The 261,756-nt window shown below is 42.8% G+C and overlaps 5 protein-coding genes and 3 long non-coding RNA genes across 13 annotated transcripts; 3 read left to right on the top strand and 5 right to left on the bottom strand.

The window, feature by feature from the left end:
• Positions 1-55,855: 55,855 nt before the first annotated feature.
• On the top strand, positions 55,856-87,291 carry si:dkey-72l14.3 (Glyco_hydro_56 domain-containing protein). The gene is made up of 4 exons (XM_056422608.1): positions 55,856-56,206; positions 84,954-85,202; positions 85,674-85,730; positions 86,356-87,291. Exons 2-4 carry the CDS (start codon positions 84,984-84,986, stop codon positions 86,605-86,607), a joined length of 528 nt encoding a protein of 175 aa, XP_056278583.1. The 5' UTR covers positions 55,856-56,206; positions 84,954-84,983; the 3' UTR covers positions 86,608-87,291.
• Positions 72,102-76,666, bottom strand: LOC130199272 (uncharacterized). The gene is made up of 2 exons (XR_008832793.1): positions 75,005-76,666; positions 72,102-74,511 (listed from the first exon to the last, which is right to left on the bottom strand). It is a non-coding gene; the product is annotated as an uncharacterized LOC130199272 (long non-coding RNA).
• A 6,449-nt stretch (positions 87,292-93,740) lies between the features above and the next one.
• On the bottom strand, positions 93,741-102,315 carry borcs6 (BLOC-1 related complex subunit 6). 4 transcript variants are annotated; one of them, XM_056422603.1, is made up of 7 exons: positions 102,185-102,314; positions 100,408-101,012; positions 99,812-99,995; positions 99,397-99,579; positions 96,571-96,734; positions 96,330-96,413; positions 93,741-96,145 (listed from the first exon to the last, which is right to left on the bottom strand). In XM_056422603.1, the coding sequence occupies exons 2-7, from the start codon at positions 100,999-101,001 to the stop codon at positions 96,020-96,022; spliced, it is 1,335 nt and encodes a 444-aa protein (XP_056278578.1). In that variant the 5' UTR covers positions 101,002-101,012; positions 102,185-102,314; the 3' UTR covers positions 93,741-96,019. The 4 variants fall into 4 exon arrangements, with proteins under 4 accessions (XP_056278578.1, XP_056278579.1, XP_056278577.1 ...); XM_056422604.1 differs by having other exon boundaries at positions 102,207-102,314; XM_056422602.1 differs by having other exon boundaries at positions 100,414-102,315.
• A 10,639-nt stretch (positions 102,316-112,954) lies between these two features.
• sema3h (sema domain, immunoglobulin domain (Ig), short basic domain, secreted, (semaphorin) 3H) lies at positions 112,955-195,010 on the bottom strand. Of its 2 annotated transcripts, XM_056422598.1 has the most exons (19): positions 194,933-195,010; positions 194,536-194,641; positions 147,108-147,262; positions 137,427-137,489; positions 136,593-136,712; positions 135,521-135,614; positions 133,443-133,562; positions 132,096-132,241; positions 131,205-131,319; positions 121,454-121,523; positions 119,365-119,509; positions 119,175-119,264; positions 118,814-118,943; positions 118,644-118,732; positions 117,298-117,339; positions 116,482-116,639; positions 115,878-115,939; positions 115,273-115,415; positions 112,955-115,006 (listed from the first exon to the last, which is right to left on the bottom strand). In XM_056422598.1, the coding sequence occupies exons 1-19, from the start codon at positions 194,933-194,935 to the stop codon at positions 114,548-114,550; spliced, it is 2,310 nt and encodes a 769-aa protein (XP_056278573.1). In that variant the 5' UTR covers positions 194,936-195,010; the 3' UTR covers positions 112,955-114,547. The 2 variants fall into 2 exon arrangements, with proteins under 2 accessions (XP_056278573.1, XP_056278574.1); XM_056422599.1 differs by having other exon boundaries at positions 194,536-195,006.
• On the top strand, positions 133,504-136,645 carry LOC130199273 (uncharacterized). The gene is made up of 3 exons (XR_008832794.1): positions 133,504-133,583; positions 133,679-133,804; positions 136,573-136,645. It is a non-coding gene; the product is annotated as an uncharacterized LOC130199273 (long non-coding RNA).
• Positions 195,011-210,459: 15,449 nt separating the features above from the next.
• On the bottom strand, positions 210,460-233,846 carry rhoab (ras homolog gene family, member Ab). Of its 2 annotated transcripts, none has more exons than XM_056422606.1 (5): positions 233,699-233,846; positions 216,981-217,138; positions 215,268-215,388; positions 214,349-214,479; positions 210,460-213,156 (listed from the first exon to the last, which is right to left on the bottom strand). In XM_056422606.1, the coding sequence occupies exons 2-5, from the start codon at positions 217,134-217,136 to the stop codon at positions 212,983-212,985; spliced, it is 582 nt and encodes a 193-aa protein (XP_056278581.1). In that variant the 5' UTR covers positions 217,137-217,138; positions 233,699-233,846; the 3' UTR covers positions 210,460-212,982. The 2 variants fall into 2 exon arrangements, with proteins under 2 accessions (XP_056278581.1, XP_056278582.1); XM_056422607.1 differs by lacking the exon at positions 233,699-233,846 and adding an exon at positions 233,313-233,391.
• Positions 233,847-237,780: 3,934 nt separating this feature from the next.
• tmem115 (transmembrane protein 115) lies at positions 237,781-243,647 on the bottom strand. The gene is made up of 3 exons (XM_056422605.1): positions 242,353-243,647; positions 240,578-240,942; positions 237,781-238,472 (listed from the first exon to the last, which is right to left on the bottom strand). Exons 1-3 carry the CDS (start codon positions 242,842-242,844, stop codon positions 238,166-238,168), a joined length of 1,164 nt encoding a protein of 387 aa, XP_056278580.1. The 5' UTR covers positions 242,845-243,647; the 3' UTR covers positions 237,781-238,165.
• On the top strand, positions 243,648-252,211 carry LOC130199271 (uncharacterized). The gene is made up of 2 exons (XR_008832792.1): positions 243,648-243,716; positions 244,600-252,211. It is a non-coding gene; the product is annotated as an uncharacterized LOC130199271 (long non-coding RNA).
• The last annotated feature ends 9,545 nt before the right edge of the window (positions 252,212-261,756 follow it).

The raw sequence follows: 261,756 nt of genomic DNA, 5'->3' as shown, positions 1-261,756 counted from the left end.
TCCTGGCGTACGTGCTCCTGAGCGGATCGGGCCCGTCTACATCCGGGATATGGTCACACCCCGGCCCCGCACACCTCGCTCGCTCGGCAGCAGCCAATCGACTTGCCCCTGCTGCCTCGAGCTAATCACTGAAATCCAGACTGTTTGCTGTCCTGGCTCCTCAGTGGTGGAGCAGGCTCCCCACTGACATCAGGACAGCAGAAAGTCTCTACAGCTTCACCGGAGACTGAAAACACACCTTTTCCGACTATATCTGGATTAAAACACAGATTAGCACTTCAGTGGCACTTAGATAGCACTTACTTATGGTACTTTTGTAGTTCGACTATGTTGAGGAAATGTTACTTCCTGTATTCTTGTTGTTCTTAGTTTGTACTCTAGGTTGAAATGCACTTATTGTAAGTCGCTTTGGATAAAAGCGTCTGCTAAATGACATGTAATGTAATGTAATGATCAGACTGAACCACCGTGTGGTGTATCAGATTTTCTTTTTTTTCTTGAGAATTGGAAGGCTCTTTACTTGTTAACAAACTTGGTGTGGTCACAGAAAGTACATTTTTAGATATTGGGATACAGGTTACTATCCTTTTTGATCCCTACATATTCTAACCACATATTATACTCTATGTTCATCTCCTCAACCACAGGTACATCTCTGTAGGCCTACGCCTCTCAGCTTTTGCAGGAGCACAAATAACATTGTTCATGCAGTTGTCATAATCTATTATCCAGGTGGTTATGCTTACAGAAAATTTTCAAATGTTCAAAGCATTCATATATTTGTTTGAAAGAGTTTTGAGTATTTCTTGTTTTCCACTTGGCAACATGTGTGTACAGGTATTGGAAATACAGTATATATTATATATATATTTTAATTATTAAATTGTGTTAATTTTAAAACTCTCCACATGAACTCCATGTTATAATTGTTCTGTGGTTGTGTATGTTTTAATAAATTTAATTTAAATACAATGTTTTTCTTGTGTCTTTTTGAATGAAAAAGTTTGCATGTCTGAACACAGCCGTAACTTTTATTTACCAGCCAATAGGCCACAACTGTGCAACAATGATTTAAAAATTAAATCAAGCATTTTGTATTTGTGTAAATCCAACTGTTTCTTTTTTTAAGGAACCTCCCTTCAAATAATGTTCTCTTTAAGAGGGGTCAACTCTTCCACCAATAAGCTCTGGCACCTGTTGACCTCTTGGATAGGAACCACATGCTGCAAAGAGCACTAACATTTACACATTTCTATCAATCCCATTTTTAAAAACCTGTGAGAGGGGGCGATGATTTCCTGCTTCACAGAACAAACAACTTGTTTTCCTTTAATCAAGGCAAATCTTTTCAGTAAACAACCCCCTCATTCTGCCACACATGGACACTTATGTCGAGAATATTCCTAAATCATGGAACTAAAATATTTGATAAGATACTCAATAAGAAACAATATATTTGTGAAATATAAAATAATCCCTCGCTTCTGCCTAACATGTGTATCCTGCCCTGCATTCTCGGGCATCATAAGCTCCAAGAATAACTTGCAGGGTTGAGTTTTTGGAAAGTGACTGCATTAAAGCTATAATAAACCTCAACAAAATACCCTACAAGTCTAGATGAGGAATGTTATTATTATTTTCTTCAGAAACCAATCCTGTCATGCCTTAAGAGGCTTCACAACTTCAAGGAGCGGATATTAAATAAATCCAATCACCGAACTGTCAATCAAGACGGTAATGAGTAGGCCTACGACTCTGGCAGACAAAGTGGCATCAAAGCTGGACACTCAAAATAGAGGCGATGAGAGAGACATACAAAAATACACAAAACGGGAAAATTCGTTCTAAAAACATAACTACCGCAAATAAACCTCTTCAGACGCCCTCACACAACCTCTAGACCGGCTGCTGCTATTTCTGGATCGCCACAGACGAGCAACTGCAGCTCCTGAAAAAGAAAAAGAAAAAAGAAGAAGAGGAAGAAGAAGACATATAAGAAGACATAGAAGAAGAAGAAGAAGAAGAAGAAGTAGAAAAAGAAGAAAAAGAAGAAAAAGAAGAAGAAAAAGAAGAAAAAGAAGAAGGAAGAAGCGAGCGTCCTTGCATCCGAGCCGGGACAACGCGCGAGTCCTCGTGCGCTTCTATGCCCCTCTGCTACCTGCATCCTCAGACCGGGCTGCTTGGAGCTCATGAGCTCCGCCGGGTGATCCAAGCAAACAGGGACCGGCTTCAATCAGGTGGGCTCCAGGCTTGAGCTTGGGCTTCTGGTCGCTTCTGCACGAGGCGTGCACATTTGTCCAGGATAGTAGTGTTTCCCCCTGCGCGGCCCTCCTGTCTAAAGAGAAGGGGGTCCGGAATGCTTCCGCTGCCACCGGTGGATGCGAGGAGTTTGATCGCCCCTTTACTCATCTGTGCGTATTTCAATTCAGCGGCAGAGGCAAACAGACAGAGCGAGAGAAAGGGAGAGAGAGGGAGGGGAGGTGGAAAAGAAGAGTAAGAGGAGGAGGTGGGGGGAGAGGGGGTAACAAAAGCCCCTGACTGAGGAGGAGCCAACGAAAAAGGGATAAGAAAAAAGGGAGAGGGGGAAAAAGCAAGGAAGGGGCATCATCATACCTGAACAGGAGACCTCCCTCTGCTTATGAGTGTGTGTGTGTGTGTGGGGGGGGGGGGGGGGGGGTGCGTGTGTGTTTGTGTGAGGAGACAGACAGAGGATGGGAGGAAGGGGAGGCTTATGTCGCCTCAGTGATGCGCATTGTTTAATAAAAGCCGGGCAGAGGGGCTGAATAAGGCTCTTTTCTGTCTCATTCAAATACCGCCAGAAAGCACTTTCATTCTACTGATAAAGTAGAGAGTGTGTGTACGATGGCATAGTGGAGCGAGATCATGTGTGTGACTGTGTGTGTGTGTGTGTGTTTCTCCATGTGTTTGCCCTCTCTCTCCCTCTGTCTCTTTCTGGCATTTACACTGCGAGGCAGACAAACAGACAGCTGGCTGTGCGGCGATACACAGATGCCCCCAAAACAGACAAGGGAGTAGAGCTAGTAAAGGAAAAAAGAAAAGAAAGGAAAAGCCAAAACAAGTTGTCAGCATAATATCAGATAAAATATGAGGAGCGAGATTGGGCAGGAGAAAAGGAGAGAGAGCAGCAAGAAGATGGAGAATAACTCCCTTTTTTTTTTTACAGAAGAGGGCAAAGGAAAGAGATATACAGCTACAATGTGTCTACAAATGAGAAAGAGACACACAGAAACACAAGAGATAAAGAGGAAAACAAAGGGGTGAATAGGACAAGAAAAAGAAAGAATTTGGGAGAAACACTTCAGACGAATAAAGTGGAAATACTTGCTATCGCTCTCCCCTTCCTCCACCTCCTCCTACTGTTCTCAGGGGCTCGGCTGGAGTTGCATTCCAACGCGTCGCTCTCAATCCCTGTTACTCCCGGCAACACAGTTCCTTGATCTGGTCCAACATCATGCCGGACAAAGGAGGAGGAGGAGGAGGAGCAGGGAGGCACGAAGATGAGGTGAAGGTGGGAGCCTCAGGGGGGAGAAGTGGCAGACAGGATTGATGTTCAAATGGTTAAGAAAAGGAAGCAGGGAGATTAGAGGAAGGTAAGAGGGGATACCGTGATGGAGAAGATTAGGATAAAGAAAAGGGTAGAGTTGAAGATGAGAGAGGAAAAGCAAGGGGAGAGGTAAGGGGAGGTGAAGGAGGTGACGTCAAAAGAGAAGAGAGAATGGTGGACATATAGCAAAGGAGAGAAAGTGAAAGGAAAGACCAAGATATGAAAGAAGACTGGTGAGAGGAAGGATGGAGGGGTGAGAAAAAGAAGGAGCGAACATGTGTGGAAGAAAGGAATAGAAGGTGGAGATGCAAAAGAAAAATAGAAAAGGAAGTAATACCTCCAACCCTTCTCCTGGTCCTCATTCATTATTGTAATAAAATAACAAGTGAAATTACTGTTAAGGATAATTTGCTTCGCTCAAGCAATTAAATTTAGGTGGGTTTGTTCTGAGCCGCATGGTTGAATAAAGTTCAATAAACTAAGTTAATTAGAGTAAAAGCGAAATGTGGATATGGTAATAAAGGCTGAGAGGTGACACAACATGCATGGCTGAAGTCTCATTTGAAGAGGTGTGGGGTATTTTCTTTTTCAAATCTCTGATAGGTTGTCTTACAAAAAACGCCAGAAAGTTTCTATAATTAGAATAGCTCTTCTTAAAAACAGAATTATGGACATTATCATCTAAATGTTCGTGACAATTTTATTGAATGAGAGAGTTGAAAACTAAACTGTTTAAGGAAATGAGCAGTCTGCTATGAGATATATCACACAATGAACAGTTTAGATGAGAACCAGCTAGATGTTACATACAAAGACTTGATCAAGTCATTGAGCTGAATTCACAAGCAGCAGCCCTTTCCTCAAACATGAACAATCAGAAGAAAGTTGTTTTCACTAAGTAAACATGAGGTTGTGTCAAAATCAGATTATCCATCCCTGACGAGATACTGTATACAAAAATACAGATATGGAAGTAATAACCAATTAAGGATGGACTAGATTCAGCATTAATGGACGTTGTGTGCTTCTGTTAATGTGATAAAATCTCTATCTACTCCAAGCACACTGGGTTATTGAAAATGGTATTTATTGATCCATGGATTATATGAGAGGAGGTTAAAGGTCAACTCTTCTTGGTTTTAAAGGCCACTACCAATACCTATATTTTTCACTGACCATAACTTGAGACTTGAACTCCCTTGAAAGCCAGACTAATAAAATAACAATGGTGATACCTTCTCCTTAAAAGAGCAGCGTGTAGGATTGAGTGGTATCTCGTGGTGAGGTTTCACATTGCATCCAACTGAACATCCTTCTGCTCACCCCTCCCTTTCCAAGCATGGCGGAGAGCTATGAAGGCCTTAAGGGTTAAAGGTGAAAATGTGAAAGAGTCCCTCAAGAAACAGTGTTGTTTGTCAGCTCTGGGCTACCGTACCAACATGGCGGAATCCGTAGAGAACCCAGACCATATGTAGATACAGTAACAATCCAGTATAAATGGCTCATTCCAAGCCAAAGAAAATATAAGTATTCTTAGTTGCAGGTGATAATAAACTCATGAAAATGTATTATGTTGTATTATATTCCATTTCTTCAAATTAACTTAATTACTTTGTTCAAGGTAAAGTGACATTTAACCACAATGTCCTATGATTGACATTTAATGATAAAAAAGAAGAAAGAAGATGTGCGGAGGAAGGAAAAAAGGATAGAGGACGAGAAAGAGTTTTAGAGCGAGTTTAAAAAAAGGGGGAAGCAGGTGTTTGAAGACAGGATCAGATGAAAGTTTCCTCATGTTGACGACAGCCACTCAGATCCAAATGTCAAATAATGTTACTAACCAGATCATATTTCATACCTCAAACATCACTTAGTAACTGTAACCTCACCCTCACAACTACAGTCCCAATGTTGTGGTAAACCAAAATTAAAGAGGCTATTCACAAATCAAATATACATTGTTATTTTACATTCTCAGCACTGAATTGGTGAATAAACTGTAACATATTTGATTGAAATTTCTCAGTTGCTGTTACAAGCAGAAATGAGTATGCATGCACCAATTCACACGACTGAGAGGCGCCGCAGACATATTCTATTTCTTTCTCATCTTAAACATCACTTCAGAGCAGTAATGGAGTGCCCTTTGCCTCCGCTCATCACAACAAATAGCTACATTGCCCTTCACACATCAAGTGCAAATAGGAGGAAGATGGCATAGATAAGATATCAGTCCCTTTAACAGTCCATCCTGATTATTTGTGATATCAAACACGTGTTTGTGATGACACCGGCGGCTGTTTTGCTCCTCTTATCAGCAGCTGATTACAGAAATCCAATCTTTTACATTTGACGGCCTGGGATCATGCTTCTGGATTATGTTTTGTTGTGTTCATTAAGAACTGTATAATGCAATAGCAGCTCTTTTTTCGAATAAGAAGAAGGAGTTAACATGTGCAGTGATAGCAAACGCTGATGAAAAGAGAAAGAAATGATAGTAGAAACAAAAGAAAACAGAGGACGACCATCACCAGCTGATCAGTGGAGAGTGCAGAACATAACAATGTGAGCTTAAAACCACGCAATGAAACCACGAGTTTGCAGCCACATTAGCAGTTGCGCAAGGCTGAGCTGTGGCACAGCAACGCTTTGAGCTAGATGCTATCGTCTGCATTGTCGATTCAGGCAGCACTGAATTGAATTGAGCCTGCTAACATGCTCACAGCGACAATGCTAACAGGTTGATGACTGCTTATGTATATTATTTCTTAATTTCAACATCTTAGTTCCGCTTGTTGGCATAAACACAAAGTATAGCTGAGGCTGATGGAAATGTTTAGTTTAGTTTTGCCTTAAACTAACCAAACCAAATCATAACCATTGAGTTGTCACACCAAAAACTATTTATTCGTCAACAGTGATTTGTAACCGTTAAGCACCGCACAGACATATCTTGACTCATTTAAGTCCTAACATGAGTTGTCAGTTGGTACTTTGCACTGGCAATAGTTGTAAAAAGGTAACAATTTGCAAGAGGCTGCTCTGTATGTGATGCATGAGGCAGCGGTGAAGCATGAAAGAGATTTCACAGCTGTAATCAAACATGTTGTAGTCAGTCTGGGAATGATGGGAATTTTAATTTCTCAGCATCTGCAAAGAAAAATGTTCTCTTATCTGAGCAGGATTAGATACAACACAATGCACTATCAGGTATATAGATTATTCACCTCATTAAAGATATATTTTGATAAAGGCTTGTGTTATCATACACGCACGAAGGCTGAAACACACAGAACAGAAACAAAGAAAGGAAGTGTCTTTTGATCATTGCTTTAGCTGTTTCATCCTTTATTTCCTGCAAACTCTGACTGTGGCACGCTTTGTGATTACACACAAAACATAAGCGGTCTAAAGAGAGAAGGTGAGCGAGAGGATGTGAGAAAGGATTTAAATAGGCGAGAGACAAAAAAATACAGGCAGAAAATAAAAAGTACAAGACAGAATTGAACATAACAGAAGAGGCTGCAATAGAAAAATACCAAATATATGAATAGGCCCTTGATGATATTCCCACTCTATCTGCCTGTCAGTGGGACTTCATTGATATTCAAGGAGAGTTCCCCTTCTAGCAGCGCATATCAAAAGGCAGCGTTATGATCAATATACATGCCATGGGAATCAAAGCTTTTTTCTTTGATAGCATTGGTCATTTGCCCAGAAACTGTTTGGAAGTGGGAGCCAGCTTTGAAAGCAGTCTGGTATGAGTCACTGGTTACATTTACAAGAGAGCAGAAAATCCAATTTTTTAACCTTTTGTGGGTCAGCTGAGCGGCTGGTCCTCTTGACGCAGTCTCAACGGTGGAGAATAAGAGGCCGGATGTCTCGCCTCCACTTAAGGCAGCCTTGAGAAGAACGGTTGTAAAAAAAAGATTTACAAAATGTGAACCATTCGAGTCATTACAGTTAATCTCTGGGTTTAGGACTGATTGCATGTCTGGAGCTGCATTAAACTGGTGTATACACCAAAAAAACATGCATCAGCAAAAATAACCCACTACGTATCTTTAAAATCCGGTTCTTCGTGACAATGCAGGTGTGCACACCGACTGCTTTAAACATTCTTCTTTGGTCGAACCTTTAACAAAATAGCTGACATCACTACTTGAAAGTTGACAGCCATACATAGCATTGGTCAACAGTTGCATTCAAGTCTGCAGTCAAAAGTTCAAATCCGGAAGCTACAAATGGAAAGCTCAATATGCAGATCATCAATGTGGGATATGATTAAAATCTCTCACAAACCCAATTGAGAATGTATACAATTAGAGTGTTCTGATATCCATTGAAATAGCGAAAGTTATAAGGCAGCTCAACACCTGTGCATTTGGCTTCTTTCTTTACTAATATGGAGTTTATACATGATTCAGAGTTAATGGCTAAAATATACAAAACCACATGAATCGTCCCCCATTCCATTCTTTTTCCATTTCCATCACTTATCCTGGTCTGGCTCACTGTGGCAGCAAGCTAAGCCAAGCAGCCCAGATGTCCATCTGCCCAGCAATGTCATGCAGCTCCTCCAGGAGCATCATGAAAGGATACTCTGGGTCGAGCCCAAAATGTCTCTCTAGATAGAAAAAGAGCCATCCTGATAAGATGCCCAATCTAAAGTATATACACTGGATTTCAGTTGTTCTGAGTGCATGATCCTGTCTCTGAGGTTGGCCTACGGGGAAACTCATTGAGGCAGTATGGAAACCACAAATAAAGCAAAGTGTTGTTTGCAACTACATGGGTGACTTAACCTCCACCATTGAGGTTATGCTTTTGGTTCAGTTTGTTTGTATATCTGTTTGCCAACAGGATATCAGGCAAAACTCCTGGCCTGCTATTCATGAAACTGTTACGTTTTTGGAGCCGATCTGAACCACAGGGCAGATACACACATGGCGGAGCTCTCCAAGTGCTCTTTTAGTTTTGAGATGATATACTTCCAAACTCTTGGAGATTCTATCTTCAGTAAATGCTTTTCTGCATTAGACATAGACCCTCGCCTTTTATATATCCAATATTTGGTCTTCTTGGAAACCCTTTGCCCAACTCAATCTTCTGCCTGCATCACACACACAAAAACACATACAAACTGCATTTGTAATTTTTCTAAACACACTGCTGAGTCGTACTGAACGCATGCTGATGTCCATTCCTGAAGAGGCGATCAGTCCCAACGGACGCCTGGCCGCTCATCACACTTCTATTACTGGAGCTAAATGCTGCTACAATTACAATCACTGTCATGGCAAACAGAAGTGGCACACTCCTGGTGATTAAAGTCAGGCTTTGGCAAACTATCGTGGAAATACAGACACACAAACACACACACACACACACACACAAACACACACACACAATTGGTAGTTGTAAGTTGGCTAAGTGGATGCTCTGTGGCTGTGCTACACGAAGCCACCTGCTGCCGTCTTCCTACCTTCGCTTCAGGCAGGAACATAAGAATGCCTGAGACATTAGACATTAGTCATTAATTGAGCTAAATCGTCTCATTGTTTAACTGTCTGAGACCAACCTAATGATTATACCAACCTCAAGTGCACTAAACACCTGGCTGCTGTAAACTTCAAGCCATGAATTTCTTAAGTTAAGGGGAGGGACTGGAAATGGATCAAGGGCTCTCCTCCTGGGTCCATGTGTGACGAGAGCAAGTAACTTTTAATGAGCCTGCGCTTAAACTTTATGAACACATATTCAGAGCTAATGAAAGGCTCACTTTTTATACAGTTGCTATTTCTGCAAAATGAATTAATTTAAAGTATTTTTGAAAGTGAGTTCATGATTAAAATAGAAATAGGATTGGCATTTAGGAATAATGACGGGCTCTGTTATTGTCCTCACACTCATAGTAACACAAACATGTGTGTTTGTGTTATGGTCCTCACACTCGTAGAAGCAAAACTCCAATTACCACAATGATGACATTATTGTTTGGCACGAAAGTAACAGTTGACTAAATCTGCAGGATTTATTGGGTAAGTGTGCGCACACACACAAACACACACACACACACACATACACATGCATTCACTATGTATTCTATCATTTCAGCTGGCTGGTTACTGCAGCAGCCAATGACAGTCATATCGAATGGAAGGCCATGTGGATGGAGGGATGGGGAGTATGGGGCGATAAGAGAGAGGAGGGATGTATGTGGCAGGGGTGGTGGGGGTTTTGAGGGTTATTGGGTGGACGACTGCCCACCCTTTGTGCTTCAAATCCGGGGAATCTGCTGGCCATTGTGGCTCCCTGCTTGTTCACCAGCCAGAGAGCTGAGAGAGGGGATTTCAGCACCACAGAGCCAAGAATTTCTTTTTTCAAAACTGTCCTCTCCGGGCTTCTCTCTTGCTCTTTTATCCTCTCTGTCTTTTCTCGCTACATCTGCTTTGTTCTGGTTGCAGTGCATAGTCAGCCTCGGTCAGCTATAGTACAGTAATCTGTGTGTGGCCGAGGTTTGTGAACCAGTTCTGGGGTCTGATTTAGGATCCAGGGGTAGCACCTCGATCTACTGAGAAATGTGCTGCAGCGTATGACGAGTTATGCAACCAGTTCAGTGGTACATTATGCTGCGATCTACACACAAGGCAGAAAGAGCCCGGATTTGTTTGGACTGGGATATTTTTGTCAAGTTGTTATTTGCATTTGAGAAGCCTCTAAAACCGTTACTAACGAGATTCTTCCAGGTGGGTTGGCAGTGTCTCAGTGGTGGAGAAAACTGTTATATTGGGGGGGGGGGGGGGTGCTAGTGAAAGTGTGCTCACCTGTGTGCGCGCATCACGGCTGAGCGATGCGCGCGCCACTCGCTGTGAGCGCTGCGCGTGCAGACAGCATTTAACGGAGCGGAGCAGTGCGTGCGCTCTGATCGCTCTTTTAATGAAGTATCGATACTAAAAATATGCTAAATCACATCGTTTTTAACGTACGGGTACTTTGTTAGTATCGCTACACCGTGCAGCGTGACAGCAGCAGGTGTAGCGGACTAACATTCAAGCTAACCTAACTTCCCAAAAGCTGTCGACATCTGAACGCTGATTGGCCGGGACGCGACACGTCCCATCAAAGATGTTTTATTGCGAAGAGCACCACTTCACATTTTCTCCGCGTCTCACTGCAATCTCAACGGCAGCGGGCCAGGTGAAAAAAATTATAAATCGGAACGTGTCTCTGGTATTGTTCAGGGGCCGGTCCAAATGTGGAGGTGGGCCGGATCCGGCCCGCGGGCCGTAGTTTGGGGACCACTGCTCAATGTGAATGGAATGAGAGATTCTGCAGCTTACGATGATATTCATTTCATGAGCGAAAATAATGCTTCACTGTTTTGAGAGAGTTGCTATGAAAGGACTTTTCTTTGCTTCTGCTGTAGCTACAAATGTGGGCCTTATATGAATATATAATATATATATTACTAATGCAAGGTGAAACAGACATTGTGACACAGTTGGGAGCAAATGCTGAACTAAAAAAAAGGAGATTTATAAACTGCAAAGCCATTGTAGTTAATAGGCATCCAGAGGTCAACATATTTATGACATGGGATCCACATTTTTGTTAAAGCTTATCTAAAACTATATCCCCAAAAACTATAGCAAAGCAGCTCTGGGGATAGCACGTTAGAAAACAAATGGGGCTTCCATGGTGGTTTCGGTGTATCAGTGCAGATGTGTGAGTGTGCGGTGGGTTTGGTGCTGGGCTGTCACGTCTCTCTGCTCCATTTCCAGTCCAACAGTCCTACAGTCTCACCGTTCCACAGTCTAACAGTCCAACAGTCCAACACTCCAACAGTCCTTAAAGTCCCACAGTCACACCGTTACAACAGTCCTATAGTCCAACAGTCAATGAGTTCTACAGTCCAACACTCAAACAGTCCTACAGTCCAACAGTCCAACTGTCCAACTGTGCAACACTCCTACAGTCCTACAGTACCAAAGTCTGACAGTCCTACAGTACTACTGTCCCACATTTTGACAGTCCTACAGTCTGACAGTCCTACAGTGCTACAGTCCCACAGCATGACAGTCCAATAGTCCATCAGTCCAACAGTCCAACAGTCCTACATTCCCACAGTCCCACCGTTCCAACAGTCCTACAGTCCAACAGTCCTACAGTCCAACAGTCCAACACTACTACAGTCCTACAGTACCAAAGTCTGACGGTCCTACAGTACTACTGTCCCACATTTTGACAGTCCTACAATGCTACAGTCCCACAACCTGACCAGTCCAATATTCCATCAGTCCTGCAGTCCAACAGTCCATCAGTCCTACAGTCCAACAGTCAAAGAGTTCTACAGTCCGACAATCCTACGGTCCAACAGTTCTACAGTCCAGCCATCCAACAGTCTAACAGCCAATCAGCCAACAGTCCTACAGTCCTACAATCTGACAGTCCCATAGTCCCACAGTCCTACAGTCCGACAATCCAACAGTCCTAGAGTGCAACAGTCCGACAGTCCTACAATGCAACAGTCCTACGGTCCCACAGTCCCCGAGTCCGACAGTCCGACAGTCCCACAGTCTGACAGTCTGACATTACTACAGTACCACATTCCCACAGTCTGACAGTCATACAGTCCCACAGACTGACAATCCTACAGTCTGAAAGTCCAACAGTCCTACGGTCCCACAGTCCCACAGTCCAACAGTTTTTCTATTGGATGACAAAATGAGAGAAGGGGAAAAAGGAAAGTGGTATAGCAGAAATGCAACCCATTGATGGCTATACATTCAAGGACATATGACACAATCTAGCCAAGGAAAGGATGCACCAGAAATGATGGGAAAAGAGTGAAAATTGTATTCAAAAATAGTGTCATTAAGAAATGAAAGGCTGGAAGTGTCACACAAAGGCATTTAATCTCATAAAGCAGGAAAGACTGAAATAATGACATTCTACGAACACAAGAGGAAAGCAAACGTGAAGTGGGAGTTTCAAACATCCATCCATCCATTTTCAATACCGCTTCATCCTCATCAGGGTCGCGGGGGCGCTAGAGCCGATCCCAGCTGACATAGGGCAAAGGCAGGGGACACCCTGGACAGGCCGCCAGTCCATCTCAGGGCACACATAGAGGCATACAACCATTCACTCTCACATTCAAACCTATGGGCAATTTAGAGATCAATTAACCTGACTGCATGTCTTTGGACTGTGGGAGGAAGCCGGAGAACCCGGAGGAAACCCACGCTGCCACGGGGAGAACATACAAACTCCACACAGAAGGACCGCCCCGACCGGGAATTGAACCCACTGCCCTCTTGCTGTGAGGCGACAGTGCTAGCCACTACACCACCGTGAAGCCTAACATAGAATATGATAACAAAGTGAGCAGAGTAACAATGACTAAAGAAAGAGACTGTGAACCAGCACAAGAAGCAGAACGAAAAAACGCAAGACAACAGCGAGATGAAACTGCAGTAAAGACACGGCGACAGCAAGCGGTGATACATGAAACAGAGATCTTGTAACTGTAAACTGAGGAGCTGAAGGTGCACTGGAAAAAGAAAAGGGAACGAATAAAAGAAATCGGAGGGAAGAAAGACATGAAACAGGAGAGCAGTAACGTGCACATATGTGTGTCTGTAAAAGTGTGTGCGTGCGTGAGATATCCTGTGTGGAGCGCGGGCTGCATGGCTGAGCAATTCCTGTCCAGTTGGCTGGTTGGCTGAGTGTGTATGGTAGGGGGTCCCAGGGAGAGCTTTGATCATTACCAAGTGTGACAGAAGAGTTCTGACAGAGAAGAAACCCCCCTACCCAACACACACACACTAGTAAAAACATCACCATGCCCACTAATCTTACTCCGATACAGCAGAGATGTAAAGTCACTTTGCTTGTTTTATAAAGGTTGATTTGCAATTTTTTGCCTCATCTGACTTTCTTTCCAAAAGTAAATTGTTGTTGCAAATAACAAAAGTCGCCACTGTCATTTAAACAAAATCCCGATTCGCTTAAATTATCTTAATTTTCAAAAAATGTAGGGAAAAGGGAAACAAATTGCATGGCTGGACCATTTCTCTGATGTTACACGTTAACAAGTACTGTCTAAATATTACTGGATGAGTAACAGCCACTACACATTAACTGCGGTAAAACTCAGTCAAAAGGGTAAAACAATTAATTAATCCTGTAAACTGTCTGCAGCATTGTGCTTGAACAATAATATAGGCCTACACATCATTCATAACTTAGGTAAGTCAACTCATGACAGAGCTACAACAGTACAACCATAAATCAAGCAAGTCAGACTGATATGTATGCTGCTAAAATATTACAGAGCCGGTTTTCCACCATTCCTTCCTCTCCCTTCATTTAAGTAAGAGCTCTGCTGGAAAGTGAAAGTGAAACTGAATAATGATGCAGGTGGGTTTACATTGAAGTTAGTTGAAAGCCTGGTGCGTCTCATTCAGACACTAACGAGTGCCTTGTACGGGGGTATTACCGAGGGTTACTGCCCAAGCATTGCCCTGGGAGTGAGAATATTCAAATGAAAAGAGCTTGTCAAAGTTTAGGTAAGGACTGCATCCCTTCTTGTGTGGAAATCCAAGGCCTTCAGCCTGTCAGTGGCTGGTAGAGCTAGAAGGCTTAGTGGTAATTAAATCCCCTCCACATAACAATAGATAATTTGATCAGTATTACCTGTGCTGTGACATTGTTGAAGAGCTCGTTCAAAATCCGTGGGCATTTATATGTCGCTATCACAGCTCCTCTGGGAGGCTTTTCAGAAGATTTGGTAACCTGGCTGCAGGGATTTGTTCCCATTCAGCCACAAGAGCATTAGGAGTCAGCCACTAAAGTCGGCGATAAGGCCTGGCTGCAGCCGCCAGTCTGAAAATGGCTTTGATTCTTAGGGATATTTCATCTTATAGTGAACACTGACTTTACTTTATTGACCGTGCCCACACCACTGTTATCGCCTGCGTGCAACAAGAGAAAAGCACCATTTTAGAATGTAAGTCCAAACGGACACGCACATCTACGTGGAAAACCCCATTCAAGAACTCAGTGAACTGAGGCTGTAAAAAAGGCACAATGCTCTTTCACATAAATACAATCCTGGATAATTTGAGAACATGGGGGTAAAAATGAACTTGCACAGCTTGAAGCAGCAAAAAAATCCTTTGCCTGTGCGGTTTACAATTTGGTGCATGCTAATTTCAAATGAAAAAAATCGTAGCCTCTCAAAACTCAGCATTCATTTGCCAATATGCAGTGCAACTGTATTATTTTTCATAGTTTAATAAAACTGCCCCTGTAAAGAACTAAAAGTCATCCTGAAAGCGATCAAATCATCATACCTTTTGAAATAACAGCCCGCACACACTCTCAGTCCAATAATAGAACATTAATTTCCCAATTTATTTTGTCTCTCGTTGCCAGTCTGCCAGTCCTTCAGGCGTTTTCCTCGAGGTTCAGGTTTCTCAGACACTCCGTAAACTGGTAATTAGTTTCCCCTGGCTTTCGGTCTCATTGCCTTTGTGTGTGTGCGTGTGTTTGTGTGTGTGTGTGTGTGTGAACATGTGAGTCACATCCAGACAGAAATCAATTTCAGGCGGAGATCTATCAGCTTTTGTAGCCAGCGATCCAATCATCAAATAATGCATCTGATATCACGCTGTCGGGGTGGTCTGTTCAGGGAATGATTCACTCTCTCTCTCTTTCTCTTTATCTCTCTCTTGTTCACTTTCTCATTCTCCCTCTCTCTCTTGTTCACTTTCTCATTCTCCCTCCAATACTTGTCTCCAACACCCACACACCTGCAATATCTCACACATTCTGTCACACATGCACACAGCAAGGTGATGGATAGTATTTGGAAACACGTCTTTGCCTCAATATCATCAGAAAAAAACCTCCTTCAGATCCTTTTACATTGTTAGATGTCATCAGTCTGAGATGTTCACAGCCCGCCAGGAGATATGTTTTAGATAAAGAGTTGTGATGTATTTATTAAAAATACAGAAAGACATTTCTGTACCTCTAATTTAGTTCTTCCATTTCCTGAGATGCAATTGAAATTGCAGTAAGAGCAGCAATACCATAGTCAGAGGTTAAAAGGGGATTTGTTCTAAAAGTGATAGATGTGCCTCCTCTCACCAACTATTTGGCACATTCACTTTTGGGCATAACTTCAAATAATGCGTCTTAGATCTGCATATAAATGTATGGCTTCTTTTCAACCTTACTTAATGCCCGACTGCTCCTTTCCGCCACGTTTGGCTATTTTTGTTGCGATGTCTCAGCAATTACTGCGATGACTACAATGCTATCATAACTGATAGAATTGATGGCCAAATCTATTAGAGCAAGACCAGAGATGCAATAAACCAGGGGTCCCCAAACTTTTTCCTGTGAGGGCCACATAACGTTTGCCTTGTCTACTGGAGGGCCGGGGGGTGCTAGTAAGAAGTGAGAGTGCGCTCACCTGTGCGCGCGCATCACGGCAGACAGCATTTAACGGAGCAGCGCGTGCGCTCTGATCGCTCTTTTAATGTAGTATCGATACTAAAAATATGGGGGTGGAGATTTCACCCTGTTATAATAGTAGGGATAACACTGGAGTAGATAAGCGTGTCTTCTTGTCTGATCAATATGCAACTGTGAGGTGCGCGAATGGACCGAGCGGCCAGCTGCTGATCACTCACTCAACACTCAACAGCCCGACTTGCACGAGCAGACGGTGCACCGAAGACTCATTTTGACCCAGGAAAAATCCTGGATGCGCGCCACTCGCTGTGAGTGCATGCACGTGCAGACAGCATTTAACAGAGCGAAGCAGCGCGTGCGCTCTGATCGCTCTTTTAATGAAGTATCGATACTAAAAATATGCTAAATCACATCGTTTTTAACGTACGGGTACTTTGTTAGTATCGCTACACCGTGCAGCGTGACGGCAGCAGATGTAGCGGACTAACATCCAAGCTAACCTAACTTCCCAAACGCTGTGGACATCTGAACGCTGATTGGCCGAGACGCGACACGTCCCATCAAAGATGTTCTATTGCAAAGAGCACCACTCCACATTTTCTCCGCGTCTCACTGCAATCTCAACGGCAGCGGGCCAGGTGAAAAAAATAATAAATCGGAACGCGACTCTGGTATTGTTCAGGGGGCCGGTCCAAATGGGGAGGCGGGCCGGATCCGGCCCGCGGGCCGTAGTTTGGGGACCACTGCAATAAACCGTACTTATTGCAAACAGCTAAACAATGACTTGCCATGAAACGTATCATAGATATTCATAGTACCCAGAGGATTAATTTTTTCCAAACGTAAGTCCATTTAACAAGATCTGTCTGAACTCCAGTCTGACATGAAACATTAATTCAATATTTTTGGTGCAGAAACAATTCAATGTTCCCATGGTTTGCAGAATCGTACAACGCCAACATATGTTCTGCCAACTGGGGTCGGTAGCTCAACATTGCAGGCCAACATTAGATAGATTGGATGTAAATATCTTTTTTATAGAAATGTTATAAACCTAACATCTATTTCTTGCTTGTTTGTCATTATATCAAGATCCATGAGCAGATTAAAAATGCAGATTTCTAGTTCACGAAATATGTTCTGCTAACACATTTCTTTTTAAACAGCCCCCCCCCCCACACACACACACCACACATAGCTTATTACCACTCAACAATGTGTTCTCAAAGTACTTCAGAGACCTGCATGCTTCCCTCTGAGTGTTAACAGGTTTTCTTCTCGCTCCATCTGAGTGAGTATGCATCTGTTTATGTGTTTGTGTGTGTATGTGTGTGTGTGTGTGTGTGTGTGTGTGTTTGTGTGTGTGTGTGTCTGTGTAGGTGTGTGTGTGAGGTTTCTTCTGGAGTGCCACACACCTGCAGCTTGGCATCATGAGTGTATTTTTCTGTAAATGCATGGGTTGTGTTTGAGTAGCCAAGCAGCAACTGCGCGTGCGTGTGCGTGTGTATGTGCGTGTGTTTACTCGCTGTATTCACTAACAGTGTGAGTATGTTGGATGGATATAGTGTGTGTGTGTGTGTGGGTTCTTATTTTGGGGGTTAAACATTGATGATTTAATGCATTTAGACAGACAGCCTCAGCCTCTCCCACTGTGACATTGTCATGGTTACCACACGAAGGCTCGATGCTGTAAATATCTCCATTTACTATCAGTTAACCGTTTGGTTAACTGATAGTAAATGGACACAACAGTCATATGATATCCACGAACATGCACAATCACGTGCCACTTTTTGTCTTTCTCACTCACACATTTGACCAAGTGTGACACACAACACACATAAATAAGCATTTATTTCCACACATGTTTAAACACACACACACACACAAACACACACACTCATCATTCACTTCCCCATCGGTCCGAACAGACCATATATTGGATGCACTTAGTCTGACAACAAACACACATCTTATCTTTCTATGCCAATAAATTATCATTCACTCATTTACACACATTTTCTACCTCTCTCGATTCGTTTGCTTCCCCCCCCCCCCTCTCTCTCTCTCTCTTTCTCTGGGAGAAAGGTCAGTTCTCAAAGGAGACCCACTGACCTGTCAGAGAGTGAGAAAGAGCGACAGAAGGGGGAGGAGTGATGCACAGGCCATGCGAGGCTGACGCCATTTCTGTGTTATATATGACACACTGAAATAACTAAAGAATAGGTAATTGGCTTAGTTTCTTATTTTTTTTGTCCTGTTGATTCACAAACAATGCAGCGGTGCATCGCAGCCAATATGTTGTATAGACAGCCGGTCTACTCCACTAAGTCTCAGATTGAAGAAGCTCTGTTCTGTGTCTTTATGCTTTCTGTGCTGCAGAGATGAGTCCTAAAACCTGGAAGTCAGTGAGCATGTTTCGTTCTGGTTCCCTTATCTTGAAGTCAATGTTTTTTTTAATGGATTTTGGTTAGATGCTTGAAATAAGGCCTGTCGTTAACACAAGCTACAGGCAGATATTTTAACATTTGTTCTACAATATAAATAAATAACCCACTTTGAATAGGTGGTCGCAAGCCAATTGCTAAATGAGAGTCCATCTTCACGGCGCCACTGGGTAAACTCATTGCTCATGCAAACTGTATGGTGTAGTTCGTTTATGGCCTAACGTGAGCTTTTTACTTTGCTCATGCAAACTGTATGGTGTAGTTCGTTTATGGCCTAACGTGAGCTTTTTACTTTATTGTACTCAAAAAACAATGGTGTTCATTTGTGAAGGTTATATTGCTGAACAAAAAATTGTTAAGTATCATAAACTTGTGTTTGCCCGAAGCTTATTTTCTGCAAGAATCAAAAATCCAATGCAAAACTCAAATGTGCTTTTTTGTCATCGGAACCAGTGTGATGGTAACTTTATGGGTTGGGTGCCAATGATAAGTCGTCCCTGCCCTTCTCCATAGACCAGGTCCTTGATTGTGATTGACTGAGTCACATTCAACATACAGTTTTGATCGCATGATTTTAATTTTAATTTCATTCAGTTTATTTTGTAGAGCCCATTCTCACAAATTACAAATTTGCCTCAGAGGGCTTTACAATCTGTACATATAGACATCCCTGTCCCAGGACCTCACATCAGATCAGGAAAAACTCCCAAACAACCCTTTCACAGGGAAAAAAGGGAAGAAACCTTCAGGAGAGCAACAGAGGAGGATCCCTCTCCCTGGATGGACAGAAGCAATAGATGTCATGTGTGCAGAAGGAATCATTACAGAGTAACAACACATTCAATGAATATGACAGAGTGTATGAATAGTTGGTAGTAGGCATGGACCACGATCCAGACCTCCATGATCCATCAGGCAGATGGAGACGGAGAGTAGGAGTGGGCAGAGCATCAACAGGGCCATGGAATAGTTGGTAGTAGGCATATTCCACGGTCCAGATCTCCGTGATCCATCAGGCAGATGGAGGTAGAGAGGAAAAGTGGGCGGGGCATCAGCAGCGCCATGGCATCTGACCCACCAAGGTCCAATGGACCCTATGAGACGTGAAGTCACAAGGACTCCGGAGAGAAAGCAGAGTTAATAATGTGCAATGGAGAGATGAAAATTCATCCATAAGTAGAGAGAGAAGAGGAGAGAGGTGCTCAGTGTATCCTAAAACGTCCCCCAGCAGCCTATAAGCCTATACGCAGCATATCTAGGAGCTGGACCAGGGAAAACCTGATTCAGCCCTAAATATAAGTGCTATCGAAGAGGAAAGTCTTAAGTCTACTCTTAAATGAGGTGACTGTGTCTGCCTCCCGGACTGATGGTGGAAGCTGGTTCCATAAAAGAGGAGCTTGATAACTAAAGGCTCTGGCTCCCATTCTACTTTTTAAGACTCTAGGAACCACAAGTAGCCCCACATTTAGTGAGCGCAACTCTCTAGTTGGGCAATATGGTACTACAAACTCCTTAAGATATGATGGAGCATCACTTATCAAGGCTTTGTAGGTGAGCAGAAGAATTTTAAATGTGATTCTTGATTTTACGGGGAGCCAGTGCAGAGCAGCTAATACAGGAGTGATGTGATCTCTTTTCTTAGTTTTAGTGAGAATACGAGCTGCAGCATTCTGGATCAACTGGAGGGACCTACGGGTCTTCTTAGAGCAGCCTGATAATATGGAGTTGCAGTAATCTAGTAACGAACGCGTGAACCAGTTTTTCTGCATCTTTTTGAGACAAGATGTTGTTGTTTTTTGTGTCTGATGACATCAGTATTACGTATTTTTTGACAGTTTTAAATACGGCAACAGAAGTGCCTCAGTACTTCCTCATTTAAAAAACTACTTTTTAAAGCAGCAAGCATCCTTGCCTGTCCTCCACGGACACTAGACACAGACACACACTCTTTTCATCTGGTCTTTTGTTGCATTTCACCATGTCCTTGTCTATTGTATCTTCAACTTTGAGGAAAATGTATGCAGGATCAATTCAGACAATTCCATTTGATGTCAATGTGTAGACACTGAACAGTATTTGTTCATCAGTGGGAACAACAAAATCAACACCCACCATTATACCAACTCACTCACAACACACACTACAGAGACACACACACTACAGAGAGGAGAAAAATAGAAAAAAATACTAAGACCGTAAATAAGAAGAATAAAAAGATGAATTTGAAGGTTGATTTGATTCCCTCAGACAACTCCAAGGAGACTGACACAGGTGGAATATGAATGAGGAAAGTGTGTGTGTGTGTGTGTGTTTGTGTCAGGGGGGTGGGGGGGAAGGAGAGCAAATGGTGGTGGAGAGACTTGTGGAGTGTAAAAAAGACCCAGAGAGAGAGAAATGCTAATGAGGTGGGGGAGCGAGGAGAAAAGGAACAGAGTAGAAATAGAAAAAGTGGAGACAGAGACAGTGGTAAGCTAATGGCAGAAGACAATGCAAGAGAGACAAAAAGAAATGATAGATAAGAGGTAGAGAAATAGGGCTTGCATTAATGAGAAGGGAGAAGGCGTGGGAGAGAATGTCAAGTTATGAGACAAAAATGGTTTGAAGGTTTCAGAAGAAAAGTCAGACGATGGGAATTTGAAGACGTTCACCACAACGTGACAACTGGCGATAATGTTCCGAAGCAGTTTAATTGGAAAATGTTGGGGATTTTTCGCAGGAAAAACGGAGCATTTGGAAAATTCAGACATTCGATTGTCGTGTGTTAAACCCTTCATGGCTTTTGTGTTTCTTGGGCCAGCAATGTTCGGAAGACAAATGTCTTAGTCACCTCTGCTAAAAGACCGAAAGTTCAACATTGCATATTATAGAAAGTCAGACGGAAATATGGAAGATGGAGAAAAGTGGAAGGTCAACAAAGGGAAAATAAGAGAAACTTAATGTCAAAGAAAAGCAATGGGAACGAATAGGAGGATGGAAAGGACAAAAAAGAAGGAATAGAGGGGTTAGAAGGGGATAAAAAAAGACATGCAAGGTGACAACAGAACTGTAACTAAACAAAAAGACAGTGAGAAAAAAGACAGATGTACATATGAATGAGCGGGAAAAAACACGGCAGACAATCAGGAATAGAGCGAGACTGACAGATTGACGGGAAGGGGGAGTTGGTCTGGGGATCAAACCGGTCTCAAAGATCATTTGACAGGAGATGAAAAAGGGAGGTGATGAGGAGCGAAAAGGTTCTGATGAATAGACAGGGGAGATGAATGCAGGGGAGGAGTGGAGGTGATGAGATAAAAGATAGACAGGAGGAAGAAAAGAAAAAAATAGCGATAGCAGACTTAGCTTCCTGGTGTTCCTTTGTTGGTGCATGACGCCACCGCTCTGCAATAATATGGTTATTGGTGACAGCGCGGGGCTATCGTTAGATATGTGGGCTTTTGTTTCTCATGACGTGTCTGCTAAATTGAACGCTCAGTTTTAGGTCCGAGCAGGAGACAGGAAAAGGATGAAAGCGAACACTGATCTGAAAAGACCTAAAAATGAGCAACACAACTGGTGTAACAAGACTCTGATTACAGGGTCTAGTTGATATCACCTTCAACTTTGATATACCGTGGTGCAATGTGGTGCATTTTATCATCAATAAGGCATATTCATATTTATCCTCCCAATCTGACCCAGTGGGTGATTTTTATAACATGAAAGTCACAGATTGTTCAGACGGGCAAAGCTTTTCGTTTCCCGCAACGGCAGAAGGTGGAGCTTGTTATGTGTAAAGAGAAAAATCCCTTAGTAGCAGAGAGAAAAAAACAAAAGCACGAATCTCTTACAAAGCAATGACGTTGAGAGTCTCAAGGAGTATACCACAGAGTTTAAGACAGCGCGGCGTTGGTAAATTCACCCATTTGTTTCGGATGGGACACTTTCTTCTTTTCCACCTGGAGTTTGGCTTTACCATATTCAATGCCAGGGGACAGGAAATCTATCACTTGGGCAATGGAGCAGAGCCTGAGCAGAAGTGAGGTGGCACGAGGAAACACCCACTGCCAAGGGTGAGACACATGTCAATAAATATCCCCAAATGTTATGTAAGAGAAGTAGAAGAGTAAGAAAAAGAAATAAAATGCACGGAAAAATGAGATGAGATGAAATAAGTGGGACAACGTGGTACTGGCCTTGAAACACTGACCCGCCCGATACTTCCAACACAATCAAATTGGCAGTGTCAATTTAACACTGAAAGAGTACATTTTTAACACTGAGCCAGTGAACATATTGTCCTTTATCTTTATAGTGTTAAAGTACCACTGAACATAGTGTTAACATTTCAGAATTAACGCAACTCTGTTAAGAGTTATTATGTTACTCTACACTACACTGAGAAGTGTTCATTTTGATTAACACTAGTCCGAGTGTCAAATATAAATAACACATGAAGTGTTAAATGAACACTTTTCAGTGTATATTTAACAACACTTACCAGGATTCCCTTTTTGCCACATTCAGTGTTGTCACAGTGTCATAAAGATGTGAAGGACGCGTCAACGTGAGCAGATATCAACACAGTGAGGGCCAGGAAAAGTCCTCCACTGGCAACACTCCACTGAACTTGTCTTTAATTAGACACAATGAATCCTCCGCGAACTGCTGTTGACGTGCCGGTATATGTTAATAGCTGCAACATTAATTGAAAAGTGACACAACATTAAGGTAAACAACATTTTTATTGAAGAGCTGCTGATTCCGCCTTTAGCGGCTGAACAAAGGTTGCTGTTCACGTCTCACATTTTCCGTTTCTTCTTTAATCTGGAGTTTATTTTGATTTTGTATGTGATATTTTATTGGTAGTGCAAGTTTTCTGACCCTGAGGCCCTGCAAAATCCATTCAGTATCCTTAATAAGATTTCAGAGTTTCATGGTCATCAATCTTAAAATGAGCTTGCCTTTCTAAATTTCGGAAAAATTTACTTTTTGAAAGCACGAACAGCGGGTGAGGAGAGAAGGTGTTCACCTCTGCAGACACACAGAAAGGGGAAGCTCATCACTCTTCCTACCAATTCAATTTAGGGTACAGCTGAAGAAAGACTTCTCTTATGGACCATTTATTTAACATTTGCTCGGGATGAATTCTGCTGATAACTGTATGATTATTAGCCACCCTCGACAGTCCACTCTGTCTGCGCTGCAACACATCTCCAGGACTTCCTGTCTGAAATGTCTCTGCGTGAAGGTCACACTTTCACACACACAAAAATCAGATCAGTCACATTAATTCAATTCAATTCAGTTTATTTGTATAGCCCAATTTCACAAATTACAAATTTGTCTCGGAGTGCTTTACAATCTGTACACATAGACATCCCTGCCCCAAAACCTCGCATTGGATCAGGAAAAACTCCCAAATAACCCTTCAGGGGGAAAAAAAGGGAAGAAACCTTCAGGAGAGCAACAGAGGAGGATCCCTCTCCAGGATGGACAGGTGCAATAGATGTAATGTGTACAGAAGGACAGATTTAGAGTTAAAATACATTCAATGAATAATGTGTGGAGGCCAGGAAGTAATGATTCAAGATGTAGTGACAGCAAAGTGTGGGCGGACCGGTTGTCTACGTGCAAACCGGTGGACCGGTTGTCTACGTGCAAAGGCAAAGAAGTAGCGTAAGAAATCCACACAATGCCCTTTAGCAATGTGCCTGATACTTGCCGCTGTCTCTAAGGCAATGTTTATGATGCTGTTTGTTAGGTATCAGGTTGTCTTCAAATAAAACGTGTTCATAGATTTCTTTTGTTGTAAACATATACGACGTGCCACGGGAAAAAGTAGTTAACTATGGTAAAAAGTAGTTAACTAGCCAGCAGTAACTGACCAGCAGGGAGTCAGAACACCTTCAAACTTTCAGCTGCATCTCCAGTCACGTTGGCTTGCAAACGTCAGTTTGTGGCGTGCCTGCAGCTCAATACGAGGCGAGCAATTTGATTTATCACAACCTATGACATCTCAAAACCAGACACATTTCTAGACCTACTGTAAATCATGAGGCTGCGGCTGTAAAAGAGAACAACGCCTTGATTGAGAAGCTGTAGATTCACCCTCGATGTCATCTATGATCACTGATGGTAAAACCATAGGAAGTGACCAAACAGCCTTCTTCACCAAAGGAAAGCTGGACTCGCCAGTGTCAGATCTTTTTCCTTTGAGCGAGTTCCTTTGGTTTTCTTTGGACTATACAACCATAGACCAGCCAGATTGGTAAGCATGAAAGTTTTGTTTGTTCTTTGCAAATGTCATCTCATATTTGGTTACCTGGTGTTGTTATTTGGGGCCGCCAATGCTCAGAGCTTCCTTTGAATTTGAACGAACTGGCTTGTTTTCATCCTCTCAATAAACCGTTTTGATAAAAGTCGTGTCGACCAACGGAGAAACAACCGTTTTTGGTGAAACGAAAAAGAGAAGAAAAGGTTTGCCTAACCTGAAATCCATGTATCTAAATCCAAGTTATGAAGAAGTTTGGTTCCATGTAAACCATTTAAACATCCAACAGAATAGACTGTGTTCCTCTTATTGTCAGCAAATACGATTAAATTAACAAAAATAACAGTGTGTAAGTTTGTTTTGCATAACTGTACCCTGACCAAAACATAACATTTCAATTCAGTTTATTTGTATAGCCCAATTTCACAAATTACAAATTTGTCTCGGAGTGCTTTACAATCTGTACACATAGACATCCCTGCCCCAAAACCTCACATCGGACCAGGAAAAACTCCCAAATAACCCTTCAGGGGGAAAAAAAGGGAAGAAACCTGGAGGAGAGCAACAGAGGAGGATCCCTCTCCTAGGATGGACAGATGCAATAGATGTAATGTGTACAGAAGGACAGATTTAGAGTTAAAATACATTCAATGAATATGACAGAGTGTATGAATAGTTCATAGTAGGCATATTCCACGATGGAGACCTCCACGATCCATCAGGCAGATGGCGGTGGGGAGGAGGAGGGCGGAGTCTCAACAGGACAGTGGCGTAGTCATGAGCAGGAATTCCACGACCCAGACGATCCATCAGGCAGATAGGGTCTATGCCGTCTCATAGGGTCCGATGTCCCCATGAGACGTAAACTCAAAAGGACTTCGGGAGAAAGCAGAGTTAGTAACGTGTGATTGAGAGATTAAAATACAATCTTAAGGAGAGAAAAAAGAGGAGATAGGTACTCAGTGCATCCTATAACGTCTCCCGGCAGCTATAAGCCTATAGCAGCATATCAAGGGGCTGGACCAGGGCAAACCTGATTCAGCCCTAACTATAAGCTCTGTCAAAGAGGAAGGTCTTAAGTCTACTCTTAAACGAGGTGACTGTGTCTGCCTCCCGGACTGAAATTGGAAGCTGGTTCCATAAAAGAGGAGCTTGATAACTAAAGGCTCTGGCTCCCATTCTACTTTTAAGACTCTAGGAACTACAAGTAGTCCCGCATTTAGTGAGCGTAGCTCTCTAGTGGGGCAATATGGTACGACAAGCTCCTTAAGATATGATGGAGCATCACCAATCAAGGCTTTGTAGGTTAAGAGAAGAATTTTAAAAGTGATTCTTGATTTTACTGGGAGCCAGTGCAGAGCAGCTAGTGCAGGAGTGATGTGATCTCTTTTCTTAGTTTTAGTGAGAACACGAGCTGCAGCATTCTGGATCAACTGGAGGGACCTAAGAGATTTATTAGAGCAGCCTGCTAATAAGGAGTTGCAGTAATCCAGTCTCAAGTAACGAACGCGTGAACCAATTTTTCTGCATCTTTTGAGACAAGATGTGCCTGATTTTTGAAATATTACGTAGATGAAAGAATGCAGTCCTTGAGATTTGCTTTACGTGGGAGTTAAAGGACAAGTCCCGATCAAAGATAACGCCAAGATTCTTTACAGTGGTGTTGGATGCCAGGGCAATGCCGTCTACAGAATCCACATCACCAGATAATTGATCTCTGAGGTGCTCAGGGCCGATTAAAATTACTTCGGTTTTGTCTGAGTTTAACATCAAGAAGTTGCAGGTCATCCATGTTTTATGTCTTTAAGACATGCTTGAATTTTACAGAGTTGGTTGCTCTCCTCTGGTTTTATCGATAAATATAGTTGAGTGTCATCTGCATAACAATGAAAGTTTATGGAGTGTTTCCTGATAATATTGCCCAAAGGAAGCATGTATAAGGTAAATAAAATTGGTCCAAGCACAGAACCTTGTGGAACTCCGTGATTAACGTTGGTGGTTATCGAGGCGTCATCGTTTACAAATACAAACTGAGATCGATCTGATAAATAGGATTTAAACCAAATTAGTGCCGTGCCTGAAATGCCAATCGACTGCTCCAGTCTCTGTAACAGGATGTCATGGTCAATGGTGTCGAATGCAGCACTAAGGTCTAACAAGACCAGGACAGAGAGGTCCTTTATCTGCTGCCATTAAGAGGTCATTTGTAATTTTCACCAGTGCCGTCTCGGTGCTGTGGTGTTTTCTAAATCCTGATTGAAATTTCTCAAATAAACTATTATGATGTAGAAAGTCGCACAACTGATTTGCGACCACTTTCTCAAGGATCTTGGAGAGGAAGGGGAGGTTAGAGATCGGTCTGTAGTTAGCCAATACCTCTGGATCCAGAGTGGGCTTCTTCAGGAGAGGTTTAATAATCAGAATCAGAATCAGAATCAGAAACAAGTTTGAATGTTTAAAGAAAACAGTTAAGGAAATTTTTTTTTTGATTTTTTGAACATTGGACATGACAAACAACAATCAACGCAAGGAGGGAGGAGGGGGGAGGGAGGAGGAGGGAGGAGAGGAGAGGGGAAGAGAAGGGAGAGAGGAAGGAGAGGAGGAGGAGAGAGGAGGGTGTCCTGGGGTGACAGTCAGTCGTCAGTCCGTCATTGATGCCGACGCCCCGCCCGAAAAAAGCTATTGGTGTGGCGGGAGGTCGTGCCACCTTGAAGGAGTGTGGTACGTGGCCTGTTAGCAGAGACACATTGATAATATCTAATAGAGAGCCGCCAATTAAAGGCAAAACGTCTTTAAGCAGCCTCGTCGGGATGGGGTCCAAGAGACAGGTAGACGTGTTCGAAGTAGAAACCGTTGAAAATAATTGGTCACGGTTGATAGGAGATTTGAAAACATTATAGCAACAGACAACTTTAAAAAAAGTGTACTTCCTCAAACAGCTGGCTAATGTAGTTTTTAGCAAACATTACTCAAGCGGGATTAGAAAGTGTGTTTGTCGGGTACTATTCTCAATGGCGGATCAATACACATTTTGGTGCTCTAGTGAGTACTTTTAATTAGTATGATGGTGTATGTGGAGCTCAGAGTCGACTACAGTGTGTGTCATGGTAATAAAAGGCGATGTCACCCAGTGTTTTAAAAATACTTGTACTTTTTAACAATGAAACTCTATAACACAGAGGAATAAGTTAGATCAGGTTTACCACACAGACAATACTTGTTAGAGGGATCAATTCGTTGTTAGTTTTAGGAGGTTTTCACATCAATGCCTGGATTACCTCTCCAAAGTCCAATTTATGTGATGAGTGTAAACACTTTGTTGTGAGCTCTGGCATGGTTTGTTTCACTTATACGGTTCATATCATTCATGTTCTCGTGTACCAAAACATGTAGAGGCTATTTACCACGAGCAGCAGTCGGCGTGTAGTTTGGGGAGGGAGGGGGCGGTTTTCAATGCCGCCGGTGTCCAAAACATAAACAAAGGCACAGGGCGACTTAAAATGGGCTTGGTGTCTCGCGGCTGGGAAGAGCTTTTCGACACTGTAGCGACAACATAAACAAAGACACAAGAGTACTTGGATATTGAACAACATCGCCAATGTGAAAGCTGAGCTACAGGGGACTGGGGTGTGTGTGTGTGTGTGGGGGGGGGGGGGGGGGATCACACTCAGGCACAGTACGAATCCGTCATACCGCATACAAAAGCACCCGTGGTATTTTTTGTTGGCAATTTGTTGACAATAAGAACAATATAGAATATCTTCAGTCGTATCCTCTTATCACAGGGAGAGGAAAGAAAGGAACTTGAGAAAAAACGGAAATGCAGGGGAGACCAGGAGAGATGGTCAGGGAGAGGAAACGAGTGATGGAGAGCACACCTGGCTGGTATTATTATTGGTACACGGAGAGACACACTGAGGGAGGAGAACAGAGAACAGGGAAAAAGGGGGGGGGGGGGGGCAGTAGGGAGCAAGAGAGGAGGAGGAGGAGGAGAAGGCGAGGAGGGCGAGTAAAGGGAATAGCGGTCGTCTCCATGGTGAAGCAGTGGTCGTCATGGTTACCCACAGAGCCCGGGTCAGCGGCTTCAGGAATGTGCATGCTGTTTGCACACACATACACACACACACACAAACACATACACATACACACACACACACACACACACAGGTCATTATTTTCTCCCCCTCTGTTATATGTGTGTGTGAGTGTGTGTGTGATGACAGATGAGCCCTGTTGTCAGAGTTGCTAGGGGTGTGAATGTCTACACTTCAGGAGGTAAGAAAGAGGTGTGTGCTCTTATTGTGTGTGTCAAAATGAAAAAGAGGCATCAAGTGTGTGATATTTTGGGGATCCAAATACATGTGGTGTATTTGTTGGTGTCTGTGTGTGTGTGTGTGTGTGTGTTCAACACAGAAAAGAGCGTGAGTTAACCAACAAGCACTGCTGTTGCTTGTTGGTTAACTTTGTGCGGGAGTTTAGCACGCAAACACACACACACGCAAACGCACACGCACACAACAAACAACACGAAGACACCAAAACACTCTAAAAAACACACATCTCCGCCTCCAGACATGCTCACCTGAGCAACAATCAGAAGTTGGAGCAAGAAATTCAGTCACTCTTTTCCCAGCGTCTTTCCACTACATTTAGGTTTCACATGGTTACCTTGATATGCAGGCACGCCACAAACACGCCACACCCCACTGCTCTAACATACTCTAATGTTTTTGGACGCATGTGTTTCTTTCTGATGTGCCACCGGCTCTCCTAATTCTAACCTCACCTGCTCTGTGGAGCCAATCTTAAAACACACACAGAGATGAAATAGTGGAAGAAACATTTGAGTCTATTAATATAATAACAAATCTCACACTGGAGTAACTTTAAAGATAAGTGTATGATACATTTGCTGATGCCTAATTAGTCTTTTTTATAGCAATTTCAGTGGCACCATGCTAACAGAAAACATCTCACAGGTTGATAATTATAAACTTGTTAACTTGATAATATTATCATGTTACCATGGTACCATTAGCACCAACACATGTAGGCTACAGCAATATGCTCATTTTATAACAGCCCACGCATTTTTGGGATTTATAAAATCTGAGCCAAGTTCAACAATGTAGAAATAAGACAAGCCAAAGACTGAGGTGTCCTAAAATGACCCAAGTGCATTGGGAGAACTGTTTTAACCTGAATTGAATTTAGTCACATCATGCCCATTCCTCTGGCACTCCGGACACAAGGTCATCTCTCCATTTCCTGTCCATCCCGCTAGTTTGTTTTGTGGTGTGTAATGGTCACAAAAGCTGAATGGGACTGCTCTTGTCGACATGTATACTACACATTCTGTTTCTATAGAGCCATCATAGTGACTACAGCAGCAGAATGTCACCTTTCTCCCCAATACTGCAGCAATTACATCGACTATATGAATCGCGGGCAAACTACATCAAAAGTATTCTTGTGAGAAGTCACACATTCACAGACATCAACAAGGGGCGTGGAGTATGTTCCCTAGTGCCTGGATAGTATTGTGTAAGAACAAGGTGCTTTGAAGGTCACTGACAACACCCATCATGCCTGGTTGAGCCGGCCAGAGCGCTGCGAGTATTCAACCTGCTGTCCTCTACAGCGCTGACTGAACATTCAGGAGAGATTTCTCCTCCAGCAAGTATTGCATTGTTCACTCACTTCCACCTCATTTTCACACATCAGACTCTCAGAGTTATTTGAGCATTTGAATAGTTTCAAAAGAGTCAAAGGACGTGAAGGAATTGTGTTAACAAGTGAACAATTGAAACTGTTGTTGCTATAGTGAAGAGATATGAGGTTTGTTTTTCCCAATTGTGCAGAAATCATCATTGCTTCAAATGGCCATTTGTCTTGTAAATCTATTAAAAGAAAAACAATTTACTGAAATGAGAACGATAGTTTTTTCTTTCAATTTCCATCCTTTTTTCTGGTCTGTGCCTTGGCTAGATTTCAATATTAGTATGAAAATGTTGGAAGGCAGTGAAAATGAAAATAAGAAAACTGTGAAGAGCAACACATTAACTCGTAATTTATCTTCATATTAAAGAAACATTCACCGACAAAAAAGTTACACATAGACGTTAACACTCTTGACCTTGAACCTGCTCTGACATGCAACTATGTGACCCCATGAACAACCTATGACCCTTGTGACCTCATTAATCGTAAAACTCACCCTTGTATGTGTGAGTGTGTGTGTTGTGAAAGTGCTTTGATTGAGCCTGAATGGACCTCCCACTTCACCTTTATTGTTCCTCCATTCAGTCTTGATCTGTAGTCTCAATGGTGTGTCGGGCCCCATCTGTGAATACCTCGGGCCACACTGCATGATAGACACTGAAAGGCATTAATATATCAACATAAACATCAACAGTCTTTCTACATGACTAAATGTCCCAGTTGATGTAAAATGCCACTCCCTCAATAAAATTTTCGACAAGGAATTCAAATCTAATGTCCCGTGTGGTGCCAATATACAGTAGGCCCCTCTCCAAGCTTTCTAGTGTTTGTAGGGTCACACCGCCTGTCTTCAGTGACAGATATTGTAAAGCCTTAAACACCTAAAGATAGATTTTTTTTGTCAAATGATATTTGTGGCGCCAAGAAGACTCCACCAGGATCCTCGCCTGTCCTCAAAGAATCCCAGAAAAACAAGAACATATTTTTTGACAATTCAACAACTAACTGAGGATATTTTTTATTCAATAAATATGCTCAGTGAAGTATATGTTAATGATCCCATTCAAATTCTGCAATGCCAAAACCACTCCACTGTTCTCAGTGTTCATTTAATGGGATTGATTGTTCATTCTCACACTGTTTGGCTCAGTTGGTGAAGACAACATCAACACTCAGTGCGTTTACATGATGGTATTATTCGAATCTTGCTTTAGTCGGACTATGCTATATTTTGGGGGATCTGCTATTATCCCAATATACATGGCAGTGAGTAATTCGAATCATTGGCCGAAAGCATGTCATATCCGATACGATAGGTGGCGCTGTTTTCATTACAACTCGTGGTGATACAGCCATTTCCGCTTGACCTCTTCACCACTACCAACAACAACCAACAACAACAACATCAACATTTCGAGAAAGATGGCGAACAGAGAGCAAGGCGAAGCTACATCCCTCTACTATCTTAAGGAAGTAATGACTTATACGTTATGCATTTGAGCTCCACAAATCACTCAACGATGTAAAGCTCATGAGTCTGAAAGCTGTGCTATACTATAAATATTGCAATATTATTTTGTAACACTTCAGAGAAACAAAAAATTGCATTATATTGCAAGGACATTCTGTTTGATTCATAGTTGTCACACACAACTTGCTCTTGGCTGCATTATAAGAGCCTTACAATTTGGATTTTTTTAACCAACTGGTGAAAGAAGTGTAATATTTCAAGGTAATGTGCTCAAGAAGCATATTTGAGCGGGATTAAAACAAGCAAATAGTCTGTAGATGTGAACATGTCATTGTTGTGTGATGATGAAAAAGTAATGCAAATTCGTAATGTTGGGCATCAGTGCAATGGTATTGGATGTGTGTGTTACTGACTGAGAGGCTGCGTGCTGCTCCGATACCTGTGTTCTCTCGAATGCATAAGAAAACTAGAATGGGCACTCGGTAGAGCGCATACTTTCGCATATCACAAGATTGGGCATTGAATTATGAACATTTTGGCATTAGTTGCATGCCAATTGGACAAAAATGTATCGTGCTATGGTAAAAAAAGAGTTTGACCTTTCCATGACCTTGACCTTGACCTTTGACACGATTGATCCCAAAATCTAATCAAATGGTCCCCGGATAATAACCAATCATCCCACCAAATGTCATGCGATTCAAGAACATTTTGACCTGTTCATGACCTTTGACCTTGACCTTTGACCCGATCGATCCCAAAATCTAATCAACTGGTCCCCGGATAATAAACAATCATCCCACCAAATTTCATGCGATTCGGTTCAATACTTTTTGAGTTCTGCGAAGATTTTGACGTGTTCATGACCTTTGACCTTTGACCCGATCGATCCCAAAATCTAATCAACTGGTCCCCGGATGATAAACAATCATCCCACCAAATTTCATGCGATTCGGTTCAATATTTTTTGAGTTCTGCGAAAGATTTTGACCTGTTCATGACCTTTGACCTTTGACCCGATCGATCCCAAAATCTAATCAACTGGTCCCCGGATAATAAACAATCATCCCACCAAATTTCATGCGATTCGGTTCAATACTTCTTGAGTTCTGCGAAAGATTTTGACCTGTTCATGACCTTTGACCTTTGACCCGATCGATCCCAAAATCTCATCAACTGGTCCCCGGATAATAAACAATCATCGCACGAAATTTCATGCGATTCGGTTCAATACTTTTTGAGTTTTGCGAATAGCACGCATACAAATAAATAAATAAATAAATAAATAAATACACGGCGATCAAAACATAACCTTCCGGTATTTTCAATGCGAAGGTAACAATTCTCCTTTTAAATAGAAATTAAAGACTAATCTATTATAATCGCACTGTGGATTGATTGATGGTGAGCAAGAAAGAAGAAAAAAAATGACTGCCTTCGTAATCCTTTCGTTTTAATGCACAGGGAGAAATCCATTTTAGAGGAAGCCCACAGCTCCTTTCTACCTCTACTACACACTGCTGGGTTCACCTGGTGCAGCCGTCTTTCTGGACACAACAAGTTTTGGGCTGCAGACACACAGCGGTTTCCTCCGTAACATCTCCATGGCTAGATGTGTGGTGTTCGAGCCAGCGAGCCAGCTGGCACAGAGACACGAGTTACTGATCAACATCCAGAGAGTGTGACATTGGAGCTAAGATGGCTGCCACATAATACTACAAAGGCCAAAGTGTGGGCGCTCACGCTGACTGGCATGCTGAGTGCCAATCTGCATTCTGGCACCGAGCAGGACTGTTTGTAATTACAGAATTGTGGCTCAGAGTGGACACCAGAAGTGCAGGGCCAAACAGAAAAGACCAACAAAGTATTTTGCCAAAGTCCCTTTTGCGGCTTCTACACCACGATAAAAACGACTTGTCTTCATATGTGCAGCTTTTCTGTTAACTCGCCAACAAGTGGCTTCAAGCAATTTGACACATTTCATCTTCACCTCTTCATATCTGTCCAAACTGTTCATAAAGGGCCCCATTAGTCCTGCACTCACTTTTCCGTGAGTCCACTTTTCTCTTTTTAATCGAGGCAGAACAGGTTGGCTGTAGCTCGTAATTACTCACTAACACACACAGCAGGGAACAGAGCAGTAATCATCACCAATTATTTGATGTTGAACGAGTATATTTGATGTATTGGGAGGGTTTTATAGCTCTGCTTTCAAAGCATTGCAGCCTGAAGGCCGTCATTAATCGTCTATTAGTGCAGTATTGTGACACCTGTTCATTGCATGTAACAAACTATGTATATTTTGAGGAAATGTCTATCTACCGTCAAATCTAGAACAGGTAATGCTGAAAGATGCTATAAAGCTGTGTAATCTCTGTAGGTTCATCAGTACTAACGATCTTAGTCCATACAAGTACTTATGTGATCTATTGGTGATACAAAAATATGATTATTGCCTGCCAATATACTGCCAACAATTTCTCACTTTGAGTGCTGAGAAAGGAAGACATCGCAAAACTGCAGTTCCTCAATTGGCCACTTGAGATCCACAGAGTCAATGCATGTTGAAATGCCCGACAGCGTTCCCTGTTCATGACAATTGTACGGGTCAGGGACGAGCATGTAAAGAGTTTCCAGTACAGCGAGCGAACAAATCTCAAGACTCGGCTAATGACGTAATTTAAGCCGCAACTTGTTTTTACAGCTTACTGGGTAGCCTAAGTCGAATTGTCTCGCAAACTTGAGAATGTTACGTGTATTACAAACACATTGGCACCAGACAAAAACAACTCCTCCCCTGCCATGTTCCTGAAAACAATTCCAGGCTTCTTCCGCCGCGTACACGTACACACGATCTTCATCTGCCTCCTGCACCGACTGTAACGGCATTGCCATTCTTACATGAAAACATGCAAGATAGAAATGTTGCTGAATGTAGTGCATGTGTTATTGGGGTAACATGACTAGCTGTACATAAAAGGTTATCTCAGTTATTTACCGGGAACTATGTGTGAACTAAGCTTTTAATAATTCTGTGTGAGTACAGGAGGGAGAAAAATAACATATGACGGTTGAGATTGTACCCAGTATGTGCGGGAAAGTAGTCGGCTGGCAGCATAACAGATGCAGAACTGACCCGCGGAACCTCAACCGAGGTACCCCTGTGTGACCTTTTGGGTACTTCATAAAAGACTTTTGTATTTTTCACAGATAAGTGGTTTCTGTCTGACAACAGAGATGAGCACTGTGGCCAAAACTGCAAATAGCACCAGAGGAAGGGAGGTGCGCCAGACAGGCACTTTGGAGCACAGCGCTGTCCAGGTCTCATGGCTCTCACTGTGAGTGGAGCTTCAAATTGTTTATTTCACAGTGGAGGGAACCACTTTGTGCTAAATATTGCTACCAGATAAAAAATAACACAAGTGTGGTTACCTTTAGTGAAAAATCTTAGAAAACGTATCTCTGTTACCTTCCCTGTAAATTAGTTAGAGAGATGCTCCCCTGGTGTCCTTCTTACATTTGTCATCCACTCAGCACACATCAATATAAGAACACTTCATCAAATTACATTAAAGCGCTGGGAGCGAGAAATATCTGTCAGAAAGTTGTGTCGTGTCTGGTTTCTGTCCGTAGCTGCTCAGCCTCTGCAGGAAACACACAGGTGGGGCAACGCTCGCCTCCGTCTTTAAGTGCTTGTTTCTTAAAAAGCTTAATCGCTTCTCGAAAATCTCACGGATTGGCTGCTGTCGAAACTAGTGTTTCTCTCGTCATCCCATCACTCTGTCTCTCTGCGGAACAGCTTTTTCTGTGTGAATTAATTTGAAGGATACATTGCACCCTATCTCATTGCAAAGGGTCTGAGATATGTGGCAGGAACTTATGAGTGGTTTCTTCTTTTCATGTGAAGGCTCATTGGTCTCGTCTTGGTGCAATCTCACCCACAAACAATGTGTCTTCTGAGGTCACAATCACTGTGGATCAGCGCATGTTATTGTGATTGTGTGCTTAGTTTATTTTTCGGCCCAGTTTCACAAATACAAGTTATAGAGTGTATTGTGGTGACACGTAATGTTAACATAATTCACCTTTAGGAATGGTGTTGCCACACGGACAGTTAAGTTGTGACACAGGGGTTGATGCATGTCTTTCCTGCAAACTCGCTATGCTAAGCAGTTGTGTGGATAAGGTTCTCTTCCTTGATGGATATTAAAGCTTGGAATTCGATCCTGAATACTCCGCCTCCGACTCCGTATCTCCGGCACTACAGTGGTGACCCTGACATTTCTAGGAAAGTTTCCAGAAACTTAGTGAACATGGCAGAGCGTGATGTTTATGTAAAGTTGCCGGAGTTTTGGGAGCATGCTGCGGAGGCATGGTTTGCTGCGTGGAGGCACACTTCGCCTGCCGTCAGGTCCGTGACGGGGACGCAAAATACTACCTGGTGGTAACGGCGCTGGGAAGTTCCACATCGTCCAAGTTGGTGGGATTCATCGCTGCTCCCCCGCTACAGGGCAAATACGAGGCGATTAAAGAGCTCCTCCTTAAGACATTTAGCTTATCTGCTAAGGAGAGAGCCCGCCAGATTCTTGACATTCAGAGCCTGGGGGACAGCAGACCGTCTCATCTCATGGAGAAAATGCTGAATCTGCTAGGGGGGGAAGATCCCCAGATATTGTTCATGGAGGTTTTCCTGCGCCGCTTGCCACCCGGGTCCAGACGGCGCTGGCCAACACGGCCATCACAGACCCCAGCGCCTTGGCTGAGGAGGCGGACCGCTTTCCTGGCGGCACGAGAGCCAGAGGCGGGCGTTAGCTGTGACGCCGGCGCCCGTTTACAGGCAGGACGGCGTGGTGGAGGCCTGAGGCGCCTATGTCTAATCAGCGTCGAGACACCGGACAGTGCTTCTACCACGCACAGTTCGGGACAAAGGCAAAAGTGCATCGCTCCATGCAGCTACAAACCTCCGGAAAGCGGAGGGGCCCGCGCTCAGTAGTGGCCGTGAGCGTGGGCGGCACGGGCAGGCTCCTTTTCATCAGCGACAGCATTTCGGGGACCCTTTTTCTGTGTGACACGGGTGCCCAGCGGAGTGTAGTTCCTGCGTCGAGGGAAGACGTCGCTCGTGGAGGGAATGGTCCGCGGTTGACGACGGCTAATGGCGGCCCCATTCGCACATACGGCGTGCGGCCTATGTGTTTGTGCATCGGGGGTCAGCGTTTCAGCTGGGAGTTTGTGACAGCGGACATTTCTTTTCCCCTGCTTGGGGCAGACTTTTTTTGTGCCCATGGACTGTTGGTGGACGTTAAAAATAAACGCTTGGTTGACGCCTTGACGTTTTCCTCCCTGGTGTGCACACTCGGCAGCGCAGCGTACGACGGACTGTCGAGCTCGCTGTCAGGGTCAGACATTTTTCTTAAACTTTTGGCTGAGTTTCCAGACCTGTCGTTACCCACCTTTTCTGCACTCACTACCAAGCATGGCGTGGAGCACCACGTCACGACGGAGGGTCCTCCTGTCTACGCCAGGGCCCGGCGGTTGAACCCTTCTAAGCTGGCTGTGGCGAGGGCGGAGTTTTTGACTATGGAGCGCCTGGGCATCGTCCGCCGCTCCGACAGCCCTTGGGCCTCGCCGCTGCATGTCGTTCCCAAGCCGAACGGCGGATTCCGCCCGGCGGGGACTATCGTCGGCTCAACGACGCCACTACGCCCGACCGCTATCCGGTGCCGCACATACAAGACTTTTCGGCGCATCTGGCCGGCGCAAAGGTGTTTTCCAAAGTGGACCTGGTGCGTGGATACCACCAAGTGCCCATGCACCCTCTAGACATTCCCAAGACGGCGGTGATTACGCCTTTTGGGCTTCCTGAGTTCCTGCGGATGCCTTTTGGGCTCAAAAACGCCGCTCAGACATTCCAGCGCCTGATGGATTCGGTGCTACGGGACCTGCCTTTCGTGTTTGTGTACCTGGACGACATACTCGTCGCCAGCGCTTCGGTGGAAGAGCACCTGTCCCACCTCCGTGCCCTTTTCACGCGGCTCAGCGATCATGGATTAATCATTAATCCTGCAAAGTGCCAGTTCGGGCTGTCTGCCATTGACTTCCTCGGGCACCGCGTCACAGACGGCGGTGCGACACCCCTGCCGGCGAAGGTGGAGGCTGTCGCGGCTTTTCCTCGCCCGCTCACAGTCCGGTCGCTACGGGAGTTCCTGGGGATGGTGACTTTCTATCACCGTTTTATCGCCCGAGCTGCCCACATCATGCGGCCGCTGTATGAGGCTTTGAAAGGCAAGACCCCCGTCCAGGCGATCGACTGGACGGTGGAAACGGAGGGGGCTTTTACTGAGGTCAAGGCCGCGTTGGCGCAGGCGGCTTTGTTGGCACACCCATCACCCACGGCACCCATCTCTATCACTACAGATGCGTCGGACTACGCGGTCGGCGCGGTGCACGAACAGTGGGTGGAGGGCGCTTGGCAACCGCTCGCCTTTTTCAGCCGCCAACTTACGCCCAGAGAACGCAGGTACAGCGCTTTTGACCGTGAACTCATGGGTCTTTATTTGGCCGTGCGGCACTTCCGTTTCTTGCTGGAGGGCCGTGAGTTCACGGCGTTTGTCGACCACAAGCCGCTCACCTTCGCCATGTCGAAGGTGGCGGAGCCTGTCGGCGCGTCAGCAGCGGCAGCTCTCGTACATTTCAGAGTTTACCACGGACATTAAGCATGTGGCTGGCAAGTCAAACCTGGTGGCGGATTGCCTCTCCAGGGTCGTCATCGGTGCCGTCCAGTTGGGCCTGGATTATACGCGCATGGCGGCGGACCAGGTCGCTGACCCTGGCGTCCAGGCTCTGAAGTTGGAGAGCACTGGATTGCGCTTGGAGGACGTGGTGTTCGGCGACGCGGACATCACTCTGCTTTGTGACGTTTCTACGGGCCTGTCGCGGCCTGTCGTCCCCGCCTGCTGGAGGCGCTCGGTGTTTGAAGCAGTGCACGGCCTATCGCACCCCGGCGTTAAGCCTTCAGTGCGTTTGGTGGCCACAAAGTTCGTCTGGCATGGACTTAAAAAGGCGTGAGGACTTGGGCAGGGAGTGTGTGGCTTGTCAAGCGCTAAGGTGCACCGCCACACGAAGGCCCCTTTGGAGCGTTTCCTGGTGCCGGAGAGGAGGTTTGACCATGTTAACATTGATTTAGTTGGTCCGTTGCCTCCCTCTCAGGGTTTCTCATACCTCCTCACTATGGTGGACAGGACGACTCGTTGGCCGGCGGTTCCGCTCGGGTCGACGTCGGCCGCAGACGTTGCCCGGGCTTTCATTGCAACGTGGGTGTGTCGTTTTGGCACCCCATCAGACATTTCCTCGGACAGGGGCTCGCAGTTCACGTCCGAGCTCTGGAACGCGGTGGCTGGCGGTCTGGGGGTTAAGCTGCACAGGACTACCGCTTACCACCCTCAGGCTAACGGCCTCTGTGAGCGCTTCCATCGCTCCATGAAGGCGGCCCTTAAGGCCAGCCTTACGGACGGCAACTGGGTCGACAAGCTGCCCTGGGTGATGCTGGGGTTGCGTACCGCGCCCAAGGAGGATCTGCAGTGCTCTGGCGGAGATGGTTTACGGTCAGCCGCTGAGGGTTCCAGGGATTTCCTCCCGGCGTCGGCTCCTGGTCGGCGAGGGCCCAGCGGGCTTTCTTGCTGGACGGCGGAGGCTTTCGCCCGGTACCTACTACTCAGCTCGGTACTCCGGGGGTTCAGGTGCCCACGGATCTACGCTCGGCTGGGCACGTTTTTATCCGCCACGACGCACACAGAGGTCCCCTGCAGCCTCCTTATGATGGACCTTTCAGGGTCTTGGAACACGGGGATAAGCACCTGGTGGTCGACCTGGGTGGCAAGGCGGAGCACATCTCGGTCGATCGGGTGAAGGCTGCTCATTTGGACTTGGGCCAACCGGTGGTGCTCGCTAGGCCGCCGAGAAGGGGCCGCCCCCCAGCTTTGACTCCTGTCACGGGTGCTAGACCTGTTGTTCCGGTCCCTCCTCTTACGGGGACCGCACGGGAAGGAGTCGCTACCAACTCCAGTTATTAGGAGCCGTTGTGGTCGTGTTGTTCCTCCCCGCCACGCAGATTTTGTTTATGTGTGAATTCTGGGGGGGCTTGTGTGGTGACACGTAATGTTAACATAATTCACCTTTAGGAATGGTGTTGCCACACGGACAGTTAAGTTGTGACACAGGGGTTGATGCATGTCTTTCCTGCAAACTCGCTATGCTAAGCAGTTGTGTGGATAAGGTTCTCTTCCTTGATGGATATTAAAGCTTGGAATTCGATCCTGAATACTCCGCCTCCGACTCCGTATCTCCGGCACTACAGTATTCACGTGACGTCAGCATCTCAATCGCGCCATCTTGGGGTCCACTTATTAAATGTCAGAAGAAGTTGACCTCTCGTGTCCGCTGTTTGATTATGCGAGAACCCAGCAACCTCATGTCCTTCTGCATTACCAAATAAAGATTTCAGCGGTTGGAATTGAATATTCGCAACGCTTTTTTACCTGATTTTACTCGCTCAACACTTTATGTAGTTAATTCGCTAGTTACCCCTAGTTACCAGCACATAGCCCGGTCACATTCCTGTAAAACAGTTTTCATTTCCGCTATCGACCATGGGACATTAACAATTATTTCTGCGTTATACTTGTTGTGGAAATACCACAAATGTCGGAACATCAAGCGCCCCGTGTCTGGGTTCATACTATGATCCGTAGTCGCACAGCTCTGCCTCCAGCACGAGTGTCTGGATGAAGCCGCTTCCAGCTCCTTCAGGATCAGCAGTGCCTGGCTGGCCGTGCTGATGCTGTTCCCATGGAGCCAGTTTTTTATTTTACCTTGAAATGAATCACAGAGTAAAGGCAGACATCGCCCGACGGAGTTGCCATGTTCATGGCTTCCTCCCAAGTTTCCATCCACAGTTCCTTTGCGCAAGTGAAAGACATTGATTTTCGCTCGGCGAAAAAACAAAAAGAGATTATTGACGAGTGTGTCAATGGAAACGTGCCCACAACCCGAATCACATGAGAACAGTCCTAACGCTCATACGCCGAGTGAAGCCGAAGTAGATGCATGACAAGTTGAAGTAATAGCCTGTCTTGTTGAGCTGATAAACCCATATTCTGAATCATTAGTCCCACATCCAACAATGAGGCACAGTACCATAATCACAAGGCACACCGCTTTTAACTGAAATTGTGTCTCCTTCAGGATATGATCAGAATCAGAATCAGAATTGTATTTATTGCCAAGTAGGTTTACACCTACCTGGAATTTGTTCTGGTGTATAGGTGCATACAGTGAACATAAAATGAACATAAAACATAAAACATACAAACACAATAAGTACTATACAAACACATGATGGTCATTTCTAAAGAAGAGCGGCATAAAAAAAAGCAAAACAATGCCGTGCATGGACCCCAACATGGCCGCCAAAGATTGTTGTGGTCACGTGAGTGAATACGCTCTATAGTCAGGCACGTGCACAGATAGAGCCCTAGTGGTGCTCAAGCACCAGCCCTTTTGCCCTGGATGAGAAAAGTGCCCTTTTTGCTGGAGCCCACTTTTTTCATTCATCAGTATTTAAGAATAAAAGTTACTCTCTCTGTCATCAAGTCCCCCCAAATGTGTTTTAATATCCGACGGGGCATTAATTTGAGTTTGTGTGAGAATTTCGCCCCGACATGCTCCGGGGCGCTCACGAGCCCCCCCCCCGCGCCCCTTCCTCCTCCACTTCCTCCTCCGCGCAGTGCTCTTCGCGCCACCAAACGGGTGCACCTCCTTCTCCTCTGACCCGCAGCATCAGACCAACAGGTCGTGACGGTGTTTGTCCCCTGACGTTGTTTCTGATAAATCAACCACAACATTAGCGCTGCTGAAAACATGACGTCACAACTGGTCCGACGTTTCCTAAACAAATAAACAAACAAAAACTCACGAAATCCGTGATCTCAAAGCCTCGTCCAGCTGTTTACTGAGTGTTAGTTATGTTTAGAGAATAGAGAGAGGGAAAGAGAGGAGAGAGAGAAGAGAGAAAGAGAGGAGAGAGAGAGAGAGGGAGAGAGAGGAGAGAGGAGAGAGAGAGAGGGGAGAGAGAGAGAGAGGAGAGAGAGAGGGGAGAGAGAGCGAGAGGAGAGAGAGAAAAGAGAGGAGAGAGAAAAGAGAGAGAAGAGAGAAAGAGAGAGAGTTCTTATTCCGTTCTATTTAACATGGGCTAGTCTAGGATTTGCGTGGCCAGACTGAAAAAAAAATCATAATGCCTCTCTGGTATTGTTCAGAGGGCCGGGCCAAATGTGGAGGCGGGCCGTATTCGGCCCACGGGCCTTAGTTTGAGGACCACTGCTCTTGGCTGTTGATGTCTATCAATATCGCTCATTTTGAAAATGACGTAAGAGGGCGATACGGATCCGTATCAGACCAGGAGGAGGGCGATACGTGGCCATTAGCCAATCAGAACACTTGTCCTGTTGTTGCTATATAATAATTCCTCTTTATTCATAAAGAAAATGTAAGCTAGCGGTCTGATGCTGCCCAGAGGAAATGCAGGTCGAGGACAGCATCATCAGTGTAATGCTGCTAATGCTTCAACTCTGTCAGAATTTTTTTTTGTGGCATTGGGTGCCCTTTTTTGGGGTTTGAGCACCTGCCCCCAAAAATGTCTGTGCACGTGCCTGTCTATAGTCAAGGTTTTTTTTTACGAGAACAATGGTTTTCCAGTGAAATGTGTGGAGCACAATATTTCGCATCAGCCTGTTTGCTCCTGTTCAGTGGAAGTGAAACACCAACAGAGCAGTGATGTATGGTGCCACGACAGTGTTCGCAGCAGGGACCTGTGTTCCCAGCACCTTTTACACCATCGGAGCAAATGTTTGAAACTATAATAAGGTTCTCTGAGAATTTGAAGATGTTGCGCACACAACTGTTTATCTGCAGATATTAATCAACACTTGACAACCGTACATTTGATCCTCATTTCAAATTGTTATCATCATGACCGTCATCTATCAGACGATGTGTCCTGGTGTTGTTTCTGACAGGTGGTTTGGATCTATTGAATCTGTATACACATTTTAACCAGTTAATCAAACAGAGAAATCTTATATTTTTCAAATTTCAATGCTAAAATTCCAGTCTGAGCGTGATGTCAATAAATGTCATTATTTCTTGTTTTGTTTACAGTCGAAGTGAAACAACCACTGATTTACAGCAGCTCAGGACGCTCGGACGTTGTTTGTGTGATGTTTGTAAATGACTCTGAAAAGGTTTATTTAATATGTTGATTATTTCCCGTCAGCCTTTATTTTTAAGTGACTTTGTTTGTTTTGGGTCCTTTTATTTCGAAGTACTTCCGGCGAGAAACGAAAGTAGCTGTTAATATCGTAACATGACTTATCAAAAGTGCGTTATTAACAGTATAGGCCTACTAAAGGAAAAGGATATTCGTGAGTATTTTTCTGACTCAATGAACTGCTAATCACCTATCTGGAACAGGTACAAGCGACTATGTGTTTTTATTTGGGCTTTGACTAAATGTTTAGTGACTTTATTCGTTAATTACCTGTATTGTGATAAGATGCTAATGTTAGATTTTAGCTAGATTTGAGTATATATTGTGATGTCTTGTGATCGTGAGGTGAGGCGTGGGTACACAAATCAAGATGACAGGCGAGGGTTTCTTTAACTCAAAGTTGTTGTCATTAGATTCTTCTTTCCAAAAAGGTAAACTTAACACCAACAAAAGTCGTTGTACAAAACAAACATAAGTGCATCAGTCTTCTCCTGGTTCATTGTCTTTAACATAATATCAGAACGCTCCTGTGCTCCTCTCCTGTCTTCACCCTCACACCAGCTCCCCGCAGGCTCATCAACCTCATCCCTTTCAGCTGTGCAGCAGCCTTGGCCCGCCTGCACTGCTGAGTGGGAATTGTAGTCTTTTACACTGGATGTCATGCTGGTTGTAGTCCCTGCTGCAACCACCGGGAAGGAATGTACCTCCCATTAATCACCATTCCTCTTATGACATCACAATATGTATATAAGAAAGATAACATGTTGTGATTAATGTTGTGATTAATGTCCACATGTGTATATGACTGTCATCTAATTAATGTTTACACTTGTAAAAGCTTATTTCTGTTTTATTTGTTCCATAGCTCTTACGGTGATTTCTGAAATTAAATGGAAAAATAAATGTATGTTCGTCGACAAGGCTCATGGCTGAACATGAATAAAGGAAATTCTGAAACATCAGTAGGCCTACGCTTCACTGTTGTCCGGCTGGGGTCCGCTACAATGTTTACTGACCAACAGAGGGTTTTTAAACTGTTAGTGATGGTATTTATATAGTCATATCACATTGATGTAATGTTATGGTGTGGGATGACAGAAGCCGCTGCCTTTCCTCAGTCATTTTGCCATGAAAGTTTGTAGAGACATTCATATTCCCCAGACGATGGATCCTGCTGACTTTTCCTCTAGCGCCACCATGAGGTTGACATAATCTAGTCAAAATGTTATTGAGTCCATTGCTTTGGTTTATGGCCAAATATATTCAAATTGAATGAAATGTCTATCAACATGTGATACAAAAGAGTGGAATTATGTCATCAAATTAATGTTTCTAACCTTGACATCAGCCAAAGCGTATTTTGCAACAGTGTCACAAAGAAACTAAATAAAAATTGAATTCCTCAGATCAAAATGTATTCTCCACGCCTGGCTAATAAATTAAAATGCTGATATAAACGGTTTAAATTCGAAATAATCCCCTTCACATTCACCCTTGACATGCTCGGTCTATCCGGCATTAATCCTTCTTCATCATTCCCTCCCTTCTTTCTGTGTCTCTCTCTGTCTGTCAGTTTCTCAATTTAATTTCTCAGCTTGAATTGCTGCACTGGCACAACTGTTAACCAGACGAAACACGGCCAAAGTGGTTTATAAAATGTAGAATTTCTGCCAGCCTTCCTTTCTCTTCTTCTCTCGTCGTTTCTTCTCACCCTCCCTTTGACCCCCTGCCAATTCCCCTCCTCCTCCCCAACACCCCCCACTGTCCTCTCTTGAAGACAGCGTTGCGTTGCGGCTCTGTGCTCCTAAAGAGCTGCAACTGTCGGCCAGGAAAGCGGTGAAATGGGAAAAAAATTAATCACATTAAGAGAAAAATCTTCTCTTTTCATTTGTACATTTCTGGGACACACTTTTTTTTTTACCCTAATTTTTCCCTTTTACACTTACCTCTCTCTCCCTCCCTCTCCTCTTTCCTCATCTCTCTCCTTACCCTTGACACGGCTGCTGAGCTCAGAAAACATCCGCCAAGGCCTCAACATACACACACACACACACACACACACACTTATAGGTTCATACAGAGTACATTAAATAACAAACACATTTAAATACTACACACTTTACTTCAGCTGAGGATTTGATATACCAGGTTGATATACCAGGTTGGAATCACGCAACGCATGCACGCACACACATATATTCACTCACACACACACAAACACATACAGACACACAAGCACACAATCTTCTTGTAATTCATTTCCCCCTGAAATGAGACAGAGATCAAAGACTATTTCTCTGACTCCTCCTCTGTTCCCCCTCCAAATCGGTCACTCAGTGCGTTTACATGCAATCGAATTATTGGCTTAGTCGGACTGAAATCGAATTATCCGTTTCATGTAAACACCTTAGTCGGACTATGTGCGGTCCGACTTCGGTCCGATTAACACCCCTGGATAGCTCGGTCCGATCCAGTTGATAATTCGACTCTCGCGGCATGTAACTCTGAATTCGATTCGGAACTGGACTTTGCGTCTTTGCGCATGCTCGAGATCCCGCCGCCCTCCTCCCTCCCTCCCTCCCTCCCTCCCATGTCGTGACCCGGAAGTCGAAAGAGACGATAAATTAAATTCTCTGTGTACCTTCGGCGACGGCGTCTTCTCTCCGTTATCAACTCAGCCAATAGCGCCATTTGCATTAGCTGTACTCCTATTAACACCATGGAAGAATAGTAGAGGGATGTAGCTTCGCCTCGCTCTCTGTTCGCCATCTTTCTCGAAATGTTGTTGTTGGTGGTGGTGAAGAGGTCAAGCAGAAATGGCTGTATCACCACGAGTTGTAATGAAAACAGCGCCGCCTATCGTATCGGATATGACATGCTTTCGGCCAATGATTCGAATTACTCACTGCCATGTATATTGGGATAACAGCAGATCCCCCAAAAGATAGCATAGTCCGACTAAAGCAAGATTCGAATTATACCATCATGTAAACGCACTGAATGTATACCCCAACGTTCTTCCTTCCTACGCTCTTCCCCCTTCCTTCCTACTTTTTCTTTTTTTCTCTTTTCTCTTGCCTCTCTCTTTCTGATTGTAAAGCACTCCGAGACAAATTTGTAATTTGTGAAATTGGGCTATACAAATAAACTGAATTGAATTGAATTGAATTTCTGTAACTTTCTTCAATTGTAATCTTTCCCTTATTTAATTTGTTTTCCTCTTTCCTTTCTTTTGGTTTCTTTTTTCTTTTTGAAGAGCTGTGTTCCGGTTTCATGTCGTGTCCACATCCGCCTCCATTGTCATTCAGCTCGAGGGACAGACACACACACACGCGCACACACAGACACAAATCCTCCCCTCACACACACACACACACACACATGCACACACACGCGCTTCATTCAAACACTACCAACCATCCCCACCTCTTTGTCATTATTGACCTCTTTCCCCAATACACCAGTGGCGGGCCGTCAGGGCCAGCAAGGCCTTCTCTGCTGGCCTAAACATCATCAGAATATATATTTTTTTCTAAATATATTTCCCCACAAATATGTATTCAATTATTTCCCAGAGTAAGAATTATTCTCTTAATTTCATAGCGTTCCTCTTGGTTGCGCTGCTGCCAGCGCCAGGTTGAGATTTGGAGGGCTGGTCTTTATGTTAGATCTTTTATCCAATCATATTCAGCCATCGTGTGTTGCCAGGGGGCTCAAGTCTGCCCGTAGGCCTTCAGAATCAACATTGCGGGCGCTGGTAGCTTCAAGTGAATGGGAATGACAATGTTGTGTCAACCAATCAGCTTTAGAGTTGGCTCCTCTAGGCCTTCGAGAAGGCCCCGGAACCGGCACAGGGCTGCACGTCTTTTGATTGGATTATCAATATTGAGAGGCGGGTCCTATGGGCAGGTATATGCAGAACCTTAGAACTAGGAAACTGAATTTGATAAAGGAATTAATTCGCGGACTACAAAGCTGTTTTTTCAACCCACAATGGCGGAAGGAGGAGAAGATGTCGATTTGGTCGAGCATATACTTGAAATCTGCTTTGGGTGCGACAATGCCCTGTTTAGTGAACAAACTAGTGCAAGTGACTTTTTTTTCTTCTTTTTCTCCGTCCCGATGCGCGCATTCTGCAGCGCGCGAGACGGAGAGCCGAGAGAAATGACATGCTGTTGTGTAGATACGATCAACATCAGACGGCTGTTTAGTTTAATAAATGAACAAAGACGTGCTATAGAGAAAATGACGGGGGCGGGCCAATTTTTTTAATGTCATGCGATCTACCAATACTACGCCGCGATCGACGTATTGAGCAGCCCTGGTCTAGAGCCATGGCATCATAATGATAGTAATAAGAGGTGGATTAATTCGGGTGGGACTGTGTAGGACCTCACTGAAGGCCCAGGCCCCAGGCCCACGGCCCGCCACTGCAATACACACACACAGGAATACACACACTGCTTCCATGGGGACGAGCCACCTGAAGAGCTGAAGATTAACAGACCAGTTCAAAGAGTGTCAAGAGCTTTTTCTCTCCAAGCCCCCTGTATAAATCCACTACACAGAAAGACAGAGACACACACACAGATTGCATTTTAGGAGTTTGCCTTCAAAATAAGACTTAACAAAGTGAGAGGTTCTGTTGCAAAATTATCTAGAACAGAAAATTAAACTCATCTGGGATTAAGAGTGTAAGGAATTTACCTTCAAACTATTGCCTTGAAGGCTGGAATCAGTAATGATAATCTTCTTTTTGCAATTATGATTTGCAGTTTTTCTTCAAATGAGATAAAAAAGTAAAGCTTCGTTTTCCTCCTTTAAACCAACCAAGATTTTTTTCAACAGAAGCTCCCTTAAAGTATTTAATTTAAAAGTAAAACATGTTGCTACGAAACTGTGTTTTACTCGCTAGTTTGAGGAGACAACCCCCCCCCCCCCCGTTTTTTTCTCTCTTCGCGTTTTTTCCTTCTTTTTCATATGTCAGCTCTAAACTGTGCGGCTGGTGTCCCCGCTGAACTCTGGTATTTATTGTGTGAAAAGGACCATTTAGCTTCACATGGATACTGTCACACTAAAAAGCACAATGGAGGTGCTTTCACACTGCAAATCTGTTAGTTCAGAGCCGCAACGTCAGCCAAACGTTACGAACGCCGGTGTGTGTGTGTGTGTCCCTGCTCTTTCATTTGCTTAATCTGTCCCTGGTTCTCTCTCTGGCCATCAGGAGAGGCTCTCATGCAACCTACGTGTTATTTCTCATTATAAATCGTACGTGCTTTTACTGTCAATGCTGCATAATATATAAATGTACAGTATGTCTCGGCCATAGTGCTCAAGACGGAGACTAATTGAATGAAAAGTACATTTTTGTTGACGGCTGTCTTCTATGATGTTTAATCTTAGTTTTATTTTACATACTGTCGGACGGGAAGAGTTAAACCAACATCAAATAATGGCATAGCCAATAATGAGGTCCGACAACTGGAATCAAACCCTGCAGCCAGCTTCCACAATTCACTGCACTTGAAGTGCTTGAACAACATTGAACACACTCGCCATGAGTCTTGAGCTGTAAGGAATGAGTGAAAATCCCTGTCAAATCCTTCAGTGACGACATATTACACAACGCTTGGTGGGTTGCTTCCGGCCTTCGTCAGGGATTCCGTTTCCAAAGGCTGATGTTACTCCATAACCTGTGCTATTTCTGTAAATGCTGTTTGTACTTTGTGCCGACATCCAGAATAACTTTGAACTTTGATGAGTACCTAGGATATGTTCAACAATCTCGTTGTGTTTTATCCCTTCAATCCCCTCCATCCACAAGCCTGAGTGCTGCTCTCAGGAGTGACCAAATACCACATACAATGTCTTGGCGAGCAGATTACAGCTACACAGCATCTGTGCGGCCTAAATGTTGGTATTAAACAGTGATAATTGGAATCAAAGACCAGTATAGGATCTCAACTGCTGATATGTTATCATCCGGCAATATGTGAATTGATTTACTTTTACAAAATCTGCAGATGAATCTTTGCTCCTCGCTGGTCCAGGCCTCAGCTCCATATCTACCTCCTCTATTTTATCTGCTTCCTGTCTCCTTATCTGTGGGTACTATTTCTATCCGTATGCGCCGGCTTTTGAGATCATCATCTTGATCCCTGTGCTGATCTGCTTCCGGGGAAACATGGCCTCAGAGAAAAGAGGATGACCTCAGGGTATTGAATACATTTAATCTGACTGACGTGCATGCATGTATGTGTGTCTATGATGGCCCATGTGTGTGTGTGTGTGTGTGTGTGTGTGTGTGGCATCGTTGGTCACCTTTATGTAACTCTGTGCTCTGAGTGCTGTTGGCTCCACCATAAAAAGGGCAGAAAACCTGTGCCCGCCAAGATGACACAAGCACAACATGGTAAGTAAAAACACCTCTTGCTCAACACACAACACAACCAAAGTCAGTTGGACCTCAATTTAAAGTCTGGCGCAACATGAAAGGCTCTAAATAACACCCACAGCACACACAGCGACTTACTTATGTCATTCTCACAAATGCAAAGTAATTAAACCAAATGTGAAAACTTGAATTACAGATTACAACTTTTTGGATGTAATGGACTGACGTAATGAATGGCCCTGTTGCATTCATGTTGCCGAGGTGCCCTTGAGCGAGACACATTCCCTCCAACTGCTCCAGTGGAGCTGCTAAGTGACAAAAAAATCAGACTGTGGTTCCAGATGTGTAACTATGCAGCGGGGTGTTTACACTCATTTACATTCATCTCCCTCGTTGTTTTAAATAGAAACCAATAGAACTGCTACCAAACCAGATGCACACACAGCGAAGCACATGTAATACATATGGTGTGCAATGCAACAAATATAAAAGCACTGATGCACAACACAAATTCTGATATTAAAATACGCTGTATCCGTGTATGGCCTGCTGCTCGACATGTGGTGGATGCTTTTATCCGGAATTCCCTTTGCTGCAATGCATATGGATTTAAATGTAAGATCCACGAGCATTAGCTAGATGCAGATACTGTGAGGGATGCAGTGAACTCGACAAACACACGTAAATATGCACAGTTGACACGCACAGGAAATGGGAAGGATGCGAATATACAAAGATTGTAAATAAATCATTGTCACATTTAATTTGATATAAACATATACAAATTAGTTTGGAAAAATTTAGTAGAAATTGAACAAACAATAATACATGAAGCACCAAGAGAATCAGAATTTTTGCCAGTTAACAGGGTAGAAATTCAAAGAAACGGCCGGCAGTGAGACGAGGAAGAAAAAAATTGACATTTATAGAAAAAGCATTAGAGCACAGGTGCGATTCTTTGACCAGGTTATTATCTATTGTGTGCAGTGACAGCTCTAATGGGAAAAATGACAGGTAACTTAGAAGAGAGAGATGGAATGCGAAAGGTATAGGGCCTTAAATAGAGGCGTGGGATGGAAATATAAGAGGCAAAATGAACATCGACAAAAACAATGAAAAAAAAGATGATGTAGTGAGGCATAGAATATAAGCAGAAATGAGGCTAGTAGATGGTGAATATAAATGTGTGATTGGTTGCGCAGAAGCCAGACATGGTGGTGCTGCATTTTTCTATATTTTGTGTCTCCAACCCATACAACATATCTGAGATTAGCCCAGTCCTCCTTTAACACTGCAGTATGCATAACCCTGAAACAATGACATAACAACTCCTAAATCAGCTTAAAATTAACTTTGCAAATGGCAAAACCAAACCAATGTGATACAGCCATCCTGTAAGATAGAATGGGATAAATGACAAAATGATTATAAAATATATGTTCTCCAACATTCTAATCCTGTTTCCCTCTTATACTTGTCTATTAAATGATAATTACAAGTACAAAAGTGATCTTTTTTTAACATTTTAACAATAATATCCTTCTATTGTCTTATACAGTAAAACATTGAATTGTTTTTCATGGCTTATCATGAATGTATTCAGTCAAATGTTGTTGGTGTCACTAGCTAACCATAAAACTGCACATGGCCGTTAGCTTCTGGGTATTAGCATGTCCATGACATGTACTGTCCGCTGACAATCACACAATGCAGTGTGTAGTATTTTAGGAAGGACTTGTTCGGGGGGTTGGGAAAAGACAGATGTGGAGGGAGGTTGTTGTCTATAATACCCGACCCAACTCAGATGTATTTGTGAAACTGTTAGTTACAAATACATCTACATGAATTGGAAAACACTACAGTCAATTCTATTTGTGATTCTGTACCGGCCACCAGGTCCATATTCAGAGTTTACTGTATATCTGAATTTTCAGAATTTATATCAAGTTTGGTTCTTAAAACTGATAAAGTTATTATTGTAGGAGATTTTAATATTCATGTGGATGTTGATAATGATTGCCTAGGTGCTGCATTCATCTCATTGTTGGACTCGATTGGCTTCTGTCAGAGAGTACAGAAACCCACTCACAGCTTTGGCCACACGCTTGATCTTGTTCTTACTTATGGCGTTGACATTGAGCATTTGAAGGTCTTCCCACAGAATCCTCTTCTGTCAGACCACAACCTCATAACTTTTGAATTTATACTTCCGGAGTGTACACCGTGAGTCAAAAGTTTCCACACCAGATGTCTAACTGACAGTGCTGTAGCTAAATTTAAAGAAGCGATTCCTTCTGCATTTGATTCAATACCACGTCTCAATATAACAAAGGACTCCTGGTCTATCTTTAGTCCGTCCCAGATTGATCATCTTGTTGATAGTGCCACAGGCTCACTGAGAATGACACTGGACTCGATAGCCCCTCTGAAGAAGAAGTGAGGCAGAGGAGGTTTGCTCCCTGGTATAACCCTCAGACCCGCAAACTAAAGCAAACGTCACGAAAGCTTGAAAGCATATGGCGTTCAACTAATCTGGAAGAATCCCGCTTAGTTTGGCGAGATAGTCTTAAAACTTATAAGAAGGCCCTCCGTAATGCCAGAGCAGCCTATTACTCATCAGTAATAGAGAAAAATAAGAACCCCAGGTTTCTCTTCAGCACTGTAGCCAGGCTGACAGAGAGTCACAGCTCTGTGGAGCCGAGTATTCCTATAGACCTCAGTAGTAATGACTTTATGAACTTCTTTAATGAAAAGATTTTAACTATTAGGGACAAGATTAATAATCTCTTGCCCTTAACCAGTGCCAATCAGTCCTCAAGTGGAATGGCCTTGGCAACCGCTGTATGCCCTGGTGTATATTTGGATGGCTTTTCTCCCATCAACCGTGACCAATTATCGTCAACGGTTTCTACTTCTAACACGTCTACCTGTCTCTTGGACCCCATCCCGACGAGGCTGCTTAAAGACGTTTTGCCTTTAATTGGCAGCTCTCTATTAGATATTATCAATGTGTCTTTGGTACAGGCCACGTACCACATTCCTTCATAGCTGTAATTAAACCTCTCCTGAAGAAGCCCACTCTGGATCCAGAGGTGTTGGCTAACAGACCGTTCTCTAACTTCCCCTTCCTCTCCAAGATCCTTCAGAAAGTGGTCCCAAATCAGTTGTGTGACTTTCTACATCATAATAGTTTATTTGAGAAGTTTCAGTCAGGATTTAGAAAACACTGCAACACCGAGACAGCACTGGTGAAAATTACAAATGACCTCTTAATGGCAGCAGATAAAGGACTCATCTCTGTACTGGTCTTGTTAGACCTTAGTGCTGCATTCGACACCATTGACCATGACAACCTATTACAGAGACTAGAGCAGTCGATTGGTATTTCAGGCACGGCACTAAGTTGGTTTAAATCCTATTTATCAGATCGATCTCAGTTTGTATTTGTAAACGATGACGCCTCGATAACCACCAACGTTAGTCACGGAGGTCCACAAGGTTCTGTGCTTGGACCAATTTTATTTACCTTATACATGCTTCCTTTGGGCAATATTATCAGGAAACACTCCATAAACTTTCATTGTTATGCAGATGATACTCAACTATATCTATCGATAAAACCAGAGGAGAGCAACCAACTCGGTAAAATTCAAGCATGTCTTAAAGACATAAAAACATGGATGACCTGCAACTTCTTGATGTTAAACTCAGACAAAACCAAAATAATTTTAATCGGCCCTGAGCACCTCAGAGATCAATTATCTGGTGATGTGGTTTCTGTAGACGGCATTGCCCTGGCATCCAACACCAATGTAAAGAATCTTGGCGTTATCTTTGATCGGGACTTGTCCTTTAACTCCCACGTAAAGCAAATCTCAAGGACTGCATTCTTTCATCTACGTAATATTTCAAAAATCAGGCACATCTTGTCTCAAAAAGATGCAGAAAAATTGGTTCACGCGTTCGTTACTTCGAGACTAGATTACTGCAACTCCTTATTAGCAGGCTGCTCTAATAAGTCTCTTAGGTCCCTCCAGTTGATCCAGAATGCTGCAGCTCGTGTTCTCACTAAAACTAAGAAAAGAGATCACATCACTCCTGCACTAGCTGCTCTGCACTGGCTCCCCGTAAAATCAAGAATCACTTTTAAAATTCTTCTCTTAACCTACAAAGCCTTGATTGGTGATGCACCATCATATCTTAAGGAGCTTGTAGTACCATATTGCCCCACTAGAGAGCTGCGCTCACTAGATGCGGGACTACTTGTAGTTCCTAGAGTCTTAAAAAGTAGAATGGGAGCCAGAGCCTTCAGTTATCAAGCTCCTCATTTATGGAACCAGCTTCCAATTTCAGTCCGGGAGGCAGACACAGTCACCTCATTTAAGAGTAGACTTAAGACTTTCCTCTTTGACAGAGCTTATAGTTAGGGCTGAATCAGGTTCACCTGGTCCAGCCCCTTGATATGCTGCTATCGGCATATAGCTGCTGGGGGACGTTTTAGGATGCACTGAGCACCTATCTCCTCTTTTTTCTCTCCTTTGGGATGAATTTTCATCTCTCCATCACACATTACTAACTCTGCTTTCTCCCCGGAGTCCTTTTGACTTCACGTCTCATGGGGTCGTCGGACCCTATGAGACGGCATAGATCCTATCTGCCTGATGGATCATCGAGGTCTGGGTGGAATTCCTGCTACCAACTACGCCACTGCCCTGTTGAGACTCCGCCCACTCCTCCTCTCTACCTCCATCTGCCTGATGGATCGTGGAGGTCTCCATCGTGGAATATGCCTACTATGAACTTTTCATACACTGTCATATTCATTGAATGTGTTGTAACTCTGTAATGATTCCTTCTGTACACATTACATCTATTGCACCTGTCCATCCTGGAGAGGGATCCTCCTCTGTTGCTCTCCTGAAGGTTTCTTCCCTTTTTTCCCCCTGAAGAGTTATTTGGGAGTTTTTCCTGATCCGATGTGAGGTTTTGGGGCAGGGATGTCTATGTGTACAGATTGTAAAGCACTCCGAGTCAAATTTGTAATTTGTGAAATTGGGCTATACAAATAAACTGAAGTGAATTGAATTGAACTCTGATCCAAACTCTCTGTGTCCTGTGGGTCTTTGATTACTGAGGTCTTGTGCGTGAGTATCCTGTGGCGTTTCACCAGCAGTCAAATGGGAGATAGATACAGGTTTATATGCATAAGGTTAAGAGAGTAGTCAGCATCTATCAAAAAGGAAGAAATCCAGCCACCAACAATCTACAATTCAGTCTCACACATTCAAAATAACTTTTCACTTACCTACTTTATGGACAGCCACGAAATGTGATTCAGACATCTATGTTACTCTGAGATTTCCTCAGGACTTTTTTTAATCAAGCACCACCAACAGGTGAAGATTCCAACTCTCGTTTTATTCCTCACTGGTGGACTTGTGTGGCTCTCGTCTTGTGTACGCCAGAGGGCTTTCTGAAGGCCAACACAATGTGAATGCAAATGTGTAAGACAATAATGCAAGATGACAGGCAACTAGGGAGGACAATTATGTTCATGAATCAACAAAGACAGAAGGTAAAAAAAAGAAAAAGAATGATAGATGAGATGAAAAATGGATCAAGAGGAAAGAGTAAGGAGAAAGAGGGAGCTGTGGTTTATTGCTGTGTCACACCAACCCAAAGGTGCTTGTGTTTTTCTTTTTTTTGTAGCTGCTGAATCCTTGAAAGAAAAGTTACATTTAAAACAACAGCGTGTGGAAGAAAAGAGATTAGGAAGAGAGGGATTTATAAGGAGCCGGAGGGGGGAGGAGAACGAAGAAACTAAGGAGGGGAAAAAAATACAGGTAATAGAAAAAGAAGGTGAGAGAGTGGGTGGAGAGCCACTGTGAGGTAGAGGAAGATGAGAAGAGATGCAGGATGAAGAAAAGGTGGTAGAGGGGAGGAGGCGGAGGAAGGATCGGAGGACAGGTGTGATCCTCCATAGCTCAGATGTTTGTTTAGCCAAGAGTGGTAGCGGAGAGCAGAGGATTATGGGATTACGGACAGTGTCATTGGTCATGTGGGGTGCAGTTGTCGACACTGACTCTGCTTACCTTCTCTCACTAAGGAAGCTTAGCCTGGCTGTGAAGGTGAGGTCACACACACACATACACACACATGCTCACCCATTATTTTATCTGCTGCTCGGCACTCAACTCCTTCTCCTCTCTTGTCTTTTTTTGCACCACTTTTTTGCCCAATCCTTCTTCATTATCCTCCCCTTTTCCCCTCCTGACAATTTAATTTCTATTTTAAATTATCTTGTCTATTTCTGTCTCTTTATCTCCCTCCCTCTATTTCTTTATCTCTGTCTTCCAGATGTCAGGCTTCTTTTTGGTGCATGTTATACATGCACAGCTTATCCATGCCCTCGCGAATCCAGGGGGATTGCTTGTTTTTTCTATCTGGAAGGATAAGGAATAAAGTAGAAGAAAGAGGAATAACACATTGCAGTCACTCAGATCATGCCCAGACTGAGGTGTGAATTCTGGAACAATCCTGGCCTTGGTAAGTTTCTCTTGACTTTCTATGGCGGTAAACATGATATCATTTATCTCAGTTAACTTCTCTATGATAATGATAATTTGAGAAAAGTTAATTTTAAAAAGTGTTAAAGAAATGGCATATTCTATATTGAGCAAAGTTTAGATTACAAAAAGTCAACATTTAAATAAATAGATTCACAACTGGATATGTTGGACCACATGACAACACAACAGCACAGATCTACTTAATTACATCGAATGCAGTCAATGTATGTTATTCATGACATCTGGTTCAGAAGCAAGCCTCTCAATTAAAGTGAATTACCATTTAGTTTCAAGCCATTCTACTGTTTGAATCATTGAATAAATCTGAATGTGGGCAGTCATTTAGAGGTCTGGAACCAGGCTTTTGTTTGTTTTTTGTATTTCTTGAGGGGCACACATTTTAATGTGTAGTTGTCAGCGGCCAAAATGACATTATTATGTCTAACAAATGTCAAGTTCAACAATTAACTACATCAATGTTAAACGCAACAGCTAATTTGCGCCCACAGTTCCAACAACCTGGATGGCTATAAATTAAACTAATGTTAGAAAAATAAACATTTATTTGTCAGCATAAAACTATTGCCCTCAAATTTAAAGGCAATACATTTGTTTGTTTGAATGTTCTACACGAAAGTGTTTTCTGTTATTTGGGACATGTCATGTTCACTGATAATGTTGTTCATATTGAACAGAATTAGTTTGAGCGTGTTCAAGTCATGTTTTAAGTATCAGAACTACTGCTGTGCTGGAGCTGATCCCCGCTGATATCGGGCTTGGTTTTATGTCAGCGATGCGATGTGCTGGACAGAAATCTCCTCCCTCAGACTCCTCAGTGTAGAAATGTAGTTTGTAGTGAGCAATAATGCCATCAACCGGTGGCTCCTATCATTTGCAATTCTTTCGGATGTTGTGATATCCAACCATGTATTTTCTGAGCAAACAGAAGTAACTATCACAAATTAATCCAAGCAGTCTACCAATGCAGTTAGCACGGACATACCCTACATATACTCAACTTACAAAGACTGCTGTGTCAAATCAACAAGTTATAATATAAATTATATAAAAGATACAATCTCTTGAGGACTTCTTGTCTACGATCAAATGTAGCATAACCTCTAAACACTGAAACTATATATGGACTTGCTTGTTCTTTCCTGGGCATTAGATCTGAGTGACCCATATATCTTCCTAATCTCGCTCATTTCCCACTTTGATTGGATCCTACCGGCGTTTCCACTCGGTTCATTGAGCAGCAGCACATAGAATACGGGGAAGTAGAATACCGGTAATTTACCCCATATGGCACTTCTCACAGCAGCCATTTTAAAATGTCACTAGAGTAAACAACTGTGATGTTTTACAATAATTATGGCCTGTTCCATTTATGTGGTCCGGGGCCGTGGAATTGTGCATGTTGGCTCACTGGAAAAGCTGTGACACACTGAATAGAATGGCACCATATATTAATTTGATCTTTTTTTTTACTGTAAATGAGAAGGGTAATTACAAGGGCAGAAAGGAGAATCTAGTCATTTCAATAAATAGCAGTGGTTGCCACATTGTTCTCCTGAAAAATGTGGCAGCAGGTTGAAATAACAGATTGCCTTTCCTTCAACATAGCAAAGCAATTTTCCATTGGAGAGAAATTAATTGTGAGAGGAAAAAAGAAAAACATGAGGAAAAAAGAAATGCAAATGCTGGATTCATATACTCATTGATTTATTCTTGGCTGAAGGACCTACCGTAATACTGACAAGAATTATTGATCCATTTTCTTCATTTTAAATGTGTTATTATTAACAATCAATAAAATGTGTTTTCTTTTTGTTTGTTGAAAATGTATAATTCAATGAATCTATTTTTTAAAGTGAACATCTAAACTACTGTGTAATACATAAGCTGACACAATGTATAACCGCTAAGGTTAAAGTTGTTTGCTTTGAGCTGCAGAGGCGGTGGGCTCAGGATCTGCCTCAGCCCAGACAGAGGAGTAAACACAGACCAGAGGCTTTGTCTAAATAGATTAGCCAGCTATCACCTTCAGCACTCAGTGCGTTTACATGATGGTATAATTCGAATCTTGCTTTAGTCGGACTATGCTATCTTTTGGGGGATCTGCTGTTATCCCAATATACATGGTAGTGAGTAATTCGAATCATTGGCCGAAAGCATGTCATATCCGATACGATAGGTGGCGCTGTTTTCATTACAACTCGTGGTGATACAGCCATTTCCGCTTGACCTCTTCACCACCACCAACAACAACATTTCGAGAAAGATGGCGAACAGAGAGCGAGGCGAAGCTACATCCCTCTACTATTCTTCCATGGTGTTAATAGGAGTACAGCGAATGCAAATGGCGCTATTGGCTGAGTTGATAACGGAGAAAAGACGCCGTCGCCGAAGGTACACGGAGAATTTAATTTATCGTCTCTTTCGACTTCCGGGTCACGACATGGGAGGGAGGGAGGGAGGGAGGGAGGAGGGCGGCGGGATCTCGAGCATGCGCAAAGACGCAAAGTCCAGTTCCGAATCGAATTCAGAGTCGAATTATCAACTGGATCGGACCGAGCTATCCAGGGGTGTTAATCGGACCGAAGTCGGACCGCACATAGTCCGACTAAGGTGTTTACATGAAACGGATAATTCGATTTCAGTCCGACTAAGCCAATAATTAGATTGCATGTAAACGCACTGACTACAGTATGACAAGGCTGCAGTTATTGGAATACAAAAGGGAGCAATTTTAGACCAGATAACTGGCAGGTAATGATAATAACTAAAAATGCAGCAGGTTAATTGATCTCTAAATTGCCCAGAGGTGTGAATGTGAGAGTGAATGATTGTGTGTCTCTATATGTGCCCTCGATGGACTGGCGGCCTGTCCAGGGTGTCCCCTGCCTTCGCCCTCTGTCAGCTGGGATCGGCTCCAGCGCCCCCGCGACCCTAATGAGGATAAGCGGTATTGATAATGGATGGATGGATGGAGAATCTTATCAGGCAATAACAGGGAGTCTTAAAATCTCTCCTTAAAGTCAATGAAACTAAGGAGACAATTAGAAAGCATCTTAATTAATATTCCACAGATTTCTAATAAATAATACAATAAAAAAGGAATTTATTCATGTTTTCTATCCACATTTTGTACGTGATCGATGGAGAAACACTGGGATACGAGCAGTATGCGGTGCATTCTTTGAACTTTGACCCGCTTAGTATTAGTGGCTCATAAAGTTGGAGATCTTGGAGCTTATTCAAGTTCTTTGGAGGTTGGTGGATAAGAACTTAAGCAAAATGCTTAAATTGGACTGAGGTGGGGATCTGATGGATTACTTTTACCTTAAACTTTCAGTTCTGAACATGAAAAAAAAATTGAAACGTCAACGTTGATGTAGAAAATTGTATTTTTTTCTTGAATATGTTAAACATTGCCGCTAAAGTCGTTAAGTGCTGAAATTAAATCTCACGCGTTTATGCGTAAAATGTGACAGCCCTGCAAGACAGGTGTTTTCATTTGAGCCTGATTAGACACAGGACTGTGTGGCCGTAAACAGACGTCACAGGCTTGCCAAATCCTTCACTCCTGTGTGGGAAACCTTTCCATTTGTTGTTTGTTCAATGAGAATGAGTTTGGGGCAGTGGCGGCTGGTGGATTTTTTTCCGGTGGGGCCATCCAATCAATTTCAACAAACATTCCACTGATTCAATACAAAAAAGGTATCAAATACGCATTACTACTTTGCAGTTAAATATTTTACATTTATTTCAACATTTTTACATAATAAAGGACATTTTACTGATACAATTCAGAAATATGACTATTATGATAGCAGTGGTCGTAGACATATAATATCTTACGCTGCACTCCGCTGGTGGCACCCCTCCTTACAGCAGCCGCGTCGTAAGCTTCGGCGATAAATTTGTTCTTTTGTTCGTTTGGGACGATGGTGCTCACAGCCTCTCCATAAGCGCCGAGCGATGGTGTCAGCGGTTGTACTCGAAAAACCGCTCTTGTACGTAATTGTTGCCGTCGATGTAGCGCAAGCACCAGCTGGCAGTGAGTGGAAATGTATGTTGTGTCGTCTGCTTGAATGGCAATAAAATCAGCGTTCTTGACTTCCTCCAGAATATAATCCCTTATAACCGACAGCATGCAGTCCAACAGCTTGATTTGTACCGTCGTTGACTTCACACAATCAATTATTTTTGATAAAATGTGCGTGTTTTTATTCACCTCCTCGTTGTTTTCTCACCGCAATCCCGTGTCTGTTGGTAGTGACGTTCACTTTGCCCAATATGGCTGCTGTGTCCTGGTGTTCTCGTGTTTTTCAAAAAGTGTTTAATGTCCCTTACTCCCGTATCTGTCCATGAAGGATCTGTCGCCGTTGATTTAAAAAGCAAGCACGGAAAACAAAATATGCATAAGCACGACAGCATCCAGCTAGCCAGACCTTCCGGGTGTACGGGTCTCTGCAGAAGCTTCGCACGTGCTGCTTCCCCTTCCACCAGTCTGTTGTCTTATTGTGAGGTCCGGTTGGTCTGGGCCGAGCTGTTTTACATGTATTCTCTCGGCCAAAGTTCTTCTCTCAAACGGGTCTTGGAGGAGGGATTTTACCGAGTTAGGGTCGGGTCTTCTTGTGCTCATCATGGTCATGTTGTTAAAATGGCGACGCGCGAAGTTTTGCGAGACATCTCTAACGAGATCTCCGAAATCTTTTGGGCCAGATGGCTTTAAGCCCCAAACTGAACCTATTTTAGCATGCTGATTGGCTAAATTGAATATGACTCATTTCTATCTTTAATCAGTGTGTGGCAGAGGGTAGCCTCACTCTTGGCGTCAGCACACCTAATTCGGGGGAGCCAATCACGGTGCGCGGGGCCCGGTAAAAGGGACGGAAGTGTTTGGTTCCCCCATGACATCAAGCACGGCTTCCGCCACGTTTGCGGACGCGTTGGGCTCCCCTCCTCCTGTACGGAGGTTCATCTCTGGTGCGCGCTGGTGAGTTCAGTTCAACTCCAGCTGTTATGATCTCACTGTGACGTGTCCCTAACTCGTTCCGGTTTTTATATAGCCGGCAGCTTGCCTCCTCCCACCTTCCAAGTGGAATGCTTGGAATGCTTGGAATGCCCGACTGATCGGTAGGTGACTTCCGGGTACTGGATCCCGTAGCTTCGGAGGTATAACTATGTTTTGATGGGCTTTCGTCCTTTTATGATCGGAGACTGTTGGCCGGGTCAGCGGAACGCTGCCACTCCACATGGGCCACTGCTGTTTTGCCTAGGATTGTTTTAACCACTGCCGTGGCACTGTTGAGCGTCCACAAACGCTATTTGCGCCCAAGCCACTGCGTCGGCTGCGGCGCGTTGCGGCCCGACCGGGCACCGGGCCGAGCCAACACTGCCTCTGCGGCGCGTGTGACGCCATTTAGCTCCCTTTGAGTAGGAGCCGTTACTGGGGTTTATTAGGTTGTCTTGTGTTTATCTGTTGTTTTTGGTTTCTCATTTGTCTCCTGCTTATTATTTGTCTTTTGTTTGATTTTGCTACGTGTGGTTTTCCCTTTGTGGGGAAACCCAGTTTTGTTATTAATTGAGTTAGTCTTTTTTTGTGTTTGTAGGTGCTCGCAGACCAAGGTGGCGGGAGTGGCGCTTCCGGGATTTGGGGTCTCCCTTTGTGTGTTGTGTTTTTAAGTTATCTCCAGTGCCGACCCTCACGTGTGTTTGTATGAGTGTGTTGAGGGCGTGCACGAGTGATTGTTGTGCTTACTTTGCTTTTGGGACCCCACCCGCGCTGGTCTACCTCACCCGCCACCGGTCAGTCCCCGCCCTACACCTTTATTTTCAGTAACGGCCCTTTTTATTATTATCTTGCATTTTATACCTTGTGTGATTGAATAAATATTGTATATGGATTGGAACCTCGTCTCTCGCTACTTGTCTGTATCAGGAACCAGCGTGTCCTCCCAGTCTGAGGACTGGGTTCACTACTACAGTCACCACAAGTGATTGGCTAAACTGCTTCTTAGACTCCTGTGGGCCATAACGATTAGGCCCCAGCTCAGCTGCTACAACCAGGCAGGTGAGAGAGACAGAGAGGATGTGCTGGAAGTGCAGGAAAAGCATATATTTTATAAATGGGTACATACCATATCTCCAAAACACAAATATTGACAATTTGTATAATTTGTAAAGAAAAATAAAATAATCCAAATTGTTATTGTTGTTGCTCAAGGTGGGTGGGGCCAGCCACCACTGGTTTGGGGACATCACATTATTTCCAGCATAGAGGTCGGATCGGACAGGCTAATAAAAAACACCTGTAAGGGTAGATATATATTCTGTTATTTTGCCACCTTTAAAGCATGCACATGTATTTAGATGTATAATAATGTGACGAGAGTCCCTTGGCATTTGGAGTTTATCTCCACCAAACATTCGTCACACAGTGTTTATATTATACCTTTTTAATGGAGAGCATATGGGCTGTAGGTAAGGGTTTCCACTGCTAACAAGCAATTATTGCCCTTTTTTACCAAAATGTGACAAGTTACCGGTGAAGAAAAATAAGTTGACAACGTGAAAAGGCTACAGCCCTTTATAAACACTAGAGGAACAGGACACAGTATAACACGGTAGTGTTCATCATTATTGCGCTCAAATGAAAAAGATAAAGACTTCATCCATAATTGGGACAAAATAAAGGGAAAAACTTTATTAAATGAGTGGAGGGCACTAGGAATCACTGAGTAGTTTGATTTATATGAAAAAATGTGAATCAATGTGAAATTACAAATTTGCTTCAGAGGGCTTTACAATCTGTACACATACGACATCCCTGGCCCATGACCTCACATTGTATCAGGAAAAACTCCCAACAATAACAGAGAAAACCTTTCATGGGGAAAAAGGGAAGAAACCTTCAGGAGAGAAACAGAGGATTGACAGAAGCAAGAGCTGTCATGTGTACAGAATGAACAGCGTTACAGAGTTACAACACATTCAATTAATATGACAGAAATGTATGAATAATGAGTAGTAGGCATGGAACACGATCCAGACCTCCACAATCCATGAACTAGAAGGCGAAAGAGAGAAGGGGGGGGGGGGGGCATCAGCAGGGCCATGACAGGAGACAGGGCCATTGGGAAGGAGGCCAGTTCCAGGCCAGGGGCTGGGTGCAGGACCCAGGACCAGCTTCAGACAGAGCCAGGTCCAATGGACCCTATGAGACGTGAAGTCACAAGGACTCCGGGGAGGAAGTAGAGTCAGTAGTGTGCAATGGAAATATGTAAATTCATCCATAAGGAGAGAGAAAAGAGGAGAGAGGAGCTCAGTGCATCCTAAAATGTCCCCCAGCCCATAGCAGCATATCTAGGGCTGGACCAGGACAAACCTGATTCAGCCCTAACTATAAACACTATGAAAGAGGAAAGTCTCTTAAACGTGATGACTGTCTGTCTCCCGGACTGAAAGTGGAAGCTAGTCCCATAAAAGAGGAGCTCGATAACTGAAGGCTCTAGCTCCCATCCTACTTTTTAAGACAATAGGAAACACAAGTAGCCCTGCATTTAGTGAGCGCAGCTCTAGTGGGGCAATAGGGTGCACCAAGCTCCTTATATGATGGTGCATCACCAATCAAGGCTTTGTAGGTGAGGAGAAGAATTCTATGTGATTCTTGATGTTATAGGGTGCCAGTGCAGAGCAGCTAATACAGGAGTAATGTGATCTCTTTTCTTAGTTTTTGTGAGTACATGAGCTGCAGCATTCTGGATTAACTGGAGGGACTTATTAGAGCAGCCTGATAATAAGGAATTGCAGGAATCTAGTCTAGAAGTAACAAACACTTGAACCAGTTTTTCTCCATCTTTTTTAGACAAGATGTGCCTGATTTTTTAAATGTTAAGTAAATGAAAAAATGCAGTCCTTGAGAATTGCTCACTTGGGAGTTAAAGGACAAGTCCTGATCAAAGATAACACTGAGATTCTTTACGGTGATGTTGGATTCCAGGACAATGCTATCTACAGGAACCACATCACCAGATAATAGTGACTAATGTTGGTGGTCATCAAGGCTTCATCGTTTACAAATACAAATACAGATTGTAAAGCCTGAGGCAAATTTGTAATATTGGGCTATCCAAATTAAACTGAATTGAAATTAAGATCGATCTGATAAATAGGATTTAAAACAGCTTAGTACAGTACCTGAAATGCCAATCGACTGATCCAGTCTCTGTAATAGGACGTCATGTTCAATGGTGTCGAATGCAGCACTAATGTCGAACAAAACAGGTACTGAGATGAGTCCCTTATGTGATGCAATCAGAAGGCCATTAGTAATTTTCACCAGGGATGTCTCTGTGTTTTCTAAATCCTGACTGAAAGGATTTCAGCGCAAATAACTATTATGATGGAGAAAGTCACACAACTGATTTGGGACATTTTCAAGGATCTGAGAGTGGAAAGGAAGGTTGGAGATCGGTCTGTAGTTAGCCACCACCTCTGGATCAAGAGTGGGCTTCTTCAGGAGAGGTATAATTACAGCTACTTTTAAGGAATGTGGTAGCCTGTTAGCAAAGACATATTGATAATATCTAATAGAGAGCTGCGAATTAAAGGCAAAATGTCTTTTAGCAGCCTTGTCAGGATGGGGTCTAAGACAGATTGACGGTTTAGAAGTAGAAACCGTTGAAGACAATTGGTCAAGGTTAATGGGAGAAAAGCCATCCAAATATACACCGAGGCATACAGCTGTTTCCAAGGCCACTCCACTTTAAGGATAGATCGGCACTGGTTGAGGGCAAGAGATTATCAATCTTGCCTCTTATTGTAGTATCTTTTCATTGAAGAAATTCATGAAGTACTACTGAAGTCTATAGGAATACGCGGCTCCACAGAGCTGTGACTCTTTCAGCCTGGCTATAGTCATGAAGAGAAAACTGGGGTTGTTCTTATTTTTCTCTATTACTGATGAGTAATAGGCTGCTTTGGCATTATGGAGGGCCTTCTTATATGTTTTAAGACTATCTCGCCAAACTAAGCGTGATTCTTCCTAATTGGTGGAACACCATATGCTTTCAAGCTTCCGCGATGTTTGCTTTAGTTTGCGGGTCTGAGGGTTATACCAGGAAGCAAATCACCTTTGCCTCGCTGTCTTCTTCATTAGGTGGGATGATAAAGCCACCGGCCAGAAGCTGCCTGAAGCTGTTAAAGTCCTTGGTACCAGTACCAAAGGCCCTGCGGGGTATTTTGGACATAGTGGAGAAATGTGCGATAATAACAGATAGACCAAGACAAGCTTGACGTGTCTAGATGCCAGCCATAGTGTACTGCTTAAAGACAATAGGAAAAATAATGTAAAAAAGTTTCACAAATATACAATATTAAAAAAAGCTTAGTGGTGAGCGGGAGCCACTCGTGCGGCGCCAGAAGTTGGAATATCACAAGAGAGAACATCTGAGCACAGGAGTCCTCATATACTATGCAGTGGCGGCTGGTGAATTTTGGGGGGGGGCGCAGTTGGGCGACGCGGTTTAAATAGCACTCAACAATGAGAAGAAAACAGGTTTTGAGAAGAATATAGTAGAACACAAAGCTTTATTTCAAGAACACACCGTGCTCAACACTGTCCAATAACAACTATCAACGCACTGGCTGTGTCTACTACCGCACACTTTACGAAGTACACTGCAATACAGTGCACTACAATTCAGTGCACTGTATTGCAGTGCACTGTATTGCAGTGCACTGCGTCGCTGATAAGTGCTGTCTCAAATGGAACACTTACGTAAACCACTTGGCGGAAGTGACGGACGCAAATCTGTTCACGGCACCCGCGAAATTAAGCCGGGAGTGACGTATGCAAATCTGCTTGCGATACCCTAACACTTAAACTGACAAAATGAATGCACTTCTTGCCCTCTTTTTGTCCCTTGTTTACCCCTTTCTCCACCCCATGTGGAAACTGCGATACCTCCACAATCGCGGCAGGAGCCTCCGCCTTCTGGCTGAAGTCGAGATGGTATATGTAAATTTAATTGTGATTTTGCCTTACCTTCACAGCATAGCTTCATGTAGTAGTTGCAATTAAATTCTCCTCGCTAGGTATGCTAAATTCTCAATTATCTTTGTCAGAAGTAGCCTTCTTCTTTGCAATCCACATACACACCATATGGAAATAAAACATGACAAATCTGTACATGTTTGTCCCTAGATTCCAATTAGTTTTAAGAATTATCCACTGAAATGATAGGCATCATCTGCTTGAATTCACAGTAATAGGCCTACTTTGACTGACTGTACTTTTATACACATCTCTGTTGTAGTTAAGTTTACCCTGATACAGGAATCAATGAGCAATTGAACACACAGGCATATTAATTATTGTTACAAACAAGAATCAATTCTAATATAAATCAGAAAACGCAATAAAAGACAACAAAACCTCAATGACAACATTTTATTGATAAAATGATGCATATTAATATAATCTTCCCTTCCCCTCCCCTCCCCACACACTCTACAGCGGCCACCCAGTCCCAGGCGGCGCTGCCGTATCAATGTTGCAATGCCACTGCTGGCATTGTATTTTGATGGCCACAGTGACATGAGGGTGGACTTCAGGCTCACCCGAGAGTCATTCAACACCCTCATGGCTGTGCTGGGCACTGACTGTGACCACGGTTGGGGCCCCGAGATCTCCTGTCTAGTTTTTATTTTTTGGCTTGCCAGCGCCACCTCCTATCGACAGGGCCCGGGCCACCATTCACCGGCTGGTGCACAGGATGAGAGGGCAGATCGCTGCGCTCCTGTACACCGTTGTCCGCCACCCTACAGGAGAGGAACTCCCACGCCTAGGTGCCCGCTTCGCCCGTCTAGCTGGGTCGGCAGCCTTCAGCAGAGTGGTGGGGGCTATTGATGGCTGCCACGTCAGAGTGAAGCCCCCAGCGGAGGATATTTTAACAGTAAGCTTTTTCATTCCATCCAGCTGCAGGCCATCTGTGATGATAAGTGCAAATTCATAGATGTGTGTGTGGGCTACCCAGACTCAGTGCATGATGCCAGGGTCCTGAATAACAGCCCCATCTTCTATGAGCAGTCATACCCTCCACCAGGATACTGTATCCTTGGGGATGGTGGCTACCCCTGCCTGTCCCAACCCATCTGCCTCATGACCCCGTTCAGGCAGCCTGTCCGCAACCACCTCCAAGCACGCTACAACTGCTGCCTGTCAAAGGCGAGGGGTGTTGTGGAGAGGTCCTTCGGGATACTGAAGACGCGATGGCGGTCCATCTTCTTAAAGGCCCTGGAGGTGGATGTGAGGTTTGTGCCAGAGGTCATTGGAGCCAGATGCAGATGTCGGGAGGGCAGCAGAGGACCAGCCAGCACCAGCACCTCCAGGAAACGTCTCTGGGGCAGAAAACAGAAATAGGATAGCCATTCAGTGCTATGTCCCAGACCACGATTACATTTAAATTAATACATACATAATCGACATTAAAAAAACACACAACGATGATTGAAAGCTACAATTATTTCTAGAAGGACAAGCTTAGATAGCTATCGTAACGGTATTAATTATCGGGCGGCGTGTGGGCAAACGTTCGCGGTGTCATGTTAACCCGTTATTAAACTGAGCATATCCATTGTTAATCCATTATTAAAATTGCTATTTCGATTGTTTAACAGAACAGCCGTTGTTTAACACTGTCCGATGACTGACATAGCTATCTGTCGTCGGACTTGCCGCTGGAGCAAGCGCCTGGAGCCCGCCACCTGCCCCCGCTCGTCAAGCGAAAAGTGTCCGATAAAAGTGCACCTTCGTCGGACTGGCAAGAGGACCGGGTGGTGGATTACCCAGCTAGCTTATCATAACTGCCATGCAGATCCAATGGCATCTAATGCTACCTGGGTATGCTCGCTAATCTGAGAATGGCATGTTAGTAGTACATTGTAATACCAGTATAATGTGTAATTACCGCTGATACTTACATTTACGGTCTGTAGCTTCGTGGTCTACCGCTTGTGCTGTCCGCCATTGTTTTAGAAATAAAATGAAAAGCTGGCGAAAGGGCTCCTCCTCTTCCGCTACGTAGCCAAGATGGCGGCCGTTTAGGGCGAGTAGTGTCCATCGTTTTACACTCCATTTTTTGCCCGTTTGCAGTGCACCATCCGGGTACTTTCAGTGCACTGAATTCTGCTGGTTTTGTCAGTGGCGCACTTCGAGCACTGAAAGTCAGTGCTCGAAGTGCTCAAGTGTGCGGTAGTAGACACAGCCACTGTAACTTTGGGCATGAGAGGTTCAGAGCAGCTTTAAGAAACATTGGATTGGGTTTCAGAGGTTTGCAAAATAAAAGAGTTTCACCCTCACATGAAAGAGGTTCAGAGCAGAATAGAGTCAGAAGGAGATGCAGCACATGTTACATTGGGTGTTTGACAGAGTAGACCCACTACGTGTAAAGAAAAGTAGCCTCCTCTCTTTAAAGTTGGCAAACTTCTCAATAACTCTCTGGTTAAAGTCAATCATGTCTGTAACCAGCCTGTTTCCATTATTCTGGAGGGAATGTGTCTGTTTTTCAGAACTTCTTCGTTGTGTTTGCGATGCCAGTTCGGTCTCCTTCTGCTGCTCTGCTCTGCAAACAGGGTTAGCTTCAAGCTGTTAGCGAGTTAGCTCCATGCTCTTAGCTAGATAACTGCGGCAAGATTCGTGCTTTACACTTGTCTGAAGCTCTTTAGATCCCTCACCCCGTTGTAGTCCAGAGAGTTTCAGTCCCAGGACTTTGGAACGACAGACAGGGGAAACTAAACAGCGCATTACTCACTGAGCTCCAGCTGACCAGCTCCGTTAGCAACCTACTCCCGTAGCTCCGTGGAGCTCTCTGGGCTGAGGGAACGATCCGTCTCTGATCTGCCGAATAGTCCAATCACGTGAAATAATAAAACAATGTCATTGGCCAGAGCGCACATTTTTGCGCCCCAAGATTCACGTTTCATCCGCCAATGAGAAGCCGTCCTTGCCGAAACGACTGTGAAATGTTTGCTCGCTGCCGCACACACAAGTTGGGCCGGTGCCCCGAAAATGGGGAGGGGCTTCTCTCCGTGATAATGAGTGGCGATATATTATATTTTTTCACATTAACTTAAGTGGTTGTTGACAGGCTGACGGTCTCCCACACACATTCAGCGCGTCAACACGGTATATTTACTCTTTAAATGATTTGGCATTTAATGTCTTTTGACAGGATGTATATATATTTTTTTTCTTCTTTTTTTTTTCATCTCAAAATTTTAAGAGAGGCGGCTCCCTAGCGCCTGTTGGTTTTGGAAATCGGCACACCACCTGGACAGGACTCACTGGAAGAAAGAGCGGTAGACTTCTACGTTATATCTTATTAGCGTTTTATTCAGAAATCAGGATACAGGTGGACAATCATTTGTGGACCCTTCTCCAGAGCTCTGACCGATGGCCTCGGCACCGGAGAAAAAGACGCCGTCTCAGTGTGAGCGGCCATTTTAAATAGCCGAAAGGAACAGTTCTGATTCGTCAGGAGATAAGGGGGCGGTGTCTTCTCATTGGTTCTTGTTGCCAGCTCCCGCCTCTGCCGTTCCTTCATTGGTTCTTCTCGTCTGCCAATGAGTTCACATGTATTGAAAAGGTGGGGGAAGAGGAAGGCGCCTTGTTTGAGGGATGGGGGTCTGGATTTACTCAGAAGGCTGTCCAAACATAAGGGGGGGGGGAGAAAGGCCTGTTCCCATGGTGTGTGTGTGTTGGGTCATAGGAAGGACATGTGTGTGTGTGTCAGGTCCGAGGTCAGTGGCTGGCCTCGAGTGTCTAAAAGGAGAATAATGGCCACATCTGGACCCTTCGTTATCTCTGAGAGTATAGAGAGCTCTTTGTATGTGATCCCCTCCGGAATGTGTGGATGCGGAGGAGGGGGTCTCACTGTTATCTTTCTTTAGATCAGCTCAGACGCCAGATTGCCCTGCCGAAGTATTCAACTCTTATTCAGTGTTTTTCCATCTTACACATAATATTTATGCAAACAATACTAGGCTGTGCTAAGCTAGAATATATATTCTTTAACAATCCCTCTTTTCACATCCGCTGGATGTGAACCCTTCCTCTGGGAATATTTATTTCCCTCTTGATGCCAGATCTTCATCTTGGCCTGGCCGCACTGAGCGGCTATGTGTTCTGGCCTCCTCGTCCTGTCTTAGCTCTGTCATTTGACGTGAATGAGTCTCCTGAAATATAATCTTTCGTTGCCTAGATTAAGGTCCCATATGACCTGTAAAATACCTATTTCTCGGGGAGAGAGTCTCTCTCTGTTAGGGATGGGAATAGGGGCGTGGTTTCTGTCATGTGGTACTCCGATCCACCCTCTTAGATCTTCCATCCTAGGGAAGTCAGTAGGTCTGTGTGCGTTAAATCTGTAGTGTGCAGGTGTCGAAGAAAAGAGGTGAAATTGAGAGTGGTCAGGCAAGGGGGGGTCTTGCATCCTAGCGGCTGGTGAGTAGCAGGTTGGCATCCTGATAACCAGTTGACGATCCGGTCCCCGCTGCAACTCATCTGCTTCATCCTGTCTGGGTCCTGGAAGTCCTTCTGGTCCTTCTGGTCCTCTGCTCCTCTGCTCTCCTGCTGTCGATGGGGTCTTTATCCGGTGGTCTTGAACTTGATTTCGTCTGGATCGTCCTGGTCAGGCTTGTTGTTCTTCTTCCGCTGGTGTCGCATGGGCCCTGGATTCGACATGACTCCCATGTGCAGCATCGTGGGTGGTAGAGCGTGCTCTTCATTGGCTCCTCAGTCTCTCAGCCGGGTGATGATGGTGTCCGATGCTCCTGTGGGCAGCTCCTCATGGCAGGTCCTCACAGCAGGCAGTCAGCACACGATGGAGGTCGATGCTGGAGCGTCAGGTGTAGCTGTTGAAGAGAATGAGAAAACACAACACAACAGCCACTAGGCCGGATCTATACAGAATGTGACACTTGACTATGAAAATTGTATTTTAATTTCTATATTTAATAAGTATCTAATACTTTCTAGGCTTGAATTCGCAATCTTTAACTGAGTCGGAGGAACAGCTTCTCACCCGTGGGAGGAATCATCTATTAAATGGCCATCCGTCGTCCAACAGAGTCTTAATTACTTATCCAATCCAATCTAACTTTATTTATCTTTACTGGTTATGATAAATGCAATTGATCCTATCTGTGGCCCTTGACTAGGGCATAGAAATATTCAAATCCTACTAGGATCTGATAGCAGGCAGGTATTCGTCCAGCACCCTCCTCTCGTGCTTGAACCCTAAAACAGATCTGTTAGTCAGAATTACCCTGATGAGGCAACTATTCAGCGGCTGGTTGTGATTCTTCGGCCGGCTGATCTGCAAATGTACAATGTGTTATTCGGTGCTCCTCTTGGTGAAGCCTCTCACCTGGAGGGCGCTGTGAAGTCCTATGACTTCAAAACACCCTGTCCACCTGGGCTCAGTCCACTTCCCATGTGAACCTCGAGTCTTACCCAGTCACCTGGTTCCACTGATGACTCATCAGCTGGCTCCTAGTGGGCTTCAGCAACCTACTTGGAGAAAAACTTAGATCTGGTCAGTTATTATTATTATTATTTTTTCTCAGAATATTCTCTGAAATATGTCAAGTCTAGGACTGTCTCCTAACTCTGTAGACCCCGCATGGGTCTTCATGTCAATAACTCATGGGAGAGAGATGTTCTCCCTCCTTTGAGGATAACTTAGCCATCATTGTCTCAATTGCTTCAATTGTTGATTAGCTCTCGCGACTATCACCTGTGATTGGGCAATAGACTGCTCCGTGAATGTGCTCTCTAGAAATATTTCTCAACTTCTTGTAGGTGTTGGTTTGCAAAAATGTGTGCCATTGTCAGATCTGATTCTCCTTTTATCACCATATCTCAGTATCAGTTTCTTCTTTAGACAATTCACCACTGTCTTTGGATCTTCTGTCTGCATGAGCTTGATGTCCTCCAATGCAAGTTCCGGGAGTCCCGGTATGGCAGCGCTGTCATCTGTTTAACCCAGCTGCTGCTCTCTCCTCTGAGAGGTCAGCTACTTTATTGCCTCTGGCGACTGTGGTCTGTAAGTTATGGTGTCTCTTCATGACTGTTGCTTCTTCATGGTTCCAGGACGACTCTTGGTAGCTGCTTCAATTGGCTGAGTGATTGAGTATAAGTGTGTGTGCGTAGGTGAGTGTGTTTCTTTTGAAATGCCAAGTGTCTTGTTTAAGCCTTTTCAATGTAGTCTAATTTCAGCTGCAGTACATTAGCGATCTCCTTTAACAGCATATCAGCATCTCAGTTCTACTCCCTCCCTCCTTATTTCTGAAGCAAATTCCATTTGATTCATGAACATGAAGGTGGAGAGAACTCAACATAGCCATCACTGGTCATCGTCACGTTTGTTGTCTCAGCATTCAGCACCTGCAAACCTCTGGTGGTGGTTGGGGACATCCTGTTTGAAACCTCTTCTTTCTGTTAGAAGTTTCTCATTCAGGGATGCTTCTTCATTGGCTCCTCTGCTTCCTCAGCCTTCCAGCATCGAGATATCTGTTGATGAGACTGCCATCTCTAATCCCCAGAGTCTTAGACTCAAAATCAGCCAATCCTCACTCAAAGGTGAGTCCAGCCTTTAACACCTAGTGATTAGTTCAAAGTTCCGCTAGAACAATGGAGGGGTCAAATGTCACTAACCCATGGTCAAAACGTCACTTCCGGTCAAGTCGCTTAACCAAGTATTTTCACAATAAGAGTCTTCTTTTCTTGCGATTTCTCTCTCTTTTCTGTCTAATTCTTCTCTCATTTGTCTCTCTCTCTGTCTCCTTTCTTTCCAACCTTTCTTTGCCTGTCTTTGCAACCTTTCATTGCCTGTCTTTCCTACTTTTCTTTTCCTGTCTTTCCTACTTTTCTTTTCCTGTCTTTCCTACTTTTCTTTTCCTTCATGTAATTCAACTGGCTTCAATCTATAATATTAACATACAGTCACTCTCAGGCAACATACATTAATAACAATATTCTCCCTAATCTTTTCTATTATAATGTCTTTTTGGCAGGTTCTTCTCTAACCCTCAAATGAATAATCCTACGATAGTGACAAGTCAGTCCCATGATTATTAGAACAGTTTGTCTGACTTCCAGCTGTTCCTATAGTGGTTTGCGGGGGGACCTTCTAGCTGGGCTATCAGGATCCCCGACACACCTACGGAACGACCTCTGTGGCATCAACATCTTTAGATCTGATTGTGTTTCTGTCAATGTCCCTGTGTCAGGTGGTGTCAGGTGGTGTCAAGGTCCCTGTGTCAGGTGGTGTCAAGGTGCCTCTGCCTTACCCTTGACCTGGACCATGTGTGAAGTAACCTCCTCCACTTCGTACAGACCAGTCCACCTAGGCTCAGTCCACTTCCTCTTGTGAACCCTGACCCTGACCCAGTCACCTACTTTTACTTTGGTTGGCTCTGCTGCCTCCTGCTCGATCGTCTGGGCTCGAACAACCTGGTTTCAGAGAGCTTTTGGTGAGAGAGAAATTAGAGCTTTTATGTATTCTGACATTTCAATTTTTTACAGACATCCAGAGGTGGCATATGACCTCCATCTCTGGGTGGCTCTGGCATACTTCTTCCTGTTAACAACTCACTTGGTGATGTCTTCCCCCCTGGTAATGCTCTCATGGTCATCAGTACCTAGTGGAAGCGCCTTCGCACATTTTCCTTTTAATAATTTGATTGGCTCTCTCAACCAATCCTTGAGACTGAGGGTGATATATAGACCCAAACTTGTAGGTTATGCCCAGTGCATATCAACTTTCCCCAGCAGTTTGTTGTTAAAATGTGTTCCGTTGTCGGACCTGATGCGTCTTGTAACTCTATACCTTGAGTGTGTGCCTGTGTGCACTATATGGGATGTGATCAAACACTCGCAAGTTATGTGTACAGGAGTGGCGGCTCTTCTTCGAATCTGTCGACGTTGAACCCCATCTACTATCACCACAACTATGGAAGGAACACAAATAAGATTACATCTTTTCATTTATCAAGCATATTTATGATTTCAAAAAATTATTTTTATGATTCTCTGGGGTCCCTGATTCTAAACCTGCTGCTATCTGATCTATTAGTCTGTACTTGTCTGGCCCTCCTCTTAATAGTCTGTCCTCAACATAGATTGTTGTGTGCTTCTATCCCTCTTTTGAAATAGGATGGAATTCCTAAATCCGTCCTTTTCAATAATAATAATCTTAATAAACAGTCAACCTCTAGAATTCGTTACTTTAAACCAAACTGCCAATTTAGCACGTCGCATAAGTAGGTGTCAGTTTCTTAACAGCTCATGAGAAATCGATTACTCGTACGTCCAACGGACGACTGTAATAATAACCACTATTTTTCCAAAAAACAGTAAACCCAAAACTATCCTTTGAAACTGACTAAAATAAAAATAAACCTCAGTTTTTGAAATGGTGATGAGAAATCAATTATCAGCGCCTAACGGCATTACTGTAATAATAACCACTGTCTTTTCCCAAGAAAAAACAGTAAACCCAACACTATTCTCTAAAACTGTCAATCAAAAAACAAAAACAAAAAGATAAACAAATAAAAACTCAGTACTGAAATAGTGATGGGAAATCAATTACTCGTAAGCCTAATGGCATTACTGTAATAATAACCACTATTGTTTATCAGAAATCAATAGTAAACCCAACCCTATATTTTCAACACTGACACTACAATCAAAACAGTCAACTTCTAGAAGAAAGGAGAAATAAAATAAAAAATGCTTGCGTTTGTCAAATCAATGCAGGAGAACCATGTCTTGTCTGAACTCACAGCGTCATCATTGTGCTTGGGTAAGGAATGTCATAATAAGTCGGCCTAATTATTAAAGAACGGGTTACACATTTATTTATTGGCCCCAAATCAAGGTCCATTTTCCAAGTTTAGGAGACAACTAATTACTGTATTCCAGGGCGCCCTCGTCCTCTCCAGTACACCTGCCTATAACAACCATTCTATGATTTAAAAATATATCTAGTCTGTTCCATCCTTAAGGGATGCTGGTGATGATTAAATTGGAATCGTACTTAGTTTTAACTCTATCTCTATGGGAGCTATCAGAATCAGTCACACATCAGTTCACCCTTTAGTCCTAAAAGTGTCTGGAAATAAGTTTCGCATGTTGTCAGTGTCCCCATGATCAGTGTTCTCTCTCCTATGTGTGTGTCTAAGCATGTGTCTCTAATATTTGTCTCTTAATAATAACTGGACCTCCGATGTGTGTGCAATTCTGTAATGTTCTCAAATGTGGAGTAATGAAAGTGTTAATTTGTTTTTGTGCACTCAGTCCGTAGCCTCAACCTCTGCTTTCACCATTGTTCTTCTCTGTGCCTCCACTCTGGACAAACACTGTGATGTGGAGCTGCGGTGTCAACGACTGCATTCAATCTGCAACTCTGGTGTTCATTCACCGGCCGCTGCTACTCCTTGTTCAGTGCATAGATCTCCAAGCCTCCACAGTTGGGTCTTCATGAACCTCAATCTCGTGTTGCAGGCAGTCCCTCAGGAATTCAGATCTCATCTTGTATCAAGGAGGAGTTAAGGGCACAATGTCTTTGGTCCCCTGGTGGCGAGTAGGGATGCAGGACTTTGAACCAAAGTCTCCACTGCTGGCTGTTGTCATGCAGAGGTGTGATGTCATCATCATCTACTCTGTCCCACCGGACGCTTTGCTTCCTGTTCAGTGTCTCTTTAGTCTCCAGTTGAATCATTGGGTGACTAGTGGGTGTGGCACATTTCTGTTCAGTGGATACAGTTCGCTGTCAGCTGTTGGATCTGGGCACGCCTAATGTTGTGTCTCTGGTCCGGGCCTGGTGCCATGGATCACTGTTACCTTGTGGCTGTGGCTATGTGTTGGGTGCTTGTTATGGCGGGGTTAGACATTATGAGAGTACTGAAGTGGTTCTGACTGAGACTGCTAACCCTGTGGTGGATAAGGACAAAAATTAGCCCAATGTCCAGCCTGACTATAATTAAAAATTATTAATGCTCGTCTAAAGCCTTCGTTGCCCCAGTTGTTACTCCTCTTACTCCTGAACGGGCTTCTTTTATGCATATTATCTCTCTGTTGTGGGGCCCCATATATGGGCTGCTGACCCACCTGTTGCGGGACATAAGGTTTGAGGGAACTAAGCTTGAAGCGGTGCAAACGTGGCTTGCTGTGGCTGTTGATAGATCAGTGCTTATGGATTTGGAGGAGGGGCTGGATACAGACTATGATGTATTGTGGTTGTGCTGCAGTCTGCTGCAGAGGGGGGGGCTGTTGAGGGGGAGTCTGTTGCTGTTGTTGAACAGGGGTTCCCTGGGGTCCATTGTACCCTCCAGGTCCTCCTCTGTATCTTCCTCTTCCTCCTCTTCCTCTGCCACCTCTTCCATAATAGTTACCTCTACGCCCCCACAGTCTCTGGCAAAGTGCCCTGGCTCATCACATATGTAACAATTGTATGGGCCTGTTGTCCTGCCTCCTCTACCAGGTACATAGTTGGAGTCGTCATGGTGTCGTGTGTCGTCAGTCTGTCCGCACCACCCGTTATTCAACGGCTGGGGATTCATCTTTGGGGATCGTGTGGGTTGGGGAGGGTAGACGGAGGAAGGGGGCTAATTGTTGTTGTTGTGTTCTTTTATATTTATCTGGGTGTCTACAAATGTCCGTTTTCTGTTAATATTATAAAAAATATGTATTTATTAAAAACTATGTTTCAGACAGAAAGATGATGGTCACACACTCTCTCAATTAATAGTTATCTTCAAAAAGAATTCTTCAGTCACTGTTCTGCTCTGTTATTGTCTCGCTCTGAGTGGCTGCCAGGTGAAAAGCGGCACGCGCAGCTATGTGGGGAAGGGGGGGCTACTCTGTTCTGTGAAGGCGCGTGCCCTCCGCGGGGACGCGCAGCAGCTTGTCTCCTCCTCCTGTGTTTACGTTTTCTGCTCTTGTTAAGCGGAGTTTCCTCGTTGTTTCTCAGTATCTCAAACTCGTACCTGCTCTTAAACGTAGTACATAATCGCCATACAATGTGTTCTTTACTCGGCAGCGTGCCTTTCAAAACAATAAATCCTCATTTATCACTCGTGCAATTCAACAGGCTAGAGCTTGCGTTGACACCGTGAGGTTTCGACTCTGCTTTGTTGATTCCACTTTGACAACACTTATTCACCACCGGTATTCAACATTCATTCACAGTTTATGCATACACGTGTTCTGATGCGGGGCCGCCTGCCTTGATGCCGCACCGCCTCTTTAGAGACTTCTACGTGCGAGGCCACCTCGTCGATGCCACCGGCTCTCTGCAGAGTCTTCTACGTGCGAGGCCACCTGCGTCTCGATGCCACACCGGCTCTCTGCAGAGTCTTCACGGCGAGGCCACCTCGCCTTCGATGTCACACCCGGCTCTGCAGAGTCTTCTACGTGCGAGGCCACCTCGTCTTCGATGCCACACCGGCTCTCTGCAGAGTCTTCTACGTGCGAGGCCACCTCGTCTTCGATGCCACACCGGCTCTCTGCAGAGTCTTCTACGTGCGAGGCCACCTCGTCTTCGATGCCACACCGGCTCTCTGCAGAGTCTTCTACGTGCGCGAGGCCACCTCGTCTTTCTGTCAAACTGTGATGATTTCCCTTTTTACGCTTTATTTTAATTTTAAATCAAGTCAAAACATTTTGCAGTTTCAATACTCACTTCCAATACTCCTGATCAAATTTAGAGTATTCAATCTGACTGATTTAAATGAATAGGTTCAGTCCTACCTTATTTTGTACACCGGTGTTTTGATCAGGGTTCTTGGAGTGGGCCTTGAACGCAGTGGTCCGTCCTGGGGTCTCGTGCTCGTCCTCCTCAGGTCTTTGGACCGGATTTCACAACCATCCTCTGCTACCATTTGTTGGTTTTGGAAATCGGCACACCACCTGGACAGGACTCACTGGAAGAAAGAGCGGTAGACTTCTACGTTATATCTATTAGCGTTTTATTCAGAAATCAGGATACAGGTGGACAATCATTTGTGGACCCTTCTCCAGAGCTCTGACCGATGGCCTCGGCACCGGAGAAAAAGACGCCGTCTCAGTGTGAGCGGCCATTTTAAATAGCCGAAAGGCACAGTTCTGATTCGTCAGGAGATAAGGGGGCGGTGTCTTCTCATTGGCTCTTGTTGCCAGCTCCCGCCTCTGCCGCTCCTTCATTGGTTCTTCTCGTCTGCCAATGAGTTCACATGTATTGAAAAGGTGGGGGAAGAGGAAGGCGCCTTGTTTGAGGGATGGGGGTCTGGATTTACCCAGAAGGCTGTCCAAACATAAGGGGGGGAGAAAGGCCTGTTCCCATGGTGTGTGTGTGTTGGGTCATAGGAAGGACATGTGTGTGTGTCAGGTCCGAGGTCAGTGGCTGGCCTCGAGTGTCTAAAAGGAGAATAATGGCCACATCTGGACCCTCAGTTGTCTATGAGAGTATAGAGAGCTCTTTGTATGTGATCCCCTCCGGAATGTGTGGATGCGGAGGAGGGGGGCTCACTGTTATCTTTCTTTAGATCAGCTCAGACGCCAGATTGCCCTGCCGAAGTATTCAACTCTTATTCAGTGTTTTTCCATCTTACACATAATATTTATGCAAACAATACTAGGCTGTGCTAAGCTAGAATATATATTCTTTAACACGCCCTCTATGGACGCACCACCACTGATACTATGGCCTTTGCTGTCTGGTCTCAATGCAATTTAGCAAGTATGGGAGATTATGCAGCTAAGTATTAGACAGCACTCTTCACCATCATCATCAGAATACCAAATGAGGCAGAACAAGTACTTGGTTTGGTTGTACGTAACAAAAGTGACGGAAAAGAAGTCATCGTTGACTCGATTCAACAAGAGACACAAACTCTCCTCGTTAAATGCCCTTTGTTAGAGATATTCGAATGACCATTTTTTATTCCTGATTCCATAACCTGAATCTGGGAATCAGCCAGTTCCGATCTAACAACATGGTGTTTTTTTTAGGGCTGTGAAACGATTAAAAATTTTAATCGGATTAATCACAGGTTTCTGTGGATTAATCATGATTAATCACATATTTCCGATATTCTCGGTATATTTTGTGAGAACATAGAGATTTATGACAAAAGACGGATATATACATTTATACATTCTTCTATACAATGGTAAATTATGTTAGTAAATGTAAAGGTAACAGGAGGGTTAAACAGAACATTTTTCTCTTGTTTGTCAACCATTAACTCCACCATGATACAATCTAAAGGCCTCTAGTCTTCCTCTAGCAGCTGCTGAGGCAAACTGACTGTGTGGGTTTTCTTCATGAACTGGGGTCATGATGAAAGGGACGGCGGGGACACCGCTGCAAAGCTGAAACCTCACCGGCCCGGACAGGTGGACAGATTGACAAGTGACTTTTTTTTTGCTCGGTCCCGATACAAGACGGAGCTCTGTGGCGAGGCGAGACGGAGATCGATAAGTGTTAACGCAACGCGTAATAAAGAACAAGGCGTGCTATAGAGAACATGTCAGGGGCGGGCCAATCTTTTAATGTTATGCGATCTACCAACACTACGCCGCGATCGACTGGCAGGTCGCGATCGACGTGTTGAGACCCTGATCTACAGGAAGTAAAGTCGCAACAAGGTTTCCGGAGGTGAACCTGCGGAAGGATCATTACCGATGAACAGACCGTCTGCATGAGAGGCGGACATAGTTCAGGTTGAAGAGGTGTATTGAAGCTCATTTTGCAAGTGACTTTTTTCGGTCCCGATGGCGCTGCGGCATCCGAGCTCTGGGGTGCGCGAGACGGAGATCGGAGTCATGTTAACGCGACACTAGAGACAGAATGACATGCTGCTGGAGAGACGACCAACAACAGACGGATTGGAAGTTTATTCTCTCATGCTGCGCATGTTTAAATCGTGCTTTAAAATAAATCGAAGTTAAACCTGTAATTGAATTAACTGAGTTAACGCGTTATTTTTCACAGCACTATTTTTTTAATTTTTTAAAAGCTTTATACTAAAAAAACAAAGTATGAATGTGATAATTAATCTTGATTTAACTATGATTATCCCATTGATATCTTTTAACTCTTTTACAGGCTATGATTATACTATGACTCACTCATGGCCACGTCGATTTTATTTTTCTTTCCGTCTACGATGATGGATATAGCTAAGGGTGATGATTTTGTTGATGCTTCAAAGTGTCACTGAAGCACTGAAATAAGTTAAGACCAGCTCAACTTTGATTTGTACAATAACCAACAAGTGTCGGGCATCAGTTTGTAGCTTCATGGCACCAGCTTAAATTGAAAATTACTTTTTGGTGTGAATCCAAAATTAGGAAAACAGAAATTTTAATTTGATATATACTGTCAAGACTACCATTTCATCATTTAAAAGGTTAATTTTTAATAAGCATTATTATTGCCCATTGACAACAGGTTTGGCACAGCAGCCCCTTCTGTTTAAACTGAAAGTCACAAGCTTGAAACATATTTTTCTTAACAAACTAAAATTTATTTCAATGGGGCCAAAAATTAAAAAGGGGGCCCCCCTTTAACGGCACCATTTACAGTTAAGTGACCCCAAAATTTCTTTCACCCCAGCCCCCACAGAAACATTTCCAAAATATTTATGCCTTATTGGGAGATTTTAGAATTTTTTGGAAAAAATTTTTAATAAGGGACAAATTAAAATTTTTTAACCCCCAAATTTCCCCGTTGGGAAACCCCTTTGTTTGGGGTTTTAAATTTTGGGGGTTTTTCCCCCAAATTTTTTTTTTTAACGGTTTTACCAAAGCCCACCCTCTGGCCCCATACATTTAAAAAAGTTTCCTTTAAATTAGTTTTCATTAAAATTTTTCTGGCCCCCTTTTAACAAGAACCCCAAAATGGCTGTTAAAACCCCTGAGAACCCCCCTGGCCGGGTTGCAAAATAAGCAAACCCCCCCCCAAAACCCTTTAGAAATGGCAAATCATTGGGAATTTTTCCCCTTAGTTTTTGGGGGAAATTTAAAATTTAAAAAAACCCCCAAGCCAGAGCAGCCTTAAAATTTCTCCTCTAATGGAGAATAAAGACCCCCGGTTTTTTAGCCTTGTGCCACGACAAGAATACACCTGTTGGGGCCGGGGCATTTTTAAATTTTAGGGGTAATTTTTTTAAACCCTTTTTAATGAAAAGGATTTTAAAAATTAGGGAAAAAAGTTAATAATTCCCTTTTTGCCCATTTAACCATCCAAACTTCCTTTCAATAATGGCCTTAAACCCTTTTTATGCCCCTGTATAATTTATTTTTCCCCCCAAAAACCGGGGAAACCCAATTAAATTCAACGGGTTTTAAAAATTAAAAAAGGTACCTGCCTCTTGGAAACCCAGACCAAAACCGTTTTTAATTGGCCCAGCCCTCAAGATAAATTTTCAAAGTGGTTCTGTAACGGCCCCGGATCCAAAACCCTTAAAGTTTTGGGGTTATTTTTTAAAATTTCCTTTAACCCACTGGAAAACCAAGGTGTTCTTTTTCTACAATATTCAAAATCCCTCCTTTTTCCAAAAAATCCGAAAATTTGGTTACGCTTTAGTTTGGACTTTTACTCAAATTTATTTGAGGTTTCAATAGTTTTAGGCCCCCAGGACCAGAAGCGCACTGGGGTTTACAAAACCCCAAGGAAAAAGATAAAGGACTCTCTCTGCCTGGTCCCGTTAAAAACCTTTTAAAAACTTCTTCCACAAAACCATTGGGATGACCCTCCTTTTAAGGGGCTTTACCCTATTGGCCCCCTTTAAAAGGGACGGCCCCTAAAAGGGTTTTAAATCCTAATTTAAAAAGAAAGGGGGCCAAATTTTATTTTAAGTCCTCATAACCACCAACTTTAATCCGGGGGGCCAAAAAGGGCCCCGGGTTGGGGAAATTTTAAAATTTCCTTTACAGGTTTTTTGGGCAATATTATTCCCGGAACCCCCATAAACTTTCATTTTAAAGCAATGATACCCAACTTTTTATCTCCAAGGAGAAACCCCTCAAAATTCAAGCCTTTGGGCCCTTGACTACCCCTGGGGATGGGCCCTTGGGGAAACCCTTTTGTGTTAAACTCAGCAAACCCAAGTAATTTTAATCGCCCTGAGCACCTCAGGGTCAATTATCTGGGGAAAGTATTTGTAACCATTGCCCTGGCACCCAAAACCACTGTAAAGGAAACCCCCTTCGTTTCTTTGAGGTTTTTCCTTTTCCCCGAAAGGGAAAATTTGGGGGCCCGGCCATTTTTTCAATTTTAGGGAAATTTAAAATCCAGGCAAATTTGTTAATTTTTGGAAAAAATTGGGTTCAAATTCTAATTGAGACTGGATTACTGCTTATAGCAGGCTGTCTAATAAAGTCTCTTAGGTCCCCCAGTGATCAGAATGCCCAGCTCGTTCCACTAAAACTAAGAAAAGAGATCACATCACTCCTGCACGCTGCCTGCATGGCTCCAGAAAATCAAAAGAATCACTTTAAAATTCTTCTTAATAAAGTTGTTGGTGTTTCACCATCCATATCTTAAGGACTTGAGTTTTGCCCACTAGAAGCACGCCATAAATGGGACTATTGTATTCCTAGCTTAAAAGTAGAATGGGAGCCAGAGCCCTTAGTATCAAGCTCCTCTTTTATGGAACCAGCTTCCAATTTTATCCGGAGGCAGACCACCACCTCGTTAAGAGTAGACAAGACCTTCCTTTTTTACAGGTTTATAGTTAGGCTGATCAGGTGCCCCTGGTCCAGCCCTTGATACTGTATAGGCTTAAGCTGCGGGGAAAATTTTAGGATGCACTGAGTCCACTCCTTTTTCCTTCTCCAAGGATGAATTTTCATCTCTCAATTCACACACAACCTGCTTTTTCCCAAGTCCTTTTTACGCTCATGGGGTCATCGGACCCTTTATGACCGCATAGTCCTCATCCCGCCTGATGGATCCTTGAGGTCGGGAATCCTGCTAAAAGCAGATGGCCTGTTGAGAACAACTCCTAGCCATCTGCCTGATGGATCCGTATCTCCCTCTGGAATATCCTACTATGAACATTATACACTCTGTCAATTCAGAAAGATTTTAACTTAAAGTCCCTGACACATTACTCCATTCATCTGTCCATTTGGAGAGGGGCCCTCTGTGCTCTCCTGAAGGGTTTCCCCCCCCCTGAAGGGTTATTTGGGAGTTTCCTGGTCCGATGTGAGGTTTTGGGGAGGGATGTCAGAATGGTACAGATTGTAAGCACCCAGACAAATTTTGTAATTTGGAAATGGGCTATACAAAAAACTGAATTGGCATTAAGGTTTGAAAATAATATAAACTCAACAAAATAAAAATTTTGTACTAGAAAAAAATTAATTGAATGAAAGGTTATGTCATGGATTTGCCAGGATCTCTCAGGCAAAAATCACTCAGTGTGTTTCAATTATCTGGGAAAATTTCAGCGGAGGAACTTGGGTTAAACCCCCCAGTCACCGATTGGAGGGAAAAGCGGAATGTGAAGGACTCACACAGCAAAGTGTCAGCCTGTGGTGGGAAGGTTATTTATTCCCAGGACAAGCAGCACACACCAAATACAAAAAGTTTGGACAACTCTGTAAATCCAGAGACAACAGCCAGAGCCTTGCCTGAACCCTTCTTTAATCGAAATGGTCCTGTTCCGACGTCTCCTTGTAATTGGACCCTGCAAAATTGGACTGCCAGAAAAGGACCACTCCAATATACCCATTGACAGTGCATTCCCCAAAGGGATTCAACAAACAAGCTTCGTACTTATTCAAAATTTGTTTTTGTAACAGATTTTCAAAGGGCAAAAATTCTGAAACATTTTCCCTTTTAAATTTGAGAATAAAAATAATGACAATTGAAATCAGTTGGGAATAAGGACTGAACTAACAAAATGTACACGAAAGGCCTTGATACCATGCACTTAAAGCTCAGCTTGTTCATCCAAAGACTTCCATGAGACATGAGAGTTTGTGATCCACATCAATCGTTAAGAATGAAAAAGGCACTACACCTCAAAATATCACATTGACAGGCTAGGTAAAAAGTGAAATTCAAGGAAAATTCGGGCCCCCCGCAAAGAGGGAAATCTTTTGGAAGGGCAAAAATTGCGAGGCCCATTCCCCATGGCCAAACATCCCCCAAAAGTTGGAAACACCCAACTTGGGGGGGGCCCCCCGACGAGCTTTTTGGGGGAAAGGGCCTTAGTCAGGAAAAGGTCCAGGGGAAACCCGATGGGCACTTTTTTTAAAAAAGACCCAGCGTTTTTTAAAGGGGAAACCCTTCCAAAACAACTTTGGAGGATAAAACAGGCCCCCTTTGGGTGGGGAAAAAAAAAATCCCAGAAAATTCAGCCCTTTGGATTAAAAAACCTGAAAAGGGTCTCCCAGGGCCCAAAAAAAAAAAAAATTTTGGTTAATAAACAAAATTGAAAACCTTTCCTTGGGGAAGGTTTTATGTTGAGGAAAAAAAAGGAAACTGTATCCCTGGAAAAAAAAAAATCCCTCCCTTTTTTTGTGGTTATCGATCTTCACATCTAACTCTTAACAAGAAGGAAACAAGTGTATTTTTTCTAAACTGTCAAAATATTCCTTTTATATAGAAACTGTGTGTTAGGGACTGAGAAAGGATGTGTTGATCTTGTCACAGGTGGACTTCGAAGCAGCAGCCCAGTCAGTAATGACGGAAACTCTTCGAGAGGTCAAAAGGTTAAGGCCCAAAGCATTATGGGGCTTCTCACCTTACCCCAGCTGCTACAATGGCGATCCCGCCCAAACCATGTTGGCCAATTACACCGGCCAATGCCCTGCTGAGGAGATGGCCCTCAACGACGAGCTTCTGTGGCTATGGAAACGATGCTCCGCCCTGTACCCTCTGCTCACCCTGGAGAAGCTGCAGGTGGGCAACAGTACCGTATTGTACTTTTCACATTTTTTATTTTGGGTTAAAACAGATTACAATCACGATTGCAGTACTTTTTAAAGCGTGTTTTAAAGGCTAAGTTCACATAATTACTTGAACTTGGCAGGATACAAACAGGAACAAATCAGTGGGGAAGAAAGAGACATCCAGTCACAAAAAGTTGTCAAAACTACTCAAGCCTGTCGCATGAGCAGTTAACGACATCTATTCACCTGCAGAAAGACAGCTAGCTCCCAGTGTAACACCAAAAAAACTAAATAAATTAAAATGTTTGGTGTATAAGTGAAACAACTTCTTTGTCAAAACCAGTGTATGGCAACACATCTGTGAGCCAAGAGAAGGAACTTCACTGTAAAGCAACCTGACTGGTATAATGCAAATAAGGAATACATGTGATGTCCCTGATTCACAGATACAAATATGTAAAATCTGTCCCCTTTTTTATAGTGTGGGACCTCTGGAGCCAGACTTCACTTGTCCAGTCAAATCAGAGAAGCACTACGAGTATCCTCTCTGACTGGGGCTGCGTCGGATCTTCCTGTATTCCCATTGGTCAAGAGTGTCTATGCTTCAACTAACACTTTCCTGTCACTGGTGATATATCAACATCTTGTACTTGATCCAAGCACAGGCATCTATGAGGAGGCGGAACAGACGGACAGAAGTAGATTCATGTTGAATCACAGTACTAGTTATTGCCTTTCTTTGTTTGAAAAAGAGAATAAAAAAGCTGAAGGTGTATTTGGTGCACACTTGTATCATCAGGTGACAAGTATAACGGTGTTTTTACTGAATCCTACTATGAAGAGTACAAAGACGAAAACAATGCTATGTATAATGTCTTGTTAACAGGCAGACCTGGTTAGCACCATAGGAGAGAGTGCTGCCATGGGAACAGCTGGAGTCGTCATCTGGGGTTAGAGTGAGACTAAGACAGAGGTATACAGCTAAACATTTACATAAAGTGCATACACCCACGAATGTCTGCACATGTATACACTGATATATTTCAAGATTTCAATTTATAAAAACACTATTACCATTTAACTTTTTTTATCTCAACAATTAAAACTTCAAAGATGGCTTTGTGTTGGCAAACCTTTTTTTTCTTAAACATGCCCACTCCCAGAGAGAGTGTCAAGACCTGGCAGAGTTTGTCCACAAAGTCCTGGGACCCTACTCCATCAACGTAACCACGGCAACTCGACGCTGCTCAGCCTCTCTCTGCCAGGGAAAGGGTCGTTGTGTCCGTCAAAATCCAGAGAGCTCCGTCTACCTCCACCTCCCAGCGACATCCAAACTGGTGGAGAAGGTGTCGGAAAAGGTGAGGGAGCGTTGTTGGAGCCATTTTCTCATGTGTTTCGTGACTTTGGACTTCTAGGTGGGGCAAGGATGCTGTAATTTGATGTTTGTCCCTATTTAATGAGGCGAAGTGGGAGGCCAGGTGTTGCAAATTGGCGATAGAAAACAGTTTTTTGACCGTCTACAGTTGAGCCACCACGTCTTGATGTGAGCTACGTCTCAATGTAAATACCATCTGAACGTGATGCAGAGGATCCAAAATAAAACTTGACAAATACACTGGACTCTGAAACTTACTACAAACGCGTCGGAACCTTCGTCAATGCGCAGCCTGTAGTGCCTCTTGTTAAACAGGTAACGGGGGCATTACAAGCGTAATTTTAAGCCAATTTCATGATGTATCTGTGCTGGATTCATAAAGCTCCGTCTATAAATTGTATTCCAGATGTCATTAATTCTGAATCCCAATTCTACAATCAGCCAAAAATAGATGACGACATGAGATCCGTTGTTCAGATCTAAAACACTCTTTCCGTCTCCGGTGACCCAAAGAGTCTTATTCCAGATGAAGCTTTTTCAGTTTCCGCTAATTAGCAACTCAAAGCGAAAACGCCTGCAGTCGAAAGTCAAGTTTACGCGACACAACATTCAAAATTGTCAGATCGCTCAACTGTTCTCATTACACAACCTGTTGACTTGTAATTGTTTTTTACACATTACATGACTGATCCGCCACGGTGGGAAAAAAGCTGCAAGATAAGCCAAGTCATGCATCTTCATGTTGTCGTTGGCCCATGTGTCAACACAAAGCCTGTTTCCTCTCGGTGAAGCAACAACTTGTCTGTGTTGCGTTGATATAAATTGACATAACTAAAGTGTGAGCCACGTGTAGGCAATGACCAAGTGGGCGTATAGTACACCGTGTCTTCAAATTACGGTGTTATGTGAGGAAATCATGCTTGTAGAAAGGTTAACAAACACACATGATGGTGAGCTATAGATAACAATATTTTGAAAAGATGAAGCTCCTTAAAAAAAGCTTGTTGACTTCTGCACTTTTCTGATACTGAAGAGTTGATTCACAAAAGCCTGTGTGAACATGTTGAAAGGCAATTGTTAAAGGAGACACAAGTTCTCAACTTATGTTCTTTCTGTGTGGAGTTTGAAGCCGACCAACTTCTTTTGAGTCACGACTGATAAAGATAACCAAGACAACAGCAAGGAGGCCAGTAGCCTGAGGATCTTCTGTCTTTAGATGGAAAGCAGAGAAGGAAACAGTAGCTGACACACAACAATGGAAGATATGCTGGAACACTTAACACAAGAACATTGTGTTCTCTGGGAACACTCATAACTTTTCAGTTGTCATAAAGTGGAAGACACAAGTCTGAATATTGCTGCAACTGCAGAACATTATGAAAAGTTTGTTATTTCAATCGGAATTTGAGCCTTACTATTTAATCTAGAGTTTTCAGACTGATGTATTAAAATGTTTCACTGCTCCCTGTTAATATCACAGCAGCAATGGTTGCTAATGTTGACATACAGTAATTGTTCTATCCATCAGCAGGAGGCAGCAAAAGCCACAGATCAGCCCGACACAAACACTGTTCGCAGGAGTAGTAAGTCTACACAGAAGCCCGCTGTGCACCAACCACTTCACGTTTCGAACCAGTTTTCCCTGCTCAGCGACACACCCGCTGAGGAACACACCCTGGTTATCGGGAGCTCTATAGTCAGGAACGTGAAAATAGCGAAGCCACGGACCAGAGTCGTGTGCCTCCCGGGGGCCAGAGCGGGCGACGTGGAGTCTTGTTTGAAGCTGCTGGCTAAGGACAAGCGGAGATACAGTCAGATTGTAATACACGCCGGTGGTAATGACGCCCGAGCCCGTCGGTCGGAAGTCACTAAAATTAATGTGGAATCGGTGTGCTTATGCCAAGACGTTGTCGGACACCGTAATTTTCTGGCCCTCTCCAAAATTTGCAGACAGACGAATTGTATAGCCGAATGTCGTCTTTCAACCGCTGGGTGTCGAGGTGGTGCCCAGCGAATAATGTGGGCTCGTAGACAACTGGAAGACTTTCTGGGAAAACCTGATCTGATGAGGAGGCGGCATTCATCCCACGTTGGACGGAGCGCGTCTCATTTCTGCGAATATGACCAAGTTGATCACCGGACTTAATCTATGACAACCCAGGGTTCAGATCAGGAACCGGGAGCAGAGTTGTAGTTTAACACCCTTCTCTGCTCTTCCATTCGAGCAGTTACCCACCCTTGACTTTAGAGTAGAGACTGTGTCTGTCCCACGGCCACTTCAATTAAATAAATCAAAAGTAAGCAGAAGAGGAGTCGTACACAATAACCTTATACAAGTTAACACCATTATTTCAGCAGTGCAACAAAATAGGTCTATTAAATGTGGTCTCCTAAATATTAGATCTCTGTCATCTAAAGCTGTGTTACTGAATGATTTAATATCAGATAATCACATTGATTTATGTTGCCTAACTGAAACCTGGCTGAGCCATGAAGAATATGTCTGCCTGAATGAATCGACTCCTCCAAGTCATATTAATACTCACATTCCTCGAGGCACCGGTCGAGGAGGTGGAGTAGCAACCATCTTTGAATCGAGCCTATTAATTAATCCTCAACCAAAATTACACTACACCTCATTTGAAAGCCTTGTTCTTAGTCTTTCACATCCAACCTGGAAAACACTACAGCCAATTCTATTTGTGATTCTGTACCGGCCACCAGGTCCATATTCAGAGTTTATATCTGAATTTTCAGAATTTATATCAAGTTTGGTTCTTAAAACTGATAAAGTTATTATTGTAGGAGATTTTAATATTCATGTGGATGTTGATAATGATTGCCTTAGTGCTGCATTCATCTCATTGTTGGACTCGATTGGCTTCTGTCAGAGTACAGAAACCCACTCACAGCTTTGGCCACACGCTTGATCTTGTTCTTACTTATGGCGTTGACATTGAGCATTTGAAGGTCTTCCCACAGAATCCTCTTCTGTCAGACCACAACCTCATAACTTTTGAATTTATACTACCGGAGTGTACTCCGTTAGTCAAAAGTTTCTACACTAGATGTCTAACTGATAGTGCTGTAGCTAAATTTAAAGAAGCGATTCCTTCTGTATTTGATTCGATACCACGTCTCAATATAACAGAGGACTCCTGGTCTAACTTTAGTCCGTCCCAGATTGATCATCTTGTTGACAGTGCCATAGGCTCTCTGAGAATGACACTGGACTCGATAGCCCTCTGAAGAAGAAGACAGTGAGGAAGAGGAGGTTTGCTCCTGGTATAACCCTCAGACCCGCAAACTGAAGCAAGCGTCACAAAGCTTGAACGCATATGGCGTTCAACTAATCTCGAAGAATCCCGCTTAGTTTGGCGAGATAGTCTTAAAACATATAAGAAGGCCCTCCGTAATGCCAGAGCAGCCTATTACTCATCAATAATAGAAAAATAAACACAACCCCAGGTTTCTCTTCAGCACTGTAGCCAGGCTGACAGAGAGTCACAGCTCTGTGGAGCCGAGCATTCCTATAAACCTTAGTGGTAATGACTTTATGAACTTCTTTAATGAAAAGATTTTAACTATTAGGACAAGATTAATAATCTCTTGCCCATAACCAGTGCCAATCTGTCCTCAAGTGGAATGGCCTTGGAAACCGCTGTATGCCCTGGTGTATATTTGGAGGATTTTCTCCTATCAACCGTGACCAATTATTTTCAACGGTTTCTACTTGAACACGTCTACCTGTCTCTTGGACCCCATCCCGACGAGGCTGCTTAAAGACGTTTTGCCTTTAATTGGCGGCTCTCTATTAGATATTATCAATGTGTCTCTGCTAACAGGCCACGTACCACACTCCTTCAAAGTGGCTGTTATTAAACCTCTCCTGAAGAAGCCCACTCTGGATCCAGAGGTGTTGGCTAACTACAGACCGATCTCTAACCTCCTTCCTCTCCAAGATCCTTGAGAAAGTGGTCGCAAATCAGTTGTGCGACTTTCTACATCATAATAGTTTATTTGAGAAATTTCAATCAGGATTTAGAAAACACCACAGCACCGAGACGGCACTGGTGAAAATTACAAATGACCTCTTAATGGCAGCAGATAAAGGACTCCTCTCTGTCCTGGTCTTATTAGACCTTAGTGCTGCATTCGACACCATTGACCATGACATCCTGTTACAGAGACTGGAGCAGTCGATTGGCATTTCAGGCACGGCACTAATTTGGTTTAAATCCTATTTATCAGATCGATCTCAGTTTGTATTTGTAAACGATGACGCCTCGATAACCACCAACGTTAATCACGGAGTTCCACAAGGTTCTGTGCTTGGACCAATTTTATTTACCTTATACATGCTTCCTTTGGGCAATATTATCAGGAAACACTCCATAAACTTTCATTGTTATGCAGATGACACTCAATTATATTTATCGATAAAACCAGAGGAGAGCAACCAACTCTGTAAAATTCAAGCATGTCTTAAAGACATAAAAACATGGATGACCTGCAACTTCTTGATGTTAAACTCAGACAAAACCGAAGTAATTTTAATCGGCCCTGAGCACCTCAGAGATCAATTATCTGGTGATGTGGATTCTGTGAGCGGCATTGCCCTGGCATCCAACACCACTGTAAAGAATCTTGGCGTTATCTTTGATCGGGACTTGTCCTTTAACTCCCACGTAAAGCAAATCTCAAGGACTGCATTCTTTCATCTACGTAATATTTCAAAAATCAGGCACATCTTGTCTCAAAAGATGCAGAAAAATTGGTTCACGTTCGTTACTTGAGACTGGATTACTGCAACTCCTTATTAGCAGGCTGCTCTAATAAATCTCTTAGGAATTTGGGTTTGATCCAGAATGCTGCAGCTCGTGTTCTCACTAAAACTAAGAAAGAGATCACATCACTCCTGCACTAGCTGCTCTGCACTGGCTCCCAGTAAAATCAAGAATCACTTTTAAAATTCTTCTCTTAACCTACAAAGCCTTGATTGGTGATGCTCCATCATATCTTAAGGAGCTTGTCGTACCATATTGCCCCACTAGAGACTCGCTCACTAAATGCGGGACTACTTGTAGTTCCTAGAGTCTTAAAAAGTAGAATGGGAGCCAGAGCCTTTGGTTATCAAGCTCCTCTTTTATGGAACCAGCTTCCAATTTCAGTCCGGGAGGCAGACACAGTCACCTCGTTTAGAGTAGACTTAAGACCTTCCTCTTTGACAGAGCTTATAGTTAGGGCTGAATCAGGTTTGCCCTGGTCCAGCCCCTTGATATGCTGCTATAGGCTTATAGCTGCCGGGGACGTTTAGGATGCACTGAGTACCTATCTCCTCTTTTTCTCTCCTTAAGGATGAATTTTCATCTCTCAATCACACGTTACTAACTCTGCTTTCTCCCGGAAGTCCTTTTGACTTTCGTCTCATGGGGTCATCGGACCCTATGAGGCAGCATAGATCCTATCTGCCTGATGGATCGTCTGGGTCGTGGAATTCCTGCTCATGACTACGCCACTGCCCTGTTGAGACTCCGCCCACTGTTGAGACTCCGCCCACTCCTCCTCCCCACCGCCATCTGCCTGATAGATCGTGGAGGTCTCCATCGTGGAATATGCCTACTATGAACTATTCATACACTCTGTCATATTCATTGAATGTATTTTAACTCTAAATCTGTCCTTCTGTACACATTACATCTATTGCATCTGTCCATCCTAGGAGAGGGATCCTCCTCTGTTGCTCTCCTGCAGGTTTCTTCCCTTTTTTTCCCCCCTGAAGGGTTATTTGGGAGTTTTTCCTGGTCCGATGTGAGGTTTTGGGGCAGGGATGTCTATGTGTACAGATTGTAAAGCACTCCGAGACAAATTTGTGAAATTGGGCTATACAAATAAACTGAATTGAATTGAATTGAATTAAATCAGCTGAACCCGACCCGGCTGAGGTCTGGAAGAAGGACTTCCAATGCCAGTGGTACGAGACTGCAGATGGGACGTCAGACCAGCAGTCCCCCAAAGATGGGGTATCTACATCAAAAGAAAATGCTGGAGATGTGCTGGGGACGACAACAACTTCTACAACAAAAGTTGCCTCTGTGATTGAGTTAAGAGGAAGCAGTTTACCTGAAAGCGGAAACCCAACGCCTTCACTGGAAGCAACTACAGACAGTGGAACAAATTCGTTGAGTGCCACAAACTTCACTTTTCTGCTGTTGCTGGTGGCCAGAAGTCTTTGCCTGGAACCTTAAATTCTCAACAAACCATCCTTCACCTGAACGGTCTGGGCTATAGATGCAATATGAGCCCTTCTGGAGTGCCCTTGAGTAAGAATATGAATCCTTGCTAGCTGCAGGTATGCTGCTTTGTAATAAAAATTTTTTTTAAAACAATGTTCACAGCTGGAACTTCAAACCTATCACTGAATGTGCCAAGAGACAGTCGTGGTACTAACACTTGTCACTTTCTTTCCCGGTTCTACAGGCTGTATTGAAACATTCAGCAGAAAAGAGACAGGACGTACTAGATAAGACTTATTCTCATATCAAGTCAGCCAGACAGGCGTTACACCAACACCACAGATATATTATAACCTTTTTACCGTTTGTATTTTCTTTGCACAGCTAAGTCCTTTGTGTAATGATGTCATAATTTTAAAGGCCTAATTTGCCCATTAGTTTCACTTTCCATTAAGTATACGTTTTGGGTTAAAAGACTGGTTAAGCCAAAACATTTAATTCTAATTCACTTTCATTGAATTGGTTTGGCAGCAGAAATGTCAGAGACCAATATATTAAATCCTTACAATGAAACCAAAACTATCTGCATTGCTAGATAGTCGAAAGGTCAGGAGACCTTTTGTTTATTTGTAAATTGGCTGAACTGGTCATTTCATCTGCCTTACAGAGCATTTCATTTTTATACATTTTAAAATAGTTAGTTAGGCACTAGAGTATCCCCTGCATAAGTTTTGGCAAAGCCCAGCAAAATTAAATATGGCCCTTTTAAAAAAAAATTATAAATAGCACTTCAGTATACAATAGGAAACCTGGATATGTTTTTTTGTAAGTCAGAGTTGTTTATATATGCTACTTTCAGATCCAGTTTTGGGCACTGAAGGATTTCAGTGCTCGTTGAGGCAGTACACTTAAAGAAAAAGAAAGAAGATGGAAACGGTTGTTTTTGCAGCTCATGTAAATGTATTTATTATTTTTCATTAAAATATACACTCAAGACAAAGGGTATCTAAATTGTTTTTTTAGTTACAGAAAGAGATCATATCTACACAGATGCATCATCTGATTGTACAACAGAAAATTAATTAATTGCACATTTACATTATGAACAAGGAGATTTTCCATATCTCCCATCTCACGGATCCATTCTCACCTTGTAAATCTACTAAGACTACCAAATGTCTCCTCTCTGGACATTTACCTTCATCTGTGAAAGAGCATTAACATCCTTACAACCACAGACATGTTGGAGTATATTTCAGTATCTTCAAGGGAAGCAGACTCTTTCCATTCTTTAATGTTTGCTTTGTAAAAGATGCAGCGCTTTCTCTTTGCCAACAAGTCTGAAGAAGGTGACAGTGAGACAAAGAGCAGATTTGACACAAAATGCAAGAGCGGCTTCTTGTGAAGCCATTAACCGTTTCTAAGGAGGTGAAAACACATTAAAACACTTAACAATGCAGAACCAAGGCTAAAATTTAGACCGACTTTGCTTCCAGTATTGCTTTCTTAAAGTTTGCAGATGAATATCCCAAAATTCACCAAACTACATGTTTGCTGCCATCAGTAATAGGTATATGTAAAAGTAATAGTACAATGATCTACGACAAGGCCACCCACCAGTGCAATGACAGACGTACCAGTGTCTCCATGTATTCAAGTAAAAAGCTCCATGACAGCAAATGGCTTTAAGTCGGTAAAGTAACAGCCAAGCGACACTGCAGTTGCTCAGTGGCTTTTCTCTCAGTAAATTAATACTCACTTTAATTCAATGTGACACAAATCTCAGACTCCAGTGATGACGAAACTATTTTTGCTGAAACAAGTTGCCCAATCCTTTCAATGTTGAAGAAAACAAAAGCGAAGACATGCTGCACACAAATGTAGCTGTTGCTTCTTTGTGATGAGTCAGCACACACGGAAGCAAACCAGAATTGTTTGAATTTCACACAGAAGGAATAACTGAAAGCAGTGTGTTGGCTACTTGCATGCATGGAATTTCAATACGATTTCATGAAGGTCTTCAAGTTGGCTGAATTTATCAAAAGTTTCTACTTTTGATGACATTTATAAGTAAAATAAGGACAAAACCTTTGAAATATTGAGTGGAATTGAAACTGTTCTGATATACAATAAGTTATGTGCACGAAAACATCTTTAATTGCAAAAAAGGTGAGGTTGTAGGACACCTGTCTGCGAGTGGCTTTCAGTTGCAGAAGCAGAACTATGATTTATAAAGTGTGCACATTTTAAATTGATAAACAACATGACAGAATCTGAGTGGAAAAAGTGAAACAGTTTCATGACCTTTGACAACCACCCTCAAGCAGCGTTTGAGCTTAACCTCCAAATGCTCCAGTTAAGTTCAGTGGAAAACATTCTGGCTATATTGGTAAATTCCCAGTGACACAGAGTAGCAGTTGCAGTATCGTTGAAAAAGCAAACGTGCTGAGGAAGCCGAATAAATAAACATTAAAATAAGACCGACGGAGAAAGAAATGATGCTCGTCTCTCCTCATCAAGTCTGCAGTGAAAAGGAATCTGATCTTTGTTGCATAAGATTAAAAAATAGACTTTCCAGTCCTGTGCAAAAGTCACTATTTTCTGAGCAGTTCATACTGGCCTCTTCATAAGCAGGGCGGAGCAAAGTGAGAGAGAGAGCGAGAGCAAAAGCGAGCGAGAGCGAAAGAGAGAGAGTGACATCGCCCCCATGTGTGGCAGAAAGGTTAGTGCAATCTGAACAAAGCGGGCTGGATGGATAATGACACAATATTCCTCAGACTGTAAACACATTTTCAAGGATATGTTTGTATATGTGTGCATGTGTGTGTGTGTTCAGGGCACTTGACCGAGTGTCTCCAAAACAGGTTAATTTGTGGAATTAAGTTTCACTACAACTTCATTAGAGGAAGTCAGGGTGACTTTAAAAATAAATAAATAAGAGAAAGCTCAACCCTGAGAGCTTAATCAATAAAAATTCAGTTGGAATATCACTGAACAAACGGTCATCTTCGAATGATGAACAAGAGGCAGGACTATGAAAGCCAATCATCCAGCATGCCGAGTAGCAATGGTTCCCGGAGAGGTGCACTTAATCTTAGCTGCAGTGTGTGTGCTACCTGCAGAAAGGTGAGTCTACTTGCAGACAGCCTTGTTCAGGATGCGCTTGATGTTGGGTCTTTACAGCTGGGGGCGTGTCTTTAAATCGGACAGGTGGGGCTATTTGCAGATCGCCTCCAGAGCGTCCAGGGTGCGTTTAATGTCACGGATCTGGGCCGCCAGGTTGTGTATGGGCTGCATGGAACGGTCCAACTCCTCACAGCGAGCCATCAGTGTGTACATGCCCTATGGGAGCAAACGTACAATAAAGACAGACAATTAAAAAAATGGATGCATTAATATAAACATGCGAGTAAAATGATGGGAACATTGAAAGAACAACAACATTGTCGTTTTTTTATATTTTTTATAAAAAAACTGATAAGCTCTGGCCACCAAAAAATGCAATAACATTGACACACAGCGTCACCTTTATACTCATGTCCACAGACTCTCCCAAGCTGTCAACAGAGTCTCTGTAGGTCTGGATGTAGCCCACACTCAGAGCTGTCATCTGGATAAATCATGGACGGAGAGATCAATCAATCACAAAAATAGATTTGTGTGAGAAATATACAGTCTGTGAGTGTGAGAGACGATACCAGAGGATAAAACAGAATCATGAAGCTAAAAACACGATGCATCAGAAAAAAACAGACTCTCAGACTCACATTTTGGATAGTTCCATTGAGGCTCCGCATCATCATCTCTACACTGTGGGCTACTTCCTGGGTGTGTCTCTGAAGATCCAATAGGACAGCTGGATCAATGGGCGGGATGTCGGCTGGTCTCCGAGACAAACCTCGGCTGCGGTAGATGGGACCTGAACAGTCGGCTAGGAAGAAATAATTAGAAAATGTAATGGATAATATACCTGACAAGTAAGGCTGCAACTAACGTTTTTTCAACAGATTTTTCGATAAATAATTCCCAGAACACAAAACGGGCTGTTTTGTTCGAACACCAAATCTATAAAGAGTTAGAACAGATTAAAGCGGCAAATCCTCACATTTGAAAAGCTGGAGCCAGCTAATGTTAACTTTTCCGCTTGATAAATGATTCATTGATTGTAAAAAATAATTTGGATTTCTTTTCTTTCAGGGCAAACACACAGAGTCAGAGAAAGGCAGAGGGTGATGCAAACAGGCATAGCCTGTGTGCAAGCACAAGCCAACAGTGACGACCTCAAAGAAATCGCATTTTCAAGTGAAAAATAAACAAAATGCCACACAAATTGCACGCCAGAGCGAATAAAGAATTAATCCCATTTGAAGGAACAGCTGCTCTTACAAAAAGTCAGCACAGATTTAAACAAATTATAGCACTTAATTTAAAAAAAACACACAAGCTCTGAGTAATTAAGTAAAAGAAAAAAGCAGGTTCCGGTCTCTGAAACTGATTCCTGTCAGGCTGCAGCAGGACTTCAGTTATAAGCCCCTCCAGTCTAAACTAAGCCCGAGTCATCTATCCTAATTGAATCAGCAGGTAGAGGAAATGAGCTGCCAGCGAGGGTATATCGACTGCGTTCCCCCGTTTAAATTGAATGGCCAGTTCAGCACACTCGAATACAGATGGGTTTTTCCTCTGGATGAAGGGCAGCGGTTCAGCCTCTTTTCCTCTTAGAATATTTGACAAAATAGATGGCTACTGATGGATAGGCTTGACTTTGTCAACCTGCTGATTTCATACAGATGATTTTATTTCTCAAATAGCTGCGCCTGTGAGTATTTTGATAATCATCCCGTTTCTATTCCTGTGAAGTCGAGTGTATATTATATTACAAAGTTTGGATGATTTATTTTTTTGCTGACGTTATCGTTTGTTCTGGTCCATCCCTCATCTGAAGCAGATGACTGAGCAGATAGCAAAATGGTGAATACAAACAATGTATATCCTATATTGACTATTCAATCGTATTGAACGAATTGGTTATATTAAGTTAGCACTCACCACAAAACCCCATTTTTCAACCGTCATAATTAAAGTTTACAACCAGTCTAACTAATAAGCCGACTTCTCTCTCTGAATAAGACACCTTAGATCTTGCCCGCAACAAAGATGTGAGCATCGCATCTGCGAAGGTTCACTGTTCTTCAAACAAAGCTCACAGTGGAACACTTTATTGAATTGATACCGCAGTCTCATCAGTTTCACAGTCATCGTTCTTGAATCTCATCAGCCAGCACATCAAATGCTGTACAGGTGCTGTACATCTGACACGGTAGGAGTCGTGAGCCACCTTTTATTTTCCCGAGGCCAATTAGAGCTGGTCGCTGTGCAGCACTGGAGAAAGAAAGCGCGTGGAGAAGGCCAGCCGGCCTCCCGTTGAGGAGTGTAAAACATATTCTTGGTTAATTAGGATATTGGTAATAAAATAAATCACGGCTGCCCGCCAGTCTAGGTAATCAATGGGAAACACTGCACTGAATAAATCAAGAACGCAAGTTATTAAATATAAAAAATATATACATATAAATGAATAGAAATAGGATGAATTACTACAAAAGGAGACAGTCTCTATATCAGTCTCAAATCAATATATAAAGTAAAAATTTCACAGAGCAATGTAACATCACAAAGCTGCTGCATTCTGAAAAACTGCAAGCTGGCAGATGATTTGCTGTAGATGATGAGACGTCAGATACAGCAATTGATTTGCTTAAGATAGTGCAACAATTTTCCTTTAGTTATTATGAGTTAGACATGACCAACGTTGTGCAGAAATGATGGGTGGTGGCTGACTGGGCCTATTAGGCTCTGGGGGGTAAAAGCTGGATGTGAATTCAGACTTCAAGTTTGACAACCTGCCCCAGCACTACTGCTCCTAAAAATGCAAATAGCCTGCTGAAACTCCATTTTCTGACACATCCCCGTGCAGAGGAAAAAAAAACAACAGTTTGTCAGTTTGGACCTCCTGGTCCTCAAATTTGTCACAGTTATAAAGTAACACTGTGGTACGCATATCCTCTACCAGCCCAGTTGGCAGGTAAACATGTTGGCATTGGACCAAGAAATGCGCTGAATACGGCCAGAGCGGCGAAGAGAAGAGTGACTACTACGTAAGAAAACGTCAAATGAACACTGGAATTTCGAGAAAGGTCTATCTGATACGGGGCTGATGACAAAAGGTATTTATGAAACATAGTCTTGGGTCACTATTCAATATATCCCCCCATACAATGCAAAGACAACTTTGGGGGTACTGGGTTGCCTCTAAATATACTATACTATACTGTATGCAAGTACTTCTTCTGCAAGTCAAATTCAACACAACATAAAGCACACCAATAAATAAACACATATATACTGGATATGAAATGTAGTCACACTTTTGCAGACGCTTCCAAATCAGCTGTAACCGCAATATGAGAGCAGTGAGCGTATGCATGCATACATGTACACTCAAAGCACGCGCATTATGAATTCCAATAATGGAGAAAACTCCCTTAATCAGCTTAAAAATAACCTTGTGACGGTTCTTTCAGCTCCATACTCACAGTCACTGCAGTCCAGACTGGGCTTGGAGCTCATTTTGATTTTCTGCTCCAGGTTCTTGGTGATGAAGTGAGTCAGGTCACCCTCCTGGCTGACTGTCCCATCTAGCTCCAGAGCTGAGGAGATTGTCGCCCTCCGGCCCTCTGACTGGCCACCTCTGCCCCCTACACGTGCCCCTGAACCACCTGTGGTGAATACACCAAAAGCAGATGAATAAAGTTGTAAAATATTCCCAGTAATTACTGACTTATCAAGAGATGGAAGTCCGACTTAATGTAGTTACAATCTCCACTATATTTATTGCTTTACTAAAACTATTTGGTTTTTCCGTGCTTATAAATAGAATACAAGTAAAGAGATGGGGAACGCGCTTAACTGCAGTAAACACAAAATCAAACCCGTATGATAGATACCTACCTCCACAAGTTTGGCTGATTTCATCCAGACTCTTGCTGTCCTGCATCCCCCTGACGTTGCGCACCCAGACCTGGGCCATGACGTGGGGAGGGCAGGGGATATTGTCTGAAGGAAGAAGAGGTGGAGTAGAGGAAGAGGACGAGGTGCTGGGACCAGGGGCTGAAGAGGAGTAGTGTCGTGCAGACTAAAAGGAAAGGTGAACAGAGAATGGAATAGAAGAGGAAGTGAATAAGAAATCATTATGAAACCAGCCCAAGAGCTACACATTTTTCTTCATGTTCTTAAGCCCTCTCTTCTAACTGATGCATTTCTTATCTCTTCCTCAAATGTAGCCAATTGGAAACAATGATGACCAACTTGGTTGTTAAACGTAGTTGGTAAATGGGTTGTAGTTCATTTGAAGTACACCGAAGTCTCAGCATTGAGTCTATTGAAAAGCAAGCAGTTCAGTCAAGATGGCTCCACAACATTTACTTGCATTGAACTCAGTTCAGACTGTGCAAATTAAATCTGTTATTCACTCTTAATCCTATGATGCCCTTTCTGTAGTACACATAATCTACTAAAAATGACTATAATCCTACAGCGCCACTCACCGCTACCTCTGTTCTCCCTCCTGCACGCTGATTTATCCACTTTTTTTCATTTTTCTCATCGTCCTCCTCATCCTGTTTCTCCTTCGCTCCATCTTCCTCCTCGTCTCGACTGTCATTGTCTCCATCTAAAGTCTCTGTCTGCTGTCTGTCTGCAGTGGCAGGGCCTCCTCGCTGAGATGACTCTTTGGAGTGTGCTTGCTGTGCTGGGTCCCACAACAGAACTGCATCAGGGGGCTCAGCATTGTGAGAGGCCTCGTGAATGTCTGTGGAGCCTGATTCCCAGTCTTCTGAGTCTCTTGTACAGGAGGCAGCAGGGAGCGAGGCGTCCGTCACATGAGAGGTGTGCAGCGATAAACTAGTAGATGTTCTACCATTATTGTACCTCTCTGTGTGCAAGTCTCTGTTTTCCATATGTACATGGTTCTCTGTGTGTCCAAGGCCGCTGTCCTCCGATGCCTGCCCAGGACAGGGCACTCTGCTGCCCCCATATTTTACCGAGACCGGAACGTGAGGGCCATTCTCTGTAGAGACGGGTGTCACAACTCCGTTAGCCGTTTCTGGCACTTCTGTACCAACACCAGGGGAGAGACTCATCCCTCCACCTGCTGATGAAGAAAGAAAGGATGTTAGAGACTCTTTAAAGTCCATATTTAATTTAAGAGTTCAATTAGAGTGTCAAAAGGGTTTTAGCAAGTACCATGGCTGACTGGGGATGGGTATCATTATTACTAACCAATCTGATATTGTAAGGCTGATACAAGGTTATTTTTCATACTTTTGTTTAAGGGAATACAAAACTATGTCAACTCATTTTACTCAATGAATTTATAAGTGCTAAAATATGGACTTTACCTCAATAAAATATAGTCAGATCTGAACAGTTTTCATTACTGGAATGGTCCAGAGAGATTTCTATTGGTACTCATTAGTTAGTAAATAAGTAGTCCTGCTGACTGATTTTCAACATAGCCAACAATGGTCTGACATATAAAAGGGGAGTGCTGCCACGCTAATTTGTATGGCACATATGGGTATTACCTTTCAGTTTGTATCATATCTTTAAAACGTTCCCAGCCCCATACAGACCTTTACTTGTATTCAAAGACTCTCCCGCATGAAGCAAGGGAAGTGTTGTGGAAAGTGGAAACAATATACAGCGGGAAAAAATGTGTGGGACTGGTAGTGAGGACTAGGAGCTAAATAGATTTAACAAGTACATGCTTTAGTGCAATATTTGACATGCCTTTTGTTTATCCCATCTATATCTCAACCCTCGCCTTAGCTGTGTTTAAATGAAGACTGTAACTCAAGCAAACAATGTAACCATCCTACTATTAATGTAATCATGGCCAAGGGTATATATTCGTAACAGCAGCTGTTATTTGGACCCAACATGACGTAGGTTGCTTGGCTTTTGCTTAGCTTGTACAATTAACTAACTTAGAGCTAGCTTACATAGCATTACATTCTCGCGACTTTAAACAAACAACGCCTGTGCAGGTTGATCAGACGTCCATGGACAGTGATTACGTCGCATAATAAAGAAACGAACGGGAAACGAGGAAATTGACGTCCTCTCGTCTTTAGCCTCTTAGCTCGTTGTGAACCGACATGTTGTTAAACGGTGTCAGCGCAGCTAACGTCCAGGCCTTCGAGTCACAACTGGTACACAGCTCGTCTCTAATTGTCTCACACCTTAACACGACACATGGTCATTGTATGTGAAACATGTTACATATCTATTGAAAAAGGCATACAATAGAACCGCGTAGCTTACATGTAACGTAGAAAACACTCACAAGTGTAAGTCCTGTTCAAAAGATTGTAGGTGACAATCGAGTCCGACAAGAAAATCCTTCCCCGCGAATCTCAACAGGAGAGTTCCGCCTTGCAAAAATAAAAGCGTTTCTAGCCAAATAATGATCATTTAATACAATAGTTTTCTTTGAATGTTAATGATGACAGCTTCTGTCTACAGCAGTTTTTCAGATGTATTGAAAAATTAAAATAAATATATTGATGTTAATTCGCAGTGACTGACTGATTCGAAGGGCTTTAAAATCTGTACACATACGACATCCCTGTCCCAGGACCTCACATCGGATCAAGAAAAGCTCCAAAGAAATAGAAAAAACAGTTTCACTGAGAAAAAAAGGAAGACACATTCAGGAGAGCAACAGAGGAGGATCCCTCTCCCCGGATGGACAGAAGCAATAGATGGCATGTGTACAGAAGGAAACATTGAGTTACAACACATTCAATGAGTATGACAGAGTGTATTAATAGTTGGTAGTAGGCAGAGTCCACGATCCAGACCTCCACAATCCATCAGGCAGATGGAGGGAGAGAGGAGTGGGCGGGGCACATCAGCAGGGCCATGGCATCAGACCCAGCCAGGTCCAATGGACCCAATGAGACGTGAAGTCACAATAACTCCAGGGAGGAAGCAGAGTTAGTAATGTTCAATGGAGAGATGAAAATTCATCCGTAAGTAGAGAGAGAAGAGGAGATAGGTGCTCAGTGTATCCTAAAACGTCCCCCAGCAGCCTATAAGCTGGACCAGGGCAAACCTTATTCAGCCCTAACTATATCACTCAATCACTCACTGACTATCAAAGAGAAACGTCTTAAGTATACTCTTAAATGAGGTGACTGTGTCTGCCTCCCGGACTGAAGGTGGAAGCTGGTTGCATAAAAGGGGAGCTTGATAACTGAAGTTTTTATTTTATGTGTAGCCTATAGCCCATTTGCTCACAATAAAAATTTGTCTCAGAGTGCTCTACAATCTGTAGACATAGACATCCCTGTCCCAAAACCTCACACATAACACACATAACTTCTGCAAAACCAATATTTAATTTCAACAAACTAGACAGAACGACAAAACGCAGACCAAACAGTACAAAGCCACCCTGTGGAATGAGACAAACAGGGTTTACATACACAGGCAAGGTGGAGGTGATTGGACAACGGGGAACGAGACACAGGTGGACACAATGAGGGCGGGGCCAGCAATCACACAGAAGGAAACAATCAGGACCAGGGCAGACAATCACAGGGAGACAGATGACACAAGGACTTCAAAATAAGACACAAAACGAGACACAAACTCCAGATCATGACAGGAAGGGGAGGTTAGAGATCGTCTGTAGTTAGCCAACACCTCTGGATACAGAGTGGGCTTCTTCAGGAGAGGTTTAATTACAGCTAATTTGAAGGAATGTGGTCCATGGCCTGTTATCAAAGACAAATTGATAATATCTAATAGAGAGCTGCCAATTAAAGGCAAAACGTCTTTAAGCAGCCTCGTCGGGATGGGGTCCAAGAGACAGGTAGATGTGTTAGAAGTAGAAACCGTTGAAAATAATTGGTCACGGTTGATGGGAGAAAAGCCATCTAAATATACACCAGGGCATACAGCGGTCTCCAAGGCCACTCCACTTGAGGACAGATTGGCACTGGTTAGGGGCAAGAGATTATTAATCTTGCCTCTAATAGTTAAAATCTTTTCATTAAAGAAGTTCATAAAGTCATAACCACTGAGGTCTATAGGAATACTCAGCTCCATAGAGCTGTGACTCTAACCCTAACCCTCAGCCTGGCTACAGTGCTAAAGAGAAACCTGGGGTTGTTCTTGTTTTTCTTTATAACTGATGAGTAATAGGCTGCTCTGACATTACGGAGGGCCTTCTTATATGTTTTAAGACTATCTCGCCAAACTAAGCAGGATTCTTCCAGATTAGTTGAACGCCATATGCTTTCAAGCTTTCGTGATGTTTGCTTTAGTTTGCGGGTCTGAGGGTTATACCAGGAAGCAAACCTCCTCTTCCTCACTGTCTTCTTCTTCAGAGGGGCTATCGAGTCCAGTGTCATTCTCAGTGAGCCTGTGGCACTGTCAACAAGATGATCAATCTGGGACGGACTAAAGTTAGACCAGGAGTCCTCTGTTATATTGAGACGTGGTATTGAATCAAATGCAGAAGGAATCGCTTCTTTAAATTTAGCTACAGCACCGTCAGTTAGACATCTGGTGTAGAAACTTTTGACTAACGGTGTACACTCCGGTAGTGTAAATTTAAAAGTTATAAGGTTGTGGTCTGACAGAAGAGGGTTCTGTGGGAAGACCTTAAAATGCTCAATGTCAATGCCATATGTAAGAACAAGATCAAGCGTGTGGCAAAAGCTGTGAGTGGGTTTCTGTACTCTCTGACAGAAGCCAATCGAGTCCAACAATGAGATGAATGCAGCACTAAAGGCAATCATTATCAACATCCACATGAATGTTAAAATCTCCTACAATAATAACTTTATCAGTTTTAAGAACTAAACTTGATATACATTCTGAAAGTTCAGATATAAACTCTGAATATGGACCTGGTGGCCGGTACAGAATCACAGATAGAATTGGCTGTAGTGTTTTCCAGGTTGGGTGTGAAAGACTAAGAACAAGGCTTTCAAATGAGTTGTTGTTTAATTTAGGTTTAGGATTTATTAATAGGCTTGAGTCAAATATGGCTGCTACTCCACCTCCTCGGCTGGTGCCTCGTGGAATGTGAGTATTAATATGACTTGGAGGAGTCGATAAATTTAGGCTGATGTCCAGGTTTCAGTTAGACAACATAAATCAATGTGATTATCTGATATTAAATCATTTACTAACACAGCTTTAGATGACAGAGATCTAATATTTAGGAGACCACATGTATTAGTCCTGTTTTGTTGCACTGCTGAAATAATGGTGTTAACTTTTATGAGGTTATTCTGTACGACTCCCTTTCTGCTTACTTTTGATTTATTTAATTGAAGTGGCCATGGGACAGACACAGTCTCTACTCTAGAGTTGTAGGTGGGTAACTGCTCGAATGGAAGAGCAGAGAAGGGTGTTAAACTACAACTCTGCTCCCGGTTCCTGATCTGAACCCTGGGTTGTCATGGATTAAGTCCGGTGATCAACTTGGTCATGTTCGCAGAAATGAGACGCGCTCCATCCAAAGTGGGATGAATGCCGTCTCTCCTCATCAGATCAGGCTTTCCCCAGAAAGTCTTCCAGTTATCTACGTAGCCCACATTGTTCGCTGGGCACCACCTCGACAGCCAGCGGTTGAATGATGTCATGCGGCTATACAATTCATCATTAAGCAAATTGGGGAGAGGACCAGAGAAAACTACGGTGTCCGACAATGTCTTGGCATAAGCACACACCGATTCCACATTCATTTTAGTGACCTCCGACCGGCGTAGTCGGGAGTCATTACCACCAGCTTGTATTACAATCTTACTGTATCTCCGCTTATCCTTAGCCAGCAGTTTTAAACAAGACTCAACGTCGCCCGTTCTGGCCCTTAGGAGGCACACGACTGTGGTCCGCGGCTTCGCTATTTTCACATTCCTGAAGGCTCTAGCTCCCATCCTACTTTTTAAGAGTCTAGGAACTACAAGCATTTAGTGAGTTAAATCAAATTAGTCCAAGCACAAAACCTTGTGGAACACCGTGATTAACGTTGGTGGTCATCGAGGCTTCATCATTTACAAATACAAATTGAGATAGATCTGATAAATAGGATTTAAACCAACATAGTGCGGTACCTGAAATGCCAAACAGATTGTGTAAGAGCCAAATGTTTTTCTCGCCCCTTTTTCCCAATTGTTTAAGGTTAAATAAATGATGGCCTAAAAATGTAATGTAAAACCGCCTGGTATGATACAGTAAGTGTTGCATCACTTCTCTTCTCTGTATTGATGATTTACTGTGATAGTCAGGAGATTAAAACAACCTTTTATTTTACGCAAAAGGAGAATCAGAAGAAACCAAATAAGTCAATGTAGTTATCATCCATCTCTTGGCCCTTTTTCTCAGCCTCTACATAACTGTAAAAGATATCAATGCACAGTCTGCTGAAAGAAACATAATGTACAATTGTAGGAATGTGATTGGGTATTTCACAAAATTAAGGTAGATGCCACTTCATTTTAAATCTGTTGCAATAACATATCTACAAATATTTCAACCAAGTTTATTGGTGTATTCAATCTACAGATGGTGATTTGATTATCTTTTGATTAAACTAAATCATTCATTTAATTTAGGTTTTATTTGGCTTGGCTGTATGTCTAATGTTTGGCCGTTGTTAACGGGTTGACACAATAAAACATATTTTCAGACTCGAATTGTTGACATGGATCTGATACATTGCCCCTCCGACCATACAAACACATGGGTATAAAAGGCCTTTCAAGGATGTAAATTAGAATGTAAGTGTTGCATCACTTTCCTTTATTGATGATTTACTGTGATAATCTGGAGATTCAAGCAACCTTTTGTTTTATGCAACAGCCCTGGCCGCTAATTCGGCTGAAGCTAGAAAGCATACATATTGCCTCAGTGAAGTGCATTGTTGCCTTGGTTGAATACCTTCACTTCATCTCAACAGCCGCATCTGTTGCTGTTGTCATACACATACTGGATTCAACATTGTAGTTAAGTAAATACATTGTTGACCAGGCCATCACAACTGACTTGGCAGAACAGTTGTGCAACCTATATACCATTAGTACAGAACTTGGAGCAGGTGGTCCAATTGGTTCGGCTTTTAACACCCGCATATCTTAGCTGTGAATTTATTTGTCTCTATCCATTCCGTCACGGTTCATCCTGCATGTGTTTCTGTTCTCCGACAGATGGAGGCAAACACCACAGTCCCTCAAGAAATAACTACCCCAAGATTAGCAGTTGCTTATTAGTGATTTCGAAATGAAAAATGTAAAGAAGCAATGCATCCTCGTGTCTGACCTATGACCTCCTGATGAGGGCATAAACAGTCAACACATGAACTGTATTAAAAAAAACATGAAATATGATTGCTTGTCAGTATTTCATCTGAACATCAGAAAAACCTAGAGTGCAAAGTGTTGATAGCGTACGAAACAGCAGTCTCTCTTAAAACTAATCGTATCACTAATGATATGGCACATCACATTGCAGTCTTGTGCTAAAATTCAATGCTTGGTGATTAAATATCTCTGTGGCAACATACAATTTCTCAGAATTTAAAATGTTAAGAATCATAACGGTATACTTGTCCCTACATCTTATGACATGACGCTGTATTGTCTTACAAACGTGTGTCTGATCACTGATCACCATTCTTAATTAAAATAAGTTTCCTGTTTGCAAAAGTACAAACAAATGTCACACAGTTGTTTCTGTTCGAGTTAGCTGAAAACTGCTGTTGTTGTTTTGCCCCATAAACCATTGATGCATTTAAGAAATGTGTTTGCAACTATTTAAATTGATAGTGGTCACACTGGAGAGGAGATTTAAATAATGAGTAGACCTGATTTTTCCTGTTTTATTCCACAATGGATGTCAGGCCAACAGCTGTGGCTTTTTAAACCCTTGAATGTGGCCAGCAATGACAAACACTGCTGCACAGGAGGCGAGAGGGTTTGAAAAACCACACTGTCACCACATCTTAAGATCTTGTAAACTATCTAATCAGCCCCATCCATACAGGCCAGCTGCGCCCTCTCTCTTGGTGGTGATTTAGCTGTTTTATTCCAGTTATTCCCTTTGCTTTTGTGCAAAACATCAAAGCTTGAGACATTACTTAAGACCTCTAAAATAAGCCAATGGCTTCTAGAGTTTTCCAATAGAACACCCAATAACCACCATGACCTTCATAATTTTCTTTCATTGCAAGGAGAACCTTTAACTGCCACAAGAAAGTTAACAGTTAGGAAAATGAGGCATACAAAGCTTATTGAGCATGTGTCTTCAAATAGATGTTTTTTTTCCACCATAAAAGCTGTAGAGTAGACGTTCACAACCGAAATGACAGAGAGGGCCCATAAATCATGTTCCAGTGAATTGAAAAATATGAATTGCATCCCAGTTCAGGGGCAGGTCGGACCTGATATTAGCCTGCTCCTTCCCAAATGAGATGTAACCTCAAAGAGACCAGAACTAAAGCTGCCTTCACATGTTACTCATCACCTGGTGACACCAGGAAGTTGCCCTTAAACTGCAGACAAAGGGTTACAGTATATTGCAGAAAGAGACCATGTCTGAACTCTGAAGAAATCTTTTTGTGTGTTAAATGCTATAGTTCAACGTTCAAGTATAACGATATTTATCATTGGTAAAGAAAGTTGTTTTTTCAAAATTAAGAACATCTTTATATTTTATTATTATTGTAATGGAGAACATTGTGGGTTTTAATAGGATACTAGATCGATCCAGCATTTGTTCAGCTGTTTCAGACCAAGGCGGAGTCAAGTAAACATGCAGTAACTCTGAAGATAACCACACTATCACAGGACTGATCATATATGTGTCCAGGGAAGCAGGAGAAAAAACAAAATGACCTCAGTACACACACAACGCGACCCGTAGCTACGTTTCTGTAATAAACCCGTGAAAAGATGAATGTCGACTAATCAGCAATAAGTACAAGTTTTCAGTTAGTGTTTTACAAAATTGGATGTCTGGTAAAGTAATAATTCAGCCAATGACCTTCTCTCGTTCTCTCCTTTCCAACGGGAGGATTTATTCTCTTATCACACGTAAAATACAAGCTCGATGCGATTGCAATTACAGCGGGAGTCCTTTTCGGTCAGCACATGTCAAAACCCAAAACGACTCTGCCTTTCCCAAAACAAGTCCGGCCCTTCAAGCACCCACATTCCATGACGTGGTCCTTACCTCGGATCTGCTCTTCTGCTCCTTTCTCAAAGGGGGGGGGGGGGGTGGGCCTCGTCCCCCTCTCTCATTGTAACAACATGATGTGTGTGTGTTGCTTTGGGTGAGGCGGAGTAGCTAACCTTCGAGAGGCAGACATAGCCTAATACTTATCGGCACATACTTTAGCTGCTAAGTGCTGTTTGCTCTGAGGTTTGAAGGAACCTGGACAGGACAGTCCAATTCAATAATTCAGATTAGTATTAACAGTGCCAAAAAGCAAAATAGCATTTTCGAATAATCCTCTCCTATTCATCAAAGGGTGGATTGACATCAATTAGTTAAAAAGCATATTTATCGAAAAAAATAATCAAGTTTCCTCAGTTCTTTCTAGGTGTTATCCTGTACAGGCTATTAGATAAAAGCCTGTTCAAGATACTGTGAATATTCTATTACATCTTTACTTTTTCAGACAGTAGAGGCTTGTAAGATGCAGTGAGGAAAGAATGTCTCATTTCTCACAAAATACAGCCCCCAATACTCTCATTTCTTTTTAATTCATGGTTTACTGTTTTGCTGTGATATCCTGTTTCTTAAACCGGAGCTCAGTCCAATCTTTTCCTCAAGGAGATCCCTGTCCATGATTTCAAAGTAATTTCAATGTGATGCCGCACATAGTTGACCAGAGCAAGTCAAGTTTATAGACATTATAAACAGCAGAAAACAATAATGCACTGCTGAGCCCCTCGATACCACCACAAGACTTTGGAAAACTAACTGAAGGGGAGGTTTATTATCCAGCTCGATTCGAAGGCATCTTTCATTCAGAAGATTGCTCAGCAGAACATACAAGCTGCTGAACATTAAATGTGAAAGTACTATATGTGGTAACTTTGGCAGGGATGGATGGTGGTTTGCCTGAGAAATAACAGCGGTGGAATGGAATCAAATCACTGTGAAACAACTGTGTGTATGCGGCTTAAAAAATAAATGTTTCACATGTGAGCTGGTATATTTTGCAGAGAGCAATGACTTTAAAAGATGTTGCCTTTTTAAAAACAGAGAGTAGCCGCCTTGAGGCCTGAATACAGGATGAGGGTTTACATTATCTGGGATTAAATTTGTTGAAACTCAACCTTGACAAACTTTACAGTGTTTAAAGCACAAAGACTCATGATACAACAGAATAGAACAGTAAAATGTAAGGAGAAAAAAAGGTAATAGAAATATTTCTTTACACCTTTGTGAATTTGGCTCATTAGCCCAGTATTAATAAGTATTTTGTCTTTTGAAAATCATCACCTGAAAATAGGAACTGTTGTCTTTATGTACTGTATGTATGTGTTTCTGTGTGGTTCAGTATCTATATTTCTGATTTGTATAATAAACTACAAAACACAAACATATTCAATTATAAGCAGACCTTTATACATATCTACAAAAAGAAAAAAACTCCCGGCACATGAATTCAGTTGAAGACCATTTCATTCCGTCTGCAAATAAATCGCTCAGGATAATCACAAGGGATGAATATTGACTCTGAGATGTAATAACAGTAATAAAGAGTAAAACACAAGAGGCAGTTGACATGAACGAGGAGCAGCTCTGCAACAATGTCTTTGAGGGAAGCACAATGGACGCAATGCTTCGCCATTAAAATGTGTTGTAGGAGTCCTGCCTCCTAATCATGTGGAGCTGGACACACATATGTATGTGTCTATGTGTGTCCAGCTCCACACGTGCAATGTGTGTACATTGCACGCTGACACGAGAAGGGCATCAGTCTACTCATAACTATATTTACCAAAATGTTGAACCTTTCCTTGATGCTAGATTTGTATTTACAGCTGAACTGTACTGTACAATAGCTAGTGTATTTTATTATTACTTCACTGCTTCCATGAAGCTTTGTCCATGTGATAATGGCTATAGGACTTGATGGGATATGTTGTTTTGAGCCCGCATCACCCTCACACCCTCTCATTCTGAGGAGAAGCTGGACCTAACACTTGTATACTTTCAACATTCAACACACTCCCATTTAAACTCTCTCTGTCTTTACTCAAAAACACACGTTCAGAAGTAGCTCAGCGCTGGTTAGCTCTTTCATGTGGCTAAAGCCAAGGAGCCAAGCCCAAGTTAATCCTCTGCAGGCTCTCTCTACTCTATCGGTCTGGTTTATTTTTCTTACAGACTCAAAAGTGTCTGCAATCCATTACTGAGTTACCGGTTTGGTAGAATTACTGGCTTGGCATCTGAACCTTAGATTCAGCTTCTCTGTGATCCCACTCATATCTATCTCTCACACACACACACACACACACCCACCCACCCACCCACACACACACACACACACACACACACCTACACACACACACACACACACACACACACACACACACACACACACACACACACACACACACACAAAGATGCATACTTTACAAGGACACACATCCAGAAATGCAGAAATAAATAGAACCAGCAATGCAAAGGGATTGAGATCCTTTGCCCAGCAGGGTATATTTACTCTACTATAGCTCAAATTGCATGCTCAGCAACATCATTGTGGGATGAAATATATGAAAATATGAGAGGCTGTTATTATTGGACTAATCCATGCATGTAAATGCACCATCCAGTAAACCATACAAAACAAACCTAAGTTTTATTTGAGTGAGTCCGTCTGGCTTTCTCCTTTCCCGTCCATTCTCTCTGTTGCTCAATCACATCAGTTCTGTTTCAGCATTTGTTTTGTATCTATTGTTCTGGGAAACAACTGAAACTGTCAGAGAATCAGAAACGCTGCTTTGAGCCAAAGCAAATGTGGCATGTGCCAGATTCTCAAAAGGATGATGTGATAGCTGGCAGGACTGTTTGACTTAATGACAATAGGCTCGTGAAAAGGTGCATCAACAGAAGCAGATTTTAACAATTGTAAATCTTGAAAAAAAAAGGGACTGTAAAGACTTCAATGTATGGGCACACAAACATACAGCACATACATACAAAATAGATCAACAAAAACATTAAATACGTATCCAGTTTGTGAGACATCAAGGTTGAATTGGTAGATTTGGGATCTTGAGGTATTCCCCGAAAAATCCAACCTCCCAACTTCTGAAGCAAGCAGTTTCACTCCTGACAAAACAAATAAATACCACTGAGAAGAACTTTAAATAGAGGTGGAACAAGTTGTGTAGATTTAACATGAAGAACAAATCACAATTTACTGCCTTGCAAAGTCACTGAAGTAAAATCCCACAAGTCAGAGTCCACTCGATGCCAGTCCTTTAGCACTTTCTCAAGTTCCAACCTTGTATAATAAATGCTTCTTACATCGGGTCTGCTGTATAATTTACAGCCAGATTTCATGACTAGTTTGAGCTACGGGACAAGCAATATATTACTCCACCTCTTTAGTGGAGCTGCAACCTATTCAAAGACGCCATTGGCCCATTCAGGGTGGTGAACCATAGGTTGAAAAACATGAATGATCTGTACAGAGTCTCTTGGTTCTGTTCATACTTTGGGCCTCTTGTCCGTGTCTCACCAAACACTACTAAACATATTTAGGATATTCTAGACATGACCAAAGTTACAGTAAAAACTAATATTTTTTCCAATGGATACAGAGCCTCTAAAAGTCTCCACTTGCTAGAAACTTCCAATTAAAATATCTGTGTTTTGCCATATATTTCGTAATGTTGTAATGTTCTTGGTAATGATGTTTAGTCTCCTTAAAACTGATTAAATATTGAATTTCAGGAGGAAGAAGGATTTATTTATTTATTTTGTAGTTACTGGAGAGGCTTGATTCTACCTCATCTAATAGCAGCGAAACATTTATTTTCCCAGAAACTCAGGAAGCAAAAACAACATTTGTTTATTAGAGTTAATGTGCAGATGTTTCTTTTCTCTCCTACATAACAATGAACATTATTTTCTAAACCTATACACTGTAGGACTTCAGGCAAACTAAACCAATAGTCACAATAGGATTATTTTGTATTTTTCTGACCTTATAAAACACTCTAGATCCCTGTGTCTTCATCTCTATTTACTCTACCCCCCATACATATATTAAGCTCTCTGTTTCTTGGCTGTTACAGATTTATGTGTGTACATTACCAGCTAACATTTCTGAACCTTGAGGAGAACATAATGAAAACATCTCCTGCAGTATACAACATCCTGGGAAAGTAGATCCGTAACCTTGTTGTTTGGGAGTTGTTCCTGATTCGATGTGAGGTTCTGGGACAGGGATGTCTGTGTGTACAGATTGTAAAGCACTCTGAGGCAAATTTGTAATTTGTGAGAATGGGCTATACAAATAAACTGAACCTCATCAAAGCTGTCGCTCTGTTTTTATTTGCTTTTTATCTTTGTTATCACGGTCCGTCATTTTGCATTCAGAGCCCACCAATCTGAAGAAAGTGTTGGGGAAAAGGATGTAGAATGCTCATCAGTGCTATTTACTGCTATTCACAACCTACAGTAAACAATTACCTTCTCAAAACAATTAAGCAATCACTGCTGATTATTAAAACACACAGATAATATTCATTTTAAACTCCTTTATGTCTTAGTTTAGCTGTTAAGCTGAAAACACTAAATGTTTTAAGTACAGCCTCAGCGGATGTGTTCTCTGAAAGTGAACTGCCGCCATGTTTGCTTGTTTATCTTCTCCCTTTTGAATTTTCCACTGACATTGCGTGTCAATCAAAATATTTTCAGCAGTTGATTGACAATTTTTTGAAAGCAAAAAATGGGGTGTCCTTGAAATTTTAACTCAACACAGTGAAGTTTGGACATTAATATAGCTAAGTAAGATGATTTCAAAGCGTACTGGATTTGATGGAAACCAGTGTCTGCCTGGAAGGTACGAAATCAATCATAACACATCTGTTCTGCTTTAGAGAATAACTGGCAGTGTGTATGTGTTTTAGAATCAATGGACAAAAACATAAAAAGCCACCAGTATGGTCCTTTAAGGCAGCAATAATTTCAGAGGGGTTGGGTGATTTTTCAAATGCTGACTATCTACTTTTGGACTATTTTTCTCTCTGAAGAAGCTCCAAATCCAAAGCATCCTTTCCCATGTCCTTGTCATGACACAGAGTCAGTTAAACTGAGTGATCTGGACGTGCAATTCTTTATTCAACATACTACTCAGCCTAAGGTGTTCTACTTTTTCTTTTTTTATTCAAAAGTCTTTTGTCTTTTTTCTTCTTTCTTCACATCCTCCTGTACATACTTCAATTTGTTTATGTGTAGCTTAGTTTGAAAGTTGTTCACTATAGTGAAAGGATGCCTTTTTTGTTTGTAGATAAGTGCATGCACATGTCAGTCTTTGTAGTGTATAAGTTAAGTGTGCGTGTGTGTGTTTGTGTGTGTGTGTGTGTGTAGGGGTGTGTGTGGGTTTAAGTCACTTAACATTTGCCCTCCTGTTCCACTACAATTTCAAGCGCTCCTCGGTGCCCTCTGCTGCGGCTTGCTCCTGCTCTTCCTCCCCGCTGCCCTCCCTCCTCCTCCCCCACCGCCTCTTCCTTCCCCGTGCTTATCCCTTTCCCCCCTCTCTTTCTCCTTTTTAGGCTCCTTCATGATATCACCATGACGACGATGGTTGCGTGGGGGGCGGTATCCGAGGGCACGACAGTGTTGACCGAGGTTTCCAGGGTGAATCAGCGCCATCACGTCCTTGTACCAGGGCTTGGATCCTGTGCTCTGATAAGACGAGGCAGACCAGGAAGCAAGCAGACGATTGGCTGAGGGGCTCCCGACAGCGAGGCGGACAGTGACGGCTGTCCAGTGGTAGCCATGCTCCTCCACCTGGCAGTGGTAGACGCCGCCATGAGACAGCTCAGCTTGACGAATCAGAATGCCCCGCTCAATCACCACGAGCTGGTCACCTGTTACCACCTGGAGAGAGAAAGAAAGAGAGGGATCAGATGTAGTGCTCAGTACTTGTTGTATATTTGACAGTCTGGCTAATGTCATGAATCATTGATGAGGGCCTTGTGGATGACATTGATGCACGAAAATAAAAGTATACACTTGCAAGGTTCTCTGCTCTGTCTTTGCAATTATTGTCACTGCATTTAAAGAAAGTGATGCCAGATGCACTTATAATCAAGTAATTAAGTGTATGTGTGCGTGTGTGTGTGTGTGTGTGTGTGTGTGTGTACCTGGTTAAGTTCAGGGCTGTTCTCTCCAGCTTGTTTGTACCAGGTAACAACAGCGTGTCTGGATCGGGGCAGACACTCCAGGTAGGTGCTGTTGCCCTCGGCAACCATCATCATTCTCTGTTCCGCCTCCACCTGCAGCCCGGCTGAATGACATCGAAAGAAAAATATGACAGGTTAGAGATTTGTTTTTGTTCCATCTTAGTTCTTCGTTTTGTTAAGCAGAGAACACCTTTTTTTTCACCAATTCGTCACAGATTTTATATTTCTGCCTATTTTACAAAATAATTTTATATCGTCAGTGCGTCTTACTCATTTGTTGAGTTTATCTGGAGTTTCTAAAGATGGAGGGGAGTGGCATGATGTGCATACTGTAAAGCTCCCTCATCGCATATGCAATAATATATTTGTTATGTTGGGCCATATAAATATATCTGACTAGAATGCTGTTACTAGTTTCACCTAAATGTATCTTACTGCAGCTGAATCATTATTACTGTAAATCTCAAATATTACAATAGATTCCTGCCAACGGTTTCACCACTGTGACTGTATCTGTAAGTTTTGCTGAATAATCCAATACTAAAACATAAATATTAGCTCCTCACCACCCTGTCTGACACACTGAGTCAGTGGATCCTCACCCTCCCCTAAATGACGAGCGTTCCTTCTGTGGGGAGAAAACATCCAATTAGAGTAAGAAACAAAGAAATACAACATGATAGTTGCCCAAGAAGCTGGAATGTTCATTACACCCTGTGATGTTAAAGTGTTTGACTTGATGAACATACACTCACAATATAGACATATTAATAATAAGGTCAAATTCACCTTGGAGAATACATTTAGAAATTTACATTTTACATTTTTGGATTTTGTTTGTGCAAAGTGATCATTTTGGCTGATGGTGATGATGACTATAGGAGAGGGAAGGGCGTCACTATAAACATTTGAAAGTTGAGTTGAAATATATCCACTTGTCATAATATGCAAGGGAACCACATGTTGGCCAAATAGACACATTTAAAAAAATGCTAATGGAATCAAAAAGATTACTTTTCAAAAGTATCAATAAATGTGGTTTAGATCTGATTTGAGAAGATCAAATCCATGTGTTTTTCATTTGCTATTCAGTCTTTAGAGGTGAAACAATATATACTTGTAAAAGATGTTCAACATGGCCAGATTAGTGTTCTGATTCGTCATGCCTACCTGCGTACGGTGGGGATGTAAGGGCTGCAGGCGTGTCCATCCCAGGTGCAGTATGGATCCCTGGCTAGGCAGCATTCAGCGCAGGCCTGGCCGTACAGCTCACACTGGTATAGAGCCAGCTGGGACACGCCCTCCCTGGAGCCCACAAACAACCACTGCTGGTGGAGGAGGAAACGAGGAGGGGGATGAAACATAGAAATGGAGGAGAAAGCAGGAGGAGTGACAAATGGTAGGGGAAGAGTAATAAATGAAGGAGAGCCAAAAGAGAAAGAGGGCATTCTATTTGTTTCCAAAAAACAGTGAAATGCATTGAGCATCAACATTAAACCAGATACGCTGTCACTCTCTGATCACACATCCAACTCACACTGTAACAATGTCATTGTGTGGCCACAGGGAGTGGGAGTGTGTATGTGTGTGTATGTGTGAGTACGTGTGTGTGTGTATGTTTGAGAGCGAGAGGAAGAAATACATGGTGATGCTTGCTTTTAAAATCTTTGTGTGTACCAGTTTCAGATTTATATTTCATGAAACATGGACTACTTGAATAATGCAAAGTGTATTTCTGTGTGGTTGTATGTGTGTGTGTGTGTGTGTGTGTGGGGGGGGGGGGGGGGTTGTTTGGCATCTTTTCATTCCTAAACCGACTGAGGTAGGGTAACCATAGCAACTGGTGATGAAGCTGTCCTTGGAGATGCAAGGTGGAGAGATGAGTGATAAGTGTGATGTTGTGCATGTTCCTGTGAGAGTGTATTGGGGAGTTTGAAAGTTTGAAAGTTTGAAAGTGAGTTTCTATTTCTCTCCCTCATCTGTTACCTTTTTCTTTGACAGTGTCATGGCTGTCACAGGTGATTTGTGCTGTGAGAAACAGAAAATAATTCAAGTTGAAATTGAGATAAACAAACAAAAGGAATTGTTGAACTTGAAAGACAAACAGAGAGACAGCTGGATAAAATAAAGGGTCAACTAACTATTAAATGAATTGCTCAGGAAAGAATAATTTATTTGAAACTCTGGCTGTGGCTGAAAACCACAATAATTGTAAACAGTGTGAAACAATTTAGAGAACTGATCTCATAGTCTGGTAGTCATTTGTTTATCTTGAAAAGGGTTTTGCAAAGCACACAAAGATATATTGGAGAACAGAAAGAAAAAAACTTAAACTTCACTCAGACAAAGAAATCTCAAACACATCTGTCAATAGTTTTTACTTGAACTTGAGCCTCCTGTGGAACTAATATTAAGCTGAACTGTTAACATTGTGGTTTTTTACAGTCTGACATGATAACTATGTGCAGCTGTAGAATGTGTGCAAAATGTGTTCGAGCGTTAAGGATCAAAGCCATTGCTAGATTTATTGTGAATGCTATACAGTATACATATTTGTGTTGTATAGAGTACAATAGGAGATTTGATCATGCTGCTTCCTCACATTTTTTGCCTTTTGTATATTTTTAAATACAGCATGGTTGTCATTATTGTAATTTACAATGTCAGCAATGTGAACAGTAGGCAGACCAATGAAACTAACAAATATATATATATATATATATATATACAGGACTGTCTCAGAAAATTAGAATATTGTGATGAAGTTCTTTATTTTCTGTAATGCAATTAAAAAAACAAAAACGTCATGCATTCTGGATTCATTACAAATCAACTGAAATATTGCAAGCCTTTTATTCTGATTTATTGCTGATTATGGTTTACAGCTTAAGAAAACTCAAATATCCTATCTCTAAATATTAGAATATCATGAAAAAGTATACTAGTAGGGTATTAAACAAATCACTTGAATTGTCTAATTAACTCGAAACACCTGCAAGGGTTTCCTGAGCCTTGACAAACACTCAGCTGTTATAAATCTTTTTTTTTACTTGGTCTGAGGAAATATTAAAATGTTATGAGATAGGATTTTAGAGTTTTCTTAAGCTGTAAGCCATAATCAGCAATATTAAAAGAATAAAAGGCTTGCAATATTTCAGTTGATTTGTAATGAATCCAGAATGCATGACATTTTTGTTTTTTTAATTGCATTACAGAAAATAAAGAACTTTATCACAATATTCTAATTTTCTGAGACAATCCTGTATATATACATACAAATATGGTGACACATACAAAATCCATGGTATGTAGATTACATAGTTTTTCTGTACCCGAAAAACCTGCAGCTGCTCTAGAGTGACCTCCTGACTCTGCCCATGTTCTCTGGGCAGATGGATGGCCTTAAGCACAAGGCCTGAGTCTGCAGGATAAGAACAAACTAAATGTTTATTGCAAGACAAACCCCCCAAAACATACAAATGCGGATTAAATTGCTCTCTACCTGTGCCGATGAACAGGACATTGTAGGTGCTGTCCACGGCCTCCACTCTGTCCACCAGCAGTTTGCTGAATTTATAGTGAACACCCACTCTCACCAGCAGGGGGCGCTCTCCCAGCGGCAGGACATTCTCCTAAAACAGCGTAACAGTTGTGTCATGTTTATGAACAATGTGATATATTGTATTGTGTTTTTGTTTCAGTATGTTTATCGGTGTTGGACTGTCATCTATTTCAATTTCTTTATCTCATTTGAGAACTGGGACATAAATAGAGGGAAAGCATTCGTTACCCCAGTGTGAAAAAGGTCAGAGTCTAATTAAATTAAATTGATGTCATTTGAAAAAGTGAAATATTAGCTGAACCTGCAGCAGAGTGTGAGTCCTGCTGAAAAAGATGACGTCATCAGGATATTCTCTCGTCGAGCTGTAACTTCCATAAGTGCTGCTGGGACACTGAGAGAGAGAGAGAGAGAGAGAGAATCAGAATGTCTGGAAGAGACTGAGAATACATGTGGTGTAATTCAACTTCCAAACAGTTGCTTGGGTAACTCACAGTTCCTGGTCGTGGGTAGGGCACCTTGCCATTGAACTCTGCCCACTTGTACTGAGGTCCCTCCTTATGAAGGAAGTTTCCCTTGAAAGCGCGAACCAAATCCTCCATCCGGTAAACACACACTGCTGACCCGTTCAAGATATCACTAAGGACAGACCAGAAAGACAGGAAAGTCTCTTTTATCAAAACCTGTGAACGTCTTTGATGAGTTGCAATGTTCTTAAAGCAGTAAATGAAGGGATGTGCTGTATAGATGTACAGTATGTCGAGCTGTGAGTCATTGTGGCTTTTCAGCTTGAATGCATCAATTCACACAGAATGTAGTCCAACCCAGCTTGGAAGAATCCGCTGGTTTCAGCACAGCAGATGCATATTTGTGGTTTCCTTGAGCTCAGATGGATAACACATACAAATGTTTGGTCAAATCTTTATCTGGAGGGAAGTTCTCTTTCCTCCACTGAGGTCAGAGGTCACAATGAGGACTTCTCGGCTACATAGATCAGAGTCCTTGTAGCAGAGATGGAGTTGTGTGCATTGCTATATGGCACTTCAGAAGGGATACATTATTTCAACATAAGTTTAACACCTTTGGTGAATTTGTATGGAAAGGGAATTAAAACAGGAAACTCCAGAAAACGAAAGAGCTGCTAAATCGTAATTTAAATTTTACATTTCTTATCATATTGAAGGAAGATATGATCAATAGCAAATCTAAACACTACAAGCAAATAGTAGCAGTCAGATCCACAACCCAGATACTCTTGACTTCATCACACAGTACAACAATGTCTGTGTGCATTTATGAGTGAAACAGGAAGAGAGTTTCCGTTCAGAGGGAATGACCTTTCTGCTCCCTGCAGTTCTGTGGTTGGGACCTCACCCTGGTTGATGCTTTGGATTCCAGTCCGTTCCCTGGTGAGATTCCAGACACTTTCCAAAACCTAGAGCTAGACCTACTCCCTGCTCCGCCGTGCCAAATGTCGTTGCACGTCTGCTGCTCCTGTAGAGCGTTGCCATTCGCCTCAGAAACTCGGTTATTTTCAGACCATGTGGTGCCGTGGGTAAGTTTGGAGGAAATGAGAAACTGCAGTTTGTCGTTCCCTTCGACATTTGCTCTGACTTTTCCTCACTTGATATATTTCCCCCCACCTTATAGTGCTTATTTTTCAATATAATGTTGGTGCTCCCGACAAAGAATTACTGATCATTGAATCATGCCTATTTTATTCTTTGCTATTTGATACCCATTATTGGCTAGTGAGTGTGTGTATGTGTGTGTGCGTGTGTGTGTGTGTGTTATACTTTCCCTGATAATTCTACATTGTGTTGGCAAATCCGTGTTGAAATTATCAGGAAGAGAGTTAGGTAACAGCGTGGCTAGCACAGTCCTGCTTGGTCGAATAGCGAAGCGAACGTATGGAGGTTTCATTGAGTTACATTATGGTATGTTCATGCTATTCAATACAACTGGGTGACGGTAAATTATAACATCATGATATATTCTAATGTAATCTTGTGAATAATAGTTATTGCGAGACACTTGAATAGATACAAATGTTTATAGCAATAGAATAACATATCAATATTTGTATATTTACAGTACCTAACGCTACTACTTGGAGACACAAAAGTGCAAAGTTGGCTCATGCAGCTTTAACCAAGAAACTTGATTTTTCAAGCCCCACGATCATTGTTTGTTTTCATTTCAAAATAATCAAATTCTTCCGTGAGTGTTTATTTTAAGGAAATATTATTCATAAAAAATGTATGTTTCATAAATATTATCACATTTACACCTATGAGGCCTTTAGTTGGGGATTAAACACCTTCTTTTCTCTTTCATTTGATTGAAATGTAGAGTTGTTCCTTTGACATGATGACGTGATGATTCAACTCATTTACTCTATGAGAGTCATCTCTAAAGGAATGAAAACTCTCCACCCAATGGAAATTAAAGACACACCCAGCGCCTCCCACCAATCGTCATACTGCTACTTTTAACTCGTAAACAAGGGTGCACAGATTTCAAATAGCCATTTAAAGTAACTAAAGTGTATTCCCTTGGTTTCTGCTTTGCAGAGGCACAGACCTGGAAGTGGTAAACAGGCCATATATGAGAGGGTTCTTCTTGTCTTTCGCCTGGAGGATAAAGATGTCTTCTGGATTGAGGGAACAAGGAAAGGAGGAAGTAAAAAGCAAAAGGAGGGGAGGGAAACAAAAAGGTAAAATGTTACTTAAGCCAGAGTAAAATCCATAACAGTGTCTGAACTTTTGGAACAGTCCATGCATGTGTGTTGGTGCATCTCTCAGTGACTGTGTGACTAATAGTGTTGGGCATGCTGGTTGACTGGCTGCTTGTAATGCATCTGGAGCCATTAATAACCAGCCACAATGGGAGAGCAGAGCGCCAAAGGAGAAAAACACCTGCTGTAAGACACTAACACTACCGATCCGAGTGGACCATGTTCAAAGCCTCTATTGTGGAAGCGGCCGATAGGAACTGTGGTCGGAAGGTCATCGCTGCCTGTCGTGACGGCAACCCTAGAACCCGGTTGTTGACACCGGGGGTCAGGGAAGCCGTCAAGCTGAAGAAGGAGCCACTTCCGGGCCTGGGGGTCTCCTAAAGCAGCTGACAGGTACCGGCAGGCCAGAAGGGCTGCAGCTGCAGTGGTCGCGGATGCAAAAACTCGGACATGGGAAGAGTTCGGGGAGGCCATTGAGAAGGACTTTCGGTTGGCCTCAAGGAGGTTCTGTCAAGCCATCTGACGGCTCCTAAATCCGGCTAACATGTCCCCTCTAGAGGGGGCAGTGCCTGTAGACTTGGGGGGGTGTCGCACCAATATCCCTGGCAGAGGCCACTAAGGTTGTCAAAAAGCTCCTTGGTGGCTCCTTGGTGGATGAGATCCGCACTGAGATGCTGAAGGTGCTGGACATTGTTGGGCTGTCTTGGCTGCTCTTCAATGTCACCAGGATACTGGAAAGTAGGCTCCGACCATTGGTCGAACCTCAGATTCAAGACCAGCAGTGCGGATTCCGTCCTGGTCGTGGAACTGTGGACCAACACTTTACCCTCGTACGAATACTCGAGGGGTCCTGGGAGTTTGCCCAACCAGTCTACATGTGGGGACAGAGTGCCTGCCCCAAGAGAAGGAGTTCAAGTATCTCGGGGTCTTGTTCACGAGTGAGGGTAAGATGCAGCGGGAGATCGACAGGCGGATCGGTGTGGCTGCAGCAGTAAAACAGGCACTGCAGCGGGCCGTCTTGGTGAAGAGGGAGCCGAAAGGCAAAGCTCTCAATTTACTGGTCGGTCTACGTTCCAACCCTCACAAATGGGTAGTGACCGAAAAAACATGGTCGCGAATACAAGTGGACGAAATTAGTTTCCTCCATAGAGTAGAGCCCTATGGAGGAAACTCAGCCTTAGAGATAGGGTACAGAGCTCGGACATCAGGAGGGAGCTTGGAGTCGAGCCGCTACTGCTTCGTGTCGAAAGGAGTCAGCTGAGGTGGTTCGGGCATCTGATTCGGATGCCTCCTGGATGCCTCCCTTTAGGGGTTTTCCAGGCATGTCTAACTGGGAGGAGACCCCGGGGAAGACCCAGGACACGCTAGAGGGATTATATCTCCCGGCTGGCCTAGGAACGCCTCAGGATCCCATAAAATCAACTGGAAAATGTTGCGGGTGAGAGGGAAGTCTGGGTCAGTCTGCTGGGTCTCTTGACCCCGCGACCCGACTAAGCGGATGAGAATGGATGGATGAATCTTTGCATGCAATTTTGACAAATTACACTCCGGACAAAGATATTATGTTTAACAAATAAAGAAAATTGCTGTTCCATAAAATCTGTATCCTGTAGTATCTCTCATCGGGCTGCCCTTTTCCTGAATTACAGTGAAATTAAAGTATGTCACAAATAGATACAAATATGAACGAACAGGAATGCACACAAAAGAATACTGATGGAAAAGATAAGGAGACAAGTCTTCTCTCTAACTAACATACTTTCAAATAAACTAACATATATAACTATTTGTTCACAAGTTTCCATGGGGTTTGAGTGCGGTATTCCTGACTTGTGGCCTAACTTCTTAAAGTTAAATTGACACAAAACTATAGTCCATAAATCCAATTGTCATCCTCATAATACACATCTAGGAGTCAATTAGACGCCCTAGAATTGCAGCAAAACTTTTGTAGGACATGCCAGACACTGCTGGTCCGACTTTGTCTAAATGTGATGAATACATAAAAAATGCTGCATTACTGCTTGTTCTCAAAATGTCAATCACATAATAAAAATGTTGTCCTCATATTTCTCGTGTTGCTCATAGTTGTATAATTCAGTTGTCTGCAGGCCTTGCACTTCAATGTTTATTTAAATCACAATAAATCTATTTTTTTGTAAGAATGTTTTTTTTATCATCGTGGTGGAGAACACGGCCCTTTGTTTTCTGTGTGGCATGCTGTGATATTATATAAATGAATGACTTATCTCGGCTCCCAGGGTACGGTGGGAAAAATAACTTTAAAAGTCTTAGACACTCTATAAAAAGGGTTTATACGAAAAGTACTCAGGTTGATGTTGAGATACAAAGAGTTTGGCAACCGTTGCAGCAAGGTTGAAAAGGGATATTCAAAACAAGGTTTGGATGTGCACTACACGTCTCTGCCTTTATTCTCAACTCCTTGTTTCCTCTCCTCCTCTACTTATCTCTCCTGCTTTCTTCTCCTACGATGAGGCAAAGATGTTGTTGCATTGACGGAGACAGCGAAGCATATCATGGTTCCCACATTCCTGACATTCCTGCTGCTTCACATGGCTTCCATGGAACTACAGTCCTGCAGGAAGTCTATCTCATCTCATCACACACATGCACACACACCGACACACACACACATACAGCGAAATATTCTGAAGCACATACGCTTAAACATCAGAGAGAAATAAAAGCACCTATGGACACACACACCAAACTGCAGGGACGAAGCACATAGTCGAACACACGCTGATACTGTATGTATATAGACCCATACAACCAGCAGGCCTCTTAGGGCAGAGCAGAGAGGAATATAAATGGAAGCGTACACATAGCTCACGCTCTCCATCTCGTAATGAATTTCAATTCAATTCAATTCAGTTTATTTTGTATAGCCTAACATCACAAATTACAAATTTGCCTCAAAGGGCTTCACAATCTGTACATATACGACATCCATGTCCAAGGACTTCACATCAGATCAGGAAAAACTCCCTTAATGTATCGCTTCTTCATTATTACAGTAAGTTTTCTTTAACACGTCTCTTGCTTTCAAATGACATGCAGAGGTCTTATTTGTGCTGTTATCTCTCTATAGGTCTGTTCCTGTCTTCCATTGCTCTATATTTTTTACTCATACTGTTTCTCATCACTCCATTTTTTTTGCATTTCCAGCAAATTCACATCTTCTAAAAAATCCACTTCCTCTATCACCTTTCACAAATCAAAACCTTTTTCATCTCTCCATTTTTCAACTCATAAAAGGTTGTTTTTTTCATGGCAGTTTTTGTTTGCTTAATTACTCTGGATGCTATATGCTCTTTGGTGAACGCTTTCATCCAAAGCACCTCAAAGTTTTTTCAAGGAAGGGATGAGTCAGAGTCAAAAGAAGGGCATCGGATTTAGATTTACATCAAAACCCGAAGCACAGAGTTTTTATAGCCACAATAATCTGAATCAGCGTGAATCAGATGAAATATAACCCTGTAAGACCCCTCGTTGTAATATTACAACGTCACTTTTATCTCTCTAAAAAACACATTTGCAAAAACGTTTTTTGGGGAAAGACCATATTTACATAGTCAATGGGTCCTATTGTCTTGCCTTGCAATGCCATTGGATTGTAAATGTGTATATACTGTAGGTGTGGCCATAAGGCCATGAACTCACTCTACCTGCAAACTTTCCCGGAAGCACATCTCCTTGTTTCATTCAACTGGTTATATCAACATTGAAGGAAGTAAATTCCATGAAATATTTTTTTTGGTGATTGTTAGAATATGTAGTTCATGTAAATACTAAGTTATTGTGGAATTAATGCATCACATTAGATTTTCAGCTTGTTATGTCATTGTTGTAATTTTACAACGTTGGGTGAACATGGTAGCTAAAATAGCAGGTGCACCTTGCACACTACATGGAGACATTCCACTTCTCGGATGTTCAGATACAGGATAAATATAATGTATTTGATGATTCACACTTTATAAAAGGGTTATTTGTTATAATTTTAAGTTTAGACCATATTTGAATAATTCTAAATGGGTTAGGGTAACCCAAACCCTATGTTATTTCTATGTTCGCAGTGAGATATAGTCAACTGTTTTTTGTATCTGGACTTTGTTGGTTTGCCCAAATATCTCCTTGTTACACAAGCCAGATAATGTGTGTAGAATGCTTTGGAGGATGGTTGTTCAGGGACAAGTGTAAATGTTTTGGAATGTGGGAGTTGCATGTATTTTGCATTGGTCAGGGAGAGGTGTAAATGTTTTGGAATGTGGGGGTTGCATTTATAATGCATTGTTCAGGGAGAGGTGTAAATGTTCTGGAATATGGGGATGTAAGAGTTCTGGGGGGGTTGTATTTTCCTTTTGTAAATGTAAGTAGAGAGCACATTAGGCTAGCCAGACAGTATTGTGTGCCATCAGTGGAGTGTATTGCCTGAAGAGGATTAATTTGCATTGGAATTAGTTATACTTGAACATTCTCTAACTATTGTTTCCATTTCAGAATGCCACCAGCAAGGAGAGCAAATGCTGAAATTCTGCTACCAACTAGGCCCAACATTGCAATATTACAACGTTTCCCTAAAAACTTACAATATTTTTTATTTTTTATTAATCCTTCATTATCTGCATCAGAAGACTCTCACAACATCATCTGACTTAAAAAAAAAAAGATTTAGATATTATTTCTATGCTTGGGTCTTACAGGGCTAAACCTGGGGGGAGCATGTTTAATGGGTGATCAGATTAAGGTCTGAAAACCCTGATAAAATCCATTTTAAGCGCACCAAAAAATCGAAGTCTATATACTTTGACTGATTAATGAAGTCAGCTAAAATACTTTTGAACTGGATGCCGGTACAACCTCCTCAATTCTTGTCGAGTAATGACGTCAAATGTAAATAAATAACCCAACATCTATAGATAAGACTAAGCATGAAGCACAAGCACAAGCACATGACATAGTATAATATTATACCAAAACCTAAATATAATACAATGATATACTGTCTGTACTTGGGCACAATGGTGCTTTGAGCTAAATGTCACCATGCTGACACTCTCACAATGATAATGTTTATGTGCAGCAGGTTTAATAAATGTAAACCAAAGGGACCAACGGACTAACTGCCAGCATGGCAAGTAAATACCCGTACATCACTTGCTGGCAAGGGAAAGAGAAATCTACATTTGTTCCAAGTAGAAAATAAGAGAATCTAATAGTTAATTTACTCAGTTCAACATTGAAAAAGTACTGCGTGAACTTAATATAAACTTTGGTAAAGCCTGTCGGGAAAAACTCTGAATCCCTGCCTTCGGCTTGAAAGTAAGTCGGTGTCTCTTTCTTCTCAGCACCTCACTATGCATTCATCCACATATAAAAAAAAGTTTAACTTTGGAACACGCAGACAGAACAATTTTTTCATACTTTAAACAACACGTCTTAGTTATTTGCAGCTCAGCTTGGCATAAATTCATACTTATCTCTTTTGTGACAAGTCTGACAGGCTGATTTAAAGCCGTTCCACCTTGCCTCTACATCTCCCGTCCGTCTGATTTACTAAACTGACTTTAATGTCATTAATCAGGGAAGGGAAAGCAAAACACTTACACCTTTTCATTTCAAACATTGCAGGAAATATGAAGCCAATCTGCTTCTGTCTGCAAAGTTATTTGACTAGTTGAGTCAAGGTGAACATTTTATCATTTTTCAAGTTGAAGCAGGAAGTAGTTCTAAAATATGTGAATACAGCATCTGCACAGTAATCACCTTCATGCTTTCTTTTTTATTTATTTTTACCGCATCTCCTTTCTCTTTCATTGTCAGACAGCTGGCCAACGTCTTCTGGCAACAATCCCTCTTTCCGAGCTTTTTCCTTTTTACCCTCTGAATCGTCTTCCCATTTTTTCTTTCTCTCTTTCTCTTTTCATCAGGTGCTCATTCCTCGTCCTTTTCTGCTCAAATCCTCCTGGACTTCCCGGGATCCCTCTGGGTGTCTCTCATTCTCTTTGTTTCTCACTATCGCCGTCCCTCCCAGTCTCCCTCCCTTCCTCCCACTATCTTTCGATCCCTCGATCTCCCCATCCATCTGTCTGTCTGGCCTATTTTCTCTGGTGGATTGTTCTTGTGTCTTCTTCTCGAAACAAGATGCGGCTGTGTTCCCCTGGGGGAAGATAGTCTTGTCTAGCCTGTAGACCTGCAGCCACAACCCCTATCTCCATCCTCCTCCTCCTAATTGTTTGGCCATAGCCCCCCAGGCAAACACCTCTGTCCTCCTTGTTTCTCTGCTGTTCCGTCATTCTCTTTCTTACCCTGAATGACAACATCCATCTTCTCCCTTTTCCTCCTTTTTTTCCCCCTCCTCGGCATCTCAATTTTCCAATAATAGCCATGACTTCATCTTGTCTGGTTCTTTAACCCCCTCAGCTATTGACCCTATTCCTTCTGTCAATGCACATGCATATATATATATATATGATGTCCATTAGGCTATTGAATTACATTCAGACCATTTAAATTAAGATTTTTTTCCAGCAGCAATAATATAACAATAATTTACATTAGCTATGTTGTGAATTTAGAAAAGTGTCATAATCTCTCTCTTGGAGACACAATTCAGAATTTTGCCTGGACTTCCCTTGTGTGACTTCACTGTAGCTCAAGGGGAATAGGACACTGGTGTCAGAAACTTGTTTAAGAGGAGGCACATTCTGCCCGTGCTACTGCACTTTCCACTTTTATTAACCTTTACATATCAGCCACATCTGAAAGGTCATTTTAGACATCCCTCTTTATGCCAGAGCACCTCTACTAGTCTCCAAGTCATACTTCATCTTTTCTCGTTCAATCTCTTTCTAAACCCATCTGCTCTTCTTGCCAGCAGCTCACCTTCTCCATCCTCTCCCCCTCTATTGTTATACTTCTGATGAAATGGGCTCTCATTTAAAATATGTTCACAAAGCTATATGATGGATTAGAAAGTCAGTATGGAGGCATCAAACATGATTAATTTTGTTCAGTATCATAAAACCTGTTTTCTTACCCAGCTGAAAGAAAAGCAGTAAAGTAAAAATGCATCATTTGGGTAAAGATGACGGCACTTGGAATCCCGGTTTAACATTTTATTTAGTTTGTCACTATTATCTAATAGAGATAAACCCAACAAAAGGTTTAACTGCAGAGTAATACTGTTTAAATGTTGCTTTAGATGAGTGAATGTAAATGTTGCCTGTAAAAGAGTAAAAAAGCCTTAAATTCATTTTCACTAAGGCCAGGGGAAATTACCTCAATTTACTAGCAGATTTTATTTGTACTTCTAATTTTCATATAATTGTGTTTTCGAAATATATCCTAACTTTTTGAGATACTGTACATATTTGTTCTATGTTAGAGCACACTGTGGTTGGTGTGCAACCCTTTATCATGAAAATTACGTTCCCCCAGAACTAAAACATAATTTTCAATTACGTTGGACTGAAACGTATTTCTCCTCCGATTACGTTTGTATTTGATGTATTACAAATACGTCTCTAATCAATGTATGCCCTTTGTTGTCTCGCTTTTCTACAACACTGTTATTAATTGGAAAAATAATCTTATCTATTATTATTTTATATGTTGTATCGCCTGCGTATTATGACAGCAATAGACGTGTTTACTTCTCATAAAACAAAAAAGCAGGTATCCTGTAAAAAGGCAAAAAATCTGGGAAATAATTTGGGAATCGTTAATAAAACATGATTTAAAACATGATTTAAAAAGAAATAATGGAACTATGAACTTGTTTTTCGGCCCATCCCTTCCTGGGACACATGAGCCTTGTCCGGGGAAGGCACAGTCTCCCTACAATGGTAATATCTACCTGGAAATATGTTAACCTTTATCAATAACGTCATATGAAAATCATCCGAAGTCTGTTCGGATTGGATCAGGGAGACACGCCTACCTTCGATGACGTCAGTGGGCAGCCTGAAACTAGGACACAAAAGCAACGCAATAATAATCACTTGACCACAATCTTGTGGGTAAAAATTACCCAACGTTACTGTTCTAAGGGTTTTAAGAAGTAATGACCGGAAAAAAAGTTCAAAGCTCCAATATTTCTTTAAAAAAATGTTTTAGATCATGTTTCATGAACGATTTACAAATTATTTCCCAGATTTTTCGTTTTTTTACAGGATACCGGCTAAAAGCAGTGTTATGGCACAATGACAAAAACTAGACACAAAGACAAAACATATAACAAACGCGTTTTTTTCTATAACTCAGTATCCTTTTACACATAACTAAGTATCCTTTCACACACACACGGCCAGGTGGTATCCACTGCCCTGCTGCCATGAGGGACCCGCAGACCATCTAGGGTTTATTGGATTTGTGGTGTGTCTGTTTGGCGGAGCATGAAATAAACAAAACACTGACAGCATTCTGATCTGTTAATCTCCTGTTAATGGGTTTGTGGTTTTGTGTGAATGTGTGTGTCTTGCTGAAGTGAATTCACAACTAAATTTGTATGCACCCTTATCACATGTGTAAAACATGGCCACAGGCAAACCGGGTAGACATATTTATGCTCCTGACAAGTCAGAACTGTTTTGAGGACATAAACTGAGGCTATTGTTGTTTACTTTGAGAAAAAATGTAATCCATAAACAGTGACGGTAAGAAACAAGTTATGTCTCCGCAGACGAGGAGACACTGATCGAGCTCTTGCAATTTTCTATGTGCTTGTCCAAAATGTAAAATAAAACATGCAGCAATGTAATGCTGAGGGCAGAATGTGTGCAGTAGAAGTGCTTCTGGCCCATATATGACACTATATGCTGCTTCAACTGCATACTAACTACTACAGTGACTTGAATTAAACTAACTATTGTAGTTACTCTAAATGGGTTAACAAATTGATCAACCAAAGTGGAATGATCTGAAATCAATATAAGAATGACAACAATACCAATGCATGTATCAGTGATTTGCCATGTTTGCTCCATGCTGTATATTGTCTTCTGTGGATTATCTGCATTGTCTGACCTCCGAAGCTCGGCCTCTAGGGTTCTAAACCCATTCAGGGTAGGAGACTGCAAAGTGGTGCAGCGGAAGAGGTCCATCGATAGAAACCATCCTTTAAACATATACTCAAAACATATGCCTTCATTGGCCTGCTCCTAAGGACAGACGGACGGACGAATGCACGCACGCACGCATGCGCACACGCACGCGCACGCGCACACGTACACGCACACAAACAGACAACCAGAGGACACTGGCGCAAATCCTTGAAAATGAATAAACCCACAGCAACTGAATGTTGATGCCAGTTTCCGTGGTAACTGGTAAAGATGAACGCAAGGTGAGCAACAGGGCTCTTGATCGCCGTGGTAACGGTGGTACCACTTAGACACACATTTACTCTGAAGCACACACACACACACACACTGTAAATGAAGGATCCAAATCCTATTATGTAACAATAAATGGCAGAGTTTCTGCTATTGATGTGACCAGTGGTTCTGGCCTGTTTGATTAGTTGTATTGTGCACGTAATGTGTTTTCTTTTTAATGCTTGTGTGCACTCACGCAGCTGGTCAAAGTGTGTCTGCAGCCCATCTGGTCCAGGGACTGAACACACCATACGAGCCTTCTGGAAGGTACTCCACTTATTGACTAAACTCCTCTGGCCTCCGATGTCATTCTACAAACACAAAAAACAGTCATTTAATGAACCAATATATACTTTCTGTCTACATTAGGTAAATCATCACTCATCATTCTCCATCATCCTCACAAAAACAATCTACTTCAAATTCAAAGAATACAAAAGCATAGGCACTGGTTTCTTTTTTATTTCTAAAAATATTGGATCTAAGTAAACTATACTACTAAAAATACGAAACTATAATTTTCTATGACATAAAATGTATACTCACAACTGAGATACCTTATCAAATAAATTGTTAGGAAATACAAAAAATACTTTTACATACATACATTCTGCACGTGTGAGAGGGTGATCATTTTCATTGTTGATTAAACTGACTATAAGCTTCTCAATTTATTGATTAGTCATTTGGTATGTAAAACATTATCAATAAATGTGACTGATGTTGGAAACATTTTCTATGTCACATAAATGTGCGGAAAGAAATATTAATGCAAACACACAAACATAGTCATCCATGTTTACACAGATCTACATTAAAAGGCAAACAGTGCAAACATTCACAGCGTATCACAGTGGAGCAGAAGGCCCATTGAAGAATACACAGACTTAAAAAAGCGCATCTATACAAGTTGGCAGGAACATCGAATAACACAGCTTTTTACGTAAACACACAACAGGCACAGACACACACTGAACCGCACGTACATCCTGTACTTCTTCAGGCAAACACGTGTTTACGTAAACTACATGAGCCGACAAACACACAAACCTAGTCTCTATCTGTCTCCAACAAACCCACTCCATACCTTGCACACACGAGCCACTCGGGAGTAGAGCACCTTCCCAGCAGCCCCTTCTGCCTCTTGAGCGCGCTCAGTGAAAAACACATAGACCTTATCATCTTCCGGATTATCAGTTTCAGACAGCGGCGCTACCCGCACAAACTGGGCATCTGGGGAGAGAGAGAGAGAGACGGTCAGAGGAAAATACAGGTACAACTGTGTTTACAAACAGCAGAGAGTCAACATGTATCTCGTTGTTGTCAGCAGCAGACGTTGACAGACTGGTCTGATAAAGCACTAACCGGGTGTGGAGAAGATGGTTTGAAAGATGTTTATTTAGAGGAAAAGACATTATGTTTAGTCCAGAATATTCAGTATAGGAAGTAAAATTGTCACTTGAAAAATAGATGTAGAAACAGGACAGATATGCACCAAAGGATTAGCAGGTATGGCACATGTATCAAGACTCCCACATAACAAAGAAGGCAATCCATTATAATCATGGGAAGCATTCTAACAAAATAAAAGGTACATGTTGGTGTTTTCTGTATGAAAAATGACCTGCTTAAAATTCCAATATTTGCTGATTTCTAAACACAGTTGGGACCATCCATCTATCATTCACAAACACTGCCAAGCCTCCTCCCTTCCTCTTACCACTCTCCATTGTCCTGTACGCCCCTATGATACAGAACCTGTCGAGTGCAGCGTGCGTGTCCGGAGTTAGCTCCGTGAGCCAAGTCTCCGTGAACACCATGAGGCTACACTCTAATGGCGAGTCAGCACTGTCAGCTCGTCCATTTTGTTGACGAGAGACCTCAGGTTTCCCATGATGATGGAGGAAAGGACGGGTTTAAAATGTCTACAGTATTTCTGGCACGACGTTTCGCCCCTGCACGGCATCCCTGTTTCTTTCTCCGCAGCTTGTGGGGAACCTCAGGTCTCACCTCGGGTAGCAGCACCGCCGTGTCCCGGAAGGCTAACAGTTGGTCCCTTGAGTAAACAACCTTGGCTGCGTGCTGGGTCCCCAGACACGGTGGCGAAAAATAAAACAAAAAAAGCAGATAGACCACGCCGAACTCGACGTGTCTAGCTGCCATAGTGCACTGATTACGTCGATAATCAGTAGGGGGAAAAAAAGAAGTGACAAGAAGCAACAAAAATATAGAATAATATAAGAAAAGCTCAATGGTGCGTGGGAGCTGCTGTAAAAGGCAACCACTCGTGTGGCGCCGGAAGTAGGCAGTAGGAAAACTCTGTACATCGGCAGACTTCTGTTGTGGCATCCAACCACGGTGGTCAGAGAGGAGTTTATTTTGTACTTCTCCTTTGATTCTCTTTGACCTTTATTTGACCTTTCTTTGCACCTACCCTGCAGCCAGGTGGAATCGTACTGCTCGCTGCGGATGACGTGACGGCTGCCGAGACTACGGAAAAAGGCGGAGTCCCGGCTCATGAAGTCCGAGGTGATCCCTGCATACAGCTCTCCATCTGCACAGAATAACAACAAATGTAGGTATTGGTAGGCAAGAAAGAAAGTTTGTCAATATGAAGTTTAGGTCTACTCCAAAATATTCTCATCATGGTTCATGCAATATTCTTGGCAGATCCAGACCCTGCCAGGACCCAAGTTTGTAACTCAGGCCTTGTGTCCAGCCCAAGACGACTCTAAGGACATCACTTTTAGTTTTTTATTGTTGTACCACCTTTGCCACTTTCACGGTGACCCCAAGGTGACTATAGCCAACGTTTGTGTTACCTTCATTGAATTTACTGTTACTTTGTATAACTGGTCCAAATCTATGCTGAGAAGCCTAAGTGACCTTGTGGATAGGGCATTGGCCTCTTAACCAAGGCATTATGGATTCAAATTAATTTAACATATACAACCATCCTCTGCTTTGCATTGCAAGGCATGTTATATTACTTCTAGAGGAGCAACTGATCATAAAACTCATCACATCATTGATGATCCTTTTTTCCAGACGCAGACCCCTTTGGCTCTGACCAACCAACACTAAATTTTTCAAGATCCCATGTAAACACATAAGCATATAATTCACCTTTACCCAATAATCATTTTCATTGAACGGAGCCTGAATGCATCATAATGTTACCAAACGGAACCTTTGCTCTTCTCCTGTCAATTTAAACACGGGTTGGTTGTCTACAATGTTACATTACCAGAGATCAGCGACTAGAAAAACCTGGTTGCATATTTCTGAATGTCGGCAAATAACGATCCTCAGTAAAATTATATTTCACACTGTCTCAACAATTGTCCATTACACCACTAATTACTTCCAAAGAAAACTCACAATAGTCCTATTGTAGACATACATTACATTACATGTCATTTAGCAGACGCTTTTATCCAAAGCGACTTCCAATAAGTGCATTTCAACCTAGAGTATAAACCAAGAACAACAAGAACACAGGAAGCAACACTTCCTCAACTCAGTCGAACCACAAAAGCACCACAATAAGTGCCATCCCAGTGCCACTGAAGTGCAAATCTGTGTTTTAATCCAGATATAGTCGGAAAAGATGTGTTTTCAGTCTCAGGCGGAAGATGTAGAGACTTTCTGCTGTCCTGATGTCAGTGGGGAGCTCATTCCACCACTGAGGAGCCAGGACAGCAAACAGTCTGGATTTCGAGTGATTAGCTCGAGGTGCAGGAGGCACAAGACGATTGGCTGTTGCCGAGCGGAGTGAACGTGCCGGGGTGTACGGTGTGACCATATCCCGGATGTAGACGGGGCCCGATCCGTTTAGAGCACGGTACGCCAGAACCAGTGTTTTGAAGCGGATGCGGGCAGCCACCGGTAACCAGTGAAGAGATCGAAGGAGCGGAGTGGTGTGGGTGAATTTCGGGAGGCTGAAGACCAGTCGAGCTGCTGCATTCTGGATGAGCTGCAGAGGTCGGATGGCCTTAGCAGGTTGACCAGCCAGGAGGGAGTTGCAGTAGTTGAGGCGTGAAATGACCAGAGCCTGGACCAGAACCTGTGCCGCCTTCTGAGTAAGAAGAGGCCGTATTCTCCTGATGTTGTGCAGCATGTACCTACAGGAACGCGTCGCAGCGATGTTGGCCGTCAGGGAGAGTTGACTGTCTAGTGTCACCCCGAGGTTCCTGGCAGTCAGGGTAGGGGCCAACACAGAGCTGTTGAAGGTGGTAGTCAGGTCATGGGTGGGGGAGCCTTTCCCTGGAAGGAATAGTAGCTCGGTCTTGTCAGGGTTGATCTTCAGGTGGTGAGCAGACATCCACTGAGAGATGTCGGTCAGACAGGCAGAGACTCGCGCCGCCACCCGTGTTTCGGCCGGTGAATTGTGAATTGTGTGTTTGATTAATTCACTGGTCATCCACACCAATGTAAATCCTCAAAGACAAGTTACAGTTGCTATCATTGTTCATCGGAGTTGTAGTTTCAGGGAAAAGACGGTCAACTTACCAATGACATCGGAGGCTGTTTTCTGGAAAGGATCGTAGGGACATTTCCCTTTCCCACACTCTGTCTGACTGTAAGGGAGAGTCTGGTGCTCTGACTGGCAAAGAACACAAGGCCAAAGGTCAGAGAGGGAGAGAGTCAGCGAGACAGAAGCAGACAAGCAGGAGAAAAGAAGTTGTTTGAGCAGACTGACAGTCTATGACTCTTTTATAAAAAATGTTTTAATGCTAAATAATTTACTTCAACCAAACAAATAAGCATAACATCTTTTTCAGCCAGATGAACTACCCTGCCACACATACGCACAGAGCAAGTGGCTAATTGAGGTTAACCGGGCTAAGTGGTGGGATTAAAACATTTGTGAAGTCCAGTGTTAAACCAGTCAGCACCATCAGCTCCTCTAAGCACCACGTCTGAACCTCTCTGATCTCACATACCCTTTCATGGTATTAGCTCTTCCCTGACACACATTCACACACAAATATGAAGGCACAACCCCAAACCTTCTTTACAGCTGATCTGAAAAAGCTTTACAGCTTACAGGCTAGCTAATTAAGTAGCTACAGCTGTTTGAACGTGATGGGCAGAAAAGACCAGTTACATCTACTGGAAAAGTGCAGTGGATGACTAGGCACGTCTCAATCCAGTTTTCTATGCCCTGATCCAGATCTGAGTTGTTTAATATTGAATATCTGCTGAAATCAAGCCCAATGTGATATATATTTACAAAAAACAATTAGTTTTAATTTAATTAAATTAAATATGTATCTGACATCACATTTTCTTTTAATTACTTCCTAAGTTTACATTATTGATTTGAAGATTTTTTGGGGGAACTAAAATTAATGTGACACAATCTGCTGGAGAAAAGATATGTCACCCTGATTTGTTTGACCTACAGAAAGTCTCAGTCCATTTGCGGTTATACTGTTCAGTGGTGTGACAGAGTTGAGTTTCTTCCTCTACAAAAGATCTGCTTTGGTCAAGTGACTCCCCTTCCAGTTATTAAGACAGACGACACTTTCGCTGGTTAACGATAATTTGTGTGTTTACAGTATTTGTTCAATAATAATACCTGTTGGAAGACGCTGGTAGCTATGAAAGCACATCGAGGGTTGAAGGCTCCAGTCCCACAAACGTACAGGTGAGTCTGATTAAAAGGCTGCAGAACTCGCAGGAAGTTAGCACACTCCAACTGGACAGAGAGACACACAGTGAGGAATAACAGAGATATTTAGTGATATTGTTACACTACATATTTAAGGCAGTGGTTCATTCATATTAATTGGTTTAATGTGTATCACCGGGTAACAAATTTAACTTTGCCCGAAACCGCCAGAGTTTTTTCACACAAAAGACATGAATAGGGATATTCGGAGAAACTGAAAGTTGGGCAATATGGTACTACAAGCTCCTTAAGTTATGATGGTGCATCACCAATCAAGGCTTTGTAGGTTAGGAGAAGAATTTTAAAAGTGATTCTTGATTTTACAGGGAGCCAGTGCAGAGCAGCTAATGCAGAAGTGATGTGATCTCTTTTCTTAGTTTTAGTGAGAACAAGAGCTGCAGCATTCTGGATCAACTGCAGGGACCTAAGAGACTTATTTGAGCAGCCTGATAATAAGGAGTTGCAGTTATCCAGTCTAGAAGTAACAAACGCATGGACCAATTCTTCTGCATCTTTTGAGACAAGATGTGCCTGATTTTTGAAATATTACGTATTGAAATATTACATATTACATTCTTGCTGCAGAAATCTTCGAACCCATTCTTGTTTGACAGTTTGAAATTGCAGCACATCGTGAAGAAACGTTAAACTTGAATGGCCTGAAATACGAGCCACTGATTTACTGGTGTGTGTATGTGTGTGTGTGTGTGTGTGTGTCGGTGTGTGTGTGTGTTGACTCACCTCTGGATCTTTCCCAGCCATGAGACACTCCTGGACACGGTCTGGACTGGCTGGCCAGTGTATCTACAAAAAGAAAGAGAGATAAAAGAAAACAGGGAGAGAAAGAGATCTTAAAACTGTTTTTAATACTGACTCTAAATCACAGATAAAGGGCTTTTGGGATTAGCAGGTGCTTGACAAGGAAGCGAGGCAGGAGAAATCAGCAAACATGGCTAATCTAGAGGGAAAAAGTCAGGAGGAGAGGGAGGTTTTAATACCAGCTTCAGGGAGGAGAAAGTACAATAAAATAAACACCTGGCAGCACTGCTGAGTTCTATGAATGAGTCAAGCTGTTTGATGACCCAAAGGTAAACCATAATCATTTTGTCAATCAGAAACATTTGTTTTTAGAATATAATTTGTGTGGTTACACCTGTTAGGATAGGATAGGATAGGATATTACTTTATTCATCCCCAGGGGGGAATTTAGTGAAGCAGCAGCAAATGGGTCTACATTTATACAATACAATACAATGAAATAGCAGGGCAGGACATATTACATTTAAGCCCCAATGCACTCATTTGGGTGCATTTTTGATATTGTGTTATAAACTGTCTATAACATTATAATAAACATGAGCAAATGTGTTGTACATCAAATTAAAGAAAACAACTTGGGCTACAAGTATCAGCTACTTTCATAGAAGTATCATCTTTATTTACTCTTAACCAGTAACATATAAACTAATATTTACACATCTGAACAAAAGCTCACATATGTTGCATTTATTATAACACCAACATTATTCAAATAGCTTTTGTGGTTGCAGAGCTACAGCCTTTTTAGTTTGGGGATGTCATTTCGAGCAGAAACATAAAAAATCGGTGGGGTTCAAAAGGTTAAGAATTTTAAAAAGTACACAAGTTTGCCAATTGGAAGTTTTTATAGGACCTACTTGAGAAGAATCAGATTGTGTGCCTATTATCTTCAAAGAACAACACTAAAAAAGCTGATTTGTTTTGGTTCGCCCCAAACAGAGGAAAAAATACATGCTTCATCAGCCAGTCCACAGGTCAGTTCACTATAATATATATTCAATGTTATTGTATGTCGGCTCTCTCTGCTATGTGCATCACTGCCAAATAAGAAAAGAAATGACAATGTTCTTGAAAAAGAAAGATAAAACTCTAAAATTCAGAAATGAGGCGAACAATGGAACCCTGTCAAATGTATGGCTCGGGGCAGATCTGGAGACGGAGACCTCTTAAGTCTTTTGTTAACTGTCTGAATCATTGTGTTGGAATAAAATCAATAGGTTGTTAAAAATCAAGTCGCATTTGCTTTGTGCCTGTTTAGGTTAGACTAGTGTGTATGCGTATGTGTGTGTGTGTGTGTGTGTGTGTTTGTGTGCGTGTGTGTGTTGTGAGTGCGTGCATGCGTGCAGGTTTATAAATGGCTTATTAGGAAATGGATGATCTCACCAGTGTATGAATTCAAACCTAACCATATTCACACACGAGAGAGAGAGAGAGAGAGAGAGAGAGAGAGAGAGACTGAGACTGAGACTCAGACTCAGAGAGAGAGAGAGACAGAGAGAGAGAGAGAGGCTTAGTGTAAAATGGCCACATGACTAATCGAAATTCTTCCTTGGGTCTGTCATTGCCTAAGAGACCAAAGCAGTGAAGCTGAGATTGAGACGATTGCAAGCCCTCAAAACACACCTCTTACAAATCGCTTTCGCCTGCTCAACCCCTTCCTCCGATATGACCCATTCAACTTCTCCAGTTTGCTTTCCTTTATTTCTTTGTTACCAATATGTTCTGTTTGTTTGTTCTGTTTGCTTTGTCTTTCCATTTTTTGTTTTGTTCCGTTTGTCACTGTCTCTTGTCCCCATGTAAAGCGTCTTTGTGTATTCAGAAAAGCGCTATATAAGTTTGAATTTTTATTATTATTATTATTATTATTATTATTATAAGTAATCGTCTCACTGCAAAGTTGAAAAATGCAGGAAATTAACTTTTGTTTTAGTTCAAATCCCAATCATTAATAGTGATATAAATAAAACAAGATCTGTGCATCGATATTGGCCCTCGCAGATAAATCTCAAGCTGTCGTTTTTTGCTTCAATCTAGAAAATGTGACATCAACTCTTTGAAAGTGATTAATGACAACTGATGGTTTAAGGAAACAATTTATTCTGGATGTCCAGTAATTGTTGCCTGATGTAGTCGGTACCGCAGAGCTCGGTGGGGAGCCGAAATGATCAGATTAGAGATCACGTTCCCCCTTATCTCCAAATACCACACACTGAGAGGAACATCGACCACCACTAAAGGATTCTCACCTGGTAAAGACTGTGGTTAATGGAAACTCACCCCTCTGTGAAGAGCATGCTGGTTGTCAGTTTATACAACATAAAGGAGTGTGATTAAATGCAATTTAGAAATCACTGACAGAAAGTTAAAAAAAGGAATTATGCAAACCAAACTAATTTGATGTTGTTACGTACACTAGTATACATGTTTTGGTGACCGCACCCTCATTTAAGCAAACCTGCTGCCCTTATGTTGCGTCCCACTTCGAGCCATCAGGAGACATAACCATGTTGATAAATGACTACATTCTATAGTTTGGGAGAGAAAAGCAGTGGTGAAAAGGAAAAGAAAAGAAAATGGAAACAAAAGAAGTACCGAGGATGAATATAGAACAAATATGCAACAAATAGCCACAAACACACTCAAACCCTTGGTGACCCTTTGTGTAATGTGGGTTGCCAGCTGCGGATTCACACAGAAGGAATGCCTTGAGGGTTTTTGGCCTGATCAAAGAAAAATGCATCTGAAGGCAACAGCGTCATGTTTGGCACTTTGCCCTCAACTGGGATTGACTGGTGGAACTGGTTTACGTGTCCATCTCTCTGTGCCACAATTTGTTTTATTGAGGCAGCAGGGCTGCGCACATGTACAAGTATGTGTTAGGTAAAAATCATGATAAAGAAAGACATAAAAAAGTGGGGATATGTTTGTCTCAAGCTGCACTGACAAGAAGCTCTGGATAATATAGCAGAGAAACTAAACAGAAATGTAGAGAATATGTCACTGTGAGTGGTTTTAACACCACAAGGGAAAAAACTCCACACGAGCTGGAACAGTCTAAACAGACTATAAATACTGTATGCACAAATATATTACTTTACAGCCAGCACGGAGCCGAGTTCTGAGTTTTCTATGACTATCTATCATTTTGTTGGCTGACTGCCTGGCTAAGTGGGTGGCTTGCCAGCTTGACTGCTTTCTGTCTGTCGGTCTGTCTGCTTGCCTACCTGTTATACCTGATAGCTTGCGTGTGTGTCTGACTGATGAGGGTAATGATTTGATCCGACAGGGCAGAGTTCTGAAAATGCGGGCCTGTCGCTGTCCTTGCCAAGATCCTGAACTCATCACCATGTCTGTCTGTATATAAAATGAAAGCAGCAGAAGGAACCCAGGTACTGTAATAAACCTATAATTTATATCTAATTTCATCAATTATAGATTTGTAAAGGATCAGATTGATTTAAACTGCTTTCCACCCAGATTGTACATCCCTGTGGTACTTGCTGCAAAACATTGGTCACTCCTGTGAGTGTGAAAATTGCTTGTACTGATGTTGTCAAAGTTTTTTGTAAATTGCACCATGTGGTGAGTAGCATTGCAGGAATAGAGTGTATAGTGGTAACTTGACCAGCTGAATCAAGAAAGGGCAAAGCAGAGCAGAGGCTCTGCCTCTGGGATTTAAGATTCATATTATTGATGCCGTGGGAAAATACTGCTCCTTAAAATGTTGGTATAAACCCTAAACATAACTTGATTAGTTTGGCACATTAGAAAGTGCACAAAAGCAGAAAGCACTTGATGGTATATGAAATCCATAGGATTTAAATAGATAATGAATTAACCATAGATAATATAAATGTAATTAACAGGCTGCACACATTTTGTTTTGTCTCCTGATAAATGTGGCGTGCAGGTGATCCGTCTGTGCCTTTGTTCATAAGTGGATCCAACTGGTCTTCTTTAAAAGCATAATCATTCTCCAACAAAGATTCAGCTGCTCACCAGTTAACGTGGATAATGGTGGATTTAGGAATGTGAGAAATGTGCAGAAATAATTTGTGGCCCGACTGGAATTCATAATCTTGTTATCTGAAAGTTAGAAAAATTAGTCAACAAATGAGTTAATCCTGGGTGTCTGAGTAGTAGTTTAGTTTGCTGGGATCATCTGTCCCTCTTCTTCACCTGCAAGTCATTTAGACCTTGCATTGACTACAGGGGACTCAATAACATTACCATAAAGAACCGCGACCCACTCCCACTCATCTCTTCTGCTTTCGAGTTGTTGCGGGGGGCTACCATCTTCACAAAGCTAGACCTGCGTAACGCCAATCACTTGGTCCGGATCCGAGAAGGGGATGAGTGGAAGACAGCATGAGTGGAAAACAGCTTTCAACACCCCCACTGGACATTATCAACACTTGGTTATACCCTTCGGTCTAACAAATGCCCCAGCCGTCTTCCAGGCCCTGGTGAATGATGTGCTCAGAGACATTTTAAACAAGCAGTTGTTCGTCTACCGAGACGACATTCTTATTTTCTCCTGGTCCCGAGAGGAGCACATTCACCATGTCCAAGCAGTCCTTCAACGTCTTCTGAGGAATTCTCTGTTCATTAAGGCAGAGAAGTGTGAATTCCACGCCTCTTCTGTCTCCTTCCTGGGTTACATCGTGGGACAGGGGATCGTGCAAAAGGACCCTGCCAAGTTGGCAGCAGTGATGTCCTGGCCCATCCCTGACTCGCGTAAGCAGCTGCAACGATTCCTGGGGTTCGCAAACTTCTATTGAAAGTTTATCCGTGGTTATAGCACCGTGGCTGCCCCACTCACGGCCCTCACCTCATCTAAGGTCCAGTTCCGGTGGACACCCTCGGCTGAGTGGGCCTTCCAGAGACTGAAGGCCCAGTTTACCTCTGCTCCTATCCTCCAAGTTCCTGACCCAGAGCAGCAGTTTGTTGTTGCGGTGAATGCCTCCAATGTGGGAGTGGAGGCCATCCTTTCTCAGCGGGCTGCCAGTGACCAGAAGCTCCACCCATGCGCCTTCTTCTCTAGGCGGCTCTCTCCTGCTGAAAGAAACTATGACGTTGGTAAGCAAGAGCTGCTTGCCGTTAAGCTGGCCCTTGAAGAGTGGCATAATTGGCTTGAAGGGACCAGTCTGCCATTTTTGTGTTAGACTGATCACAAGAATCTTGAGTACATTCAGTCTGCCAAGAGACTGAACTCCCGGCAAGCCAGATGGTCTCTGTTTTTTACCCGGTTTAACTTTTCACTCTGTTACAGGCCCGGTACCCGTAACGTCAAGCCAGATGCCCTGTCCCGCCAGTTTGTGGACAAGGGGGATTCCACCCCTTGTGATGACAACATCCTTTCTGCCCCAGTCTTGATGGCCTCTATCACCTGGGAGGTAGAGGAAAGAGTCAAGGCGGCCCTGGAGGCCCAGCCCAGCCCGAGCTCCTGTCCCCCTGACTGTCTGTTGGTTCCCCAGACCCAAAGCTCGGAGGTCTTCAGTGGGCCCATAGCTCACTTGCCATGCTGGGAGCCAGCGTACTAGGGATGTCTTGCAGCAGAGGTTCTGGTGGGCTACTCTAGAGAAGGACACCCGGGAATTCGTCAACGCCTGTCCTGTCTGCAACCGGCACAAACTTTCCCACCAGGCTCCCGCTGGTTTCCTACAACTACTGTCGGTGCCCATCGGCCCTGGTCTCACATCTCCCTGGACTTTGTTACTGGTCTCCCACTGTCCAAAACACACAGCCATCCTAACAGTGGTAGATCTGTTCAGTAAGATGGCCCACTTTGTGCCCTTGCCCAAGCTCCCCTCGGCCAAGGAGACTGCTGAGCTGGTTCTGCTGCATGTCTTCCGGCTTCACGGTCTTCCCACGGACGTAGTCTCTGATCGGGGTCCTCAGTTTACATCTGTGTTCTGGAGGGAGTTCTGCACATTCATTGGGGCCACAGTCAGTCTGTCGTCCAACAGCCAAATTGAGCGCAAGAACCAGGAAATGGAGACGGCCCTACGGTGTTTGGTCTCCGAGACTTCAGCATCCTGGTCCCAACAGCTCCTGTGGGTGGAGTATGCCCACAATACCCTGACCAGCTCGGCCACTGGTATGTTCCTGTTTCAGTGTGCCTACAGGTTTCAACCTCCATTGTTTTCGGCCCTGTTGAAGGTTTCCTGCCCCTCAGTCCAGATATTTGTCCGCTGCTGCCACCGTACCTGGGCCAAGGCCAGACTGGCGCTCCGACCGTTACTCCACAGCAGCCAACCGGCGCCGCTCTAAAGCCCCGATCTACCAAGTTGGCCAAAAGGTGTAGCTATCGACCAAAGACTTACCCTTGCGAGTGGAGGCAAAGAAGTTGGCACCCAGGTTTATCGGACCATTCGAGGTGCTGAAGGTCATCAGCCCGGCAGTAGTGAGGCTCAAGCTGCACCGGGCCATGCGGGTCTATCCGTCGTTCTACGTCTCCAGAGTAAAGTCAGTTCGGGAGTGTCCACTGGTCCCTGCTGAACAGCCTCCACCGCCACCACGGTTCATCGAGGGAGGTCTGAACTACGTGGTTCGCCGTCTGCTTCGTTCCCGCCGTCGCGGAAGAGGGTTACAGTACTTGGTCGACTGGGAGGGCTATGGACCAGAGGCGAGATGCTGGGTCCCGGCCCGACATATCCTGGATCCACCTCTCATGAGAGTTTCACCGCATCCATCCTGACCAGCCCTCAGAGGCTCTGTGCCCACAAGGGCTACCAAGCCAGCCGTTGTTCCCTCCCTCCGGCAGCATCAGACATCGGGGAGGAGTCAGCTTTTGATGAGGACAACTCACCCGCCGATGAGGAGAGGGGGGAGATCCTCTCCGCCCACCTGGCGTGGCGATTTTGTTTTGGGATGTCAGGAGCCGTCCCTTTGAGGGGCGATTCTGTAACTGTTTAGCGCCACACCTTCCTGTTTATTAATTGTTTTCATCCTGTCTAACTAACTATAATGTTATTCCAGATCCTGCTTCCCATCTCGTCTGTCCAACTCCCTTCACCTGCCTCTGATCACTCCCTAGCCAATCCCTCATTCCTATCACCTGGTCCTCATGCCCATCTCACCTGTTGCCCATTCCCTCATTAGTCCCTGTCTACTTAGGTCCCCTCACTTGCCCTTGTCCTCTGCCAGATTGTCTTGTGTTTTTCCGACCAAGCCCTCGAGCGTTCCACACTGTATTTATATATTTCTGTCTGTTCCGTTCCTGACGAATTCTAAGTAAAGATAATTATTTGCAGTGCTGTCTCCGGAGTCGTGCTTTTGGGTCCACCCAAATCGCCCCGTGACACTGCTGCCATTTGACTTGGTGTTTATCTGTGTATTATATTTTTTATCTCCAAGCATTCATAAACAATCAACTTGTGTTCTGTATGTTTGTATTGTTCCTTGCCTGGAATGATACGTGAATGACAGTGTGTCCTCCAGTTCTAACCAGTGGTGTATAGTAACGAAGTAGAAGTACTTCGTTACTTTACTTAAGTAGTTTTTTTGGGTATCTGTACTTTATTTTACTACTTATATTTCTGTTTACTTTTACTTTTACTTCACTACATTTTGCAATGAAAACTTGTACTTTTACTCCGATACATTTCCCCTGAAACAGTATCGTTACTCGTTACTACGGAAAAAAATAATCATGAGAAACATCAGGGACTGTTGTGGAACACACCGCAGCGCACCTGAACGCAGCACGAACACCAGGTTGGGGATCAGTGGTCCTTGCCGCGTGTTTTCTCTTCCCAGTGATGCCCAGGATGTTAGCGAGCGGCTACAGATACGACTTATTTCATGTGGAGCAGCAATGGAAGCTACTCGAACAACCACGGGGACCAAGATCAACGTCCGTGGCCATATTAGGGCGAACTCTTTTCTTTTGTCGGAGTGAAAGTTTCTTCCTACCGGATGAAGTGCCTCTTATGCCGACCGAAAGCTACGGAGATATTGGCCTTCAACAACTCACCAACCTCAGGAAACACATTGAGGTAAATTAAGATTAATCCCATGAGCCGCAACGTTAATGTTTGGTCATAATAAACCTGTGTTGTCCTCAGGATTGGAGTACGATATATCTTTGGCAGGAGAGGGGGAGGCAGGTGTCTGATTGTCCTCCGCATGTTGTATGTTAGACTAACGTTCGCTAGCTATCGTCAATTAAATGAGACAATTAGCATGAGTGGAGTAGACGGATCTCTAGCGAGTTAATGAGCTGAAGAAGTGTTGACAGTTGTGAGAATTTGTTGATTTGAGTTGTCTTGGCTATAATATAATGCTAATCATTACAGCATTATTATTATTATTTGTATTAATATTATAAGAGTGACGGTCCAGTAATGGCGACGATATTGATTTGGGACTGTTGTTGTGTTTAACTACAGAGATACAAGTACATATTCACAAATCAACTCTTGATTGCACGGACAGTGCATGAAACTAAATGTATAAACCTCAAATTAAAACAAACTATTTTGTACAAAACTTTAGGTTGGGGTCATGACATGTTAGGAAGTGTTATTAATTCTATCATTTATATAATACTCTCACTTTATTTCAGGAATGGACTACATCAAGCAGCACATGGAAGAACCCTCCCTGCAGCTATGTGATGCCACCAGGTCCAGTTCATCTGATGAAGAGGACTTCTTCTTCGTCATCTCAAGCGCGTGACAGCAGCAAACGGCTGGATGGAGACGTGGATCACGTTGACTTGCTGAAATGCTTCCCAACTGTGTGCTGCTGTCTGTGAAGCTAGACACACTCTACCTGCATCAGGGCCTGTGAAGCTAGACACACTCTACCTGCACCAGGGCCTGTGAAGCTAGACACACTCTACCTGCACCACCAGGGCCTGTGAAGCTAGACACACTCTACCTGCATCAGGGCCTGTGAAGCTAGACACACTCTACCTGCACCATCAGGGCCTGTGAAGCTAGACACTCTACCTGCACCACCAGGGCCTGTGAAGCTAGACACACTCTACCTGCACCATCAGGGCCTGTGAAGCTAGACACACTCTACCTGCACCAGGGCCTGTGAAGCTAGACACACTCTACCTGCATCAGGGCCTGTGAACGGCTCTTCAGCATCGCAGGACTCATCTTCAGCCCCAGAAGAGCGACACTGAAATCTGTCCATTTTGAAAATCAACTTCTTTTGAAGATGAACAAGACATTTTTCACTTTCAAGTGATGATTCTGGTTGTTACTTTTGGTTCTGCTTTTTTCTGTGTTAATCGTGTTTTTATATTTTAGTAATTTCATAGTATTCATATATTGCTAAGTTCATCCTAGCTCATACTCCTTGTTCAGCACCCAAACAAATAAACTTCATAATTCTCAAAATTCTGACCCTTTGTTTTTTTTATTAACAGCATTTACTTTTACTTTTACTTTCAATACTTAAGTACATTTAATATCAGAAAATTACTTTTGATACTTAAGTACAAAAAAAATCAGATACTTTAATACTTTTACTCAAGTAGTATTCTCATAGGTGACTTTTACTTTTACTTGAGTAATTTTCCAGTCAAGTATCTTTACTTTTACTCAAGTATGACTTTTGGGTACTTTATACACCACTGGTTCTAACCTTGCGTGGGTTCTGCGTTATGTCGTCCAGACTGGTAGACAGTAGGTTATCTTTCATGGCCACGTAGAGACGCCGCTTGTCTTCGTCAGGAAGTATGGCAGGCAGGTCCTCGGCCACTAGGGACAGCGTCAGCAGCCGGCCGTTTTGAATTAGCTCTGAAAGAGGAGAGGAAGACAATCTTGAATTGAGGCTTTTTTCACTTTTGAAAATGTGAAAAGAGAATCTGCAAAAAGATTAACAAATATTCGCAAATATCTGTTTTAGTAACAGATGGTCAGAGTTGTTTTGCCTGTTAAGAAGAAGGTTTTTCAACAATAAGATAAACATGTTATGGTCAAAGATACAAACCTCCCCTCGCCAGCAGTATCTATCACATAGAAAAGTTCTGTCTGTTGTTTGGTTTGCAGCTTAGTTTCTCTTATCACACTGGACACTCCAACCAAAAACAAAACAACTGTAACATATCTTGTACGAATAACAAACACACACAGTACTAGAACTGCATCTCCAGACAGATTGCATGATAACGAGCGATTCTGAAAGCACAGATAACGAGCACGCAGCGTACATGTTTTTTAAATGATTACACTGTTGCACCATGTAAACTATAACAATTATGAGAAGATTGCACGTCCGTCTGTCTTGTGTTAAGTTTCATAATTTAACTGCCAAGTGTTCTTTAGTGAATTGGACTTGGCATTGGCTCGCGAAGCTAAAAGCATAAACATTTCGGGTTTAAAGCAGCAGAGGCATGGCTTCACACATTGGCTGCTCTAAATAGCAGTAAGAGGCAGAGACGGAGCTTATGAAACACAGTTTGAAATTTAAAACACAGAAAGCAGAGGGGGAGGGGAGTAGGGGGAGACAATAATGTTGGTAAAATGCACATCCCTGTTCAGTAACCAGATTATTCGGTGAGGCTTTAGACTTAATGACACCAAAGGAACGAGAGGCCGAGGAGTAACTTTTCTAATCTAAGTGTATAAACCAGGCCCTAAGGAGAAATTAAATATATGGGATAATAATACTGCAATTAACATAAATATGGCCCACTCAGTGTGGCTTTAGTACACAATATTGGTTCACTCAGGGGAAGATTTAGAAGGAGTTATAAATGATTTATCATTTTTCACTGTGGAAGCAGACTCACTTTTATGAAAAGAGAGATCATTTATGTTTTGTATCTTTGGTTGATCATGTGCTTCTTCCTTTACAGTGGAACATACGGCGGCGCTTCCTTGAGAAGCTGAATGTGAACTGACACAAAGATCATACAGAATAAAATCTGTTCACTATTAACAGCTCTACCTCACTGAATCACACATGAGTCCCTGGATAGTACAGCGTGGATGAGAAATTCACTGATTTTCTACCTGTGTCAAAACCAATTTTTGTAAGGATCAACAGCAAATATGAACATGTGTTGGAAAGCTATTTAATTTAATTTTATGTTTGATGCATCTGTCTCCATCAGATTCCAATGCAATCCAATGTAGTAAAAACCTGTTAACCAACACGAGCCTGTGATAAAAGGGTTTAAAAATACCAACGTAAAAGTTATTGTAACGGTTCCTCTCCTTTGTCCACCACATCTACAACCCAACAAACAAAAATCTATCTGTCACAATACTAATCTCTTTGCTGACACATCATTGTGGCTGCCCCTTATTCTATAAATACGCCACACAGTATTTCCTCTCCAAACACATGGCAATTATGCTAATGATTGTCTGACTCAAGCAGATGTGGGATCTAAGAAAAAAAGTAATGAATGACTCTTACAGTAATACCCTCTACACTCAGCTGTATCTTTTCTTTATATGCTACACATCATTTTATTGGCACGTGGGTTTAAAATAAAACAGATGAAAAAAGTCAAGAAAAGATGAAGAGACTTATCAAATGAAAATGTCTTGAGAAGAACATAAAAGAAAATGGAAAAAAGTGGGACACTGTTGAAGTGTTGTAAATCAATCCAAAAGAATGAGAAATAAATGAGACGAGACTGCTGAGAAGGACTGTAAAAAGATGACAGACTTATGAAATAATTTTTTTAAATGAAGAGACGGCAAGAGATAGACAGTAAATCACTCTGATCATACTTGTATTAGTTTGTTTAAATTAATACTCAAGAACGAGACCATTCACACTCTGGTGGTACCAGATAGCCACGATAGCCAGTCGGCAGGCATCTGTCTTCTCCTGAGATTAACTGTACTTCTCTTTGTCAGGGTTGATGAATGTAATCTGTACAAACTGCACAGTAGTATGTGTGTGCCAGTGTCCTGCGGGTTAAACGGTGTCGGTTGATGAACAGATCTCTTATTTAAGCCCCTCTTAGTTTGGACATTGTGGTTAAACTGTCTAAAATACTATAATAAACATGAGAACATATATTCATGTTGTACATCAAATTAAAGAAGATAACTTGGGCAATAAGAATCAGTAAGCCATTTCAACATAACTCAAACAGCAACTAAAATAATCATTACAATATCATAATCATAATGTTGCCAGGATTCGGCCACTCAGAACGTTTCCGGAACTAGCGACACGTAGCTCCGTGCTATCGTAAAAAACGCCATGAGACACTCCTGGACATTGTCTGGACTGGCTGTCCAGTGTAGCTACAACAAGCAAGAGAGATAAAACAGGGAGAGAAAGAGATTTTAAAACTGTTTTTATTACTGACTCTAAATCACAGATAAAAGGCTTTTGGGATTAGCAGGTGCTTGACAAGGAAGTGAGGCAGGAAGAGTCAGCAAACATGACTAATCTGGAGGGGAAAATTCAGGAGGAGAGGGAGGTTTTAATACCAGCTTCAGGGAGGAGAAAGTACAATAAAATAAACACCTGGCAGCACTGCTGAGTCTTATTGATGAGTCAAGCTGTTTGATGACCCAAAGGTAAACCATAATCATTTTGTCAATCAGAAACATTTGTTTTTAGAATATAATTTGTGTGGTTACACCTGTTAGGATAGGATAGTGTAAGAGCCACAAGTGTGTTTTTAGTATATTTAAGTTTCAGAATTGTTTATAATTTAATATTTAGAATTATGCTCACGGTGGAGGAATTATAAATTAAATACATTGAAAGATCTTTATGTTAATGACTGACGCTCGGGTCAGGCTATTTAATGACGTCATGACGGCAACAGGTGTAAGAAAAGAGCCGCATTAGACATGAGAGATATAGTTTTTTTTACCGTAAGACCATGAGATCGTTTTGAACGTTTATTATTTTGTATACTTTGTCAGCGTTTTTTGCTGTTTAAAATAAAATCGAAAGAAAAGGAAATGAACGGTCTCCTGTCATGCGCATGAGAGGAAACTCACTGTGTCTGCAGCTCTTTAGCAGATTAAGAAAACAACAACGACGGAACGCCGCTACATAAGTAAAAAAACTATTCCAAGGAGTTGACAAGTGGATTTCAGATGCCAGCTGAAACCCGAGGAAAGGATCTAAAACCCCGAGCGCTGCGCCGTGGTGCTGCTGACCGAACGAAAACATCGGAAAAGGTTGGAAATACTTTTTGAACATTTGCACGCAATTTTCACATTGCTTTATTAATATGATGGCCGAAGATAAGGAGTTAATGAATGCTGAAAGAACGGAAGCTAAGAGAAGCAGAACGTTAACGGAGAAAGCACTGGAGGAGAAGCTGTACAGGCTCATTGGAACCAGGAGAGGAGTATTAGCTCGGATAACTGGAAAAAGAAACGAAATTGAAAGTTTAATGAGTCATGCGGGCAATCTTCAAAAAGTGCAAAAGTTAATGGATAAGTATTTAAACCTTCTTGTCAGTGAGCTTAAAAAGATCAGCGGACAAGTGGGAGAGCTTCTGTCTGAAGAAGAAAAAGATGCAGATATTAACAACTGGTTGGGGCCAAAACTGATGACTATATGAAACAGTTTGCAGTAGAAGCTGAGCAATGGATGATGTGTGCTTTGAGTGAAAAAGAAATGAGCAAAAAAAGTACAGCTGATGATGATGACGAAGACGGTGATCAGGATGAAGATAAAGAGGATGTGAATCCTGAGGATAGTGCTTCACAAGTGACAAGCGTATCTGCCCAGTCAGGCAGGTCATCAGTGTGTGCTTCTGAAGAAGCAAAGTTAGCTGGCCTGGTGGAACGCGCCTCAATTTTACAGAAGAAGCAGGAGCTTGAGTTGGAGTCAGCGCTTATTAAAGCCAAGCTGGAAAGGCTGACTTTGGATGCAGCAATTGCTGAAAAAAGAGCTCAAGTAAAGGTGCTTAACCCTTGTGTTGCCTTCGGGTCAATTTGACCCGATTCAATGTTTCACCCTCCTGTCGCCTTCGGGTCAATATGACCCGATTCAATGTTTAACCCTCCTGTTACCTTTATATTTACTAACATATTTTACCCTTGAGGTCAATATGACCCCAGCGATTAAAATCTCCAGAAAATTATTAGAATTAATATTGTTTTCCAAGTTTAAGTGTGAGGTACTTTATGTTTGTTTGTTGACTCCCGAAAGAACACCGACATTAAACATTGAATCGGGTCAAATTGACCCGAAGGCGACAGGAGGGTTAAATATTGAATCGGGTCAAAATGACCCGAAGGCAACACTAAAAGCTATGAGAAATCAGAGGATGGCATGAACAGCTATCTTTACTCACAATTTGAAGTGCAAAAGGAGGAGTAAGAACTTTCCCCACACACTAGCACAGCTGAACGTGGAGGTACAGTTTGAATGCGACCGCAGCAACTTACAGAACAACAAGCTGCGAGGCCAAGACAGACAGACAGCCCTGACAGACAGCGTGACAGAAGCAGTAATGCAATTCTTCAAGTAATGCAAAAGCAAAATCTGATCACGGAAATGTTGGTTAATCACCAGAAACAGGCTCAGCTACCAGTTAAAGAGGTTACAGTTTTTAAGGGTGATCCACTTACCTACAGATCATTTATCAGAGCTTTTGAACAAGCTATTGAACAGAAAACTAATAGTGATCCAGACAAACTGTACTACCTGCAACAATACACGGCAGGAGAACCGCAGGAACTCGTACGTAGCTGTGAGCACATCCCATCACGCAGAGGGTTCAGGGAAGCGAAACGACTGCTTCAGAAGAACTATGGAGATGAGCTGATGATAGCAAGTGCTTACATTGACAAGGCCTTAAAGTGGCCACAAATCAAGTCTGAAGATGCGAAAGCACTGAATACTTATGCTATATTTCTGACTGGATGTCGTAACACAATGGAAGATGTGGAGTTCATGGCGGAGATGGATAATCCCACAAATATGAGAATTGTGGTTTCCAAATTGCCATATAAAATGAAAAAGAGATGGCGCAATGTAGCATTTGACATCAAGGATGGTAGAGAATCGCCATGGACCCACTCTTTGGAGACTTCCAAGACAGACGCACATCTACAGTCATCAAAAGCAAGGAAAAGGAGAAACTTTTCAAAAGTGGAATGAGAGGAAGCAGCTTCGCAACAAATGTGCCGATGGAGAGGAAAAGGCCGGATGCAACAACATGGCAGGCCAACCCAGTTAAGGCAGCTAACGCCTTCGAACCGCCATGTCTTTTCTGTCAAAAGAATCACACATTGGAATCGTGCAGCAAGATTTAAGGGCTAGCACACAAGGATCGTGTAGAATTCTTGAAAACAAAGGGAATATGCTTTGGATGTTTAACACGAGGACACCTGAGCAAAACGTGCAAGAAGAGGATGGTGTGCACACAGTGCTCACAGAAACACCCAGACATCCTTCACATAGCGAAAGAAGCCAACACTGATATTTCATATAAAGTGGCGAGTGAGGACAGTTCTTCAAATGAAGAGGTCTCAGGAGCCCAGAACTCAGTTAAACCAGAAATAGTTGGCTATGCTGGGACAGGAAACACAGAGTGCATGCTATCGATTGTGCCAGTGAAAGTAAGATCCTGTAAAGGTGGAAGGTGGATAGAGACGTATGCTTTTATAGATCCTGGAAGTACAGCTAAGTTCTGTACAGACGAGCTTCGAAAGAGGCTGAACATTAAAGGAAAACCGACTCAGATATTATTGAGCACTATGGCTCAAGATAAACCTGGTGAGCAGAAGCTAATCAACAGTCACATGCTCTCAGAACTGGAGGTGTGCGGCCTTGAGGACACAAGGTACGTCCAGCTGTTACACCCAGACCCTCTGGGTAGTTCTGTGTTCACTGTCTGTTTCTGTTGTGTTGTCTGTCACTCACCTTGTCTCTCGTTTCAGACTCCTCCTTCCTTGTGTGCCGCCCTCCTGTGATTGCAGACCCCGCCCTCATTGTTTCCACCTGTGCCTCATTCCCCTGTGTATTTAGTCTGTGTCGACCTCTTGTCTGTGTCGGTTCGTCTCTAAATGTTGCCCAGTAAAAGATGTTACTTTTTCCTGAATTCTGACTTCCTCATTTCCGCAATTGAGTCCTACGATCCGTGGCGCCCCGTCAAGTCCTGATAGTACGAACCGACCAGATATGGACTCAGCGGACTCTGATCATCTCCGTCAGGCTATCGCCTCTCAAGGTGTCCTCGTGGGTGGTCACGACCACAGGATCAAGAGCATGATGGATTCCCTCCAGACCCTCACGGCTAACGTCGACCAACTTGGACAGCAGCTCCACCAGATGGCAACACAGCACTTCTCTTCGGCCCCAGAAGCCCCGACTCCTCCTCTGCCTCCTACCCAGCCCTCCGTTGGCTCCCGGGAGCCACACGTCCCAGAGCGGTATGCTGGAGATCTGGGTACATGCAGATCTTTCCTCATGCAGTGCTCCTTAGTCTTTGACCAGCAACCATCTAGGTATTTGTCTGATAGAGCTAAGATTGCCTTTATTATGGGTTCACTCACTGGGAGAGCGTTAGCTTGGGCTGTTAGCATATGGGAGAGTCAGTCTCCCGCCAACTCCTCATTCCAACTCTTCTCTAGTGAGATGCGGAAGGTTTTTGATCATCCTGTTAGCTATAAAGACATTGCCTCACGTCTGCTCTCACTACGACAGGGACCCCGCAGCGTAGCTGAGTACTCTATTGACTTTAGGACTATAGCGCAGGGTTCTGGGTGGTCTGATGTATCTCTCCAGGGGGTTTTTCTCAAGGGACTAAATAACCCAGTGAGGGAGGAACTAGTTGTGAGGGATGACTGAGAGTCTCGATGCCTTAATCGCTCTTGCGGTTAGGCTGGATAGCCGTCTTGGGGAGCTTAGGAGAGAGAGACCTAGCCGCTCTTTTAGTTTTCCAGCCCCTGGTCCTGCCTCTCCTTCTCTCCACTGGAGATCCGGTCCACGCCTTGACCAAGATCTATTTCCCCGCAACCCCTCTACCGGCCCAGCCCCTGGGTTCGCTGCTTCTGTCAGCAACTCCGCTCCCCACCTCTCCGCTGAAGAACCCATGCAGATCAGGAGGACCACCTTGACTCACGAGTAACGGCAGCGTCGGCGTCGAGAGGGCAGGTGTATCTATTGCGGGCTGAGGGGCCACCTCATTGCCTCCTGTCCAGTAAAAGACCGGGCTCATCAGGGAGAGGGACAACAGTGGTGAGCCGTACAACCTTGTCCGTAGTTCCCCCTCGGTCACTCCCAAGGGTTTCTATCATTTCTCCAACCGCCTCTCTCAATCAGGAGGTGTTGGTGGATTCCGGTTCCGATGCTAACCTAATGGACAGTGAATTGGCTTGCAAGCTAGGATTGGAGGTCCACCCCCTCGCCAGACCCTTGGAAGCTAGTGCCCTCGATGGGCGGCTACTCTGTCGGATAACTCATCGCTCGTCTCCTGTACAGCTAGCCTTCCCAGACCATCACACGGAGACTATCTGTTTTCACTTGTTCCAGTCCCTGCAACACCCCCTCATTTTGGGCCACCCCTGGCTTACTCAACACAATCCTCACATGGACTGGGCTTCGGGGAGGGTGATAGCATGGAGGAGTGAGTGTTCTGAGACATGCTTCCCCACAAGAACATCTCAGACTTTACCCTCGCCTACGTCCCAGCCAGCGCCTATGCTGGATCCCGATTACCCGGACCTTTCCAAGGTACCAACATGCTACCTTGACCTTAAGGAGGTATTTAATAAGGCCCGAGCCACCGCTTTGCCTCCGCACCGGGAGTATGACTGCGCCATTGATCTGCTCCCGGGATCTTCTCCTCCCAGGGGAAGGCTCTATTCTTTGTCCGTGCCTGAGACGCAGGCAATGAAGGATTATGTGACCTCCGTGTTGGCTGCAGGTCTGATCAGACCTTCTTCATCTTCAGCGGGAGCAGGTTTTTTTTTTGTCAGCAAAAAGGATAAGACTCTCCGCCCCTGTATTGATTACAGGGGTCTGAATGACATCACCATCAAGAACAGGTACCCCCTCCCACTTATTTCTTCGGCATTTGATTTGTTACAAGGTGCTAAGGTCTTTACCAAGCTCGACTTAAGAAATGCCGATCATCTGGTCAGAATTAGGGAGGGGGACGAGTGGAAGACTGCTTTCAACACCCCTAGTGGGCATTACGAATATCTCGTAATGCCCTTTGGACTAACCAATGCTCCAGCTGTTTTCCAGGCCATGGCGAACGATGTTCTCCGGGACCTACTTAACCTCTCTGTTTTTGTTTATTTGGACGATATTCTTATCTTCTCCCACGATGAAGAGACTCATCGGGGTCATGTCAGACAGGTCCTCCGACGCCTCCTGGACCACCAACTGTTTGTAAAGGCGGAGAAGTGTGAGTTTCACATCGCTACCGTTTCTTTCCTGGGGTTTATTGCGTCGGAGGGCAAGGTGAAGATGGAGCCGGGGAAGGTCGAAGCAGTCACCGATTAGCCCACTCCTAGCAACCGCAAGGAGGTCCAACGGTTTTTGGGGTTTGCTAATGTCTATAGGAGGTTCATTAGGAACTTCAGCTCTGTTGCAGCCCCCCTGCATGTTCTAACCTCTCCTGCCGCTAGGTTTCAGTGGAATCTCACTGCTGACGCTGCCTTCCAATGGCTTAAGAGAGCATTCACCACTGCTCCGGTGCTTACCCTCCCAGACTCCCGCCAGCAGTTCGTGGTGGAGGTGGATGCCTCAGATATGGGTATTGGAGCAATACTTTCCCAGAGATCTACAAATGATAATAAGCTGCACCCCTGTGCCTTCCTCTCTCGGAAGCTTTCACCGGCAGAGAGGAATTACGATATTGGAGACCGGGAACTTCTCACCGTCAAAGTGGCTCTGGAGGAATGGCTGCACTGGCTGGAGGGGGCGGAGCACCCATTCATTGTCTGGACAGATCATAAGAACCTTGAGTACCTGCGAACAGCGAAAAGACTGAACCCTCGCCAGGCCAGGTGGGCTCTATTCTTTTGTAGATTTAACTTTTCTTTATCTTTCCGCCCAGGTTCTAAGAATGTGAAACCTGACTCCCTGTCGCGGCTGTTTGATCCTGGTGCCCCTCCCAACCCCCCCTCATACATTCTGCCCCCGTCCTGTCTGGTTGGGGCTGTCACGTGGGACATTGAGGAGAGGGTTAGACGGGCTGTCGCAAATGTTTCTGTTCCCGACGGTTGTCCCCCCAATAGGATGTTTGTACCCTCTTCCCTCCGAGCTCAGGTCATCCAGTGGGCACACTCGTCTCGAGTTTCCTGTCACCCCGGGGTGCGGAGGACTATGTTCGTCATCAAGCAGCGGTTCTGGTGGCCCGCGATGGAGAGGGAGGTAGGAGAGTATGTGTCTGCCTGTCAGGTGTGCGCACGAAGCAAGGTTCCCCGAAGTCCTCCGTCTGGCCTCCTACACCCGCTACCTGTTCCACATCGCCCCTGGTCGGACATCTCTCTGGACTTTGTCACTGGGTTTCCCCTGTCTGAGGGTAACACCACCGTTCACACGGTGGTGGACAGATTTTCTAAGATGGTGCACTTCATTCCCCTGCCAAAGTTGCCCTCCGCCAAAGAGATGGCAGAGGTGGTGCTATCTCATGTTTTCCGTCTCCATGGTTTCCCTGCAGATGTGGTGTCGGACCAGGGCCCCCAGTTTGTTTCTAAGTTCTGGAGGGAGTTCTGCAGTCTCCTGGGTGCCACGGTCAGTCTGTCTTCTGGGTACCACCCCCAATCCAATGGTCAGATGGAGCGATTGAATCAGGAGTTAGAGACAGGCCTTCGCTGTCTGGTGTCCCAGAATCCCACTACATGGTGCAGACACCTTATTTGGGTGGAGTATGCACACAATACTCTTCCCTCATCATCCACTGGTTTCTCCCCCTTCCAGTGCGCCTATGGCTACCAGCCACCCCTGTTTCCTGCTCTGGAGAAGGAGTCTAGAGTCCCCTCCGCTCTGGCCATGGTCCGCCGCTGCCGGCGCACCTGGGACCGAGCCCGCCGGACCCTCCTCAAGAATTCAACCCGGTACAAGAGGACGCCGGATCTACGGCGGACCCAGGCCCCTAACTATCGCGTCGGCGAGAAGGTATGGCTGTCCACACGGGACCTCCCCCTCCACGCGGAGTCGCGCAAGCTGGCTCCTCGGTACGTGGGCCCCTTCCCAATATCCAAAGTGATCAACCCTGTAGCCATGAGGCTCAAGCTCCCGAGACCCATGAGGGTACACCCAACGTTTCACGTGGCTCGTCTGAAGCCAGTCAAGGAGAGCCGGTTGGTTCCTGCCACCAGACCCCCACCACCACCCCGTCTCATCGATGGCGGCCCTGCCTACACTGTCAAGCGTCTCATGGCGGTTCGGTGCCGAGGCCGTGGTTGACAATACCTCGTGGACTGGGAGGGATATGGCCCAGAGGAGAGGTCTTGGGAGAAGGCCAGCAACATCTTGTGCCCAGACCTCATCAGAGACTTCCACCTAAGGTTCCGACGAACCTGGGCCGTCAGGCGCCGGCCATAGAGAGGGGGGTACTGTTACACCCAGACCCTCTGGGTAGTTCTGTGTTCACTGTCTGTTTCTGTTGTGTTGTCTGTCACTCACCTTGTCTCTCGTTTCAGATTCCTCCCTCCTTGTGTGCCGCCCTCCTGTAATTGCAGACCCCGCCCTCATTGTTTCCACCTGTGCCTCATTCCCCTGTGTATTTAGTCTGTGTCGACCTCTTGTCTGTGTCGGTTCGTCTCTAAATGTTGCCCAGTAAAAGATGTTACTTTTTCCTGAATTTTGACTTCCTCATTTCCGCAATTGAGTCCTACGATCCGTGGCGCCCCGTCAAGTCCTGATACCAGCTACCCAAAGTCTTCACACACAGCAGTATCCCGGTCCAAAAGGAAAACATTCCGATGCAACAACATCTGCAAAAATGGCCGTATCTGCATGAAGTAACCTTACCACACATCAACGCTGAGGTAGAACTTCTCATTGGAGCTAACATCCCAAAGGCAATGGAGCCGTGGCAGATAATTAATAGTCGGGATGATGGGCCCTACGCTGTGAGGACTGTCCTGGGCTGGATGGTGTGTGGACCCGCAAAGAACGAGACTAATGATTCCAAGATGGAGTTGGCTCATTGTAGCAGTACAACACAGACTTTCCAGAACGGCGCTATGATGACAAGGAAGAGATGTCGCAAGAAGACAAACAGTGTATGCACTGAGTGCAACAGACAACAAAGTTTGTGGATGGACATTACTGCGTAGGACTTCCATTGAAACATGAAGCAGTTAACATGCCAAGTAACCGCTGTATGGCAGTACAGCGAGCTGCTAGCCAGAAGAGAAAACTGAAAAAGAATGATGTCTTTCTTGAAGACTATAAAGGCTTCATGAAAAGCATGCTAGATAAAGGCTACACAGTTGAAGTTCCTGAGGAGCAGCTTGACCGTGATGACTACAGGGTGTGGTACGTTCCTCACCATGGGGTGTACCACCCGAAGAAAAAGAAATTACCTGCCAAGCTTCTGTTAAGAGATCTTTGTAAAGAAAAGCAAGAATGGGATGAAGAAATCAGTGTTGGAAAAGCCAATCAATGGTGCAAATGGCTGAAAAACCTCACGCACCTCTCAGACTTCCGTATAGATAGGTGCGTTAAGCCTATGGGATTTGGACAGGAAGTGAAAGCACAGTTGCATAATTTTTCTGATGCCAGCGAGAGTGCCTATGGCACAGCATCTTATCTTGTGCTGGTAAATGAGCAAGGCAAACCCCACTGTTCCTTTGTGATGGGGAAGTCAAGAATGGCCCCGCTTAAACAAGTCACTAGACCAAGACTTGAATTCACTGCAGCAGTCATCGCAGTTAAGGTGGACAAAATGCTACAAGAGGAGTTGCAAATCCCTCTTCAGTGGTCCATCTTCTGGACTGACAGTACGACAGTTCTGAAATACATTGACAACCGGACATCACGCTTCAAAGCCTTTGTGGCAAACAGGATTACTCTCATTCAAGAGGCTACCAAACTATCACAGTGGAGGTATGTCAGAACATCACAAAATCCTGCTGATCAAGCCACCAGAGGCATGAAAGTTAAGAGCTTCATAGAAGACGATATGTGGAAAAAAGGACCTCAGTTTCTGTTGTGGCCAGAAAGTGAATGGCCACAGAGGCCAGATAATGAGAAGCAAGACACGCAGGAAGATCCAGAGGTCAGAAACATTGATGTGTATACGATCCTTGCCGAGGAGAGTGCTGACCCTATGAACAAACTGCTTCAGTTCTACTCAAGTTGGGACAGACTGAAGAGAGCAGTTGCATGGATTTTGAGAGTCAAGGAAACTCTGATCCACCTGAGGGACAAAAGAAAATAATTACAGCACTCCATTGGTCAGGTCAAAGAAAATCCACAGACTGAAATTACGTATGCAGCAACAAATGAAAAAGGTCAAATCTGACATAGAAAAGAACACACTAAGCTGGGAACAGTTGCTGGCTGCAGAAGTGGAAGTTATCCGACATAGTCAGAAGCAATGGTTTCCTGATTAAGTGAAGGCCCTCCACGGTAGTGGAACTGTCAAGAGAAATAGTCAGCTATACAAGCTTGATCCCACATTGCAAGATGGCATCTTAAGAGTTGGAGGACGACTGGATAAATCCACCATGACAGACGGTGCCAAACACCCAGCAATTCTGTCAAAAGACTCCAGAGTTGCCTCCCTCATTTTGCTTGATCTGCATGAAAAGACTGGACATTGTGGGCACAACTACATGTTGTCGCACTTAAGAGAAAAGTTTTGGATTCTGAAAGCAACCTCAGCCATCAGAAAACTGATCTCAAGATGCAAAGTCTGCAGGAAACTCAAAGGCAGAGTGGGAGAGCAAAAGATGGCGAATCTGCCGGAAGATCGCCTAACACCAGACCAGCCACCATTTACCAATGTGGGCGTAGATTACTTTAGCCCCTTTGAAGTCAAACGGGGCAGAAGCACTGTCAAAAGGTACGGTGTAATGTTTACCTGCCTCGCCATTAGAGCAGTGCATATAGAGATAGCAGACAGTCTTGACACCAGCTCTTGCATCAACGCCATACGCCGCTTCATAAGTAGAAGAGGCCAGGTCTCCATCATGCGCTCTGACAATGGCACAAACTTTGTCGGCGCGGAAAAAGAGTTGAGAGTGGCCATTGAGAGCCTGAACGAGTTAAAGATTGAAAAAACGTTGCAAAAAAAGGGCATTAAATGGATGTTCAACAGCCCGGCTGCTTCCCACCAAGGAGGAGTTTGGGAGCAGCAGATTCGTACTCCTTGGCGCCCTTGTGAGAGAACAGACCCTCACTGACGACGACCTACAAACACTGATGTGTGAGGTTGAAAGTATCATTAATGGACGACCACTCACGAGCCCGTCCGATGACCCATTCGACATGGAGCCTCTGACGCCCAATCATCTGCTGTTGATGAAAGTGCAACCCAACATGCCACGAGAACCTTCAACAGGAACGATCAGTATGCAAGGAGACGCTGGAGGCAAGTACAGTACCTCGCAGATCTGTTTTGGACCAGATGGACTCGAGAATACTTACCTCTCCTCCAGGAACGGCAAAAATGGTCAAGGTTGAAGAGAAACTTCCAGCATGGAGATGTGGTGTTAGTAGTTGACAGCTCGTCACCACGAAACACATGGATAATGGGAAGGATAACCCAAACCATACCGGACTCCAGTGGAACTGTACGCAGAGTGAAGCTGCAGACTAAAACCAGCACGCTGGAGAGACCCGTCAACAAGCTGTGTTTACTGCAAGAAGCAACGTGAACACAAGAAGACCAGATGATGAAGAAATGTAAAAAAAAGACTGTTAAACAAGACTTAGATTAGCAGTGATTATGAATATTTGTTTAGTTTGATACTTGATTCAGTTGTTGGCTCTTTGAATTTAAGTTATTTGATAATGGTGTAATCTTTAAGCTTAACCATTAGGGGCCGGATATGTAAGAGCCACAAGTGTGTTTTTAGTATATTTAAGTTTCAGAATTGTTTATAATTTAATATTTAGAATTATGCTCACGGTGGAGGAATTATAAGTTAAATACATTGAAAGATCTTTATGTTAATGGCTGACGCTCGGGCCAGGCTATTTAATGACGTCATGACGGCAACAGTTGTAAGAAAAGAGCCGCATTAGACATGAGAGATATAGTTTTTTTTACCGTAAGACCATGAGATCGTTTTGAACGTTTATTATTTTGTATACTTTGTCAGCGTTTTTTGCTATTTAATTTAAAATCGAAAGAAAAGGAAATGAACGGTCTCCTGTCATGCGCGTGAGAGGAAACTCACTGTGTCTGCAGCTCTTTAGCGAATTAAGAAAACAACAATGACAGAACGCCGCGACAGATAGGATAGGATATTAATTTATTCATCCCCAGGGGGGAATTTAGTGAAGCAGCAGCAAATGGGTTTACATTTATACAATACAATACAATGAAATAGGAGGGCAGGATGTATTACATTTAAGCCCCAACGCACCCAATTGGGTGCATTTTTGATATTGTGTTATAAACTGTCTATAACATTATAATAAACATGAGCAAATATATTGATGTTGTACATTAAATTAAAAAAGACAAATTGGGCTACAAATATCATCAAGCATCACGGATATATGAGCCAAAGAACACAACCACATTAATCGCTTCATAGCTTTACAGCCAGCAAATGCAACTTACTTTTGTTGTTTAGAAGAAGAAAAAACTATTGTCGCCCATGGATTCAATCTGACATCCCGTGTATGTGTATATCCCTTTAAAAATAAGGCCGACCCTTGGGGAATATGTCAAAGTCAGCTGTCAGGAAGTTCAATTTCAGCAAATCGGATTTCACATTTCAAAAATGGCAATGCCTTTCTGTATCCTATTGGCTCACAATGCTGTCAATCTTGTCTTTCTTGGTACCAATCGATTCTATTGGCTCTAAGAATTCCAAAGACAAGCCGTTTTTTTAAATCCGCCCTTTCTCAGCAGAGGTATCTGCATGGCAACAGCTTATGAGTGACAGATCCAAAAACCGGCTTCAGGTGCACGACGCAAGCGCACAGCACCACTTTGTTTTATTCTTCTTTTATCTTTGATTTACTGTTGTAAAACCATAGACTTATGGATTTAAATTTACATAATATTTTGAACATCATAAGTAACATAAAAGTGAAATATATGGTATGGTACATGAGAAAAGTCAAATGGCACGGATGGTGCTCAAATGTGGCCAAATGCACATTTTAGAGACCTCGACTAAATTCTCTTTACTAAAAAGTCTCCAATTGTTGTTCTGCTTTATTTTTTCTAAGTCATACTTTGCAGAGAGACTGTTCACAATTTGTGTTATTATATGGATGATTTTAGGCCTTTGCTGGGCATCCTCCCAAGAGATATTCATCCTGAAACTCCTTTTTTTCCAGTCGAACCTGAAACTTCTATTTTCATTGAAGTTTCATCTTTATTTACTCTTAACAAGTAACATATTTATACTAATATTTACACATCTGAACAAAACCTCACATGTGTTGCCTTTATTGCACCAACATTATTCAAATATATTTTGTGGTTGTAGAGCTACACCCTTTTTAGTTTGGGGATGTTATTTCGAGCAGAAACCTCAAAAATCAGGTGGGGTTATAACACTCAGGCCATGCAGGTGCCGATTGTTCAACTCACGTCTCTCTCTGGTAACTAAAGATGTGTGCCAAGTGGTTCGACGTGGCATTAGAAATCTTCTTTGTGAAGACCCAGGTGCTCCAATCAAGTGTTTTAATTCAATTCAATTCAGTTTATTTTATATAGCCCAATATCACAAATTACGATTTTTTCTTCAGAAGGCTTTTACAGCTTGAGTTCCCATTCACTCGTCTCCTTGTGCACTTGCTACAGTATAAGCACCAGACAAAGAGAATGTGGAAAAGTCTATCATGCTTAGCTACATTTACAGGAAATTTAATCTGATTAGTTTGAACCCGGTCCAAATTTATCAAAATGCCGAACACGGTGCGATGACAGGTTTCCACAACTCTGCCCAATTAACAAGGTGCATGCTGTGAGCCCATATGACTTTTGTTTACAGTTCCTGTCTGTCATTTAATGATGTGATCTGGAGGGAGAAGAATTGCAATTACAAGTCTGCTTTTCTTTTGGACAAAAGAAAACTTTTAAAATCTGATAATTATCAATTATTAATTTTTTTTACACTTTCAATCTGTATGTTTCACTGCGGACGTGAAGCACACAGTAATTGTGGAAGTGTAAAACGGGGGAGGAGAAGGAGGAGGAGAAGGAGGAGGAGGAGGAAGAAGAGGAGGAGGAAACAGGATGAAAATGGTCTGATGGGTGAAGACAGCTGCGAGATGAGAATAGGCAACATATCTAAACATGACAAGTTTCAAGTTTCAAGTTTTTATTGTCACATCCCCTTTTATACAAGTATAATCGGTTCGTGAAATTCTTATGTGCAAAACACCCGACAGCAGTAGCAGACTAAAAAAAGAATAAGAATGAGAATAAACTATACAATATCCACACACAAAAAAGAAGAAAGTATTAACAATATATATATAAAACAATGTAATAGAATATACATCATGGCAATATATATATATAAAACAATGTATGAGACTATATATATATATATATATATATATGTATATACATACAATATATATATACAATATATATATATATAAACAATGTAATAAAATATACACCATGGCCATAGATATTCACAGAATATGTTCTGGTGTGTAGTGTTAATGAGGGTCTCAGTCCTTGTTCAGCAGCCTGATGGCCTGACTGAAGAAGCTGTCCCTCAGTCTGTTTGTGCGGCACTTGATACTGCGGTATCGCCTGCCTGACGGTAGAAGGGTGAACAGTTTGTGGCCGGGGTGGTTATTGTCTTTCATCATCCGTTTGGCCCTGGCCACGCACCGCTTAGTGTATATGTCCAGGATGGAGAGAAGCTCACCTCCAACGATGTACTGTGCCGACCGCACCACCCTCTGTAGTGCCCTACGCTCCAGGGCGGTGCAGTTCCCGTACCAGACGGTGATGCAACCTGTCAGAACACTCTCGATGGTACTGGTGTAGAATGTTCTGAGGATGCGGGGGGCCATGTTGAATTTCCTCAGTCGCCTAAGGAAATACAGGCGTTGTTGGGCCCTTTTCACCACGTGAGTGGTGTGCGTGGTCCATGTGAGGTCCTCGGAGATGTGCACGCCGAGGAACTTGAAGCTGCTGACCTCTCTACTGCAACTCCGTCTATGGAGATGGGGGTGTGCTCTCCTCTCCGCTTCCTGTAGTCCACGATCAGCTCCTTGGTCTTCTTGGCGTTGAGGACGAGGCTGTTCTCCTGGCACCACCGGAACAGTGATCCGACCTCCTCCCTATAGGCTGTCTCGTCGTGTCCGGTAATCAGCCCCAACACTGTTGTGTCGTCAGCAAACTTGATGATGACGTTGGAGCTGTGCATGGCCGTGCAGTCGTGGGTGTACAGGGAGTAGAGGAGAGGGCTCAACACGCATCCTGAGGGGCTCCCGTGTTGAGGGTCAGCGGCTCTGAGGTGGTACCGCCCATCCTCACCACCTGGCGGCCCGACAGGAAGTCCAGTATCCAGCTGCACATGGTAGAGTGCAGGCCTAGACCTCTGAGCTTGGTGTCGAGCTTGGCGGGAACAATAGTGTTGAACGCTGAGCTGTAGTCCACAACCAGCATTCGCACACAACAGTTCCTCCTCCAGGTGGGAAAGGGCGGTGTGAAGTGCCATGGCAATTGCGTCGTCGGTGGATCTGTTTTGACGATATGCAAATTGCCATGGGTCCAGCGTGGCAGGCAACATGGAACAAATGAAGTCCTTGACCAACCTCTCGAAGCATTTACTGACAATCGAGGTGAGGGCTACGGGTCTCCAGTCATTCAGGCAGGTTACCTTGGGGTGTTTGGGGACAGGCACAATGGTGGACATCTTGAAGCTCTCAGGAACAACAGCCTGGGACAGGAGAGGTTGAAGATGTCTGCGAAGACTCCTGCCAACTGGTCTGCACATGCTCTGAGGCGCCCCGGGATGTGGTCGGGACCTGCCGCCTTCCGGATGTCCACCCGCTTGAAGGCTCTGCGCACGTCAGCCTCTGAGATGATCAGCAGGCTGGTCTCCTCGGGCGGCGCTGCCTTCGGCGGGCTGCCGTTCACGTCGAACCGAGCAAAGAATGTATTTAGCTCGCCTGGGAGGGAGGTAGAGGAGTTCTCTTCACCGCTGGTTTTCCCTCTGAAGTCCGTGATTGTCTGTAGCCCCTTCCACACACCTCTCACGTCATGGCTCTTGAGCTTCTCCTCCACCTTGTTCCTGAACTCCCGCTTGGCAGAGCCGATGGTCTTACGGAGGTCGTAGCGGGCTCTTTTGTATTCCGCCATATTCCCGAGTCAAAGGCGGTGTTACGCGTCGGAGTGCAGCGAACATCGCCATTTATCCACGGTTTCTGGTTGGGATAAATCCGAACCGACTTGGTAGGAACAACGTCATCTATGCATTTCTTGATGAACCCGGTGACTGAGGACGCGTACTCACTGGCGTTGTTGTCCGCGCGACCCTGAACATATCCCAGTCAGCACGTTCAAAACAGTCCTGTAGCATAGACTCCGATTGGTCCGACCAGCGTTGCACTTCCTTCACAGCGATTGGTTGCTGCTTAAGCCTCTGCCTGTAGGCGGGAGTAGTTGGATGGAGCGGTGGTCCGATTTGCCGAGCGGTGGGCGGAGGAGGGCTTTGTATCCATCCCGGAAGGGAGTGTAGCAGTGGTCGAGAATCCGCTCCCCTCGTGTTGCTTTTATGTGTTGGTAGAACTTGGAGAACTTTCTTCAGGTTCGCTTTGTTGAAGTCCCCGCCACAATGAAAGCAGCCTCGGGTGTGCCGACTCCTGCTCGCTGATCGCCCGTAGAGTTCCTTCAGCGCTATGTCCGTGTTAGCTTGAGGCGGAATGTACACAGCAGTTACGGTGACTGCTGTAAACTCCCGTAGCCAGAATGGTCGACACATGAGCATTAGGTACTCCAGGTCCGGGGAACAGAACGACTTGAGAGTATGTACATGACTTTGGTTGCACCAAGATCTGTTTATCATGAGACATACCCCCTCCACGATCTTTACCAGAGAGAGTCTTTGTTCTGTCCGCGCGGTGGACGGAAAATCCTGCCGGCTCGATGGCTGAGTCGGTAACCTCCTCCGACATCCATGTCTCCGTAAGGCAGATGATGCAGTTGTCCTTAGTTTCCCGGTGGAATTGAATACGAGCCTGTAGCTCGCATAGCTTATTGTCCAAAGACTGTACATTTGCCAGTAAAATGGTGGGTAGTGGGGGTCGATTGGCTCGACGTCTCAGCCTAACCAGCACGCCAGCTCGCTTCCCCCTCCGTCGGCGACGTTTGCGTGAGATCGCGCCTAAAATGGACGGAGATAGTTCATGATGACAGACAGATGAAGATAAAAAGAAAGGGGGGGGGGAGAGAACAGAGTGAAATAAATCTTGATGGAAGTAGAATTTAATATATATTTATGGATGAGGATGAGGATGAGCAGGAAGAGGAGGAATAGGAAAAGACAGATGGGGATTTGGCAGGAAAGGTCGATTTGTGTAGAAGACAGAAGTCCTGTAAAAGCCATGTTGTGATGACAGGACGGGGGGGAGGGGGTGATGGGCATTTGAGTGGATTGAGGAGGAAATGGAGCCAAGGAAGAAAAGAGGATAAAGGGGCTAGAGTAGCGGAGCGCGTGAGGGAAAATTGTAGTGTAATAACAGAGTGAAGAATGATAGGTAGACAGGTGGATTGAGGAGGAGGAGGAGGAGGAGGACGAGGACGAGGAGGAGGAGAGAGGCAAAAGTGAGAAGGAAATGATGACAAGGTGAGAAATGATGATTGGATGGGTGAGGGAAAGAGCAGGGAAGACAGAGTGGCTGAATAGTCGAAGAAATGTTAGAGAAGAACAGAAAAATGAAAGGTAGAGACTTAGGGAAGCAGAGAAAAAAGGGTGGATAAATTAGGGGGAAGAGGGGATGGTAATGAGAGGAAGCACAACATGCTGACAGTCAGACAGCCGAAAGAAAACGCAAGTAATGGATGAGCAGAGATGAGGAAGTGAAGAGATAATGTGGAATAGAGAAACAGTCACAAGAGGAGAGGAAAGTTCTGCACATTAATGGCACATATAGAAACTTATTCTTTAGCCGGGTACTTCAGTACATATTCAAACGGGTAGAGAGGTAAATAGTGTTGCTTCAAACTGATTCTGGCTCCATTAATACCACTGGGTGCATCAGAAGCATAATGAATTCAACAGAATTGTGACATTTCTGTTTGTTTTGTCCAATGTTTACCTTCACATTGAAAATGCGGAAGGTTATGTTTTGATCGCCGTGTATTTATTTATTTATTTGTATGCGTGTTATTCGCATAACAAAAAAAGTTTTAAACCGAATCGCATGAAATTTGGTGGGATGATTGGTTATTATCCGGGGACCATTTGATTAGATTTTGGGATCGATCGGGTCAAAGGTCAAGGTCATGTAAAGGTCAACATCTTCTTGAATCGCATGACATTTGGTGGGATGATTGGTTATTATCCAGGGACCATTTGATTAGATTTTGGGATCAATCGGGTCAAAGGTCAAGGTCAAGGTCATGGATAGGTCAAAATCTTCTTTTTACCATAGCACGGTCAATTGTTATCCAATTGGCATGCAACTAATGCCAAAATGTTCATAATTCAATGCCCAATCTTGTGATATGCGAAGGTATGCGCTCTACCGAGTGCCCATTCTAGGTATTTATTCAAGCAGCTGCAGTCACCACAACTCCCACATCTTCAAACTGTTAAAATGAACAGTTGGAATGATGAAAACAAAACAATGGAAATAAAAAAACATGGTTGGAAACAGTATTTCTTTTTGTACTCAGTCGATCAGTGAAGACAAATATCATATTTTTGAGACACGCCAACAAGTTCCTGCCCCCTGATTTTCAGTATGTGGAGTCCTATTACCGTCAGTATCATCCTGGTATCAGATTGAGGTTGGTATCTCTGAATATAAAACGTCTGTCATTCCCAGCTGACCTTTTCCACCACATTTTGACTTATCAGGCAAAGAACAAGTACGCATCACCACGGCTAACAGTTTAATGTTCGGGCTACAGAAGCGTTCCTTCACACAAGCATGGTCGCCACCTCTCCTTTTACCGCTCTGTATGGCGTCTCTGTCCGCCCGAACAGTCCTAAAGCCAGACATAGATGCACTGTGATCTGGAAAGTCTGCGTGTAGCCATGCAATTGGGGGAATCTTGAAACAGTAAAACAGCATCGGCATTATCATATGGTGCACACACATATACAGGACTGTCTCAGAAAATTAGAATATTGTGATGAAGTTCTTTATTTTCTGTAATGCAATTAAAAAAACAAAAATGTCATGCATTCTGGATTCATTACAAATCAACTGAAATATTGCAAGCCTTTTATTCTGATTTATTGCTGATTATGGCTTACAGCTTAAGAAAACTCAAATATCCTATCTCTAAATATTAGAATATCATGAAAAAGTATACTAGTAGGGTATTAAACAAATCACTTGAATTGTCTAATTAACTCGAAACACCTGCAAGGGTTTCCTGAGCCTTGACAAACACTCAGCTGTTATAAATCTTTTTTTTTACTTGGTCTGAGGAAATATTAAAATTTTATGAGATAGGATATTTGAGTTTTCTTAAGCTGTAAGCCATAATCAGCAATATTAAAAGAATAAAAGGCTTGCAATATTTCAGTTGATTTGTAATGAATCCAGAATGCATGACATTTTTGTTTTTTTAATTGCATTACAGAAAATAAAGAACTTTATCACAATATTCTAATTTTCTGAGACAGTCCTGTACATAAGTTATAGGGGTCTTGAAACTGTCCCAAGATCTGCACATGCAAGCCGAAGTACCTGTGATATTACAAATTACTGACCAACAGAGATCCAAAGAGGGGTGGGGGATGGTGTGAGATACATTTTATGCTCTGCAAAAAAGTATGCAAAACAAGGAGAAACTTACGTACGGGTAACCCAGTATATGCACGGTTACCTCCACTGCTTTGAATGAGAAGAAGAGTTTGCAACTATAATTTTTTTAATTGTATTGTTTGTTGGTTAAAGTTTTGTTTGTGTTCAAACAGTAACAAAATACATTTTTTACAAAGAATAAATGCAAACATTTCAGTGTGGCTCTTAAAATGATCTTCAAGTATTTTTCTTGGAAAAAAGCCAAACTGTAACTATTAACATTAATGATGGTTCTGTTTGTTTAGGTGTCCGTGAAAGCCAAACCAGTTAGCCACCAGGCCCTGAAACAGCATACCTAATTGCAAGAGTTTGATTATAATTATTATAATAACACCGGTGCTTTTTCTGCTATGTCTGTTGTGTAAAGAGTCTACAAATGGGGCCCCTCCCTATCTTTCAGAACTCCTCCCCCTCCACGCCCCAACCCGTTGCCTCAGGTCCGCCGGTACAAACACCCTGAAGATCATCAGGGCCACGCACCGGACCTGGGTTGACAGAGCCTTCTGAGAAGCTGCACCCCGCCCCCTCTGGAACCCTCTCCCCATCACCATCCGTCTGGCTCCCACCCTACCATTATTCAAGCAAGCCTTCAAAACACAAAACACACCTCTTCCAACTCTCTTTCACCTGCTCAACCCCTGCCTCCGATATGACCAATACAGCTTCTCCAGTTTGCTTTCCTTTCTTTCTGTTACCAATATGTTCTGTTTGTTTGTTCTGTTTGCTTTGTCTTTCAATTTCTTTGTTTTGTTCCGTTTGTCACTGTCTCTTTTCCCCATGTAAAGCGTCTTTGTGTATTCAGAAAAGCGCTATATAAGTTTGAATTATTATTATTATTATTCTTGTGATTTCTGTTTTAAGAAGAGGGAACCAAAAGTGGCTTTTTAAACACACACACACACCTAGGTTTAGATTCAACTTCAACTTCAACTTCTATGTGTAATAGGCTGGAGAGCCTATCACACATAGACAGACTTTTGGAAATGTTTTTGTTTTCTATTTTGCGTCACAACGATGAATGACTCTTATTCAGTATGAAAACACACATTCCTTTCTCCATCATGCGCTAGTACACACACACACACACACATCTGACTGAGTCGAGAAGCACCAGCTGCACCCACCCCACCCTTACTCTTGGGACAGTTGCCTTGGATACAGAAACCATGCCGACATAATTTGCAAGGGGGCGTGTGTGGTGTGTTGAGGGGTGCCTCTTGGATTGACATCCCCCCCACACATACAGACACCTCCCATGTCTCACAAACACACACACACACACACACACAGATGAATGATTTGGCCCCGGTGCTCATCAACAATTTGGCTAAAACACAGACTTTGGAATAATGGAGTGTTTTTCCAAAACATCAAGGCTAATGGAAGGACACACACATATTCATTCACGATCAACAAAACACATTTACAGATATTTCAGGAAACAAAGAGCACAATCTGTGACCCGCAGCCTGGCTTTCCATCAATACCAACGCTCAATAGGATATTAACACACACACCTGCCAAGACTAAATGAAATCTTTGTACATTCATTCATAAAAGTAGGATGGGAGCCAGAGCCTTTAGTTATCAAGCTCCTCTTTTATGGAACCAGCTTCCAATTTCAGTCCGGGAGGCAGACAGTCACCTCATTTAAGAGTAGACTTAAGACTTTCCTCTTTGACAGAGCTTATAGTTAGGGCTGAATCAGGTTTGCCCTGGTCCAGCCCCTTGATATGCTGCTATAGGCTTTTCATCTCTCAATCACACATTACTAACTCTGCTTTCTCCCCGGAGTCCTTTTGACTTCACGTCTCATAGGGTCATCGGACCCTATGAGACGGTATAGATCTTATCTGCCTGATGGATCATCGAGGTCTGGATCGTGGACTTCCTGCTACCAACTACGCCACTGCCCTGTTGAGACTCCGCCCACTGTTGAGACTCCACCCACTCCTCCTCTCTACCTCCATCTGCCTGATGGATCGTGGAGGTTTCCATCGTGGAATATGCCTACTACGAACTATTCATACACTCTGTCATATTCATTGAATATATTTTAACTCTAAATCTGTCCTTCTGTACACATTACATCTATTGCACCTGTCCATCCTGGAGAGGGATCCTCCTCTGTTGCTCTCCTGAAGGTTTCTTCCCTTTTTTCCCCGTGAAGGGTTATTTGGGAGTTTTTCCTGATCCGATGTGAGGTTTTGGGACAGGGATGTCTATGTGTACAGATTGTAAAGCACTCTGAGACAAATTTGTTATTTGTGAAATTGGGCTATACAAATAAACTGAATTGAAAAACTGAATTGAATTACCAAACTCAGTCGATGCAGTTCAACTCATTCATGTCACAGTCTATGATAACTTCTGAATGAATGCTTTCATAAGATGAAGTGAAAGTGTGAGTCAAATCTTCAGGAATCGTCTGCGTCAATATTTTCTGGGGATTGTTTCGATTCATCAAATTGCATTGAAAGCTGGAATCACAATCTGATATTAAAAATAGCCGGTTGTCATGTGGCGCAGAGAGGAGAAAAATGCGAAGAATATCAGAAAAATATCAGAAGTCAACTTATATTACAGGAAAAGCTGGTTCAATTTGAGAGTGAAAAAGAGACAATGAATAAGTTATATAAAGAGGCTGGGTCATACGTGGTTTCTTCTCTTTGCAATATTTCTTCGGAACTGATCGTGGTATCCTCAATTATCCTGTAGCTTGTAATTTTACTACGTTTGTTCATTGGCTTTCATATTCCTCCCAGTCTGCAGATGTCACTTATAAAGAATTGTCATCTCAAAATGTTGAGTTTTCACTTTGACCATTGTTGTTAGCTTAACTTGAGACTGTTTATAAATGTGTTTTTCATGGGGATAGTAGTTTGCTGGATACTGGTTAGTATGGGGCTAATTAATAACGTTAACAAACTTGCAGCACACAAACGCGAGCCTGCTGAGTGCAGCCATTCTTATCGGCACCAGGTTGACAGCGGGGTCAACGAGGGTCGTGACCTCTGCTCCGAGCCGATTGGCCTCTGACTCCTGTCACCGGGAATGAAAGACGGAAAAGGTTAAGACGCGAAACAACAGAAACGGTTCAACATAATCGTACTGGTGCATGCACACACACGCAGAAACACACAGACTGAAACATGCGTGTGTCTAAAATGTTCCTTCATAGCGGAGTGATCATCCGACCAAAACTGTCAGTTTTTTTGTTTATTTGCTGTTTTTGCATTTACATGTCTGAAAATGTGTCAGTGGTGGTTATTTGTATCTGTGGTGAACATTAGATTAAAGGCTGCTAGTCATGGGAGCTCTGATGAACCTCAATGTGATTAGAGCAAATGTGTGGCGTGTGATACAGCCTAGAACAGGGGTGGGCAAACTTTTTGACTCGCGGGCCACAATCGCTTCTAAAATCGGACAGAGGGGCCGGGCCAGGAGCATTTGGACACGCAATGTAATTTATTAAACCTGGAGATTACGTCTGATTTTTATACATTTCAATTAAAGGTGCAAAGTTAAAGAATCAACATTTACTGGAAAAAGATCAATGGAAGCACTTTTCAACATTCAAAATATATTATTACCCAACGAAATAACCAAGCTCAATAATTTCTAATCGTTTTAAACCCCGCAAAATAATGGACGGATTGTCTCAGCTCTCTATATATTGAGGCACAATTGTCCTCAGGTACAAGTGGAAGGAGAAAATATGGCCCTAAAGCTGAAAATTGAAGTTCGATTTTTAAAAATTCTTCATATCTCTTCTGAAAACACACCTTTACTCATGTGGACCAACTGTTTTTGTTTTTGAAATTGGTTTACCAAAAAGGTCATAGGTTCACAAAAGCAGTGAAATATCTGAATACAATGCTAGATACATGTAAATAAATGTGGAAAACTACATTTTGTATTATCGTTTTTTGAGTAAAAATTATGTGGTCTGTCACACATTCACCAAAATGATAAAGATGGGACTGAGAAATGACTTCATACTGCAGATAAAGCTTCATGAGTTGTGTGCAAATAAAAAATGACCATTACATTTTTTTTTTTCAAATAAATATGTATTGTACATAAATAAACTTACAAAATCTACATTATATACATGTTGAGAAATAGAAAACAACTATTGACACAGACTATTTACAATATGGCTTAACTATAATAACATCATGTCATCGTGTCACAAGACCTCTCTGCTGGCCGGGCAGGTGGAGCTGCAGGTGGAGCTGCAGGCGCTGGTGAATCCTCTCTGTAAAATACAAGACTAGTCAGCACCGCGCACATGTAACGGACACCGTGACGTTTAGTGAAGACTCTTACCCGGTCCAAGTGGATCTCTTCTGGCTGCGTGTTCCTCCTCGTGGCTCTGCAGCTCCTCCAGGCTCCGCGCTCCGCGCTGCTCGCCAAAATGACTGCGGCTGTTTCTAAATGAGCCTCACCTGTGTGGTGGGCGGGTCCCTTATGATTTACTGAGTGTTCATTGGTTGTTTTTTTCGCAAAATGTTGACAGACAAACGGATTGACAAATCACGGTGAAGGGTTTCGTGTGACGAGTACTTTCCGCGCCAACACACACCGGAAGTAAACAAAGCTGCGCTTTGGACAAGTTCGGCGGGCCGGATTAAAAAGCCTAACGGGCCGGATGTGGCCCGCGGGCCGTAGTTTGCCCATGTCTGGCCTAAAACATTCATGCATTGCATTAGACACACACAGACACACACACACACACACACATACGACAATGCTCCTGAACGCATCATCTCACTCTTCCGGTAAGCTCTGTTTGCCAGCTCAGCAGCGAGCATGACTTCTTCTTCTCTCCCTCCCGCTCCCTCTTGCTCAGTGTGTCTCATGTATAGTTATCCCCCTGCCTCCCTTAATGATAACGATACATGCAACAAGTGTAGTTTATTTGCTAGGTTGGAGGCAGGTCTAAGTGGGTTAGATGCACGGCTCTGCGCCATCGAAGCTCAGACAGCTATGCTAGTTAGCCCGCCCTCTCCCGTAGCCGGCACGGAGCTACAGTCAGCTGTTAGCTATTCCCCGGCGGTAACCGTGCAGCCGGGTGGTTGGGTAACTGTTCGCAGGAGTAGTAAGTCTACACAGAAGCCCGCTGTGCACCAACCACTTCACGTTTCGAACCAGTTTTCCCTGCTCAGCGACACACCCGCTGAAGAACACACCCTGGTTATCGGGAGCTCTATAGTCAGGAACGTGAAAATAGTGAAGCCGCGGACCATAGTCGTGTGCCTCCCGGGGGCCAGAGCGGGCGACGTGGAGTCTTGTTTGAAGCTGCTGGCTAAGGACAAGCGGAGATACAGTCAGATTGTAATACACGCCGGTGGTAATGACGCCCGAGCCCGTCGGTCGGAAGACACTAAAATTAATGTGGAATCCGTGTGTGCTTATGCCAAGACGTTGTCGGACACCGTAATTTTCTCTGGCCCTCTCCCAAATTTGCTGACTGACGAATTGTATAGCCGAATGTCGTCTTTCAACCGCTGGCTGTCGAGGTGGTGCCCAGCGAATAATGTGGGCTACGTAGACAACTGGAAGACTTTCTGGGGAAAACCTGATCTGATGAGGAGAGATGGCATCCATCCCACGTTGGACGGAGCGCGTCTCATTTCTGCGAATATGACCAAGTTGATCACCGGACTTAATCCATGACAACCCAGGGTTCAGATCAGGAACCAGGAGCAGAGTTGTAGTTTAACACCCTTCTCTGCTCTTCCATTCGAGCAGTTACCCACCCATGACTCTAGAGTAGAGACTGTGTCTGTCCCACGGCCACTTCAATTAAATAAATCAAAAGTAAGCAGAAGAGGAGTCGTACACCTTATACAAGTTAACACCATTATTTCAGCAGTGCAACAAAACAGGACTATTAAATGTGGTCTCCTAAATATTAGATCTCTGTCATCTAAAGCTGTGTTCCTAAATGATTTAATATCAGATAATCACATTGATTTATGTTGCCCAACTGAAACCTGGCTGAGCCATGAAGAATATGTCTGCCTAAATGAATCGACTCCTCCAAGTCATATTAATACTCACATTCCTCGAGGCACCGGTCGAGGAGGTGGAGTAGCAGCCATCTTTGAATCGAGCCTATTAATTAATCCTAAACCAAAATTACACTACACCTCATTTGAAAGCCTTGTTCTTAGTCTTTCACATCCAACCTGGAAAACACTACAGCCAATTCTACTTGTGATTCTGTACTGGCCACCAGGTCCATATTCAGAGTTTATATCTGAATTCTCAGAATTTATATCAAGTTTGGTTCTTAAAACTGATAAAGTTATTATTGTAGGAGATTTTAATATCCATGTGGATGTTGATAATGATTGCCTTAGTGCTGCATTCATCTCCTTGTTGGACTCGATTGGCTTCTGTCAGAGAGTACAGAAACCCACTCACAGTTTTGGCCACACGCTTGATCTTGTTCTTACTTATGGCGTTGACATTGAGCATTTGAACGTCTTCCCACAGAATCCTCTTCTGTCAGACCACAACCTCATAACTTTTGAATTTATACTACCGGAGTGTACTCCGTTAGTCAAAAGTTTCTACACCAGATGTCTAACTGACAGTGCTGTAGCTAAATTTAAAGCGATTCCTTCTGTATTTGATTCGATACCACGTCTCAATATAACAGAGGACTCCTGGTCTAACTTTAGTCCGTCCCAGATTGATCATCTTGTTGACAGTGCCATAGGCTCTCTGAGAATGACACTGGACTCGATAGCCCCTCTGAAGAAGAAGACAGTGAGGAAGAGGAGGTTTGCTCCCTGGTATAACCCTCAGACCCGCAAACTGAAGCAAACGTCACGAAAGCTTGAAAGCATATGGCGTTCAACTAATCTCGAAGAATCCCGCTTAGTTTGGCGAGATAGTCTTAAAACTTATAAGAAGGCCCTCCGTAATGCCAGAGCAGCCTATTACTCATCAGTAATAGAAAAAAATAAGAACAACCCCAGGTTTCTCTTCAGCACTGTAGCCAGGCTGACAGAGAGTCACAGCTCTGTGGAGCCGAGCATTCCTATAGACCTCAGTGGTAATGACTTTATGAACTTCTTTAATGAAAAGATTTTAACTATTAGGGACAAGATTAATATTCTCTTGCCCTTAACCAGTGCCAATCTGTCCTCAAGTGGAATGGCCTTGGAAACCGCTGTATGCCCTGGTGTATATTTGGATGGCTTTTCTCCCATCAACCGTGACCAATTATCTTCAACGGTTTCTACTTCGAACACGTCTACCTGTCTCTTGGACCCCATCCCGACGAGGCTGCTTAAAGACGTTTTGCCTTTAATTAGATATTATTAATGTGTCTCTGCTAACAGGCCACGTACCACACTCCTTCAAAGTGGCTGTTATTAAACCTCTCCTGAAGAAGCCCACTCTGGATCCAGAGGTGTTGGCTAACTACAGACCGATCTCTAACCTCCCCTTCCTCTCCAAGATCCTTGAGAAAGTGGTCGCAAATCAGTTGTGCGACTTTCTACATCATAATAGTTTATTTGAGAAATTTCAATCAGGATTTAGAAAACACCACAGCACCGAGACAGCACTGGTGAAAATTACAAATGACCTCTTAATGGCAGCAGATAAAGGACTCCTCTCTGTCCTGGTCTTGTTAGACCTTAGTGCTGCATTCGACACCATTGACCATGACATCCTGTTACAGAGACTGGAGCAGTCGATTGGCATTTCAGGCACGGCACTAATTTGGTTTAAATCCTATTTATCAGATCGATTCAATTTGTATTTGTAAACGATGATGCCTCGATAACCACCAACGTTAATCACGGAGTTCCACAAGGTTCTGTGCTTGGACCAATTTTATTTACCTTATACATGCTTCCTTTGGGCAATATTATCAGGAAACACTCCATAAACTTTCATTGTTATGCAGATGATACTCAACTATATTTATCGATAAAACCAGAGGAGAGCAATCAACTCGGTAAAATTCAAGCATGTCTTAAAGACATAAAAACATGGATGACCTGCAACTTCTTGATGTTAAACTCAGACAAAAACGAAATAATTTTAATCGGCCCTGAGCACCTCAGAGATCAATTATCTGGTGATGTGGTTTCTGTAGACGGCATTGCCCTAGCATCCAACACCACTGTAAAGAATCTTGGCATTATCTTTGATCGAGACTTGTCCTTTAACTCCCACGTAAAGCAAATCTCAAGGACTGCATTCTTTCATCTACGTAATATTTCAAAAATCAGGCACATCTTGTCTCAAAAAGATGCAGAAAAATTGGTTCACGCGTTCGTTACTTCGAGACTGGATTACTGCAACTCCTTATTAGCAGGCTGCTCTAATAAGTCTCTTAGGTCCCTCCAGTTGATCCAGAATGCTGCAGCTCGTATTCTCACTAAAACTAAGAAAAGAGATCACATCACTCCTGCACTAGCTGCTCTGCACTGGCTCCCAGTAAAATCAAGAATCACTTTTAAAATTCTTCTCTTAACGTACAAAGCCTTGATTGGTGATGCACCATCATATCTTAAGGAGCTTGTAGTACCATATTGCCCCACTAGAGAGCTACGCTCACTAAATGCGGGACTACTTGTTGTTCCTAGAGTCTTAAAAAGTAGAATGGGAGCCAGAGCCTTTAGTTATCAAGCTCCTCTTTTATGGAACCAGCTTCCAATTTCAGTCCGGGAGGCAGACACAGTCACCTCGTTTAAGAGTAGACTTAAGACTTTCCTCTTTGACAGAGCGTATAGTTAGGGCTGAATCAGGTTTGCCCTGGTCCAGCCCCTTGATATGCTGCTATAGGCTTATAGCTGCCGGGGGACGTTTTAGGATGCACTGAGTACCTATCTCCACTTTTTCCTCTCCTTAGGGATGAATTTTCATCTCTCAATCACACGTTACTAACTCTGCTTTCTCCCCGGAGTCCTATTGACTTCACGTCTCATGGGGTCATCGGACCCTATGAGACGGCATAGATCCTATCTGCCTGATGGATCATCGAGGTCTGGGTCGTGGAATTCCTGCTCCTGACTACGCCACTGTCCTGTTGAGACTCCGCCCACTCCTCCTCCCCACCGCCATCTGCCTGATGGATCGTGGAGGTCTCCATCGTGGAATATGCCTACTAGATAGATAGATAGATATATACTTTATTAATCCCCAAGGGGAAATTTGTCGTGACAGTAGCAGCAACACACAAGAATAAAAAACAAAACACAAAATATAAGAAACAGGGATGAAAGATATAGAAGTATACAAGTAAAATAAAAGTAAAATACAAAACAAAATATATATGTAAATATACAACACACATGCATACACAACACACAACAACACTGACAAATCAAATACAAAAATATTAAATATAGACAGAGTGCAAAAGCAAAGTGTGTGTATGAGTGCAGAGCAAATGAAATGAAATGTGTGTGTATGTGTGTAGTGCAAACAAATGAGATGTGTGAAGTGCAGATCAACATAGTGTAAGTATTCAGTTATTGTTGTAGTTATTGCACTATGATCTGGCAAGAGGTGATCTGTTATAGAGCCTCATAGCCGTCGGCAGGAATGTTCTCCTGTATCTGTCCTTGTGGCAGCGGAGCATGAGGAGACGTCTGGAGAAAGTACTCCTCTGTCCCTGTAGGAGGTGGTGGAGAGGGTGGTCCGGGTTGTCCAATATGGACACAAGTTTCTTCAACGTCCTCCTCTCCACCACCTGTTCCAGGTGCTCCAGCTGGCAGCCGATGATGGAGCCAGCCTTCCTAACCAGTTTGTTAAGACGGCTGGTGTCACCGGCTCCGATGCTGCTCCCCCAGCAGACAATGGCAAAGTGCAGTACACTGGCGACAACCGACTGGTAGAATAACTCCAGCATCTTGCTGCACACGTTGAAGGATCGAAGCTTTCTCAGGAAAAAGAGTCGACTCATCCCCTTCTTGTACACAGTGTTGATGTTGGCCTTCCAGTTCAGTCGGCTGTCGATGGAGACGCCCAGGTACTTGTACTCCTCCACCATGTCCACGTCCACTCCCAGGACACTCAGAGGTGTAGGAGCTGTCGCCTTCCTCCTGAAGTCCACCACCATCTCTCTGTTCTTGGCCACGTTCAGCCGCAGGTGGTTCTCATCGGCCCACTTTACAAAGTCACTCACCACTGCCCTGTACTCCTCCTCCCGTCCATCCCTAATACACCCGACCACTGCAGAATCATCAGAGTACTTCTGCAGATGGCATGACTCCGTGTTGTACTGGAAGTCACTGGTGTACAGGGTGAAGAGGAAGGGAGACAGAACAGTTCCCTGTGGGGCTCCAACATCACTGACCACCGTTCCAGACAGCACACGGCCCATTCTGACAAACTGTCGTCTGCCTGTGAGGTAGTCAGTGATCCAGGAGATGGTGGACGCATCCACACCGACCACCCGCAGCTTCTCACTCAGCAGCAGTGGCTGGATGGTGTTAAATGCACTGGAGAAGTCAAAGAAAGTGACTCTCACAGAGACACCGGTTCCATCCAGGTGCGACTGAGCTCGTTGCAGCAGGTAGATGATGGCGTCGTCCACTCCCACATGAGGCTGGTAAGCAAATTGCAGAGGGTCCAGCGACGATTTCACCTGCGGCCGGAGGTGGGCCAAGACCAGCCTCTCCAGCACCTTCATCACATGGGAGGTGAGGGCGACCGGTCGGTAGTCATTGAGGCCAGATGGGGTTGACTTCTTTGGGACAGGGACCAGGCACGACGTCTTCCACAGCACCGGGACTTCCCCCAGCCTCAGGCTGAGGTTGAAGAGGTGCTGCAGGACACCAGACAGCTGGGTGGCGCAGGTCTTTAGGACCCTGGGGCTGATGCCATCAGGACCTTCAGCTCTGCGCTGGAGTAGTTTCTCCAGCTGTCTTCTCACCTGGTCAGTCGTCACAGAGAGAGGGGAGGGTGGAGGAGCCCATTGTTATTGAGGGCTCGGTGGATGTGCAGCTCAGCAGGGGGGACAGAGGGGGAGGTGTTTGGGAGGTGTGATGTGTGGAGGAGACAGGAGAGGGCTGTGAACTGAACCTATTGAAAAAACAGTTCAGCTCGTTGGCCCTCTCCAGAGAGCCCCCTGGCTGTCTACCTCCCACCTTGAAGCCAGTTATCTGCTTCATTCCAGTCCACACCTCCTTTGTGTTGTTCAGCTGGAGTTTGGCCTCCAGCTTCCTCCTGTAGGAGTCCTTGCCGTCCCTGAGCTTCACCTTCAGGTTGCGCTGGGCTCTCCTCAGCTCATCCCTGTCTATGAACTATTCATACACTCTGTCATATTCATTGAATGTATTTTAACTCTAAATCTGTCCTTCTGTACACATTACATATATTGCATCTGTCCATCCTGGAGAGGGATCCTCCTCTGTTGCTCTCCTGAAGATTTCTTCCCTTTTTTCCCCCCTGAAGGGTTATTTGAGAGTTTTTCCTGGTCCGATGTGAGGTTTTGGGGCAGGGATGTCTATGTGTACAGATTGTAAAGCACTCCGAGACAAATTTGTAATTTGTGAAATTGGGCTATACAAATAAACTGAATTGAATTGAATTGAATTTGTGTGCTGGCCTTCTCATAAACAAACACACCTGCGTATAATTTAAAAAAAGATTCATACTGCATGCAGGTAAATACTGATGACTTCCAATCGGAAGGAAAATAATAAAGTGTCTGTGTTGTGCTGAATAAGCTGAGCTTTGTTTCAGTTTGTACTTGTTAATAAGAAGTATAAAAGGAAAAAGAGCTCATCATTGCCAGAGATAAAATCAAGAATGTTTTAAATTCACAACTTGATGTGAAGTACAATGCTAGTAAAGATCTATGCGTGTCCCTCTCTGAGCTACACCTCAAAGTCTTTTTCAGTGACGTTTGAGATGTATGCCTACGTGGGCACGACCGATTTGAGCTTTAGTGTGACTGTCACGTTGAAACTGGCGGCAGAGGTCCAAGGACATCACGGCATCAGAACCAATGGCGGAAAGCAGCGAGACAGAACTCTGTCAAATTTCCATTAATCGTAGGACGCAGCACTGGTTTCCCTGCTGGCATGGCAACACGTCGGGACCGAGACGACGAGCCAGCACACTGCTGGACAGGATGTTTGATAATATGGTTAGCACACAGCAGCTGGGCTATTCCACCCTTCATGAGCAATATCAAGCGGAGGAAATATACTTTCCCAGCTGAGCACGGGAATTGCAACACACATCAGGTTTAATGAATAGTTCTGTAAGCCCTGCAGGAGTTTGCAGCGGCACGGTGAAATATGACATAAAAGATACAAATGAAGGATGAAGAAATAATCCAATTTGTCTTTCAATCGTTATCTCACTCATGGGAGTCCAACTTTGTTATTTTCCTGGTGTTTTACAGCGGGTTCTCCTTGTTTTTAGAATCAGACACACCAATTATTGCTGCTGACACACACACACATACACACATACACACACAATTTGTCATTAATCTGTCCAATTATTCCCACACAGCCTATACACCACATCGCACATGTGCGCGTGTGAGTACGTTACACAGTGCCGTTTTGTTTCTGTGTCTGTCTCTGTTAGTCTGTTCATCTGCTTGCCAAACCCCAGGGAACTTTAGCTGTCTGGTGCAACGTTCCCAAAGGGAGGACTTTGTTGGCTGTGCCACCAGGAGTGGATGATGGTGGCGGGGGGCGGGGGCGAGGAAACCGGGGCACATTTCCTGTGGAAATGGGGTTATCGCTTCACCAATTACTGGTGCAATTACAGCAGGGGTCCTGCAGAAGCCTGGGAACAATGCCTATTGGCACACAGATGGGAACGTATGTGTGCGCACGCACAAAATCATTTTCTAACACATCATAGTTGATCACTATTTCAGATCAGGTGTCTCATAGCTTGCTGTCTCTCACAACTTTCAGAATGCAAATAACACAATAAACGAGTTAAATTGACAATAGGTCATGTCCCATGCTTATTTTCATTCCAAGTCTTTAGATCCAACCAGCATCCATCTAACATATTGTAATCTGATATATCTTGCAACCAGAACCCATCAGAATCCTTCTCTCCTCCCTTTGGGTATCATGCCCTATTGTTTGGGAACCATTGCTTTACGGTTAAGTATATGTTCCTACATAAATGTAAATCAATTATGAATCATTCACAAGCAGAAAAACTAATTATCTACTTGCTGCTTCTTCCTGTTCCACATGGACTCAAATATTCTAAAATATATGTGCCCACACACACACACACGGAAACGTTATAGCCAAACACATGGACGCAGTGCGTCTGGACTGTGTCACCGACATACCAGACCCACGTGTGCAGCTTGACCTTTGACCTCAGTGCATATGATTATTCATCATCATCATCAGACTGCTCGGCCCAGGTCGCCATGCTGCCGCATGCACACGAGTCAATTCACTGTTTGCTTTTACAAAAAGATATACTGTATATTTTTCATCTTTATTTATCTAAGAAAAGGTTCACTGAGCACACTCATTGTTTTCTCTGCTTAACTTTCACACAGTTACATACAGTCTCGTGTGGGAAGCGGAACAATGTTGGCAGTTAAATGCTTTGCTCATGACGGGACATTTTTGGGATTTGAACACAATATTTATTCCCCATCCTAATGAAAAAACTAAATAGAAAAGATAGCAGATGATCCCAGTCAGTGTCTGGTCTCTTACCAGCATACATGAAGGTAATCTTCTTTGAACCATAGCCAACTGGCGCGTTATTATCAATCAACTCATAATGCTCTTAAAGTAACTTGACTTGTTGCATTGAAAGGGAAACCCTCCCCAAACAATAACCCTGCAAGCATACTTTTAGTATTTTAAATGATGTCCCTGTTCCTGAAGAAACAAAAGAGATAACGGTTGCTTTAGCTTTAGATGTACTTGAGTAAGTACCCCATCATGCTGCTGAGGCTGTGGTTTGAGACTCTAAAGTTCACTTATCCCAAGAGGATCAAATCAACCTCAGTGGCATGGACTGGTGACAGATACTTAAGAAAAATACCACTGTGTTCACTCACAGACTTACACAGAGTACTCATATGTACTCTAGTCATTTTAAGTATATGTGAGAGTTAAGTCTTTCTTTTCTAGAAATTCTCTACGTCCGCACCCATCAGAGTAAAATAATCACTGCAGTCTGTACATTCTTTTGGGCTCCTACTTTATGGCTCAACATCAAAGCATGTTCGACATTCAGTTTGCTTTGTGAAGCAATACTAATATCTCTATATCTTTAAAATGGTTGCCAATAAATAAATAAAAAGCTGTCCAGTGAAGGTTATAGAGAATGGCAGTGATTTCAGATTTATATTACACTATCAGCTCAGAGGATCAAAGTTATGACAAAAGGCTCGGCCAGACGATAACACTATGTGTTCCTGTACATCCTCTACTTTCTGATAAGTCCTGCTTCTATTTACACGGGAAAAGGAAGTCTTACTTCAAACCTTTTTATGGCACTTGTCTGATGTTTCCCTCACTGACAAAACAGACAGAAACCACAATAATCTGACTCTCAATTCTTGTAGTTTCTTTTTGTGTATGCAGCCATGGGACTGTTAGCTCCCACAGATCAGATGTTTTGTGACTGCGTACATGGAGCACTAAACTGAGGCACGACTGGAGTCAACTAAAGAAAAGGGACAGCTTGATATTTTCTCGGGAAATGAACCACTGAGTATCCGCTGAGTGTCTACACGCCCCCCATATCCTGCATCTCCAGCCAGCTCTAATCTACAGCTAATGAGGTAAACTGCTGGTTAGATTAGGTTTTAGCACCGTTGATCCTATCTACTTATGGCTTCCAGCTGGCCAACAAGTCAACTGTGTCTTTGTGGATTACATTTCCTCATGCAGCTAAAGTGAAAGGAATGCAGTGTGAAATATTTGTTTGCAAAAAGCTGAGAAGAGACCCAAGACGTCCAGATCAGGGTTTTCCAATTAATATAACTCATATATTTCTTTTGCCTGAGCTTGTAAAAAAGTGCACAGCAACTGCGTTATAGGAGTACAAACGTTTCTTGTATGTCTTGACTGTTGTATAGTAAAGAAATGCTGACACACGATAAGAGCCACAGAGGAGAGGTGAGAAACTCAGCTCTAGATTATTGACAACAGGGCAGATCGGAGCAAATTAATACTTAAGGGAAATCGAAGAAATGTGAAGCTTGTGGTTTTATTGTTTAATTACAGGGTTCAGACTAAAAATAGCCTCAGATATTACCACCAGAAACCTCTCAAAGGGGGAATTTACAGTCCACTGTTGTCAGGGTCTGCTGTTGCCAAAGCAAGGGTGTAATTGGACTCCGTTCACTGTCTCTGTCCAGAGAATTAAAAGACCCCTCAAGCCCCTTCATCAGGGGTTTCATGTCTTGATGAGGACCTAAAGTTTGGTTGCAAGACGATTTTATCAGGCCTCCAGATATTCTGTAGAAATCAAAGGAGGCTAAAATATGGATTGCAGCTATATTGTACATTTTAGCCAGATAAGTATTCAAACAACCTGCTAAATGAAGTGTTCTTAAAACGTCTGCCTCACTTGAGTGTGTTCTATGAGAAAACAGCAACCGTTCGTGACAAGCAGTGCTTGCGCCACCTTTGGGGACTGCTTCCATTAAAATTAATAAAAGAGAATAGCCGTATTCTGTGCCAGATAACGGTCCCAATAAAATCCATATCTCATCAACATCCCCAGCCCACAGCCTGGAAAGCACTAGCCTAGATAAAAACAGATCTGAAAGAATAAATGAATAATGAAATATCCCTTGATTTGTAATATCACTCTGAGGGCATTTGTGCTTTATTAGCGCACAGTGCGAAAAGAAAGGTAAGCTCGGGAAAGGAGTTTTGAATATGTACAACATGCACCAAGAACCAGGTTTCACCTCTTAACTTCCAACCTCAAAACCACAACGGGAGATTTAAATTTTCTCGGGAAAAGAAAACCAGAGCAAAGGCAATTGTCTTTTCTGTTTCTCTCACTTACACAACATACACTACGATATATTTCAAGGTTTAGTTTTGTTGTAAAGTGCTCGCTAACGAGCCCGGAAATTAATAACGTCTTTATGGTTGGAGGAATTCCAAGGCGAGCTGAAGAGCGAGTGGGAAAAGAAGGAAAGACTTTTAACAGACAATTTACAAGCAATTAAACATTAAGATCAGGTTGGTATTTTTTACTAAAGGTTTTTACAATGTCATTAAAACAATTGAAGTGTTGTGTCTAAATAAAACAAGAGATTCACAGTCACAGTCTTGACTACAATCATTTGAATCTGGTTCAGATGGGTTCCAATAGAGGCCTAGTCAGCTGCTGTGTTGTGTGTCTGTCGGCTTGTTTCTGTCATGGACAACAGGGATACACAACGTCCTGCAACAACAGACAACTCATCTGTTTTTTTTATGATAGCTATTTATGGCTCCTCAAACAGTGTTGTCGCTGGGGATAACTATGGCAACATGTGGCTTTATCCTTCATAAAGTTACAACTTACAGAGAAAAATAACTATTGTAAGTATTTATATTCAAACTTTATTTGTGTCACACTTTATTTTTCTCTGAGGAAATCTAAATTGTAAATGTAGAAACATGCACATGAACAAATGTATATCTGGACACTGATGAACTAATCCAGCGTTTGGTATAACCAAGCAGTTTGCATGCAAATAGCATGAAATTAAAAAGGACTCATTTGCATTTACATTAATAGTTGGGCATTTCTCCAGAAAGACACTGGGGGGAAAGAACAGGATAAGTTGGGGCCTGAATCACAATTATCACAAGTAATCACCGTCAAAGAGGTCAAAAGTCAAAGCCAATATCTCCACTCATAGCAAAGAAACTCATATGATTCAATTCAAACATTCTCCAGTGACTGATTAACGTTAAACATCTTTGGCAAGCCACTCCACTAAGTGAATGCAGTATGAATAAAACATGACTTTATACATGTGGGAAAATAGGTTCACATTGACTTCATAAATTATCCAAAGCTTCTCTCTGGAGTTTCGAGGAGCTTTATTCTATAATTGTGACGATGAATCTTTATATTCTCAGCATGCAACAGTTTGAAAGTAGCTGAAGGCGTAACTGTGACAGTAGTTTAAGTGGCTGTGTGCATGTATCTCTGTATTGAAGGACGTATGAGACCTTCCCATGCTTTTGCACGTTTACGTACTTTTGCGTTTCTGTATCCGTGTATGTTACATTACATTACATTACATGTCATTTAGCAGACGCTTTTATCCAAAGCGACTTACAATAAGTGCATTTCAACCTAGAGTACAAACTAAGAACAACAAGAATACAGGAAGTAACATTTCCTCAACATAGTCGAACTACAAAAAACCATAAATAAAGTGCTATCTGAGTGCCACTGAAGTGCTAATCTGTGTTTTAATCCAGATATAGTCGGAAAAGGTGTGTTTTCAGTCTCCGACGGAAGATGTAGAGACTTTCTGCTGTCCTGATGTCAGTGGGAGCTCGTTCCACCACTGAGGAGCCAGGACAGCAAAGTGATTAGATCGAGGATTAGGGAGGAAGGCACTGGCTGGCTGTTGCGGGAGCGAGCGGCGTGTGACGGTGTGTGGGTGGTGTGACCATATCGGATGGACGGGGGCCCGATCGTCTGCAGATGCGGCGCGCCAGACCAGTGTTTGAGCGGATGCGAGCAGCCACGGTAACCAGTGGAAGGGGGAGCGGAGTGGTGTGAATGGAGGCCTGAAGACCAGTCGAGCTGCTGCATTCTGGATGAGCTGCGTGGATGGCCTTAGTGACCAGCCCCAGGAGAGGAGTTGCAGCAGGTCGTGAAATGGAGCCTGGAGCTGGATCAGAAACGCCGCCTTCTGAGTAAAGAAGAGACGTAGTACCTACACCACAGGAACGCGCGCGATGTTGGCCGTCAGGAGAGTTGACTGTGTCGTGTCACCACCCCGAGGGTTCCTGGCAGTCCGGTAACACAACACTGTTGTGTGGTGATGATAGTCAGTGGGGGGGGGGGCCTTTCCTGGAAGGGCAGATTCGTGCCACACCCCACCCGTTTTCGTGGGAACGAGAGAAGTTGGGGTGTCATCATCATAGCTATGGTAGTAGAAGCCATGCGAATCTAATGAGAGAGCCGAGAGAATTTGTACAGAGAGAGAAGGAGGGGACCAGGGACGAGCCTTGAGGAACCCTCCAAGTTACCCAGTAGGTGCGGTCTTTAAGGGTAGAAGAGAAAGAGCGAGTGCAGTGCCTGAGATCCCCAGGGAAGAGGCCCCCTCTGTGAGTGGGCGGCCTTGAAGGGAGGGAGGAGGGAGGACACTCTCAAGATAGCTCAGAGTTTTGGAAGGGAAGAAGAAGAGAGACGGTCTGTAGTTGCTGACTGCAGACGGGGGCGTGGTTTTTTTTCAGAGAGGTTGACTCTCGCCTCCTGGGGGACGGGGGGGGACGGCGGGGGCGGGGTGGTCGGCGGGTCGACCAAGCTAAAGACTTGATTTGGGAGGGGAGGGGGTGAAGGGAAGAAGAGGGGGGAAGAAAGTGTTGGTGGTGGTGTGGTGAGAGAAGATGGAGGAGGAGAGGCGGTAGTCGTCTATCTTGTTTTGTAAAAGTAGTCAACAAAGCGGCAAAAAAAAGGGAAGGAGAGAGGGGGAGGGGGGAAGGTAGAGGCTGCAGAGATAGAGGAAGAGGAGGAGAGAGAGAGAGAAGAGAGAGAGGGAAGAGTCTTGAGATTTTTCTTTCGCTTCTTTTCTTTTTTTTCCGGGTGGCTCGCTCTCGGCGCTCTCCGAGTACAACAACACGGACCGGGAGAGGATTTCCGAACCGTCGGTCTCTAAAAGGACAAAGAGAATCAAGAGATGAAGAGAGAAGGAGGAGGAGAGTCTGCTGCAGAGTTAGGATGCATGAGTGAGAAGGCAGATGGAGGAGAGGAGGGAGGAGGAGGGAGGAGGTGAATGTTGCGTGAGTGTGCAGAGAGTCTGTAGATATGGGTGGGTTGTCAGTACCAGAGAGCGAGAGAGAGTAAGAGATGAAGAAGTGGTCAGAGACATGGAGAGTCACAGGAGGTTAGGTAGAGCAGAGTTTTCAGAAATGGTAGTCAAGGGTGGTTGCTTTGTTGTGAGGAGGGAGGAGGAGGAGGAGAGAAGAAAAGAAGGAAAATAAGAGTAAGAGATCACATGACTTCTCTCTGTGTGGATGTCACCCAGAAGGATGAGCGGGGGGGGGGTTTTCGCGGTTCGTTCGGGAGGACGCGTCTAGCTGCCCAAGAAATCTCCCAAAGAACCAGGGGACGGTAGAGAAACACATGAAGTTGGACCGATGATGAGTGCGGTCGCATGAACTCAAAAAGTCAGTGGGATAAAAGTGGAAGCGGGTAGGGACAGGTAAAACCCACCCTCCACCCCACCAGAGGGGGTGTGTGTGTGAAGGAGGAGCAGGAGAGAGAGAGCAGAGGTGGTGTTGTTGTTGTGATCCAGGTCTCAGGTGAGAGCCAGGAAGTCAGCGACTGCTCCACAGCAAAGCCAGAGATGATCGGCCCTTGCGGTTGGCTGACTGAAAAATCCAATACCCACCTACGCCCCAGAAAGAAGAAGACTGACTCCTCCTTGTCTGTCCTCCGAACGTGACTCCTCTATGTCTTGTCCTCCCAGTCTTCTCGTCTGGAGTCACACTGGCTACAGCTGCAGCTGAAAAAAAAAAACCCCACCGGTTAGAGTGATAGTTGCCAATTACTCCAGCCCAGCCGACACCGCCTTGGCTTTTTTTATTCAAAAATGACTCAATAAAACCAGGTTGACGATCGTCGTCCAATCAGTGAAGATTCAGTGGTGAAACACAGGACACACTCTCTACCAAAACAACCAGTCTCGCCTCACAGGTAGAAAATGCACACTGCAGACTTGGCCGGGAGATCTTTTTAAAGAAGACAGCCAGCCACGTTGACACGCCCCTTGGCTTTTGGTATTCAAATGACACTCAATAGAAACCAGGTGACGATCGCTCGTCCAATCAGTGAAGATTCAGGTGTCGGAACACAGGACACACCTCAATCAACAAATACAACAGTAACTTTAGCAGATAAAACTAGTTTAAAAGACACTCAGCCACGTTTTGACACACCTTGGCTTTTTTTATTCAAAAATGACACTCAATAGAAACCAGGTGACGATCGTCGTCCAATCAGTGAAGATTCAGGTGTCGGAAACAGGACACACCTCTCTACCAAAACAACTCCTTAAAACAGGACAGACTAACAATGTCTCGCCTCACAGGTAGAAAATGCACACTGCAGATAAATTACTTTATAAATTACTTACGCGTTTGCCTATGAATAGTCTTGCTTTTATGTGATTGTGCGTGCGTAGAGATATATATCTCTAACTGTCATCTATCAAGAAGAAAATCTTACTGTCATCCACTTAATCATGTGTATGTGTGTGTGTGTGTGTGTGTATTACTAGGATAATGTTGTCATTAAGGGTGTGATGGAGGTTTCAGAGGTAATCGGGCATGTATTTAAGTATTTAAAGCTGCTTTTTTTTTAAAGCATGAGCCTGGTCAGTTGACACTTCACACTAATCAGAACACATCTCAAACAGTGAAATTACCTCTCTCTTAACAGACTAACAGCTCTGAATGTCTGGTTCTGAGGTAGTATCTCCATACAAACCCTCTCCAGCTTTAAACTCACAATAGCTAAAGGGAAACCCCCTTTGATGTGACAGAACCATGAATGAAGTACTTAACCCTCCTGTTGCCTTCGGGTCAATTTGACCCGATTCAATATTTAACCCTCCTGTTACCTTTATATTTACTGACATATTTTACCCTTGGGGTCAATATGACCCCAGCTATTAAAATCTCCAGAAAATTATTAGAATTAATATTGTTTTCCAAGTTTAAGTGTGAGGTACTTTATGTTTGTTTGTTGACTACCGAAAGAACACCGACATTAAACATTGAATCGGGTCAAATTGACCCGAAGGCGACAGGAGGGTTAATATGAAATGTGATGTTAACAATTAACAGATTGACCGTGAATTGACAATAAGAATCCCTCTGGGAACCCCTGATAGAAAGACAGGCAGATACACTGACAACCTTGCAGCTAAACTAATTGATGGGAAAGTGGCTGCTTGTGTCCCAAAAAAACAATGCACGCAGCATTGTGGCTGCTAACTCTCCCGGACGGGTGACCTGGGGACTGTGGTTTGTGGATTTGCACCCCGTCTGGGGTGATTGACAGCAGCGTGCTGGGCCCTTGACCCAGAGGTCAACGGATCAAAACCATCCTCTGCCGTCTATGCTTTAGGGAGGTTCAAAAGACTTTAACATCCATTTTACTGATGACGATAACACCGCTGGAAACAAAGGGGTCCTTGTAGGACAGAGGAGCACAGAGGAAGAAATCCTCCTGAGATGTGTCTAGAAACAGTGCCTTAATTTTGTAAGCAAGAGAAAAAGAATTACTGCACCCAGGAAGTAATCTTTCTGCCTGCTCTACTGATCAAAATCTCTGTAAAGTCTGAGTCCATGGATGTTGGGTTTGACCCCAAAGGAATAGAGATAATCAGCAACACAGACGAACACAGCACAACACCATGAGGCGACCAGATTTGGTGCTATCTTGATAAAAATGTTAAAGATAACAACTATATGATTGTGTACCTTGATTCATCTTGTAGGTCTTCCCTCTCACATTTAAAAGGTAACCCCCAGTGCCCTAATAGACATGGCACTGGCCTCCTCAGCCAAAGGTTGGTAGATTTAAGTCTCTTATCAGAATCAGAATTAGAAACTTTTTATTGCCATGTATATTTTCACATATGTCATGGCGGGTGGTGCAACAATAGACAATGACATTAACAACAATCAACACTGCGATAATTTAAGGTATAAGAAAAAAAGAAAAAGTGCAGAGACAGTTTAAAGTGACAGTGTATTTAAGGTGAAGATTTACGTGTATTTAAGTGTATTTAAATGAAGAATTAAGCGATGTGCAGGGGACTGACCGGAAGGAAATGTCCTGGGGATGACAGTTATCACATAACTATAAAAATGAAGAGCCTTTAGAAATAATGTATATGATCGGAAAACAGTATTTGCTGCAGACAAAGCCTTCTGAATGTAGTTGCTACACTTTATTGATCCAAACATTATTGCTTTTGTCTCATGTTCCCAACCTTCTCATTGATTCACCATGTTTGCTCCCTGCTGTCTACATTCCTTTTCATGTCTTCGTTGTCTCTCCAACATTGCCATGAAGCCCCAATTTGTCTTATTTTTTATAGTATACCGTGTATTATCCCATTAATTGAATTATTGATCTCTAACTGCAAATCATCCATATAATCTGGTTAGTAGATTGTTTCATGTCTTTTTATCATCTTCTGTAGCTGTTCTCTCTTTGTTACATTACATTACATTTAGCTGATGCTTTTATCCAAAGCGACTTACAATCCTGTTACATTCATACACTGTAGACGCAGCTACAGTGTATGAGGGAGCAATTCAGGGTTAAGTGTCTTGCTCAAGGACACATCGACTAGGGCAGGGATTGAACCTCCAACCCCCTGATTGAAAGACAGACCTGCTACCCACTGACCCATAGTCGCCAATATATGACTATATTGTCATACAGGTTCTTGCTTTACTCCATCAATAATTAGCTTTTTTAGTTGTTCAAATTTTTTTTAACACTGGTTGTCTGCTATGACTTCGACAAATAAAGCAAAATCCAAAAGTACAGTATCTCTGAACTGCCAAACAACATCAGTCGTCAAAGTGTTTAAGTGGGGCTGAAATCCTTTTCTAATTACAGCGATTCCCTGACAAAAAGAATCTTCTCCCTGTCTGAGAAAAAACAATGTTGTGAAGGGAAGGGAAATGACCACAGCATGAAATCCCACATGGAGAGAGAGAGAAAGAGCGAGCACACTCAACACACACACACACACACACAGACAAAGGCATTATGGTGGAAGTCCCAATCCCTACACACTTTCACATCACTTATTTCTTTTTGTTGTCCTCCTAAAGATGAACATACTGCAGCCACTGTCGCTATAAAACACACACAGTCCAAAAAAATAACCCTCTTTTGTTCAGTCATGAGCAGAAACACAAAAGACCAACCAAGACTGATGTGGGCAGCGATCATGCAACTAAAACAGCTCTTTTTAGGCCCACACACACAAGCTCATGTACTCTAATAACTATGACGGAACAACACACGCAGCAACTCAAACACTTTCATACACTACACACACACACACACACTCAAGGACATACAGACACATAGTTCATGCATTCTCACAAAGACACACACACACAGCTACTTCATCAGCTCTTTACATTTTTACATTCAGCTTTCATGAGAGCTAAATTCTCACCCGGGAGAATCCAACGAGGTTTTCCTTTTCCCCGCTCTTTGTACTTTCTAGGTCACGATAGGTCAACTTCGGCCTTATCACAGACCATCTGTGTTGTAGCTTATGTAAGAACGTGTAATCATTTGGTTTCTTATGCTATGGTGTCTCTAGTAAACATGAGTGTATCTTACCGTAACTAAAGGCCCAGAGAAGTTTTTTATTTGAAAGGCGATTCCCTGTGAATATGGCAAAGAGGTCAACAGTTCTAACCGCAGATCTTGTTTCAATTAAAACATGCCGATTTTTGCTTTCTCATTACTTTTGACTATCACATTTGTTATAACCAAACAACGGAACAACCTTAATGGATCAAAGAGTTAAATATTGAATATTCCTTCTATTCTCCAGTGATGCAAACCCCACCGACTCCACAAGGTTAACAAACACCGACAATCATTAGAAGATAAGGCAGCACCGAACTGCGCATAACCCTGCTAACAGGAGAGACCACGCTCCTGTTTGACACTGGCATGTTGATCCAACATTACAACATTGTTAATGCAACGTGCTGCACGGCAGCAAATAACAAGTGACTGAGAAACAGAGACGAAAAGAGGTTGAAATACATCAGAATACCAACACACAATTGAGTTCACCACCACAATATTTGCTAAATAGCTGAGATTACACATTTAGTGATAACTAATTATGGCGTTCCTTTCCCATTTTATGGAGGTTTTGTCTGTCTAAAGGTTTTTCCAGCAACCTCTGCATGGATTACACCGTGAGTAAGTGGATCGGCCTGGGGTCAAGAAATAATTAATTTGGTGGTGAGATGTGGACATTTTGGAAGAGAGAACACAGGTGGATGGAGAAACTATAACCCTGACTGTCCTTTGCAAACATCCCCTATAGATTACATCGACTTTACCGTTCAACTTTGACCCACTCTACTCTCTGTAAAGGAATATGAACAACTTTTCACTTCAGTTTTACTGTTAAGTTTTAAAGATAGTGTTGCCATATTATTAACTTGTTTACAACCTGTGTTTCCTACAATGTCTGACTTTGTTGTAGCGATGTCCAAACAATGAAATCTGAATCTGGCTGAATATGTAATTTAGGAATCTTTCTAATATTACAAGTGTGTTGAAGAGGCTAAATAAGAACTTATATTAGGCCACTTTTTTTGGTTAGCGGGGGGCTAAAAGCAAGGCTGTCAGCCAAATTTGACTACTGGAGGAAGATGAATTCATTACAGGTGAAATGAAGGAAGTGAGACAGCGGTGGAAAAGGAACAAAACGGGTTGAGGGACAAGGTATAATTCAAGCTCCACATATCGCATCACAGTGCATGGAACAGGAATGAAAGAAAAGTGAAAGAGGTGGAGAGGTGTGTGATTCCCATCACCTGCATGAGTAAGTGTGTGTGTGTGTGTGTGTGTAGGTGTGTGTGTGTGTGTGTGTGTGTGTGTGTGTGTGTGTGTGTGTGTGTGTGTGTGTGTGTGTGTGTGTGTGTGTGTGTGTGTGTGTAGGGTGAAAGCGCAACAGACAGTGAGAGCAAAGGACCACTCAAAACAAAAGGCCTCTTACCGGAGTGTGTGAACTGCAGTCTTGGTTGAGATGCTCTCCATGCCCCCGTTAAGGTAGCCCAAAGGTGGGCTAGCAGGACCGCAGTCACCAGCCAATACATCCTCTCCTCCTCACACACAGACAAACAAACAAACGCAGTCAACACTTACAAATTCAGGCAACTACAGTAACAAGTGCCCAACAAAAGTGTTCGTCAAAATCTCAGTGTTGCATTCAGGTGAAGTGCTGAATCCCAACACACAGTCACACACAGGTACAAACACTGAGTCCAAAGTGTCGCGTCGTTGAAAAAAGCAAAAATCCAAGTCGCAAAGATACTGAATCCACACAGTGTCTTGAATAATTTCAGATCCTGAAAAATAATTCACTGCTCCTGACACCAGCACTCCCACTTTACCATCTGTGTGTGTATGGGTGTGTGTGTATGTCAGAGATGGAGGAGAAAATGTTATTCCAAGAAAAAAACGAAGTCGTCCCTTCGCTGCCTCCTTGCAGCTTGACAGCTATCTTCTGTTCTGTCTCTCGTACCAGCTTCTCTCTGCATGTGACTGCACTCACTCTCACTCTCACTCTCTCTCCCTTTCTCCCTCTCTCTCTCTCTCTTACTCTGTCTGTCTGGGAGGCGGAGGGAGCAAGATCCCAGATCATTATGGCCACCCTGCGCACACACACGACTGCGGGCACAGACGCCTATTCATTCCTCCGGGACAAACCTATAAGTGGAAATGAGAGAGACAAATCAGCTTTATACCCATTTTTCTTCCTCTCACTTTCTCAGTGTTTCACATCCCTCCTCTTTTACTCCTTCTCCTTTCACCCTTACTCTCTCACTTACTCCTTTTCTTTCGCCCGACATCATTATTATACACAACACGCATCAACGCCAGTGCTCTTCGAGCTTCACGAAGGCACACAAACAAAGAAACAACAAACAAAGTGACTTATAGCAGAGTTTGATTCGGCCGGAAGAATAACAATTAGAGAAAAGTAAACAAACAAATGCTACTTTGGGACCTCAGGCTGTGTACAGGTTGATACAGGGAGGGGCATAATCTGGGCTCAGACCATGAAGAGCATTACAAGTAATGTGTAAGATCATAAAATCAATTCTAAAACAAACCTTTTCCTTCACTTTGTTCCAGTGCCTGAGTCTCTTTCCTCTTTCTCATTATTTTTTCGGTTTCCAATCCAAATGCAATCGTAAAAGCTTGTGGCTTCGTTCTTGCTATTTTCGTTACATCGCTGCTCGCTGGGGTACGGCAGAGCCAGCTGAATCTTTCACCAGCTTTAAGTTCAATAACAGGTTAACAGAGACAATTTATTCATTCTCTGGGATAAATAATGAATTTGGGTTGCAGCAAACTAACAAGGATTTCTTATATCCTAAATGATTTATTTTCCAGACTTGTTTGCCATTGTATATTGTATAATTAGAAGGGATTTTTTTGTATATATTTTGTATTTCACCCAGCAGTTTAATTATGATTTGAGGTCCTGTAACCCGGTGTTCACATAACCTCACAGAGATTTTAATTGGATAAGTCAAACTATTTGTTAATTAAGTTACCTAATTATTTAACAGAAGAAGAAGTTGCCTCCTGTTTATACAAGATGGACTAACTCCAGTGTCGGCCCTGTGCCCTGCTGGAGGGACCTTGAGCCTGACATGTTTCTGCTCAGTTTAATGAAAGACACATCTATTTCTATTATCATCATCATTAGTAGGAGTAATATTGTTTTTGTACTATTGTTTTTGTTATATTGTTTTTGTACTTCTTACGGCTGTGTTTTATTTTCTATTGCGTTGTCTGAATCAGCTGCGTGTTTGTCCAGTTGGTAATAAGGCAGTTATAAAAATGGACATTTAAGCTATTCTGATGCAAATTACTTGAGGCATTATTCTGACGATGAGCTGCCCTTTCCAGACAAAAAAACAGAAAATACAATGGGAGACAGTTAGCAGCTGTTCCAAGTATATTAATGTTTATGTTTGCCTTTCTGCTGAAATTCCACAAATTAGAGAAATTGGACAAGTAAAATGTAAAAGTTAAATGTGTGAAAATTGACACTTTGCAACTGTACTGCTGGATTAGCAAAGGAGGAAACGCACCAGTCGTCATTTGAACATGCAAGTCAATAATCACATGTCCACTGACTCCTGTTGCATGTTTTATATTCGCATGGTTATAGCAACAAGAGACTGCAGTCAATATTATGAAGCTTGCCTGAGACCTGTCATATAGAGCCAAACAAAAAGACAGGACTATAGATGCAGATTACTCTCTGGGGCGGTCGGATCGACAGACAGGGCACAAAACAAAAGGGGCCCCTGTTGCTGAAGTCGCTATGTGCATAACATCTGAAGAGTGTCACTTTCACCTTTCTCACTGTAAGCTCCCGCCAAAGAAACTGACTTACAATGACCTTGTATATGGGGTCACGGAGAGAAGACAATTATAATCTCTTCATCGATCTCACCTGATCTCTCAACAAAGGGCCAGCTTCATATAAACAAAACGCTTCCGATTTCTCTCGGACATGTGACGTATTAGTCAATTAGCAAATGAGCTCTGGCTGCTGGGATCATTACTGGTCTCAGATCTTACTACCGATATTCTGTACATAGCACATAGACACACACACACACAACCATTAACTCATGCACATTCCCGAGTGAGAATGCATCATTTAACGAGATCTCATTGTCATCTTGTTGTCCTCGGTGCCTACTTTCATGTGAGGTTTGCGCCCCCTTTTCAGTCTGATATGAACCCTAAAGTCACTAATTCACCGTGTACATGATAGGCATGGTAAGTGTGAATGCATGTCATCAATTCAGCCATTTCTATTTTGAGGGTGTTTTAAGATACTGGTTAGTTATAAATAATAGTGGGATTCATAGGTGACCCAAGGTCATACAAATACACTAAACTCATCTTATTAGAGATGACAGTCGAAACACATTGTATCATGTTTAATACAAAACTACCTATTATAAAATATAAAATATTACATGTATGGGGAAGGTGGAAGAGGCCTCTGCTAGGCTAATACTGTAACTGTAAACTATACGTCTTAGGGGTGTCTAACTAAGCGTCCCTTTATGTTTAAGGTTTTTTAGAATGGTATAGTGAAGCAAAGAAGTGAACAATGAGAGAGATTATCAAGCCTAAATCTCACATTAAAAGTTAAAACAACCAAAACCTTACCCAAACTGTGTCTTTCTAGCAGGACCTCACACATGTGGGACGGTGCTGCCACCCTACGTTTCTTCCCGCCGCTTACTTCATTGGGATCTCGCGTTTCAGGAAATATGGAATTCCTGCGAGAATCTCGGGGAGAGTAAACATCGTTTTTAGTTTGGATTTTTCTGCGATGGCAAAGTGAACAAAACATGTACCCGCAGCCAGCCTGTCTCAACCTGAAGCTGATGCAGCGTAACAGAAGAGGAGAAACGATGATATCTGCACATGAGATGTAATGACATTCTTATGTCACTAGAGGCCAGTGTATGATCGTGTAAATGCAGTAAACTTTATTAAATACGGTTTAAACTATGTTCAAGACATTGTAATATATATAGGTTGTCTCGAGACCCTGCAGGCATTTTTTATTTTATTTTTACAATTAAACTGGGAGGAAAATGTCAGAAATTGCCAACGTTTTTAGAGAGACCTTTTCTAAAGACATTTAGAAGCTAGCTTTTGATACAATATTATCATCATATGATATTCAAAATAATAATATATAATGTATGATGTTCCTGCCTAAATGTGTAACATTTCATATTTGAACATTCATGGACTAAGATCATTTTCCATTTCTTTAAATTACAATTATACCATGGATAAGTGGGCTTTCACATCGTTATTATATAAGTAGTATTGCCAAAAGTAGTTTTAGTCAAAGTATGCCTTTGCTCTGGTATTCGATTACAATGTGTTTTTCATTAATGGGTACCTATTTCTAACATTGTCCATTTATTGTCCACTCTCATAGACGTGAAGACGTGGAGCGAGTGTGTTTCTAGGGAGTGGTAGATCGGCTGGTCGTCCCGCAGCAAAGGTGACGGGAGCGCGGCTGTCAGGAACGCGCTTGAAGAAAAACCTTCGCCAGTAATGAATGTACAGTAAAATATAAACAGCACTGTGGCTGAGAACTTAAATAAATGGTGATTTTTGTGGGAAACTCGTGGTATAATTTTTCTTAATAAAAAATAAAAATAAAAAAATGAATATGTGTCATGGAGAGTATACGCTCTTGTCCCACCAGAGGAACTGAGACAGCTGGGTCACTGGGCGTTGTGTTTCGGTGCAGACCGTCTAAAAATAAACTTTTGGAAACGAGAGAATAGGTGGGTGTTCCCACTATCACGGAGCAATCCTTTTCATAGCCTTACTCCAGGTCATAACAAGAAAATACACTTCAGAGCCAGTACCATCAGTCCAAAGTCATCTCCAAAGATCGTCTATTCGAAAGATAAAAAGAAAAGTACAAGGAAGAAGCCTCACTCTCACTCTCAATGCAGCAGCAGCGTGCATAAACCAACACATATGTTAACTCCACTCAAAAAAACGATTCAAGCCCTTCTTAGAGGTGACACATTTAAATATTGTTTGATACATTTAAATAAATCAATTACAAAACGAAGATATTTATATTGAATGGGTGTAACACAAAATGTTTGAATACTTTCATGTATTAGATTTATTTAGGTTACACTCACAAAAACGATTCAAGCCCTTCTTCGAGGTGACACATTTAAATATTGTTTGATACATTTCAATAAATCAATTACAAAAATAGATATTTATATTTAATGGGTGTCACACAAAATGCATGAATACTTTCATTTATTTGATTTATTTAGGTTAGATGGTGTGCATATCAACTCAAAAAAAATGTGTTTAATTGAGGACTACCCTTTGCGCATGCGCCAGCTGAAAATCAGTTGTTTACATGAGGTGAAGACATTTTCATGGCTGTACGGTGGTGTAGTGGCTAGCACTGTCGCCTCAAAGCCAGAGGTCCCTGGTTTCAATTCCCAGTCGGGGCGTTCCTTCTTTGTGGAGTTTGCATATTTTGTTAGTTACGGTAGTTAGTTTATATTTTGAGTTGGACAAACACAAATGTATTTAATTAAATGAATATCGTTATTTTATTTGAGATGTATTTGATACAAATGAGTTGGACTAACTTAATTACATTTTATTGCACTGATGTGCTAAATTTGAGTTGGAGTTGCATATCATTATTGGATGATTGCCAACAATTTAATTGAGTTCATCCAATGAGTCATTTCTTTGAGTGTGCTTCGGGAGCTGCTGATCCAGTGTATGCACTGCATTGATCCTGTCTGTTCGCTGCACGTCTTACATTGTATGGTTTGGATAAGCCAACAAATGGGACGATAACAGACGACAACAGACAATCAGGACTGCAGAGAAAACCATTGGTGCTAACCTGCTCCTCTTTTCAGGACTTGTGCTCCTCCTAAATCAGAAAACATCACTACGTGCGGACCTTTCATGCCCATTCTCAGTTTATCCGCTCTGTTTGGTGCTATAGAGCACTGTGAGCTAAGAACAAACAGAAACGGGAACGGTTTCTTCCTGCTGACCATCTGCATTTACATGCACTGTGATTTAACTTGGATATATTGTCTATTGTCAATTAACTATAAATATATGTTTCTGTGTACATCGAGAAAAACACATAAACAGAGTAAAACATGTCCACATAGCCATTAAAGACCATTCTGATATTGCTGCATTTGTGTGTCTGGAGTCTGGACCAGTCGCCCATCATGTCATAGTCAGCCTTGTATTGCAGTATTTAGAGGAGGGCACTCTGGAAATAGGACCAGGCAAGTTATGAGGCACAGACACCAAGAGGGAAGGACTACAGTTTTGACATTGGTAGAATTTGGTATTTTGCTTTTTAATGTCCTCAATGAAGTGTTTATTATTATTGAAATGACCAAGTGCTTCATTGTTATGACCCAATGCTTATTTTTTTTGTATTGCTCTCAGCTTTTTATAAGGAACCCCTATGATAGAAAATGTAATGTTACAGCAAGAGGAACAATTAGCCTGGAAATGGCCAGGACTCAGGTATGTGGCAAAGCAGGCCGAGTGAGAGGTTTGTCTCCTTCTCCTCCCTCCCTCGCTGCCGGTTTTACTGCAGATGAAATGCTCCTTTTTTAACCCGCCCCCTCGATTGTTTCGCTCCCTCCCATTGGACGCCCCCCCCCCCTCCCTTCGCCTGCATCTCATCCCATTGGATGAGTTGGGCGGATGATGAGCTCTTATTGGTTAAAAATTGGCTCGCGACGGGCTAAAAATAGAGCGGTATATACAGCTGGCGGTTGAACTTCAATGCGCGCCATTGCTCTCCAGATGGCAGACGGAGGAGTCAGAAGAGAGAGAGGGTGGGACAAACACAGAGGAAGAAAAAAGGGAACAGACACGTCCCCCCTCAAGAGCTCCTCTCCAGCTCATTCCTCTGCCAAGTGTTGCACCACAGGCCGCGTTGTGTTTTACATGATGCCCGGCCATCAGCTTTGGGTGGAGTAGGCAGTGACGAACTTCCTTAACCTTTGACTCGTTTAATGCTCAGTGTATCTCTAGAAAGCCCCAGTCATTTCCCCGAGCAGAGCTGACACATTGTTAAATACGGATGAATGGCGCCAATACAATAGCTAGGATCGAGGTATAAACCTCTTGTGGTTCCAACAAGCAGGCCTTTTGTTTAGGACTCAATCAATGTCCAACCTGGTTGCGCATCGTTTAGAAGTCTGTATCTTCAACGAGAAAGCAAGCCGGTAACACCTGAGCATGTAACATCTGTCTATCTGATGTGCTGTGACTTTAAGTGGGTGATGAAATCCCTCAAATACAACATTTCCCAGCATTGGAATGGAACTAAGTACATGTATTTGAGTACAAATACAAGGTACTTTGTACATTACCTTTTTGCTATTTTATGCAATGTTATACTTCTACTCAACTACTTCTCTACAGGTAAATATGCCTTTTGGGTTTATTTATTACACCACTACATTACTGTTCAGATTACAATTTTTAAAATAATTTCTATTTAATTAAAAGCAACCCAACATTGTATAATGGAGGGATAATGGGAGCACATCTGCAGCCCTAAAACCTACCATATACACTTAAATGCAGCAGTAATCCAAACGTTATATACATAATAAATAAAACACTGACAGGGGCCATAGGCTACTGAAAGCAGTATTTTCACAGTGCTACTTTCACTTTAGTAAATGATCAGAATACTTCCTCGCCAAGCTTGCTGTTATCTATTTGGCTTTGCTAAAGAAGAAAAATATATTAGTACATGGAAGTTACTTTTCCATTAAACCCTCTTCTGCCATCGGGGGAAAAAAATGTTATGCAATCCAGCAGATTTCCCTTTGAATTGAGAGTTAACAACAATAATGCAGTTTAGTGGCCAGTGGGCTGATGGTGAAGTGTTTTTAAGTTATGTGAGTAAAGGTAGTGTTGTCTTCACTGAAACTGACTTCTTGTTTCCCCTCAAAACCGCCGACCACTACACCTCTTACAATCCATCATCGGAGGCCTCCTATCCTCCAATGTTGTATACCCGTTTATTCCTCCTCCTCCTCTGGCTATACCACACACATCTCCTACATAACCTTTGTAATGGAAAGGAACAACCGCGGGAATGTATAAACAGATTGGAAGTCGTAAAAAAAAAAAAGAGTTCACAAACCTCACCCTTAAATCTTTTATTTTGAATATTGCTACAACCAACACATTTTCACTAAACTCTGTCCCCCATACTCCATACATGATAATGTATTGCTCTGGCAGTGTAAAACAAAAGGATACTTTTATAAGGATAAAACAGAATTAGAATTAGAGTTTCGGCCACTATTGGATCCAAATCAGTTGTGAAAACGTGATGTGAAGCACTGCTGGTGAGGCCAGATATGTGTTAATAGGAAAAAGGTGCTGCTCATACTGTAGATCCATTTTTATTCCTGGATTTCCAATCCGCTCTGCTTTACACAACTGCTGCGTTTTATTGTTGGTCACAGAGCAGTTACACCCTCTCAGCTTCTCGATATCGCTGCACAACATCCTGCATCAGCCCACACAGGCTGAAAGCGCTTCACCTCGACATCCCACACACTCGGAGCGAAGCTGCTTTCTGCTCACACTCATTTCTAATGACCCTTTTTGGTTTCTTCCATTCATCTACGATGAGGCACAATATGTTTCCCTCATTTTAATTACGTTTGTGATAAGACCATTGCAAGGTTTATTTAAATATTTTACTTTTGTTCACACTCAGTAAAATAGTTGATCATATCTGCGTCCGATGATTCTCCAGCTGGTGGTTCATTTGGGAAGAGTCAAAGCTACTGTTTATATGTGGCATGTCACACTGGAGCAGGGGACTTAAAATAAGCTGGTTGGTGTGATGCTTGGATATTTAGCTGAAATCTTAAAAACTATAGACTCTAAACTCAGAAATATTAAGTGTGTTGTCGCGTTTGGTGCCGTTGAGTCTCATCCTATCAGAAAGATCTAGAGAGTTAAAAAAACAACAACTCTGCAACGATCTGTACCAGAAAGCCTTAAGGTACGTTCATACCAAAAGCGACGCGATTTGTCGCGTTGCCCAAAACGCGTGAGTTTACTCGCTCCACCATTTGCCGTGTTCACGCCATAAGCGTCGCGATGCTCCGCGAGGGGCGGGGCTTATCTCCGTGGCTTGCCTCTGTAAAAAACGTTATCATTTTCTTCATCCACCATGGACGACCTAACGGTCCGTGTACGTAATGTTATTTTGTTTTTTCGTTTCATTCCAAATACGGAATACGGAAATCACGTGGTTTTTTCGTTTTCCGTATGAAAACCAAAAACGGAAAAACGGAATACCACCCCCGTATTTCGTTTCTGCTGTCTGAAACCAAAAACGACAGAACGGAAGTGCTTAAAATGAAAGTCTAAATAAAAGCCAGTGATACATATTCGTATTAACCTTAGAAGAATATTAATTAATCAATATAAAGAATAAAGAATTAAACGGGGATATTTTAACGATGCAAACACATAGCAGGGTAACGTTAGAAGAATATTAATTAGTCAATATAAAGAGTAAAGAATTAAACCTGGATATGTTAGCGACAGTGGTGACGACGGGAAGTTTAATATTCATGTACACAGCAAGAATCACCTTCTCACTTAATCGTTGCATTGTTTGATGCAACACAGTTCCTAATATAGATTAATCAAAGTAATGTTTCTGTGCAGTTGTTGATGTTATTATATTTATATTTCCACCGCTAGATGGCAGTATACCTGTTATTGATACATATGTATTTAATGCCGTTTATTTCCTCTGATATTTATGTTCATGGTTAATTTCCAGCATAGTTGTATACATCATGTATTTATTACTTGTTTTATTTGGGTCATTTTGGAACTAAACATTCCCACATGGAAGAGTGAGGATATGATGACCACGAGGCAATACATATTGACAATTGAAAAATAAAGAGACAGTAGTTGATTTTTTCTTATTAAGCAGCCTTCAGTTAGCACCCAGTCACAGCACTACCTGTGCTTCACCTGTAACCTTCATTACTACATCATCATTACATCAACGGTTAATGGGGACAAGTTTTATGTTTATATGTGTGTGTGTGTGTGTGTGTTTATGTATGTGTGTGTGTATGTATATATGTATATATATGTGTATGTATATGTATACGTATGTATGTGTGTATATATATGTATGTATATATATACAGGACTGTCTCAGAAAATTAGAATATTGTGATAAAGTTCTTTATTTTCTGTAATGCAATTAAAAAAACAAAAATGTCATGCATTCTGGATTCATTACAAATCAACTGAAATATTGCAAGCCTTTTATTTTTTTTATATTGCTGATTATGGCTTACAGCTTAAGAAAACTCTAAAATCCTATCTCATAAAATTTTAATATTTCCTCAGACCAAGTTAAAAAAAAGATTTATAACAGCTGAGTGTTTGTCAAGGCTCAGGAAACCCTTGCAGGTGTTTCGAGTTAATTAGACAATTCAAGTGATTTGTTTAATACCCTACTAGTATACTTTTTCATGATATTCTAATATTTAGAGATAGGATATTTGAGTTTTCTTAAGCTGTAAGCCATAATCAGCAATAAATCAGAATAAAAGGCTTGCAATATTTCAGTTGATTTGTAATGAATCCAGAATGCATGACATTTTTGTTTTTTTAATTGCATTACAGAAAATAAAGAACTTCATCACAATATTCTAATTTTCTGAGACAGTCCTGTATATATATATATATATGATTCTTTGAAATACGTTTTTTCGAGAAATCATAGGTTAGGGCACTTATAAGCTCGTTAGCTTCAGCCTCGACCCTTTCGGTCAGCCACTTTCTTCTTTTGTTGAATTATGATTGTTGTATATTTTGCTGATCGAAATAAACTAAATCATCATCAACATGTAACCTGTTCTGTTCTGACTCTGCTGTCAGTGTCTTCCTCTGACTACATCACATCATCATCAACATGTAACCTGTTCTGTTGTTACTCTGCAGTCTTAGCCCTCTGACTACATCACATCATCATCATGTAGTCCTCTGGTCTCCAGAAGGATGGAGCTCTGTGTTGTGTGTGAACATGGTTTGAGGAGTTGACTCCATGAGTTATTGTATCAGACTGAAACATGGAGAGCAAAGCTCCTCTCACATCTCTAAGATGTCTCACATAGTTTATAGGAGTGATTGTTAGGCGTTGTTGTCTGTGTTTAGCCGTATGGCTATATCTCTGCATGTACATTTAGATAAGCCATATTCAGCTCATGACCTTCTTTAGCTCAGAGTAGCCTAACAGGTCATGGCCTTCTTTAGCTCAGAGCAGCAGGTCGTGGCCTTCTTTAGCTCAGAGCAGCAGCTCACATGTACTTATATCTGATCCAATGACATCTACACACTTCTAGATTAGTAAAGTAAGACAATCTTTGGTATTTTCTAATTCTTTATGTCAAGCACAAGTTAACTACTCCCCTAAAAGAGGAAGCCTTCAGAATTAGTGGTAGCATTGCATTAGGATTACATTCCTGTATTTGAATTGTATTGCTGGATCTCGATTCCTCTGATTCTTCCATCTGCAGTTAATCTGCTCGCATGATTTACATCATCAAAGTGTTGCCTTCCAAGAGCTGTTCCAAATGAAAAGTGAATGTCAGATGTATGAACCGTCCTGACCAGTGGCGGCTCCTGAAAAAATTCTCAGGGGGGGCAATTTTTTTTATAATGATTAACCCTCCCAAAACCACAGAACTTCAGACAGCTGTCTATGTGTAGCTTCTTCACAATGCCATCAAGTCATGTGACTCCAGTCAGTGTGACGGCTGTGACTGAACTCTGTCTGTGAGCTTGTAGTTAGTTCATAAGCAGACAGACAGTTTGAGGCCGTCTGTGAGCTGTCTGTCAGTAATCCAGCTCCTGGTCTTTGATTTGGTGATTTTTTTCAACAAGATTTAAATAATTATAATAATAATAAATATGAGATCCCCATTTGTGATTCCTGAATCTGTGCTTTTTCAAATAATAGAAGAAATACAATTGCAATCACTTTCAAGTAAACCAGATTGCTCCACCAGACAAGAAAAAGCTAAATGTTGAGCTTTTGTTTTGAAGGGCAACAGCAGAAAAGCCAAACTCACGGAGGTAAGACCTGGCAAGTCGCCAAGAATCTCAGCTGTCGCGCATGCGCATGCGCAACTTGTAAATACCGTAACGTAAACATTTACATTAAGGTACAGGCATTTCAACATTTATTTATTCATGACTTAGTTTTATGTCGGTGTACTTTGACCGTGTGTAATATGTGGAGTTGTCAATAAAGGTCTTTCTGCATTTCCCCTGCGCCTCACCTGTAGTGGTACGTTCCTCTTTCAGGGAGCACAGCTGACAACACGGCTGTCAGAGAACCCGTTTACAGGCGTTCTTTAACATCAGGCGGAGATCTTTTCTGACGTCGATCTTCCAGTCAGGAAGAAAACGTTCGAGAATGAGGAACAATGTGTTTCTGATTTTATCTTCATTTTATTTTGGAGAGCGACAGGGAACGTCTCCGAGGTCGACCGATCGACGTGTTGGCGACCACTGGTCTAGGAGGTCCTACTTCTATTGTTGCCGATGTGTCTTCAATGTTACGCCGACCGAAAGGAGTCTCTTTCAAAGAAAGAATTGAATCGCTGCTGTTGCCCTGAGCACTGGCCGACTGAATACGCCTCTGTCGAAGCTGTATGACGTACTGAGACGCTTTTACGTCGATTAATTATGACAAGACCTGGAGGGGCGACTCCTCCCGGAAGCCATAGAGAATGCATTGAGAGCTCTGTTTTGTGAAAAAAATGGGTTTAACATTGGAGTCAATGGGAGAGGTCTGGGGCGATTTTCATTTCGCCCAAAGTCGCCCCAGAAGGGGCGGGGCCATTTGAAGCACGACTTTAGGCGGACTGAATGACTGTTACCTGATTGGACAATGACATACAGAGGCAGAGCAGACGTCTAGTGGTAGAATGCGACTTTTTTCTTTTCCCCCCGAGGCAGTGCGTCGCCCCAATCGCCCTTATGGACAAGCCGCCCCTGGTCCTGACTGAGCTTCCACTGAAGCTTTATACCTGCTACAAGCTCAGGTCAAAATGGTGTTTAGTATTATGTGATTTATAGGTTGGCTCAGATTGTTTATCATTGATGTTTGTTCCTGCTGTTTGATTGTAGTGCTCAGACATCAGCTGTGTTCTTAGTGAAGCAATAGGTATCAGATTGGCATCCAAACTGAGGGTGTCAGGGTCCTTAAGCTGCCCTTCAAGCGAGGTTCCCAACCACATAGGGGTCCTCCTCCAGTGGGAAATCTTCACACTGGGTCCAAATCTGTGATATCCGGCTGTCGGGGAGACCGACTTATTAGCCTGAAACAAGTGATACAATGGTGGCTGATGTGTGAAGTTATCATGGCTTCACCGCCCTAAACCGGCTGCAACCGTCTTGTGTGTGTATATTTTGGGGTGTACGTTTGTTACCTAGGTCAGAGGTCACTGAACAAGCCATCTTCCAGTGCCTTACTCACACTGGCAGGGGGTCAACACACCGTGTCACTATCAATAGTTGGTGTTACAGGTCCAGCCTTTCCCATTACAGATTAAAAATGAAATTCGTGCCAGACTTTAAAGACATAAGTGTTTATTCAAAAAGAACATATTTCTCCCTTTAAACCCCCAACATTTGAAGAAAAGAAAAAAACATCCCGTCAGTTGAACCAATTAATTAAAAAGCACAGACAATAACAACTTAGACACACAAAAAAACATCAGCGTTGACAATTTCTCCTTGAGATGTCGATGAGGCCTTTGAGTCCATCTTTGAACGGTTGTGGCAGATTATTCACTGCATTGTCCAGCAGTACACTTGTATCAGGGCACTGCAGAGCAAATTCCCTCACTGCAGCTTCCTGGTCCTGTAAACTTGGAAATGGGTTGGTGCCAAAGTCTGACACTCGTGTCAGTGAGCCCACTTCCTGGTCGTACCAGTCTGCAGCCACAGATGCATTTGGCAAAAGGTCTGTCGACAGCTTATTTGGGCATCCATCTCTGGCCAAGTAATTTGGTATCCCCCTCCTGTAATAATAATTCAATGTGGCTGTCACAACCATGCCATGTATTGCAACATGCTCCTTCTAGTATTTGATTAAACATGTTTAAGAAACATTCAATGGTAAAACATTTTGAAAATAATTATTCACATTAAAAAAGGCTTGAAAGACCAACCCGAAGACATACCAGGAATCCTGTGTGCATTCCATGCTTGCACAGTTCGGTTAACACCGATCTGGGCCAACTAGCATGTCAAAGATGACACACAGAACCGAGTCATCTGGTCCTCCATGTCCAGCTCCTCCTGATCCACCAGTTGGACCAATGCAGCTTTCAACTGGTAGTTAACCCGGTTGTTGATTTCTGGCCAGATTCTTTCGATTCTGTGATTCTGTCATTGCAAAATAGACATTTTCAGATTCTTGATAAACAAATATTTTCCCCGCCCCCCCAGACTAACTTACTTTCACACATTTCAATATTTTCAGTTAACCATTCTGAATAATTAATGAAAGTGTGAAATAGTTATTTAATTACATGTTGATTAACTGTGTTGCATCAAACAATGCAACGATTAAGTGAGAAGGTGATTCTTGCTGTGTACATGAATATTAACCCTTGTGTTGCCTTAGGGTCATTTTGACCCGAATCAATATTACACCCTCCCCCCGCCTTTGGGTCATTTTGACCCGATTCAATGTTTCACCCTCCTGTTACCTTTATATTTACTAACATATTTTACCCTTTGGGTTCAATTTGACGCCAGCAATTAAAACCTCCAGAAAATTATTAGAATTAATATTGTTTTCCAAGTTTAAGTGTGAGGCACTTTATGTTTGTTTGTTGACTACCGAAAGAACACTGACATTAAACATTGAATGGGGTCAAATTAATCCTAAGGCGGGGGGAGGGTGTAATATTGATTCGGGTCAAAATGACCCTAAGGCAACACAAGGGTTAAACTTCCCGTCGTCAGCACTGTCGCTAACATATCCAGGTTTAATTATTTATTCTTTATATTGACTGATTAATATTCTTCTAACGTTACCCTGCTATGTGTTTGCATCGTTAAAATATCCCCGTTTAATTCTTTATTCTTTATATTGATTAATTAATATTATTCTAAGGTTAATACGAATATGTATCACTGGCTTTTATTTTGACTTTCATTTTAAGCACTTCCGTTCTGTCGTTTTTGGTTTCAGACAGCAGAAACGAAATACGGGGGTGGTATTCCGTTTTTCCGTTTTTGGTTTTCAAACGGAAAACGAAAAAACCACGTGATTTCCGTATTCCGTATTTGGAATGAAACGAAAAAACAAAATAACATTACGTACACGGACCCCTAACCACTAGTTCTGCTTTATACTTGTTGAGGACATCTCACAAACGTTGGAACATCTAGTGTTTGGGTTCATAACATATATATATATATTAATACATAACATCACCCGTAGGCTCACACAGCTCGGTCACTTTCACCGATGAAGTTAACTGTTACGTCTGAAAGACTTTCGCTTCCAGCGCTGTGAGAGCAAAATATCTAAACGCGTGTTATTGTGTTCATAACATTATTACCCTTCTTGTTCTGATTCAACAGCGGCAGGATAGCAATGACGAGCGGAGCAACTCAAGAGCTGATTGGCCCGAGTTGCGAAATTATCGCCTCAAAGTTGAAATATTTCAACTACGGGTGAAAATTGCGCTGTAAATGCGTCGCCCACATTGCGTTGCCCAAAACGCGCCGTCCAGAAAAATTTTGCGTCTGTACGTTGCCTTTTCATGTAATTCGGTCGCGCAAAAAAATCGTGTGGCTTTTGGTTTGAACGTACCTTAACCCTTGTGTTGCCTTCGCGTCATTTTGACCCGAATCAATATTACACCCTCCCCCCGCCTTCGGATTAATTTGACCCCATTCAATGTTTAATGTCGGTGTTCTTTCGGTAGTCAACAAACAAACATAAAGTGCCTCACACTTAAACTTGGAAAACAAAATTAATTCTAATAATTTTCTGGAGGTTTTAATTGCTGGCGTCAAATTGAACCCAAAGGGTAAAATATGTTAGTAAATATAAAGGTAACAGGAGGGTGAAACATTGAATCGGGTCAAAATGACCCATAGGCGGGGGGAGGGTGTAATATTGATTCGGGTAAAAATGACCCGAAGGCAACACAAGGGTTAAAGGTACTCCATATATTGATTGAACCCAATAGCTCTTCTCCAGCCCTGCTGAGACCACAATGAATAGGAGTGTGTTATAGAAAGTAATTTATTACACAAACCAAAGCTAGTTTACAAATAGTTTCCAGTCCTGTGCGTGTGTATAGTCTAGTATGAACAAACCCACATTTTATATTTACAGACTTTGCATACAGCTTGGTTTTCATCACTGCTTCAGCATCCAAAATTAGGATTTAAAAATAAAATAAAAGTATAAATAAAAATTATTTGTGCATAACCCCCCCATTTGTCTTTTCAGCCAAGTTTGTGTTCATAGCGCGAAAAGCTGGCGATGCTCTAGACAGGCAGCTGAGAGGCCAGCCTTTCTCCTGTCTGCCGAACAGCATTTGGCAGGGATGATCGATGGGTCCTAAAAAACAACTGTAAATCAGATTTATTTAAAGCACAAAAGAAGAATTAACTATCGCGATGACACATAAGCAGTCCCAGTCTTCCACCTCTTATTTTAAATACTGATAAACACATTTATTTCTTTTTTTTAAAGGAGGAAATAAAAAGTAGAAAAACACCACAAGACCAAGTTTCTGGAACAGGCTCCACCCTGTAGACCAGGAAGAATAACAGGAGGGTTCAACACTGTAAAGAGAGCCTGAATCTGCCAGTAAAACACAGAAGAGTCAGGGAAAGCTGGTTGCTGAGCAATCCCAAATATGACTGGGAAAGACCTTGCAAAAAGTATGACATACAAACGGCAGGTGGATAATTCTCACTCTGCCGGTAGGTGACGAAGATCACAGGCACATTTTTTTTAAAACCCCAAAATCCATCTGGCAGCCTAACCTGACAATTCTGGTATTTCCATGCACCATTTTATGGATAAACACAAATAAATAAAAAAGGGTCACGTGTGACATGTTTGTCTTTTTATAAGTTGAACTGTTAAAGCAGATGGTAAAACATGAATAGATGGTTGATAACATGGTATATCCCAGGCACCTTCTTTTTATCAAACATGAACTAGTTATGGATAATTGTACACTTGACCTTTATACATGCCTACACACGCACACAATATCAGGAGATCAGTGTGGGTGTGCTTGTAAACACAATACTCTCCTCTCCTTGTTCTTAGTCCTAGTCTCAAACCAGGGGAAGATGAGCACCAGCATTCGCCAGTGTGGATCAGGAAGGGATGGGTGCTGAGCTGCAGTAGAGTCTGGTCAGCTTGTAGTACGTGGGGCAGAAAACTACCATTGTCATTTTTCCACTTCCACCGATACGGTCTGCAGATAGTTTAACGACCAGCTGATGAACTCCCAAAAGTAGACAAACCAGCCTCAGTAAAGATTGACCAGCAAGGGGGTCCTTCTTTAATGTCCAGCCCAGATGCCGAGTGCGTCACACTGCTGCTCCTCTGGAAGTTGGCAAACTTCACACTGTCCTTTAATACACTTCATGGTGAGGCGTTTAGCATTTAAAAGCAGCAAGTGAAATTCAGCTAGCGGCGAGCCACTTGAAATATAGATTGTACAATGACGCATAGTAAGCAGCTTAACAACCAGCACCAAGGGCAATTTCACTCATAATTCAAACAGCACGAGCTGCAGTTTAATCCAGAATGCGGCTCAATTTGTTTGTCTCTGTGAGAACAAGATTAGCCACAGCAAGACCAAATGGCAACGAGCTGGACATGTGAGCTTGTAGCTCCCCTGCCGCTCTGATAATACGACACATAAGACCCGGACACCTGACATCACGTGACCATTAACATTGTGGATAAAACAATGTATATATATATATATATATTTTAACATGCCTTATTTTACTCATTGAGGTCAACCTCAAACCCGTTTGAACCATCATAAAAAAAAATAAAAAAACAAGCTTAAGTTTACTTTTGATTCGTCTACTTTTTAGGGCAAATAACCTGCCCTGTATATGAAAACTGCAAGTCTCTCCCTGGTTTGGTGTGCAGTTTCATCAGGGTCCCACCCACGCTTCAGTCTCATCTTGCCATCCCTGCACCTCTCCACATATCACACAGCCCTACTTTCAGTTAGAAACGGACAACTGGCGAGCCCCTGACAGTGGTACTCATTTATTACACTGTCTGTTTGCTCCCATTAAGCTGTCGAGTCATCCAGACAGAAAACTAAACCTGTTTGTTGTTGTCCATACTGAACAGTCAGGACCATCCCATAATTAACAAGCAACCTAATCAATTATATTCATGAGCTGGGCCAGGATCTCCTACTAATCTCTATCAGTGTATGTGGCTTTATGAAAAGACAAAATGGATGAGCATTTAGCAGGTGGCTGGTGTAAATGTCCCAACGTGATGGAAAACCGGTAAAGAGCCCAATGGTTTACAGCAGTAGTCACCTCCCCCCCCCTCCCCACCCGTTTTTCTCCACCAAACCCAAGTCCCCGGTATATTCAGTCCAACAAACAGCCATTTTACAGCGGTAGTCATTTACTGCACTTGTTTCTTCCCTCCCTCCCTCCCCCATCTAGTAATCCCTCTGTCCCACCCAAGCCCGAGTGGCTGTGTACAGAAGCCCAGGGTGAAAACAGTCCAAATATGTCAGCCATTTTACAGCAAGACACATTTATTGCTCTTCTTTCCGCGGCGGGCCTGCAGTGCTGCCCTGGTGGCCATCTCAAACACCTCCCGCACGCCATCCTTGGTTTTCGCGGAGCACTCCATGTAACCAAAAGCCGCAATTCTGCCGGCCATGTCCCGACCCTCCTCTGACTTCACTGGCTCCTATTGGACAAAGAGAAATCCAGCAAGTTGGCAAAGGAAAACCATTCATTGGTCTGTTTACTTTTCAAGTAGTAGCTGTTGAAAATGTTAACATATCTGTATTGAAGAAAAATAAAAATTCTAAATAGTAATTAGAAGCAGACATTAAAAAGGGTTCTTACACATGTTGACCAATGGATTTCCATGACTTTTCTATGACTTTTAACCAAATTTCCATGACCAAACTGAAATCTCAGTGTATACATAACATTTTTGAAAATGTAGTAATCAAATAATGAGAATTACGAAGCATACAATATACCTTAAATAAAACAAATGAATAAGAGACAATAGTTTGATTCAAATAAACATTTTTATACATGTTTATTCTTAGAAACACTTATATAAATGTTTATCCTTTAAGTCAGACTATTATCCTTTATGTGCAACTCCATCTGTTTGTACTTTAAATAGTGGTTCAGGCTTTGGTCAGACAGAAAGACATCGGCCCTTCAACACGTTGACAACATGACTCTTGAAGTGAAGGAGCCACAATGAGCAGAGAGATGAACATTTGCTTTCAACACAAGTGTCACATAGCAGGCTGGCATCTTCTAATGTTTAAAAGAACAATGTGAATTGGCAACCTTCAGTGGCCACATTACCTCCACAGTCAGGGCTTCACTTTGTTACAGCATCGGGTATCAACACCTGCTTGTTACCGGAGAGAGACGCGCTGCTTGGGGTAGCAGTTGCCCTCGCTGTGGCTCCGCTAGTCGGTGATGGCGGAGCCGTAGCTCCGCTAGCTCAGCGCTGTGATGTCTGCTTCCTTTAGCATGGCTCGTTAATGTCTCCTCTCCAATATTTGATATGTCTAATGTGTTGCCACCACACAGAGTAGCCAACATGGTTAAATCTACACTTCTCTGGCATAGTACATTATCCCGACCGCTTCCCGAGCTAGCGAACTTTACAATTAAGGTGCGTTCACTTGCAACGAGAAAAAATAATAATTGTGCCAATAGTATGAGAGCTTATGCCGGCTTATATTTTGAGTGTCTTCCTTTCAAAAACATATGAATTTATTTTAAACTCAACGTAAATGAACATGTGAATATAACACATTTTCATGACTTTTCCAAAACTTGTGATTCAAGTATTTTCCATGACTTTTCCAGGTTTTCCATGACCGTACGAACTCTGATTAAAGTACCTGCTTCATTTTGGCCAGCTCTCGACGTGTGTGCTCATCGTTGCGCAGATCTTTCTTGTTTCCAACCAGGATAATGGGAACGTTGGGACAAAAGTGTTTGACCTCTGGGGTCCACTTCTCAGGAATGTTTTCTGTGAAGGAAAAAAACCCAAAGAAAACAATAAGGAAGCAATAGAGCAATAATCAGATGATTTTATTTTGTGTGTGCATGTCCGAGAGAGTTTTGGTTGTCACACTGAAATTCCAGATCAAGGTGATGGATCTTTAATGTATTTATTTTTTCCAACTGTGGGATACACTTTCTAGTGACAGGAGGCTACCAACAAAGCTCAATTAAAAAAGGAAAAGAGACCGAACTATTAAACAAGTTTCCAGTGCTGCGTGTACCACACCAAGCCCATTCTTTATGTGCCTCTCTGTGTACGTCTCCTTCAAAACACAGGAAATGCTAAAAACTACTTGAAGAATCTCACAAACTTATAGATAAATACTGTTGCCATTTCTTCATGCAAAGCAAATTGGAAAACGGACAATTAAACCCGTGAATAAAAGATATTTGCCGTATATTAAAATACGTTAAAGCTAAATCACAGGAAGCAGACATTTTATTAGACGAACATTTACAAAGGGATTTAATTCAAAATGTGAGTCACTACAAAAATGATTCTGCCTCTGAAGAAAAAAAGAAAAATCACAAAGAAGGGCCTTCCTATCTCAACTGAGCATGAAGTGTGGAAAAAGAAATCTGTCTAAAGTCTAAATGTAAGTAGTTCAGTGGTTTTAAGAGTCACAACCGGATGAACACACCATCGACAGGCCCCTGAAATAAGTTCTTATAAAAACGGACACATGGGGGGGATCTGGTGTCATGCATGAATATGTGTAAATGTCTGTCGGTCTGTCTGTGGTTTGTACTTACCCAAGCTGTCGGGGCTGTCTATGGAGAAGCACATGAGGATGACGTCAGTGTCTGGATAGGAGAGAGGTCTCAGTCTGTCATAGTCCTCCTGACCCGCAGTATCCCAGAGCGCCAACTCCACCTGACACACGCGTTGAGGGTGAAGTGAAGGACAAAGGAATGGGGAGCGAAGGAGGTGAAGACCAAAAAGGGGAGGGAGAGAAGTTAATACACCATGTCCATCTTTTATCAACATAACTTTTACACTGGTCAGGAAGTAAAGAGATAAAATAAACGAATACTGCAGCCAACCTCATCCCGACTAGAACCGCAAAAAAGTACAGATTTATTTGTATTATTCAGTGTGAAGAAATCAATACATCATAATTGCATAAGTAAAAGAGGAAAAGCAATTCAAATTTTTCAGTTATGCTGGTAAAACATTCAGAGAAAAAGTTGTTTTATAAACAGATATATGAGACACCTATGAGCCTGTTCAAACTAATTCAATACAGGTGTCTAATTAAAAAACACCCACCCGCAGACCAATTATGCAATTGTTCATTCCTCATGAGCACTCTGGCACATGGCCCTGAGGCCCGAACAGTACAAAATGTGACAGTGACGTACAGAAGCCTTTTTGAGCAATAGCTCATTCCGGAAAGGAAGCCAGATTTGGAGAAGTGTGGCAAGTAGCCCAAGTTATTCTCAGCAGCACAGAGGTATAGAAATATAACAGCCATTAAAGACGCAACATCCCCACAATATCGTTAACCCATAATGAGGTCAGGACATGTGGGTGTGTGGCTGATGAGTTGGGCTGGGTGCTGCAGTTGTCTGGAGAGGAACCTGGAAGTCACACTCCAGAGGAGAAGATATCCTACGAGTTTCTGAGTCACAGTGGAAGACAGTCCTAAGCCCACAATGTGCCGGTTCTGGGGGCTGTGAAAGGCTTGTGCATATGAAGAATGCCAATTTGTCCATCTGTATCCACATAGGACATGTATGCATTGCTCTACAACAAAAGCAATTGACGGCATTTTAGATTAAACACAGGTTTCAAACACCTAAAAGATGACCCACAGAGATATACAAATATTTAGACAATGAATTGAGCAGATGACTGCTGTAATGTGAGGGAAGACGTGAAATTGGAACAGTGTAGTTCTATCCACACTTGCTCCCTTGGCCCAGAGGGTAGAATTAAAGCATCAAGTGTGATTAAGCACACAGAATAAAATGAATGTAATGCAAGCACAAAGAAACATCGAGAGACTAAAAGAGGCAGGGTGTGTTGTGACAGTTAGGGAAACCAAATATACTGCCCAATAGTATCTAAAAAACTAATAGTACGAAGTCTTTTATTATTTTCAAAATAAAATAATCAGCTTTGAGTCCATAGGTGGCATTTATTTACCAAGCAAAACAGTCGTTTCAAGAACACGTCTCAAGTTTGGATCTATCTCGCTCCCATGGGGCACTACTTGGTCATGACATGAAATGGTGTTATAACCTTTTTTTAAAGATGAAAGCCAGAGCAACAAATAAAAGAGCAGATCGATAGATTCAATTAAATTCAGTTTATTTTATATTGCCCAATATCACAAATTGGCCTGAGCGGGTTTGACAATCTGTACACATCCTGTCCCAGGACCTCACATCGGATCAGGAAATACTCCCAAAAAATCGTAAAAACCCGGTACTATCGAAACAGAATCACTGCAATTGCCTCACCTGTTTGCCATCCACCTCTATGTCGGCTACGTAGTTCTCGAACACAGTGGGGACGTAGACCTCAGGGAACTGGTCCTTGCTGAAAACGATCAAAAGGCAGGTCTTGCCACAAGCTCCATCCCCGACTATCACCAGCTTCTTACGGATGGCTGCCATCCCTGGAGGAAGACAGAGAAGGAGGTGGTTATGGTCAACAAACGTGAAAAAGACAACACGTAGAATCAGAAGAGTAACCGTTACAGCGACTACAGATCTTATGTAAAAAATATGTAAAATAGGAGATTGATAGTTGTGCTTTCTAGTCGCAGATACCCGATAGTGCCATATTGTGAACAACAAATCAAGTTGAAATCAGCAGGACGAGATATAATTACGTTGGCTGCACCGGAGCTAACAACTAACGTACATAGCTGTACACAAAGCAATGTTTTTATTAATATACACGATGTACATTCACTTACGGATGCACAGTCTAACCAAGGACCCCCACACACACACGACCAATCGCATGATATTCATGTCAAAGCTAATAACGTGCAACATATGCAACCACAGAGCAGGAAAAAGTGCCTCTCTAACCTAAAGGAAAACCTGAAAATGTAATCTCCTTTATATGCGTGATTCATCTGCCTATGCGGGTATCAACGGCTCCATCTAATGTAACAAAAACGATTCTTAGCTTCAGGCAATCGTACACAAATTAAAAAATATTTATGAACCTAATATTCCATTTCTACCAAGAAATCTCTAAATCTCACACACAACTTAAATAACGCAATCATAAATCATAAGGTCCCACTAATTTCTAAATAACTAATTATTAGGGATGCACCGATCTGATCGGCGCCGATCCATATCGGCCAATATTCCCATTAGCGGTTTTGATCGGTGTTCTCAAAACGGCCGATCAAATTGGCCGATCAGATGACATAAAATCTGCGAGAACTAACAGACGTTTCGATCGCAGCGAACCACAACGGAGACAATGCGTCCGGCGAGGGCCGGCCGAGTGCAGAGGTCCACGAGGGGATCCTCACGCACCGAGCGGCATCCCTGTCCCGAGTTGAATCACTGCGGTCAACTCAGCCGACACTTCCATGTCTGTGCCCCTATAGACTGATGTTCACGGTAAACGCATTCGATCGGGAGCGCGCGAGGGTTTTGATAAAGTTAGCGGAAGGATTTACGTGACACAACATCCGGTTTTGCAAAGTTAGCGGAAAGAACCACGTGAAACATCTGTTTATCAAAATAAGATGTCGACAAATCATACACTAACATATACAATTAAACAATGAACTGATTTTGTATCTTTATAGATCGTTTCTGAGATGTAGCTTAAATTATGCTAACATTAAAACATTTTTACTGGACCAAGGAAGAGTTTATAAAAATAAGTCAGACTTTTGTATGTTAAGAAAAGTCCTGTATATAGATTTCCCCAAGAGTTCCAGGAAATGAATGATGCAGATGTGTTCCATACATAACTGAAATCCCCATCACTGGCAATAAATCAATTTTAATGTATCAATTAGGACATTTTTCAAAGTAAAAGTCCTAAATGTTTAAAGAAATCGGTAATTTCTTTAATGTTTGAGGTGCTTTATATATGTATTTCCTCATAGTCCTAGGCAATATAATGCTACACAATAAATAGAATGCGTCAATCGACACCGTGATCGGTATTATCGGATCGGCAGATACTGATTTCAGTGATCGGCACCAAAAACCTGATCGGTGCATCTCTAATCTTTATGTTACGCACCCGTGTTGGTTGCCGTAACCCACTCCTCACTTGCGCTCTGGTCTGGCTGACCACTGAAACACCTGCGCTAGCTGACGCTACCATTAAGCTGCAAAATGTCTCTCTCAAAGGCGAAGCGTCGGAAAGTTGACTGTGAAAACCGCCAATTCCAAAGTGAATGGACTGAAAAGTATTTATTTACTTTGCCAGCCGTAATGAGCAACAAACCAATGTGTTTATTGTGCAGCGAATCCATTGCTGTGATGAAAGAATATAATGTGAAGAGGCACTACAAGTCGAATCATGGCTCATTTTCGAACAGTTTTCCCGAGGGCTCTGATGAACGGAGGAGGAAAGTAAACGGACTGTTAGCATGTTTTCGACGAGGGCAGTGTACCCTTAGTCGCTTTTGCACGGAACAAGAGAGAGCCATGATAGCATATCTACGCGTAGCCTGGACACTAGCCAGACAGAAGAGGCCCTTTACCGAGTCGGAGACTGTTAAAGACTGCATGCTTGCAGTTATTGATGAAATGATTGTTGACGATAAAGTGAAGGCAAGCGTCACTTCGTCCATAAAAAAAAATGCCTCTCTCGGACACATCAACTCTCCGCAGACTGGAGCTACTGGCAACGGATGTCGAAGGGAAGCTTTTGGAAAACCTTCGAAAAGCAGAGTTTATGTCTATCGCTGTGGATGAATCGACTGATTGTACCGACATGGCCCAGCTGTGCATATATGTGAGGTTTTATGATGGCGTGCGCGTTCGGGAGGAACTACTGGGGCTCGTTCCGCTGGAGGGACACTACAGGTGAAGCGATTTTTCAAAAGATTGTCACGTTTTTTTAATGAGCATGAACTGGATTTACAAAAAGTCTGCTTGTTGGTTACGGATGGAGCTCCTGCTATGACCGGTAGAGTGAAAGGGCTGGTGGCCAGGTTGGCAGCCGTAGCCCCGCATATGCAGTTTTTCCACCATCATTCATCAGGCTGTACTGTGCGCAAAGCTCAGCGGCGATCTGAAGAACAACATGGACACTGTTATGAACATTGTGAATTTCATCCGTTCAACCTCCAGCCTTCAACATCGCCTCTTCCGTATGTTGCTTGCTGACACATCTGCAGAGCACACTGACTTGCTGGTTCATAGTGATGTCAGGTGGCTCAGCAAAGGAAAGGTTTTGGAACGTTTCTGTGAACTCCGCCAGGAGATTTTGTCTTTCCTACGCACGTGTAAACACAAACGGGCAGCACACTTCTTGGAGCGCATGTTGGATGAACAGTTTATGGCAGAAGTCCACTTTCTTTGTGACATTTTTGGACACTTGAACACTTTGAATCTGGAAGTTCAGGGGCGGGAAAAGTCTATCGCTGATTTTGTTGAGAGGCTGTGCACCTTCAAAACAAAGTTAACGATTGTCACGTCAGACCCAATGTCAGGAAGGTTGCTGCACTTCTCACAACTCTGTGCATTCATGAGTGCAGCACCTGGGGCACACGTAACGCCAGTCATGACAAACTATGAGAAATCTGACTGATAACTTCACTGAGAGATTCCAAGGCTTCAGTATTCCTATTGAGGTACTGCAGTTTGCTCGTGACCCATTCTCCATCAAACCTGAGGCAGACTTCAGTGTAAAAGCAAAAGAGGTAATGATGAGAGCCTTCTTCAGATGGAAATGGTTGATGTCCAGTCCTCATTTGCTTTAAAGCAGCACTTGCTGTCTGAGGGTGCAGTGAATTTTTGGTGTAACCATGTTAGCCAATACCAGTACCCCACAATCAGGAAAGTGGCGCTGCTAATACTAACAATGTTTGGATCCACCGACATATGAGAGTCTAGATTTTCTCACATGAATGCAATCAAAACAAGGGCATGTTGCTCCATGACCAATGAAAAGCTACACGGGTGTCTCAGGGTTGCCCTTACTACTTATGATCCAAACTATGTTGAAATTGCCAAATCAAGGCAATGCAATTTTTCTCAGGCTCAAAACCACATAGGTCTGATAATTAAGGTAGTTGTGTAGTAGTAAAATACCCTGACAGGCATGTGATGCTATCAAACTGAAAATGCACAGAATACAAATCTGTTTTATGGTTCAGCAGGCTCCCTTTTGGTTTGTCTGGAGTTTTAGTTTTTACCTTTAACAAATATGGACATGAACCTGCTATAGGCACCTTATTGTTGGCTTGTTTGTGATAATATCATGAGTCGGCCCATTTTTTGTTTATCTGGTGGATGCTGTTTTACCAGAATTATCTGGCTATTTGTGTTTATGGATATGAACCTGCAAAGCACCTTATTTCTGCTTGGAAATGTTGTTGAAGGCTTATTATGCATTTTGGGATATGGACCTGCTGTAACTACCTAATTTCTGCTTGGAATTGTTTTTGATAGTTTCCTGAACATGCTCATTTATTGTTAATCTGATATCTGAATACTATTATACTATTTTCAAATTGTTTTCTCCATTTGTGGATATGGACATGTCAGAAAAACAGTCTTATTTTTTGTTTATGTTTTTTATGTAACTTTTGCACTTCTGTATCGATGCTTGATAGCCTTCCTGTGTTTTGGAATGGAATTAGTCTGTAACTGATTATATAAAGTGGAAGAAAAGAGATGTGTGTGATTGTTTACCTGTGGAAATATACATTACTGTTTTTCATTTTTAGCCATTATTTGATCAATATTCTGTGCGGCCCTCACACCCCCCGTGATTTTCTTATTCGGCCCACTTGCTACTGAAGTTGAATAGCCCTGCATTAGGCGCTCGGGATTTGTCATAGGCGTTCGGGAAAACGGCTTAGGCACGCGCCCAAATTTTCTCTATGCAGGAAAAACCCTGACATCAGGGTAGACTACAATGGGGAGCTGGTGCCGTGTTAAGTTTGCACCAAATGTCTGAGAACATCCCTACACTGCAGGTTCCCGTCCTTACACAACATACCGGTGTCAACACAAACACATTACACACAAGGGCTACTAGGAAGTAAAATGTAGCCAGAGGTACCAGTAATTCAGAACCGCAAAAGACTCAGACATGTCAGTGTTGGTGTGAGAAAGCACGCTTGCCCAACAGAGTTAAGGGAAGTTAGGGAAAATTAGTCATGTCGCTTTGTGTTATTGGCATCTTGGATCACTCAATTTTGGGGAAATGCCATTTTATAGAAAGTCACAAACACATTCAATTCCGTGTTGTATATTTACCATAATTATGATCACATTTCACTTATAGTGTAAGCACAGTATTAAAAACAGAAATGTCCCTTGATAATTGAAAGGGAACAATGTGCACACCAAGTACACATCAAATGCAGCATATCTGCCATGGTGGCACTGCCGCAGGGACAACTTTTATACTCACGCAGTACATGTTAACTGCACAAGGACAATCGGACCCCCTATAGAGAATAAATAAATCATATCCTGGACGGGTTATTGCCTCCTCCATCGAAAACAGGTGCAGCACTGTGCGGTTTCAATCACGGTTCTCAACCTTTCTGCTTTCACCATCACAGTGAGTCAGTAGGCGTGATAGAGGGCAAACTCCTGACACCTTACTGCGCTTTCAGAACTCATCAAGCTGAGCTGGAGTTTTAAACTTAGTTTAGTGTATTTCGATCAGCAAAATATACAACAATCAGAATTCAACAAAAGAAGAAAGTGGCTGATCGAAAGGGTCAAGGCTGAAGCTATCTAGCTTATAAGTGATATATATGTGATCGGTGATCAGCACCAAAAAACCTGATCGGAGCATCTCTAATACACACACATATATATATATATATATATATATACTAGGGCTGTCAGCATTAACGCGTTAATCTATGCGATTAATTTGGCCGCGATTAAGGCACGAAAATATTTTAACGCAACTTTGTTTACTTCCGGTGTGCGTTGAAGTTGTTGCACTCCTCTGTTGCACTGTCTGCTCCTCGATATTCACAGAGAAACAGAGGGCGATGTGTCGGTGCAGAAGGTGCAGGGGACTTTTTTTGTTGTTGCTCCGACCGATGCGCGCGCAGACACGCCGGCATCGGAGCTCTGAGGCGCGCGAGACGGAGAGCCGAGAAATGTTAACGCGACACGTCGAGACAGAATGACATGCTGCTGTAGAGACGACCAACAACAGACGTTTAGTTTAATAAAAGAACAAAGACGTCTTTAAGGAAAAAACCTTACATTACTTCTGCTGTAATCTGGCGCTATAGAGAACATTACAGGGGGGCGGGGCCTCACCCTGATAGAATGGTGGGGGAAACACTGGGATGTGTCACATGCAAAAGCCTTTAAAAGGTGAATTTACATGTTTTTGTAAAATCGAGAAAATGAGCCCAGACTCCAGAGACGTGTGTGCAGTGTTGCCAGGTCCGCGGTTTTCCCGCGGAATTGGGCTACTTTTGAAGTGTTGCCGCGGGTTGAATTTCTTGTCCGCTGGTTCGGGTAGACCTATTTTGCATGCAAATTACATGAATATCTTTAAATAAAAATCCATATTTTAAATGAAATAATTTATTTCTACCCAAATCCTACCAAACTGACTCCAGATCAGCACGTACACACATGGACATGGGACACGCCCACATACACACACACCTAACGCTCTCAGTCTCCCGCGACCCGCTCGATCCCAACTCTGGTCTGGTAGTTAGTGTAGCTAGCTACACTGGAGAAACATGCCACTCGGTAAGTGGGCTAAATACGGGAAGAAATATACGAAAGAATGGGAAAGTGAAAACGGAATTAAAGAATGGATAGAACGTGTGGCTGGGGATGATACCAAAGCTTTTTGTCGGTACTGCAAAACCGAGATTCGTGCGCACCACAGTGATCTCCAAAACCACAGCAAAACGGGGAAACACATTCGAAATGCTGCTCCGTTCTCCAGTTGTCGAGTGCGTACATTGTTTGAACTATAAGTATATGATAAAAATATAGTGAAGCAACATAAGGTGTTTCAGTTGAAATAAGGTATTGCATTAACTACAGTAAATGCATATGAAGTAAAAACAGTACATTCATGTTGTCCAGGCAGGGAGGAAGAGCTATATTTTATTTATGATAATATACTGTATCTAATTACACAAGGCCATTTTAGGACCTAGGTGAAATAACTGTTTCGGGAAAACTGCTTTTAATGCTGGCATACTAACCATTTGTTGTTACTTTGTAGATATTACAATACATTTGGAAATGATAGCAATGTTGTTGGACTTTAAAAGCAGTGTATATGGTTTGGCACGGGCATATTTTGAGTTCTGATATTGGGCTTGTTTTTTGGGCTTGTTTTATTGGCCATTGGGCTGGTTTGGGCTGGTTTTGATTGGCCATTGGGCTGGTTTTGTCACACAGACCTGGCAACCCTGCGTGTGTGGCATTTCCACAAGAGGATAACGTAGAAAACGTGGTTATTTATTCTGTGGCGGATAGCGGAAAATATTTTTCCACGGAGAAAGGCAACGGAGATAAGCCACGACGCCACTCGCTGTGTGAGCGCTGCGCTGCGCAGACATTTAACGGAGCGGAGCAGCGCGTGAGCTCTGATCGGGCGCTCTTTTAATGAAGTATCGATCCTAAAAATATGCTAAATCACATCGTTTTTAACGTACGGGTACATTGTTAGTATCGCTACACCGTGCAGCGTGACAGCAGCAGATGTAGCGGACTAATGGTGTGTTCACACCGGACGCGTCGAAAAAATTCTCTACGCGTCTGATGCAGCAGGCTCGACGCGAGTCGAAAAAAGGGTGTTCACACCAGACGCGTCGGACGCGGAGTAATAAATGGATCAAGGAACGACAGGACCGCAGAGTACTTCCACTTTTTAGTGGACTGAGCTGCACTCCCACTGCGCTTCTCGCTGCTCTCTCTCTCTTCTCTCTTTGATACGTGTCTCTGAGACTTTTCCACCTACGGCGGCAGATCTCCTCTGCCATGAAACACATATGCCGGCTGTTGGTTCATAGTAAATTACAACAAATAGCGAGAATAAAAGCAAATACATACATTCAAAACTTACCAGGTAGTCCCACGGCTTCTCCGACTTTGTTCCACGCTTTATCTTTATAGCTCCGGTTTCGGTAAGCATAAAGAGTTGTATCGTAAAGTTCGGGGTGCCCACAGACAGCGACAATAATCTTTTCCTCCATTTTTTTAAACCGGCAGAACGATGACGAGCGGAGCTGCTCAACGCTGATTGGCTGACGCAACTATGAATCACGCGTCTTTGCTGCCAGAGTTGGGAAATTTCAACTCGCGCGTCGAGGAGCTGCGTCTGCTCGCTCAGTTCGCCCCGCGACGAACTCTCTATTCGTGCCGCTTCAAACGCGTCTGACGCGCTGCTCGCTGGAAAATACGCAGCTACGCAGCTTCGACGCAGCTTTGCATTGACTTAACATGTAATCTCGACGCGCGTCACAATTTTGACGCATCCGGTGTGAACACACCATAACATTCAAGCTAACCTAACTTCCCAAACGCTGTCCATATCGGAACGCTGATTGGCCGAGACGCGACACGTCCATCAAAGATGTTTTATTGCGAAGAGCACCACTTCACATTTTTTCCGCATCTCACTGCAATCTCAACGGCAGCGGGTGAAACAAATAATAAATCGTAACGGGTCTCTGATATTGTTCAGGGGGCCGGTCCACATGGGGACCACTGCTCAGGAGAGGAAAGCTGTCAGTCTGTTTGTGACGGGTTCATCACCATGGTGACCAGTGGATCGCCAGGACCTTTCCATGACTTTAAACCAAATTTCCATGATTAAACATTTTGTGAAAACTCTGTCTATACGTGACAAAGTCAGACGATGTAGTATTTAAAATAACAATGAGAATTCCAAAGCATACCGTATATATACCATGTAAATTAACATTTGAATAAAACAAATTTGCATTACTTTCCCAAATATTTTGGGATTTTATTTTGTTCAATTACTTTTCTAGGCCTGCATAGAGCCATTTAAAAATGCCATGACTTTTCCAGGTTTTCCATGACCATACGGACCCTGTTTTGAATAAAGGGTTGAAAATTTAAGTTTTTTGTTTTTTTATCCGATTAATCGATAAAATAATCAACCGATTATCAAAATAATCGTTAGTTGCAGCCCTAGTGTACATACACATATACACACACATACTAGGGATACACCGATCTGATCGGCGCCGATCCATATCGGCCGATATTCCCATTATCGGTTTTGATCGGCATTCTCAAAATGGCCGATCAAACTTGACCGATCAGATGACATAAAATCTGCAAAAAAGTACTATCAGAGACGTTTCAATCGCGGCGAACAACAACAGAGACAATGCGCCCGTCGAGGGCCAGCCGGCTGAGTGCAGAGGTCCCACGAGGGGATCCTCACGCACCGAGCGGCGTCCCTGTCCCGAGTTGAATCACTGCGGTCAACTCAGCCGACACTCGGATCTCCGTGGTCAACTCAGTCGACATTCGATCGGGAGCGCGCGCGAGGGTTTTGATGAAGTTAGTGGAAGGATTCACGTGACAACATCCAGTTTTGCAAAGTTAGCGGAAAGAACAACATCCATTTATCAAAATAAGATGTCTAAAAATCATACACTAACATATAAAAGTAAACAATGAACTGATTTTGTATCTTTATAGATCGTTTTTGATTTAGCTTGAATTATGCTAAAATTTAAACATTTTTACTGTACCAAGGAAGAGTTTATAAAAATAAGTCAGACTTTTGTATATTAAAAAAAGTCCTGTATATAGATTTCCCCAAGAGTTCCAGGAAATGAATGATGCAGATGTGTTCCATACATAACTGAAATCCCCTACACTGGCAATCAATCAATTTTAATTAGGGATGCACCGATCTGATCGGCGCCGATCCATATCGGCCGATATACCCATTATCGGTTTTGATCGGCGTTCACAAAACGGCCGATCAGATGACGTAACATCTGCGAGAACTATCAGACGTTTCAATCGCCGCGCATCGCAGACGATGCGCCCCGCGAGGGCCGCAGAGTGCAGAGGTCCACGAGGGGATCCTCACGCACAGAGCGGCGTCTCTGTCCCCTGAGTTGAATCACTGGGTCAACTCAGCCGACACTCACATGTCTGAGCCCCTATAGACTGATGATGGTAAACGCATTCGATCGGGAGCGCGCAAGGGTTTTGATAAAGTTAGCTGAAGGATTTAAGTGACAACATCCCGTTTTGCAAAGTTAGCGGAAAGAACCACGTGAAACAACATCCGTTTATCAAAATAAGATGTCGACAAATCAAACACGAACATATAAAAGTAAACAATGAACTGATTTTGTATCTTTATAGATCTTTTCTGAGATTTAACTTAAATTATGCTAACATTAAAACATTTTTACTGTACCATGGAAGAGTTTATAAAAATAAGTCAGACTTTTGTATGTTAAAAAAAGTCCTGTAAATAGATTTCCCCAAGAGTTCCAGGAAATGAATAATGCAGATGTGTTCCATACATATCTGAAATCCCCTACAATAGCAATCAAACAATTTTAATGTATCAATTAGGACATTTTTCAAAGTAAAAGTCCTAGGCAATAATGCTACACAATAAATAGAATGCTTCAATCGACATCGTGATCGGTATTATCGGTTCGGCAGATACTGATTTCAGTGATCGGCACCAAAAACCTGATTGGTGCATCTCTAATTTTAATGTATCAATTAGGAAATTTTTCAAAGTAAAAGTCTTAAATGTTTAAGGAAATCGTTTTTTTTATTTTTATGTTTGAGGCGCTCTAGATGTTTTTCCTTAGTCCCAGGCAACGACTGATGCAGATTTGTTCAGGGCGTCCCTGACTTCCCCTAGCCTGACAATCAAACATATTTACTATCTCAATTAGGAGACTTTTCAAATCTAAAGTCCTAAATGTTTAAAGAAATCGGTAATTTCTTTAATGTTTGAGGTGCTTTATATATGTATTTCCTCAGTCCCAGGCAATAATGCTACACAATAAATAGAATGCTTCAATCGACACCGTGATCGGTATTATCGGATCGGCAGATTCTGATTTCAGTGATAGCCAGCAGAGTGCAGAGGTCCCACAAGGGCAGGGGTCGGGAACCTATGGCTCGCGAGCCATATATGGCTCCCAGACAATTTTGAGTATAAAAAATTCAAAAGAACTCCGCCCGCCAACCTGTAATTTTCTCTATCGCGCCAGATTACAGAAGAAGTAATGTCAGGTCCTTTTCTTAAAGACGCCTTTGTTCTGTTATTAAACTAAACGTCTGTTATTGATCGTATCTGACCAGCAGCATGTCATTCTGTCTCTACGTGTCGCGTTAACACTTCTCGGCTCTCTGTCTCGCGTGCAGCAGAGCTCCGATGCCGGCGCGCATCGGGGCGGCGCAAAGAAAAAGTCACCTGCACCCCCCCCCCCATCATGCAACACCAGAAGTCGCATTAAAGGGGCGGTCGAGTCCACCAGCAGCCGCGCCCGCACAAACGGCCACAGAGGGGCGCGCACTCCATGTAGGACAGCAGTGTCAAAAAAGATTAGACCATTCACTCCATGACTTAAGGAAAAAGGAAAATACATAAATGGGGGCAGCTGTAGCCTCGAGGTGACTGTATGGTCAATGCTTGAAACGTTTGACCAGAGGGTGCACTGGGTAAATAACAATGTGCCCTCCTTTCAACAAATGCTGTCTAGGTGCCTTTAAGCAATTCATTAAAAAAGGCACAATTATTCTTTTAGAGCAGCCTATCAGCATCTTGAAATCAGTAACATTACAAAGCAGCATCTAGGTGGCACTGACACTATCAGACTAAAAAGTATCTATAATTTAATAGATAGTATCTAAACCTTGTCCTGGCTTAAAAGAAAAATGCAGGAAACACTCAACATGGGCAAAATGAAAATGAAATGCAACAGGAAAATCCTCATTAGCAATGGAGACGGTTGTGTCTGAACTCTGAACTGCCCGAACTCTTTTCTCGTGACAGAAAATGTCTGGCATTATCTTTGTGGTTTATTTGGTCTCACTGCTATGGATAAACTTTCCAAAAAAGGTCAAATGTAATTTGTTTTGTACACGAGAAGGGTTGGTTATGTAGGATATGCTGAAGGTCACACTAACAACAAATTGAGTGCACGTCTAACAAGAGAGCATGAGATGACATTAACCCTTGTGTCGCCTTCGGGTCAATATGACCCGATTCAATGTTTAACCCTCCTGTTACCTTTATATTAACTAACATATTTTACCCTTGAGGTCAATATGACCCCAGCTATTAAAATCTCCAGAAAATTATTAGAATTAATATTGTTTTCCAAGTGTGAGGTACTTTATGTTTGTTTGTTTGTTGACTCCCGAAAGAACACCGACATTAAACATTGAATCGGGTCAAATTGACCCGAAGGCAACACAAGGGTTAAGAGACGGGCTAAGAGATGAAGGATAAGCCCAATAGGATCAAATTAACAGAGTAGAATAGATCCAGAGAGGAGACGGGCAACACACTTGTGATAAACATTGGCTATGGCTATAGAAAGACAAAAACTGGCAGCCTTCCTGCCTTTTTAGGATTCACTTCATCAAAAGGAATGTACGGAATAATCAAACAAAGGCTTTGGTAGGTATTGTCTTTTAATCGTGTGTCCACCGTGTGGTTATTTCAGTATCCTGTCATTCAAAACAGCCTATAGAGCGTATTCACGTGACGTCAGAATCTCAATCGCGCCATCTTGGGGTCCCACTTATTAAATGTCAGAAGAAGTTGACCTGGCTATCGTGTCCGCTGTTTGATTATGCGAGAGCCCAGCAACCTCGTGTCCTTCTGCATTACCAAAGAAAGATTTCAGCGGTTGGAATTGAATATTTGCAACGCTTTTCTACCTGATTTTACTCGCTCAACACTTTGTGGTTAATTCGCTAGTTACCAGCACATAGCCCGGTCACATTCCTGTAAAACAGTTTTCATTTCCGCTATCGACCATGGGACATTAACAACTATTTCTGCGTTATACTTGTTGTGGAAATACCACAAATGTCAGAACATCAAGCGCCCCGTGTCTGGTTTCATATATGATCCATAGTCGCACAGCTCCGCCTCCAGGACGAGTGTCTGGATGAAGCCGCTTCCAGCGCTCATTCAGGACCAGCAGTGACTGTTTGGCTGGCCGTGCTGAGTGCTGTTCCCATGGAGCAAGTGTTTTATTTTACCTTGAAATGAATCACAGAGTAAAGGCAGACATCGCCTGACGGAGTTGCCACGTTCATGGCTTCCTCCCAAGCTTCCATCCACAGTTCCTTTTGCGCAAGTGAAAGACATTGATTTTCGCTCGGCGAAAAAAGCAAAAAGAGATTATTGACGAGTGTCAATGGAAACGTGCCCACAACCCGATGTCTCAACAGAAACACATGAGAACAGTCCTAACGCTCATACGCCGAGTGAAGCCGGAGTAGATGCATGACAAGTTGAAGTAATAGCCTGTCTTGTTGAGCTGATAAACCCATATTCTGAATCATTAGTCACACATCCAACAATGAGGCACAGAACCACAATCACAAGGCACACCGCTTTGAACTGAAATCGTGTCTCCTTCAGGATATAATGGTCATTTCTAAGGGAAGAGCGGCATACAAACAAGCAAAACAATGCCGTGGTGGGACCCCAACATGGCCGCCAGAGTTTATTTAGGTCACGTGAGTGAATACGCTCTATAATTTGTTTACATCAAGCCTGCCAGCCAAACCCACATAACCAGATTTCACCATCGCTTTTAGGCATAACTATTCTGTGGCGTTTTCGGCGTTAAAAATTGTCAGTAAAATGATGTTCATTCTGCACTGCAGACTTTTTTGACACGGCTTTAAATGCATTATTAAAATAGTTGTTGTGGACTCAATTCATCAGGATGTAATTTAGGAAACCCCATACATGCAACAGTTGGATCAAAACATATAGACAGACAACCATTCACGCTCACATTCACACCAATGGGCAATTTAGACAACAATTAACCTGCTGCATGTCTTTGGACTATGGGAGGAAGCTGGAGAACCCGGAGGGAGCCCACGCTATATTTAAACCGCGTCGCCCAACTGCGCCCCCCCCCCCCCCCCCAATTTTTTTTGTATATCACTCAACAATGAGAAGAAAAGAGGTTTTGAGTAAAATATTGTAAAAAACAAAGCTTTATTTCAAGAACACAGCGTGCTCAACACTGTCCAATATCAACTATCAACACACTGTAACTTTGGGCATGAGAGGTTCAGAGCAGCTTTAAGGAACATTGGGTTGTGTTTCAGAGGTTTACAGAATAAAAGAGTTTCACCCTCACTATTCAGAGCAGAATAGATTCAGAAAGAGATGCAGCACGTTACATTGGGTGTTTGACAGAGTAGCCCCACCACTTGTAAAGAAAAGTAGCCCTCTTTAAAGTTGGCAAACTTCTCAATAACTCTCTGGTTAAAGTCAATCATGTCTGTAACCAGCCTGTTTCCATCATTCTTGAGGGAATGTGTCTGTTTTTCAGAACTTCTTCGTTGTGTTTTCGATGCCAGTTCGGTCTCCTTCTGCTGCTCTGCTCTTCAAACAGGGTTAGCTTCATGCTGTTAGCTAGTTAGCTTCATGCTGTTAGCTATATAACTGCGGCAAGATTTGTGCTTCTTACACTTGTCTGAAGCTCTTTAGATCCCTCACCCCGTTGTAGTCCAGAGAGTTTCAGTCCCAGGACTTTGGAACAACAGACAGGGGAAACTAAACAGCGCATTACTCACTGAGCCTCCAGCTAACCAGCTCCGGTTAGCTACCTGCTCGCGTAGCTCCGTGGAGCTCTCTGGGCTGAGGGAATGATACCGGTCTCTGATTGGCCGAATAGTCCAACCACGTGAAATAAGAAACTATGTGATTGGCCAGGGCGCAAATTTTTGCGCCCCAAGATTCAAGTTTCATCCGCCAATGAGAAGCCGTCCTTGCCGAAACGACCGTGAAATGTTTGCTCGCTGCCGTACACACACGTTAGGCCGGCGCCCCGAAAAGGGGGCGGGGCTTCTCAGTGAAGATGAGTGGCGATATGTTATTTTTGGTCACATTTAACTTAAGTGGTTGTTGACAGGCTTACGGTCTCCCACACATATTTAGCACGTCAACACGGTATATTTACTATTTAAATGATTTGGTATATAATGTTTTTGACAGTATATATATTATATTTTTTTCTTCATCTCAAAATTTTACGAGGGGCGTCGCCCTAGCGCACTATGGACGCAATGCCACTGCAGCCGCCACTGCTGCTAATATAAAACCTTGATTGTCCTTTAAAATGCTCCCATTTGGATAAAGGAGACAAAGTAATGCAGTGACATTATTAAACAACATTTTAAGGATTTACATTTCCACAAAGACAAAAAGTATCATGCACGCGTATCTTTAGCACAAACCCCGGGAGATCCGATACATGCACGTATTCCGAGGAGGTCTTTAGCATAAGCAAAAATAAATACGATTTATGAATTAGCCATTTGATGAAATTAGATATCATTCTGTCATTGGTATATTATTTGTATAAATTAGGGAGGATCTAATGTTAGTTACCGTATCATGGGTGTGTGTGTAACATCTTCCTTCGGTGCTGCAAAGGGAGCTGTGGTATATATAAATCAATGGAATAAATGCTATCACCACATATTTACTGTATTTGGGAATAATATAAAAATGTAAAAGAAATTACAAAAAGATTTCTCCCTGTCAATATAAAAAATATACTACATTCGGAATATTCTCTATCCGCTTGCACAAAACTGCTCACATACAACCCAGATGTATATTTTTACAGTGCTATAAGATTAGTTATATATAATGAAAACGTGTCTTTACCATCGCAAATAAGTGAAATTATAAAATTATTTTAACACGAAAAGTATCTGCTTGACAAGAATGTACATTAGTGCCACCCAGCCACCTCCACGTAAACTGCTGCATGAAAACAACCCGCACCCAGAAAATGGTCACATCATCAATAATAACCACGGTCAATCACAAGATAGTGACAGATCATTTTGTAAGCATCACCCAGCACGAACGAGATGGTGACATATTCTCCTCCTAGATGGTAAATTGACTGGTGTATCGTAAGGACCCCTAGCCACTGTAACCAACGCACTGGAAAGGTCGCGTCTCTTGGCCACGAGAGCTCCCGGTGTTTTGGTCAAACATTGTTTTTAAACCAGCTCGCAACAGGGTGGGTCACCAAAACGATGGCGTCATCACAGAGGCAACAGATGTGTCCGCAGTGCAAACACGGGTGGGTGGCCCAGATCCAAACTAAACACCAAGATCCACATCACATCAATCGACTCCTCGGGGGGCCGAGTCTACTTAGATAGATAAATAGATAGATAGATAGAGAGATAGATTATTAAACCCCAAGGGGAAATTTGTCGTCACAGTAGCAGCACCAATAAACTAAAGACACGAGAATAAACCTTAAGTAAAAACCTTCACGGTAGAGTAGGAAATCGTGTACTACAGAGCTCTACGTTATTCTAATAACGGTACAAAATAAAAATAGGTGTGGAAAGTAGACACAACATTTTAACTACCGTTACCTCGAATTGGTCAGTGGGGCCAGTTCAGGAAAACGGCCTCATTGTTTGTCTCCGGTCGTCTCACCGATCGAGGCCGGTCTTTACGGCGACATTTCTAAGCGTCACTTAAGTTGTCCGCAGTTTACTAACAGCCTTCTCTAGAGTCTGGGCGAGGTGCTTCGCTCTCAGGAGATCATACTCCCAGAATACAGTAGTTTTCTGTGTGTGTGGCAAAGTACGGAAGCAGCGCCGAGGTCGGTTGGGGGGGGGGGGGGGGGCTAACGTTAGCTAACCGCGCTAGCACGGCCACTTAGGCAACTTTTAAAATCATCCCGTCAGCGTCTAAACGTAGCAATACGAGCTAAGCAGCACTTCATACCGCCCCGGTGTTCCGTAAAATAGTTTACCTGCAGTTTGTATGGCTTGCAGTCGTATTTGTCAGTGCTTCCCCGGTGCAGCGTCGCGGGTCAGTCGAGCGGTTCCTTGCTTCCTCCCGTATCTACCTAATACAATGAACTACTTCACGAGAACGCGCCGTGAGGGTTTGTAGTTTGTAGCTGGGAGGGCGGGGAATTAGTGGGGCGACGGGCACGAGCCGGAGAGCCACACCTGCGCGGGCATGTGGTGGACGCGCAGTTACTGGCTCTCAACCATATGGAAACGTATAACTCTCGTCGAGCTGTGTCTGTTTTCAGTGTGACGTTTTCATAACCGTGTTTAATGTGAATAGTAGATGATTCCGTTGTAATGTACCAAGACCCTCGCCTTGCAACACCAATGGTTAATTACGAATTAAGTATCTGTTTTAGTGTTTAATATAATGATATCTTAAGTAGGCTCGGTCCCATCATAAACACATCATTTAGTTGAGCTTAACTACACGAGAGATGATCAACACTTAATAGGCATTGCACTGGCCCCGTAGTAAATGCTGGGACGACGTCCCCACGTAGACAATAGGTTAGGTAGACAGTTGTGTTATTATTACCCTCATCAGTTAATTGAGCCCATTACAGCGGTTCCAAAACGGAAGCTCGACGTTTCTCTCGATGGGAGCCGTGAGTGAACTGTCCAGGTACAGGTCCGTACTTACGGCCCCACCTGGCGGCCAGTCAAGGTAAACAATCAGAGACACGTAAGCATGCCACACATATTAAAAGAGATACATACAATACATAAACATGTCAATCAGTTGTTCTGCTGATACTCTGAACTGGAAACAGGCGCTGTCAAGCTATTGATTATATAACTTATTGTTCCTGCTCGCTTAAAAACTCAGTTTAAAAATGAATTCTCAACCTCAGGACCAAAACAATGTCATCACAAGGTAATGTAGTATTGTTCGGAAATACTAATACTTTATACTAATGACCCAATAGCCAGCAGTTGTTTGTCCAATCAAAACTTAGGTTTATATAGTTGTCCCCTTACATGCAATGATCACCACTTTTGACGGTATCAGTGAATGGTAGAGGAATTGTTGGATGATCAATGTGACTCTACAATCAGATGGAACACAGAGGTCTTTTGACGGGCATCATATTCTTATTTTATATCACATTATATTCTTAACACTAAGGTTAACTTTGACTTGAGAAGGTTATCCCGGTACTCGTTCCAACCCTCTCAATTACTGTGGCCGTCTCCATTGCAACACTGTGTATGCGTCATAAAGCTGAAAAGGAGACCCTTTATAGAGACTGACTCATCAAGTGATAGTTGGTAATCCCCACCTATAAATAAAAAGTCAGGAGAAATAAGGAAAATTAAAGCAAAAGTATGTATTTATTTTTTAAAGGAAACCATTGCCGTGAATTACTTCCTTGGCCAGCAGAACACACACACACACACACAACAAAAACACAAAAAAGAGACCATCTTCCCCTGATCCCATTAAAAACTACATTATTCCAGTTGACACAAAGACTGATCAGAGAAACTGAACACCCACCAGCCACTCTGATAGGAAACCAAACGGGGGGATTCGAATCACACCTGCTGAGGTTTCAAAGTAGTCTATTTGCCTGTGGTGTAACTTTGATAATGACAAGATACTAGTGGACTGGATAAAACACATGCACCGTTTATGGAGCCATATTGCAATTCAGAGCAATCAGTTGCCTGGTCATTGTCTATAAAGGGGCGTGTTCACTGACGAACCCAGCAATACCACTTATTATCCTCGCCTTCAGCTCAACTTGTCAACACAGACTGTAAAATGTCATTATTCAGCAGGCGGTGATTGATGTCATTCCTTTCTTCTGGCAGGATGTTTGTATATATAGCCAGAACAAATACAGAGAGAAACAAAAAGGGAACAGCCAGGGATGGAAAGTGAGTGGATCTTGTAATCTTAGATGGACGACGATGTCAAAAGCGCTCTCGCCGACCAAGCTGCGGACTTTAACGGGTATCTTCCACTGTCTGTAGTCACTGTATGCACCGGTTGTTTTTTTGGGAGACCTTTCCTCCAACAATCCCGTGAATGCTTCTGACGGAAGAAAGGCGGTTTGAGGATTCAGATATCTGACGACACTAATTTCATTAAAGAATGCGACAGAAACATCTTCTCGTCAAAAGAATAAGAGCAGAGTGAGCAGGAAGAGGAAAGAGAGAGAGAGAGAGAGCGCGAGAGAGACACACACACACAGAACAAACACACAGAACTTCACTCTCTTATTATGGCTTATCACTTCCTACACATACAACATCTCCCTCTGGTGAGCAGTGACCGTTAATCATGGTCTGGACTTAAAGAGTCCGAACTGAAAACATGTTTCATCTGAATTTTGCCGTATGTAAGAAAGGTGTCACATACCCATGGGCCGGAAATCTACAGGGACAAAGCTGAAGGTCATCGCAAGTTTGAATATCAGACTGCCAATGTTTCCCAGGAGCATTTGTCACTAAACTGGTGACATGATTGCTCGTTCTGTCAACACATCAAGTTGCACGGCACCATTTAACCAAAAAGCCAATCTTGTGACACTCTTCCTTTAAAAACTACTCTCAAATTACAATGGAACCGTAGCAGGCTAAAGGGTTTACACAGGATGTCTCAGAGGAAAGAGAAGGCTGATCGGGAATCAAAACTCTTAAAAACGTTGGCGTTGTTCCCCCCCCCCCCCCCCCCATTTGTCTTGTTCCACCAGTTCCCGCGCATAACATACACGTACAAGATATGTACATGGTGTTTCTGGGATATTGAATACGGTCTTTGATAAAACTGTAAACTTTGCTGGGGTTTTGCTCACATTTGGATCATATCCAAAATCCCTTCTGTGATAGTGGGCAACAGATGGCACAATTAGATTTGATTAGTTTTCAATTCAGAGTATGTCCATTCAGTCAGTGACAAATATAACTCATCAGCACGGTAAGATTCTTCTTTGCACAACAAATGTCGGATTATTAAATATGAAAAAACAAATAACTTTATATTGGCATTAAACATCATTCAAATATTTTGTGTAGTTTCTAGATTTCAATTTCTTTCTTTAAATTTGTCTGAGGAAACCTGCTGAGTTAAATGAGTATCAAAATCAAAACAGCAGTGCTCACCAGTCAGCTGTTTTTTAGTTTTTCCAAGACGGTTTGTGGAATACAACTCACAAAGACGCAACGCAACAGCCGTCAGACCACGAACAATTTGCAGTATAATCTACGGGGCTTTTAATTTGGAAACTTTCAACCTGACTATCACGTCATTGCGACATTTGAAATCACGCATTGGCTGCCTTAAATCCACAGCCATAGGTGGGAATTTGGAGATTCAATAATTCAAGCATTACTATAATGGACTGCGACATCTGACAAGGTGCAAAAATGAACGAATCACTGACCTTTTGGTATGCATAGAATTCATCAACTTTCTCAAAAAAAATATTCGCCACAGGTCCTGCTTGGCATTGTGAGTGAGGAAATGTGCAAAGGATGCGACTGGTAAACATTTTCCTGACTGATTACTGAGCAATGCCGGAGTGTGTAGAGTTATCGTTTAGCCTCACGAGTCTGTGATACAACAAATCAGAGCAGACATTGACTGAGCAGTCAATCAAGACTGAGTCACAGATTATTTTTTTTTAGTCATGAACAGACCCAGAAAAAAACACAGAAATGTTTTTCATTGAACAAATGGGGGATTTTTCAAAAGTGTGTAAGCGATCCGTTTCTCTGCCTGTTTGTTGTTCCAGAGACAAATGATAATATTGCATAAAATCTTCACCCGGCACGAAATCTTGAAGTTTTTTATCACAGTTTATCAGCAGGACAGACCTGCAGCAGCTTCTTTCCCCTGGTCCAGCACATCGGCTGAGTTTTCATACGTCCTCCTTCACGCACCTGGTTAAATATCAAGAACTAAAAGCACATGTCACCGTCAGCCATTTTTCATCAAGAATTCAGCGCAAGTCTTCGTCCGTCACTGACGGTTTCTCGTGGCTATTGACTGGGGCTGCTCCGAAAAAGAAAAAGAAAAAAAAAAAGACTATTGTACACCCATTTTGTTATTTATTTAGAATGCGACAAATGAAGCAGAGGGACCGAGCTCCGCGAGTCAGAGTCAAGTTCGGGCAATTCGGTTGTTATGCAGGAAGGAAGAGGAAAACCGAGTGTCCAGGTTGCCAGACTACACTAAGCGTTTATGTCTGAGAGCGCTGGACAGTTCGCACCCCTTTTGGCCTTCGTGATGACATTGACAGTGTGTTTGAAGGGGCACGGTTGTGCGTGTGAATTGGTCTGTGTTGTGCGATATCGAGCGTATACCTATTAACTAAGCATATTTGTATACTAGTCAGGGGACGCTGAGTAGACTAGTACACCTGCCAGTGACACCCAACACAGTGTGCGCTCCCGTGTACGTGCGTTCACTTTAGTTATGACCTAGAAGGGGCATCCTCGAAGCTGATAATGCTGGACTCCGGGTGCTGCGCTCCGCCCGTAGACAGTCCTCCGCTGCTCTGTGACATTGAGGATGAGGAGGTGGAGGAGAGCGAGGCGCCGACAGGCCCCACTGGCAATCTTGGCGTGGAGGAGGAGGGGTCACGTCCGCTTGGGAGGAGCAGCTGCGTGTCAGTCCGGACCTCATCCTCGTCCTCGTCTTCCTCGTCGTCCATGCTGGGCCAGGCAGACTGGTCCTCCACTCGCTTCAGACGCTCGTTCAGAGCCTTGAGGGCTATTTGTCTATAAAGAAGAGTGAGAAATATGGATCATTTATCCCAGAACGATGCAGTGGCACAACAAGGGAGGCCCGTTCGGGAAATAAAAAAAACAGACAAGAAAACTTCTGTGGAGACAACTAAAGTAGATAACCCCTTCTCAGTTAAACAAACAAAGTCCTGAGCACAGGGTAGGCAAAAGTACAGCACTATTGAAGCAGTTTAATAGGTACAGGGCAGATAGATTATGATACAAACGATGTAGTACCAGTATAAAGATATCTGCTAATTTATGGACTTTGTTTAAGGGAGGGTTAGTACTCAACTTAAAAAACATTTTGGATACTTTTAGGGAAATACTCATATCCTATAAGAAAAATTCTGGTACCTGTGGTTGCCAGTAGACTGTAATTAGCCCGTCCAATCATATTTATTCGGCCAAAATGTAATAAGTGGAAGGGATGTCCTCCTGCCTGCCTGCCTTCCTGCCCGTCTGCGCTCTCATTGTTCATGACCGTTGTGTTCAACAAGCTGCGAGCTTGAGAACTGCTCTACCAACAACAGCCATGTTCATTGTTTAGTTTCATAATGCTACATTTGGGGAGGGGCTTTAGGAAGGGGTCTGAAGAGTCTGTGTTGTAAAATTGGCAACTTTCTTGCTAGATTTAGAAACTTTTGGAGCTAGAGTTGCTCACTGGAATTTTTCAGATGGATCATGAAAAAAGAAAAAAATGATTTATTATACTCTTGCTAGTTTCCCTATTTTAAAAGGTCTCTCTTGTCTTTCAATCGAAAAAGAACATACTGATGCCACAATTCTGACAATGTTCACAAGGATGGTGAGAAACTAATTAACTGAACATTTGTAACTGCAATGAATAAGTTGTTTCCGACAGCAAGAGAAAGTCTTATTCCTTGTTACGTGTCCCACACAATCCAAACCAACTGATGTATGTGTGAACTCACAGTAGTTAGTAATAAAAAAAACTTTTTCAAAGCTCACTTATTTGCAGATACTGTCTTTTACATGTATCAGAAGAAGTTGTATCAGAAGAAGTTGTCCTTTTTGGAATGAAACTCATCATTTGTTGATTAAATCTTTTATTTTATACTGCAGAAGTACAATTAATGTTTAAATCGTCACCGTAATGTTGCTTTATTTTTCAGCAGAGGGCAGACCTCAGCTAATTGAAATCAAGCATCTACAGAAGCCTGAGCTTCATTCAGTTGGCAGCCATATTTAATGCGTATTACGAGTCCAACAGGTAGTAATGCACACGAAAACATAATCAAGTTCAACCAGTTTCTGGATAATAAAACAATACTGTATTTACTAACTGGGACGCTGCTTAACATCAACTGTGTGACTGTTTATGTTAGCATAGGTGTATGTGTGTGTGCGTGCGCTCTGCTAGTGTATGTAACTGATTCCATATGAAAGCTTGGAACAGGACAATGGAAAGACAATGGAACAGGAGTAAAAACTAACCTCCGACAGCTTGAGAGTGCTGTTGAGCAGAGTCATGAGTTAGCTGTATGAATGAACTTTTTTGGAACTATGACTATGAAAAGGGCACAGAGACTGAACAACACTTCCCTGATTAATGAAACTAAAAACAACATTGTTTCCATTTCTCGCCTGGAGTATTAATTTGACCATCCGGGTTTTGTATAATTCAACAATATTTTGCTAATAGTAGTATAGAAGTATATGGTGCTTGTTAACTGCTGATTCCCAAATCTAAGAATAAACTAACTTTTATAAATGCTCAATTATTGAAATCGGAAAATGATTATTTCCTAAGATTTGAAGTATTCAAACCTTCTTAAATAGCTTTTCCACCATTAGGGCAGAATACAACTACTGATGACTAACATAAATAATAAAATACCATTTAAAAGGATGTGTGAACAACCTCATGTATGTAAGAGCACAGACACAGATATGGGTCATATCGTTGCCATAGCGCAAGCATGGAATTTACAAATTACACTGAACCATTTAATGAAAATTAATACAATTAAATGAATACAATTTAAAAAAACGTATTGTAAATGTAATGTTTTGATTTCAAATCGTAATAAAAAAATGTTCAATAAATGTTGAACTCTTTCTTTGCTCTGACTCACCTCCTCCTTTCTGCGTCTTGTGGGTCCGTGCCAGGCAGGCTGATAGTGATGGAGGAGGGGGCCCCTACGTCGTACCGCTTCACCATCTTTCGACACACCTTCACCTTCACAAGGGCAGCGTGCACCAGTCCCGCCAGCAGCCCTACAGCCGGCTGCAGCACCTCAGGAAAGAAACTGGCGAAGGCGAAATGGTCCGACATGTCCCCGCGGCCTCGGCTGTGCCTCTGGTAGAAGCGCAGGTAAACCCAGCCGGACAGGGCGCCGAAGCTGAACGCGGCCAGGTCAGCAGAGCTGTCAAGCAGCCCAGCAAGGCGCAGCAAGGCCAGTAGGAGGATGACCAAAGCTGGTGCTGCCTTCAGTCTCACCTAAGAAGGCGGAGGGGGGGGAAGACAGCTTTTAGTTCCAGTGAACCAGAATAATCAAACAAAAGGACAGTTACCATTTTGTCTGTGGACCACTCTGCCTGCCAGTTCCCACAATTCAGTAAAGTTAGCTGGATTCAGGAATTGGAGCAGCAAACAATAGCTGGTTACAAGCCAGGGTGGAGGGCGTGAGTCAAATTCAACATTTATCAGAGTTTTGATGGAGTACAATTCCTAACCTGCTCAGTATAGATGAAGAGGATTAGTGAAGTAACTCAGTTTTTATTACCAGCCCAAAAAGCCCTATGGTAGTTTTAAAAGATACACATTCAAAAAAGAGCATCAGATTTAATCATAAAATGTAAATTGACAGATCACACTGTCGTACAAATTTGGAAATTAACCAGACACAAACAAACCAAACCACTCAACGGCCATTGAGCTGGCTTTTATGGCTTTCGTCCAACAGCATAATCACTATACTTGACATGTGTGTGTGCTTCATAGACTGTATAACAGAAGTGTGCTCACAAAACGATTAAAGATAATACCACACCACCAAAAAAATATATACTAAAAGAAGGAAATGCTACCTGTATGTAATGAGTAAAAAACAACACGATACCTCCCTCAGCATAAGATTAGAATTCAAGAATCTGGGAAGTCATCCATTTGAAAAGGCACATTATAAAAATAAAAAAAATTATGTACACTTTAAAGCCCTGCAGTAGATATAGCTGGGTTTTTTGTTTTAACGGCTGCAGTTTGCAGTGTCCTCTGAGGTGTTTTTCTCCTAAATGTTAGTAAGGGGCTTAAAGATGCATAACTGGATGTTTCATGAAGAAAAGAAGAAGAAAAAAACTACAACCTCAAGGCCAACTTGAAGAAACACTCCCACATACACTCCCACAAACATCATGGGCTTCACCACACAAGTGAGTAGGCTGTCGGTTAAGTGTGTATGTTTACACTCTATTGTACTTATTAAAAGTTGTCTTTTAAACTCACAATGCTTTTTCTCTTTTCTTTAAAAAAAACATGCTTGACACAGTTGATCCAGTGCTCCAAAGACTGACAAAGACGCAAATGTTTCCCTCATTTATGTAGTTACACGTTGTGTAAACCGAGGCATATAATGCAGAACTTTTTCTTAAACTAAAAACAAAGAAATACAATTTTAGTGACTATGCCCAGGTGTGTCCTCGGTTTGTGACGGCCATGATCTGAGGCTGAGGCTGGTTTATGTACACATTTCCATGACTAGTGGTCAGTGGACTAGTGCTGTAAAACATTCTCAACCTAACTTTGCAGCCACACTCCTGTCTGGTGTCGTATTATTCACAGGTTCAGCTGAGGGGCCAACAAGGATCAATGCAAGGGCAGAAATTAATGTATGGCATATGTGAGCCTCACCTGGGGCACCCTGAGCACCGTAGTGTCCCCCATGGTCTGCTTAAGGGCCACCAGGACACCTCCCAGGAAACCAGACGCTCCATGGATACGGACTGCAAACAGGTAGTCCAAGTCGAAGGTGGCCACATAGGTGAGAAGATAGGAGAGGCCCGCCAGGAGGCCTGAGGAGACGTTTACCACCGCGAAGAAGATCAGGAGCTCCAGGGCGCCCCACAGAGGCTCCAGCAGGCGCCCGCAGGCCATAACCGTTCCCACGTTGGCTGCCACACCCCATACGTGCTGCTCCACCACCCCATGAGTCGCCAGCGTCCACACCCAGAAGTTGGGCGGAAAGAGGTACCCCGGGGTCACCCCAAGGGCGTACGGAGCGTCCACCGCCCACGACAGCAGGTAGAGGAGGACCACCACAGCGCTGATGCTTTTCACTACCACACTGGTGCTGGCGAGGGCGGCCAGGAAGTGCTGCCGCGCCACCGGCAGGTAACGACTCATCGTGGTCCTGGTTCGATCGGACGGCAGATCGGTCGGGTTGTGGCACAGATGATGTTGGACGAGTGAGATCAGCGGTGCCAACAGGAACAGGTGACACCTGCGAGTCCCGACAACGAGAGATTCCACAACCTTCCGTGAGCCTTCATCCGGGATACCGACTGGTTAAATAGTAGCTGTGGTTATCAACACGTCAAAGTCCTTCGATTTGGATGAGGTCACACAACTTTGGCCAGCAGCAGATATGCCGGAGGATGCGATAGCCTCAAACTTGGGATACCTTATGATCCGCTGCCTGATTGGCGACCTTCAGTCCGACACAATCACCACCAGCGAGCGGGCTAGGTGTAGTTAGGGGGGGGTGGCACCCAAAAGTTTAAAATCCAAAACTGAAAAAAACCTGCCAATTTATTCTAAAGGGTGTGGGGGAGTTAGCTTGTAAACACACGGTAGCTAATCTTAGCTGGGTGACAAACACTCGAGTTACTGATTTACTACCGTGGCGGTTACGTTCGTTCAAAACAAGGCAGTCATCGTTCGATCCAAGCCGCCATCGGAGCTGCCGCCCGGGACCCTGCTCCCTCGGTCCGGTGTCTACTGGACTAGCCCGCGGATCCCCAGCAGCTAGCAACAGGCCTTCATAACAACCTGAGAGACGTTTATGAAGCGGCGCCACTTCGCGTGCGGCTCTCCGTGTTTTCACGCTGCCGCGGCTTAATTCGGTTACTGGGCAGTTCTTCCGTCTTTCAAGAGCAATACAATGTATTTATTGTTTGCTATCTAAAGAGGCACCCTTGCTACCAGGAACACCTCTGAGCGAATGACCGGCGCTGCCGCCGTCGTCATCAACAAGCGGTGAACAAACGTCAAGTCACGTAAGGTTTCAACACTGCGGTCATGTGGGCCGGTGTTACGGTTTAAGAAGCGACCGTGTTAACTGGCGACTTTGAATCGAACGCGTCCGTTGTTGTCGTAGTTACAGACAGCTGTTGCGAGGAAGAGAACACGTAGCTTCCCTCGTGAATGCCGCATTGTTTAATTGGTATAGTATGTATTTTTATGTATAGGGGTTGACACTGTATTACACAATTAAACCAAGCAGCATTCACGAGGACAGCTATACGTGTTCTCTATCCTATTTTCCGAACGGCGGTCGACAACAACGGATGCGTTCGGCTGAAAAGTCGCCAGTTAACAGGGTCGCCTTTTAAACCGTAACACCGACATCCGCGGATACTCGGTCATGTGAGCCGCCGCTTGAAATGCAATGGACCTGTATTCATGGTGTTACGGTACGAGGGCTTGTACGGCCCAAAAGCACAGGGATAGACCCATTTCCGAGCAATAATTTCTCCACTTTCATCAATCCAACATTTTTTATATTGAACGGATAATTCGCGGTTACTTGTTATTGACTTGTGCAACCCTGTATCTTGATTTATTCGCATGTGGCTTGCATCAGTGTAATAAAGCACATTGAACATCCATGTATCTATAACACACTGACATCCATGATGAATGTGTACAGGTCCATTTATTGTCACTTGCAATTAGTTGATTAATGTGGATATTTGACAGGCATTCGTGTTAATAAATTGCTCTTTGTACAACCGGCCCTGCATGTGTGGGTTCAGATCTCTATGTCTGATCTGTGTGACACTGTACGTGTAAATGTGAAAAAGGAGTTAGTTTCTCTTAGTCTCTTAGATGTTTTGCGGTTGACCCCTGACCTCTGACCTGTTGCCTTTGTTTCCACAGATAGTCTTTGTGGGATGCTCCTTGTCTCATGAGAATCTGCCGCCACAATGCAAAGGTGTGTCCGTGCCTCTTCCTCTGGGCCGTCAAAACAATATTTTACACACAAGACAGTGAAGAGTGACATCACGTGTGCACACGTCACTCTACACTGCCACTGAGATCAACTGAGCGTTGCTGCTGCACATGGACACACATGTGTGCAGAGAAATAGTGTTTCCCATGTGTGGAATTAATTTGTATATAGGCAGTGCACAGATCTCACAATACATGTATTATAGTTCTTATTAGTGGTAATGGTGGCACACTGCACACATCATAAGAGAAAACAAACTGTGATAATGAGGCCATCTTGTGGATATGTGCGGACCCTTTTTATATTTGGACATTTGGAGATTACTCATTTCCTAAATCTTCATGTGGATGTGTATTTTGTAACTGACCACATGTCAAAGTGATATGGTCCAGCCCTCTTTATTAACACGGCTACATGTTACCTGAAATGAACCCCAGAAACTTGCGCAGCCTCCGCAGTGACCGGCAGGGGTCTATGGAGGACTCAAAATGACTTAAGTATTAATAAATAAATAAATAAACGCATGAATAAATATAGGAATAAATAAATGCAAAAATAAATTTATAAATAAATAACTAAATACAGGAATAAATAAATAAATGCAATAATAAATGTATAAATAAATACAGAAATGAATAAATATAAGTTATAACTCAACAGGACATCATTAAATAAATGTATTTCTACATTTCTGTATTCCTTCATTTATTTATATGTGAAATTTATGTGTCCGTATATTCAAATGAGCTGGGGCGGTCCGAACCTCATTGTTAAACAGGATTGGTCAAATCGGGGAGCAAGACAGAAGCAATCGATCCCTAGCACTTGGACCTGTAGACGAACAGTGTTTATTATGCATTCTTGTCTGTACATTCTAAATACTACTGTTGTTGAGTCACGGAATGTAATGTGTTAATGTGTTATGTTAAGGATGTTTTCAGCCGAGAAGTTAGTAGTTTAAGCATCAAATTTGTGGTCGGTTTATCAAGATACAGCCTAATAAGTATATACGACGGAGATTTGAGGTCCTGCTCGCGGGACCACTGAGCTCCGGGCGCCGGGCGGTCAGCGCGCTGTGTGGCCGCCGAGAGAAGCCTGATCTCGGCAGGACTTTTTTAAATGCTCCGCTGGCTCTGACTTCTCCGTAGCGGCTAAACATGAGATATAATTAGGTTTTGGAGGATCTAAAGAGCACAACGAGTTTATTATTTATTACAAGATAACGTTACGTCAATTTGACTGAGGGTTAAGATTCATAACTTCATATTGTAGCGACCCTGGGTCAGGAAAGCTACGAGACGTTGTATATTTATTACCGTTTATTCGTAGCCTACGCCAAACGACAGGGAACACCGCAACACATTCTACTCCACTGGAAAGTATTTTACAGTGAATAATTGGAGTAAATTCATGAGCAAGAACATTTGATGTGGTGACGTCACAAGACCAGAAAGACCGTCCTGCGTCCTCGAGAGTCTGGACTCCCAAGACCAGACTCCAAAGGAACACGAGTCTGTACTCAGTGTACTTGGAATTGATAACACGGCTGAAGTAAAAAAGCTGTCGAGGCTAACTTCTGCTAACGGTGAGCTGAGCGAGCCAACTTCAGCATCATGTGCCAGGCAGAAGTAGTAGAGCATAACACACCAGGTGCATCACACTCCTGTGACCAATCATGCTTTAGACAGAGGTTCGGACCGCCCCAGCTCATTTGAATATACGGACACGTACAGTAAATGTCACACATAAATAAATGAAGAAATACGTGTGGACACATAAATAGAGAAATAAATAAATGAAGAAATACAGAAATGTATAAATATATTTATTTAATGATGTCCTGTTGATTTATAACTTATATTTATTCATTCCTGTATTTATTTCTTTATTTATACATTTATTTATTTATACATTTATTTAAGCATTTATTTCTTTATTTATACATTTATTTAAGCATTTATTTATTTCTATATTTATTCATGCATTTATCTATACTTGAGTCATTTTGAGTCCTCCATAGGGGTCGACACTATGCAACACTTCCAAACGGATTAACAAAGTATCACGTTCACCTGATCTTTCATCTCATAATTTCATTTTGATATCGTGCAATGACTCTCAAACGTCCTATTAATCTCTTTAGGTCAACTGTATATACCTGACAATATTATTTTGTTGCAAAGTAAAAACACAAATGTAACTTGTTATTTTCTTTGTCTTTATTTTGTTATCATCTGTGTCTCTCCATTGTTGCTAAATTCTGTATGATCATTTTAAAATAAGCTAAAGTAGTATTATACAAATGCTATAATTAATTCGGTTTTCACATTGTTTCCCTTTTATATATTAAGATTATGTATCATTCATTACCTTCTGTTCTGGTACACTGTAAAAAACGGCTGTGAAATCCACAGTAATTTACTGTGTTTGTGAGCAGTAACGTACTGTATACTATTTCCCAGTAAAATACTGTGTATTTATTCGCAGATTACAGTTAACAAAGAGTCCGTCAAAATCACACAGGACTTTATTAAAACACAGTAACATAAAAAGTGCTGTAGAGAATCACAGTAACCAAAATATACTGTAGATAATCACTGTACCCTACAAAGTACTGTGTATAATTACAGTAACTAATAATCTACTGTACTCACCGTAACCAACAATATACTGTGGACATTTACTATACCCAACAAAATATTGTATAAATTACATTATGCTGTAAAAAAAATCAACATACCCCAAAAAGTACTGTGGAAAATCACATGAGCCAACAAAATACTGTATACATTTACAGTAACTAATAATATATTGTGGTACTAGTAGTAACCAACAATATACTGTAGTACGAGCAGTAACCAACAATATAGTCCATCCAACACCACTGTAAAGAATCTCGGCGTTATCTTTGATCGGGACTTGTCCTTTACCTCCCACGTGAAGCAAATCTAAAGAACTGCAATTTTTCATCTCTGTAATATTTTAAAAATCAGGCACATCTTGTCTCAAAAAGATGCAGAAAAATTGTTTTCCACGTTCGTTGATTATTTTATCGATTAATCGATTAATCGGATTTTAAAAAATAACTTTAATTTTCAACCCTTTATTCAAAACAGGGTTCGTACGGTCATGGAAAACCTGGAAAAGTCATGGAATTTTTAAATGGCTATTAGCAGGCCTAGAAAAGTAATTGAAAAAAATTAAATCCCAAAATATTTGGAAAAGTAATGCAAATTTGTTTAATTCAAATGTTAATTTACACGGTATATATACGGTATGCTTTGGAATTCTCATGGTTAGTTTAAATACTACATCTTCTCACTTTGTCACGTATAGACAGAGTTTTCACAAAATGTTTAATCATGGATATTTGGTTTAAAGTCATGGAAAGGTCCTGGAGATCCACTGGTCAGCATGTGGATGAACCCGTCACAAACAGACTGACAGCGGTTTACTCTCCTGAGCAGTGGTCCCCATGTGGACCGGCCCCCTGAACAATATCAGAGACGCATTCCGATTTATTATTTTTTTCACCTGCCGTTGAGATTGCAGTGAGACGCGGAAAACATGTGAAGTGGTGCTCTTCGCAATAAAACATCTTTGATGGGACGTGTCGCGTCTCGGCCTATCAGCGTTCAGATGTCGACAGCGTTTGAGAAGTTAGGTTCGCTTGAAAGTTAGTCCGCTACATCTGCTGCTGTCACGCTGCACGGTGTAGCGATACTAACAAAGTACCTGTACGTTAAAAACGATGTGATTTTGCATATTTTTATTCTCGATACTTCATTAAAAGAGCGCACGATCAGAGCTCACGTGCTGCTCCGCTCCGTTAAATGTTGTCTGCACGCGCAGCGCTCACAGCGAATGGCGTCGGGGCTTATCTCCGTTGACTTTCTCCGCGGAAAAATATTTTCCGCTATCCGCCACGGAATAAATAACCACGTTTTCTACGTTATACTCTTGTGGAAATGCCACACACGTCGTGACATGTAGCGCCCTGGTGTCTGGGTTCATAACGTCACCCGTAGGCGCACTTAGCTCCGTGAATGTCTCCGACTACGTGAATGACTTCCGCATCCAGCGCCACGTGAGCAGCAGCAGCCAATTAGATTCATCAACAGAGGAGCAGCTCAGCGCTGATTGGCTCTCACAACGCAGCGTTCTGTCCTCTCCCTCCGGTCTGGTTTCCCCTGCGCCGCTCTGCGCTCAACTCAACTTTGTTTATACTCCGCGACTTATTGAGCGCCGTAATAATCGCGCGACACAACGAATCGATAATGAAATTCGTTGCGAACTATTTTAATAATCGATTTTTATCGATTTTATCGATTCGTTGTTGCAGCCCTAAACTCCTTATTATCAGGCTGCTCTAATAAGTCTCTTAGGTCCCTCCAGTTGATCCAGAATGCTGCAGCTCGTGTACTCACTAAAACTAAGAAAAGAGATCACATTACTCCAGTATTAGCTGCGCAGCACTGGCTCCCCGTATCACATTTAAGATTCTTCTCCTCACCTACAAAGCCTTGATTGGGGATGCTCCATCATATCTTAAGGAGCTTGTAGGACCATATTGCCCCAATAGAGAGCTGCGCTCACTAAATGCGGGGCTACTTGTGGTTCTAAAGGTGCGTTCACACCAAAAGCGATGCAATTTTTTCGCGTGACCGAATCCCATGAAAAGTCAACGTACAGACGTGTGTGGCTGCAATAGACACTATATTTTTCAGGGTGGCGCATTTGGGGCTACGCGTTTACAGCGGCGCAATTTTCGCCCCTAGTTCAAATATTTCAACTTTGAGGTGGTAATCTCGCAACTCGGGACAATCAGCTCTCAAGTTGCTCCGCTTATGGCGAGAACACGGCAAATGGTCGAGCGAGTAAACTCACACGTTTTGGGCGATGCGAAAAATCGCATCGCTTTTGGTGTGAACGCACCTTTAGAGTCTTAAAAAGTAGGATGGGAGCCAGAGCCTTCAGTTATCAAGCTCCTCTTATGGAACCAGCTTCCACCATCAATCCGGGAGGCAGACACAGTCACCTCATTTAAGAGTAGACTTAAGACTTTCCTCTTCGATAGCGCTTATAGTTAGGGCTGAATCAGGTTTGCCCTGGTCCAGCCCCTAGATATGCTGCCATAGGCTTATACGCTGCTGGGGGACGTTTTAGGATACACTGAGCACCTGTATCCTCTTCTTTCTCTACTTATGGATGAATTTTCATCTCTCCATTGCACATTATTAACTCTGCTTTCTCTCCGGAGTCCTTGTGACTTCACGTTTCATAGGGTCCATTGGAACAGGCTGGGTCTGATGCCATGGCGCTGCTGATGCCCCGCCCACTCCTCCACTCTACCTCCATCTGCTCTCCTGTAGGTTGCTTCCCTTCTTTCCCTGTGAAAGGGTTGTTTGGGAGTTTTTCCTGATCCGATGTGAGGTCCTGGGACAGGGATGTCTATTTGTACAGATTGTAAAGCCCTCTGAGGCAAATTTGTAATTTGTGAGAATGGGCTATACAAAATAAACTGAATTGAATTGAATTATACTGTAGAAAATCACTGTACCAAACAAAATATATATGTATACATTTAAAGTAACTAACCGTAGTATACTCACAGTAACTAACAATATACTGTAGAAAATCACTGAAACCAACAACATACTGTATACAATTACAGTAACTAATCTACTGGAGTATTTACAGTACCCAACAAATTGGAAGAAATCACTGTACCACAAAAAAGTACTTTGTCGAATTACTTTAACTAAAAAACTACTGTAGAAAATGACTGTACCCAACACTGTACTGTAAAAAGAAGCCAAAGGTATATTTGGAATTGTAAATATTAAACAAAGTGTGATATATATGAACATATTTTTAATAATTACTTTTATGAGTTAGGGTTAGTGTTTAACACTTGATATCTTCCGTGTCGCACACATACAGGTTGAGTCTTTTATAATTACAAATTCAGGCATGACTTCGGATGACCCCGGTCATCCTCTTGCAAGTTGACGAGATTCCGAGTGACCAAGAACTCTGGCGGTGTAGTTACATCCGTAACTTTCATTCTATTTGAGGGCCCTATCCAAGGAGGTCAGCTCCTCCACATGACCAGCCACTATCAGTATCCACAGTGGGTGTGAGAAACTCCTGATGAGTGAATATGAATAAAGCTTCTGAGCCAGATGGTTGTGTAAGAACATGGTCCAACCAGCTAACTGACACAATCAGTAAAGATTAAAATTGTTTATGTTTAAGTTAATTTCAATAAACTTGGGAATAATTATACTGCACGTTGCTGGCCGTACTCTAAAGCTTTCTACATTTTATTCATATCAACATGTAATAATCAGAGTATTAATACTTAATAATAATAATAATAACCGTAATGCCTTTGACTCAAATGGAAACCAAAAAGATATACAATTCTAATTTGCACAATATTTATACATATATCACACTGCACCTTTTTGTCTCTCATGACTCATAAATCTAAATTAATAACAGAGCTGATATTTGTTTTTTATTTGTATTATATGTAAATCTGGGAAATATTTTACTTTCAGATTTCAGAAATTGTCAGATTTTCACAAATATTAAGATAATATTGTAATAATGGTGCAATGCTCCTGAGATTTATGTGGTTTATAGGCGTAAACTATTTTTTTATGGTGATGTTCGTTTTTCAGAAGATGTTCTGTTATAATGACATGTTCACACGCATGGTTGTATGAAATCGATACATGGTACTTAAAACCCAATGTGACAAATAATAAACCCACTCCACAACCATGAATGTAGGTGTCACGCTGACAAACAAAATCATGCTGTCAGGCAGGCACGTGCACAAACATTTTGGGGGGCAGTTGCTCAAACCAAAAAAAGGGCACCTATTGCCAAAAATGTTTTGTGACAGAGTTGAAGCATAAGTAGCAATACACTAGTGAAGCTGTCCTCGACCTGCGTTTCCTCTGGACAGGATTAGACAGCTAGCTTACATTTTCTTTATGAATGTAGCCCTGGGGGGTGTTAAGTTGTAATAGTTTATTTTGATAACATCTGCAGAGGTCTTATGTTTTAAATTAATACATATAGAAAGATATTATAATAGACAATATTAAGGAGAATATTGATATTGTTATTAATGTATTATGAAGCATAGGGGTAATGTTTACTCTATGCAAATGTAAATGGCAAGAATTAATGTATATTGCATGAGAGTGACTATGTTAGTATTATAGATTGACGAAGCCGGTTGACATCTGTGAAATGACTTACAATAACAAGAGACTTTTATTGTGAAGGTGACTTTAACAAGACGGGATTCTTATTGTGAAAGCGACTGGAACCGGAAGTGACGTTAGACCGGAAACAGGAAGAGTATATGACTGCGTGTTTGTAGAGGGAACATGCTTTTTCACAGGTAAGCCCCGGAGGGGGAAGGCAGCACGGCAGCACGGGACCTCCAGTTCGACGCACGTTAATAGTGGGAAATAATAATAATAATAAAAATAAGCCACAAAGAGATATATATTTATATATATTTTGTCTTGATTGGTCTCACCTGGTGGGAGTGGGGTTTAGACGATAACAAGTGAAAGGAGAGAGTGAGAGAGATGAGAGATGACGGGTGAATGAGGTGTGAAGGAGCGTGCTGTTGACCGAGGACACTTCTGCAAGAGGACACTGCTGCGGGTGGACACTGCTGCGAGAGGACACTGCAAATTGATCACTCAAATTCTGCTCAATAATAATGGAGACATGAACCCAACCACCCCATCTTGCTCAAAGTGTTGGGGTGCTACATGAATAAAGATGAATTATTATATGGCAACAACAGTACAAGTGTTCTGATTGGCTAATGGGTCGTCATGCCAGCCACATATCGCCCACCTTGCTGATCTGAAACAGATCCGTATTGCCCTCTTACGTCATTTTCAAAATGAGCGATATTGATAGACATCAACAGCCAAGAGGAAATTCAGAAGCAGTGAACATGTGTTATTGAAAGTGATGAAGACTAGAAACTATCGTTTGAATCACTTGTGTTGTTACTTTACTGTAAATTTAAACTATTGTAGCTGAGCCGTGTTGTCCGTTTTCTACAAGATTGATCGTTGTAAGACTGTAACAGACATAACAAAGAGATACATACCACATAAAACAATGTGGCACAAGGACAGCATTACACCGAAAGCTAGCATTGTAAGCATAGTTTAGCTGCAATTTTCTAGCTGTGAATTCTCGTGACATTTATAAACATACTTTAGAAATTGTCCAAACGACATTTATACAACAACACAAAGAAGATGCCTGCCTGTATATCTCTCCCTCTCTCTCTTCATTAAACATGACATCAGTAAACAGCTGGACAAGGCTTAGAAATCACAGATTTCGGGAGTTTTTTGTTTGTTTATTTTTTTAGGAAACGTTGGACCAGTTGCGACGTAATGTTTTCAGCAGCGCTAATGTTGTGGTTAATTTATCACTAAACAACGTCAGGGGACAAATACCGTCATGACCAGTCATGACCTCCCTTCCTCACAAGACACACTGCACGAACGGCTGACAGAAAATGATGCGAGAAGAATGGAATAATGCACGCGTGTATTTAAGGTAAGCGTTTTCATTTCCTTTTTTGGGAGGGGATTGGTGCGCTAAGTCTACGCGGTGCGGCACGCTGCTCAGCATCAGTAGCGTGGAGGTCCATGTATTCACATGTCCAATGCTGGAATGGTTGCCTAAAATACTCCAATCCTGCAACATCTTTACGGAGCAGTGGAGAATATGTCATGCCAGAGACGCTGCTTCTCTTCAGCATCTTCAGATTGGACCAGTGGCGGCTGGTGAATTTTTTTGGGGGGGGGCGCAGTTTAACTATCACTCAACAATGAGAAGAAAAGAGGTTTTGAGGAGAATATTGTAAAAAACAAAGCTTTATTTCAAGAACACAGCGTGCTCATCAACACTGTCCAATAACAACTATCAACACACTGTAACTTTGGGCATGGGAGGTTCAGAGCGGCTTTAAGGAACATTGGGTTGGGTTTCAGAGGTTTGCAAAATAAAAGAGGTGCAGAGCAGAATAGAGTCAGAAAGAGATCACATGTTACATTGGGTGACAGAGCAGACTCACTACTGTAAAGAAAAGTAGCCTCCTCTCTTTAAAGTGGTCACTTTACTCTCTGGTTAAAGTCAATCATGTCTGTAACCAGCCTGTTTCCATTATTCTTGAGGGAATGTGTCTGTTTTTCAGAACTTCTTCGTTGTGTTTCGATGCCAGTTCGGTCTCCTTCTTCTGACTGTAAACAGGGTTAGCTTCAGGCTGTTAGCGAGTTAGCTCCATGCTCTTAGCTAGATAACTGCGGCAAGATTCGTGCTTTACACTTGTCTGCAGCTCTTTAGATCCCTCACCCCGTTGTAGTCCAGAGTGTTTCAGTCCCTTTGGAACAACAGACAGGGGAAATTAAACAGCGCATTACTCACTGAGCACCAGCTGACAGCTCCGTTAGCAACCTGCTCGCGTAGCTCCGTGGAGCTCACTGGGCTGAGGGAACAATACGTCTGATCTGCCGAATAGTCCAGTCACGTGAAATAATAAAACGATGTCATTGGCCAACGAGCGCACATTTTTGCGACCCAAGGAATCACGTTTCATCCGCCAATGAGAAGCCGGTCCTTGCCGAAACGACTGAAATATTTTCTCGATGCCGTACACACACGTTAGATCGCCTCGGAAAAGGGGAGGGGCTTCTCTCCGTGATAATGGCGATATATTTACTGTGAACTCCGACCTCACCAGGACCCCCACATAGACCCACACAACTGCCCCTCTTAGGCACACACACACACACACACACACACTTAGTATAAATATTGTACTGTAAATATTGTGTTGTTTTTTATTGTAAATAGTGTGTACTTGTTGCCCTTGCACATTCCTGCTGAGCATTGCCACTTTCATTTCACTGCACACCCTGTGTGTGTATGTGACAAATAAAACATCTTGAATCTTGAATCTTGAATATTATATTTTTTTCACATTAACTTAAGTGGTTGTTGACAGGCTGACGGTCTCCCACACACATTTAGCACGTCAACACGGTATATTTACTATTTAAATTATTTGGCATATAATGTTTTTTGACAGGATGTTTTTTTTTTTTTTTCCCGTTTTTTTCCATCTACAAATTTTAAGAGGGGCGGCGCCCTAGCGCCCCCTATGGACGAACCGCCACTGGATTGGACACTTGATGGGCAACAATAAAATAAAAAAGGAACAATTAAATAAAAAAGGCATGTTCCCTAACAGCATCTCGTTGCATTAATCCTGCACATGGAGCTTTCTATAATCCATGGGCATGTCCGTACAACACTGCGCCGAAGCGAATGCTGTAATTTATGGGGGAGCCTTCGACAACAGTCTGCAGTAGCATACAAAACAACGCTTATATGTCTCGATTGTTAGAGTATATTGAAACGACACCTGCACCTTTCTATCATAATTCACTGCAAATAGAATAACCCATATATGTGTGGACTAATCGACCAAACAAATTTAAAATTCATATGTATATCATTCTTAATTATTCAGTGTCCCTGCCACTTGCCATTAATTTGTGAATCACCCCAATCGATCATGTACAGCTATAGGCATACCGCGTTTCAGTAAAAGGTTCCCACAGGGAGAGACCATGGGTTAGGTTAGCATGGGATGTCGATATCATATATCATATCAAATGTGTTATCATTCGGATTGTCAGACAGTTAAATGCAGTGCCTTAAAAACATTAACATAACTTGGGGTTTTGGGAGGCAATGGCCCTTGGACTATAGCCTATCCTTCTATCTGTCTTTCATCAGCTTCCCGAAGAGCGCGCGCGTGTGAACCGCCGCACAGCCTCCAGACCGACACGCGGTTTCCCTTGACGTGTTGTCTCGCTTTGTCTTCCGGTGGTGATCGTGTCGCTTTCCGAGAGAGGGCGAGTGCAATAACTGGCACCGACAACTCAGTGGCAAGTCTGTGGCAAGTGCCGCTCGGTGCCAGTAGCCTACTCAGCGACAAGTCAGTGACAACTCAATGGCAAGTCTGTGGCAAGTGCCACAGACTTGCGCATAGTTAATGTATTTTTTTAGACTTACTTACAATATGCAATACGATATTGCTGTACAATACTGCTGTACAGGCACGTGCACAGACATTTTGGGGGGCAGGTGCTCAAACCAAAAAAAAGGGCACCCATCGCCAAAATGATTTTTCCAAGTTAAGGAGTTGGTTGCTAGCAACACTTGAAACTAGGGCTGTCAGCGTTAATGCGTTAATCTATGCGATTAATTTGGCCGCGTTAACGCACTAAAATATTTTAACGCAACTTTGTTTACTTCCGGTGTTCGTTGAAGTTTTTACACTCAAACCGAGTGTCAAACCGCGGCAGTACGGTTTAACACTGTTTCCGTTTTTAAAACAATTATTTCTCCGCGAAAAGAAGGAGCAGAAATCAGTTTAAACTCGTGGATGAATCAGTCGGGTTTCCTCCTGCGCTCCTTCCTCCCGTCTCCCCCTCTGATACACAGAGGAACGGAGGGGCGACGTGTCGGGGGACGCGGCGCGGAAAGAACTCGTCGCACGAAACCTTCACCGTGATTGGTCAATCCGTTTGTCTGTCAACATTTTGGGAAAAAAACAACCAATGAACACTCAGTAAATCACAAAGGACCTCACAGGTGAGGCTCTATAGCAGCCTGTCAGTCAGAGAGCAGAGAACACGGCACCAGGACAACTGAGCCTCATTGAATAGAGAGCTGAGATTGTTCTGGAATGTTTAATGTATAACACACGTGGGTATGTGTCATATGCAAACGCCTTTAAAAGGTAAATGTAATTTTTTTTGTAAAATGTATCAAATGAGCCCAGCCTCCAGAGGGTGAACGTGACATATTTGAATGTCAGTCAGTTACCAAGGCCACTGGTTCTGCTGTTGTTCAGTGTTAAGGATGACAGGACCAATGGGGTCTCAATATACTTCTTTTTTTTAACTAATCTGATGTTTCACTGAAGAAACAATTTATCATCCACAATATTAAATACCTCGCTGGCACTTTATAGGTAGGAGCCTCTTTGAAAACACAGCTCTGTGTGAAGTTTGGTCTTTAAAAAGAATGAACTTCTAACTTTTAACTTTTAATTGCGATTAATCGCGATTAATGAATTTAAAAATGTGCGATTAATTAGTTAATTTTTTTTAATCGATTGACAGCCCTACTTGAAACACATTGTGTCGTGAGAAGACATGAGAGTTGAACAAAATGACATGTTTTCTATTAACAATTACATTCTATTTTCAATTACAAAATAATAGGAGCCAAAAATGCCATATAATAAACAACGTACTAACCTCGACCGTTCGGTCATACCGGGAAATATCAAACTTCTGTAAAAATGTTATAAGGCCTCAATCTGATATTTCCCAGCATGACATCACTCTTGATTAGTAAGAAGCTATTACAAGTGTTGTTTTTTCTTGCGTTTACTCTTTTCACCCTCTGCAATTACTCATACAAGATTGATCTTTGTAAAACTGGAACAGATAAAACAAAGAGAAACATACCACATAAAACAATGTGGCACATGGATAGCATGACACCGAGAGCTATTGTTAGCATAGTTTAGCTGCTCTGTTCTAGCTGTGAATTATTGTGACATTTATAAAATGAATGAATAAATTCAACATACTATCGAAATTGTCTAGATGGCATTTATAAAACAGATCTCTCTCTCTCTATTTCTATCTCTCTCTCTCTCTCTCAAACATGACGTCAGTAAACAGCTGGACTAGGCTTTGAAATCACGGATATCGGGAATTTGTGTTTGTTTATTTTTTTTAGGAAACATCGGACCAGTTGTGACGTAATATTTTCAGTTGTGGTTAATTTATCACCAAACAACGTCAGGGGACAAACACCGTCATGACTCATGACCTGTGTGTCTGATGCTGCGGGTCAGACCCAGATAGCAAACTGACTCTGTTCCAGATCCGTCCCAAATCCGTCATAGACTCCGGGAAGGCTCCGCAAAACGGGTCCGGATCGGAGGCTAAATGCACAGCGCGCCGGATCCGGAACAGATGCGCGTTGCTTAATATTACGCAGATATTCATAAAATGTTGACCCTTCCATAAAGCGGCTCATTTGGCCCAGATCAAGCTAACAAATATGCATCAATGCAAAAAAGAAAAATGCAAACGTAAATAATATCAAACAGTTTTTTATTTGAAAGGACAAAATTATATACACACACACTTAAAAAAGATATATTTTAAGTCTGTTCAGTGTGGGGGACGTCGACAGTAGCACGCCTCCTGGAGCTACCCCGGTCTGCTGCCAGGTTGAACCACCGAATGGCGTGCTTAAGAACCTGGTCGTCAGTGGACGCATGTGTAGAGTGATTCTTTCTGACGGCATCTGTAATCACACAAGCAGATACAAAATCACATGAATACTCAGTGCAACATAAAGCAGACATGCAGTCTAAAATCTAGTGGCTGTCTGGCACTTAAAGTGTGCTATGCTATATATAGAGCTAATATATCATATAACTATTATGTAAAGATATAGTCGAGTAACATTTACCTAAGTAGAGAATAAAGTTGCAATTCAAACATTTTATTAAGAAACATGGTTATTCGTAAGTTTGAACACAAAGACCTCTGGGTGAATTCAAATTGTTTTCATTATATATGAGTTACTTACGCAGGAGCAAAGTCTTGGACGTCATTAGATTGAAAGATTTTTTGCCATTAATCCCTTTCCAATTTATGGACTTGCCAACATCATCAGTGAACATGCGTGCGAGGATGTTCCACGTTGCACGTTTTACATCATGTCCTCCGATTGTTCCCAGGGAGGAAATCTAAAATGGAAAGAAAAAGTACTATTAATATTTTATATTGTTTTAAAAAACATTACCATCAAACAGGGTATTATCTAGTGTTAATGACATACAATAGATTTTAATGAGCTTTGCGTGAGATTCTTAAAACAAAAAAAAACTCACCACACTCTTCTTCATTATAGCGTTGGCTGGATCTTTGAGCTGTTGCTCAAACACGTCCACTTCCTCCATTGTGGTCAACGGAAACGGGTCTCTCCACTCCACTTCTTGACCAGACATTTGTGTCATGCTGGGGCGAACAAAGCTGTCAACTTTGGCAGTTAATTGCTGGACCTGCTGTGTAAGCGTCTCCAGCATGGCCAGGATTTAAACTTGAGCAGCTAATGAAAAACATTAGAATAACATTTAAAAAAGGTAACGATTAAGAGATTTTACATCAAATATGGAAACATCAAGTGTTATACAACTCCATTAATCCAATCGTAATAATCATATTCACTTGGATTCAATGTGACAGTGTGTATTGCATGTCTCATATCCAATTTACCATCGTTAACATTGTAAAAAGTGAAATGATTAAAAAGGTTCAATTTGAATCGATCTCAATTTGTATTTGTAAACGATGACGCCTCGATAACCACCAACGTTAATCACGGAGTTCCACAAGGTTCTGTGCTTGGACCAATTTTATTTACCTTATACATGCTTCCTTTGGGCAATATTATCAGGAAACACTCCATAAACTTTAATTGTTATGCAGATGATACTCAACTATATTTATCGATAAAACCAGAGGAGAGCAACCAACTCGGTAAAATTCAAGCATGTCTTAAAGACATAAAAACATGGATGACCTGCAACTTCTTCATGTTAAACTCTTGGCGTTATCTTTGATCGGGACTTGTCCTTTAACTCCCACGTAAAGCAAATCTCAAGGACTGCATTCTTTCATCTACGTAATATTTCAAAAATCAGGCACATCTTGTCTCAAAAAGATGCAGAAAAATTGGTTCACGCGTTCATTACTTCGAGACTGGATTACTGCAACTCCTTATTATCAGGCTGCTCTAATAAATCTCTTAGGTCCCTCCAGTTGATCCAGAATGCTGCAGCTCGTGTACTCACTAAAACTAAAACTCCTACACTAGCTGCTCTGCACTGGCTCCCTGTTAAATCAAGAATCACAAATTCTTCTCTTAACCTACAAAGCCTTGATTGGTGATGCACCTGTCATGTCTCGTCGGTTGTGTTAAGTTTTAGGTTTAAGTCCTGCTTTCCATGTCCGCTTTTATTTTGTAGTAACTGTCCTCTCTCATTTCAGAAACTTTATTTCCTGCCCCGGTGTTTCCTCGTTAGTGTGATTGTCTGCTCCACCCCTGATTGTGTCCACCTGTTCCCCATTTCCTCATGTATTTTAAGCCTGTGTCTTGTCTCTTGTCTCGTCCTGGTCGTTCTTGATCGTGTAGTCTTTTGTCCTGGTTTACTTTTCCAGCATAGCTGTGGTTTTCTGTTTTTTATAAACCCTTTTGATTGCCCTGAACTTTGGAGTCATGCTTTTCGGTCCTGTTTTTGAGTCGTGACAGCACCATCATATCTTAAGGAGCTTGAAGTACCATATTGCCCCACTAGAGAGCTGCGCTCATAAATGCAGGGCTACTTGTAGTTCCTAGAGTCTTAAAAAGTAGGATGGGAGCCAGAGCCTTCAATTATCAAGCTCGTCCTTTATGGAACCAGCTTCCACCTGCAGACAGTCACATCATTTAACCCTTGTGTTGCCTTCGGGTCATTTTGACCCGATTCAATATTTAACCCTCCTGTCGCCTTCGGGTCAATTTGACCCGATTCAATGTTTAATGTCGGTGTTCTTTCGGGAGTCAACAAACAAACATAAAGTACCTCACACTTAAACTTGGAAAACAATATTAATTCTAATAATTTTCTGGAGATTTTAATAGCTGGGGTCATATTGACCTCAAGGGTAAAATATGTTAGTAAATATAAAGGTAACAGGAGGGTTAAACATTGAATCGGGTCATATTGACCCGAAGGTGACAGGAGGGTGAAACATTGAATCGGGTCAAATTGACCCGAAGGCAACACAAGGGTTAAGAGTAGACTCAAGACTTTCCTTTTTGACAGAGCTGCACAGTTAGGGCTGAAACAGGTTTGCCCTGGTCCAGCCCTTTGATATGCTGCTATAGGCTTATAGGCTGCTGGGGGATGTTTATGATACACTGAGCACCTCTCTTTTCTCACTCCTTGTGGATAAATTTTCATCTCTCTATTCAGGGTGTCCGCGGGTCCTTAAAAAGTCTTAAATTGCTTTTCCAAAATATAAGGCCTTAAATTGTCTTAAATTCAGATTGGATTGGTCTTATTATTAATATTTTTTGGGTGACATGTCACTACGAATATGAGGCAATCTGTTCCGCCAGGTCTAATATTTTGCTCCGGTCGCTCTGCGGTGTCTCTGGTGTCACCGGGGCCACGCCCCTTCTCTTAAAGGGGCCCCGCGTATTCGGTCCCGTCCCCTACAACGTGAAGCATCGGCTACTTTAGAAAACATGGCAGGATGCAAGTTCAACAACAAATGGCTAGAAAAGAACGAGTGTTTCTGGTTCCGGTGGGTGAAATGCTTCTGAAGCTGCGTTATGTGTCGGGAGACTTTCCAGCGGTGGAATCTCACGTGCAGAGCAAGAAGCACAGAGACTTGCGAAGGCCGCCAGCAACGACGTCAACGCTACAACGCTGGAGGTCACCGGAGGAAATCCAGCGGCGTGTAACAAAGGGCTCATCACCGAAGACCAACGCTGCAGTGCGTTCTTCATTCTGTTTGACGAGACTCTGAACCAGACCACTGCGAGCAGACAGCTGGACTTCATGTGCGCTATTGGTTAAATGTCCACGTCCAGTCAGGATCCTATGGAGCACAGCCATGACACCGCCCAGGACCTACTTCAGCACCTCAAAGTAAGTCTGCCATAAATATATGTTTTAACTATCCTCTTGTATATGAGTATGTGTTTCATATAGTTAAGCTTTACTCATGTGTCAAGTTAATAATGGCTATGGATAGGCGCACTACACATTAATTAGACTAATTAAAAATAGTTTTAGAATGGTAGTAGAGTGGTGTTTACCTGTCAATATGTCTAAATAGTGTTCACTAGGCTCAAGGGATAGCTCGCGTTGC

The sequence above is a fragment of the Pseudoliparis swirei genome, chromosome 9 (genome assembly GCF_029220125.1).
Source record: "Pseudoliparis swirei isolate HS2019 ecotype Mariana Trench chromosome 9, NWPU_hadal_v1, whole genome shotgun sequence".
Taxonomy (NCBI): Eukaryota; Metazoa; Chordata; class Actinopteri; order Perciformes; family Liparidae; genus Pseudoliparis; species Pseudoliparis swirei.
The sequence above is the reverse complement of the archived record's forward strand: the minus strand, read 5'-3'. Positions and strand labels throughout refer to the sequence as shown.

Bases quoted from the DNA above. Each gene is read 5' to 3' on its own strand.
- si:dkey-72l14.3 (XM_056422608.1), top strand. From the start codon at position 84,984: ATGACGGAAACTCTTCGAGAGGTCAAAAGGTTAAGGCCCAAAGCATTA. The intron at 85,203-85,673 runs GTGGGCAACAGT...CCTTTTTTATAG, and splicing joins TCACCCTGGAGAAGCTGCAG to TGTGGGACCTCTGGAGCCAG. The intron at 85,731-86,355 runs GTATCCTCTCTG...GCCCACTCCCAG, and splicing joins AAATCAGAGAAGCACTACGA to AGAGAGTGTCAAGACCTGGC.
- borcs6 (XM_056422601.1), bottom strand. From the start codon at position 101,055: ATGGACTTTAAAGAGTCTCTAACATCCTTTCTTTCTTCATCAGCAGGT. The intron at 99,580-99,811 runs GTAGGTATCTAT...TATTCACCACAG, and splicing joins AATCAGCCAAACTTGTGGAG to GTGGTTCAGGGGCACGTGTA. The intron at 96,414-96,570 runs GTGAGTCTGAGA...TGATTTATCCAG, and splicing joins TCAATGGAACTATCCAAAAT to ATGACAGCTCTGAGTGTGGG.
- sema3h (XM_056422598.1), bottom strand. The intron at 118,733-118,813 runs GTAGAGAGCAAT...CTTATCCTGCAG, and splicing joins TGTCCTGTTCATCGGCACAG to ACTCAGGCCTTGTGCTTAAG. The intron at 115,007-115,272 runs GTACACACACAC...TTCTCTCTCCAG, and splicing joins ACAGCCCTGAACTTAACCAG to GTGGTAACAGGTGACCAGCT.
- rhoab (XM_056422606.1), bottom strand. From the start codon at position 217,136: ATGGCAGCCATCCGTAAGAAGCTGGTGATAGTCGGGGATGGAGCTTGT. The intron at 214,480-215,267 runs GTAAGTACAAAC...TTTCCTTCACAG, and splicing joins AGACAGCCCCGACAGCTTGG to AAAACATTCCTGAGAAGTGG. The intron at 213,157-214,348 runs GTACTTTAATCA...TTTGTCCAATAG, and splicing joins AGCTGGCCAAAATGAAGCAG to GAGCCAGTGAAGTCAGAGGA.
- tmem115 (XM_056422605.1), bottom strand. From the start codon at position 242,844: ATGAGTCGTTACCTGCCGGTGGCGCGGCAGCACTTCCTGGCCGCCCTC. The intron at 240,943-242,352 runs GTGAGGCTCACA...CCGCCTTCTTAG, and splicing joins CGGTGCTCAGGGTGCCCCAG to GTGAGACTGAAGGCAGCACC. The intron at 238,473-240,577 runs GTGAGTCAGAGC...TCTTCTTTATAG, and splicing joins CAAGACGCAGAAAGGAGGAG to ACAAATAGCCCTCAAGGCTC.